Source organism: Hemiscyllium ocellatum, chromosome 1, assembly GCF_020745735.1.
Source record: "Hemiscyllium ocellatum isolate sHemOce1 chromosome 1, sHemOce1.pat.X.cur, whole genome shotgun sequence".
NCBI lineage: Eukaryota > Metazoa > Chordata > Chondrichthyes > Orectolobiformes > Hemiscylliidae > Hemiscyllium > Hemiscyllium ocellatum.
This window is the reverse complement of record NC_083401.1, coordinates 114,974,819-115,257,338: the sequence shown is the minus strand read 5'-3', so window position 1 is coordinate 115,257,338 and position 282,520 is coordinate 114,974,819. Positions and strand designations below refer to the sequence as shown.

Below are 282,520 nucleotides of genomic sequence, written 5' to 3'. Positions count from 1 at the left end.
TGTTTCTTATATGAATTTTTAAAATATATTTACACGTGAAAAGCAAAACACAAATACCCCTTTAGATACCAAATTCAAACATTTTTCATTATGTTCATATACCTCTTCATGGCAGATTTTAAAATATACAGGATTTTCTGTTGGACAATACAGAGATATGGGTGGACAAAGCTATGGAGGAATTTGAAAGCGAGAAGGAGAATTTTAAACGGGATGTTGCTTCACTGGGATACAACGGAATGAGTTGGGAGTGATGGGGAACACCAAAAAGGTAAAGTCGCTACTTTGGATGACCTGGAGATTGGGACAGTAGTGTGAGAGAGGTGCTGGGAATATGCTTGAATAACTGACTACACATATATCAAAGGCAAAGATTTGTGTTACTGTTAATATCCACTTTTAATCTGTACTTCCATGTGTTAGGCAATGGTAACTAACTTTGATCAAATGAAATCTGATATACTGACTGTCAAAGCACATGTATCTCAGATCTTTTGCAAGTTTTATTTCTTATTGCTGTTTTGTTCTACTTAATTTTGTTCTCTGTAAGTTCTAAATAGATGTTTTTTTTCATTCCATTGGTTGATTAACCCAAGATTCGAACACCAAGAACACTTAATATTCTCAACGTGAAACTTTACAAATTTAATAGAAACATGATGCGAAATTTTTACTTGGTAAAGTTTCTACTTCAAGAATTTGGATGCTCCCAGAAGGTGAAATTTTGAACTGAAAACTCTGAAGTTAAAAAAAAGACTAATCAGTTGAAATTTCATATATAATTCTACAAATCTAGCCAGCAGCAAATTAATTTTTCACTAAATTCCTCATCAACAAATCCAATTCATCTGACATTTGAGAACTGATCACTTAATCCTTTAACAAGCAAAACTGCTAATACCATTAATTACCCTGAGCTGAGGAAAGTATAGATATCTCCCAAACAAAATCCCAAAAAGAGATAGTGAGAAAAAAGAGAAGTCTGAGGCTGGTACATTAGAGAAGAGGAGCAAGTTAAATTGTCAAGGTAGGCAAGAGCAAGGCAGAGAATGAAGAAAGACTAATAAACTCATTTACTTCAATGCAAGAGCCCTGACAGGTAAGGCAAATGAACTCAGGATAAGGTTGGGAACATGGGAGTGGGAGATCACGGTTTTTGCAGAATTGTGGCTCAGGGAGGTGCAGGGCTGGCAGCTTAATGTTTCCAGAGTATAGATGTTATAGGAAAGATAGAAAGAGGGTAGGAAGAGAAGAGGAGAAGTGGCATTTTTGGTTTAAGAAAACATTACAGCTGAGCTTAGGACATTCCTGGATATATGGGTAGATCTGAGAAATAAGAACCCCCACTCCACCTCCCCCAAAGTCAGCAGGAAATTGAGAACCACAATATGTATGGAGCTCTGATATCTGTAAGAATAATATGGTTGTAATGACAGGAGGTTTTAACTTTCCAAACCTGAACTGGGACTGCAATTGAATTAAAGGCTTGGATGGAGAGTAATTTGTTAAATGTGTGCAAGAAAAATTTCTTATTCAATATGTGAATGTACTTAGAATAATAGGGATGTACAGCATAGAAACAGACTCCTCAGTCCAACTCGTTCTTTTGCCAGCACTTGGCCCATATCTCTCTAAACCCTTCCTAATCTTATATCCATCCAGATGCCTTTTAAATGTTATAATTGTACCAGCCTCCACCATTTCCTCTGGCAACTCATTATATACAGGGTGAAAGTGAGGACTGCAGGTGCTGGAGATTAGGGTCAAGAGTGTGGTGCTGGAAAAATACAGCAGGTCAGGCAGCAGCTGAGCAGGAAAATTAACATTTTGGGCAAAAGCCCTTCATCAAGACTACTCCAAAACATCGATTTTCCTGTTACTCGGATGCTGCCTGACCTGCTGTGCTTTTCTAGCACCGCACTCTCAATCACGTTGTATACACATGCACCACCCTGTGCGTGAAAAAGTTGCTCCTTAGTTCCCTTTTAAATCTTGCCTCTCTCACCCTAAAGCTATTCCCTCCAGTTCTGGACTCCCCAACCCAGGGAAAAGACCTTGTCGATTTACCCTATCCATGCCCCTCGTGATTTTATAAACCTCTATAAGGTCACCCCTCAGCCTTCGATACGCCAAGGCAAAAATCCCCAGCCTATTCAGCCTCTCCCTGTAGCTCAAATCCTCCAACCCTGGCAATATCCTTGTAAATCTTTTCTGAACCCTTACAAGTTGCCCTTCCTGTATATCTGAAAAGTGGCCGAACTAATGTCCTGTTACTAGAGAAGGAGCAAAACGTGACCTCCTGTTCGGAAATAAGGCAGGGCAGGTGACTGTGGGGATCACTTTCAGACCAGTGATCATAAGTCTATTAGTTTTAAAATAGTGTGGAAAAGTTAAAGTTGATCAAAAAGTTAAAGTTCTAAATTGGAGTAAGGCTGGCTTTGGTGGTATTGGGCAGAAACTTTCAAACGTTGATTGACAGAGGCTATTCACAGGTAAAGGGAATGGTTGGAAAGTGGAAGGCCTTCAAAAATGAGATAATGAGAGTTCAGAGACTGTGTGAATCTGATAGTGTGAAGGGCAAGGCTGGATGACTACAGAAATTTAGGCTCTGGCCAAGAAAAAAGCAAATATAGTCAGCTGGAATTGAGTAAATCCCTAGAGAAGGGTAATAAGAGTATACTGGAGACAGAACTCAGGAGGGCAAAAAGGGATCATGAGTTTGCTTAATCCTATTTGCCAAGGAGAATCCAAAGAGATTTTACAAATACATTAAGGGTAAAAGAGTAACTAGAGAGAGAATAGAGCTCCTTAAAGAGATATGGGCCAAATGCTGGAAAATGGGACCAAATCAGTTCAGGATATCTGGTCAACATGGAAGTATTGGACCGAAGGGTCTGTTTCCGTGCTGTATGACTCTATGACACCGACTTTCACTCTATTTATAGAATTCCCTATCACAATCACATTTTTATTCTGCCCTCTCCACACTATTCTCACTCCCATTATCAACACCATAATCACAGATGACCTTCTGAGCTGCAGTACCTTGGTCTGTATTATGATTGATCTCTCCACAGTTTTTCTCAACATTAGCTTGTATCTTTTGAATCTGACTAATGTTTGAAGGGCCTCCTTCTACACCAATAAGTGTGATGCTTAATCTATTTAATTAGTCCTGCAAATTTATGAAAGATTCAGGTGTGTCTGATGACCAAACATTGCCTGACTTGTATTTTCTCAATTTACTGTTCCCTTCCCACTCTAAGCTTTCTTGAGTAAAGCAAATTGAAGCTATGATGACTGGATTTTTGAGTCTCTCAGCAATGTTTTTGCAGCAAATGCACCTGGTTGAATGTTGAGTATTCTCTAAGATAACTGATTTGAACTTTGGAGATAATGCAAAGACAACTGGGATTTGGGAAGTGAGCCAAAGTCATCAGCCAATCTCTGCCTTGCCCGAGCATCCAGGTTACTGGTGGCTGACATACATAAGCTTCTAGTTCATGGAGATCATCAAGAATGTTGATAACACTGGACTGAAATGATGGCACTGTTCGACTGTTGGGGATGTTAGCACTTCTTATTCAAAACAGTTGTGATCTGGTACTCATGACATGACTGTTAGTTGTTAACTTGTTAGTTTAAGATTTGGATTACTGGATATCATTGATCCACCCATTAATGAATAACATTTGTTCTGGACAAATGGACATCCTTCATTTTGCATTGAAGTCTAATTTCACCAATAGTTATTCTTAATTATTGTAGGATTTATATAATACCTCTTCCAACTGACTTGACACTAAACATTCTGAAATCACTGAATTCCTAAATTCTTTAGTCATAGAGTCATAGAGATATACAGCATGGAAACAAACCCTTCAGTCCAACCTGTCCATGCCGGCCAGCTATCCCAACCCAATCTAGTCCCACCTGCCAGCACCCGGCCCATATCCCTCCAAACCCTTTCTATTCATATACCCATCCAAATGCCTCTTAAATGTTACAATTGTACCAGCCTCCACCACATCTTCTGGCAGCTCATTCCATACATGTACCACCTTCTGTGTGAAACATTTGCGCCTTAGGTCTCTTTTATATCTTTCCCCTCTCACCCTAAACCTATGCCCTCCAGTTCTGGACTCCCCGACCCCAGGGAAAAGACTTTGCCTATTTACCCTATCCATGCCCCTCATAATTTTGTCAACCTCTATAAGGTCACCCCTCAGCCTCCGACACTCCAGGGAAAACAGCCCCAGCCTGTTTAACCTCTCCCTATAGCTTAATTCCTCCAACACTGGCAACATCCTTGGAAATCTTTTCTGAACCCTTTCAGATTTCACAACATCTTTCTGTTAGGAAGGAGACCAGAACTGCACGCAATATTCCCACAGTGGCCTAACTAATGTCCTGTACAGTCGCAACATAACCTCCCAACTCCTGTACTCAATACTCTGATGGATAAAGAAAAGCATACCAAGCACCTTCTTCACTATCCTATCTACCTGCAACTCCACTTTCAAGGAGCTATGAACCACCACTCCAAGGTCTCTTTGTTCAGCAACAATCCCTAGGACCTTAACATTAAGTGTATAAGTCCTGCTAAGATTTGCTTTCTCAAAATGCAGCACCTCACATTTATCTGAATTAAACTCCATCTGCCACTTCTCAGCCCGTTGGCCCATCTGGTCAAGATCCTGTTGGAATCTGAAGTAATCCTCTTCGCTGTCCACTATACCTCCAATTTTGGTGTCATCTGCAAACTGACTAACTGTAACTCTTATGCTCATATCCAAATCGTTTATGTAAATGACAAAAAGTAGAAGACCCATGACTGATCTTTGTGGCACTCCACTGGTTACAGGCCTCCAGTCTAAAAAAAACAACCCTCCACCACCGCCCTCTGTCTTCTCCCTTTGAGCCAAATGGCTAGTTCTCCCTACATCTAATCTTGCTAATCAAGTCTCCCATGTCTTCCAATTTAGATGCAATCCGTCCTTCTTGTACAGGTCACTTCTACCTCAAAAGAGATTCCAATGATCCAAAAATGTGAATCCTTCTCCCATAAACCAGCTCCTCAGCCATGCATTCATCTGCTCTATCCTCCTATTCCTGCCCTCATCAGCTCGTAGCTCCGGGAGCAATCCAGATATTACTACTCTCGAGGACCTCCTTTTTAAATGCCTGCCTAACTCTGTAATCTCCCTTCAGAATCTGAACCTTTTCCCTTCCTATGTCGTTGGTTTCAATGTGGACAATGACCTCTTACTGGCCCCTCTCTCCTGTGAGAACATTCTGCACCCTCTTTGAGACATCCTTGATCCTGGCATCAGGGAAGCAACACACCATTCTGATTTTTCGCTGCTGGCCACAGAAACGTCTGTCTGTACCTCGGACTAGAGAATCGGCTAGCACAATTGATCTCTTGGAAACCGATGTACCCCTCATTGCATTAGAGCCAGTTTCCATACCAGAAACTTGGCTGTATGTGCTACGTTCCCCTGAGAATTCATCACCCCATACATTTTGCAAAACAGCATATCCACAAAAGACTCCTGCACGAGCTGCCTACCTTGCTTACCTTTCTTGGAGTTAACCCTGTATCTGAGACTTTCCCCCTTCATATAACTGCTATCATCACATACTGTTGCTGTTGCAAGTTCCTCATTGCTTCTAACTGCCTCTCCAACCGATCCATTTGATCTAATAAGATTTGCAGCCAACAGCATTTATGGCAGATATAATTCACAGTAACCCTTAAGCTCTCTTTAAACTCGCACATCTGATAAGAAGTACATATCACTCTATTAAAGGCCATTTTTGCTCCTTCACAATCTACAGACTAGAAAATAACACCATCCTATTCCTCTACAAACAGTGCTCCAGGTTAAATTAATAGTTATGGCTTATATTTTAAGTTTAATGAAGAGACATATCTCCAAAAACATATAATCAAGAAAGAACCCACTCTACTCACTACTGCCGATTCTCTGTAGGCCACACTTAAAAAAACAATTAACATCTGATTCTGTGCTGTGAACTATGCCCAACAGTTCCTCCAAGATGAGTTGTGAATTTGTGTTTTGCCAGATGCACTCTGATGTCCAGCGATACATGGATTCAAAACAGCAAAGGCAGTAACTGTGCAGGTTCGTTCTCTGTCTCTTCTGCAATGACCTCACCATGTGCTTCCTTTGTCTGCTTTCCTCCCTTGTAATATTGCTGTTGTTTTGACTTTTTTTTTCCAAAGTTCCAAAACAATGCAACAGCATATAAAACAGTCATTGCTGCTCCTCGAATTTGAGGAAATCACCTCCAGCACCTAAAATACCTCAAAAAAGAAGCAGCTGTTACAGCCAGAAATTTTTCCCATCCTCCACCTTGGATTACCCATAATCCAATTATTTGTAGGTCATTCAGAAAGGGAGATTCAAACTAATTCTTATTCCTAGTCCTTTAAAGGACATATTATCACAGTACCTAGGAAGATATTTTACTGAATTATGTGTAAAATTTCCCTTTAATGTTCCCATATTAATTACAATTGCTCCTGGATTCGTTATATATTTTGAGGTACTTGCACCAGGTCATTTAATAAACTTTCTGTCGTGCATATAACATAATTTGTAAACATACGGATTAGACATTTCAACTTGTAAGAGGTCATTGGAAAGAATGAAAGGCGAAGCAAATGTAAAGTTATGCTTTCGTGTGTCTGCAATGTTGTATAGGAGTTTTTGTCAGAGTATTGTTTGGCTAGATTCATTGGAGCTGATTGGGATTGGTTCTTGCTAGACAATTGAGAAAGGAGCTAACTGTTTGGTCAATTGCTGGAAAATGGTCAAAGTCTTATTCTTAATTTTCAACATGGTGTTCAAACTTGTGGTAGAGATAATAAAATATCCAAAATATAAGTAAAGATGGTATCATTAAATAATTAAAAACTCCTCAATATGACTGTTAGCTGAAGTGTTGAAGCTGCAGTACTCGGGAACATTACAATCCAGGGTAAACACGTGCAATTAATGTTTGAAGTTCAAACAGCTTTGATTGTCAGTTTATGAGCTAGAGACTGAATTACAGATACTGTGACACATCGGGCGGGATAGATAGTTATCTTGATTTGTTACACCTGGAGGCAGTCACGGCACGTATGATTTGGTCATTGTTCAGGGACAGGAATGTACGATTGTGAGTCGGCAGGTAAGAAGATTCAGAAGGCAGGATTCGGAACAAGGTCTGAGGAGTGTTTGCTCTAGCTGAAACATGAACTCTGATTTCTCTCCACAGATACTGTCAGACCTGTTGGGCTTTTCCAACAATTTCTATTTTTGTCTAAGAAATAGAGATGACCTTGGTTCAGGAAATCAGTGTGAAAATTAAGGCTCGTAGAGGAAAGAAGTTCTTGTGGGACTGGTCTACCCCCTCCCAAACAGTAACCACAATTTTGGACAAAAGTTTACAAGGAATATTGCTGCATGTAATGGAGGGACTGCAGTAATGCAGGGACCAGAATAAAGATGGGTACTTTAATCTGTGTGCCAACTAGGAATATCAGTTTTCTATTGCTGCCTGGATGAGACAGATGGAATGCCTTAGAACAGTTTCTTAGAGCAGTGTGTTTTGAAACTGACCAATGAGCAGATTATTGTAATGTAACAAGATTAATTACTGACAACAGAATTAAGGCATCCCCAGGTAGCAGTGACCACATGTATTTGAATGTTACATCAAAAAGGGATAACATTGGATGGAAGGTTAGTATTTTAAGCATAAATAAGGGCAACTGAGCAAGCTGAAATAGCGACACTGTAGTAACCTTTCACATAATATTTCAGAATACAGAGACTGCAGTTTTTTAAAATTTTACTTTATTTTTGATCAAAAAGAACAGCAAAGGACTGAGTTATGACTTACTGTGTTTTGAAAAAAACAAGTTATTGAAATTCATTGTGAGATTACACTGTTGCTTTGATCATTGGGAGTCAGTAGGTGAAGGTGTAAGAAGAGATGGCAGGCACCAGGGAGTATGTACAAAGTGAGATTCCACCGACAACAAGTGACTGATTAGTTTATGGAGTTGTGGATCCAAAGATCGTCATCCTGGCGACACCTCCCTGGCTTTTGAGCAGCTGAATTGTCTGTCCATACATTTGTGCATGGGTGTTTCAGAAAGGATTTAAAGTTTTAACTAATAGAGTTATATGTCGACAGTTAGTCAGTGAAGGAGGTTATCTAAGAGCACAACAGGATCTTGATCAGCTGGGCCTATGGACAGAGGAGTGGCAGATGGTGTCTAATTTAGATAAATGTGAGGTGTTGCATTTTGGTAAGATAAACTAGGGTAGGACTTTCACAGTTAATGGTAGGACCCTGGGGAGTGTTGCTGAACAGATACTAGGGGTTCAGGTACATGATTCCTTGAAAGCGGCATCACAGGGAGCCAGGATGGTGAAGAAGATGTTTGGCATGCTTGCCTTCATTGGTCAGAGCTTTGAGTACAGAAGTTGGCATGTCATGTTGTGACTGTACAGTGCATTGGTGAGATAATGTTTGGAGTACTGTGTATAATTCCAGTAGCCCTGCTACAGGAAGGGTATTATTAAATTGGAAAGGATGCTGAAAAGGTTGACAAGGATGTTACAGGGACTGGAGGATTTGGCTTACAGGGAGAGGCTGCATGGGATGGGACCTTTTTACACTGGAGCATAGGTGGTTGAGGGTGATCTTATAGAGATGTATAAAATCGTGAGGGGTGTAGATAAGGTGAATAGCAAAGGACGTTTCCCTCGGCTAGGGAATTCAAGGTTTAAGTGAGAGGGGAAAGATTTAAAAGGGACCCAAGAGGCAATTTTTTTCACACAGGGTGGTTCATGTGTGGAATGAACTGCCAGAGGAATTGGTAGATGCAAATACAGTAATAACATTTAAAAGACATTTGGACAGGAATACAAATAGGAAAGCTTTAGAGGAATATGGGCCAAACATGGGCAAATGGGACTAGTTTAGTTTGGGAAACTTGGTCAACATGGATGAGTTGGGTCGAAGAGTTTGTTTCCATGCTGTATGACTCTGACTGCTCATAATTGTTTCCTGTGATAAGAATCAACCTATTTAAAATAAATAGAGTTTTTGTTCAGTACAAAAACCTGGTTTGTGTTATGAGTGTATCAGACAGGGAGGTTGAGGATTTCTGGTAGATGTAGTATACTTAGATTTCCAAAAGACATTTGATAACATATCACATAAAATGTTACTCCACAACTAAGAGCTCATGCTGTTGGCTGCAATACATTACTGTGGATAGTTATTGGTTAACAGTTAGAAAATACAATCAGGAAAAATGGGTCACTTTCAATTTGACAAACCAGAGAGCCATAGTGACCAGTCCTTGAGGCTCAAATATTTTTAATTGAACTTAATGACTTTGATGAAGAGCCAGACGATTATAGTAACTAAATCTTTTAATGTCACAAAATATGTCATATGAAGAGTACAAAGAATTTGCAAATATATATGAATAGGTGAAGTAGTGTGCAAAGATAAATGGATAATAGAGTATAATATGAGAAAATGTGAGGTTGATGACTTCATTAAGAAGAATAGCAAAGTAAAATATTTTATTGGTCTGAGACTGCAAAATGCTGTGCTACAAAGGTTTCTTGGTGTCCTAGTGTTCTCAAGAGGTTAACATGCTGGTAACAAGTGTGGTGAGGCAGCTTTCCAAATATATAAATATTTCTTTAGTTAAGCTACACTAAATAGTTAGTTAACAAAACTAAATTGTCACACATGATTGTCTATCCCAATTATCTCATTCAGTGTAGCAGCCCCTTTATTTAAAATCTCAAACTGACAGGGTATAGTCCAGTGAAAATTATAAGTTTGATTATTTGGTCAGTCATAAGAATTGAAGAAATCTGATACTGAAGCAAATTCATGTGGAAATCATAAACTTCTGTTTTTTTGGAGCATTCCAATGTCATGTCATCACTACAAGCCATGAACAGTTCATTTACAATGGATGTTTCTCTGAATTTGCTATCAAAGATGGTTGTATGTCAGATGGATTCTGCTCATCACAGCTTTTACATCATTGTTTATAAGAAACAGTTTCAAAATGGGGTTATTATCCTGACTTCACAGCCTTTCAATCTTCACAGGCAAATGGAAATTACTATCATTGTATTGAAGGTGAAACATAAGTGATTTAATGGGGAATTGGACATCCAACTTGTAATTCTGTGTTTGATCCATTAGCTCCTTTAACCCAGTCCTCATATTACTAATGATTCAACCTAAGCATATACAGCTAAGTTCAACTAAGGCTGATACTGGGCATGTTAAAACTCCCAAGCTGGAAGACTAAGGCTGTCCCACTCCTAGTGGTTTTAGGCCAATCAAGGAGCAAACTCTTATTTAAAAAAAAGGTTGAATTTATTTTAAAAATACATTCAAGTCATGTGGCATTGCAGGCAAGACTGTCAAGACTCACCATCTACTGTTGCACTTCAGTTAAGTGATGGCGAGCTGAACATACTCCCTCAGTGCTGTTGGGTAGGGATTTTGACCCAGGAACCATTTGCACCAATTTTCACATATTTAAGGATCTTGCTTTCCTTGAGAATAGAGAATTCCTGTACATGTCAATGTTTAGATTTTCAAAATCCTTGCAGGTCCATTTCTGTGGCTTCTGCAGGTATACTTGTTGCCCTACTTTTAAAGGTTTGTGTTCGGAGATCTGACTCAGAAAGTCCATTATGTTCAGATCACCAGATTCTCCCCTAAGCAGCCAGTATATTGTGACTAAGGATTTATGTTTCCCATCCAGTATCTAGACTTATGATAGTAGGTACAAAAGGCCATAATCTACCAGACCATAGGGCATTAAAGAGAGACAATTGGTGTTTATCTGCATGCTGCCCCTCAGTGATATTGGCTGCAAATGCAGCATACACTTCCATATGTACACCGACAATAAACACATCTTTCTAACTGTGCCTGTCTTGACTCCTCAGCCTTCTCCAATACCTAGGAGAACATCAGCAGGTCTGGCAGCATCTGTGGAGAGAGGATGTTCAGAGAAAATGTTTGTGGAATGTTCTGAAGAAGTGATATACCAATTTTAAACATTAACTCTCGTTCTGTCCTCGCAGATGCTACTACACCTGTTGAGTTTCTCTAGTGTTTTCTGTGATTGGTCCAGATTTCTAACATTTATATTATTTTGTTTTTATTCAATATTCATCACTGGATGAGTAGCTTCTCTCATTGATTTTAAACACATATCTTTGGTTTTTTGTTACCATGAAAGATAATTGAACCTCTAATATCTGCTCTTTCCCAATGTTGGCCAATGGAGCTGCCAATTAACCTTAACATAGAATTTTACAGTGCAGTACAAGCTCTTCAGCCCTCGATGTTGCACCACCCTGTGAAACCAATCTGAAGCCCGTCTAACCGACACTATTCTATTCTCATCCATATTGGCCATTCAATGGCCATTTAAATGCCTGCAAAGTTGGCAAGTCTACAATTGTTGCAGGCAGTGTGTTCCATGCCCCGACTATTCTTTGAGTAAAGAAACTACCTCTGACATCTGCCTATATATATCACCCTTCAATTTGAAACTATGCCATCACAATCTAACCCTCTGGTTATCTTATATGTCTCAATTAAGTCACCCCTCAACCTTCTTTCTAACAAAAACAGCCTCAAGTCCCACAACCTTTCCTTGTAACATCCTCGTCAATTTTCTCTGAACTTTTTCCAAAGCTTCCATATCCTTCCTATAATGTGGTGACCAGAACTGTATGCAACACTCCAAGTGTGGCCGCATCAGAGTTTTGTACAGCTGCAGCATGAACTCATGGTTCCGAAACTCAATTCCTCTACTAAAAAAAGTTCACAAAGTGTATGCCTTCTTAACAGCTCTGTCAACCTGGGTGGCAACTTTGATGGATCTATGTACATGAACACCAAGATCTCTCTGTTCATCTACACTACCAAGAAATTTACCATTTGCCCAGTACTCTGCATTCCTGTTACTCCTTCCAAAGTGAATCACCTCACACTTTTCTGCATTAAACTCCATTTGCCACCTCTCAACCCAGCTCTGCATCTTAATATGTCCCTCTGTAACCTACAACATGTGGGTGGCACTGTGGCACAGTGGTTAGTACTGCTGCCTCACAGCGCCAGAGACCCTGGGTTCAATTCCCGCCTCAGGCGACTGACTGTGTGGAGTTTGCACATTCTCCCTGTGTCTGCTTGGGTTTCCTCTGGGTGCTCCGGTTTCCTCCCATTGTCCAAAAATGTGCAGGTTAGGTGAATTGGCCATGCCAAATTGCCCGTAGCCTTAGGCGAAGGGGTAAATGTAGGGGAATGGGTCTGGGTGGGTTGCGGGTCAGTGTGGACTTGTAGGGCTGAAGGGCCTGTTTCCACACTGTAAGTAATCTAAGCATCCTTCAGCACTATTTACTAACCCATCCTTCTCTGCCCTCATCCAGGTTGTTTATAAAAATAACAAACAGTAATGGATCCAAAACAGATCCTTGTGGTACACCACTAGAAACTGAACTCCAGCATGAACGTTTCCTATCAACCATCATCCTCTCTCCAAACCGCTAAATCATCCTCAATACCATGCCTCTGTATTTTGTGCAGTAGTCTACCATGGGGAACCTTATCAAGCACCTTACTGAAATCCATTTACACCACATCAATTGCTGTACCCTCATCCACCTATTTGGCCACCTTCTCAAATAATTAAATAAGATTTATGAGGCACAACCTATCCTTCACAAAAACCGTGTTGACTATCCCTAATCAATATATTCCTATCGAGATGATTATAAATCCTATCTCTTATAACCTTTTCCAACACTTTACCCACAACCGAAGTAAGACTCACAGGTCAAAACCATCTTAATCTCCTTATCCTGCCGTGAATAGATATGGTGACTTCTTTGCAACGTGGAGATAAGAGATTCCAACTCCTGGACACATTTTAATAAATATTACACCGTTCACTTTTGGAATAAAATGTCTGAATAAATCCAAAATTGTTGACATTTGGGTGTCATTGAGCTACAGCAATCTAAAATGAAATCTGTGTCATTACAATAACATTTTAATAAAGTCCCCTTTCTCAATTCTAATCTTTATAAATCTTTATTTGGAATCCACCTCAACCTTTCTACACTGTCACATCATCACTTTTAATTTTTGGCTGAACATAACTTTTTTTTAGAGTTTTGTGTGTTTTGTTCAATGTTATTTGCAGTTCTGTAAAATCCTTTTTTGGAAATTTCTGTTCTTTGGAACACACGTCAGCTGATATTTACATGAGGGATTTGTATTAAATTCTAGTAATTCTTCTTGCAGCCTTCAGTCATTGCCAGTTTTAGTTTTTAAGACTGGCTTTGCACGTCATGAATCCATTCCAATATCTTCTACAATAATTAAACTTTTAAACTTACGCCAATCTCAGCAAATGATTTTAAAAGACAGAGGGTGGTGGTGGAGTTTTTCAGACTGGAGGCCTGTGACCAGTGGAGTGCTACAAGGCTCGGTGCTGGATCCACTACTTTTCATTATTTAGGAGGTATGGTTAGTAAGTTTTCAGATGACACCAAAATTGGAGGTTTTGAGGACAGAAGAAGGTTACCTCTGATTACAACAGGATCATGTTCAGATGGGTCAGTGGACTGAGGAGTGGCAGATGGAGTTTAATTTAGATAAATATGAGGTGCTACATTTTGGGAAAGCAAATCTTAGCAGGATTTATACACTTAATGGTAAGGTCCCCAGGAGTGTTCCTGAACAAAGAGACCTTGGAGTGCAGGTTCATAGCTCCTTGAAAGTGGAGTTGCAGATAGATATGATAGTGAAGAAGGCATTTAGTATGCTTGCTTTTATTGGTCAGTGCATTGAGTAAAGGAGTTGGGAAGTCATGTTACGGTTGTACGGGGTATTGGTTAGGCCATTTCTGGAATATTGCGTGCATATCTGGTCTCCTTCCTATCAGAAGGATGTTGTGAGACTTGAAAGGGTTCAGAAAAGATTTGAGTGACAGGGAGAGGCTGTTTTCCCTGGAGCTGAGGGGTGACCTCATAGATATTTATAAAATCATGAAGGGCATGGATAGGGTAAATAGACAAGGTCTTTTCCCTGAATTGGAGTGCATAGGTTTAGGGTGAGAGGGAAAAGATATAAAAGAGTCCTAAGGGGCAACTATTTCATGCAGAGAATGAGCTGCCAGAGGAAGTGGTGGAGGCTGGTACAATTGCAACATTTAAAAAGTATCTGAATGGGTATATGAATAGGAAGGGTTTGGAGGGATATGGGCAGGGTGCTGGCAGGTGGGACTAGATTGGGTTGGAATATCTGGTCAGCATGGGTGAGTTGGACCAAAGGGTCTATTTCTGTGCTGTACATCTCTATTTCTTGTCTTCTGAAATACTATTTAGACAACAAAACACAGAAGTGCTCTAGAAGAAATTCCGCCTTCATCAGAAAAGGTCTCAAGTTGGAGTTATCACTGTTAGCTCAAGTAGCTTGGGAAGCTGCTGATGCCTAAACCTGCAGCTAAGTTTGCACCAAATGGAGAAGAGTATCATTTGAACGTAGATAGGACAACCATTCATAAAAGAACAATATAGGAAGCAGCAAAGTTAGATAAATACAAGAGTTTCAGTTGGTTTGCTGCCTAAAAAGAGGGAGGAAGGTTTGATTGGAAATAAAATGATTTGATTGAAATCTCGATCAAGTTCATTGTTTACATCTTTGATGAAAAAGATTAACTTAATGGGTAGATGAGTATTTTAATTATTCAGACAGTTGGAGTGTTGAACTGATGGCCTGGATGAAGAAGCTTTCTGTTCCCACAATTTTACAAATACGACTGTCATTTATGATTTTGATGTGATGTGTAGTGAGACACAGTATACAACAGATAGAATAGTTGTCTCATTGGATGCATTAATTTAAAAAAATGACGAAATCTATGTCCATCTTGAAGACTTATTCAAACTTTGTAAATGCAATTTTCAGATAATGTTTACCATCACATAGACCATAGCATAGCTAGAATAAAGCATAGACATTCCTTTACTCAGTAGCTACAAGAATGGTACTAAAAGGCCTAAGAAAGTGTGAGTTCTTACCCACTTACTGTACTCTTCTTGAATATGATTGCCTTTCAGTACTTATTAAACCCAAGATTCCTGAAATTTGCAAAAAAAACGCTGAACAGAGAGAACCATAAATTTGATGAGTTTCAGGCTACGTTGGGGAACAATCATAATAAAGTGATTTCTACGGTAGGAACGTATACAGTTTAATTGTATATCGCATTTTTTTTATTTACTTGGAGGACATGGGTGTCGCTGGCTGGCCAACATTTATTACCCATCCCTAGCTGCCCTTGAGCAGGTAAATGCTGGTGAGCTGCCTTCTTGAACTGCTGCAGTCCCTGTGCTTTGGTTGACCCACAATGCCCTTAGGAAAGGAATTCCAGGAATTTGATCTAGTGGCAGTAAAGGAATGATGATATATTTTCAATTCAGGATGGTGAGTGTCTTGGAGGGGACCTTGCAGGTGATGGTGTTTCCATGCATCTGCTGCCTCTGTCCTTCTAGATGGAAGTGGTTTTGGTTTGTAAGGTCCCCTCTAAGGATCTCTGGTGAATTTCTGCAGTGCATCTTGTAGATGGTACACACTGCTGCTGCTGAGCATTGGTGATGGAGGGAATGGGATACTTGCGGATGTGGCACCAATCAAGCAGGCAGCTTTGTTGTCCCATTCTTCAAGCTTCTTGAGTGTTATTGGGACTGTACCCAACCAGACTGTGGTGCTGGAAAAGCACAGTAGCTCAGGCAGCATCCGAGGAGAAGGAGAATTGACGTTTTGGGCATGAGCTCTTCATCAGTAATGCCCGAAACATTGATTCTCCTGCTCATCGGATGCTGCCTGACCTGCTGTGCTTTTCCAGCACCACATTCTTAACTCTGATCTCCAGCATCTGCAGTCCTCACTTTCTCCCACTGTAACTATCCATGCAAGTGGGCAGCATTCTATCACACTCCTGATTTGTGCCTTGTAAATAGTCGACAGGTTTTGAGTAGCAGGAGGTGGGTTACTTGCCACAATATTCCTAGCCTCTGAACTGCTCTTGTAGCCACTGTGTTTATGTGGCAAGTCCAGTTTAAATTCTGGTCAATAGTAGCACACACCCTCTCCTCCCCCTCAGAATGTTGATGGTGGGGGATTCAGTGACAGTCTGAAATTCATAGGGCAATGGGTAGATCGTCTCTTCTTGGTGATGGTCATTGCCTGGCACTTTTGAGGTGTGAATGCTGCTACATTTGTGTTTTTTTGGTGTTTTTTATTGTATTAACACATTAAGTTAGCTGACTCTCAATGAAGCAAAAATTCAAATATTTTACTCAGAGCTCAGTGAAGTGAGAAACCTACTAATGTTTATTTGAATAACATTTGTAAACAGTGAGAAAATGTCAAGTACTCGCACGTCATGTGATTAAACATCACGAGCTGTGTCATGTGATCCAATGCTGTTTGATCAAATCTCATTTAATTAAATGTATTGAACCAGAATTAACAAATCTTATCATGACTAATCTGTATTTGAACTCCAATTTACTTATCCATTGAACCTTTTCCATGTATCATAACCAATCTGTCTAGTTATGGACTGTACCATATTTAGAATTTATGAGGAATTGTCTACAAAGTTTCTATTTGATCTCCAAACATAATTGACCAAAACTACAGAATATTCCTGTTCAACCCTAGGTAATTTCATAATTTTCATTTGAATTGTATAATCTTCAATTTTAGTTCAAATAATTATTATTTCTGAGCTGATTAATATATTTCCACTGTGCTTTTAAAAATCAATATTTGCTTTTGTTGGTTACCATAGTTAAAAATAAATAATTCTATTTACCCATGGAACAAGAAAATATAAATGTTATGAAAAAATACCAGTGGCTAAAAATTCTATAGACTTGAAAATCATTATGGCACTCCCAGATCAACAACAGTATTTTTGAATGTACAGTGTTTACCACACCATGCATAACAGAGAAGGAAGAAATGCATTGTGGACAGTGTGTTAAAAGGCGCAATAACTTTTAGACAGCTCATTCTTACATTCTGCCTGATTTTTATTCAGAAGCGTCCCCCACATCCCACCCTAGTGTGAAGTTCCATTGTATATGTTTGACCTGCTAGGTTTGACTTTAATTGAAATGCAAATAGGATGGACTGAATTCAAATTTAAAGTATTAGGTTCAATTTATGTTGAGACAAGTTACACACCTAAATCCAGGCAAGGCTTCTCACTGTGTTTGGTTTGTTTCTGACAGCTGTGACACGCAAGAGAAAGCTTTCATCAGGTGTTTTCCAGTGATCAGTAACAATAATAATAGACTAAAAATAATTGATGCTAATCATTATCTTTAACTCTTTGAGAGCTCTGTATCATCTTACAATTTTCTGTAGAACTGAATAATTTCTCATTGTACTTATTGATCAGTGTGAACTATAAACTTAATATTTTTTCAGTGGCTAAATAATTAAATCTGCAACTCTGACAATTTTTTTTGTCTCTTTTTCAGTTTATATCCTCCAGTTGCTTTCCTCCTGCCAATAAATGGTTTACAGTCCGTATGTAATTTTTTTTGGAGGAGAGCACTGATATGGATAAACACGTTCTACAGCTATATGGCAGCTGCATGCAACTATTGTAGACCTGTGTTCTACCATTCATTTGAATAGCTCACCAGAGGATCAGCATGTAATATTCTTAATTGTAGGTAATAGCCTCAACAAAAGCAATACTGAAAGAAAATATTTAGAAACTGTATTTTTTTTTAGTAGTAGTTCATTTTGTTTCTGCATTGCTGCAGCAACGAAACTATTGAACAAAGTTAATCAAACTGAGGAGGTACTTCATGCATAGTATGCATGTGATTAAAGCATTGCATTGCCTAACTCCTTGAAGTTTGTAATCATGGGCTTAAAGCCAATCAGTTTGGCTGCTTGCAACTTGCCATATACACATATCAAAATATTTACTAAGTGGCAACAGGTTCAACATTAGCAGACATAGGCTATTTCTTCCAAACTGCTCCTGCTTAACTGCTGTAATTTCAGTGGTAGTACACTAAAAAACTCAGACATCTGTTTGACCTATCTGTGCATTGCCACTTGGCTGCTAGAATGACCCTACAACAAACGGATTTGAAGGTTAAAGTCATATAGATGGCTACTGGCAGTTTTGTAGCTACAGTGACTTTGGGCAGAGCTGGTTCCAAGCACATGGTACATTGTTGTCATAACCTTTCTTTCAGAATGGAACATTTAGACCCATTAGGAATGAAGTGGGCACCAGTAGGCATTGATATACCATCTATTGGACTTTATTTCAAGTGAGTCTTAGCATTTTTAGAGTTTTCTCTCTTGAATCTCCTGGAAAATTTTAAAAAGTGTATCACTTGGTTTCGGTGACAGATTCCATCCAACTTCATGTTAGTCTTGAACTAGTCAGCATTTTACTGCTCCTGCTTCCCATAGGACCATGTGCAACCAGATAGGATGAGTTTAGAATGATGTCATGCTCAGCACAGAATGGTGGGTGGAAGGGCTCATTCCTGTGCTGTACTGTTCTATGTTCCAGATGTGGAGAGAGAATGGTATTGGAACTGGGATGTATTCCGTTTCAGTTTTGCACTCTGTGTGGAAATGCCAGGGAGAACGCATACAATCAAGTCAAAGAATGATTGTTTTTATTTGGGTAGGCTAGATTGCCAATTTTGGTAAAAAAAAACATCGCTCTTGTTTTGAATGTTAAAACTTAAAAGCATTACATCCTAATCCTTTGTACACCAGGATGTGGTTTGAATCTCCTGTGTGTGTTTAGAATCCTATTCAGAGTCATGTTTGCTGATAGTTAGATCTGGGTGGAACTAACATTTCAAACCAGGATGCCTCATGATAACTTTAAAAATTCTCAATCAATTAAAAATTATAAATAACTATATATTTTTTAAAAAAGGTACCTTGTAGCATGAGGATTATTATGGTACAGTGGTAGTGTCCCTACCTCTGGTAAGGAGACTGGTGTTCAAGTCCCATTTGCTCCTGACGTGTATAAAGTCATTTCTGAACAGGTTGATAAGGAAAAATATCTACCTGTGGCATGGTTTATTCTGAAACAAAATGTTGGCTACAGAAAAATAATGGTAGCAGAAAAGCTCAAGTAGCTCTGTTCTCGTTTATTTTTCTCAGGCACGATATCCAGTGTAGGAGGTCCATGCCTTCTGCTCCATGCTTCCTCTTTCCCTGAAATCCTGTTGTTGCAGGTGGCATTGAGTTGTTTATTGAACCAGTCTTTCACCTTCTAGTGAAACGTAATATTGGAGCATGGATATTCAAAAGGGCCCCCAGCACTCATTAACAGCCTAATAGTCAGTAGATAATTAATTAAGCAACATTTGAAAGGCAGATAGAGAAATCACATTGCAAAATATTTGTGGGACAGTGCTGTACTGAGAGTACCAACTTTGTTACGGTGAAGCCTACCACTTTGGTCACATGGGCGCCACGGTGGCACAGCAGTTAGCACTGCTGCCTCACAGCACCAGAGACCTGGGTTCAATTCTTGCCTCAGACGACTGGCTGTGTGGAGTTTGCACATTCTCCCCGTGTCTGTGTGGGTTTCCTCTGGGTGCTCCGGTTTCCTCCCACAGTCCAAAAATGTGCAGGTTAGGTGAATTGGCAATGCTAAATTGCCCGTAGTGTTGGGTGTAGGGGAATGGGTCTGGGTGGGTTGCGCTTCGGCAGGTCGGTGTGGACTTGTTGGGCCGAAGGGGCTGTTTCCACACTGTAAGTAATCTAAATGTTTCCTCTGAATTTTTCTCCCACCGGATGAATGCATCATGATTTTCTTTCAATGAGCCTTGTAGGGAAACAAAATCAATGCTTTAACCTGTCAAATTCCACATCAAACCTAGTTCTCATTATTAATTATCTGAAAGTCAGCTGGTAATCCCACGCATATGGTCCTGATGTTTCAGCTTGTCAGAGGCTGGCCAATTTGAATTGGGTGGTGGCTGACCAATGGGCTAGGACAGATCCTGCCACAGACAGAGGCAGTCCTGGCACCTTTTCCTCTTGCCAATTGTTGGGCTTATTTCTGGTAACTGCTTTCACCAGGGCTGCCACATATCAGGACCTGAATGTGACCTCCTTCTTGGGTCCAAAGGAATGCAAAGCACTTTGTTTGATGCTGGCTTAGTTGCTAGAGCTTCTTAAAATCATTATTTCATGGAATCTCTGGCAAGGTCACTATTTACTGATCTTCCTCAATTATCCTTGAGAAGGTGGTACTGAGCTACCTTCTTGATCCATTGCTGTCCTTGGGGTAAGTAGGTACAGCTATCAGAGAAGGAGTTCCAGAACTAGTTCAAATAACAATGAAGGTGCAGTAATATAGTCAGGATGGTGTGTAGCTGTGAGGGAACTGGCATGTCTTTCCCTGGTTCTACTATCCTCTCCCTTCTAGATAATGGCAATTGTAGATTTTGAAGGTGCTGTTGAAGGAACTTGAGTTAATCCTGTATAAAATACACAGTTCTGCCACGTATCAGTGATAGAGAGAGTGATTGCCTAAATTGGCAATTAAGCAGGCTGCTATCTCCTACATGGCATTGAGCTCCTTCAGTGTTGTTGAATTCATGGAGTGATGTCCTGGAACTGAGATGATAGGCCTTAGCAACCATCTTTCTACGTTTCATATGTGACTCCAATCAGTGGAGAATTTTCCTTTTGATTCTCCTTGAGCTCAGTCCCCTTTATGCGGGATTTGGTTAAATCCTGTCTTGATGCCAAAGGCAGTTAATCTCATTTCACCTCTGGATTCAGCTCTTCTTTTTTCAGGATTGAACCAAGGCTGCAACGAGTTCAGGAGCTGAGTACCCAGTGGCACTCAAACTGAACATTAGTGGGAAGGTTGTTGCTGCTATATATGTTGGGAAGAATGATATATTTAGACATCCGTTTGTGGCTCCAGGTTTTGAAATTGAGTTTATCTACTTAATATTCAACTCACCTGAGATATCAGTTATATAAGGCAGTTAGTGTCTGAAAGGATTAGCTGACATCATTAGATAAATGTTCCTGGAAGACATTAATCAGTGTCTTTACCAGTCTTCATGTGTGGACAGAATGTTTCAATCATGGTAATCATGAACCTGATGCCTACCAAGAGACTAGATGCATTGTAAGTATGTAATAAAACATTACTGTTTATCAAGATGAAGTTTATCTTCTGATAGACTTTGAACTGAATCTTACTAGAAATTGGCTGATTTTTGGTGGATTTAATTTTTTTTTGGGGGGGAAGGGGCGGGTGAGGGTCGGGTTTCTTTATGCTAAGCCTGGTGTTCTTGTACTATCATACCAAACTTGCCACATTCACTATGTAGCACCTCCCTAGGATGCCCCGCTCATCTGATACCAGCCCGATGGCCTCCTGGAGGTGGAAGTACTCACCACTGTCAGGATATCCCAGCATCCCTGACACCAGGACCATATTTAAAACCTCATCATGGTCCTGCACAGTTCATGGCATTTGCCCCAAACATGGAAGACAAGGGGTGATTAGTGCTTACTTTGCAGACAAGGAAGGGGACAGGGCGGGGCACAGGGAGGCTGTCATCTTACCCCAGACCAGGCAGAAGAGACCATGAAAGCTTATTTGAGGTTGCCATTTGGGTCAATGTGGTCTTTCCAGGCCAGTGGAATGGCCAGCAATGCCATAAGAAGGTCAATGACCATCACTGCTCTGCCAAGTCACACCCCCTTCCTAGTCTCACGACTGCGTTCAACATTCTACCTCACTCACTTTCTGCCATCCAACGAAACCTCTGTACTGCCTGATCATTCAATTGGGATACCTCACTATCTCCTCTCTCCCCCCACCATGTTCCCCCCACCCCCAAGCCCCACCACCACCACCTGCACCAGCTCTAACAGCATCTCACTTTCATCTCACAACCCATACCTTTCTCTCATTCCAGGAGAAAATGAGGGCTGAAGGAGCCGGGACAGGAGGTGGGGTGTCTATGAGGAGGCGGTAGGTTAATAAAAGTTCCAGGCTCTCAGGGCAGAGTTCCTCCACCCACTTTTGCAGAATCCGAGAGGTGATGGGAGGGCACAGTGATGGCATGGCTGACACTTCATTGGAAATATGTTCTCATAGTTGTAACTACTTATGTTCACTTTTGACTTTCATCTGTTTGTGCTAGTATCTGTCAGCAAAACTCTGTTAGGCTCTTAGACTCAATACAGTGTTGACGGAGAGAAAATGAGGTAGGCTTAATTTGTAATCTGAAAATTTGCATTCATGGCCAAGAGCAAATTCAAATGCTGTTAATTAAGTCCGTGTACACAAATAAATAATCATAATTCAGCACCAAAACTTTGGGTGTGTTCTGGGAAACTACAAATATGTTCATATGATTTCTCAAACCAAATGGAAAACTGTGTGTACTTGTGTTATCTAATTTCCTTTGCTTTTTTTTTTTTCTTTTTTTTTTTCTTTTGTGTGTGTGCAGCTGTGAGACACAGTGAGAGACATAAAGTGCACAAATCTTTATTTAATTTCCACCACCAGGAAAAGTAGGAAAACACCCGAGTGGCCTGTGACGAGCAGTGCCCTTCACATCAAAGGGCAATGCTGTGTGATCAAAACAGTGAAGGGGAGGGCAGGGACTAAATCAAAATAGAGTTGGAGGGGGAAATGATGCACTCCACTCCCTGCGGCGCCCACCTCTCCCTGAACAACTCCAGGGTGTTGGTGGACACCGCGTGCTCCTTCTCCAAGGACACCCGGGCCCTAACGTAACCGCGGAAGAGGGGCAGGCAGTCGGCCCTAACGACCCCCTCCACGGCCCGCTGCCTGGACCTGTTTATGGCCAGTTTGGCCAGGCCCAGGAGCAGACCCACGAGGAGGTCTTCAGACCTGCCCTCCCTCCTCCGCACCGGGTGCCCGAAGATCAGGAGCGTGGGACTGAAGTGCAACCAAAAGCAGAGGAGAAGGTTTCTAATTTCCTTTGCTTAATGAATCTTACCTAATTACTATTGGCTTTAAATAAGTGTATTAATAAAATACACTCCCTGGTGCCTGTGCACCTTTCAAATAACATTGCACACTTGGACAAATGCTGGCAATCTAAGCTGCCCTACAGGCTGCACAAACTCCCAGATGGCAGGAGCCATGAATTTCTGACAGGGATCCAGTGAGTGGGTGGTGTGGAGGAGGGATATCCTTTACTCCCAGGACTGTCAGAGCAGACCACAGCACCAGACTCTACCAACCACTGCACAGGTCAGTGTGATCTCAGCTATTCAGAGAACAGCCAGCAGGGAGGAAGTCAGTGACTTTCTCGGTTCCACCAGGGTAAGCATCAGAATCTTTTCTCTGTGAGCTCACATTCATCTTACTGCATTCACCATCAACCCTCCCCCCGCCCCCCCCCAGACCCCACTCCACCATCATGGCTCATGCTGCAACCTGCTCATATTTGCACACACCACATTCCCTCAGTTACTGTCACCTACTCTAACCTACTAGGATTGGCTAGCTCAGTTGGCTTAGTGGTTGGTTTCTAATCCTGAGAGAAGCTGATAGCCTGGGTTCAATTCCTGTAATGGCTGATGCTGCTATGAAGGGCTCCACCCTCATGTGAGGCATGGTGACACTCTGGTTAAACCACTAGCAGTCATCTCTCTATTGAGAGCATCCCTACAGTCTGGTATGACTATGGTAACTTTACCGTTTTTCCTAACCCTGCAAGCCCTCTGCATTGTCTATTCACTCATTTGTATTACCTGACCAACTTCCTCCCAAATGCATCAGTACTACCAAATGTACCAAACCCTTTCAGCTCACTCAGACCCAGCTATTCTCTCATTCTAGGACACAACAGCTCACACTAGGGCTGAAGGCACCAGGACAGGTGGTGACATTTGTCTTCTCCACCTCCTGAAGAAGACTGTGGGAATGCTGAAACATTCATGTCTAACCAACTGACTAAGAAGCCACATTCCTAGCTGCATAACTCTCACATTAACCCAATTATCTGTGTAGTTCCTTCTATATTTTATAACCCTTAGCAGGGGGCTGTTGTAGTACAGTGGTCATACTCAATTGTTGAAGAGGTATGTAATAACATCTCTGAACAGTTCAACTAAAACTATCTACAAATCCTGGCCACGAAGCCTTCTGTTTTGTAAGCCTTGGTGATGCCAATGGCATGTCCATAGCCTATGACTGTGGGTAAGAGGGTGCACCACTGCACATCCCACCCAGCACTTCTGAGGGAGAACCCACAGGCTCCTCAGCATCATCAAGGCTGCCTTCTGTTCCCTCAGTGGTTATTTTAGCCAAAGTACAGTCAGGAGCACCCTGTTTTTTTCATCACATCACTGTCATGTCTCCACAGCTGGTCAAGGAAGGAATGGCCCAGGACCAGAGGACTGTCAGAGACCAGGCAGGGGAGGAGCATGTGGTGTCAGGCATTTGTGACATTTGTAGGGGCAATGGCCTCTATAGTGAAATGGCTGCAGGAATGGGGACCCTACTGCCTCAGGCATGTGTTCATTGGGCTGTTGCCATGGACAGTCAGGTTCAGCAGTCTCAGAGTCTGCTGGATATCTGAATGGATCTGCTCTCAGCTCTCACCAATGGGAAGTCAACATAAAGACCTTGACCTCACTCTAGATATCCGTTCCTCACAGGGCAGTAGGCTGCAAGCTGAGTAGGAACCATGTACACACCTCTTGGAGGTCTCCTCTCTGATCAGCTCCACCCTCAACCCTATGGGAATTCAAACTGAGGAGGATGCAATTGGCTCTGGGAAGGCCATGCTCAGTATCTCTGAGCCCCCGGATTGACTGACTAACTCTGTGAGGCCCACAGGCTTCATCACTGCTGTGGACCCAGAGGTTGCACTGAAACATAGAGGGAGGGAGAGAGAGGGAAGAAAACCTTCCAAGGACACATTGGTGGCCTGGGTAACACTTCATTGTAAACAAGTGCTCACATTTGTAAATATATCTGTTCACTTCTGACTTTCATCTGTTTGTGTGAGTTTCTGTGTAACGGGAAGTTACATCTTGAAGTTACTGATCGTTGTCCCTTGACAATATTCCATGGAGTAAGGTGTGGAATGAGCAGCTGCTGCACAGTAAGCAGGCAGTCTGGGACTTGCTGGTGCCTGAGACCATGGCAATGAGGCTTTATCTTTGCAGACTCCCAGATATTGCTGCTCTCTCACAGCTTTCAGTAGGGTCCCGCCGTGAGCCTGCATGAAATGGTCAGGAAAGCTTTGGTCTAGCAGTTGTACTGTACACAGTTGGCTAATGTCCAAGGGTCACGTGTTTCACTTTCAGTGTCTTGCAATTCATTTTTATATCCACAGCTACCTCCCTCTCACAGTCTGACCTCTCCCTTCTGGTAAATCATTTGTCATTCTTTATGTTCTAACCCATCATCTGACTTATCATTCATCATTGCAAGTTATTTTAACTTTATTTTGATATTTGCTGTAACATATTTTATTAACCATGGACGGTTACTTTATTTTTAAAAGTATGAATGAATATTCTGGAATATCCCCGAAATGTCTGCCACTGTGTCTCTATTGATCTATGCCTAGCCTACTGTGCCAGTTCACTTCAGCTAGCTTAGTGTTCATGCCCATATATTGCCCTTTACTTGGGTTTAAAATACCAATCTTCGATCTAATCCTGTCACTTTCAAACTGAGAGTAAAATTCAATCATAACGTGATCACTGCTACTTAGGGGTGACCTAACTCTGAAGTCACCAATTAATCCACACAAAGTATAAGTTTAATATAACCTGCTTTCTGATCAGATCCAAAACAGGCTGCTCTAAGAGATTATCTTGAAAAAGTCCTCAGCCAAGGTTTTGCTGGCAAGCTAGTTTTTTCCTGTTTATATATAGATGAAGGTTATTCATCACAAAAATCCAAGATTTCTTCTTTTCTGTGTTGTCTCATATTGTGTTTATTGTTAGGACTTGTAGCCCACTCTCACTAGTGAGTTCTTTCCCCTATAATTCCTCATCTCGACCCAAACTGATTCTATGCCCTGATTTCCTGAACCAAACCTATTTCTAAATATTGAAACAATTCCATCCTTGATGAACAGGCCCTTCACTTTTACCTAGCCTTCTCATATACCTCTCAATACTCAGGACTCCTTAGAAGCTGATAATAACAGACAGTTTGGATGAAATACCACAGTTCCTGCCAACATTGTCAACTATGCTGAACTAGTCAGTGCTCTGCTTTCAGACGTGTTTCAGTGTCTTTTGACAAAAATCAGTGTAATTCTTCTCACTTCATGGGCCACTCTGTCAAGACCCCTGCTACTAGCAGAAGGGAACACAACTGGTGCACAAAGTAGGCAGGGATTCACGTAGAACAGAAAATCCCTTTAACATTATGGCACAACCTGGATTGCCTAAGTTAGCACCAGGAATCATTTGGAAGCTGTGCTGATGGAAAAGAGAAGGGGGAGTCAATGTTGAAAAAGGAAGTAATCGAGAAAAAGAAAATGTATTGGTAAATGGATGTTTATGAAAGGAAATGAAGAAATTGATGATGGTGACACAGAGAAAGGAGAAATTATGACAATGAGGAAAGGCAAGGTGCAAACTAATAGCAGTGAAGATCAAAGGAAAAGGTATTGAAAGAAGAACACTGGCAGGAATGGGAAGAGAGAGCCAGAAAAAGATCGGCTTTAACTGGGCTGGTAAGAAGAGTGCCAAATTGATTTGAATTCACTTTGGCAAGAAGAATAATAAAACATTGCTTTATTAAATGGATAAAGACAGCAGAAGTCCTAAGTGCAGAGGGATTTAGATGTTCTGCTGCATGAGTCACAGAATGTTAATATGCAGTCACACCAAATAAGCAAGAATGCTATTGCTAAGCCATCCTTTGTTATGAAGAAATTGTACATAAAAATAACAATGTTATGCTCAGTTGTACAAGGTATTGATAAGACCATAACTCATACTGTGTGTAATTTCGTTCTCCTTATCTAAGGAAGGATATAAATACGTTGTTGGTATTTCAGAAAAGATTTATGAAGTTGATACTCAGAAATGACTGGGTTGTCTTATGAAGAAAAGTTAGATAGGCATGACTTGTTTGCAGCAGAGTTTCGAAGATGAGACATGACTTGACTGAAGTTATAAGATCCTGAATGGTCTTGACAAGATGGATGTAAAAAGAATGTTTCCTCTTGTGGGTCAGTCCAGAACTTGGGGGCACTGTTCCAAAACTACAGGTCACCCTTTTAGGACAAAGATGAGGATTTTTTTTTCTCAGAGAGTTGTGCAACTTTGGTACACTCTGCTTCAGAAGGTAGTGGGGTCTTTAAGTACATTTAAGACAGAAGTAGCTGGCTTCTTATTAGAGAGGGATATCAAAGATTATTGATAAATAATATTGACAAATGAATAAGCCAAGATCATATTGTGTGCTAGAGTAAGATTAAGGGGCCAAATGAGCTACTCTTGTTCCAATTTCACATGTTGGTAAGAGAGTGGGAGGAATGGGGAAAGGCCGGTGTTGGAGGGAGGGTATCAGATACTGTAGTGTGTCAGCTTAACAGCCTATACTGTTTGGAGAGGACGGAGAGTATCATAGTGAATTGAGGTGGGATGGGGACGTGCAGGAGGAAGTTGCCATAGAATCTGGATTAGGGCAGGTGAATGGGAAAGAGCATTGGCAAAACTGCTTTTGCACCTTTCGTGTTCCCAACTTGCATAAGGTCCTGTTGTTCTTCTGAACTAAGTTCAGAAGATTATATCCATAAACTATCATTTTAGAAATGTGCCTTCAATCGAATCAACAAAATTACAAAGGATCTATATTTCAAAAGTTGGTGGTCAACTTATTGCGGGGGGTGGTGGAGGTTGGGAGCAGGGTGGTGGAACTAAATGCATTTTGAAAAAGCACAGATAATTGTAAAATGCTTGAATGAAAAACATGAGATGGTTAAATTGCAGAAATAATAATTAGCACAGGGTGATAAACTTTCTTTTAAGTTATCAGTTTTATGCTTCATGCCTTAACATGAGCAGTTTTAGAAATGTGAATGACTAGATGCAATCTTTAATGTGATTATTGCGTTTTTACTGATCAGCTGATACTTTTGTGTTACAGAAACTAATCTTACAAAGTCAGGAAATCAAAGTTCAATGTGGATTAGATCCACAATCTGGATACCATTGTAGGAATGAAAAGAAGCTGTTTTAAACTGTACAGATGATTTATATATGCAGGCAGAACCATTTCAGAAATGTTTACACAGTGCTACATTGCACCTCAGAGTAAATCCTTCTGATTTAGAAATATCAGATATATTAAGTCAGTGATTCAATAAAACTTTCAAAGTGACTTTGATTCTTCCTGTGTTCAGGTACTCCTGAATGCCCAGTATCACAAAGTTCAGAATATTCAAAGAATTGAACTGTTGTTTAATCTATAGAAATGAATTCATTTTTAAATGTGATTGGAGTCAAAGATTCTTGGAGTCAGTCCACCACTCTAGTTGCAGTGAAGCAGAAATCCCACTCGGCTGATAACCCTACTGGAGTATTTGGGTGCAGGCCAGTGCAATCTATTTTAAAAACCTCTGGTGAGCACAATTTGGGTGACAGCTGGATGGGGGAAGCAGAGATGATATGACACCAGACAGCCAGATGGAGATAACATTGGAAGAGGCACACCAAAAGTTACTGCTGTCCAGGTCAGAGAAATGATCGAAAAAACAAATTGGAATTTTGGGATCTTCCCATGTCTTAATCCTGGCCTCACCTGGAGATTCTGCTGGGCTTCACTTGCACCTTCTAAATACATGTTTCCTGACAGCTGGGTTCAAAGGAGAGGAGAGCTGTGGGAGGTCTGTCAATAAAAGGCATCCTTCTTGTCCCATCTGCTAATGATATCAGGGGCCTAGACTGGGATGGTTGGATATTGCACTTGTACAATTCCTTAAAGATCCTCTGAGTAATTTTCTTTTCCTCTGCTTTACTTGTGACTATTTTCTGTTCAGAATGCACGATAGGCCTCAGTGGAATTCAGCACTATTGTTCCCTGATGAAAATAAATGTGTTCAAGTCAGTTACACCACACTCCCTTTTCTTGACAGCTTTATTACCCATGGCATTCAAAGTGCATTAAGCATATTAAACAATGTATTCTGTGGTTAGAGTAGAGTACATTCCATAATGCAGCCATATAAAAATGTTATCCTCAAATATTTATGGTGCAAATGTTTAGTTTAAAAAAAGTTACAGCAGCCATTCAATCCATTTAGATAGGATTCAGTGACAATAAATGAATTAATGTGTCAATCAAGCATGACAAAAGTACAGTTCTCACAATCTACACCTTAATTTATCATTGGTATAAATTTAAACCCTTTGATCTGATGCTAAATGAATATTCACATACAAATGCTTTAGGAAGCGGCTTTCACACTGGAATGTTAAAAGTTCAAATTCAATCATAAAATAGATGCAGCAGAGTAGACCATTCTGCCCATAATGCTTCGCAACAACAACTCACCTTCTTCCTCTTATTTTCTCTCTTTTCCTGTGGTCTTGCAGTTTTGTTTTCTCATAAGGTGCTCATCTAATTTTGTTTTGAAAGCCACAATCGAACCTGCCTCCACCACACTCTCAGGCACTGCATTTCACATCCTGACCACACGCTTTATCATGTCACTATCTACTGCTAGTCACCTTTAACTGATCCTTTTTGTCTCACCCTTCCAGCAATAGGAACATTTCACTCTCAATGGGACTACACAACCACCTCATGATTTTGAACATCACTATTAAATTTCCCCTCAAGCTTTTGTAAGCTTCTCTAGTCTACCCACTTACTTCCTGTAACTACATTGGCAAATCTATTCTGCACCCACTTTAAAGCCTTCACATCCTTCCTGGAGTAAATTATTCAGAATTAGTAACAATATTTCAGTTGAAGCCAAGTTCTGTTTGGCATCTATTTTTGGGCTATACTTTTACATGCACTCAAACTTGTTGACATGAGATTACATACTCACTTTCAAGGCTTGGAAACGCTGGTGTCAGACTGGGGTGTACAAAGTTAAAAATCACACAACACCAGGTTATAGTCCAACAGGTTTAATTGGAAGCACACTAGCTTTCGGAGCGACGCTCCTTCATCAGGTGATAGTGGAAGGCTCGATCGTAACACAGAATTTATAGCAGAGAATTTTGTTATGAATTCTGTGTTACGATCGAGCCCTCCACTATCACCTGATGAAGGAGCATCGCTCCGAAAGCTAGTGTGCTTCCAATTAAACCTGTTGGACTATAACCTGGTGTTGTGCGATTTTTAACTTTGTACACTTTCAAGGCATATGACACCCTCTTTAATTTATAATAGTTGAAGGCTCATGCAGAGATCACAGATTGATTACTGGATAAACTCTTGTTTATGCATGTATGTGTTACTGTGCACTGTCCAGAGCACATTCACTGCTTGTTGACCACTTTTGACCAAGCCTCAGAACACTACGACCTTACATGAAACCTGAAAAGTACAGAAATTTTGTGCCAAGCTATCCTTGCCTGCTGACTTCAAGATCCTTTCTTCAAAGTCAGCAGCACACTTGTCAAGTCAGTTCAGAAGCCCCACTGTCTTGGAAGTATCCTCTCCAGCTAGAGCAAGTTGAAGATGACATGGAAAGGTTTCATGTACGGGTTGCTGTTGTGTGCCCTCCACAGTTAACTGGGCTCACTGTGACATTATGTCCTACCATAGGGAAGGTGGGGCCCCTTGTAAAAAGCACTGTGTCAGTGCCCTCCTCTTTTACATTTGGAATTTGGTTTAAAGGATGTTGTATACAGCAGAGTTGCACAATCATGGATCAACTAGGTAAAAACAAGGACCGCAAATGCTGGAAACCTACAGTCTAGATTAGAGTGGTGCTGGAAAAGCACAGCAGGTTAGGCAGCATCCGAGGAGCAGGAAAATCGACGTTTCGGGCAAAAGTCCTTCATCAGGAATAGAGGCAGGGTGCCTGCAGAGTGGAGAGATAAATGAAGGGGGTGAGATTGGGGAGAAAGTAGCATAGACTCACTGAGATTCTTGTAGACAGAGGATGAAAATGTCTTCAAGGCAGGCATCCTTGCAAGAGGATTCGCAGTAGGGTTAAAATCAATGAGGTAAAAACAAGAATGCCTGCCTTGAAGACGTTTTCCTCCTCTCTCTACAAGAATCTCAGTGAGTCTCTACTTATCACCTCCATCCCCACCACCATTCACCTATTGTACTCTATGCTACTTTCTCCCCACCCCCACCCCCCTCTCTGCAGTCTTGGCAGTACGTAGACACGAACACACAAAAAGATATATTAACCTTTAATGCAATTATAAGTCAGAGCCTGGTCTATCAATTCCAGCATTGGGTGACTATCTGTGTGGAGTTTGCACATTCTCCCTGTGTCTGCATGGGTTTCCTCTGGGTACCCCGGCTTCCTCCCACAGTCCAAAGATGTGCAGGTCAGGTGAATTGGCCATGATAAATTGCCCATAGTGTCAGGTGCATTAGTCAGAGGGAAATGGGACTGGGTGGGCTACACTTCGGAGGTCGGTGTTGGGCTGGAGGGTCTGTTTCCACACTGTAGGGAATCTAATCTAATCTATGATGACTATATTTGGCAATATTTAGTACTCATGTATAATAAAGTGTTACTTTGATGTCTGGGCCTGAAGACAGTTCTTGATTTTGCCTTCTGCCTGATCAGTCTGTAAAGAATCTAATTTCATAATGTAGCATCAAACCATATGACTAAAGATGTGCCAGTGCTGAGCTCCATCGCAAACTGGGTAAGGGAGGTGGGGATTGCAAACAGAACAGAGGACTTCCCCGTTAACCTTCTCCTGGACTTGGATTACGTCATAAGCCCTGGAAGTAGCATGTTAATTTTATTTGATAAGTTTTCATTAAAGTTTTTATTTTCATGATAGTGCCTGTTCAAGGGCTATTGATTCATTAACTTGGTGAATAGTCATTTCATTTCTGTTCAAAAACATATACAGCAACACTTATGGCACTGCTGATGAGTTGTAGAGTTGGGAACTATAGATTTGTAATGTCTCAATCTCTGAACATATCTAAAACTGAGAAAAGATAAACTTCTTTACACCAATCATGGAAGTCCACCAATCATGGAAGACATCAAACATACTGGTGGCTGCTGTGTGCTCCCTCTCCCTCTCCAAAGACACTCAGGCCAAGATTTAACCATGAATAATTATGAATAATTATTAATTATTTGTAATAATTAATGAAGCAGCACTCCTCCAGTTATATACACTTCAGCTTAGTTTATACAATTAACAGTAGTTCAGAGTTTGCTTTTGGGTTAGGTTCCCAGTGTTGGGGTCATGATGTCACTCTGTGGTATATAATCATACACAGTGACTTTCTCTGTATCAGTCAATTAATAGCCAGATGTAAGACTTCCTTCCTGGGGACTGCGAGCAAACTCCTGAATCCAAAGAACCAATAGGAGACCTTCCACATGGAGGGAGCAGCTGCTTATGGTTCAGGTATGAGAGAGTGAGAAGTTGCCTCTGTCTCAAGATGTCCTTGCTACACATTATAAATATTTTAAATACAAAAATTGGCTTGAGTAATTAAAGTCTGCATGGAACACTGGAAACTTACATCTGGGATTGAGTGGCTACCTCCAGGCAGTTAGCTTAATTCCCAATACCTCTAGGATCCATCAGACTGACAAAATATTCCTGTTGACTATCAGCCTTAATTGACCAGTAACTTCCGTTTATTAGTCACGCACTGGTTGTGGAAGACAGAGCCTTTTAGCCCTTGATCCAAACTCTGGGCAAATAACCCACAGCAGTATGGTACCTGAAAACTGGCATAATGGCTAACGGCAAAAATCTTCTACCTGCCTGCCTCTGCACTCCCTCCTTGTGGATTCATTATAGCACAGCATATGGACATTCTGATTTATCAATCTTTACATCACTCAGTATCTCAACTACTTCCTCTTTCGTTATGATTGGTACTGTGGCAACATTGTCTTTCTTGCTAAATATAATTGTTACTTACGACCTCAGCCACACCCTTTGAATTCATACATTGACCCTGTTTCAAATTTTACCCTTCCTCTCACAACACTTTAGCAGTTCATATTCTTTTAAAAGACCCTTGGAGTCCCTTTTACATTAGCTCCCAGTCTCTTCTCATTTCTAAGTCTCCCTGGCTTTCTTGTCTACTTCCCACTGAACTTTCTACATTCACCCTGGCTTTCACTCATAATATCAATTTCATGATATGATGGGGTTGTGGTGATGTCACTGGACTGGTAATCCAGAGGCCCAGCATTAATGGGTTCATCACCACTACAACAGCAAACTGGAATTGAAATTCAATCAATAAATAAGGAATTGAAAGTGAGCGGACCTGAAACTATCAGAGACAGTTTACCCTTGGGACAATCTGGTTCATTACTGTCCTTTAGTGAATGAAAGCTGTTATCCTTCTTTGGTCTCCCTGTGACCTAAGACGCACAGCAATGTAGTTGACGCCTGGAATCATAGAGATGTACAGCACGGAAACAGACCCTTTTGTCCAACTCGTCCATGCCGACCAGATATCCTACCCTAATCTAGTCCCATTTGCCAGCACTTGGCCCCTTTCCTATTCATATATCTATCCCTCAGGGCAATTCGGGATGAGCAATAAATGCCGTCCTAGCCAAAAATGCCCATATCCCATGAATGAAGAAAAATATTGCAAAAATTCTATATTTTAAAGGGACCAACAACTTATACTACTTGGGAAAAGGATAATAATTGGTTAGTAAATTGATTCTGATTGGTTGAGGAATTACCATGGAGAATGCACCAGGGAACAACCATGCCATGGGCTAATGTCTAATTCAAAAACAAGTGCAATGCCTGTGGATGTTGCTTATGCCTGACTATGAATGCATGTTGTTTCTAGCAAGTGTTAATGAGTTAGTTGTAAAAACAACTGATCATTTTAAATATGGTTGTTAGTATATTTTACAAAACACTCTGGCTTGCTCAGCAAGTGTTTTTCAAACATAGTATCAGATTTAATGTCAAATAAGCTATTCACCCCACCAAATCTGACCTTTACACTCTCCATGCCAACTCACCCAGAATCTGCCAGATGGAAATCAGAACATATCGTAATTAAATAAAATTAAGTTGATGAATTAATCATTTTTTTAAAAATTTGACAAAGGAACCCATTTAGATTAACTCTAGTTAATCATTTATAATAATGGCTATTTGTATTAATAACCCCACTTCAATGACAGCTGCCTCAAATTGAACTGACAGCAATCCTATTGTGATAATGATTGATTGTGAAATCAATCACGCATTATAAATCCCATAATGATAGCCTCCAGGCTTACATCAACAGACAGTGAAATTGTAATCACTGTTTGATAGCTTGGCAGTTCCAATGATCTTGATGCTATCCTTGAATGCTTGATAGTTTCTTTGATATTTGCAAGTGTAACAGAAATTTAGACAAAATCCTAGAAATACGGCTATTTAAACAACATCTGAAATCAAGGGAAAAGTAGTATTTCAAACACAATTATTTGTTGAAAACTGACAATGATTATTGGTAAAATATTAACTATTTTCTCTCCTCCACAAAAGCTACCTATTTCGCAGTTTCTGGACTTTTTTGTTTTTATTTCTGTAAAGCATTGCCTGAATTGCACAACACACTTTACGCAATTATCCACAGCTGCAATTCACCTTACTTGGCTATCTGCCTTCCAGCCCGGCAGACAATGTGATTGTCAATGACACTTTGTTTATCGTAGGGTTTTAATGGCTCAGGAAAACAGCTGTTACCTTCTTGCCTTTCTAACTATTATGAAGATCAAAACCATTTCTTAATGAATGTTTATCACTATCTGCAGCCTCATGGAAGTCAATAGACATCGAATTCCTATGCTACCTAGTATTGGATAGTCAGCTATCCGAGGTTTCTTAATAGAGCGTATTCAACGATACTGCATATAATCAGAAAGTTCAGTAGTGAAAGCAACGCAATAACATCAATGAAATTAATTTTGGTAGGCATGTAAAATATGTGAAAACAGAGTGGCTATTTGTTTTACCATTCATCTAATTTCCCTATTTATTGTCTTTGAGCTGACATATGGAGCACTTTGATACAGGCTATAACTAACATGACGAGTTACTTTCATTTCCAGCTGAATGCTTTTGTCTTGTCTGAGATAATGCCTGCATCACTGTTGATAGGCCATCTGATTTTCTGTTATATTCTGAGGGGCACTTTTAGCATGTTTTACATTACTCACTAGTTGGCATCACTAATTAAATAGAAGAGTACTTCCATATCAATTCTAGATCCATAAATTACGAATATTGTTTGACAAAGTCTTAAGCCATCAAATCAGAGTAATTGTTTTAATTTTGTTCTATTTGCTCTTGGAATTTGCTTTAGTTCTTTACGATGGTAGAATTTGCAAGGAACAGCAGTTGAAATAACTTAGAGAAACAGAACTGGGATTTCAGCTCAGCAAACAGAGGTGTACAGGTTTTAAGCAAGTGAAAGCAGTGAGAGTAGGAAAGGGAATGACTGTGATAGAGGAATAAAATGAGAATAAAGTTTCATGGTAGCAGATCCAAGGGAGTGGGAATCGGATAAGTAAAGGTGAGAATAGCGGAATCATGAAAGCAGAAAACATGGAAAAAGAGGAACAAGAGGAAAGACAAAACAAAACCAGGAAAGAGAAATAAAATGGGAGCTGAGGTTATGGTCTCGAACCTTTGAACTCAAGTGTTGTAGCTGGAAGGTTGTAAAATGTCCAGTTGAAAAGTGAGCTTTTGTTAAGCTTCACTGGAACGCTGCAAAAAGCTGAAAAGAGAAAGATCAGAGTGGAAGCAAAGTGAAGAATTAAAGTGACAGGAGTCTGAATAAAGTGTTCTGTAAGGCAGCTATCCAAACTGCATCTGGCCTCCCCATTCTGGAAACCACATAGTGAGTAGTGAATTGAACATGTTAGATAGGGGGACACAGTTGTTTAATGATAATATCACTGGACTACTAATTAATAATACGGGAATAGCTTACCAGTCATCTCCATCAACTGTTCCTGAAAGTCAGGACAAAGAAGAAATCTCTGCTGCCATTGTCATCATCTTCAAGAAAGAAGATAAAGTGGGCTGTGAGAACTACCGAGGAATCTTTCTACTCTCCATCACCCTCACTAAGCACCTTCTCCAGTCTCTGAGGAAATTCATCCTGAAAGCCAGTGTGGCTTCCAACTGAACTGTGAAACTATAGACATGATTTTTACTGCTTGGCAACCCCAAGAGAAATACCAGGACCAGTACCAACTACTCTACATGGCCATCATCAACCTGACCAAGGCTTCTGACCCAGTCAGTCAAGAAGTCCACGGAATTCATCAATATTCTCAGTCTCTTCCACAACAAAATGTCGGCAATGGTCCTCACTGATGGTAATACGACAGAATCCAGTGAGGTCAAGACAGGGGTCAAACAGGGATATGTTATCGCCCCCACTCTTTTCTCCATTGGTACTATCACTGTTTCCATCTTGTCAAGAATGCGTTTCCCAGTAGTTTTTTTTTTAGATTAGATTAGACTTACAGTGTGGAAACAGGCCCTTCGGCCCAACAAGTCCACACCGACCCGCCGAAGCGCAACCCACCCATACCCCTACATTTACCCCTTACCTAACACTACGGGCAATTTAGCTTGGCCAATTCACCTGACCCGCACATCTTTGGACTGTGGGAGGAAACCGGAGCACCCGGAGGAAACCCACGCAGACACGGGGAGAACGTGCAAACTCCACACAGTCAGTCGCCTGAGGCGGGAATTGAACCCGGGTCTACAGGCGCTGTGAGGCAGCAGTGCTAACCACTGTGCCACCGTGCCGCCCAAAGTGTGGATATTGTCTGTAGAATGGACAGAAAACATTTCAACATCAAGAAGAAAATGATACTGACTTCACTTGGGGAACGTCAGTAAACAGATGGCAATGTCATTGCCACTCTCTCGGAAGAGAATCTTCAGGCCTCGCTTAATGCCTTTGAGGAAGCAGACCAAAAAATTAGTCTCAGTCTTCACCTCAGTTAGATTCAAACTCTTTACCAACTCATCCCTGGTCAAGTTCTGGCTTGGCCCTCCTTTAAGGGGAAGACACTTCTCATCTAAGGCTGACAATGGTGCAGAAATTAAATATCAAATCCAAATTTGCAGACGACACAAAAATATGTGGGATGGTAAATTGCAACGGGGATTGCTGTCTTCAATACTTATGAATGAGTGTTTGATGAGCATGACCTTCATGCTGATACCAAGATCCTTGTGTATAAGGCACTCATTCTTCTGACTCTTCTGTATGGCTCTGAAATGTGTAGATGCCACCTCAAGACTCTTAAGAAATACTATCAAAACTGTTTGAGATGCACTGGCTGCATTAGCTGCGATGACAGGCATACTAACATTAGTGTCCTTGAAGCAGCCAATTGCAGTAGCATCAAGACCATCATCATTGAAAACCAACTCTGCTGGAGCGGCCACATATTTAGGATGCCTGAGTTCTGACTATCAAAGCAATCATCACCCAGCTCAAGGAAAGCGCTCGAATGAGAGGAGGTCAGAGGAAGCATTTCAAAGACGCCTTGAAGGCTTCCTTAAGAAATGGAACATGGATGTCAATGCGTGGGAAATCCTTATTCAGAAGAAACTGACTTGGAGGAAGTTCCTGTATGAAGAAATAGAAGAAGTATAGAAAAGGAACCAGAGAAAGAATGTACCCAACGGAAAGGACCATTTCTACCCCCTGGAAACACTGGTCACATGTGTGGTCAGAGATGTGGCTCTAGGTCAGGGCTTATCAGAAGGACCCAAAAAAACCCATGACCAGTGACATGGAATGACACTAGGTGTACAATCATACTCATTAGTGAGTAATTACCAACAATGAATTCGGGAATTGAGAACAAGTTGACCATTAAAGACCATCTGATACACCATTATCCTTTAGGAAGTCTGCTATTCTTACTTAGTTGGCTGTACATGTGAGCCTAGATCTACTATAGTATCATTCACCTCTGAAATACCTTCTGAAATGGCATAACAAGCCACACAATTTAAAGGCAGTTCGGGTTGGGGAAGAAAAGCTGGTCTTGTCAGCAATATCCAGATTGCATGAAAGAATAATTTCAAAACTATTGAAAGGGATTGTTTGGTGCCAGTATTATTCACTCCATTATGCTTATAACACTTTTGTACAGTGCACAAAATAGAATTCTGTACATTTTATGCAAGTAATACTTAAATTTTTACAGATTTTATTTGATGGTGATACAAAATAATGTGGAGAAAAATATGCTATAATACGCTGGAAGGCATTGGTCAAGGTTCCACACAAAAGGTTAATTCACAAGGTTGGATCATATGGGTTCAGGATAATTTATTAGCTTGGATAGATGACTGGCTGATGGACAGAAGACAGATAGTTTGATAAATGGGCGTTTTTCTGGATGACAAGAAATAACTAGTGGGGTGCCACAAGGTTCGGTCCTTGGTCCCCAGCTATTTACAATCTACATTAACAAATTGGATATAGGGATAGAAGGCTCTATAGGCAAATTTGCAGACAACACAAAAATATGTGGGATGGTAAATTGCAACGGGGAAATAAGAACCTTATAAATGGATACAGATATGTTAGGAGAGTGGGCTAAAATGTAGCGGATGGAGTTGAATGTGGATGAGCGTGAGGTCATGCAATATAGTCAGAGAAATGGGAAGGAGCCCTACTATCTAAATGGGGAGAGACTTCAGTGTGCTCTGATGCAGAGGGATCTGGGTGTCCTCATTCATGAATCACAGCAAACTACCATGCAGGTACAGCAGATAATAAAGAAAGTGAATGGAATATTGGCTTTTATAGCTAAAAGAATAGAATATAAAGGTAAGGAAGTATTGTTGCAACTATACAAGGCATTGGTGGCACTGCACCCGGAGTACTGTGTGCAGTTTTGGGCCCCTTATTTGAGGAAAGATGTTAGCATTGAACTGCATTGGAGGCAGTTCAAAGGAAGTTCACTATTGATTCCAGAGATTAAGGAGTTGTTGTATGAAGAGAGATTAAACAGTTAGGGAATACACTCTCTGGAATTTCGAAGAGTGAGAGGAAATCAAATTGAGGTATTTAAGATGCTAAAATAGATGTGGAGCAGTTTCTTCCCATTGTGGGGCATTCTAGGGCCAGAGGTCATAGTCTTAAGATAAGGGGTAGCAAATTTAAAACAGAGTTGAGGAGAAACTACTTCTCCCAAAGGGTTGTGAATCTGTGAAATTTGCCATCCCAAAGTGCAGTGGATGCTGGGACAGTGAATAAATTTAAGGAGGAGTTAGACAGATTTTTAAATTGGTAATGGGTTGAAGATTTATGCGGAAAAGGCAGGAAAATGGGGGTGAGGAGCATATCAGCCTTGATGGAATGGTGGAACGGACTCGATGGGCCAAAAAGCCTAATTCTGCTAATATCTTATGAACGTATGAACACAGAATTAGAACTTGGTGTATTCTACAAATTGTATCACCAACACTTTTTTGTTCACTGACAAGATGTGAGCATTCCTGTCAATGCCAATATTTATTGGTCTTTGGGAAAGTGGTGGTGATCAATCTTCTTCAGACTTTGCAGTTTGTGTGATTAAGCTACCATGGAGCGCTGCAATGCATGGATTTCCTGGATTTTCATTTACTGATGAAGAAGCAGCACCAATCTATTTCCAAGTCAGGATGGTCATAACTTGAAAAGAAACTTACAGTTGATGGTGTTTCCAATCTTCTACAGTTCATCTTCGTAGCAGACAGTAGCAGTTACTGGTGTAGGAAGTGCTGTCAAAGAAGCCTTGCTAAGATGTATCTGGGTATTTAGTCATCATCATCGAGTCATAGAGATGTGCAGCACAGAAACAGACCCTTCTGTCCAACTCATCCATGCCGACGGAGAACTGGTTGTCAGCCAGGAAACAAAGAGTATGAATTAGCAGGCCATTTTCTGAGTGTTAGGCAGTGACTTGTGGATGTACCAAAAGGATCAGTGCTTGGACTGCAGCCATTCACTGTATATATTAATGATTCAAGTAAGGGAATTAAATGTAACATCTCTAAGTTTGCAGCTGACACAAAGCTGGAAAGGTGAGCTGTGAGAAGGATGCAGAGATGCTTCAGTATAATTTGGAGTAATTGGGCAAATGTATGCCAGATGAAATATTACGTAGATAAATGTGAGGTGATCTACTTTGATAGAAAAACAGGAAGGTAGATTATTATTTGACTGGTGATAGATTGGGAGAGGGGGAGGTACAATGAGACCTGGATGTCCGTGTATACCAGTCACTGAAAGTAAGCATGCAGGTGCAGTAGGCAGTGAAGAAGGTGAATGGTAAGTTAGCCTTCATAGTGAGAAAATGAGCACAGGAACAGGAATACCTTGCTGCAATTGTATAGCACTTGGTGAGCCTACACCTGGAGTATTGTGTCCAGTTTTGGTCTCCTATTCAGAGAATGATATTCTGGCTATGTATGGAGTGCACAAAAAAAGTTACCAGACTAATTCCTGGCTGGCAGGACTGAGGTCTGAAGAGTGACTGGATCGGTTACAACTCCATTTGCTGGACTTGAGAAAATTGAGGGAAATTTGAGGGAAATCCCAAACAAAACCTATAAATTTCTAACAAGAGGAGGCAAGGTAAACACAGGATGTTTCCAAAGGCTGGGCAGTCCATAACCACGGGAGATAGTTTATGGAAATAAGGTAGAACACTGACTAAGATAAAGTCATACAGCATGGAAACAGACCTTTCAGTCCAACTCATCCACGCCAACCAGACATCCCAATCTGACCTCGTCCAATTAACCAGCATTTGGCCTTTAATCCTCTAAACCATTCCTATTCATATATCTGTCAAAATGCATTTTAAATGTTGTAATTGTACCAGCTTCCATCACTTCTTATGGCAACTCATTCCAGGCACACACCATCTTCTGCATGAAAATACTACCCCTCAGGTCCTTTTTAAATCTTTTCCCTCTCACCTTAAACCTATATCCTCTGGTTTTGTACTCCCTCACCACAGGAAAGATACCTTGGCTATTCACCCTATCCACGGCCCTCATGATTTGATCAAAGTCTATAAGGTCACCTTAGCCTCAGACCCTCCAGAGAAAAAAAGCCCCAGTCTATTCAGCCTCTCCTTATTGTTCAAAGCCTCCAGTCTGGGCAAATCCTTGCAAATTTTTCTCTGCATCCTCTCAAGTTTAACAACATCTTTCTTGTAGAAAGGTGACCAGAACTGTACGCAGCTTTCCAAAAGTTGCCTCCACCAATGTCCAGCCGCAACATAACATCCCAGCTCCTATACTCAATGTCATAATCACTGAAAATGATTCTCTGCCACAGAAAATGGTTGTCCCAAAAATATTGAATGTTTTCAAAGTGTTAGATATAGTTCTTAAGGCTAAAAGAATCAAAAGATATTGGGAGAGAGTGGGAACAGTTTCTTAGTTGATTTGGTCTGTCATGATCATATTGAATGGCGGGCATGATTCAAGGGATGATTGACTTACCCGTGTTCCTATCATCTATGTTTCTATGAATTGTTTCCTGCAGGCCATCATCTTTCCTAGATGGAAGGATGCCAACAAGTGTATAAAATACACCAAAACTTGAATGTTGGCTGTGTTCCTTCAATATTTGTGGATATCCTTTTGTGGATATTGAAAATTATATATTGATCTAAAGTCAAATTAATTCAACAGACAGTGTTCTGAAGGTAAAGAATATTCTTCAAAACATAAAGCTGTATTACCAGACCCTACGGTGAAATGTGCTAACACATGCTGCAATGTCATAACATTGCTCAGGTTGATTGTTATTTCCAAACTGTACAGCGCATACGAGACGCATGCATGCACACCAACACAACAAAGAATTCCTTCGAGATTCTGCTTTTCCGTATTTCCTGCAGCTGAGGAAACAACCATTCCAGGAGCTATGAGTCATCGGGAAACGACTGCAAGTCAGATCCCAGAGCGGCACATGAAGAAACTGCGTGAAGATCTTTCGCACCAGGATCTGCTCCCGGCTTCTAGTGATCCCCGGCTACACCAATAGGCTGCTGCCATGTTGTGACAAAGCAACCAATGGCGAGAGGTGAGGAGGGGCGAGAATCCGATGTTTTGCGGCGAGTTCTGAACGCTGCCTGGCACTCACCAGCCCCCACCCGCGCTGAAGCAGTACCTTCACCAGCCTTCCTTCCCAGACAATCCCCAGGGGGTTGCAACCGCAGAAGCGGTGCTCCCTCACACACTGCCTCTCACTTTCACCAGAACGCTAGGATTCCGTGCAGACAGAGCCGCAGCGCTACGCAGCTGCACTGCGTATAGCCTCTGCTGATGTCACATATTTGCACACTGACTTCCTCCAACCACCCACCCTCCCTCCAACACTTCCACTCCAAGAAATCGGATAGGGAAAGTAATGATGCTGCCGCAGAGCTAGGGGGGAGGAACCTACTTGTCAGATAAAGTTTCTGCTGAGAGCGAAGGCGGCGAGACGCTATCTGAGATGCTGCGTGTGTCGGGGGGTAGGTGGGTGGGGGAGAAGCGGATTCTGTAGTTCACAGTTGGAGGGTGTGAGGAGGAGTTTCCTGCGGCTCTCAGACTGACTGCGACTTCGGGATCCCGGCTGCTCACCGGGAGATCTTCGCTCCCCGGATCGATGCAGCTTCAAATTCTTACTGACCATTAACTCCCCGCAGATGACGACCCTGGTTGAAGTTCTGGTGTGAGGATCCGCGCACAGAATAAATACGGAGCTGGAACCCATCGCAAAAGTGCGGCTCAGTTTGTTTCTTTCTTTGAAGGTGAGGAGCACGAGTATTTGTTTTTAAAGCGAAGGTCTCTGCAATCGTTTCGGAAGGGGGGGGGGGGGGAAAGTTAGAGGTTTTGAGTCGGTGCTTCAACCAGCCGGTCGACGGCAGCACGTTGGTGGTGGTAGTGGGGGAGATTTGAACGGTTTTCTGCTGAATGCAGCAGAAGGGTTGTCCTCATGTTGATGCTGGTGCGGAAGCGGCGCCTCGCCGTCGGCTCTGCTCTGGAACCCGGGATGATCCGGACAACATTCGACCGGATTGTGACTCAATAAAGCAACGTTCCATTCACTGGTTACTTGCTGCAATGTAACAATTGCTGCATTTTTAGGCATTCGCCTCTTCCTAAGCTCACTCCAGCTGGCATGTGCTGAACGACTGCTTCTTGCTGGGAGTTTGTACCTTTTCATATTCGTGGCCTTTTATTTGCGCGCTACTTCTTGCAGGGTTCTCGGCCGGCTGACGCTGAGGATGGATTGGAACCGATGCGTGTTCTTCTCTCTCTGTATTCTTCCTTGCATTCCCACCTCCTGTCTCGGTCAGGCAATCGGATCTCCAACCGTCGAGGGTTTCTCGGAACCAGCAACCGGAGATCAGGACAGTCTTGCAGGTAAATTCCAACCTAATGTACTTACAGTAACTGGCATCTCAACGTGATAAACATTACATCTCCCCGACAAATACTCGATATGGTTTGTTTCGGCCGATTAAATTGAGGAAGGTGTAAAGCAGTGATACAAGGCAAAAGAAGGCAGGCCCCCTCTTCCCCCACCACCCAAGGTTTTGATGACGACTCTTGCCAGTGAAAAAAGCTGAACTCTTTCTTTTTATTCCAGGTGATTCTGGATGTTTTATATGTGGGTGATTGAATTCTGTAATTTTGTTTGTTTATTGTCAGTGTCGCTGTTCTGCAGTAATTGAATAAAAACAATGTATGACTATGTGGGACAAAATGAGTTGGCATATATTCGACAGATGTGGGGAGGTATGAGCTCATTAACTCTGGATCTGAAAAAGTTCAGAGTATTTCTTTAATGGTGTGGAATGCAAAGGAATTTGGTGGCATGTGCATCATCGAAAAAATGGTTCATGGTCGCATAACGTAATCGAGAAGCAGTGAATGAAATATTATTCTTTATCACAAGTAAGGCCACATTCATGGGTGGCACAGGTACAAGGGGTGAATGACCTTTTCTTGATCCTATAGACTAAATCTGATCAGAAATCAGCTCATTTTGGTGAGTTTTGTGGAGGGTTTCTCTGTGAGCCGTAGTGGTTTTTCTCTCACTATCTTCTGAACTTGCTTCATGAGCTATGCACCATGCCTCTGTTCTACACCTATGTCCATTGTATTTTTTCACTGCCAGATCTTTCCAGGCATCGGTGCCATCTTTAAAGGCCAGCCATGTACCCTGTAAAGCACAAATAGTCCACAGCTTTCCTGCAAAGTTCCTGTCAGTTGACACAGACACGTTGGACAGAGGAAAATTGTTCCCCTGCTTTTGTAGTCTGATGGAGAAGTGGTTTGAGTGGTCACAGCCCTGTAGTTTGCCTGACATAATGGTGATTGAGGATGAACTGGAGGGGCAAATAGTTACCAATCTGACTGTCATGCCAGGTCTTGTTACTGTCTAGTTTCTATCTAGTTTCTATCCTGCAGGTGAGAGAAAGGGAAGCTGCATATCAACGAGGTGAGCTGCTGTAATAATTAGGGTGCTAATGCATATAATACATGTAATTAGGCCTCTTGCTCCTCACCAACGACAATCTCTGCTCATAGTTTGCATGATATCAAGAATTTTAAAATTTGAACTTGCACTGTCGTCTGCACCTGACCATGAAAACCACAAATGGATGTTTTCATGTTCTTTATGATTGCCACTACCTTCCTCCTGGCAGGTGGGAATGAGTAATAAATGCTGGCCTAGCTAGTCTGGGCCACATCCTATGTCAGAAAAAAAAGTTTATTGACTGAACCAATTCTTTTGTCATTTTTTGTACGTATCTTTAAAATCACCAGTGGGATATGAGATAGCAAGGCAGCTACAATATTTGCAGTCTTAAGCACAACAGATGCCATTTCGATAGAGTACCAAAGAAAGGATTTGAAGAAAGAAGGGTTCAAATTAAATAGAGGTTATGTTTTGTCCATAGTTTAGCAATGTTTTTCTGCCTGATTTTCGTTCGGGTGTCAATAAAGTAAAATACATAACAAATATTGGCATACAAATAGAGGTTTTGCAGTAATAAATATTCATTTTTTTGACAGTATTGAAAGAACAACCAACGTTTGTTTGCATGTATGAGATATTATCCTGCAAGTCATGTCACAGAAAGGTTACAACAACTTGTGGAAAATTAAGCATATTAGTCAGAATTGTGGCCTGTGTTTCATAGAATCCTTAAGTCTTATAAAGGACATTGTCTTCCTCCAAATGTAATGATCTAGAGGAATTATCACTCAACTATTAACCTCTTACCCTAGCAACATGCTGTAGACCTGGGTTCAAAACCTGCCATGACACTGGGTGGAATTTGATTTCATTAAAAATTTGGAACTAAGGGTCTAATGATGATCATGGAACTATTGTTGATTGTTTTGGAAAAAACCCATCTGGTTCATCAATGTATTTTAGGAAATGAAGCTGTCATTGTTCCCTGGTTTGGCCTACATGTGGCTCCAGGCCCACAGTAGTGTACTTATTTGGGTCTTAATTGCCCTAAGTGACTAGGACGGTGACTGAAAAAGGGACCGGGAAAAAAACGTGGAAGATCATTAAGCTTTCAGACAAAAGAATGAGGCTTGGCTGAAGTAAATGATAAGAAAATATCGTAGGGAAAATAATTAAGCGGCTTTGAGATGCTGAGAGACCAAGTAGGGATTGGATTCATATTGTGTCTTCCGTGAGCATAAGATATCCTAAAATCCTACGATATTCATGACATACTTTTGAAATGGAGTTGTAGTCACTATTAAAATGTGGAAAAACTGGTAAGCATTTAATAGACATAAAGGTCCCATTAATTCAGACAGCGAGGTATGAATTAGTCAATAAGGAGAAAGTGAGGACTGCAGGTACTGGAGATCAAAGTTGAGAGTGTGGTGCTGGAAAAGCACAACTGGTCAGGCAGTATCCGAGGAGCAGGAGGATCGACTTTTCGGACATAAGCCCTTCGTTAGGAAGGAAAAATAATACTTAAAAAGATGATAGATTGCTCAGTAATGATGGGGAAGCATAATTGAGAAGGTTGAAATTATGGTGGTGATGTTGTGTGATGGATGGTGGAAACAAGAATGTAGGCGTTCCCAAACACAATCTGAACAGTTGGTAGTGCTGTTGTGAAAAAAAAATGGCTTTTGAAAATTCAGTATGCCTCAAATTATTAAGCAGCTTGTGCTGCTGAAAGAAATCTAAAGTAGACAAGCAGGAGGCTGGAAGAATGCAGCAAGCCAGACAGCGTCAGGAGCAAATTTCAGGGGCTGTGGCCACAGTATTTCAGTCCTGAATTAATTGAGTAGTGTGTCACATTAGCTTTTCTCCAGTCCTATGGCAATTTATGTATTCAAGAGGAGTGCTATAAGCTAGTTAGTCTAATATTATTTCTGAATGACATCCTGTTGTCCTTAATTCACTATAAAATTTATAATTAAGAAATCTTCGGTTAATCAACGGTAGCCAGCATGGAAATTTTTTTTGAAAATAAAACAAGGAATTGCAGATGCTGAAAATCTGAAACAGACAGAAATTGCTTGAGAAACTCAGCAGATGTGGCAGTCGATCAGACCTTCAGAAGAAGGGTCACTGGACTGGGAACTTTAACCCCATAGATGCTGCCAGACCTGCTAAACTTCTCTAATAATTTCTGTTCTTGTTACGGATTTTTAAATGCAATCTGTGCTTGACAAAATTTATTAGCATTTTGAAGATGTAACGAGAAGGCTAGATAAAGGGAATAAAGTAACTGACCTGCAAATGCGTTTTTAGAATATTTTTGATGAATGTCTTATAAGAAGGTTGTTAATAAAGACTAATCAGAGTACCAGATGATATGTAATGATATGGATAGAAAACTGGTTAATGAACATGACAGAGTTAGGACAAGTGGATGCTGTGTTCATTAAATGAGTGCTGGAAATGGCATTCCCTGGGGATAAGTACTAGGTCCAGTTTGTTCATCATCCTATATATGTATCATTTGGATTATTCATTAGGCAGCTCATGCTGGTCTAAACCACTGCATGATGGGTAGGACAAGACCTGCCTGGTTCTGACTCCAAACTTTAGTTGGTTCATGTATTAAACTCTGCTTTGAGCTCAGATCCAATCCTCAGGAACCGTGCATGTTGTAATCTGGAGCTATGAGTAGCAGTGTTAGAGGCTCCAACTTTCCTTCGATTATGTAACTGGCTAGGAATTTCTCCCACTTTTTAACACCTGCTGTGTATGTTGGAAGGATGTGCAGGTTGATCCTTGATCTGTTTGGTCATGTTATGAATGCACCTTCCCTAGCTCTGAACGTCTGAAGTGGAACTTGAAGCTTGAGCTTCTGGCTCAGAAATGGGATGTTCTTCATCGAGCTGCAGGACCCTCCACTGTGATTTTGATTATAAATAACTCATGCAATCTTGAATTACTAAACCATGAAAGTGGTGAGTTTGACAAAGAGTGAACAAGCAAAGGTCTAAACTGTTTTGAAGTGTAGACAACAATTTACTCTTTTAAAAATGTCTAGTGCTCCAAGAAGTGAGACAGTCATTAAGAACAAATGTCATGATATTGAAACTTCTTCAAAATATTTAGAATTTTGGAACTCTTAAAACATTTTATTCCTGTAAAGATAATTGAAGATTTGTGTACTGCTGCCTTTCTGATTCATTTGTATTATTGTTTATAAATATCTATCAGCAAGTGCAGAATTTCATCGTGAGAATATTCAGTTAACTTTTAAACAAGCTTTGCTGTTAGCCAAAAGTGTTTTGCACGTTGAATTTTTTTAGGACACTGCAGTCATCATTCTTGATGGTGGCTCACCCTCTATTTACAAGTGGCATTAATCTGAGGTTGAGATTTCTGCCTTGAGTATTCACGTGAATGAACATGTCGATTCTCAAACCGTAGATCTTTAGGGTTCATGGGACAGCATGTCCCAAAAGGATTGGGGTCAAAAGTGCAAGATTTATTTTGGTTTTTATCCTCTTGTACCACTGCAATGCATCATCTTTAGGCTGTTGTAACTTAAAACATGATGCATGTTCTCACCATTTTGACTGGTTAGTAGGAAGCTCCTCTCAATCATTAGCGTCAATGGTATTCCATTTGAAGGAGAAAATATGAATGTCATTGTAACATGTCTTTTATTCTCCCTTGGAATGTTGGCCATTTGAAAATTAAATAAACAGGACCCTAACTGGGATGTGATGTCAAGGTTGTCAAAAAGCAATGTTGATTTTGCTGGACTTGTACTTGAATGCTTCATTTTGCTGGTTCCAGAAGGATTTGTTTGTTAGTCATCCTGTTGAATTTGGAGGATAAGACACAACCATTGCTGATTGAATTCTCCAGGCACTCTTACGTGCCATGAATATGCAGCGTATCCATGACCTCACCTCCACATAGCGCTAGGTCTTTTAAGTCTTTGTCATCAAAAACTCACTGTCAAGGCTTGTAGAAAGCTAATTTGGTGTTTGATCATATCATTTAGTGTTTCATTTTGAATGAGTGAATTGCCAAGTTATGATAAGTAATTAGTATATTTCATAGTCTTTTCAGAATTTTGTCTGACTAATTTTGAGTTGATATGTGTTTTGCATTGGCAATACTCAAGGGCTTGCAAAGTTTCTTGTAAAAAGAATTAGAAATATCTTCCAAATCTGGTGCACTGCAATCATTTGTATACTTTAGATTATTAACAGTGTGGAAACAGGCCCTTCAGCCCAACACGTCCAAACCGACCCTCCGAAGAGTAAACCACCGATTCCCCTACATTTACCCCTTCACCTAACACAACAGGCAATTTAGCATGGCCAATTTGCCTAACCTGCACATCTTTGGATTGTGGGAGGAAATCGGAGTACTCGGGGGAATGTCCAAACTCCACACAGACAGTCGCCTGAGGCGGGAGTTGAATCCGGGTCTCTGAAGCTGAGAGGTAGCAGTGCTAACCACTGTGCCACTGTGCTGTAGTTTGTGTACATCTGTATTAGTCAGACTAGTTTTGAGAAGGAGCTGTCTGAAGTTTTCTTCAAAGCAGTATTTAGTATAACTGCCTGGAGGGCATTTGATGCTTGAGGCAAACTGCAATTTGATGGTTAGATTGTAAATGGCTTGGGGGCTATCCAGCCTTGCTTGACACTCGTGTTTGGATTTTGAAGGAGTTTATTTCAGATCTCCCACCTTAAGAGTTGCAGTTCTATCTTCATAGAGCAGTTGCAGGATTATATTGATGATGTTTCTTTGATGTGCAAATGTCTGGAGCACAATCCACAGAGCCTCATAATTTATTGAGTCAAATGCTTTGGTCAGATCAATGAATAGAATGAGGTGTTCCTTGTGGTCATGTTAATATCCTGCTTTGATTTGTCTGAATTGTCTAGAAGATCTAAAACAACACCAGCTCCGTGCATTCCCTCTACCACAGGAAGTACATAATTCACGGGTGTGTGTCAGGATTTTCCCTGCTACAGGTATGAAGGAAGTACATTATTAGTTCCCACAACATGATATATCCTCTTGAAGATAATTATAACTGTTGCATTCCTGAAATGGGAGGTGGGGGTGGAGTTTATTATCCACCCATTTGTAAAGATAAGTAAAATCTTGATGTCAGCAAAAGATACCGGCTTTTAAATCTTTGCAGGCCTTCAGTGTAACGCTGTCGGGGCCACGGGCTTTTAATTTTCTCTCAGCTTGATTGTCCAGTCGATGGTAGTTCACCATGAACTAGGGCTAGAGGTCATAACCTGTAGAGTATCAGCTCCCAGTACGGACTCAAAGTTGACAAGTTGTTGAGAATGTAGATTCTTTGGGATGTGGGCCAAAGGACGGAATGTGGAGTTAGGCTACAGATCAGCCCTGACCCCATTGAATGATGGAACAGGCTCGAGGGGCTGAATGGCGGCCTCATGTTACTATATTCCTCTAAAGCTCCATCTTTATAGTCCTGTCAACCCCTCCCAGGGACATGTACATCCTCAAGTTGTTGAGGATGTAGATCACACGGGTGACTTCAAAAAGACCTTCATGATGGTATCCACATTGTCAGATCCATTGGGCTTGCTTTTTCCTTGGCTTGTCCTTTTTCTTCCTAAATGAATGTCAAACTTGACTTGTTGGAATGTTGCCGCCTTGACTTGCAATCTTGAGTTGTCAATACGGGCAATGAAATTGGTTGTTTTTTATTTGGAGCTCATATATTTCTGAATCAGTATCATTGAACCAGTCGCTACAATATTTTCCCCAGGGCAGAATTGACTGGCATGAGGGTCATAATTTTAAAATATTAGGAGAAAGGTTAGAGGAAACGTCAGAGGAAGGTTGTGAATGCATGGAATGCGTTGCCAGCGGTGGTGGTGGAAGCAGTCATTAGGAACAGTTAAGCGACTGCTGTACATGCACATGGATAGCAGTGAGTTGAGGGGTAGTTAGGTTGTTGTTTTATTTTACGTTAGGATTAATCCTCGGCACAACATCATGAGCCAAAGGGCCTGTTCTGTGCTGTACTTCTCTATTTTGTATGTTCTAATATTCAAACCTGATTTTCTGGAGACAAGTGTCTCTTTTGCTGGCTTTAGTTGATCTGACCTGATGTTTAACAGTATACCATGTACCATGGTGGTATATGAAAGTGTATATCACATGTATATATGTATGGTTGGAAGTCGAAAGATTTTCTAGATTGGTTCTGAGTTGTGTTTGGAATTCCTCTTTTACAGTCTGGCTGAGCTGTTGATTTTTTTCCTGTTGGATTTTTGGGTCTTGTAATGTCTTGGTGCTAAGTGGATGTTCATCACCACGTGAACAATTTGATGAACTGTCCAGCAGACATCAAGTTATTAGACGTCATTTAGATCTTTGATTTGAACAATGCCATTATGCAGCAAGTGCCTGTGCTTTGGTCGAGGTGGTTTTCAATTAGTGTCTTTCTGGTAGAAGAGACCATAATTCCAGAGGAATAAGGAGCAGAATTAGGCCATTCAGCCCATTAAGTTGACTCCCATTCAATCTTGGTTGATACGTTGCTCAACCCCATTCTTCTTGCGACCTTTGATCACCTTTCTAATCAAGAACCTATCTATCTCTGTCTTATATATAGTCAATGACTTGGCCTTCTTTGCCTTCTGTTGCATTGAATTCCACAGTTTCACCATGTTCTGGATGAAGAAATTCCTCCTCCCCTCTGTTATAAACAGTCATCCCTTTACTCCAAGGCTGTGCCCTCGGGTCCTACTCTCTCCTTCTACAGGTTCTCCTGCTATAATGCAGTACATGCATTCCACTGCAACCTCGTGCTATAGATATTCACGCTGTGAAAACCGATAACAGAAAACCGCTGTACCCGTTCAGTGGAAAGTTCACATTGTTCAAACATTATTCACAGTTCGTCAGTCATATTTTAGCCAATTTGTGTTGACAAAACGATCTGTAGTGGAAACTTCCACATCCAGTCTGTCTAGGCCTCTTGGTACTTTGAAAGTTTCAATGAGAACCTCCCTCATTCCTCTAAACCTCATTGGGTGCAGACCCAGAGTCCTTCTATGAAAAGCCCTTCATCCCCAGGATCATTCTTATAAAAATCTGCTGATTCCCCTTCAAGGCCAGCACATCCTCCTTTTGATACTGGACCCTAACTGCTCACAATATTCCAACTGAGGTCTGACCAGAGTGTTATACAGCCTCAGCACTACATCTCTGCTCTTGTACTCTCGCCCTTTTGAAATGAATGCTAACACTGCATTTTCCTTTTGAAACGTCAATTGAATTTGCATGTTAACCTTAAGCAAATCCTGAACTAGGACTCCCAAGTCTCTGTGTGGTTCAGATTTCCAAAGCCTTTCCCAGTTTAGAAGATAATGCATGTCTTTTGCATTATAGCGATAGTTGTGTTTGATAGCATTTTTATTCTGGAACTCTTTAAGGGATCCAAGTTGATACTCGCAAGAAGAGCTTTACTGAATGTAAGAATGAAGAATCTGTTTAGTTCACCATTATAGTGTGCATTGAATCAACAAAGGGAGAGCTCTTAAAAAAAAATTCATTAAGATTTATAACTCGACATTATAGATGCAACAATTTGTGATGTTACCCTGTGTCTGTTAGTATGACACCCTCGCCTTTTAGCAAAAAGAGCAAGAGTGAAGTTTGTTACACTACATGCTGGCAAATCTCTAGATCTTTGGACATCTAGACACCAACAGGACTTGGAGTTATACTTGTTGACAATTTAGCTTTTTGAAGAAGAGATTTTAAATAAGTAGCTCATCTTAAGCTAGCATACTATTTTTGATTTCAGTGCTTTTCCTCAAGTTACAGGTTTATTTTATGTATTGACAGTATTTTTATATCTGGATATTCTAAATTATGTCTTTGGCTTAAAATGCAAATGATCTAAAGCACTAGATTCTGCTCCTTTTGGCTGCCATTCACAGCAGAAGACTGCGTTTCAGAAACTCCTGCAGGAATTACAGTACAACACCAATATCAAAGTTTAAAGAGATTGCAAATAAACACTTCAGTGCAGTTTATGTGCATTAGTTTTGTCTTATTTCTGTCTGAGAAACACGAGGGCTTGTATACTCAGACATTTTGCACATTGAGATAAATTGGACTAATTATTTCCTGATCTTTTTATATTTGATGGAACTAGCTAACAAGACAGTTGACAGAATAATGATGTGTACAATTCAGTGGCACTTTTATTTTGAGTCCTGCATTCTTGAGCAATATGTTGTTTGACAGCCGTTCAAAGGAATTGCAGAACTCTGAATGAGTTGGGAAGACAGAATGCAAGTGCAATTTCTTGAATGTTGGCTTTCAGGTTACAAATGCATCTCCTGGGGTTTTTTTTCCCCCAAGAGATTACAATGAGAATTTCTCTAGTTCTTTTTTCTTTTTACCTTTTACCTTTTCTTTGTTTATCAACACCTCACCCAGATGAATGTATTCTATTGTGAAATTTGAGGTGCTGCTTATTGGTTTGGCTGTGTTGGTAGCTCTTTTGTGTTTTCAGATAACAGGTTGTGACACTTCTAAAGTAACACTTCATTTTTTGAAACACTGACTATTTCCTCAAGGTTACATAATGCAATAAAAATGCAACTTGTTCAGTTGTTTGCTGTCTTTCCTTTAGGCACAACAATATCTTGTCTACATAGAATCTTTCATGTAAGATGATAAGACCCTAGGAGCAGAGGTAGACTATTCAGCCATCCAGTCTGTTCTGTCACTCAATGAGATCATTGCTGATCTGATAATCCTCAACTCCACCTGCTTGACAGCAACTGTTTTTGAGCTACACTATTTGTTCTTACTTTCCCCACATTACAAGGAAGTATGTTTTAGCTGTGCTGTGTCATGTTGTGCGTGTCTCATGACTCTAGTATTGCATATCTGTGAACAGCTTCATTGTTAGCTCAGTGAATTGTGAGGAGTAGTTTCAGAAAAGCTTTTCTTTTTGAAAAAAAAAGAGTCTCTTGTTTGACCACTTGCAAACCATTTTCAAAACATAATTTGTATCTTTGTTCTGGCATTTAGTAAAATTACAGTATTTGGAGTCTTGCAGAATTAGAGTGTGGTTCTTAAACAGTGGATGTCTTGCAGTTATTTGGCATTCAGGAGTGAATTAGTTGTCTGTTTTTTTGATAATTAAGCATGGCAAACTGGAGCTCATGATGTGCCTGAATTGTTCAGCAGCCTGTAGTTTTGAGTGGCCATAGAGCTTTTACTATTTTTGTGTAGTCATTTATTAATTATAGTCATTATTTCCCAAATAGGCATTTTCAGTGCAGTTAATGTGAAAGATTTTAACTTTCAAGCATCAAAGAAGAAACTAGTTTAAATCTATTTTAATGCTTTCAACTTTCCTTCCCTTGTATCGATATGCTTGGGAGATTTTTCAGTTGGTGGAGGATTCATGACCTGAAACCAGTCATTTTTCTACTTTTTTGCACCTGCTCATCTCCCATTTCGATTGCAGAGTCCGAATGCAGGATTCAGTTAATAGGGGAGATGTAGTCAGAGTGAGATTCTATATTATTTACACATGTCAAAATAGGGGTGGAGCACCAATACACTGCCAGTCACTATTTTAATGTACAGTCCAGGTAGTGGGAATTACATTTTGAATTTTCACTTGCATTTTGTCAGCAAGATGTGTGATGTTAATATTGGGAAAAAGTAATACCGTTTCTCCTGGGAAGTAAAGTTCAACTCTGGCTTTAGTGGACCGTTTATGGATTTTCTTTGCAAAGAAAAATGAGTATGTGTCTTAATGAGTGCAACCACTCATGTTCTCTCCGCCTCCTCCCCACCCCCGCTCTAATAAACAGTTAAACAGTATTCTAGTTGTCAGCAGCAGTAACAGTCCTGGCACAATGAATCGTAAAAATTCTCTTGTACATAACTGTACATTTGTGCTTAATCTCCAAAGGAGCATCTCAAATCTAGTGTGTGCCATTTTGAATTTACTTACTTCCTGTGCAGTGGTACTCCTCATTGAGTTTGCTGTTTTGTGCCAGCTTTGTTTGTGCCAGGATTAGTGCCTACTATGAACTGGTTTATGGTGCCTGAAATAATATCTTATAGGAGACTTATAGCTGGTGAACAGAGGAGACTCATTCCATCTACCGTTACAGAGGGATAAATGCGCACTACTAGCACATTGTTTTACTTTGTCCCAGTTAATTGAGTAGCCGTTGTTATAAATTACATTTACTGAATAATGATTTGATGATTATTTTGTTATCCTTTAGCTCAATTTCCCGTAATATTTTCCTAATCGAACCTGATCTACGCTATGTTGCTTTGGCAGATCATTAAACTGTTTATAGTCCAAAAATGTTGACACAATTAAGAAGTAATACAATTGCAAATTCTTACAAGTGAATTTCTGAATACCTGGTTACTGTGGCTAAGTCAAAAGTTAAAACTTTGCAAAATTGTTTTATTTACAGGAAGTGGTGGCAGTTTATTTTTCCCTATACACCTCAGATAATTTTATATATTTTTATGTACTGTTCAGTGTGTACTGAAAGAAATAATAATCATTACTTTCTGATATCATGTAATTAATATCTCTTGATAATTGAATTTACTGGTTTTCCTTTTAAAGTCATAGACATCTGTCCAGTTGATTAAATGATGATAAAGCTGTTCATTTTGAGCTGTATGGGGCAGAGATATAAACTAGTTTTAGTCCACAGGTTTAGTTGGAAGTACTAGCTTTCAGAGCATTATTTCTTCATTGAGTAACTAGTAGGACAGGACCATAAGATGCAGCTTTTACAGAGATCACAGTGTCATGCAATTAAACGACATACTGAACAAACCCAGAATCCTGTTAAATCTTCCTTCTTTTAGAATGGGTTGCGGGTTTTGGTTCATTAATTAGGAACTGAAAGTTTCCAGAAAATGTAATAAGACGGAGACTATGGAAAGGGTCAAGAATCTAACAGCAGGTAAGAGAACAGTGATGAGAAGGGGGGGGGGGGCAAGTCAATGCAGGACAGGGTGTTTGTACTTAACATACACACAGTATATGAAACAATGTCAATGAGATTGTAGCGCAGATTGAAATAGGCAGGAACGGTGTTGTGGGTATCACAGGGACATAGCTGCAAGGAGATCAGGGTCTGGGAAATAAATATCCAAGGATCCATGTGATCTCTCAAAAGGACAGGCACATGGGCACGGCAGTAGGGTTGCCTTGTTTGTAACGAATTAAATGGAATCAAAAACAATAGATTCTACAACCTCTTACTCTGTGAGTTTAAAAAAAACTGCAAATGGAAAAGGATCATGATGGGAGTCATCTACAGGCCTCCTAGCAGTAGTCAGGATGTAGGGAAGAAAATAAATCAGGAGATTTTTTTAAAAAAAAGAAAGGCATTATTAAAATAATCATGCGGTCTTCAATATGCAGGTGGACTCAGAAAATCAGATTGGTAGTGGAGCTCAAGAAAAGGAATTCCTGAGAATGTCTCTGAGGTGGTGTTTTTTGTTTTTTGTTGTGGTAGAGCCTATTAGGGAACAGTCCATTTTGGATTTGGTGATGTGTAATGAGTTCGATTTGATAAGGGAACAGAATTTGAAGGAGCCCCTAGGGGACAGTAACCATAATATGATAGAACTAACCTTTGCATTTCGAGAGGGGAAAGCTGGGATCAGATGTAACAGTATTACAGTTGAGTAAAGGTAACTACAAAGTCATGAGGGGGGAGCTGACCAACGTTGGTTGGAAGGGAAGCCTAGCGGGGAAGACAGTGGAGCAGCAATGGGGAGGGGATTCTGGGGCTAATTCAGGAGACACAGCAGAAATTCATCCCAAGAAAAGTATGGGGAGGAAGAGGCAACCATGGCTGACAAGGGAAATTAGGAACAGCATAAAAAACAGAAAAGAAACAGGAACAGCAAAAAAAAGGTAGTGGATGGGAAACAGTGATTTGTGATGAATGGATGTTTTGGATCCGAGGGTAGAAGGCAGTGCTTTATGCCAGTAGTTCGATCAGTTCCTTTTTGGTACACATTAAGACCATTATGTATGTACAGGACTTTTTAAAGTTTGCAGATGACGTGAAACTCTGAAATACTGTGAATTACGAAGGGGATAGTAACGGCTATTGTTTGGTAGCAGATTAAATTAATGAGCAGTAAATGATACATGCATGTTTGTTAGTAAGATTAGTAGATGAAATACAAACTAAATTGCATAATTTTAAAGGAACAGAAGAACAGAAGGACTTTGTGTCTGGGTTTGAATGTGTGTATACACATGTACATAAATCTTTTAAATAAGGCAGGGCATGTTGAGAAGACTGTTTCTTAAAAGACACGGGATTTTTGACTTTAATAGTCAGGACACAGTTTACGTAAGCAAGCAAGTTATGCTAAATCTTTAAGACAATGAATTGTATTCAATTCTGGCACCACACTCTAAGAAGGATATCAAGGATTTGGAAAAGAAAGTGCGGAAGAAATTGGCTAGGACATTAAGGTTCATGAAGGATTCTGGATAATCCAAGATGGAGGGCCGGAAAAAATTGTGACTATCAGAACTGCTTTTTTTTTTGAGGTATTTTCAATGTTGGAGCAGATTTCCTTGAATTCTTGGAGAAGTAATTACTGTTTTGTAAGCTGTTGCATTGTCTTTGGAACTTTGGAGAAAAACAATCAAAACAAAAGCTCTTTAAAAAGGAGGAAGAGAGAGTAAGCAGGGACCATGTGGGAGATGAAAAAAATGGAGCAGTAAAACTGCACAGCTATCAGACCAGACAGGGACTCTGCACAGCTGACTGTCTCTGCTTCTTGCTGTTTAGTTTCAAGCATCTCTGATCATTGTTTATTTTTCTTAGAATGAGCTCCAATGAAATTCACAGTTGACCTTGGAGAAACTTGCGTGGGGGAGCTAAGGTGAGGGAGGAAAGATTTTAAAGAGACCTAAGGTGAAAATGCGTTGCTAGAAAAGCGCAGCAGGTCAGGCAGCATCCAAGGAGCAGGAGAATCGGCGTTTCGGGCATGAGACTGAAGAAGGTTCCTGAAGAAGGGCTCATGCCCAAAATGCTGATTCTCCTGCTCCTTGGATGCTGCCTGACCTGCTGTGCTTTTCCAGCAACACATTTTCAGCTCTGATCTCCAGCATCTGCAGTCCTCACTTTCTCCTCAAAGAGACCTAAGGGGCAACTTTTTCACACAGAGGGTGGTGTGTGTATGGAATGAGCTGCCAGAGGAAGTGGAGGAGGCTGGTACCATTACAACATTTAGAAGGCATCTGGATGGGCATATGAATAGGAATGGGTTAGAGGGATATGGCCAAATGCTGGCAAATGGGACAGCTCATGACTCTATGTGCATCGGAAATGGTGTTCAGTAATGTGGAGGTTCTGGAGAAGCTTGGCATTACTTAATGTGCAGAGAAGATTAATGCAGGATTTGCTATAGCAACTTAATACCAAAAATGGTTCTGTAAATTATGCCTTCATTATTCTGTTTCCTGTGGCAGGAACCAGAGGATGCAGATTTAAGGTGATTGGGAAAAGAGCCAAAAGGGATGAAGACAACAATGTTTATCATTGAATTATAATCTGTGGTGCATTTCCTCAAAGTTGGGGTGGAAGCAGATTCAGCAGTAACTTTCAAAAAAGAGTTGTGTAAGTACTTGAAGGAAGGAATATAGTAGAGTTGTGTGTAAGGAGCAGCAGTGTGGGACCAGTTGGTTAGTGATGGCTTGGGCATGTGAGGTTGAATGGACTTCTCTGTGCTAACCATTCTGTGATTACAAATCTTTAAGCAAAAGGATTTGCTGAACAATGGAATCTCATTAACTGGACTCTATTATATGGGGTACTTTGTTACAGGGATACTTAAGCTACTTTCTAAAACATAATTGGAATTTGAGAATTTAATTTAGAAAGTTCTATAAAACAAAAATGTCTGGGGATGTTTTTGAATGGTGAGAGGACTATTGGCCCTGAAAAGATTAGTGACATTCTTTTCTAAACAGCTCCAACCAGTTTATTGTGAACATAATTACAATGATACTTTCATACAGTTTACACCCTTTCAGAAAACTGTTGGACTCGGTATGTCTTTATAAAGCAGAATTTCTGAATTGTGTGTAATCCCTGATTTCATAGTGTTTGCCATCGTTACTCTTCTGAAGCCTGTGGCCTAGAAATGTGTACAGATCAGTTTAACCCGAAAATCTGGAATTTGCTGTTAGTGATGTTCCTACTTCCCTGTAGGATGTAGACACTAAGTTTCTGTAGACAGTAACGGTTTCGAAACACTGGATGTACGTTTGGACTTTTATGCTTTTCCTTTTGATGTAAGCTCCTTGAAAATGCTACACCTTGTTCAATGAGGCAGATGGATTTTTTTTTAACTGGCTTACTAAGTACATAATCTGAACTATTGAAATACCTCCCTGACCTTGGAAAAGCTAATTTTATATTTGTGAAATGTCATGCATGTCCATTTTTTAAAAAAACATTTGTAGATTTTTAAAATGAATTTCTTTCATGTTTCAGCTTCTCCCTTCAACGTGTATGTTCCAATTGTTTCAATTTTTATTTAAAAATCAAAATAAAGATGATGTGTTTTACTTCAGGATTTGTTGCTCAGTGCATTGGTCATTGAGGAGCTTGTCAGCTTGCAAGCATCACTGGTTGACCCAGGAATCCTCTTGACTTGGTGCCAGATTTAAATTAATGTCTGCACGGGTGAAAATCGTGCCACAGCCTTTGAGAGAGGTTTGTGGTACCTATTTTTAGGGGTTGGAGGCTTACTGCTGACAGCAAAGTCAAGAGTAAGTTATTAGTTTTGCAGATGACAAATTGAAAGGGCTAGGTGTTGTGTTGAATTAGCATATTGATATATCAACTTTGGAGATCTTGTCCAGGTAAAAAATGAGGATGAAGGGCTTATGCTCGAAACGTCGAATTCTCTATTCCTGAGATGCTGCCTAACCTGCTGTGCTTTGACCAGCAACACATTTGCAGCTGAGATCTTGTCCAGGAAATGGCTTGCAGCTGCTGTTCCTGCTTGCAGTAATTCATTGGAGATGTGACAGAAACTGTTTATTCTCTCATAATTGGAGTTTCCTCTGTACATCTGGCAAGGCAATAGCATTGGGATATAACCAACAGAAATTTCATGGTCCTTGCTTTTTATTTCAGCTGTGACTTTGTGGAGCCTTTAAAAAGGTCTGGGTAAAACAGGTTTTGCCTGTTTTTTCCTAATTCCTACTCAGTATTTATTTAGAGTTTGCACTATCTGTAATTAATTGTGCCTGAAATTGGCAATCTCACGGATCCTCTACCATCCCGTCAAAGACATGCAGGTCCTGGGCCTCCTCCATCACCAAACCCTTAACCGCCTGATGCCTGGAGGAAGAACACCTCATCTTTCGCCTTGGGATACTGCAACCACACGGGATTAATGTGGATTTCACCAGTTTCCTCATTTCCTCTCCCCCACCTTATCCCAGTCCCAAGCTTCCATCTCGGCATCACCCTCTTGACCTGTCCATAGCCTTTCCCATCTCTCTGGTCCACCTTCCTCTCCGACCTATCATCTTCCACCTCCCCTTCATCTACCTATCGCATTCCCAGCTACCTTCCCCACCCCCCTCCCATTTATCTCTCAGCCGCCCGGCCCACAAGCCTCGTTTCTGATGAAGGGCTTATGCCCGAAATGTCGATTCTCCTGCTCCTGGGATGCTGCCTGACCTGTTGTACTTTTTCAGCACCACACTCTCCACTCTGATCTCCAACATCTGCAGTCCTGACTTTCTCTTAATCTCACTGATAACCCATTACTAAAACTGCATTCAAGAAATTCAGCTTTCTCTCTTCTGCTCAACTTTGTTGTCTGCCTAACAGTGGAATATTGCTACAATGTATAGGGAGGCTGTTCCGTCATCTCTTGTACACCAGGTGTAATGTCTGCTCACCCCTACCCTTAACTATTCGCATACTCATTTATATATTTCCTTGTCATGCTTCCTATTCTGAGGTTGGCTCTCTGGCTAAACCAGCGTTTCTTCGACATAAGTTGTGAAGGATATAATTTTGTGTTTTGTTTGTGGTTCCTTCTTTTCCTCTCCCCTAGTTTGGTTCATTTTTATATGATCTTCATCCATAGTATACTACCATAGTATCTTGCCATTTTGTTGGTAAATTCATATCCTGAAGAGTCTGATCTTCTCTCCATTTTCTGTTTGTTTTGCTTTTCTAGCAAGTTCAAAAAACTTGCTTTTTATTCACAAGGAAAAGCTGTTGTTTTAGCTGGTACGTTTCTTGACTCACATTCACTTTGTCTTCCCACTCGCCTACCAGCTGTCCTATCCTTCTGTACCACTATGTCGCTATAATAATTCTTGCACTTTATTGCCACATACTCGGTACTCCGTTACTTTACTGCTGTTGAGCCAGAGTCGAAGCCCAGATTTCTCCTGTTTTTAGTCCTGAAAATTAGAGAAGACTTACTCGAGAATGCAAAATAGAAAGTAACCAATAAATGTCTTGCAAACCCCTTGACCCTCCAAAGTTCCATGCTTTCACTCGGGTGAAGTATCAGACTTTTAGAACTGTTAAGAACTGAGAGAAGGCAAAACGGAAATAAATTTTACATCTGAAAATTTCATCGCTGCAATTAAATCATTCCTTGTTGATTTAAATTTAATTATCATAAAAACTGAAAGAACTGCCAATGTTGGAAATCAGAAACAAAAATAGGTATTGCTGGAAAAGCTCAGCAGGTATGGCAGCATCTGTGGAGAGAAATCTGAGTTAACGTTTCAGGTCCAATGACCCTTCCTCAGACTTGAAATGTTAACTCTGACTTCCCTCCACAGATGCTGCCAGACCTGCTGAGCTTTTCCAGCAATTTCTGCTTTTACTTTGGAATTTAATTGTCATGCTTAATTTGAAACTGGTATCAGGTAGTTAGCTTCTGTGATTAATGCTCGTAATTGTTTGTAGTGTGAAGTATTTGAATTTTCACGTAGCCATCTTATCCAACTATTAAAATCCCCATGAGCATTGTATTCTCACTTTGCTATTGTTTAAATTGGCTAATTCAAATTATTGAATAATACACATTCATTAGAACAAAAATTCAACTTTGAATTATCAGGAGAAAATCGTTTCAGTGGGCTAATGTGTTTCCCTTGTGCATTAGATGGAGGAGTGTTGTACACTGGCAATTTAATTAACCAGAAGCAATGGCAATGATTCCTGTGATGAGAGCGACACAGTAAGTGATACTCCCTGAATGAGCAGAACGATGAAACTTATTGGTATTATTTTCATTAATAATGAAAATAATTCACTCTGTCCACTCTGACCTTCCAGTGGGTGAGGCCTAAGCTGGCCGGTCTCTGTCTTTGTCATTTTCCCACTTGAAACCCTTCAAGTGGCCAATTAATGGCTGCTTCAGGGCTGTTTATCACCCAACCTCAATTTTCAGGTGAGTGGAAAGGATTCCCAATTGTGGGCAAAAACGTTAGGGAGTGTGCACCTCTTGTTAACATTGGGTACCGGCTGTGGGCATCCCAAAAATACAATAAAGGTTTAGCCCCTGGCCCTTTGCATCTGGTCCCTTCGCCTCCAGCCCCTCAATCGAGGAGAAAGGGGAGAGATTGGTTCATACTCTGGACTGTAGATCCACTGCATCTTCTAGGCACCAGATTGGTGTCAACACTTTAGATGTTGGAAACAGAAATCCTGCTGTCCTGAAAATCCAGCTTATGTTATCCACTGCACAAACTACGTTTCTTTAGGTGGGCTGAGAATTGGATGCGAATACTGTTCTATTACTTTGGAGACAAGTGTTTGGATCTGCGAGATTTATCCCTGTAAGAATTTGATGTAGAATTAATTTTGGCAGCTTGTCTCAAGTAGTGCTAGTTCAGCAAGCATCTAAAATCGTTTCAAGATATTTTTAAAATCATTTTTCAAAAGTCTGCAATGGTTGCTGTCTATAGGTATTGACTATTTTAAAGCATGGTTTGGTGCTTTATTTTAGTGTGCTTTGTAAATTAGGGAAATTCCCTGAATATCATTAGCTCTGTTTTCATTTTCACACTGTTACTATGCATGCTTAACTATTTAAAAAAAACTCATATTTCCCTTTTCTGCTTGCTGTGGATGAAGGTTCGGAAGACGGATGGTGAGAAAAAAAGAGGGGATGAGGGATAGGGAGTAGTGAGCTGGAAGGTTAGCAGTGAGCAGTAAGGCTGAGAGAGCAATGACATGTGGGTAGGTCAGGGGAAGGAAGTGACATACAAGAGAATCGTAGGAAGTGGCAAGTGGGAGGAGGGAAGTAGTGTGTAAGTAAGCAAAGGAACTTGTGAGCTGGTTAAGTTCAAACAGTCAGTAGTTTTTGATCTAAAAATTAGAGACTCAGGAGCAAAACTCCACCTTTATTTGCATGTCATCTTGTGGCAAAGTGGTTTTTATTAGCACCGTTCTTAATTTTGCACCAAATTGTTTTTAGGAACATATTGATTGCTAAATGAGGGATCGCTCTCTTCCAATATGCTTTGATTATGTTGTTCAGGAGTTAAGATAGAACGTTAATCAGGTTAATCTGTTTCATAAAGGCAGGATGCACAAGTAGAAAAAAACGTTTTCTCTCTCCAGCCTTGCTTTTGCAGTCCTGATGAAGGATTAAGCCTGAAGCGTCGACTCTCTTCCTCCTCCGATGCTGCCTGACCTGCTGCGTTCTTTCTAGCATCACATTTTATCAATTCTGACTTCTCCAGCATCTGCAGTCATCACTATTTGCTGGCTATTGCTCACTCTGACAATGAAAGTTCACCTCCCTAATCCTGCTCAAAACAGAAATTCTTATGCATCTAAGGAATGTACGTTCCTTAAAATAAGAAATGGCCTTAGAAGATTCAGTCACCATTTTGGAGGGGCGGTTCTCCAAGGATTGGTTCTGCTGCATTTATCACCAGGTAAATTGCAGGGGGACAGCCTGAAAGTCTGTCTGAAACACTGGCCACCTGGGTGTTACTGGGAGATCACTTCATGGGAGTGATGCTGTTCCTCAATTCGCCCCAGCATCTGGAGGATGAGTGGAAAATTTGAGGTGACCACTGACAGTTGACTCTAATCAGCTTTTTAAAAATGAGCCCAAGGTGGACTGGTTAGGAGTGTCAGTTTGGGTGGTGGCATGGAATTCTGAGCTAGCCCACCATTCTGCTTGTCCAAATTAAGACTAAACATTTCAGGCACTCGGTGATTGACTTTGAATTCCCTGGCTGGACTGCCTTTCTGCCTAAACAGGGGTTATCCAACCTGTTTCACCAGCTGAAGTAATTGGAAATGCACAGTTCTCCTTTTCCATGTTTGACCTGATGCAGTGAGACTCCATTGGGTTCTGAGTCAACGTTGAGATCTCCCATGGCTACCGCCTCCAAGTTGATACCACTGTATTGTTATCACTGCTAGGACTGTGTAGTCAGACAGTCAGAACATATCTAGAGCTAGTGGAGGAGGAGTCTGTGTGATTGGCTGAAGGTATGATTCTGAGGGTGTGATTGTGTCAGACTGTTACTTGACTCATCTGGAGTATTGTCCTAATTTTGCACGTTTTTGCACTGAGGGTTTGACTGTTTTGAAGTTTCCTTACTGAAATTGCAGTGGATGCAGAACCTTTTAAATCTGTTTAAGGCAGAGTCAGCTCATAGCTGACAGGGTCTTCGGCCAGGTCCAACCTATCTGCCGTACTTCAGCCTTCACTCCCTCTCTCCCACAACAGCGATAGGATACTCCTTGATCTCAACCACAATCCCACCAGCATTCACCTTCAGAGAATCATTAGCTGCCATTTCTGTCACATCCAGCGGGGTGCCACCACTAGACACAAGTTCCTCTCCCTTCCCTTGACAGGCTTCTGTAGGGACCACTCCCTGCTGGATACCCTGGTCCACTCATCTTTCACACCTAACATCTTTCACTCTTAGTTCACGGCACATCCCGCTGTAAGCACTTGCCTGTTTGCCTCCTCCCTCTTCCATATCCAAGAGTCAAATGCCTTCCAGGTGAAGCAGAACTTTACCCGCGGTTCACTGAATCTAGCCTACTGCATTTGCTGCTTACAATGTATTCTCCTCTACATTGGGGACCGCTTCACAGAATACCTACATTCTGTCTGCAGAAAGGACCCTGAGCTTCCAGTTGCCTGCCAGTTGAATGCACCACCCTGTTCCCTGGCCAACATCTCTGTCTCAGGCTTGCTGCAGTACTATAGCAAAGCTCAGTGCAAGCTGGAACAGCACCTCATTTTCAACTTGGGAACTCTTACAGCCTTCTAAGCTCAATATCGGGTTCAATAATTTCAGAACTTGAGGCGCCTCCTCCCATGTCCTTACCAGAACTTCCACACACCAGGCCTTGTTTTCACATGGTCAGTTATTGCAGACAACCCATTGTTAGCTGCTAATAGTCCCCATTAGCAGTTATTTGTTCTCCTAAGCTGACTGTGGTCCACTCCTTTTGTTTTCTGTCTGCCCCTCTCTCTCCTTAGGCTGTATCTTCACTCTCATTTACTCTTATCCCCTCACGTCCCACCTTATCTCCTGCATAAAAACATTTTTCCTCACTACCATCAGTTTTAAGGATGGGTCTTTGAACCTGGAACGTTAACTCTGATTTCTCTCCATAAATGCTGCCAGACCTGCTGAGCTTTTTCCAGCAATTTCGTTTTTTTCTGATTTCCATCATCCACAGTTTTCTTTTGTCGATAGATTATTGATCACCAAAGGGATGAAAGAATATCTCAGGTATCCAGAATTGGGATTAAAATCTGACCAACCATGATCTTATTGAATGGTGGATGAGACTTGTAGGGCTAAGTGGCTGACTCTCTTGTTCCAACTTTATAGACTCTCAGATATTAGTGAGGGAGAATTTGTAGGTTCTAGCTTTTGACTTGCTCGAATCTGATACTTCGGCTCCTGCTGAGTGGTTTCTCAGGTTTTATTTTTAAGCTTTGTGTTATGGTATTGAATACAGCTGAGTGGCTTGCCAGTTGTTTCAGAGGGGAGGTGAGAATCCGCCACACTGTGGTTGATCAATGTGCACGTCAACATTTTCCATTGTGACAATGTCTGTTTATTACTATCATGGTGACTACCTCTGAAACCATATTGTGCTTGTATCATACCTTCCCACACCAATTGCAGCACTGAAGAGAAAGGTGTGATCACAATATGGCAAATTTTTTAATAAGCTGGTAATTATCAACGTGAACATGAATGTTTGTTTATAATTAAAATAGCAGAATAGAACAGATTACTTTAAAATGTGAACTGAATTGTGTCTATGGGCCCTTGTCTTGATTCCTCTCATCCCATTACATCGCCTCATTTAACAGAAGTCTCAATGTAGTCTTGACTCCTTATGGAAAATGGGTTATCAGATTACAGAACAACCTTGAGTATCCAAACGAGATGGGCGGGGAGTATTTTGTTAGGATAACTGAGAGTTCAGGTAACGGATATTTTGGATAATGGGTAGCATTTTTACGAGACCTTGTGATCTTGCTCGGATAATTAGAAATTCAGATAATTGATGTTCGAACAGTCGAGGTTTTACTGTGTATATACAACCTGCAGATCATATTCTTATGTCTAATCCTTACACTTGTAGATAACTGCACTACTTTGAACCCAGCGTGCCTGAATGAAGATGATCGACACTGTCTTGAGGCTATTCGAATGATACACAAGCAGATGGATGATGACAATGATGGAGACGTTGACGTGGAGGAGAGTCATGAGGTAAACCAAAATTATAAACTTGGAATAATCCAAAACCACTGTGGGTGAGTTTCATAACTTGTATTTAAAATGGCATTTGTATACATCTGGTCCTCAAAAAGAGTTATTCCTTGATGACTTTGAAGAAATGCTTTGTCTGGTCCTGAGTTATGCAATCTTGGGTTCCAGGCACTCTGTTGAGATGGCTGCAGAGGAACCTTGATTATCTGAAGAACACGGGTGGGAAGTATTTCGTTCAGTTAATTGAATTCTGGATAATCGAATGCTGGATAACATAGTTTAGCCAAGCATCGGGACCTTGTGTTCTTGCCGGATAATCCGATATTTGGCTAATCAAATGCTGAATAATTGAGGTTCCTCTGTAATTACAGCCAAGGATATGGTAAAACATTATAATTGGCCTCAGTGTTTGCAGGCAAGGGAGAAGAAAAATGCCTGAGCTGTTCTGTTGGCACTTGTGCAAGGGTTCAACTACTAACAGGTATTTAATTGATAGATTGGTATGGACGCTGTCTCAGGAATCGAGGGACTGATTTGTTTCATTTAATTGTTCAATAATCAGAAAGTACTGTAAACCAGTCCATGCAAATTAATAAGAGATTTTTGGTCAAACTTTTTCCAATAGTTGTGTTGCTTGTGAGTAATTCTTTTATTTATGATTTAGAAATTACATTGTAGCATGATAAACACAAAGAAGTCAATTAGTTAAATGATGAGCCTGCAAGTTTTACCTTAGAAACCCTTGTATCCTTTCTCTGCAGAACCTTTCTTGAGTCCGACATTAGAGTTTTACCAATCGTGTTTAATTGGCCTGTTCTGCTGTAACTGGTTGAGCTTTGAGTATAGGTCACCCGTAGTTTGTGACCAACTGGAGACTGCCATTTTTATACCTGATTAAAAGCATAAGCTTAGAAAAAAACAAATTTTTGCCGAAATAAATAAATGTACATATATTTAATATTCATTCGCCTGGTGTGTATTTCTCTTTAATGTTTGGAAATTTCAGGAGTAAGTGTTCAGACCATATTGCAGGAAAATTGTCCAGCAGGCAATATTTAACTTTGTACCAAAGGTCTTATTTGGGTTTTGGGACGTTTTCAATAGTGACTTACAATGCTAGTTGTTTTTAACTAGACTTGGAAATGCATTGACCATCTATATTGATGAGCAATTTAAATATGTTTTTAAACTAAAAACTCTTTGAGTGAAAATTAGTTAAGATCCATACTCCCTGTATGTTAGCAGCAAAATCTAAATTTCCAATATTTTTTAGTTTTTCAGTTTAAACCTGCATTGAATTGCACTTTATATTTACGCTCACATTTTTCATGTCACTTACCATCAATAGAATTTCACAGCCTCCGTGAAACAAAGCTTGATGCAATATATTCTTTCCAACTTTCTTCCATTCCTGTTTCTTCTAAAGGTGTAGCCCAGGTAATCCAATCAAGGTACTTTGGATCAGTGCTTCTGAAACTTTTTCCCACTAGGATTTTATTTTAAGGCTTGAAAATTGTTGTCCGCCCCATGTGAGAGCTGAGAGGTTGGGAGGAAGGGAGGGGTGTAGTGTTAATGTGGGCTGCAGTTGTTAGAACTCATTCAGAACTCTGTGGTGACAATCACTGTCTTGGTTCCTTGGCCCTGCTTTAGATGAATTGTGCACTAGAGCCTCCTGAATGGACACCTGATGTTGTGAATCTGTCCAGTAATCCACAATTTCCATAGTGGAGAAGTATCTGGTAGAAACCACACTACCTTTTGCACAGTTTGTTGTGTTATGAGATTTTAATGTCTACAGTATAGGCAACTACTTTGACAACTTCTGTGAAGGGTTATGTATGTAAGGCAAGTGTAAAGTTAGGTGCCAGGTGGGTGAGGGGCTTAGGCCATCAGTTGGGTAGTTGTGGGGGTGAGGAGTCGGGATTCAGCTTGGTCCCAGCATGCAACTCCAGTATGGACTTCTCTCTGGCCATTAGAATACCTGAGACTTTGGACGACTGCTGGAGTTTGGCTCCACAGATGTCAGCAGATCTCTGATTTCAATATTATCATAAAATACTGACAACTGTTCATCTTATATTTCAGCCACAGAGGAGTTTGCAACAGATTCCAGTGTTGTTCTTAGCTGAGTGTGTAAGAGATTCAGCTTCTGTGCATTGGCAGTGAATAGGAATTGGGCTTAGTGTTATTACTTTTCTTTCTTCTCTCTCTTTTGGGGCTGAGGTATCTCAATCCAGTTATAACAATCCAACTGTGTCCATGCTGCAATGTCATGATCCTGAATGAATCGTGAATCAACTCTTGAGACCACCACCTTTGTCTGTGTGGTCCACTTCCTTCAGTCTGTGCTGTGTGATTGGTGGGTCAGAGATGTACAAGAACGGTGTAGCATAATTTCACTTGTCAGGATTTCTGATCCTACTTTGACACCTCCTTCCAAAACCCCAGAGAGTACTGGGTACTTCTGTGGGCATTAATCCAAGATTCTATCCAATCTGTGGTACCGATTGCTTTGCTAGTTTGTGTTTTTGTTTTATTTCTGCCATTGTTTCACTACAAGCTTGTGAAGTCACATTTTGAACTTGCCTAGTCCATTACGTTCACAAGATGATGTTTTAATGTTGTGCTGAGCTCTTTGAAATATTGGCGTGATTACGAGTGTGGTAGTATCCTGAAAATTGCATTCTGCCTCGCAACTAATGCATGTGTAAAACTAATGATGTGCAAAACTAGTTAGAGACATGGAAGGCTAAGAGTTGGTGAATAACGTAATTGCTACACACTGCTTTCAAGGACCTCTGATTACAACTCAAAACATTGAGAACTTTCAGAATCTCTGAACTGTTAGAGCGCAGAAGGAGGTCATTTGGCCCATCATGCCTACACTGGCACATTAAATAAGCATCATTACTTTGAGCCAGTCTCCTGTTTTTTCTCCATACCTTGTACGTTACTTTTCACCATATTTTGCACAGATAATTTCAGTGCCCTCTTGAATGCTCAGTTGAGCATGCCTCCACCTCACTTCCATGCAGTACATTCCATACCCTAGCCACGTGCTGAGTGGATAAAGTCTTTCCTCACTTTGCTCTTCTTTTTCAGATCACTTTAAATTGATGCCGTCTTGTTCTTGTCCCATCTATGAGTGGGAATAATTTGTCCCTATCTAGTCTCTCCAGCCCATTCTTGATTTTGAAAGCCTCCATCAGATGTCCCCTTAGGTGTTTTTCTTTCTGAGGAGAAAAGTTAATGTATCTTTGTAAAATAAGTTCCTTGTCCCCGGAACCATCCTTTTAACTGCTTCTGTACCCTTTCCGATGTGCTCACATCCTTTTACTGATATGGTGCCCAGAACAGTACACGATGCTCCAGCTGATGTCTACCGTGTGTTCTATAGAAGTTGAACATCACCTCCTTGCTCTTTGTGTTTGCTACACTAATTGATAAAGCCAAGGACACTGTATTCTTTACTTACTGCTTGCTCTACCTAATCTGCCACTTTCAAAGCTCTGTACACAACGAATCAACGTAGCAAATTTGATTTTTACCTCAAAATACATACATTCAGTCTTTTTGGTTAATCTTTACCTTAAGCATCCATCATATTTCCAGTGTAGGAAAAGCTTCCACTGGTAGAGCCTCGTCTATGTAGCCTTTGTAACTTTCATTGGTTTTATGTTTGCTTAAATTTCCATTGTTTGAGTAACTGCAAGGATCTTAAACGCCACAAGTGTGATGATGCCAGTTCCTGTAGCAGTAAACACCACTTAAAAATGTTTTGTGGGATTTGTGCACTGTTTGTGCTGTAGGCATTGAATATTTGACTACCATGGAAATGACATAGACACATGTAAATCTGATGTGTAATGGTAATAAAGTGTCAATAAAATCTGTTGTAAAATGAGAACACTCATAACCAAAACTCATAGCTTAAAAGGCTTTACTATGGAGGAATTATAAAGTTGAGGCATTTTGGAATGTTTTATTACATTTAAAGGTACTCTATATATACACATGCATGCAAAGTTGTTGTTTACAGTGTGTCTTTCTATGGCATTTCTGCTGTAATTAATGCAGAGAAACCCTGCAGTGTTATGTTTCCAACTGTTGTTAGCCTAGCTATAGGGACTAAGGCATCGGTATTTGGTTAATAGAATCCCTACAGTGTGGAAGCAGCCTATTCAGCCAGTTGAATCTATATCAACTCTCCGAAGAGCATCTCTCTCTCAACGCACATGCACTCTCCCTGTAACCCTACGTTTTTCATGGCTAATCCACCTAGTGTACACATCCCTGGACACTATGGACAATTTAGCATGGCCAGTCCAGCTAACCTGTGGAAACCCATGCTGACACGAGGAGAGCGTGAAAACTCCACACACAGTCACCCAAGTTTGGAATTGAGTCCATTGCCCTGGTACTGTTAGGTAGCAATGCTAACTTCAGTCAGTTCTCATGCAATCTCGAGTTATAAGAAATTGTGCAGTAGCCATGCTATTTAAACTAATGGGACTGGAATCATGTTATAGCCAATTCATTTAAGGAAAGTTTGCATTCTACAAATAGCATTCTAAATTCTTCAAAAGAGATAAAGCCAATTTGCGTTGAAGAAACATGCATTATAGAAGTGTCGACCGCACTGAGCCAATGATATTAAGTGATGCCTCAAACAACTTGGTGCTGCAAAGGCTATGGGCTCTGAGAACATTCCAGGAACATCATTGATGACTTGAGCTCCAGAACTAACTTTACCCATAGCCAAGCTGTTCCACTACAGCTACAACACAGGCACCTATCTAACAATGTGGAGAATTGCACAGGTATGTCCTGGACACAAAACGAAGGATAAATCCAACCTGGCCAATTTCCGCCTTATTGGTTTACTCTCCATGAGTAAAGTATTAGAAGAGTCATTGAACCTGCTAAAGAGGATCATTTGCAACGCAACAACCTGGTCGCTCACTGACCTAATTTTGTTTTTGCCGGGACCTCTCAGATCCTGATCTCATTTTGACCTTCACCTAAAAATGGACAAAAGAGTTAACTCTAGAGGTAAGAGGAGAGTGACTGTCCTTGACATCAAGGCAGCATTTGACCAAGTTACAGCATCAGGAAGCTAAGCAAAACTTGCATTGTTGCATATTTTATACAATAAATCAGACAAGTCTGAGCTCTCACTTGGAACACTATTTTTAATGAAAATTTGTTTTTTTTTCAAAATCTGAAACATTGATATAGAATACCATTGACTGACTAGAAATATATTTGTCTCAAACCTTTTGGAAAGAACTCTCTGCAAAGCAAAGAAGGGAAAAAAAATTGCATTTTCAAAGAGCACAAGCTTGGACCAACTATCTTTGCCCCCTCTCTGTTTTTGGAAATCCTTCTTATCAAAGTGTGACTGTGAAAACCTACTGGAAGTCATCTTTACCACATGTGAAGATTACTAGCATGACTGGGAAATAGGGTGAGTGGTAAGTGACAGAAAGTAGGGATAATGGGCAGGTACTCAAATTGGAAAGATGTGACTAGTGGTATCCCACAAGCATCTGTGTGAAGTCCACAATTATTTACATTATTTGTTAACAGCATGGATAATAACATGGAAAGCCAGATCACTAAATTTGCTGATGAGACTAAGTTAGGCAGCACTGTAGGTAGTATAGCTGGTAGCATAAAATTACAAAGGGATATTAATAGACAAAGTGAATTGACAAAACTGTGGCAGATGGAGTTCAATGTAAGCAAGTGTTTGGATATCCACTTTAGACTGAAAAAGGTTAGATCATTCCAGATGATATGAAGTTAAATGCAGTAGAGTTACAAAAAGACTTGGTTGTTTAGGTACATAGATCATTTAAATGTTACAAACAAGTGTGGAAAATACTCAAAAGCTAATAAACCTTATACCTAGAGGATTACAGTATACAGAAGCAGAAGTTATGCGGCAGTTATAGAAAATTCTGGTTCGATCTGCACTTAGATTACTGTGAGCAAATATGGGCACTACTCCTTAGGAAGGATATATTGGCCTTGGAGGGAGTACAATGTAGATTTACAAGAATATTACCTGGACTTCGGGTTAAGTTATGATAAAAGATGATACAAATTAGGCCTTCGTGTAGAATTTAGGAAGTTAAGGAGTAATCTGATCGAAGTTTACAAGATATTAATAGGAAAAGACAGGGTAGGGTGAGAGGGAGAGACAGAGACAGACACCCTATATCCACTGATTGAGGATTCTAGAACTTATGGGCATAGTCTGATGAAAAGAGATGTTAGGAAGCACTTCTACATACAAAAGGTGATTAGATGTTTGGAATGTTTTTCCTCAAATGGCAGTGGATGCAGGATCAATGTTTGCTTTTAAATTTGAGAGAAACTTTTGTTAAGCAAAGGCATTAAGGGCCAAAGTCTGGTATATGGAGTTCGGCCTCAGATCCGACATGATGTAACTGAATGGAAGAATAAGATTGAGGGGGCTGAATAGCCTATACCTGTTCCTGAAGGGAATATTCAAATCTGTACCACAATCTCTAGAAAAATCACTTTAGCAAGCTAAAACTGACAGCAAGACCCATTGTCCCAAAAGCTTGTATGCAAATTGACTATGAATAATTTAACTGTTATTTAGCCAAAATATTTTTAAGAGATACTGCAGCGTTTTTATTCTCAGATTGGTGGTTCTGTGTATATATGTGTGGGTTTTTTTGGCAAGAAACGTAGTTCCGTATATTTACGTAGTTTAAACCATTGGTTTTTATATTTTCCTATTAGTGAGTTTTGTTTGTAGTAAATTATTGATTTAGATTAATTAAGGAACCTGGCTGATTTGCGTATAGCTCAGTTTCAGAAATAATCTAGTCATCGAGATGTACAGCATGGAAACAGAACCTTTACTCCAACCCGTCCATGCCAACCAGATATCCCAACCCAGTCTAGTCCCACCTTCCAGCACCCGGCCCATATCCCTCCAAATCCTTCCTATTCATATACCCATCCACATGCTTCTCAAATGTTGCAATTGTACCAGCCTCCACCACTTCCTCTGACAGCGCATTCCATACACGTACCACCCTCTGTGTGAAAAATTGCCCCTTAGGTCTCTTTTATATCTTTCCCCTCTCACTCTAAACCTATGCCCTCTGTTTCTGGACTTCCCAACCCCAGGGAAAAGACTTTGCCTATTTATCCTATCTATGTAATATCACTTTAAAAAAAAATCCAGACTTTGTTACAAGCACAGGAGTGTGACAAGAAAGGGAATCTGTTCACCCCTCCTAAGACCACTTTAGTATATTTACAGTAGATACATGTCTTAGTGTAGAAATACAAGTCTTCCTGCTACACTATCAGGATTCTGTGAATTTAGCACCAAATAGTGAATCTTCTAGCTGCTACTGCTGTTTACTGATTGCTTGGAGTAGCTGGTGTGGCTGCTGATTTGTTTTTCAGTCATTGGTTTTTGCAGCTGCTTTACTAGTTTGCAGCATAGTACTCCAGATCTGTTGTCCTCTTGTTCTGCAGCTATCATGTCTTGTAATGTTTCATTCTCCTATATCAAAGTTACTGTATTGAGTGTTAAGGTTGGTGCAAATTGTGAAGTTGTATTTGTTATCAGAGGCAATGTACAGCGATTTGCAGTGATGGTGGATATCGCAGCGTTTCAGGGTTAAATAACCTTGCAAAATCCATTGGTATTGTAAAGACCAGCTCATAGTGTGGAATTTTTCCCAGCCTTTGAGACCCTGATGAGAAACGTGGGAACCTCCAGTGAGAATCTTTTAAAAATCTGCTACTTGACATGGAGAGAAAACATCCAATATTCCTATTATGGTTTCTATGGCAAGTTCTGAATCTCATAAGTAAGCAGCAATCGCCTTATTTCCATGCATTTGCATCTCATCAAATCCCTCCTATTTATGTGCAGTTTATGATTCTCCCATGGACTGGGATTCCAGATGGTGCTGATTCATGATGTGAAAGGCAGAGCAGTTACCTGGTGGATGGAGTTCACCAGTGGCTTTTCCAGCAATTCCATCTTGAAAAGACTTTTCACCATCATGTTATTTGTACATTCCATGGGTGATTAGATTAGATTAGATTAGATTACTTACAGTGTGGAAACAGGCTCTTCGGCCCAACAAGTCCACACCGACCCGCCGAAGTGCAGCCCACCCATACCCCTACATTTACCCCTTATCTAACACTACGGGCAATTTAGCATGGCCAATTCATCTGACCCGCACATCTTTGGACTGTGAGAGGAAACCGGAGAACCCTGAGGAAACCCACGCAGACACGGGGAGAACGCGCAAACTCCACACAGTCAGTCGCCTGAGGCGGGAATTGAATCCGGGTCTCTGGCGCTGTGAGGCAGCAGTGCTAACCACTGTGCCACTGTGCCGCCCTCAGTCTCTGACCGTGACTGACACTATCCTTCATCTACAGAATTTGGCATTGGCAAAGCATCCACCTCACCGTGTCATCATGTGCAATCTCAGAACAGCTCATTTCAGCATTTCACTGTTTTTGTGGGGCTTACCGACACCTAATATTGCACTGCTCCTGCCAGGTCACTTTGTGTCCAGGAGCGCACACCCATCCCAGAATCTGTGCAGGACACATCTCTGAACTCTGTTTTTAAGTGTTCACTTGCCCACTCTTGAATGTTCATAACCTCTCAGACTCTGTGTCAGATATTTACAGCACGGAAACAGCCTCTTCAGCCCAACTTGCTCATTCCACCCAGTTTTCACTGTTAAACGCGTCCCATTTGGTGCATATCGCTCCATACCTATCCCATCCATGTATTTGTGTACATGTTTCTTAAATGACAAAATTATACTTTGTTCCACTACTACCTCGGGCAGCCCATTCCAAGCACGCCCCTGTGGGGAAAAAAATTGCCCCCTGGACTTTTTTGTATCTCTCCCCTGTCCCCTATGCCTTCTAGTTTTAGACTCCGCTACCATGGGGAAAGGACACATGCGTCGTCTTTTAGCACATTGCTGCTTCATTGAAGACGTATAGGCTCACAGCATCTCTGAATCACAGAAGAGACCCTTCGGCCAATCAAGTCTGTACCACCAAAACTGCGCTAAATCTACATTAGTCCCACACCTCAGCACTTGAGCCACAGCCTTGTATGTTATGACATTTTAAGTGCTCATCTGAGTACTTTTTAAAGATTGTGAGGTACGCATCTCGACCATTCTCCCAAACAGTGCATTTCCTCAAATTCACCCTAAACTTCATGTTTCTCACCTTTAAAATGTGCCACCTTGTTACTGACCTGCTTTGCTAGTTACAGCTGCTTTTCAAGGTTCCCAACATTGGGCAGTCAAAGGAGGAGGAATGTTATGATAGAGCATGGTGATATGTGAAAGTCTCCCTACACAAGTGTCAGCAGGAGTCATGGCAGACACATGGTATGTGCTTCAACTAAATAGCCATGACTGAAAATCAAAGAGGAGCAGTACTCAGGGAGTGATGGTGTTAAAGTACAGATTTGAGATGGCCCAGCGAATCCCTTGTGGACTCAACCTGTAAGCTTCTCTTGGTTCATCCAGGAGGTCATCTGTTTGGTAGTCTGGAATAAAAAACCTCTTACAGACAACTTAGTTAAATTTTAGTTATCCCCCTTTTATTTATCAATAGAATCACTGTTACAACATAAGACTGATACCTATAAGTTAAACTAACTAGGTTCTAATAACCCAGGAGAGTAGGATATCAGCGCTTCAAGACCCCTAGCAGACTACTCTGCTGTACTGTCACAAACAGGCTTCCTTTATACAAGAAGTTTACAAAAAACACTGCATGTTCTTAATTAAACAGATAACAGTGAAAGACAATAATTTGTAAGGAAAAGTAGTTAATTGACAGATCTGTGTGCAGTTGACTGATCACTCCTACAGGCCTAGAGCTATCCATCAGGTGGGAAAAACAAATCTAGCTGAGTTAGGTGGCTCTGACTTGAGATATGTTCCTGTTAAGAAGTACAAGTCTAAAATAAGTGGGAGATGTCATAAGGTAGGCAAAAGTGAGGACTGTAGACGCTGGAAATCAGAGTCTAGATTAGATTAGTGCTGGAAAAGCACAGCAGGTCAGGCAGCATCTGAGGAGCAGGAAAATCGATGTTTCGGGCAAAAGCCCTTCATCAGGATTGAAGGCAGGGAGCCTCCAGGGTGGAGAGATAGATGGGAGGTGGATGGGGCTGGGGAGAAGGTAGCAAAAGTACAATAGGTGGATGGGGGTTGGGATGAAGGTGATAGGAGGGTGGAGTGGTTAGATGGGAAGCAAGATTGGCTGATAGGACAGGTCATGAGGATGGTGCTGAGCTGGAAGGTTGGAACTGGGGTAAGGTGGGCTTTGCACAGCTCGCACGTCTGATACCATTATTTTACGAAATTGCAAGGAGGGCAAACTTTTGTCTTTCCCGCTCGCGCTCTCTCTCTTTCTCTCTCTCTCTCTTTCTCTCTCTCTCTCTTTCTCTCTCTCTCTCTGTCATATCCTTTTGAACTCTCAAGTCAGAGATTAGTTTTAAAATAGTGATGGAAAAGGATAGACTAGATCTAGAAGTTGAGGTTCTAAATTGAAGAAAGGCCAATGTTGATAGTATTAGGCAAGAACTTTCAAAAGCTGGTTGGGGCAGATGTAAAGGGATGGCTGGAAAATGGGAAGCCTTCAGAAATGAGACAACAAGAGTCCAGCGAAAGTATATTTCTGTTAGAGTGAAAGGAAAGGCTGGTAGGTATAGGGAATGCTGGATGACTAAAGAAATTGAGGGTTTGGTTAAGAAAAAGAAGGAAGCATGTGTAAAGTATAGACAGGATAGATCGAGTGAATCCTTAGAGTATAAAGGCAGTAGGAGTATACCTAAGAGAGAAATCAGGTGGGCAAAAAAAGGGACATGGAATAGCTTTGGCAAATAGAGTTAAGGACAATCCAAAGGGATTTTACAAATGCATTAAGGACAAAATGGTAACTAGGGAAGGAATAGGGACCCTCAAAGAACAGCAAGGCGGCCTTTGTGTGGTGCTGCAGGATTCAATTTGATTCCGTACAGTGTGGGAACAGGCCCTTCGGCCCAACTTGTCCACACCGACCCTCTGAAGAGTAACCCACTCAGACTCATCTCCATCTGATTAATGCACTTAACACTATGGGTAATTTACCATAGCCAATTCACCTGACCTGCACATCTTTGGACTGTAGGAGGAAACCGGAGCACCCGGAGGAAACCCACGCAGACACGGGGAGAATGTGCAAACTCTACACAGTTACCAGAGGTTGGAATTGAACCTGGGGCCATGGTGCTGCGAGGCAGCAATGCTAACCAACTGAGCCACCGTGCAGCCAAGATAGGGGAGATTCTAAACGAGTATTTTGCATCAGTATTTACAGTGGAGAAGGACATGGAAGATATGGAATGTAGGGAAATAGATAGTGACATCTTGAAAAATGTCCATATTACAAAGGAGGAAGTGCTGGATTCTTGAAACACTCAAAAGTGGATAGATCCTCAGGACCTGATCAGGTATTTCCTAGAATTCTGTGGGAAGCTAGGGAAATGATTGCTGGGCCTCTTACGGAGATATTTGTATCATTGATAGTCACATGTGAGGTGCCGGAAGACTGGAGGTTGGCTCACGTAGTGCCACTGTTTAAGAAAGGTGGTAAGGACAAGCCAGGGAACTATAGACCAGTGAGTCTGATGTCGGTGGTGGGCAAGGTGTTGGAGGGAATCCTGAGAGACAGGATGTACATGTATTTGGAAAGGCAAGGACTGATTAGGGATAGTCAACATGGTTTTGCGAGTGGGAAATCATGTCTCACAAACTTGATTGAGTTTTTTTTTGAAGAAGTAACAAAGAGGATTGATGAGGGCAGAGCAGTAGATGTGATCTATATGGACTTTAGTAAGGTATTCAACAAGGTTCCCCGTGGGAGACTGGTTAGCAAGGTTAGGTCTCATGGAATACAGGGTGAACTAACCATTTGGATACAGAACTGGCTCAAAGATAGAAGACAGAAGGTGGTGGTGGAAGGTTGTTTTTCAGACTGGAGGCCTGTGACCAGTGGAGTGCCACAAGGATCGGTGCTGGGTCCACTACTTTTCATCATTTTATATGAAATTTGGATGTGAGCATAAGAGATATAGTTAGTAAGTTTGCAGATGACACCAAAATTGGAGGTGTAGTGGACAGCGAAGAGGGTTACCTCAAATTACAACGGGATCTTGATTAGATGGGCTGAGAAGTGGCAGATGGGAGTTTAATTCAGATAAATGTCACGTGCTGCATTTTGGGAAAGCAAATCTTAGAAGGACTTGTACACTTAATGGTAAGGTCCTACGGAGTGTTGCTGAACAAAGAGACCTTGGAGTGCAGGTTCATAACTCCTTGAAAGTGGAGTTGCAGATCGATAGGATAGTGAAGAAGTCAGTTGGTATGCTTTCCTTTATTGGTCAGAGCATTGAGTAGAGGAATTTGGTGGTCATGGTGCAGCTGTACAGGACATTGGTTAGGCCACTGTTGGAATATTGCATGCAATTCTGGTCTCCTTCCTATCGGAAAGATATTGTGAAACTTGAAAGGGATTTCCAAGGATGTTGCCAGGGTGGAGAATTTGAGCTATAGGACGAGGCTGAACAGGCTTGAACTGTCGGAGGCTGAGGGGTGACCTGCTGAAGGTTTATAAAATCATGAAGGGCAAGGATAGGGTAAATAGACAAAGTCTTTTCCCTGGGGTGGGGAGTCCAGAACTCAAGGGCATAGGTTTAGAGTGAGAAGGGAAAGATATAAAAGAGACCTGTGGGGCGCCTTTTTCACGCAGGGGGTGGTAAGTGTATGGAATGAGCTGCCAGAGGATGTGTGGAAGCTCGTACAATTGCAGCATTTAAAAGGCACTTGAATGGGTACATGAATAGGTAGGATTTGGAAGGATATGGCCCAGGTGCTGGCAGGTGGGACTAGATTGGGTTGGGATATCTGGCTGGCGAGGGCAAGTTGCACTGAAAGATCTATTTCTGTGCAGTACATCTCTATAACATGGAACAGGAAAGACGTTTTTCCCTGTGTGTGCCTAGCTGGCAAGGGTAATAAGAATGCTTTATAATTGACAGGACCTCACCGTGAAAGTTATCACTCTGTGTCCTGTTTACACAGATTCACTAATGTTAAGGCAAATGTTCCTAATTGCCTTAGAGCATTCTGTTATCACTTGGTGTGAACAGATGTTTTAACTTCTGCATAACATGGGTTCCCCCTTTTTTCGTGGCCTGACCCTTCCTGCTTGTCAACTTTCTAATGTGCAGCAAATGTGTTCTATAATTCAACATTATATTTTAGTCTAAATGTTTAAGGGCAAGTTTTAAGGCTACAGACTTTCTCAATGGGGTCTACACTGAGTCAGGAGTTGCTGCCATAGTCAGTTGAACATTCTCATTTCAGTTCAGGCACTTTACTGTCACGTACTTGCTGCAGTCAGAGTTCCGGGATTTGTGTCCTTGCAGCAGGGTAGCACGGCATAGCGTTGATAATGTTGTTGGACTCCTTCAACCTGCAGTCTAGTTTACTGAGTGTCTCAGACAAACCTGCCTACTGCTCCTGTGCATTTGAACAAAGCTTTTAATGGCTGTCACCAACGAATTGTCTTGGATCTGGCCCTGAGCAGCCTGGCTGCCCTCTGAGTGTCAGTGACCTGGGACACCTTTTCTTTGACCAGCTGTGGAAATGTGCCATTGATGTTCTCACCAGAATGTGCTCCTAATCCTAACCTGGAAAGAGACCTGATTTGAGCTGAATTCTGGAGGGTACAGGCAGGTACAATCTCTGACGGATTTGTGGAGGTGTACTCCAAGGTGCTGGAGGAGAAGCTGAGGGACTGACTTCTTCTGACCGGAATTTGCGTGTTTCTGTCTTTCTCCGTCCCATTCCTGGCCTGTAAAGGAAAAACAGGCTATCTGTTGTGCAATAGGGTTAGAAGCTTCAGCAGAATAAGGATATGTTAACAGAGGTGGTAATAGAAGAGGACAGCAGAATAGAGCTTAGTAGTTGTCTTGACATGGAGAGGATACTCCCTCCTTTTTTTTTTAATCAGTGCTCTGGGATCCCAGCACTATCTGTGTGTCAGCATGCCAGTGATATGTGTGGTATCTTCAAGAGGCTGTGCGGCTTGGAGAGGCAACACTGGATGGAAATCTTGAGTGGTTCCTGAACTCCCCAGCCATGTCAAGGATTTTCTCCTGATAGGGATGGGGAACCAATTGTTAATTGCATCTCTCCCATCATGGCCCTCTGTGCCTGAATATAAGAGATTGAGGAGCCACTGAGTCAAAGGGAAGAGCTGTTAGTGGGGATGTAGGAGCACCAGAGATGATGAGCTGTCCTGAATGTGTAGGAAGTGCAGAGTGGATTCTAATTCAGGAGGATGAAGTGTGTGAGAGCCATTAAGTTGAAATTCTACATGGTGTAGTGAGAGTTGTCCTACTTAAACCTTGGTGGCGATGCTGTGTGGTGTCATGAGGTTACAGAGAGAAGAACAAGCACTTGCAGACCACAGAACATTAACTTCTTCCTTCACCACTAACATTTTTTTCAGCTGTGCAAAATGACTAACCAGGCCATATTCAGGTCACACTGCTTCCCTCCCCATAGAGACTGCAAGGGAAAGAGGATAGCCTCCCCCATTATCCATCCATCCATCAGAATCTCCAGGTCCCTTTCTGCAAATGGGGGGGGGGGGGGGGTGCTAGCTTTCTCTCCGGGGATGTTGTGGGAGTGATGTACACGCCTCTCTAACAATAACCATGTGATCAGCTGGAGTGTGAAGGGGGAAATAATGGGAGATTGTCTATCAGAATCGTACTGTAGTAATCATGGGGTTTTAATGGGTGGGGCGCAGGGTAAGATGGATATTTCAATCTGTCAACAAAACCGTCTCAGTTTTTACTGATTCAATAACATTGCCTAATCAGAAATGCATTATGATAAATCATTCTGACCATCAGGCCAGTGTTTGGTGCCTGCTGTCATGAAGTATTAGGTATCAGGCATCAGCTTTCGGACAGATTCTTCCTTTAATGCTAAACTTCCTCACTGCAGAATAGTTATTTGATGATTTGGAGAATGTCATGATTTTTAACTTGAATCAAGCACCTTAACTCATTTTTTTTTAATTGAAGCATTCACATTTGCTGTGCCCAGTCCACTCATTGTGAGTGTATCCCATCTGTCTTCTTGACAGGGTGGCCTGTATCCCCTGTTTGATCCCATGCACTAGCTTTAAAAGGTCAGTATAACGTGTGTTTGTGAGGTGAAAATTTGAGGCTCACTCCTCTTTAGCTGAAAGGGCCTAAATGTGACTGCTGCCATCACAACATGGGTTGGTTTGTACACTGAGTCGACGTGTATGCTGTGAACTAAGATAAATTGCTTATCTCTAAATCCTATTAGAAATTGGTGACTAACGTTCCTGAGCCACTAAAGGTCTTCCTTATGTTCATCTGGTAATATGTGATTAATAGTTAAGATTTTTAATCAGTAAGAAGAAACGTTGATTTACCGGTAGACGGTTCTTTTATCATAGGTTTGGTTGAATCTGTCAAGTTAAGTGCTCCAGTTTAGCTTGACAAATGCTGCTACTATTTTCAGTGCTGTTTCTGTGACAGGTTTAGGAATATGATGCTATAAGAGATTTGTCCAGAAGTGAGAGATGCTGAAAACCTGCAGGACGTTTCTTATTCTACAAATAGGGGCGGCGTAGTGGCTCAGTGGTTAGCACTGCTGCCTCACAGCATCAGGGTCCCAGGTTTGATTCCGGCCTCAGGCGATTGTCTGTCTGTGTGGAGCTTGCACATTCTCCCTGTGTCTGCGGGAGTTTCCTCCAAGTGCTCCGGTTTCCTCCCACAGTCCAAAGATGTGCAGGTCAGGTGAACTGGCCACGCTAAATTGCCCATACTGCCAGGTGCTTTAGTCAGAGGAAAATGGGTCTGGATGGGTTATTCTTCAGAGGGTTGGTGTGGATCTGTTGGGCTGAAGGGCCTTTTCCACACTGTAGGGAATCTTAAAAAAAAAACTTTCAAAAAGAAACGATTTAATGAAATGAACATTGGTCCTGTAGACAGCCTGTCTGGAGAAATAATAAGGGAAAATATGGAGGGGCAAATGAATTGCACAGGTATTTTGCAGCAGATTTCACTACATACAATACAATTAACATCCCAGAAGCAGCGATTAAATCAGGAAATGGAAAGGAGGGAGGAACACTAACACATAGCAATCATCAGGGAAGTGGTACTGAGTAAATTGTCAACATTGTGGGCTGACTGATCCTGATGGATTTCATTCTTGGTCTGAAAGGAAGTGGTGAGTGAGATGGTTGATATTTTGGTTTTATTTTTCCAAAAATACCTTAATTCATGGAACGTCCCATCACGTTGGAAAATAGAAAATATATCTCCTCTATTCAAAAAGAGTGGGAGACTGAAAGTGGGAAACTCCGTTAGCTTAGCTTCGATAAGTCTCACAAACTTTTATGACATTATAGTTACAGTAGCTCGATTAGATAAGTTCAGAGTGATTTGGCAGAGCCAGCATGATTTTGTGAAAGGGAAATTATGTTGAACCAATGCAGTTCTTTGAGGAACTAACACATGCTCTGCATGAAGAGTACAATTGGATGTGCAATAGTTAGATTTCCAGAGGCATTCAATCAAGTTCCATGCTGGAAGTTATTGCCAAAAATGAAAGTAGCTTATCGACGTGGATGGAAGCAGAGAGTAACTAGTCTTTTAGATTGGCACAATTTAATGAATGGTGTGCCACAGGGTTCAGTGCTGGCACCTCAACAATTTACAATTTCTATCAATTATTTTGATAATTGGATGGAAGATAGGGTTGTCAAGTTTGCTGGTGATACAAAGATAAGTGGGAAAGTAAGTTGTGAAGAGGACATAAGATTTCAAAACAATATCATTTAAGTGAGGGGATAAGATCTGGTAAATAGAGTTTAAAAATCTCACAGCACCAGGTTATAGTCCAACAGGTTTAATTGGAAGCACACTAGCTTTCGGAGCACGTCCTTCATCAGGTGGTACGTTTGCTGCGTTTTTTGGTTGTCTCTGTTAGTTTGAAACAGCCGCTCGGTTATTTTGGCTATAAAGAGGAAATGTGTGCCTTAATGTTTTTTACCTCCAGCTTACTCTGTTGAATGAGAAAATGCTTGAAAGTGATCAATTGAATAGAACATTCATAGTTGATGCGGGCATTGGTTATGAATTGAAAATAAGTTTTCCCTTTGCATGGGAAGAAAATTATTTAATTTTTTTATTGATGTGGGGCAAAGCTACACATTAGAAGTTTTCAATCAATTTCATGTCAGCCGTGGGAAATACTACATCAGCATAATATACTTTTCCTTTTGTCAGTCCCTATAATACCATAGCTTTAGCAAAATCCCGTATACCAAATCTCATTCTTGGGTTTTATGAAGGGGAATCTGTTGTTTGTTTCTTAATGGGCTTGATGGTGTAAATGCTGAAAGAATGTTTCCCCTCAGGAAAGGAGACGACCAGAGGGCATAGTCTCACAAAGGGACACCAGTTTAAGACTGAGATGTGGAGGAGTTTCACCGGAGGGTTGAGCCACTTTGGAACTGTTTGCTGCAGGGAGCTGTGGGGGTGGAGTCCTTGTGTATATTTAAGGCTGAGATCGATAGATAGACATATTCTTGATAAGTAGTTGAATCAAGGGTTACAGGGAGAATGTGGAAAGTAGATGTGAGATATGTCTGATCAGCCATGATACTATTAAATGGTGAAAGAGGCTCACATAGAGTCATAGAGATGTACAGCAAGGAAACAGACCCTTCGGTCCAACCCAATCTAGTCCCACCTGCCAGCACTCGACTCATATCCTTCCAAACCCCTTCCTATTTATATACCCATCCAAATGCCACTTAAATGTTGTAATTGTACCAGCCTCGGCCACTTCCTCTGGCAGTACATTTCATACACGTACCACCCTCTGTGTGGAAAAAGTTGCCCCACAGGTCTCTTTGATATCTTTTTTTCCCCCCTCGCCCTAAACCTATGCCCTCTAGTTCTGGATTCCCCGACCCCAGGGAAAAGACTTTGTCTATTTTCTCTATCCATGCCTCTCATAATTTTATAAACCTCTGTAAGATCACCCCTCAGCCTCCAACGCTCCAGGGAAAACAGCCCCAGCCTGTTCAGCCTCTCCCTTTGGCTCAAATCTTCCAACCCTGGCAACATCCTTGTAAATCTTTTCTGAACCCTTTCAAGTTTCACAACATCTTTCCAGTAGGAAGGAGACCAGAATTGCATGCAATGTTCCAACAGTTGCCTAACAGTCCTGTACAGCCGCAACATGACCTCCCAACTCCTGTACTCAGTACTCTGACCAATAAAAGAAAACATACCAATTCACTATCCTATCTACCTGTGACTCCACTTTCAAGGAGCTATGAACCTGCAATTAAGATCCCTTTGTTCAGGAACACTCCCTCGGCCCTTACCATTAAGTGTATAAGTCCTGCTAAGATTTGCTTTCCCAAAATGCAGCACCTCACATTTATCTGAATTAAACTCCATCTGCCACTTTTCAGCCCATTGGTCCATCTGATCAAGATTCTGTTCCACCTGATGTATCCCTCTTCGCTGTCCACTACACCTCCAATTTTGGTGTCATCTGCAATCTTACTAACTGTACCTCTTATGCTCGCATCCAAATCATTTATGTAATTGACAAAAGGTAGAGGACCCAGCACCAATCCTTGTGGCACTCCACTGGTCACAGGCCTCCAGTCTGAAAAACAACCCTCCACCACCACCAGCATCCTCTCTCCCCTACCTTTTGAGTCAGTTCTGTATCCAAATGACTAGTTCTCCCTGTAGTCCGTGAGATCTAATCTTGCTAACCAGTCTCCCATGAGGAACCTTGTCGAATGCCTTACTGAAGTCCATATGGATCATATCTACTGCTCTGCCCTCATCAATCCTCTTTGTTACTTCCTCAAAAAACTCAATCAAGTTTGTGAGACGTGATTTCCCACGCAAAAAGCCATGTTGACTATCCCTAATCAGTCCTTACCTTTCCGAATACATGTGCATCTTGTCCCTCAGGATTCCCTCCAACAACTTGCCCACCACTGACGTCAGGCTCATTGGTCTGTAGTTCCCTGGCTTGTCCTTCCCACCCTTCTTAAACAGTGGCACCACATTAGCCAACTTCCAGTCTTCCGGCACCTCACCTGTGTCTATCGATGATACAAATATCTCAGCAAGAGGCCCAACAATCACTTTTCTAGCTTCCCACAGAGTTCTAGGGTACATCTGATCAGTTCTTGGGGATTTATCCACCTTTATGCTTTCCAAGATATCCAGCACTTCCTCCTCCGTAATATGAACATTTTGCTAGGTGCCATCATGTATTTCCACACATTCTACATCTTCCATATCCTTTTTCCACAGTAAATACTGATGCAAAATACTCATTTAGTATCTCCCCCATTTTCTGTGGCTCCACAGAAAGGCTGCCTTGCTGATCTTTGAGAGGCCCTATTTTCTCCCGAGTTACCCTTTTGTCCTTAATATATTTGTAAAAACCCTTGGCATAATCTTGTTCCCATTTCATATGGGTTTTATAGTGAGCTACGTGACGCTTAAATACTCTTCCCCAAAAATCTGTTTGTGGGATGAACAGCCTACCCTTTCCCCCCACTACAGAGACTTTAATTTTGCTGCTGGGCCCGCCTTATTGATTCACTGAGCTGATGTGTTTAGAGGAAGAGCTGTGATTGGAGCCAGGTGGACTGATGTGCCTGTGAAGTACTTTGTGCTTTCCTGCTGGCATCTAATGGGGACTAACCTATTAGGAGAGATGACATGATCAGACTTTGACGTATTTTCTATACTGAATATATACTTTGTTCAGAGAAACCAATGTCATCAGACTCGAGACTGTGCTAATTTGAAATGCCGATGCCTAAATAGCTATTGTGGTGGGATAATCATAAGAAGTGCTCCAATTGCAATTCATATTTAAAATGATATTTCATGAATGTGACAGTTGAGAGGCAGCAGTTTGTTTGGCCACACCATCATCAGTTTCTGCAAGTTCTGTCCATTTGGAAACATGCTCACAGGATTCAGATTAACAGAGAATCACATTTGAAATGTTACAGCCTGCTGTAAGGATACCATTATTCACCATACCAGAGGGTTGGCATAATTTGGGATGGTAATGGCCAGCTGCAATTTGGCTGGACCTTTTTGTTGATGTTTGTTGTGTTGATCATCTGTGGAAACAGTGGGTTGAAGGGATACAGAGGGTAATCCTCTTTGCAAACAACTCCTGCACCATTACCTCACCACCTCAGCCAGTTGTACAGGATCAGGTGGCAAACTTCTGCAGTAATTTTTCTTTTCCTTCCTTGTACATTGGCCTGCAGTCATATTATCCTGACCTCTTCACCTTTAATGTAGACTATTGATGACTTTTTAAGACCTGTGAAAGCTTTTAGATCATATTTAATTATTCAATCTTTTAACATTCTATTTGCGTACAGTTTGAGATCCCCCCCTCTACGTTTTCCCCCTGGGCCTGGCTGAATTTGCATTGGATTGCTGAATTGCTACACAGATAAACTTGGACAGGAGAGTTTGAGTGAGCTTCAGGGTGGTGTTAAGGTAGGGCGAAACCATTCCCAGCTGACTGACTTCACAACTGCATTTTGAGGAGCAAAATAACCACATCCAAATCTGCTAGTTCTTTGTTTGTGAATTTGTCTCTGAATGAGAGCAGTGGTCTTTGCTGTTTGTTTTACTTTTCTGTAATTTATGATTCAGTAAACAAGCCAGAAGCTTGTTGAATTGAAGGAGCATTCTGTTGCAGTCAGAATAAATGGAGAGTTTGACCATTGCTTCTGGACTGTAGAAACATCAAGTTGGCTGTGAGATGTGAAGAATTTTGTATTGCTGCTCACCAAGTCTTCCCATGGCTACTGAGGCTCATAATGGATTTGTTTCCTGACTTAATAAGAGTCAAAACCCTTTCTTTTTTTTGACATGTTCTGTTTTGGTATGTGTAATGGCACAGGATACTGCCATGACGTCTTTGGGTACTTACAGACCAGCTTATGCTGCTGATCTGTAAGATGCACAAAAAAACAATCTATATAAATAAGCAGAAGTCCAGTTCTAGGCTAGTTTAGGAAAATCATTCACACCTCAACTTTCCTGGTCAGCAGGGTGGCCATTCTCCGTAATACCATTAGCTGCAGCAGTAAATGGAGGTAAAGCCAGAAGGTAAATTGGTTCCATTTTAGACTGGACTGAAGAATTCTTTACAGATGTCCAGATTAGAAACTGTTAGCACGCTGATTTGGAATATTATCTTCTCAGAGCTGAGGTCAATCTGGTCCTCTGCTTTGGAATGAAATGTTTCTGGTTGTGATTGTAACCCAGTTGATTTTGTCCAACACAGAATCCAGTTCATGGTGAGAACATGTTGGGCATTACCTTAGCAGAATCAGTCAAGACCAGAGTAGATTACCTTGTGAGAAAGTAAAATTTCATACTGTCGCTTTTAAAGTGCTGTTTCGAGGGTGGAGTTGGCATGAAATGATGTAAATGGAGCTTTACTCTGACCTAACCTGTTTTTTATTTGACTGAGGTGTGGTTATGTTGACACTACATTTTTAAAAAGAAGTAATTGCTTTGCAGTCTCTGGTATTTGTCATGGACCTGTCCTTTGACCTGTATGCTTCAGGATTGGGGTGGAATGTGGGATGGGAGGATGCCCACCGTCTCTGTAGCTACAGTGCTGGCCTCCCAGTGGGTCGAGGAGGGACGGATAGTCTGTCCAGGCACATGGCTATGCAGCATGGCATTTTAAAGGCAAATATAAGGTTACCTTTACTTGTCCCTTGCTACAGCATTCTTAAACTCGCAGCTCCCATCTCACCCAGTGCTGGAGGGCTTTCCATTGGCTCAAACTGAACCTGAGACCACTCTCGCCTTTGGCTGATGCTTTTGAAATTGCTGACAGTGTGTCCAGACCACACCATTCAAGCTTGAGCTCCGGAAACGCACTTTCCTAATCTCCCCACTGCGAGTTTAAAAATTCAGGCAACAAGATCAGATTCTACACGTTCACTGACTCTCTTCCACCTCCCTCTCTGTCTCTGTGTCTCTCTCTCTCTTCTCTTTCGCGCCCCCCCCCGCCCCAATCCTCTCTCCCTCTGTCCCGGCACCCCCATATGTCTTTCCATCCATGTCCAAATGAATTTCCTTATTTAAATATTGGAAAGACTTAACCTTGTATCTTGGCCTTCATCATAGACTAGTATCCCTTACTTCAACCTCGCAGTCCTCCACAACTACAATTTCCCATTCAATTAAACCAAACTTCAGCTTCCCATTTGACTCCAAGCTAATCCAGTATCACCCATCTGCCTTTGCTCCCAACCTGCATCAGCCCCTCTGTCGTTGAAACCTTTCTCCATGTTTTTATGAACTTCAGGCACAAATATTCTAATGCTTTCTCAGCATATCTGCTATCTATCAAGCTTCACTAACTTAAACTAATCTAAAGCTAGTTCTTGTGCTCACCCAGTGCTCATGTGCTTACTGCTGAAACTGTGTTGCTGGTTAAAGCGCAGCAGGTCAGGCAGCATCCAAGGAACAGGAAATTTGACGTTTCGGGCACAAGCCCTTCATCAAACGTCGAATTTCCTGTTCCTTGGATGCTGCCTGACCTGCTGCGCTTTAACCAGCAACACATTTTCAGCTCTGATCTCCAGCATCTGCAGACCTCACTTTCTCCTCCTGTCTTCAAGTTTTCACTTGTTTCCCAAAAAGCGACTTCTGTCTGATTCATACTTTTTATGAAAGCCTGGAGTTTTTGTTTCTGCCTTCAAAGATATTTATTGCAGTGGAAATCCTTTGTCTAATAATCAACAGTTACCACCCACCTGAAAAGAAGAACAGAACAAACCATTTGATGGTTATTTAATTGGAAGATCACACTGCCTTATGAGAGTGTAATTTTTGTAAGGAGGAAGTGAAGACTGCAGATGCTGGAAATCAGAGTCAAAAAGTGTGGTGCTGGAAAAGCACAGCAGGTCAGGCAGCATCTGAGGAGTAGGAGAGTCGAGGTTTCATCAAGAATTTAGGTGGGGTGGTGCCCGGGTGGCTGAGAGATAAATAGGAGGAGGGTGTTACTTCTGGAGCTGTCATGGTCCCCACTCCCTCTGCCAAAGTTTGGGCCTCACCTCAATCCTGACAGGTAGATAATTGTGAAAGGACGATATTTTTGGACGAGTTGTCAGTTCATGATTTCTTCCCCTTACATTTCGTTTTGCTTCTGATGTGTGCTTGCCTTCAAAGGTGGACATTTCATGTTTTAGTTGGTTGCATCAGGTATTTTTTGCTCTAAGGTGTGGCTTCTATCCACTTATCTCGAGCAAGCTTGTCCCCAGTCACTGACCACTTGGATTGCTCACAGAGCACTTCAGAGAACATCTCTGGGACACCTGCACCAATCAACCCCACTGCCCCTTGGTCCAACATTTCAACTCCCCCTCCCACTCTGCCGAGGATATGTAGGTCCTGGGTTTCCTCTAGCGTCGCTCCTGCACCACCTGACACCTGGAGGAAGAACGCCTCATCTTCTACCTCGGAGCACTTCAAACCCAGGACATCAATGTGGACTTCACCAGTTTCCTCAGCTCCAACCTTCCAGCTGAGCATTGACCTAATGACCTGCCCTACCTGCCAATCTCCCTTCCCACCTATCCTTTCCACCCTCCACTCTGACCACCTCCACCCCCATCTCCATTCACCTATTATACTCTTTACTACCTTCTTCCCGGCAACTCCTCCCCCCGCCCCCCAGCCACCAATTTGTCTCTCCATTGTAAACTTTGAATAGTATTTACTGCAATTTATAGATTTCTCAAGTCAATCCTTTCTACGGAAACATTGGTGAGATCACATTTTTAAGATTCATTAAGGTAGTTTTTCAATACAATGTCTGCCAGGCATGGTCATATTGACTTTGAAATGCTTATTAAAATGTCATCAATGTGTAATCTTTTAACCCTCATAAATTTTCATAATAAAGGAAACCTGAAAATAGTGTACAGAGTATTGTATTTTAAATATAGTTTAAAATTCAAATGTATTTGAAATATGTACATTCTTTGTGAAGTTCTGCTTTAGACATATTGTGATTGCATTCAGCAAGCTTTGATGTCCAGTAGAATAAACAACTCGTTTAACATTGCTGTGATGCTAGGGGAAAAATATTCACTTTAATCAATATTTAGTTTTGATCCTGGTATGGATTTGACACAGTGCCAGGAATAATATTTATAATGTAATGTTTTATAATGAAGTAAGTCCATTCTGAAAGCTTTTTTTAGGACTATACGATATATATTTGAACCAGAACACAATATTTCTCAAATAATTCTTAATATGCATTTTTCAAGCTAATTGTGAAAGGTCATTTTCTGTTTGCCTTTGACAACTAATGAGAGAGTGAAGCAGCCTCAAGCGACTGTGTACTGTCCATTGTACAGGTGGTTCTCCTATAGCATGGTTCTACAGCATGAATTGGCTATAACACGATTGTCAATTTTAGACCAATATTTTAGATACTTTCCGTACTGGTATTGGCTATAGCACAATTCTGGCCCCAATAATTTAATTTAAATGGTGCTCGTATTGCATGATTTTCTTATAAAGCGAGATTGCATGGGAACCAAACTATGGCGTTAGAAGAAATCTACCTGTATTTAGGTCCCCTGGGGCTCCAATTTAAATGACTTATTTTCTAGTAAATTCTTTGAGGTAATGATGACCATGTTCTTTATCTGGAATTTTGGTTGGGTTTCAGTAGGCATTTAGGTGACTGATCCAATACCAGATGTTCCTACTGGAAATAGGCCACTGAGGATGACTTCTGGGCAAGTTGCCAGTTTATGATTTCCTGGCCTTACACTTGCTCTCTGCTTCTGGTATGTGCTTGCTTTTGGAAAAGGCCATTTCCTATTTATTTGGTTGCACTGGGTGGAGTGATCCTGGTTCTACCTGGTATGTGAAGTTGACATGAAGATTCCTAAGTGAAGTCTTCAGACTGTCCTTGTACGACTTCTCTTGACCATGCTCCAGACGCATGTGTCGTACAGAATTTGCTTTGAAGAGCAAGGGTCAAACATTCTACGTGACCAGCTCGATTTCAGTTGTGATTGTCCCAGTATAGTTGTGCATGTTCAGCATGCAAGCTTAAGTGAGCACCTCAATGTGTGGTCTTTGGTCTGCCATCTGATGTTCAGTAGCTTGTGCAGGCAGGTCAGGTGAAACCAGATGATCATGGCATGGTCCAAGTGTCACCTATGTTGAGCAGGATGGGCTGGGCTTATTGACCTTTTTAGGCAGATGTATCCCTCTTCATTCCCAGACTAATGTTTGGAATCTGTGAAGGCTGAACTTCAGTAATTCTTATATCTCTCTAGCGAAATAGTTGGGAAAGTGTGCTACTGAGTTAACCAAACTAACACATTGCAGACAGCTTCTAGACATGGAGTAAAACCTTGATCTTGAGATGGGAGTTTCCTGGATCAGGCTGGTACATTACTTCAGTTTTCTTTTGCTGCTTCTAATGCTGAGGTTTGTTGTATGCATTGAATGACAAATCCATGCTATGATGCACAGTCATTGGTATATGGGAAATGTACATCCCTGGAGTTCTTTATCATTGCCCAAATATGTTGAGATTGAGTGGCTTCCCATTCAAGTGATATCTGATTTCAATACCAAAAATACCAATATAGACAGCGTGACAGAGCAAAACATGCTAAAGGGGGTTAAAGATGGTTTGGGATCCATTAGTGAATGGGAACGGGTCAGAAGACTCACCATTATCCAGGATATGTGCAAGCACGTCATCATGGAACTGTTGAAGCATTGTGATAAACTACACACGGCAGCAGAATATTTTCCATTACGTTCCAGATGTGCTCATGGCTGACTGTCAAAGGTCTTGGTCAGGTCAACCAACATCATGTAAATATCTGTGTTGTGGAGCTGCCTGACTGAAGACACCGTCTTGGTGGTCCCTCCACGTTTCCTGAGACTACACTGTCAGGTTGTTGTACCAAGCTGTTCGGGAAGATTCTGCAGAAGATTTTTGGTATTCTTCCTCTATTGTATGATTTGATGAGTAGCATTTGGCTTGTATATAGGTGGACAGTGGAGTCATCTTTTTTCTTTAGTGGCATGGTTCCATGTTTCCACATCAACTGGAATCTATGAACTCCTTGATCAAGTATTGGTCACCATTGATGGGGATAGCACCCGCGCTTGGAGTGTTAGCAGGATTTAAGATTTGGTATAAAAGCTCAGTTTGATTGCTAAAGCAGATGCAACACACCTGGTTAAAATCCAACCAATGATATTTTGGTTGAGCATATTTATGGCAGGGAACTGCTTAATCTGGGATTTTGAGGTTTATTTACATCATATTTTCGTTTTTCAAGGTGCATCACAAAATGAAATACAAATCATCATTGTTAAGGATGCGATCTTGTTTACTGTCTATTTTGCTTTTACATATCAAAGAATTGTGAAATCAGTAAATGGAACAATGATTGTCTTTCATACGGTTAGAATAGGTCGGTGTATACCTCTCTATCTATGAGCCAGAAAGCAAAGTGAACCAATCTCATTCAAGGACGGTGTCGGCTGGGAAAGAAGCCAGTGATTGGTGTACTCTGGCCAAATTCCCTTAGCTTGTTTTCATTGTTGTCTGTGCTTTGCACGCATTAACCAGTTTATGTATTGAAAACACTACCTGTCTCCTCATCATCTTGGGTAAAGGAATGCAGAATTTGGTTCAACTCAATTTTGTTAACAACATATTGCTGATTAAAAATACCAGGTTTCGGGCATGAGCCCTTCATTAGGAATGAGGCTAGTGGGCCAGGGCTGAGAGATAAATGGAAGGAGGAGTGGGGTGGGTAGCTGAGAAAGTGATAGGTGGATGAAGGCTAGGGAGAAGATGATAGATCGGTTGGGGGGGGGGGGGGGGGGGGGGGGGGGGGGGGGGAGAGGAGTGATGGACAAGTCTGGAGGGCAGTGCCGAGTCAGAGACTTGGGATTGGGATAATGTTGGGGGTGGGGAAATGAGGAAGCTGTTGAAATCCACATTTGTCCTGTGGATTTCCCAAGGCGGAATATGAAGCATTCTTCCTCCAGACGTCGGGTGGTAAGGATTTGGCTACGGAGGAGGCCCAGGACCTTCATGTCTTTGATGGAGTGGGCGGGGGAGTTGAACAATGGAGGGAAGGTCTTACAAGGAAAGGCTGAGGGACTTGAGGCTGTTTTCGTTAGAGAGCAGAAGGTTATGAGGTGACTTAATAGAGACATATAAGGTAATCAGAGGGTTAGATAGGGTGGGCAGGGAGAGCCCTTTACCAAGTATGGTGATGGCGAGCATGAGAAGGCATAGCTTTAAATTGAGGGATGATAGATATTGGAGAGATGTCAGAGGTAGTTTCTTTACTCAGTAGTAAGGGTATGGAATGCTTTGCTTGCAACGGTAGTAGATTTGCCAACTTTAAATACATTAAAGTTGTCATTGGACAAGCATTTGGACGTACATGCAATGGTGTAGGTTAGATGGGCTTCAGATTGGTATGACAGGTCGATGCAACATCGAGGGCCAAAGGGCCTGTACTGTGCTGTAATGTTCTATGTTCTAAGTATTCAGCCACAGGGCGGTGTCCCAGAGATGTTCTCTCAAACGATAGGCAAGCAGGTGTCCTGTCTTCCCAATGTAGAGGAGACCACATCGGGTGAAATCGATACAGTAGGTGATATGGGGGGGGGCGGTGTTGGGTGCAGGTTATGTACTTCCTGCAGTAGCAGGAGAAGGTGCCAAGTGTGGACCTGACAAGGGAGTCATGGCTGGATGGTCTCTCTGGACGCTGATACTAGGGGTGGGGTGATGTGGGAACAGAGTGAGTGGGGGGTGGTGGTGGATGGAGGGAAATATATGTCTGGTGGTGGCGTCCGTTTGGAGGTGGCGAAAGTGGCAAAAGGTGATGCGATATATGCGGAGATTGGTGGGGTGGAAGGTGAGGACTGGGGGGTGGGGGGCTATCCTTGTTGTGTTGGGAGGGGTGGGGTTCAAGGGCAGTGATGTATGAAGTGGAGGAGATGCGCTGGAGGGCATCACCAACCACGTGGAAAGGGAAATTATGATCTTGGAAGAAGGAGGCCATCTGGGACTTTGAGGTGGAATTGGTCATCCAAGGAACAGATGAGGCAGAGGAATTGGGTATAAGGGATGGCGGCTTTACAAGAGGCAGGGTGGGAGGAGGTGCAGCCTAGGTAGCTGTGGGAGTCGGTGGGCTTGTGATAGATGTCTGTGTCTGTGGTTAGTCGGTCGACAGAAACGGTGATGGAGAGGTCCAGGTGATGGAGAGGTCCAGGGGATGGGGAGGGAACTGTCCGGGATGGTCCAGGTGAATTTGACGAAGGTCTCAAAGCCCTCTTTCTTTCTCTCATGCCGTCCCAACCAATACCCTTCCACCGACAGTCATCCATGTGGCTGAACTGGTCCTCACCCTCAACAACTTCTCCTTCCAATCCTCCCACTTCCTCAAACCAAAAGGGGTAGCCATGGGCACCCACTTGGGACACCACCACCCCACTTGTTCCTCTGCTATATCAATGACTGCATCAGCGCCACCATGTGCTTCCCCCAAGGAAGTTGAATAGTTCATCAAATTCACCAACACCTTCCACCAAAACTCCAATTCGCTTGGACCATCTTGGACACCGACCTCTCCATCACCGTCTCCACCCACGACTAACCACAGACATCCACTACAAACCCACCGACTCCCAAAGCTACCTAGACTACACCACCTTTCACCTTACTTCCTGTAAAAACACCATCCCTTTTCCCACTTCCTCTCCCGCATCTGTTCCCAGGATGACCAGTTCCACCTCAAAGTTCCAGATGATCGCAACTTCCCTTTCCATGTGGTGGCTGATGCCCTCCAACGCATCTCCTCCACTTCCTGCTTCTCTGCCTGTGAACCCCACCCCTCCCCATGCAACAAGGACTGAACCCCCACCCCCCCACCTCCCACCCTGATCCTCCATTTCCACTCTACCAGCCTCTGCATACATCGCATCATCCTCCGCCACCTCCAGACCCCACCGCCAAAGAGATATTTCCCCCTCCAACCCTATCAGCGTTCTGGAGAGAGAATTTGCTTTGCAATTCCCTCGTCAGGCCCACCCACCACCAGTCCACACCCCACTCCTGGCACCTTCCCCTGCCACCACAGGAAGTGCAAAACCTGTGTCCACACTGCTCCCCTCACCGCTGTCCACATCTGACAGGAATTTACCTGTACCTCTACCTATGTCAGCTCCTGCATCAATTGCACCTGATGTGGTCTCCTCTATGTTGGGGAGACAGGACGCCTTCTTGCAGATTATTTTAGAGAACATCTCTGGGACATCAGCACCCACCAACCTCATCGGCCTGTGGCTGAACACTTTTCAACTCCCCCTCCCACTCCTTCAAGGACATGCAGGTCCTGGGCCTCCTGCACCGCCAAACCATTACCGCCTGATGCATGGAGGAGGACTGCTTCATATTCCCCCTTGGGACCCTGCAACCACATGGGACAAATGTGGATTTCAAAAGCTTCCTTATTTCCATCCTCCTGCATTATCCCAGTCCCAAGTCTCCAAATCAGTACGCCCTCCGGATCTGTCCATCAGTTCCCCCCCACCCCGACCTATCACTTCACTGTCATCCACCTATCGTTTAATCGTTTTCTCAGCTACCCACCCCACCCTCCCTCCCATTTACCTCTCAGCCCCGGCCCACAAGCCACATTCCTGATGAAGAGCGTATGCCCAAAATGTCGATTCTCCTGCTCTTTGGATGTTGCCTGACCTGCGGTGCTTGCCCAGCAATACACTGTTGACTCTGATCTCCCACATCTGCAGTCCTCACTTTCTCCTAAAAAAAACAGATGTGCATTTCCCACGATCATCCAATATGCACTGCCTATCTAGCTCTATTTGCCTGAGAGGGGGTATGACCTGCAACATTCCAGGTGTTTGAGCTCTGCCATTGGAACCTCCTTCCTCTCTCACATACAGCTGGCTCCCTTCGGAGGTGTGTGTCTTGCAGGTCAGGGTGGATTTTCTCCCGGGTCATCTGGGTTGCTGCATATTCTTCCTCCACAAGTCTTGCTGTGAGTCTTTGCTGAAGGGATATTTGTTCTCAGCCCTGTCACCCATGAGTTTTCTGAATGTCCTGTAGCCTCTGGCCAAGGGGTCATGAACTGGGTTCGAATCATCAAATGGGGTCTTACCAATACCCTTCACTGTTGCTATGGTAGCAGTTGTAAAGAGCATATACTCAGGAAGTCAAGGTGCCAGAATGTCTGATCAATATTTCTCAAATATACAGCCCTTGGGCTAGTTGTAACTGCTTTCCCATGAACGTTTGTAACCCCTTTGACCTTGTTTTGCCTTCTCTGTAATGAATAGCTGCTGGCTGCTGTTAAACTTAGTTAGAGACAAAAAGACTGTAGACGCTGGAATCCAAGGTAGACAAGCTGGAGGCTTGTTTGGCCAGTTTTTTTGTCAGGCCCAATTTCTCCGGAAGTAGCTCAGTTCGGAATGTGTAGTTTTGGGCCTGTGGTCACATGACTACAGTGTCATCTTGAGAACATACTTTGCCACATCAACACTTGGAAAGATTACATTTGGTCCCCATAGCCAAATCAATTGAATAACTTTCCAGGTACTTTGCTCGTCACACCCTGCAAATTGTTGAAATGATCCTTATGGGTTACTAAACTGATTGTCAAGAATAATCATAGAATCCATACATTTTCTCTATGGCAGTTTTTTGTATCTTCTAGTGCCTGTCCATCCTCCCTACACTATGCCCTCTGCACACCAGCTATTGCAATTACAAAATGTCCTGTGCTGTCTCAATGGAAAGCCCAGGTATGTGAAATACACAGGTATTTTTGTTTTGTACTGGTGACCCAATTTTTTTAGGAAAAAGCACTGTAATAGGGTGTCACTCTAAAATTTGAGGTATTTTTCTTTTATGCAGTGCTCTGTCCCAGGTGTTGTCTTTGGGTTTCCACATGAGTGAGATCAGAAGTTGGTTCCCACCAGCAGCAGTGTTTCCAGTTGCCCAGTAGGAATTTGGGAGCTAAATTTTAGGGCAATTTAAAATGCAGTGGGTTGCTGCATTGAGGATGGAGTGGCGAATGGAAGGATGAACTTAGAGATTTTTCTCATCCTTGACTTAAAATCCTTCAAAATTCAATCTTTCTAAGTATAAAGAAATTGTAGAATTTTAATTCAGTAGAATAAGAAGAGAACAATGGATTTTAATTAGATCGATGTTATGAAACGTACAAACTAAATACCGAATCTATTAGTGTAAAAGATTATTTTAGATTTTTATTAAGGTTAAATTTATGGGGTGGATTGTTAATGGATGCTACTTTTGCAGGGCTGAAATTCATGCTAAAGTCCAAAATACTGTGTTGTTAGCAGAAGCCCAATTGATCTCTCAACGAATAAAAGAAAAAAGAAACAACAAATTATGGTAATTACCGGATAGAAACAAAAATGTATGATTACTTTGTAGCCTTCCTTCTGCTGATTCCTGATTACTCATTGGTGAAACTATAATATCTTACTTTCTAGTTCAGCAGGCAGCTTTTGTGCAGCCTTCATTCTCTGGTAAAGTACTAAGTTGTTACCTGACTCTGGCCTGATGCACCTGAAACTTTTGTGCCAAATTGGTGTAAATTGTACATCAAAACCCATAATAAGCGTGAAAAAAAGCATTCATTTCCTCATCGTAACATTTAGGTACAGGATAATACCTTTGACTCGCAAATGTTGTTCTATTATCTGTGAAGAACTAGGGTCGACACTTACACGCGATATATGGAAAATTCCAGATATTTTGGCCCAAAGAGGGAGGTCAACTTTTACGATGACTTTTACTCGAGTACATATGGTAATACCAATCTGGGTGTATTCCATTTAATTGAATATTTTGATGTTAAACTAATGGATCTCTTCCAGCGCTGCTGGGGATAAGTTGGAGAATATGATGTCATAGAAAAGCAGAATTGTATGACTTGGAATTTACTGTAATATAATACATCCCCTTTTTAAAAATGCAACAAGGAAGGATAGTGATGGGAAAAGATGGGTGGGGGGAGGGTGGTGGAGCAACAATTTGGATGATTCCAGGAAGAAATAAATGAGAGTAGGTTGGCTAAGAGCTTATCTTAGATCAGTAAAGGTAAGTTAATGAACAAAGAAGGTTTTCTCGAGGAAATACCTGAAGAGGTTTTTAAAAGCTGAACTTCTAAACATAATTTCACCTCCATGTTGGCACTGAGTTGAACACATCCTGTTTGAAAATTCTCATCTGTACAATTAGTTTAGCATTTTAAAAGTAATGGAACAACAATGGTCACTTTGACTTTTCCTGCCATGTTTCTGTCATGGTGTTATGACAGTGTTGCACTCTGTGCTCAAAATACCATCCCGTGCAGTACAAGAAATGAGAGTGTCTGCTGGGAACTAACTTTACCTAGGGTAGAAGTAAGTGGAATTTTTGAGCTGTTTTTGTGAAGAATGTTACGACTCTTTTCTAAAGGATCAACTTAATTTTTAGATTAACAATTTTTGCTTTTCCATTTTTAGGCTCAGTACAAAGTCGAGAAATAACTTGAAAATAAAAATGAGAAAGATGAAGTGACGTGGGTGATTGATTTGTTAGTAAGTGGCTTCTCCAGAACATGTGCAGAATTAAAATTGCATGGTGTTTTGGAAATTAGTTTTGATATTTCAGTCCAGTTTTGGCGGTCTTGTGTTCAGCATAAAACTGTCTCTTTAACACGAATTTACAATCTCGGAGGCTACCAGAAGGCTGGTGTGCAAAGTGGAGAAAAACTTCATGCTATTTATTGTGTTCTGAGTGTTGGCCTGAGGCAGTTTTGATGGCATGTTAATTGCTGACTTTTCTGTCATTCTGGAGAATTAAGTACACTTTCATTTGGAAGAAATGCTCTGCTCTTTGGATTACAACTATTTTTAAAGAAATCCTTCAATTGATCCTTCCCCGTGCTGTTTGTTTAATTTTGATCCTGCTACAACATGGTTTAGATTGTGCCCATTGAAGTTTATGCTCTAAAAATATAACCAGGTTCCAGACATTGGATTAGTATTTATTGCTGCGCCCTTGAGGAGATCTGCATACCTTGTTGCATGTATCATTGTGGCAGTTCTAACCATAAAATTATTTTCCCCATGAAGTAAAACACTTTAATCTGGAGAAAAAGTACAAGTTCTAAAGTAATGGTACTGAGAAGCGTGCTGTGATGTGTTTGCCAGATTAGAAGTGGTTTTCATGTAAAGGAAGCATTGCCTCTCAAATTAGACAGTTTTTAATTTTGGTGAAAGGTATCATTCCTTTGATTTTAAATCATGTTTTTGAGTGTTTAATACGCAACTCATCTGATTCCTGTCAGTATCTTGTTGCCATAGCTGTCTATTTGCTTTATTAACCTGACCTTTGTTAAACCCAGTTTGTATTCATCAATTTCCATTTCTGTTTTTACTGGTGGCTGTTTGTTATAATTTACAATACTGGTTTACGGTTCTTTAGCAGCAACAACAAGAGAGCCTGACGCAGAATGTTTGCTCGAAAAGTAATACTACAAAGTTTATAAGTTCTTCAATGTCATAGCAACTCAGATACAGTTGCTCTATTTGCAGATTGCATGCATCTCGTGTATTTACCGAGCTGTGCAAACTCCACTGATATTCACAATTTCCTGTTCTGTCAAATAAAATTACTTGAAGCCCACAACTTTCAACCAGCCATGCAGTTGTACAACCAAATTAGGTGAGCCTATCTGATCAGAGCAATATGAAATCTCAAGCAGTGTAACTGCACCCTATCATACTTTCCTCTGTTAGGTAAATTGTTTGTTTTCTTCAATTAGTCTTTTTATGGTGAGTATAGATCATAGAATCCCTACAGTGTGGAAACAGGCCCTTTGGCCCGACAAATCCACACCGACATTCCGAAGAGTAACCCCCATAGACCCGTTCCCCTCCTCCCCTGTATTTACCCCTAACTAATGCATTTAACCTACACATCCCTGAACACTGTGTGGCAGTTTAGCATGGCCAGTTCACCTAAACTGCACACCTTTGGACTGTGAGAGGAAACCGCAGCACCTGGAGGAAACGCACGCAGTCACATGGAGAATGTACAAACTCCACACAGACAATCGCCTGAGGCTGGAATCGAACCCGGGTCCCTGACACTGAGGCAGCAGTGCTCACCATTGTGCTGCCCAAAATTTAATGCACCGATGATGTAAAAATGCATGTACATCCTTTGTTTTAGACCTGTTACAATATATGTTATCTTTCACCATGCCAGGTGGATTACAGAGGATACAGCAAAGGCATGAGGGGGCTTGTGGAGCAGTGCTAGTGTCCCTATCTCTGGGCCAGAGATGTGTGTTGACATGTTTGAACAGGTTGATTTACAGTCGAGGGCTTTGCCAACCACACTGGAGGGGAATTCTCTGCTTTAGGAAAAAGAAGGCATCATGGAAGCATTGTTATGGAGATTGGAATGTGACAGAAGCAGTGATGCGTCTCTGACACCATGGTCCATTCTTGAATCGATCCTGACACACTCTTCTCTCTGTAGCACAGGAGATACGCCACATACCTTTTTACCTTTTTTTCCAACGCCCAAACACACTTTGCAGATGAAATGCTATTTATTTGTACTTTTTCCACCCCAATTTGGTGTCCTGAAATGGGAAGGGATCCATTCAGTTTGCAGACATGAGTCCCAGGTTGTGGTTGCTGAAAGTTTGACTTTCCGTTCAACAGTCTCTCTGACATCAGAGCTCTCGGCTTCCTGCAGTGTTTCAGTGAATCTCTCACACACAAGCTCGGTACTTCATTTTTCAAGTAGGTATTTAAAGCCGCCTTGACTCAACATTGGGTTCGGTCAGTAAATTCAGATCATGACATATTATCATTTTTTAAAAAAAGAACACTTACTGGCAATGATTCTGTTGTTGCCTTATTGATTACGATTAACTGAAAACACAGGTGCTTCAGGGGTGGTGGATAACAGATGAAAGGTAAAATGGGTGATTTACTGGTGGAAAAATAGGTTCAGTTATACATGAAAGCACTTCTGAATATAAAAGACATTGACACATTTGTCTCTTGGAGATTGAGCTATTTTTGACATTTGCCTACCTAAACTGTACGACCAAATTAGATTGGGTAGAGCTCAGTGTGGTCACCAACATTAACCCTTTCAGAACTTGTTTCTCATTGTCATTGTACCTGATTGGCATTGCCAGTCTTGTGCCATAAGTAGGGAAGTTTTGTGTGAAAGGATTGCGTAAGCTTAATTTAGCATTGTATGGAGAACTAATAGTCTTCTCTATGATTTTTTCAGCAATGCCCTTGTTGAGGCTGACCTCAGTAATTCATGGTAAAGTATCTGAGAAATAAGTAAAACAAACGTGACTGAGATTTTCCTGACACCCAAAAGTACAGCTTTCATTTACATTGTCTGCATTCACTTAATGATGGGAGCCTGTGCTTTTTTTTTTCAACGTTAAAAATCACACATCACCAGGCTATAGTCCAACAGGTTTAATCGGAAGCACACTAGCTTTCGGAGCGACGCTCCTTCATCAGGTGATTGTCGCTCTGAAAGCTAGTGTGCTGCTGATTAAACCTGTTGGACTATAACCTGGTGTTGTGTGATTTTTAACTTTGTACACCCCAGTCCATCTCCAAATCATGACTTTTTTTTTCAGTTTGATTTTTGCCTTTTTCAGTGGTGAGTATTGATAGTGGGATGTAACATGATGTGAAAATGCCAAACACAGTCATTCTAATTAAATACCTGAGTGAGAGTGGAGTCCAGCTGTATATGACATGAAACCACTTGGCCTGATTCTTTGCTTCTGACTGGAGAGAGAACTATTTATGATATCCACAGAGCTGAGTTCCTAATCTGTCTCTGAGTCAAACGCTTGCCATAGTCCATAAAGCAAAACATATTCTGTCAACGTTTCAGCATGAATGTTTTATTTTGTTCCTTTGAGGGATAGGTGGTTGTTAAAAATACTTTGTGTAAACCCATCAAACTTCCTCTGTGAAAAGGTTTGATAGCATATTATTTGCATGTTTGCATTTGGTTAATGTTCTGTAACTGGGAAATAAACAACAGGAAGTTGCTGGGAGAACATTAAGTGTCAATCCTTTGTATTTTCTGCTCATTTGAGTTATGTTGAGGTAAGAGTAACTGCCATTGACATCAGGATTACATCTGACTGAATGTGGCAGCAAGGAGCCCGAGCAAAAACTAGAGTAAATTGAAATCTGGGCAGAAGCTGTCTGCTTTGGAGGGTGATACCTGGACTTCAGGGGTCAAGGAGAGATTATACAAATCACACCTGTTTTCTATAGACTTTAGAAAGTTAGAGGGTGATCTGATCAAAGTCTTCAAGATATTAACAGGGGGGAAAAAAAACAAGGTAAACAAAGCTAAACTATTTCCAATGGCTGGGGATTCCAGAACTCGAAGGCATAGTGTGAGAATTAGGACCAAACTGTTGGGCAGCACTTCTGCACACAAAGGGTGATAACCTATTTAGAATACTTTTCTACAAGTGGCAGTTCATGCAGGATGAGTTAAATTTTAAATCTGAGATCACTTTTGGTTAAGCAAAGGTATTAAGGGAAAGGGGGAAACTGGAATGTTCTCTTAAAAAGAGACAATGTGCAACGTTCTGTGAAAAGATGAGGGGATGGCACTGAATGAATCAGTCCTTTAGAAAACCAGCACGTACAGGATGGACATCTTCCATTTTGTAATGATTCTGTGATTAGCCTTTTTTGCTGGAGGAACAATAGCAAAGAAAAATGATGATGATGTTTTGAAATGACTAACTCTTGGTGAGTAGTGCACCAAGTGCGTGCACATTCAGATGAATAATATAGTGCGTTCCTTTCCATGTCCCACATTGGAAAGCATTAGATATGGAAAGTTTTCAAAACTCAAAAGAAATTGAGATCTCTCTTTACTCCCTCTCGATCTCTCTCTCTCTCTCTCTCTCTCTCTCTCTCTACTCTTTCTCTCTCTCTCTACTCTTTTTCTCTCTCTCTCTCTCTCTACTCTTTCTCTCGCTCTCTCTCTCTCTCTACTCTTTCTCTCTCTCTCACTCGCTCACATACAGTTTACTTATACTTTTACTTTAATTCAGAGGTCTTATTCCCATCGGTTTTGTAGCCTCAGTTACTGACATTAGCGTAATCTGTGAAAACCATAAAGCTATGCATCTAAAATCCAAAAAGCTGAATCCATTAAATCCACTTTCTAACGCAGAGCTTTGGAAGCTGTGCAAAAAGATGATGGGTCTCTGTATGGTATTTCCACATTTGTGAGAGAATGATTAAACAATTTTGTCAAATAATCTGTATATATCTCCCTGCAGAATTTTGGTGACTAGCCCAGTTTCATTCTGAATTCGAATAAACTATGTGAAGGTTTGGAGTTGCCAAGATTGGGAATTATTATTTTTGAGCCCTCCAGAAAATGGTATTTTATGAGAGTAAGAATACTGTTATCTTTGTCATATACAATGCAAGTGTATTAATCATGGAAACAAAGATGGGAATTATCTTGTATTCCTCGAATGAGGTTTACTTTTTAATAACAGTTCCTGCAAAATGTTAAATAATTTGAAAATGAGCAGGTTATTTTCATTATGATATTTTTAACCTCACAGAGAAGGTGTCCTTTATCCTTATAAAAGTTGAGTTTTCTTTTACATACAGTGTAAAAATAAAATTTAAGACAATGCTATCAGACATTATCCATAATGCTGTTGTCAGACATTTTTAGAAAACAAAAACCTTCAATCAGATGCTTTTAGATCTTTCAATTTTATTTGTAGAATCTATCTGTAACAAATAAAATCTGTGACAGTCCTTGCCTTCCTCAGATCAACTCTTGCTGCATCAAACTGGTGTCTCAGACTAATGGATCACGAGTGATAGAAAGATCTCCAATAACAGTGAAGTTGTCTTTATCTCCTGAATCTTTAAACATGGCATTTGATTCAGTCAAGTATGGATGGTTGTTAACTTTTGAGTAAAATTTTGGGTGAATATAGCCAGGACACTTCAATTAAATCCAGCAATGCACAATAAATCTTTCACTTCAGAAAAGAATTCTGTTTGGAAAAGAAGACTCTCTTTCTGTTGGCATCTGTTTAGTCTATGACTAACATAGTCAGAAATGGAGATCATATTGTACAGTTTATTCCATCTTCAACATAAGTAGGTAATTTTCTCCACATGAAGCTTCTAATATATTTTAAAAAGCAGGAATGTCCTTTTGCACTATTGCTAGAACATGCACTTCTTTGTCAAAAAAAAAGTCCCATTGGAAGAATGATGAGAACATATAATGCCTTCATTTCACTACTACAGAAGGATAAGGACGCGGCTGACAGTTGCACCACGGTTGGGGGGGTGGAGGGCTGCAGGGTGAAGGGAGAGAGACCCTAGCCCTATGTCTGCTCATCTTCCTGTTCCCCTCCTGTTGTCAGTGTTGTGAAAATGTTCTGATCTGCAAACATATCCTACCATCTAACTGCATGTAATCCAGCCATACCCAACAACCTGAATGTTTTACTGTTAACTGCTGTAATTTCAGTTGGACCAAATGTGCAATGACTCAACTGATGTTTAAAGCCAGTGCAGACCAATAGGAAAATTACTTCTCTCAAACCCCATATGATTTTTCTGGTATGCTGTCCACAAGCTGTGACACTTCCACAATATTTCCTGGACAGCCTCCAGATATTGAATCATCTTTGTAGTAACATACACAGGAAATCCAAGAGGATGGCTCTCCTTCAGTTTTGAAACACCGTCTTTTTGACTCTTGCACGACCCAATCACAGAATGCACTGGAGAATTCCGATCCAGATTTTGTAAATTAATTCATTGCTGTAACCGTGCAGCATCAAAAGTGAAAATCTGATTTTCCTAATGTTTCAGTATTTGATAAATATTAATGATGCCTCTTAACACAGTAAAGCAATCTAGCAAAATACAATAATAATATCAGATCATAAAGGTTCCATTCTTCCGACACATTTGGGAGGAAGGATGCATGTACTTTACTGAACATATTGCTTTTGTTAACTATATACATACTGCATGCAGTTACGTGAATGAGGTTACCCACGTGAGGCTAATAATTTTGATTTATCACATGTTGTGGTATAATCTAATGTTCATTAAGTATTCTGTTTGTAGCTTGTGTAAGCACCATTAAGATTAGTAGTTTTAATTTTGACCCACCAAAATTAAAAGGTGAACTGCAAGTATAATGCTCTGAAGGCCAATTCACTTTTCGATTTGAATGCTTTATTTGTCTTCAAATTTTTTTTTTAACTTTGTGATGTCGAGAGGTGGGGTGAGGGGGGGAGCAGGAATGAAATGCCATACACGAGTTGATGGTGACTCCTCTCTCTTGCAGGTATTTCTGCATTACTTTTATAATGAACTGCTGGGATACCTGCAGTCTCCACTATTGCCAGGAATATAGGAACAGGAGTAGTTCATGCAGCTGTTAACTTGTTTGCCTCACTCTGGCTAAGCATCCTATGATCCGTATGTCCTTGTTTTCTATGATCTACTTGTACTGCTCACAAAACAAAATTTTTTACTGTACTTAGGTACACATGACTACAATAATCAAATCAAATCAGGTTGTTGTTCTTACCATTCTGTATGATCTTGGCTGGTTGAACACTTTACTGCCTTCTGCATCTCATGCTATTATCCTATATGTCACTGGTAGTCAGAAATTAATCAATCTATCTGTACCTTAAGCATACTCAGTGACTGAGCTTTCACAGCCCTCTGTGGTAGAGAATTCCAAAGGTTTTACTTCTGAGTAATTTCTTCATTGTCAGTTAAATCACTAATTCTGGGAGATTTCTTGTATCCTCCTCAGTAAAAATAGACAAAAAAAAAATCATTTAGCTTCTTCACCATTTTATCATTCCACATTATCAATCCTCCTTATTCCGCTTTTAATGGACCCAGATCTGTTTCGGCCAAATATTTCCTTTTCGTGTATCTCGAGAAATCTTTATGGTCCTTTTTTTTTCCTTTACGTTTGTTTTGTGTTTAGAAATTAAATTTTTGTAGATAAAACTTTACTTTTTGATACAAACAATTGACAAGCTTCTCTTTCTCTGTCAGTGCTACCAAAGAAGGGAGCTAAACCGTTTTGTAATATCGAACAGCTATTATAAGCAAAATTCTAAAGATGGGAGAAGGCCAAGCCCTTGGAAGGGGATTTGGAGTCGAGGTGGGGACATGAACAAAATGAGCCGGTTTGCTAATGATTCCTACCTTTTGTTGCTTTTCCAAGGGTCAGGTTGAGTCCAAGAACCCCACCCGGTACCAACGCGAGGTAGACATTTAGAAACGTAACTGCAATCTTCTGCTCACATTTGAGTTTTCCCAGGATTGCATAGGCCCCACTCCTGTGTCACAGTGACGCGGAAAGTGACTGCCCAGCATGAAGCCTGAGAGTTGAAAACTTCGTAGCCGTTGAAGGCAGAATATGGCAAGGCTGTTGGCTGTAGTAGAAGCGTGGTATTCTACAGACAGATATCTCCAGTACTGATGGTCTGATGAAGTGACATTTCAGCATATTTGCTGAGAGTCTTTTGGATGTAATTCTTAGCTGATCAAGGTCTCTATTTTGAGCTAAAAATAGGCACAGGGAACACCACCTTTTGCAGTGGAGCTGGATCTGGCTGTATGATATTCTGTTTAGCATAACCATGGTGTGTTCACGATGGTATAATTTCACCAAATATTAATAAGGGCGAGCAACAAACTTAAACATGTGACCATGCATAACATTCAGGTCACCAATTTATGCAGGGCACCATTCAACTTTAACCCAAAATGCAAAAGGCTTTTGTGGCACATTGGTGGTGTACCTACCTCTGGGCAGGGAGGTCCAGGTTCAAGTCTCATTTGCCCCAGAGGGGTATAATAACATGTCTGAACTGGCTGCTTAGATAATATCAAAATGCAAAACTCTGGCGAGTTCTGACAGTATAGCAGATTGAGTATCCAGATACAATATTCAGTGTAAAGTTTGCCAAAATTTGCTAAGGGACTCGGTGATGTCGGGTTTTCTGCGTGAGCATTTTGCTTTTAGTACATTCTTTTGGGATTATCTCATTGCTAGGGCATTGTGGGTGGTTAGGAACAGTAACTTGGTGCTATTTGTAAAACCTTCGAGTAAAAAGCGAGGTCTGCAGATGCTGGAGATCAGAGCTGAAAATGTGTTGCTGGTTAAAGCACAGCAGGTCAGGCAGCATCCAAGGAACAGGAAATTCGACGTTTCGGGCCAGAGCCCTTCATCAGGAATGAGGAGAGGGTGCCAGGCAGGCTAAGATAAAAGGTAGGGAGGAGAGACTTGGGGGAGGGGCGATGGAAATGTGATAGGTGGAAGGAGGTCAAGGTGAGGGTGATAGGCCGGAGTGGGGTGGGGGCGGAGAGGTCAGGAAGAGGATTGCAGGTTAGGAGGGCGGTGCTGAGTTCAAGGGAATCGACTGAGACAAGGTGGGGGGAGGGGAAATGAGGAAACTGGAGAAATCTGAGTTCATCCCTTGTGGTTGGAGGGTTCCCAGGCGGAAGATGAGGCGCTCTTCCTCCAACCGTCGTGTTATGATGTTCTGGCGATGGAGGAGTCCAAGGACCTGCATGTCTTCGGTGGAGTGGGAGGGAGAGTTAAAGTGTTGAGCCACGGGGTGGTTGGGTTGGTTGGTCCGGGCGTCCCAGAGGTGTTCCCTAAAGCGTTCCACAAGTAGGCGGCCCGTCTCCCCAATATAGAGGAGGCCACATCAGGTGCAGTGGATGCAATAGATGATGTGTGTGGAGGTGCAGGTGAATTTGTGGCGGATATGGAAGGATCCCTTGGGGCTTTGGAGGGAAGGAAGGGAGGAGGTGTGGGGGTGGTGCCAGTGTAGTTGCGGAAGATGGACTGTTCCACATATCCTACAAAGAGACAGGCATAGCTGGGGCCCATGCGGGTGCCCATGGCAACTCCTTTAGTTTGGAGGAAGTGGGAGGATTGGAAAGAGAAGTTGTTCAGGGTGAGGACCAGTTCAGTCAGTCGAAGGAGGGTGTCAGTGGAAGGGTACTGGATGGTGCGGCGGGAAAGGAAGAAGCGGAGGGCTTTGAGTCCTTCGTGATGGACTCAAAGCCCTCCATGTCCTTCCATCACGAAGGACTCAAAGCCCTCCGCTTCTTCCTTTCCCGCCGCACCATCCAGTACCCTTCCACTGACACCCTCCTTCGACTGACTGAACTGGTCCTCGCCCTGAACAACTTCTCTTTCCAATCCTCCCACTTCCTCCAAACTAAAGGAGTTGCCATGGGCACCTGCATGGGCCTCAGCTATGCCTGTCTCTTTGTAGGATATGTGGAACAGTCCATCTTCCGCAACTACACTGGCACCACCCCCACACCTCCTCCCTTCCTTCCCTCCAAGGCCCCAAGGGATCCTTCCATATCCGCCACAAATTCACCTGCACCTCCACACACATCATCTATTGCATCCACTGCACCTGATGTGGCCTCCACTATATTGGGGAGATGGGCCGCCTACTTGTGGAACGCTTCAGGGAACACCTCTGGGACGCCCGGACCAACCAACCCAACCACCCTGTGGCTCAACACTTTAACACTCCCTCCCACTCCACCGAAGACATGCAGGTCCTTGGACTCCTCCATCGCCAGAACATCATAACACGACGGTTGGAGGAAGAGCGCCTCATCTTCCGCCTGGGAACCCTCCAACCACAAGGGATGAACTCAGATTTCTCCAGTTTCCTCATTTCCCCTCCCCCCACCTTGTCTCAGTCGATTCCCTTGAACTCAGCACCGCCCTCCTAACCTGCAATCCTCTTCCTGACCTCTCCGCCCCCACCCCACTCCGGCCTATCACCCTCACCTTGACCTCCTTCCACCTATCACATCTCCATCGCCCCTCCCCCAAGTCCCTCCTGCCTACCTTTTATCTTAGCCTGCCTGGCACCCTCTCCTCATTCCTGATGAAGGGCTCTGGCCCGAAACGTCGAATTTCCTGTTCCATGGATGCTGCCTGACTTGCTGTGCTTAAACCAGCAACACATTTTCAGCTATTTGTCAAACAACAAACTAAAACAAAACATCACTGTCTCAGTCTACTACGGCTGGTGTTAGATTGTATTTGTACCCCAGTTTTAGCTCTGCTGCAAAACAAAGCCACTGCTGCATCACCTCCAAGTTGCAGTGCATGCACCACTTCAGATACTCTTATTTCTCTTCAACTTTCACGCACAACCTGCAACCACCAATCCTACCCACTCCCTTCCTCTACAGCTCCCAGATTCTCACCCACATCTCGGGTCACAGAACAATCCTGAATCAGAAGTGTTTGATAGGGACAGTGTTGGGAGAGCTTGACTCCAGACTGTACTAAAGCTGTGAATAGAAATTAATATCATTTGGATTCTTCAAATTGAGGCAGATGGATTTTGATTTCTGTTCTATGTCGGTAATTTTCTTTTCAAAGAATCCAGAAAATTGTTTGGAAAAGTAACCAAAATGCATTATTTCCAAGAATGTGTGTGGCCAAGTCACAGATTAGCCAGATAAAGTGCTTACAGTGCTGGGTTAATGATATTCAGAAAAGAAAACGAATAATCAAGGGGCACTGGTGCTTAATTTGAATTCCGTTCAGACAAATGAACTTCCAGTTATAATCTGAACAAAAGAATCTGCTTTTCAGTTCAGGTGAGCAGTTTCAGTTTGGGAGATGGACAGGTTAGTTTGCAAAGTCTCCAGGCATTGAGGAGTTCAGGTAGAAGTTGTCAAACTGCCAGGGCTACTTATGAAGCTGGAGAGCATTTTGGGGAGGCGATGGGCTGAGTGGTATTCTCGCTGGACTGTTAATCCAGATCCCAGTTAATGTTCTGGAGACCTGGGTTCAAATCCTGCCATAAGCAAACAGTAGAATTTGAATTCAATAAAAAAATCTGGGATAAGAATCTAGTGATGACCATGAATCCATGTGTTGTTTGCTGGAAAATCCCATCTGGATCACTAATGTCCTTCAGGGAAGGAAGCTGGTCTGGCCACAGCAACATGGTTGACTCTTAATTGTCTTTTGGGTGATTAGGGATGGGCAATAAATACTGCCTAGCCAGCGACACCCTCATCCCGTGAAATGAATAAAGGAAGTGATTTACTAGGATATTGCTGAGAATTGAGGGTTTGTTGTAAGGAGAGGCTAGATGGGCTGGGACATGTTTCACTGGAGCGTAGGAGGTTGACAGATGAACTTAGAGATTTATAAAATTATGTGTTGTTTAGGTAAGGTGAATGGCAAATGTCTTTTCCCCTTGATTGGGGGATTTCAAGACAAAAGGGCATTTTCTTTTTAGATTAGATTCCCTACAGAGTGGAAACTGGCCCTTCGGCCCAACTAGTCCACACCGACCCTCCGAAGAGTAACCCACCCAGACCCATTTCTCTCTGACTAATTGACCTAACACTATAGGGCAATTTAGCATGACCAATTCACCTGACCATCTTTGGACTGTGGGAGGAAAGCAGAGCACCCGGAGGAAACCCACGCAGACACTGGGAGAATGTGCAGACTCCACACAGACAGTCACCCGAGGCTGGAATCGAACTTGAGACCCTGGTGCTACGAGGCAGCAGTGCTAACCACTGAGCAACCGTGCCGCCCGTTTGATTTAAGATGGCACCAGAGTGGTAATGCACTTTCCGATGTTAATTACAAGTAACATTTTTTTGTTTGATGTCAGAATACACAGAAAACGGTATACCATCTCAAATACCTGCTCTGAAAGAGACGCTGTGGCTTTTAGAAAGTATGTTGTAAATATATAAGATTTCTCTTCCAGTCCATTCCTTCCTATACACTATCAACTCTCCTAACCTCCTACCTGATATGCCATAATTTTAGTGAATGATAGAGCACGCTAGACAGGCCGAATGACCTGCTTCCGATCCTTGTTTGCACATGTTGGAATAGAGTCAAGCTTCAAAATACTGAAGTTGGTGGAAAATTGAATTGCTGCTTTTACAGGATTCATGCATATTATTTGGGTTTAAAATGGGTATGAAATTGTGTTGCTGGAAAAGTGCAGCAGGTCAGGCAGCATCCAAGGAGCAGGAGAATTGACATTTCGGGCATGAGCCCTTCTTCAGGAATGAGGAAAGTGTGCCAAGCAGGCTAAGATAAAAGTTAGGGAGGAGGGACTTGGGGGAGGGGCATTGGAAATGCGATCGGTGGAAGGAGGTTAAGGTGAGGTTAAGGTCGGAGTGGGGGTGGGCGTGGAGAGGTTAGGAAGGTGATGCTGAGTTCGAGGGTTGGGACTGAGGCAAGGTGGAGGGGAAGGGAAATGAGGAAACTGGAGGGTTCCTAGGCAGAAGATGAGGTGCTCTTCCTCCAGCCATCGTGTTGCTATGGTCAGGCGATGGAGGAGTCCAAGAACCTGCATGTCCTTGGTGAAGTGGGAGGGGGAGTTGAAGTAGGCAGCCTGTCTCCCCAATATAGAGGAGGCCACATCGGGTGCAGCGGATGCAGTAAATGATGTGTGTGGAGGTGTATGATTATCCTTCACTGTAATTGGGAATTGTATATCATGAAGTCTGATGCACTTCCACCTACTTGTTTTCGGAGATCCGTGTTAGCAACAAAATCCCAAATATCAACATCTCTTTTTTTCCACAGACCTGTTTCTCTTAAATTGACTGAAGACACAGTTAAAACATTGTATATTGAAGTCTGGGTGATATGAAGGGGTTCAGATTTCAGCACCACTGAATAGAAATACAGAAGTGAATTTGATTTGCTTAAATATTACAACTTTATGCGAGTTATCAGTCTTCCTTCAAGACCTCCTTTTGTTGTGGCAGTAAGAACAATATACACTTTCCAGATACGGCCAAACCAGGACATTGCATGTTGGTTCTTTCTGGAGTCATGTAGTTTCCATGTAGAAGTTCAGTTTGTCCTGATGAAAGCATTGTTGTAAAGTGTGGTGTTGGAAAAGCACAGCAGGTCAGGTCGCATCCGAAAAGCAGGAGAGTCGACGTTTTGAGCACAAGCTCCTTCATTAGGAATGACTGATTCCTGATGAAGAGCTTATGCTCGAAATATCGATTCTCCTGCTCCTCAGATGCGACCTGACCTGCTGTGCTTTTCCAACACTACACTTTTCAACTCCTGATCTCTAGCATCTGCAGTCCTCACTTTCTCCTGATGAAAACGTTAAGTTATCTTTGTAAGATCCTGACTGATTACTTGGAGTTTATTTTCTATCCATACTATCATCACTCCTGCAAATTTTAACAACTTGCCTCTAAGGTGACGAATCAAATCATATGGGAATCTAAAAATGAAGCTTGTATGTCAGTAACATCCCTCTCGGCATTGCTCTTTATTGAACAAGTTTCTAATTACACCCACTTTCCGTTTAGCCAAGCGCTCATCTTGGTGTCGTTCATGGTTTGATGTTTAACTACTTCACTTTGATGTTCAGAAGAAAATTTACAAAACAGTTTATCCTACTTTAACCCATGTTACTCGCACTAACATCTCTTGATGGTGTAATTCTGTTTTCCTGCAGTTCATTAAGGAAGATATGAAAGACAAAGATCCTACCAGTAAAGGAAATAAGTTCCATAAAGAAGACAAGCACATCACAGTGAGAGATCTGTGGAACCATTGGAAAAACTCAAAAGGTAGGACACTACAGTGGCTAAATGAGAGTAACTATCAATAAAATATTACTAAAAATAGGAGGTATCTCTGTAGTGTTGTGCAGGATGACTTTGATATGATCATCTAAACTGCACTGAAAGTGTGGCCACAGCAAAATTTAAAAACAAAATTCAAGGATAGGAACTAATTAAATGATATTGTATAATTTTTCCCCCATCTTGACATGACTTAACATTAAAATTTATGCAGTCTTCTGATATTAGCAAGTGGAAGTCTGTTTGTGCGCTTGCATAAGCATAACCAGATTGACTTGCTGACTGCCTAACCCTTGTTTATTGCTTTCACAGGAGTCTAGATGCTTATTATCCAATTGATTCCTGTAAATATTTTGTATGCAATGCCTCATTTAGAGCCAGCTGATCATGTGACTGCATCTAAATAACTATTTATATTCTAATCAATCTATTGAGACATTATTATATACCTCTGGAGCAGGTGGGACTTACTTTAACTAGATCAGATGAATGTGATTTTACATGGTTTTCAGTGAATATGCCATGAGTGCTAATTATCATTCTCCACGTTAATTTCTGAATAAAAATGAAAGGGAGCTATAATTACAGTTGTGTTTCCAGCTATTTGTTCTGCTTACTTTGGAAAATGCATGAATACAATTGTTGTTTGTATGTGGACTTGCACTGTAACTCTAGTAATATATTTACGTTAACTGGTTTTGAGTCCCACTGCTTACTGTAATAGAGCTCCTACCCGGAAGTCCCAAAGAGAAAAAAAGTATCACAAAGCTTTCATTATAACAGAAGTTTGGAATAGCCAATTTCTACAGTGACCTCTGCTGTGTTCAATGAAATCTACTTGATTGACAGAACAAATTGAATGAATAGATTTTAAGATTAAAATCTCATGACAAATGTGGCATTGTTTTGGAGACAATTTTATTAAAATATAAAGGAACAGTATAAGTAAAGAGTGAAATATTTTGTTCAGAGTAGTGACTAATGGTTTCCTCGATATTTAGGATAAACTATTCGCTCTTCTCTGGTATTAAACTGTCAAAGAATCATGATCAAGTATAGTCTTAAAATGAAGAGATGTGCACATTACTTCAACTACGGCTTGCGAAATGCAATTCAGTCTCCATTTTAAAATCATACGTCCTGTCTTTATTCAGTGTTTGTGATGATTTCCTTTGTGCACGTTTCTAGCATGAGCTGCCCTCATTAACTTCTCAACTGTGATTTTATCCTACTGACTGTAATAGATCTAACATGCTCACTTGGGACAGCAAATAATTCATTCTAAGTGTGAAGAAAGGAATTTACAATTGCAAAACAGCACAGGTGTGAGAATTGAAATGTATTAACAATTGCATAATATATTTAATTTGGCTATTTTTGTGCATTTCCATTAGGATTGCAGTCCTTTGAGTCCTATGACTGGAGTTAATATTTGTAATATCATATTAGTGAGTGATGTGACTAAAGATCAACATCAGTTTATCCTATTTACAGGGTCATGCACCAGATATAGCTGTCCACTCATGTAACTAGACACATTGGAGTCTGACTTCAAATGAGAAAGGTGCTCCACCCGCATGGCGTAAAATTACACCAACCTAGAAGGGTCTTCTGTTAAATTCTAGATTTGCTCTGTTTTAGTTCATCTCAGTTAGCATAGCAGCGTGAATATCCAAACTAGTTTTAACCTTTTTTTTCTGGCCATTTCTTAGTGACCCATAAACTGAAAATGTGTGTGACATTTATGAACTGCAGGAGAACAGATTTGAGCTGGCTATCTGACATACATGCCAAGTTATCAGTAATGGATTCACATGCAGAATGGTGATAGTTAGAAGGAGTTGTGACCTGTATGGAACCTTATCTCAATGTGAGTCAGCATCTTTAAGTCGAGATTTGGAAAATGAGCAGCGAGTCCAGTTGATATCCATCTTATACTTCCTGGTAGCTGAACTCAAGGATGTTGTAGTGCAAGAATACTGATAACCAAAAATTATGCAGTAGAGATAGTTCTGGGTTTTGTTTTTGTATCTATTATTAAATGTATTAATACATTTCACCTTTTGTATCATTACAAGTTAAATACTGGTTGAAAATGTAACTCGTTGCCTTCTGGCCAGAATCATTTTGTGGTTTTGAAGGTAGATCAGATACCACAGGGTTAATATTGGTTGACATTGTGGGGCAGAATGAGCTGATAAGAAATTGTCAGATTGTTTTGCATTACTGGAACTCCCTTTTCCATTGAAGCCGTTACATTACTAAAAATAATAAGACAAACAACTTTCAAATCTTCAAATGCTTGGGAAAAGAATGAATCAACCTCGGAAAACGTAGGATGGTAAATTCTGACTGAAGTTAAATGTTACTTTATGCTCAGTTAATTTTAAAACGGAGATTAATTTTTGTTCATCAAAGGTATTGAGGGATATGGGCTTCAGGCAGGTATATGGAGTTAGACCACAGATCAGCCATGATCTTTGGCTCGAGGGGCTGAATGGCCTATTCCTGCTCCTATGTTGCTATGTTTCTATTATAAAAAAGAAAAAATAGTTATCTTCCTTTAAGCAAATATAACTTAAGTGGCATTCAGTGTTTCATACATTTTTATTTCTGATTGCTATCTACCATAGTCCATTTTGTTGTGGAAGTAATTGAAAGTAGTTCAAGCCATGCAGCTGATTACAGTTGTGGATTCTTCTCCTTACAAACTCCCAACACCTATCCCAGAGTTCAGTGAAATCAGGTGACTGGCAGGGACACCCTTTTAGATTGACTGACTGAGAGTGAGAGGATAGAAGAGGGGCGAAGGAGTACTGGTGGTGAGAAAAGAAAAAGAAATATAACTAATCATTAGCCATGTATCTGTGGAGATGAACTAAATCAATCCAATGCTGACAAAAATCAGAAACAAACAAGAACTAGAAAAAATGTGCTTTCAGCAGGTGTTTAGCTGGAGATTTGATTATCTCCAGTGCTAGAAAAAGATGGCAGTTTTAATTCTAGAGTATTGTTGCATTCTAGTGTATGATTCTGTCAGTAGCATCATCAATGATTGTTAAAATAATTGCACTTAAAAGGGGATGATGGCTGCGGGCAGCTGCGTTCATCACTGAAGCTTGCAAGCTCTGTGAATAGTGCAGTATTAAAGTACCTTGTCCTGTGTCAGGCTGTGCTGTGTCTAGTTACATGAGTGAAGAGTTATATTTGGTGCATGACCCTGTGGATGGGATAAGTTGATATCGATGATCAATCACATTGCTGTCTGATATGATGGTTTGGATAAACTCATATCAGGTACAGTCTCTTAGATGGACATTCCCAGACGGGATCACAATTCCAATGCCTTCTCTATTCTGGGGCAACCGTGGAATGCCAGCTAGATTCTTCCCAGAGTTGGCCAATTAAGAAAGTACCATCTGGAGCACCAGGAGGCAGAAGTCAGTGGATTTTGTATCTAAAATACTAAAGAGTTAAGTTTTCCTGCCATGTGGAAACCAGTTTGGAGGAGGTAAGACAGAGAAGTGGGAGAGGCCATATTAGGATGACTCCCCAACTCGTTCGCATTTCTGTGAAATTTTCCAGGTGGGTTTGGCTACCAGCTCCACACCAGTCAATTAGAACAACTGAGGCCCCATTTAGGAGCCATTTTGTGACTCTGCCATTATTGGAGTAGCCCCCATCATGTGCTAGGACAACCAGCTCAATTGAGGCAGCGCAATGGGAGCAGTCCATGAGAGGGGTGGGTACTGCTGAGGTGAGGAGGTGAATATGAGGGTGTCTTACCACAGAGGGGCCGTCACATAGTTGTTGGGAAGTCAGGAAAGAAAGAAGCCTGAAGCTGTAGAGCAGTCAGAGTGGAGAGAAAACCTCTGTGTGATTGAAATGGCGGATGTGGTTGCAGTTTTCAGTCTCTGTAACCCTGTCATTGTGTGGCAGGAGTCTCCGGTCACATGGACTGCTCCCATTGGTCTGCCGTAATTGAGCTGGGCTGCTCCAACAATGGCACAGTCACAAAATGCCCCCCACCTCTATGTAGTTGGCAACCAGTCCTGATAGATTGCAGCGAGCCCATCAGGAAAGTCTCACGGAAGCGGGAATGAGTTGGGGAGTCAGCCCAATGTGGCCTTTCCTATTTCCCTGTCTTACCTCCTCCAAGCTGGTTTCTACGTGGCAGGAAAATTGCAATTCTTATAGCATTTGAGACACAAAATCCATTGACTACTGTCACATGGAGTTGCAGAGCTAAAAGTGATTTTATTTATGTGCAAAATGTTCTGGCTAATTGGTGTGAATGTAAGTGATTTAAAAATAAAAATTGAATCTATTTGGTTGTACACAACAGGATTATTTGAAATAGTATCAGTTCACTGCAAAGAATATGAGTTTCAGGCTGCCTGGATGGTGTAAATAAATTAAGGACATGTCGTGAATCGCAAGTTTATTTTGTTCTCACCCACGTCCCTTCTCAAGATACAACAATCTTTATCAATAGTCAGCTTTCTTCAGCAAATTGGGTTTAAAAGAGATGAAGAATCCATCTCTCAGATTTCAGACTCGGCTATTGTTCTGCACTTGAAATACAGAAAAGCACTTCAGTGGTGAGAAGGAGGTCAGCTTGGTGGAGGAGTTGTCTCTCATTAATACTAGGCCTTCTGGATAGTTAAAGAGTAGGCTGGCAACAAATGGAGGCTGCAATTTTCCTTCCACAGGTTTCAATGGAATGTACTGTTAAATGTGTCTGAAAGTTGAGGTGGATTGAGTGACACAACGATTTAACATCTGGTTGGATTATATTCTGCGTTCCTACTGTTCTGTGTTGCAGTGCACTCTGCCTGGTGTGAGAGAGTCATTTGTGTAGGCCAGATGGATTAGCAACTGGAAGTAGTTAAGGAAAGTTCCCATCCACTGCAGGCCTGTGTCATTTCAGACTGCAGGACCTTCCAGCTGCTGTCCAAAAATGCTGCCAGTAAGTCTGCAACTAAAGCTCCCCTTCCTGTGTCTGCTATTTTACCAACTGCAAGGCTGTAAGAAGTGATGAGGCCCTGCTGCAGAGTGTTCTGCCTGAGGCTAGGTGCAAGCAGGGGCCGTGGATCAGGCTAGATTTTCTGAGGGGGTCACAACCTTGCCATTGCGGCCTATCCTTTCTATGAGCTCTGCATTTCTGAGAAGAGATTCCACTTGCGGTTTCTCTAATGCAGTTCTTTCATAGCGCAGACCTGTTAGTGAAAGGTGAACACCATACCCATTTCACAGCAGAAATGTAAAGGTCAAGGTAGCTACTTTGCCAGCTGTTGTCAAGGTGAATATGTAAGGTGAGTGTAATGTTAGGATGCTTTAGTAGAATGTTAGATAGGTGTGCTAGGGGCCAGGGTGGAGGGAGTGTGAGTGTTGGTCAAGTATGTAGGGTGCCTGCTGAGTAGGGAGTATGATGCCAGATTTAGGATGATAAATGAGTAGGAGGCAGGGTGCCCTTGAGTTAGGGGGTAGTATGCCTAATGAGTAGTGTCAAGGATGCACACTGGGTAGCTGCCAGGTGGTAGGGTATGCTGGGAAGGGATGCATTGAGGGCAAATCAGGGTGGGTGGGTGAAATCTGGCCTGGCAGTGCACTGGAAAGATAAATGTTGGGCCAGGAAGGGCTTGGGTTCATTAGCGTGATGATGGGGTGGTCAGTTTAGCTTAGGTGTCTGCTCTGGTCTGGCTCGATTTGGGGTTGGTGGGGGTGGGGTTGGGTGTGGAGTGGGGTAAGTGAGGGGTATGTGAGACGGAGGAATCAGGGTCATGGACAGAGTGGGGGAAGTGTGTGAGCCAGGGTCATCTGGGGGTGGGGGGTGGGGTAACTATGGGGTCAGTTTTATTGTTGTTCTGCACTACATTTTAAAATCACCTAACTTTTCTGAGTAACTATTGAATTAATGTCATCCAATTTAAATGGAAACTTTCAGAGAGCTCACAGTGTAGAGATGTTGCCCAGAGGAAAGATTAATTTTCTAGGAAAATCCTCCAGAGTTTGCTACTCTGGGGATTCTGCAGGGTCCCCATGGAATTGTCTATTCTGGTGTAATGGATGTCTGAGCATTGGAAAATCTGACTTTTGTTTGAGGATCATTTGGAGGGAACTAAAAGAACTGTCTTGAATAACTTTGTTGATAGCTACTTTTTTGTTTAGATTTTCAGGAGGTGCTTTTCGATTTTCATGGGTCCGTTTCTCATTGGGGAACAAACGGGAAGTGGAACAATGATCATCATTTCAGATAAAGACTATTAGCAATATCCATGTGGGTTTAATCAAATATTAGTAATCAAATGTAGGAAGTTTCATGTAAAGGATTGCCATCCCTTAACTTATCTCCATAGTCAGAACTGTTACAGGGCTTGGCAAATACCTCAAAGTGTCTGGAAGTTGAGTCAAGAAGAACTGTGCACTGGAGAGAGACTGTTAGAATATAAATAAATCTTAAATTTGAAGAGTGAGTGTATTTTAACAGTGCAAAAGTATTCTAGATTAAATTATGAGGGTACAGTGGAGAAATCGGACATGTTTTCTCTTGAATTTGAAAGATTAAGGGGAGATCTGATTGAAATCTTCAAGGTATTAACACGAGAAGACAAGGCAGATCAACTATTTGGGAGAAAGTGAGCACTGCAGACACTGGAGGTCAGGGTCGAGAGTGCGGTGCTGGAAAAGCACAGCCGGTCAGGCAACATCCGAAAAGCAGGAAAATCGAGATTTTGGGCATAAGCCCTTCGTTAGAAGATAAATTATTTCCACTGGTTGGGCATTTTAGACCAGGGGGACACAGTTGAGAACTCGGGGCCAACCCTTTTAAGGAGAGATGTTAGGAAGCACTTTTACACACAGTGAGTGATAGATGTTTGGAATTCTCTTCCACAAGTGGCACTGGATGCTGAATCAGTTGTTAATTTTGAACCGGAGATAAATACCTTTTCATTAAGGAAGGGTACTCGGGATATGGGCCAAGAGCAGGTATGTGGAGTTAGGTCACAGATCAACTGTGATCTCATTGAATGGTGGAATGGGCTCAAGTGGCTGAATGGCCTGTTCCTCTTCCTATGTTCACAACAGGGCATGAAAGGTGGAGATGAGGGGGTCTCTCTGAATTGGAAGCTTCTCCACCTTTTTGCTTCTGAGAATTCCCTCAAATATTAAAGATTCCACAGGTCCCTGTAACATAGTTGCTCAGTATAAAATCAAGTTATGATTAAACTTGCATTAAATTTTATTTTCATAATTTGGAATTTGTTGTGTCAATCTGGATCAGTTACATTGAGGCTATCAAACTGCCAATCAGGTGAGTGTATAAACAGACTGCATGCCAAATACAGTGTTCTATCATATATGAGAGCATTCTAAGCAATCCCGCAACCAAAGGGTGCGATCTACTTTCAGCCATCCTGCTACATCCAATAAGATTACAGAATGAAACAGGACCAGGAGAAGACTCCGCAAATATCCTCATCCTCGATGGAGAGGTTCTGCACATCCGTGGGAAAAACAATGAACCATTTGCAAGTATCATCAGCCAGAGGTGATGGGTGGACAATTCATCTCAACCACTTCTTGAGATTGCGATCTACAACCAATTTGATTGACTCCGTACCAGGAAATGGTTAAAGGATTGGTAGAGCTGTGTTTGCCATTGGCATTTCCTGTGCCCAAGTTGATGCCAGATGATCTGTTTGGTTTCATTCCTTATCAGTGGTTTGATAGGACTGAGTGACTTGCCAGGCCATTTCAGAGGGCAAAGTCATCCATATTGCTATAGATCTGGAGTCACATGTAGGCCAGCTCAGGTAAATACAGCAGATTTCCTTTCCTGAAAGATTATTAGTAAATCAGACGGGTTGTTACAATAATCAAACAATGGCTTCATGATCATTATTAGACTTTTAATTCTGGATTTAAGTTAAACTCCACTACCAGCTTGGGTCCCCAGAACATTACTTGATCTCTGGATTACTAGATCAGAAACAATGCTACTGCGTCATCGTCTCCCTGCTATTCACAATGTTCTGTTTTATTTGTTACCCCTCTGATAATGAAGCAACCCACATCTACAATCAACAGGACTTGCATACCATCCAGTCTTGGGAGAATAAATAGCAATTTTGATGTGATCAACAGAAGTGTCAGGTAATAATTAGCTCCAACAAGAGAGATCTAAGCATATCCCCTTTGCAATATCACCACTGAATCCCCACTATTAACACAAAACCCAAAGGACTGTGGATGCTGGAAATCTGAAGCAAAATTAGAAATTGCTGGAAAAGCTCAGCAGGTCTGGCAGCATTGTGGAGAGAAAACAGAATTAACATTTTGTGTCCCATGCCCCTCTTTAAAACTCATAGTTTTGTACCCTTCAATTAATTCTCTCCTTGGTTTCGATGTAAACAGGACCAACCGTTCCATTTCTACAGATCAAATTCACTAGTGCTGGCAATGTCTTCTGTAAACCGCATCTGATCTCTCTAGACAATAGACAATAGGTGCAGGAGTAGGCCATTCTGCCCTTTGAGCCTGCACCACCATTCAATATGATCATGGCTGATCATCCTTAATCAGTATCCTGTTCCTGCCTTATCTCCATAACCCTTGATTCCACTATCTTTGAGAGCTCTATCCAACTCTTTCTTAAATGAATCCAGAGACTGGACCTCCACTGCCCTCTGGGGAAGAGCATTCCACTTAGCCACACTCTCTGGGTGAAGAAGTTTCTCCTCATCTCTGTCCTAAATGGTCTACCCCGTATTTTTAAGCTGTGTCCTCTGGTTCGGCACTCACCCATCAGCGGAAACATGTTTCCTGCTGCCAGAGTGTCCAATCCTTTAATAATCTTATATGTCTCAATCAGATCCCCTCTCAGTCTTCTAAACTCAAGGGTATACAAGCCCAGTCGCTCCAGTCTTTCAGTGTAAGGTAGTCCCGCCATTCCAGGAATTGACCTCGTGAACCTACGCTGCACTCCCTCAATAGCCAGAATGTCTTTCCTCAAATTTGGAGACCAGAACTGCACACAGTACTCCAGGTGTGGTCTCACCAGGGTCCTGTACAGCTGCAGAATCTCTTTGCTTCTATATTCAATCCCTGTTGTTATGAAGGCCAGCATGCTATTAGCCTTCTTCACTACCTGCTGTACCTGCATGCTTACCTTCATTGACTGGTGTACAAGAACACCCAGATCTCTCTGTACTGCCCCTTTACCTAAATTGATTCCATTTAGGTTGTAATCTGTCTTTGTTCTTGCCACCAAAGTGGAGAACCATACATTTATCCACATTAAACTGTATCTGTCATGCATCTGTCCACTCACCTAACCTGTCCAGGTTACCCTGTAATCTCCTAACATCTTCATCACATTTCACCCTGCCACCCAGCTTAGTATCATCAGCAAATTTGCTAATGTTATTGCTAATACCATCTTCTATATCATTAACATATATTGTAAAAAGCTGCGATCCTAGTACTGATGCCTTTTTTGAAGAAGGGTCACTGGACCTGGCTTTGCTTTCTGTCCACAGATACTGCCTGACCTGCTGAGTTTTTCAGCAATTTCAGATTTTGCTTCCCAATCATCAATGTCTTGAGGATTACTGAATACCAGGAACTGAAGTTAATATGCTATTATAAATGCTGTGGCAACAAAAGCACGTCAGAGGCTGCAAAGTCTTTGGCAAGCAACTCTACTCCTGTCTCCCCATAGTCTATCTATTGGAACAAGTCAGGAATGGGTTGTAACAAGCTCTACTTCCCTGGATCAGTTCAACCTGATTTAGAAAATAGCTAGGAGAAAGTGAGGACTTTACTGAAGAAGGGCTTATGTCCGAAACGTCGATACTCCTGCTCCTTGGATGCTGCCTGACCTGCTGCGCTTTTCCAGCAACACATTTTTCAGCTTTAGAACATAGCTGCCTGTTTGTTTGGCACACTGGTCACCACCTTAAGCATTCACTACCTTTTATTACATGCACAGTGGCAGCAGTATCTATTAGTCTACAGCAACTCACCAAGTATTGATTGTCAGCATGTTCTAAACCCAGGCAGCACAGTGGTTAGCACTACTACTTCACAGTGCTGGGGACCTGGGTTCAATTCCAGCCTCAGACAACTGTGCAAACTCTACACTGATATTCTCCCCGTGTCTGCATGGCGTTCCTCCGGGTGCTCTAGTTTCCTCCCCAGAGTCTGAAGATGTGCAGGTTAGCCGTGGGAAATGTGGGCTTGCAAGAATAGGGTGGGAAGTGAGTCAGGGTGGGATGCTCTTCAGAGGATTGTTGTGCACTTGAGGTGCTGAATAACCTGCTTCCACACTGCAGGAACTCTATGATCTCCACCACACTGCTACCTGCAGGTTCTCCAAGGCACAGACCATCCTGACTCGGAATTATATGTCATTCCTTCACTGATGCTGGGTCAAAACCCAAACACTAACTGACAGCACAGTGGGTGCACCAGCATCAGATGGATTGCAGTGATTCAGATAGGTGGCTCTCTGTTACCATCTCAAGAGTTTTATTAATGGAAATCAAATGCTGGTCTTGCTAGCAATGCCAACACCTCATGAAAGTATTGTTAAAAGATCACTGAACTGACAGTGAGGCTAAAACAGGTATCCTGCATTTACTAAGCTCTCACTAATGTAAAATGGCCACTGGCGTGGAGAATGTTGACGGCTCTCTCTTTTCTTGGCTTTCTGAATAGGTTGAGTGGGGTGTGTCTGCTGATATTGGACAACATCATCTTGGCAACATTTCAGGTTAATGACCCTGAACCTCCAGGACCAAGAGACAGATCCCAGTTCCTTCCCTCCTGTGTTAGGCCCAGACCTACTGTAAAGTAATATTGTACTGATGTCAGTTGGTGTCTCGGGGCAAGAACGTAAAACTTGGTATTCTGGATCCTGTATCCTTTGGGGATTGGCAATATGTAGTCCGTGCAGTGGAGTCACTGACTGATTCAGTGGAGTCAAAGTGGAGTCACTGATTGATTGATTGATGCAGTGGAGTCACTGATTGATGTGTCTTTGAAACATTCCCTCCGATTTGGGTTCAAAATATCTGAAAGTTGAGAGGAGTTGTAACTTGGGTTCACAAGCTGCCCAATGTGAGGAAAAGCAGTTAAGACCTGGATTCCTTTATAAAAGCAGTTTATGGAGCACTGTAATAACAACATTTCCAAATGAGGAAGAATTGGTCTGGATTTTTCACAAATAAATAGGTCTGGAATAAGATCAAAATCCAAGATGCTTTTAAATTTGTGTACACTAATTTTTATTCGCATCAAAGAATTAAAACCTGAGTTTCAAGTGAAGGAACTGAATATTGGTACATATCCTATTTGGAGGAGTAAAGCTCAGGGCATGTTTTACGATTGCCAGAATCTTGTTTACCAAACTGCAACAGCAAGTCGAAAATATCAGTGAGGCAGAAGCTGTTCAGGCAAGGATGGAGATTTTACAAAAAAGCAATGAATTATAAGGAATGTGATGGGTAAGGAACTTTCACTGTGGAAACTAATTCATTATGTTGAACAGATTCATCATGCTGAAGATTACCGCTTAGCGGATGTGACAATAGACTAACTAGTCTGTGTTTTATGACAAGAGTTTGTGTTTAATGTTAGCACTGCCATAACAACAGCTATACAGCTTTACACCATGTGATTGGATAAAAGAACATAACATGACTGGAATTCTAGTTCAGGGTTTTGGTGTCAGAAAGAGGATTTAATGGAGTAACAGTCCTCTGCTTTTCAGGGCCAACATATACTTGAATTTTTTTTCAGTTTGGAACAAATGACATTTTGATTGTTATACAACTACCATGTTAAAGACTTTAACATAATTTTGACAACAACAAGAACACGGCATTTCTAAAAGTTGATTTAGCATGTCTCCAGCTCTCTCTAATACTCAATTAATCATTAGCAATTTGTGGCAGCTAATAGGATGTTTTTGTTAAAGATTAACATAACTCAAGTATTTAATTCTCCAGAAGAGTTAATGAATAAAATATTAAGAGCTAGCATAATACATAGGTTATTGTATCCATGATTTATGAATTTAGATAAATTACTATTGACACTATGTTATGTGTTGAGCTGAGTGGTGTCTTGCTTTTCTATATTAAGCATTATATGGAAATGTTAAACCCCAAGCAGCTCGCTCACATGGCTTGTCAAGGAATTGGTCTCCCTCTGCTGAATATTTTATGCACTACAGTTTTGAACCACTAATTTATCCATCACTAATCCATGCCTGACTTCAGAAAAGTGGCAGTTCTTTAGAGGCAAAGAAAGTTAGGCTATATTTATAAAATGAAACGCAAAGTACTGAATATATCATGCCGTTTAGTTCCCCCATTCATCTAATTTGCACTGAAATGCAATAATAACAACACAACTCACCCTAAACCTACTGTATTATTAAATGTAGAGTCAATGGGAACAGTTGAGGAGAAACCCTCATTGGTTGGAGTCACACCACCCTCAAAGGAAGGTGAATATAGTTATTGGAGGTCACTTACCTCAGCTCTAGGACATGACTGCAGGAGTTCCTCAGGGTTGTGTGCCATGCCCAGTCATCTTTATGGCTTCATCAGTGACTTTGCCTACATGAAAAGCTCAGAAGTTGGATGATTGCACAATGTTCAGCACCATTTGCGACGACTAAGATACTGAAGCAGTCTGCTTCTATGTGAAGCAAGACCTGGACCGTATTCCGGCTTGGGCTGACATGTGGGAAAGCAGCATTGTCAGGCACTTGTGTCACCAATGACCATCTGCAACAAGAGAGAATTTAACCATGACCCCTTGGTGGCATTATCAGTGCTGAATCCTCACTAACAACATCCTGGGTGTTACCATTGACCAGAAACTGTACTGAATTAGTCATAAATACTATGGCTACAAGAGCAGATCAGAGGCCAGAAATTCCTGAGGAATTCACCTCCTGACTCTCCGAAGCCTGGCCACCATTGACAAGGCACAAGTCTGGAATATGATGTACTTGCCTGGATGAGTGCAGCTCCAACAGCACTCAAGAAACTTGACACCTTTCTTTGGCAATCCATCTATCACTGATGTAAAGTAGCAGCAGTATACACCATCTATGAAATTTGAAGTGACTTATCAAATGTTCTCCAATGGCATTTTGCAAACGGCAGACGAATGGGAACATCACCATCTGCAAGTTCCCCTCTGGGTCAAGCACCACCCTGACTCGAATGTCACTGTTCCTTTTGGGTCAAAATTATGGAACTCCCTAAGAGCATTGTGGGTGTTCCTACACCCCATGGATAGCAGAAGTTCAGTAAGGTAGCTCACCATCAACTTTGTCTAAGGCAGTTAGGGTTAGTAACAAATGGTGGCCTGGGTGCTGCCCACATCTCTTTAACCAGTAAAGAAAAATAAGCATCCTATAAATTTACTGTTGACCTGAAACTTAACTGGAGTAGCCATAGAAATGAAAGTAGGGGATTGCAGCTTTGGAATTCTGCCGTGTTAAGATTTCACTGTTTGGGACCATGATTACCTAATGCAGGCAATTGACCATTGATAAGGAATTTTCAGACAGTTTAATAAGTTTGTTGAGAAGCAGCAGTTTAGATATGATGGGTATTTAGACAAAAGCATATGGTGTGACAATTGAGGATGGTTCACTAATGACAGGACAAATAAGACAGTTGGCTCAGATGTGTTAATCTCATTAAAGTTGTGAGGGCAACACTATGCTCTCTAGCTGAAATATTTGGGAACCTACCCCTACATCTGCCACTTCGTCTCCTGGTCCATACTCCATCCAAATGAGGTAGCAGCCTGGTGGGCGGTGCCTCTCGACCCTGAGCATTTGTAGAGGCTAGTAATTCATTGTCAGTCTCTAGGCAGTGGCATGGGACAATTACTCAGCATCAGAATAACCATTGCGTCCTTACCAACTCATATATTGAGGTCTTTTTTAAAAATTCATTCACATGATGTGGTCTAAGCTAGCTTTTATTGTCCACCTCTAATTGCCCAGAGGGCAGTTAAGAGTCAATCACTTTGCTGTGGTCCTGGAATCTCATGGAGGCCAGACCAGGTAAGGATGGCAGTTTTAGAAGAATGGTTTTTCAGTGCTCCTGTTTAAAAAGTTAACCTTATGTAATTTCAGAGAGGTGTTGAATATTCTCTGTCTTGAAGAAAAAAAATTAGTACAATTCAGTCAGGAATGAAGATAAAAGACGCTATAGTTTTATCAGAACATAGGGTTGCTCTCTCATTCAAGAGGGTGATAACTGATAGTGATTTAACCTGAGGGTCACCATGCGTAGGGCGAGGGAAAGTGGTTGAGAAGGACAGACCTTTACGGTAATCTCAGCTGAATTGAACCTACACTGTTGGCACCTCTCTGTATTGCGAACCAGTCTTCTAGTCAACTGAACTAACCAGAACAATCTCTCTCAATATTGATACATGGTTAAAATGCTACATGGTTGGAAGCTGGAAATCAGTGTCTGCATGTATGATGCCAAATATGGAAAATTAGAAAAGTGTAGTTCCTCTTTGTTTTGGAACGTGTCATCACAGGTGATTTTACAACCGTAAGTCCTGAATGCATATTGTTTCCTCTATTTTACTGAATAACATGTTCATTAAGTCTTGAAAGGATATTCCAGAAAAATGTTTTCTAACAGGTTTCATAATTTGAAAAACAAAATTGTTTCAGCAATTTATAAAATCTGTAGTGAGGATTATCAGGTGGCTGTTTGGACAGATTGGTCTAAATCTGTGCCCTTTATCCTATTGTCCGGTGCAGTTAAACTTGCTTTATGATTAATTATGTCTCTTTACTTTCTTGCAGTATACAATTGGACAGTGGATGAAACGACGGACTGGTTAGTTAATTTTGTGGAATTGCCACAATATGCCAAGGTTTTCCAGGAAAACAACATTCGAGGAGTTGGCCTACCCAGGTTAGTTTTGAAAGAAACCGTTCACAGTTCGGGTTTTCAGTTTCTGTGAGTGTGCTGAGAATACCCTTGAAACTAATGTGGAGATACTGGTGTTGGACTGGGGTGGATGAGGTCAGAAGTCACATGACACCAGCTTATACTCCAATAGGTTTATTTAAAATCACAAGCTTTCAGAGTGCTGCTCCTTCATCAACTGAAATAAACCTGTTGGATTATAACCTGCTGCTGTTTGACTTCTGATCTTGAAACTAAAGGTGACGTGAAGTTATCTTGCACTCAAGTTAGTTCCTCATTTATTGCTTGTGAGGCTTGACTCAAGAACTTTAAGAAAATAAACGGTGGCTCAGTGGTTAGCATTACTGCTTACAGCACCAGGGACCCGGGTTCGATTCCAGCCTCAGGTGACTGTGTGGAGTTTGCCCATTCTCGCCGTGCCTGCGTGGGTTTCCTCCGGGTGCTCAGGTTTCCTCCCACAATTCAAAGATGTGCAGGTCAGGTAAATTGGCCGTACTTAATTGCCCATAGTGTTAGGTGCATTAGGGATAAATATAGGGTCGGGGAATGAGTCTGAGTGGGTTACTCTTTGGGGGGGGATCAGTGTGGACTTGTTGGGCCGAAGGGTATGTTTCCATACTGTAGGGAATCTAATCTAATCTAATTGTCTTCATTAAAATGTATTAAATTACAAACCTTACTTCAAACAAGGATGAAAGAGCTCCGTTCCAGAGGTGAGGTCAGAGTGACAGCCCTTGGAATCAAGTTCACATTTGAGTGGGTGTGGCATTGAGGAGCCCAGCAAAACAGGAGTCAGTGGGTATTGGGGGCGCATTCTTCACCAGCTGGAGTCCGATTTGGCGCATAAGATGATAGTGGTTGGAGGTCAGTCATCTCAGCTGCAGGACTTCTCTGCAGAAGTTCCTTAGGCTCAACCATCTTCAGCTGCTTCATCAATGAACATCCCTTCAGCATATGGACAGAAGTGGGGATGATCGCAGATAACTGCACAATGTTCAGCTCCATTTGTGATTCCTCAGATGCTGCATTTTCAAATGCAGCAAGATCTGGACAATATCTAGGCTTGGGCTAATGAGTGGCAATTAACATACATGTCACACAAATGTCTTGCAATTACCATCTCCAGTTAAGAGACAGTCTAACTATTGCCCCTTGATATTCAGTGTTGGCACCATCACTGAATACTCTACTGTCAATATCGTTGGGGTAATCATTGACCAGAAACTTAACTGGACTCTCCACATAAACACAGTGGCTACAAGAGCAGGTCAGAGGCTAGGAATACTATGGCGAGTAACCCACCTCCTGTCTCCCCAAAGCCTGTCCAGCATCTACAAGTCAGGAGTGTGATGGAATACTCCCTGCTTTCCTCATGGATGCAGCTACAACAACATTCAAAGAAACTTGACAGTATCCAGGACAAAGCAGTCCTTTTGATTGGCACCACATTCGCAAACATTTATTCCTCCTGATACTGGCACTCAATAGCAGCAGTGTGTATGACCTGCAAGGTGCACTGTAGAAATTAACCAATGATTCTTAGACAGCACTTTCCAAACCCACGACCACTTTCATCTAGAAAGGCAAGAGTAGCAGATACTTGGGAACACCAAATGCTTCAAGCTCCCCTCAAAGCCACTCATCGTCCTGACTTGGAAATCTATCACTGTTGCTGGGTCAGAATCGTGGAATCCCTTCCCTAAGTCATTGTGGGTTATTACACAGCAGGTGCACTGCAGCAGTTTAAAAGGCAGATCACCCACCACCTTCTCAAGGGCAACGAGGGATGGGTAATAAATACTGGCCCACATCTCGTGAATGATTGTAAGGAAAACCAAAATGGGCTGTTCAGGCCATCCAATCTGTGTTTGTGTTTAGCATTTTACAGGAACAATGTTCCCAATCCCCCACACGTGTTCTGTCTGATAGAAACGATCCCTTTTTGAGTATTGATTACCTTTAGTTAACTTTTTAGTCATGTTCTGCTGGTGTTTAAAGGCTTTCCAATCCTCTGGCTTCCCACTAACCTTCACCACATTGTATGTTTTTTCTTTTGCTTTTATATTGTCCCTCACTTCCCCTGTCAGCCATGGTTACCTTGTTGACATTTGGTATGTTGTTTCTTCTTTGGGATGAATTTCTGCTGCACCTCCTGAATTACCCAGAAACCCCTGTCATTGCTGCTGTACTGGCTCCCCTTCCAGTCAACCCTGGCCAGCTCCTCTCTCATGTCTTTGTAGTTAGCTTTACTCAGTTGTAAAACCATTATATCTGATTCTAGCTTCTCCCTCTCAAACTGCAGGGTGAATTCCATCATATTATGGTCACTACCCCAAGAGATTCCCTCATCTTCAGTTCCTTCATCAAGTCTACCTCATTACACATCACCAAATCGCCTGTTCTCCAGTGGGCTTTACCACAGCTGCTCTAAAAGACCATCTTGTAGACATTCCACAAATTCCTTTTCTTGAGATTTGCTACCAACCTGACGTTCCCAGTCCACCTGCATATTTATTTTAATAGTGCCTTTCTTACATGCGTTTTCTATCTTCATGATTTATTTTCTTCCTTACATCCTGACTACTGCTGGGAGGCCTGTACTTAACTCCCATCAGGCTCTTCTTTCTTTTGTGGTTCCTCAACTCTACCCACACAGGTTCTATACCTTCTGACTCCATATCATTTCTTGCTATTGATGATACAATTTCATTTCTTACTCACAAGACAATCCTGTCCCCTCTGAGCATCTGTCTGTCCTTTTATTAGGATTCATATCTTTGGATATTTAGTTCCCAGATATGCAGCTAAGTCTTTGGGGTGCCAGCAAGTCATTCCTGTTAATTTACTTTGTTTTGTATACTGCATGCATTTAAATACAACACCCTCAGTCCTCTGACTTTTACACCTGCTCATAATTGTCCCATATCTGTTGTGCCTGAGGTTCGATTCCTGTCATTCTATACTGCCTGTCCTACTACATGATGTTGAATCTTCAATAACCTCTGCTAAACCCCCCCACCCCAAATGTTTCTATACTTTTCCATGTGACCGAATCCACCCCTCCACTGTTTAATTTAAAGTCCAATCCAGCCCTAGTTATCTGATTCACCAGAACTCTGGTGCCAGCGTGATTCAGGTGAAGCCTGTCCCATTGGAATAGTTCCCTCCTTCCCCAGTACAGGTGTCAATGTCCCGTGAATTCAAACTCCTTTCTCCCACACCAATCTCTGAGCCATTCATTTACCTCTTTAATCTTGTTGACCCAGTGTCAAGTTGCTCTTGGTTCAGATGGTAATCCAGAGATGATTACCTTTCTGATTCTGCTCTTTAATTTAATTTAAATTTTTTGTAATGGCATCTTTCAGAGTCCCATAAGCCAGAAGGCGTCTGGATGAATTCATGGTCTACTGTGAATCAGCCCCCTTTGTGCTGCCTGAAGCCAGTAACTGTTCGTTATTTACAGCCAACAGCATAAATTCTGAGCGCAATTAGAGCCAGCCTCCATAACTGAAAGGGGTGGTGTGCTGGTGTTCAAGCAGCTGCAGCCTGTCATGCAGGAATGGAATTGCTCTGTCAAACAGTGAAAAGTAACAGATATTATGTCAGATGGGCCTTTCAGATGCTGCAAGGGACCAGGAGACCCTCCAGGCAGGTATTCAAAAGCCAGTGTTATTGTATAGCTGTGAAGGTAACTACCAAGATTCAGATCAATTAATATATCTTCAAAGGTCCTATCATTCCAACCTCCACTGGTTTCAGACCCTGATTTATCACACCTCTGTCTCTTACTTTCCAATAATGTCTAAGCATTGGCAGTTTCACTGAAAAAAGGTTAAAATCTCAAATACCGGTGAGTGTGTACAACAAGTTGTTTGTAGCTTTGAGAAGCCATGCTAGGGAGCTTGGAGGGGTCCAGCGCCAACCAGGTGCAACCTGACCTTCTAGACCCTGAACTATTTTAGATCACCTTCCAACACCATGTGTAACTCCTCTTCTGAAGTCCAGCAGCCTTCCATCAGCTATGCTACATCTATTGGATTACCAGGGCAAGCTACGTGGAAAACAGGTGCTAAAGGATCACACGGGTGATAAGTTGACCTTTGTAAGCAGTATGGGATGATTTCAAGGATACAATTGGTTGAAATGCCTCTTGTGTTGGCAAGTATTTTTGCATCGTGGCCAAGTGGAGCAGTGTGATGATCAGTGACTGAAACGCTGAGGTATGCAAACTCTGCCATGGGATGAGCTTGCTGTTACCACAGCAGATGAATTCTTAATGGGGAGCTGTCTAGGTGGTCATGAAAGTCGCTCTTCCTCCTTGTTCTCCTGTTGATCAAGTTCCTCGTCATCGTCATCGAGCTGGCAAGATAGCCACATACCTGTTATACAGATGGCTAAAACTATTCTGTCATGAAGGTGAAATGGTACAGCATGCATGCCATTTGCCAATTCGTGTGGCAGCATCGGTGGATAGCACTTGTGGCCCAGGGACCATGTTTTGGTTTACTGTACTAGTTCAAATACCACTCTCTCAATCAGTGCTGCAAAATGATGGAGTCAAAACTTCTGCTAAAGTATCAGGTATTAACCTGGTGGAAGTGCTGGTTACATATGCAGGATGGTGATTGTGGAACCCTTGAATTCTTTTTTATTCCTGTCCTTGACAGATTTGATATAGATGTTGCAAAGTAATGTGCATGAAGATAGTGGCACACTGCAGTACAGAGAAGCTTGCAACTGTAGTGCCATCATGTGCTGGAGCTGTGTATTTGGTTGTAGTAAGAGAAACCAAAACGCAACTGTATTGATACTGCAGTGAATAAACATCTGTGACATGTTATAAATGCGTCAAGCTGCAGCCTAAAAACCAGACTCAAATGTGACTAAAACCATAACCTTCAGAGCCTTAGGCAATACGGGCCATGTCCCACTTGGCAGTTGCAGTTGGTGGCAGAGTTCAGTGAAGAGGATTTGTGCACCTTTCCTCAGATTCAAGTTGGGGAATTGCTCCTTGAACACCATGAGTGGCAATGATGTGCTGAGATCACTGTTCCCTCATCCTCCCTCTTCCATGTTTACCCTGTTCTGTGTGGCCTCCATTCATTGTCTAAATCATGTTGTATTCCAAGTCCGAATGGGTTTATTCAATTGTGCAATATCGAGAGAGAACTTTAGCTGGAGCAAAATCTCATCACTAGTTCCAATCAGTGTTTCAAATTGATTTGATGTCATGATCTGCTTGCTCGATATAGTCCTGATGGAGGATCACTGCATGGTTACTAATGTCTCCACCAATATGGTATGTAGTGCAGTATGCCACAGTCATCAGTTTGAAGCTTTGAAAGTTGGCACACTCCCCAAAAATGGTTATTAACGCGCTCTATGTCTCACCTAGTATCTCCTAATGGACAGTCTGTTTTAGTTTGTGTTTTGTGAAAGCTTGGTGACTGTTTGGCGGGCTGGTCATGTCAGTAGAATCGGACTCCAGCAAAACTTGACTCATTAAGAACAGAAAATAGTTTGTGAAATAGCAAGATAACGATGTTATTTCAGTCTTGATATTTCTAAACTCAGTGTTTGGTTTACAGGTTGGCTGTGAATGAGATTCCTTTTATGGTCTCAAATTTGAAAATCACTGACCGGAGTCACAGACAAAAGCTACAACTCAAGGCATTGGATGCTGTGTTATTTGGAGCTCCGATACGTGGGTGTCTATTTGGATTACTTGTTTAGTTTAAATGTGTTATGTAGCTTTTTACATGTACATAATAGAGATTCCTGCATCCTCCATCACATCTCTAAAATTAGTTTTGCAACTAATTAGCAACCTGTCATTTAAAGCTGCAAGCTGATGTAAACGTGAATTGACGTGTAGTGACTAGAAGGGGGAACTTTGTGTTTCCATCTCCTTTATAACTCAACTGAGCTGAGGTGAATTGTCATTTCTTGCTGCTCCCATTGGCTGATGTCAACTAGCTCAGTGTACTAAACCAGTTCCTCAGCTGTTCATTGGGTGGGTTTGCTGCACTCATCATGATAGCCTTATGTTTTGAGAATTTATGGAATAGATTCTGACTATTGCTAAATTTTACCTCACACTTGATTGCCCAGTAATAGTCTTAATTATGTAACATGGTTGGCATGGTGGCTCACTGGTTAGCACTGCTTCCTCACAGCACCAGGGTCCCAGGTTGGATTCCAGCCTCAGGTGACTGTCTGTGTGCACATTCTCTCCATGTCTGCGTGGGTTTCCTCTGAGTGCTCCGGTTTCCTCCCATAGTCCACAAAGATATGCAGGCCAGATGAATTGGCCATGCTAAATTGCCCATAGTGTTAGGTGAATTAGTCAGAGGGAAATGGGTCTGGGTGGGTTACTCTTCGGGGGCTCGGTGTGGACTTGCTGGACCGAAGGGCCTGTTTCCACACTGTAGGGAATCTAATCTAATCCCCTCCCACAGTTCAAAAATATGCAGGTTAGGTGAACTGGCCATTCTAAATTGCCCATTGTGTTAGGTGAAGGGGTAAATGTAGGGGAATGGGTCTGTGTGGGTTGTTCTTCGGAGGGTCGGTATGGACTTGTTGGGCCGAAGGGCCTGTTTCCACACTCAGTAATCTAATCTAATCTAATCTAAACAAAAACATTAGGGCATCCTGAGGCTGAAAACAACCATCAAATGGTTATGTTAGAATAATTGTTTCTCCATTAGGTGGCACTGTTGCTACACATCTTTTGTGGAGCACGAATTATCTTAGTAGAACGGGGAATCTATCCTACAGATCTTCTGGACCTCTTCTGGAAGATCTTTGAAAATGAGCCATGAAAGCAGCAGTGTTGAATCCCTAATGAAATACAAATTGAATAGTTTTGACTAGCTTACTCGCCTGCAGTGGCAAGCATCACACAACAGTTAAGAGTACTGTGCCTTGATACTAAAATCTGACTTGATCAGAACTGTTATAATTTTCCTTTAAAGTAATTAGAGCACACAGTTTTTTATAAAGTGACAACATTTGTAAAGGGATGCTGTTAATGTGCAAAATTGAACATTGATCTACAATGAAGCTGAACAAGAAACAGTTCTAAACTTCATAACTCTACACAGCTTTGAACCATTTTCACTAATAAGGGAAAACAACTATAAATAGCAATGTTGTCTCCTGTTGGCAAAAACTGAACCGTGTAAGCAGAACATATCAATACCAAAAAACCAAATAACTGCAGATGGTGGAACTCCAAAATAAAACCAAAATTGTTGGAAAAGCTCAGCATTTGTAGAGAAAAAGCAGAGTTAAGGGTCCAGTGACCCTTCTTCTGAACTTCAATTTGGTTTAAATATTTGTTCTGGAAATGAGCCTACCACAATATTTTCTTAGTGACAAAATCGCTAATATTTCTATTTAATTAACTTCTTATAATCGTGCTTATTGTTGAATAATTTTTAAACATATATAGAGAATAATTTTGTCCCTGAGCAAGTCTTGCTGTAGCATTTTGAAACTGAGTTCATTTAGTAATTGTAGCCCAAACCTTAAAATGTTGCCCTGATTGTGCAGTTATACAGTGCTTTTCTTGCACAGGAGCAGAAATCATCTGGACAGACCATTGTGAGGTCAAACGCCAGAAAGCTTGCAAGTTTTTGACAAAAAGATATATATGTGTTGATATATTCTTTTAAAAAAATATATTTCTGCAGTAAGCAGAGTTTGAAATATTTCTCTGTTAGCAATGTTATTGGACATCTTGTAATTGATATCAAGTGCTGTGTGCAATAATGACGTACCAAACAAATTTATTACCCTATTCTGATATTTTAGTTCCAGGTATTCTGTCATGAATAGTGATCTCTCAGATGTAAATTTGAGAGTGCGAGTATGAGAGAATGGAAACTGCTTAAAGCCTTCAATTTAAATCCGGAAGACACCATTCAAAAAACATGAGATACAAGCGAGAGCTGCATAAAATCAGAAATATCTGCAATGGTTTTAATATGACCATCTGATGTTGGGATTCTGAACTTGCATTCTTTCTTTCAAAAATTGTTGAGACTTGGAGGTGGATATGTTTAAAACTGTAAAACCAAGAAAGATTACTGTTCACTTCAATTCTGGCTGTGTTGTGTGATAGATTGATTTTGCCTGTTCGATCCTGGCTACTGCAGACTGCTGAGATAAAATAGATCCTTTTAGCCCAATCAGGGCAACATAAATCTTCAGCTATAAATTGCAATACTGCTAATTCTATCGCGACAATATTTTTTCAAGTCTTATTTACTGAATCACTTGCCTAACCATCCCTGTTATCTTTAGCTAAGGAGTACTGAATTTTAAGCTCAGATATTGAACTAGACAGAAGAAAATCTTGGAACATGACTTATTGCTGTTAAAGTTATGCCGTTTTCCAAGAAGACTTTCTTTGGTTGTATTTTTTTTGTTTTGTTTACCATTGTTAGCAGGAGAATTGGTAATAGTAATCCTTATGGCATTGTTAGTTTGTTCTTCCACCTATTTGCAGTGACCACAGTCACGAAATCTAATTCACTCGCCTCTCAAATGGTCTTGGAAGATGAACTCTTTCTGGACGTTTGAGGTTCCCCCCCCCCCCCCCCCCCCCCCCACCGCAAACTTGGCCTTAACTGCAAGCATCAATGTATGGCTCACTTTGGAAAAATCGATTTCCATGACACATTCTCTGGTGCAACGAACAAACCAAAAGGCATTTACCCATGGTATGGTATTAAATCTGGGTGACCAGGAGCGAGAAGAAAGTAATTGCCTAAAAAGCTTTAACCAACTCGCCCAGAGTTAATCAGCATTCTTGTGAACCAAGCAGGGAGCTCCATTTTTTTTGGCAGAAGCTCCTTCAATCCTAGCTGTTGTACCTCATTGTTCAGATTCATTGTTCCTCGTGCAGAGCCATGCACAGCTAGGAATCATTTCAAACAATCCAGTATGCACTACGCATGATTTTAACCAAGGAGAGTTGCTAAATAGTTTTCATAGCTCCCACCTCTACTGAAAACAAAAGATGCTGGTTATTACCAGCTTTCACGCCACTACCGCTCTGACAGAAAAGAAGTACTCCTGCATTGGCAGCAGTGTGATGTAGAAGTTCAAAATAAACAGAATTTACAATGAGAATTAGGTTTATTGTCACGTGTTCAAGTTACATTCAAACAGGAGTGCAGTGGAAAGTGTACAAAGTGCATCGGTACAAACCTTACATACGATAAAAAGAGAAAATGCAGAAAAGAGTTACACTACATAACAGATATATGTGGGAAAATAAGAAATAAAACAAAAAAATAGACAATACAGCCTTTCTAAAAGGACTTCCACGTGCTTTGGTTCTCGGGGGCGCAGAGCCATTCTTCGCTCTAGGCTCCCGAGTCACCGTACCCCATCCCGCTCTGGATCCCCGAGTCACCGTACCCCATCCCGCTCTGGATCCCCGAGTCACCGTACCCCATCCCGCTCTGGATCCCCATGTCACCGTACCCCATTCCGCTCTGGATCCCCGAGTCACCGTACCCCTATCCTGCTCTGGGCACCGCCCTGAGTCACCGTACCCCATACCGCTCTGGTCCTCCCCCTCACCCCTTCTCCCCCCCCCCCAGTCGCTGTACCCATCCCGTTCTGGATCCCTAAGTCACTGTACCCCATCCCGCTCTGGGCCCTCCCCCGAGTCACTGTACCCATCCCGCTCTAGGCACCGCCCTGAGTCACCGTACCCCCATACCGCTCTGGACCCCTCCTCCCCCCGAGTCACCGTACCCCATCCCGCTCTGGACCCTCCCCTGAGTCACCATACCCCATCCCGCTCCGGATCCCCGAGTCACCGTATCCATCCCATACTGGGCCTCCAGTCACCATACCGATCCCACTCCGGCCCCCGCCACCCCCAGAGTCACCGTACCCAGCCCACTCCGGCCTTCTTCCCCCCCCCCCCCCAGTGACCATACCCATCCCGCTCCGGGGCCCCTGAGACACCGTACCCCATTCTGCTCTGGATCCCCAAGTCACTGTACCCCATCCCGCTCTGGGCACCCCCCGAGTCACTGTACCCATCCAACTCCAGGGCCCCCCACCCCACCCGAGTCACTGTACCCATCCTGCTCCGGGCCACCCCCCGAGCCACCGTACCCATCCCGCTGTAGGCCCCCGAGTCACCGTACCCCACCCCGCTCTGGATCCCTGAGTAACCATCACCACACCACTCCAGGCCCTCTGGCCGATGTCCCTAATCCACTCTGGACCCCTACTGACTGTGTCTCCACTCCGCTCCAGGCCCCCGCCCCGCTCTAGATCCCTGAGTCACCGTACCTCATCCCCCTCCCGGCCCCCCCGAGTCACTATACCCATCCCGCTCTAGATCCCTGAGTCACCGTACCCATCCCGCTCTAGATCCCTGAGTCACCGTACCCATCCCGCTCCCGGCCCCCCGAGTCACTGTACCCATCCCACTCGGGGCCCCCCGAGTCACTGTACCCATCCCGCTCCGGACCCCCGAGTCACCATCACCGCACCACTCCAGGCACTCTGGCCGATGTCCCTAATCCACTCTGGGCCCCCTACTGCCTGTCCCCACTCCGCCCCAGGCCCCTGCCCCGCTCTGGGGCCCCCCGAGTCACCGTGCCCATCCCGCTCTGGACCCCCAAGTCACCGTACCCGTCCCACCTTAGGCCTGCTGGCAGAAGAGGAAAGAGACAGAAGAGAAAGAAAAAAGAATTGCAAGAGATTAAAAGGAAAAGGACTGGATGGAGTGGACAAGATTTCTGTTCTGCTGCCATCTGGGGTATAGGATCAAACAAGATCTCAGGCTAGATACAGACTCAGTACGTACAAGGGATTTTGAATTTCTGTCCTTTTAAACAACTTAGGGGAAGTAAACGGTTTCACTGCGAAGACATTGACCTGGTGAGAGTAGTGTTGTTTGATTTGTGCCATGTTTCTGCTGTCCACAGCAGCTAGCTTTGCAACTTTAGGATCCCACCCTGTTTGTTAAATTGCAGAGAAATCTCTCAGTGGCACTTTTGATTGCATTGTTACTGCAGAGTATTTGAATTAAAAAGTGAAAAAAAAATAACCACTCAGTGGTGTGATCAGTGTACTAGGGAGCTAAATTCAGAATGGACTTTGCCAAACTCATTGCCATAGATAGATCTGGCCCACTATTTTAATTGAGCAGAAAATGGTGCACAGTGAGTCTGAATTTCCATTATCAAGAGTAATGTACTACCCTGTTCCCTGGCCAACATCTCTGTCTCCGGGTTGCTGCAGTGAAGCTCAGTACAAGCTGGGAGAACAGCACCTCATTTTCCGCCTTCTGACCAATATCGAGTTCAACAATTTCAGGGCTTGAGACACCTCCCATGCCCTTACCCCAACCCCTATACATGGGCCTTGTTTTCAGAGTCTGCTATTACACAAACTTATTGATAGCCACTAATTATACACTAATAGTTATTCATTCTCCTAGATTGATCATAATTCACACCTTTGTTTGTCCAACTGTTCTCCTTTCTCTTTGGGCTGTATCTCCACCTGTCATTTACATCTTCCCCCCCCCCCGCCCCGCCCACCCTATCTTCAGCATAAGAGCCGCCTTTTCCCTAGCTGCTATCACTTCTGAATAAGAGTCATTGGACCCGAAACGTTAACTCGGATTTCTCTTCAGAAATGCTGCCAGCCCTGCTGAGCTTTTCCAGCTGTTTCTGTTTTTGTTTCTGTAATGTTGTTGCTGTGGTACTGAACCTACTGCGAATCCTCTTGCAAGGATGCCTTCCTTGAAGAAGCTCTCTTCCTCCCTCTACAAGGATTTCAGTGAGTCTCTCTCTCACTGCACCCCCCCAGGTCAATCTTCTTCCTAACCTCTCCGCCCCCACCCCACTCCGGCCTATCACCCTCACCTTGACCTCCTTCCACCTTTCACATCTCCATCGCCCCTCCCCCAAGTCCCTCCTCCCTACCTTTTATCTTAGCCTGCCTGGCACCCTCTCCTCATTCCTGATGAAGGGCTTATGCCCGAAACGTCGAATTTCCTATTCCCTGGATGCTGCCTGACCTGCTGTGCTTTAATCAGCAACACATTTTCAGCTGTGGTACTGAAGCCTAGATGATAAATCCATGAATGAGTTCGAGCTTCACCATAGCAGTTTGGTCACTTAAAGTTTGTTATTTTGTTAAACTGCATTTTAAAATGAAAGCTGCTGTCAAGTAGTTGCCATGAAGTTGCCACAAACCCTTCTGATCTGTTATGACCTTCAAGGGAGATGCTGAAATGTCCTCTGAAAAGAATATTAAACTGCCCCGGTGCACCAAAATTCTATGTAGAGTGGTCCGAAAAGACCACCTGCAGTCAGCTTTTCAGAGTCATTTGGTAATTGAGCAATAATTTCTGGCCTGATGCCCACTTTGCAAACCAAATTAGCAAAAATACACTGTTAGTGGCAGCTGTTTCTCACTTCAATCACAGAATTGGAAAATTGCCTTTTCTTACTTTTGACCTGAATGTTTATTTACAAGCAAATTAACATTTACAAACTATATAGTTATTTATAGTTTATTGATAGCTATATTCAAGGCTGACATTATAATTATACTCCAAATAGTTCACGACAATGGAAAACTATGCAATTAGAACAGGAGGGTGGTATTGCAGTAAATCTCTATTGTATGTGGTTTCCTCTTGTAATATTAGATTTTTGTATTTATCTATATTTGTATGTTCTTGATAAGTATGGAGAACATTTCATAACTAAAGCTAATAAGCATAACATATAAATGGAGAGAATGAAGCAGCCATTTTATTACATCATTACGGCTGGCATTCTAAATGCTTAATAGCTCATTGATTTTGGCCATAATGTTGCTTTATTCTTTCCAGGTCCTCGCCACAACTGGTTGAAGGATTTTATTCTTGCAGTTTCCATGGTTGTTGGTATTGGTGGCTGTTGGTTTGCATACACACAAAACAGAAACTCCAAAGAACATATTGCAAATATGATGAAGGAACTAGACAGTCTGCATAAAGCTGAGGAAAGCCTGATGGAATTTCAAGCAAGGTGAGATCAGAAAAAAGTCCAGGCTAAATATTCAAAATTGATTCCTCAAAGACAAGTCCAAATGAATGGACTGTTTCTTCAGAGAAAGCAATGATCTTCCCTGTTGCATTTTAAACCTTTTAAGATACAAATCTTAAATCACGTGAAGAGATACACTCCTTTAATTCTCTGATTTAATTCATGGCAAAGGTTCTTAAAATACATTTTAATAACCAGGTGTTCCTATTTCCATGTCATTTTTTGCTGCATCACTTTGAAAGTCTGTTATGTTTTAAGAATGATTTAAAATTCTATTGCACTATGGTTATCTTAATAGCTGGTGCCATCTTTGAGTATTAGTTTAACCAGAGGTGTTCAACATCATGTAATGGCCAAGCTAAGAAAGCGTTAAATGCTAACTTGCAATGGCTAAGACCAGAATTAGGTCAGCATGAATTCTACTGCAGTGTTTCAACTGTGGACTTAAAAAGCAGTGTTTGATTTCCAGTTAAAGCTACTATTTCCAATTAGGTTCTTCCTAATGAAACTTTGCTTTAATTTGGAGAATATATTGCTTTCAGAGTAATGTTCAGGCAACTTGCAGATACTATCTACGTCCCGCTGTTGCGTTATTTTCCCATGGTGGAATTTATGGCAACATTGTGTTGGTCATTCAGCATTAAATTAAACTTTTATAATGATTCAGTGAACTGACTCTGCTAAAATCAGCCCCGTTCATGATCTCGAATTTTCACTGTACCTCACCATGAAAAATAGAATCCTTCATGGAAAATGTCATTTGTGAGGAGCAGCTGTTAATATACATGTTTGAGACATTTTGTTTTTCACTTTTCTTACCCTAACGAAGACTTCAAAAAGCTCAAGAAGAAAATCGAACAGTTGAAGTGGAAAAGCAAAATTTAGAACAAAAAATGAAAACAGAGATAAATGATGCCAAGCGGGAGGCACAACGTCTGAGGGAACTACGCGAGGGCTCTGAGACCGAGCTCAGCCGGCTCAAATATGCTGAAGAGGAGCTTGTACAGGTGCAAGATTTTTAAAAAAAGTTTCAGACCTTGAGTATGTACAAATGATCAAGTTTGCTTTCAGCCTCAGTTTTTAAATGAAAAACATTGAGCTTGCTTTTCAGTGCTCAGCAGAGAAAAAAATGTGGAATTGGAATCGGGTAAATGAAACCCGGCTATACTTAATAGATGTAGTCTACAAATGCATGGTGTAAGTTATTGTTGGAACAACAAATTGTGTTGATATTATCACGTTAGAATCTTCTGTCAACATAGCTCAGTGATCAGACCCATGTCTCGGAGTCAGATGGTTGTTTGTTCAAGTTCCCACTCCAGAGAGTTGAGCACAAAGCCGAGGCAGTCATTTGTTTTTGGTACTAAGTGAGGAAAATTGCTTTGGGATGTCTTGAGGTTATGAAAATACATCTCGTTGTTTCTTCCACTTTTTTGTTGCTGAACCCTTAAAAGAAAGCTCACCTTTTTTTCAAAAAACTGAGGCTGAAAGTGACCTTGACAATTTTCTTGGAAATTATCAAATACGCGCAACCCAATTTGTTATGAAATGCTATATTCTTCATTTTTCACTGTACACCTCCATTGCGTCCAACAGAATTATTAGCTGTCAGGTGAGGGAGGTTAACATCCCTGGAATCGGAGAGTAATTTTCAAACACAGCAAACGTTGTTGCTCTATGAGAAGTAATTCGCCTACAAGTATAATTTCCGTGCATAGGATCAAGAATATGCTACATCAGCACTGAAGTCTCTGCTGCCATTCATTGTGATCATCCCTGATCTACAGTCTAACTCTGAGTACCTGCCTTTGTCCCATATCCCTTACTGAATTTCAGTTAAAAATATCAATGCATCTTAGTTTTAAAATGAGCAATTGATCTAGCATCAGTTGCTTTTAAATGAACGTTCCAGATTTTGCTGCCTTTTATGTGAAGAAACATCTCCTAATTTCACACGTGAATATTCTGACTGTAATCACTTAACCTGAGGGTTCTTAACTAGCAAATAGAATTTTTCCCAATTTTAAACCCATCGGTACCATGTTGCAAACTAGTATTTTTTTACAGAGGTGACCAGTCTGCTCCATCAGGAAACTGCTCAGGCTGTGAAGATAGAAGTGACCCCGTGTGTAGGACTTTCCCTTGCTACATGACTGACAGCATTTTGTTTTCTTTCTGTTTGTGGGCTGGATGAGTTCTCAAGCCAACTTTCCAGTGATAGTCCCAAGTGGGAAATATTATGTAAAATACTCAATTGGAATAGTATTTTGAAACTAGTATTCTGGATAATAGAAATTTCCTGAGATCATATTATTGGAGAAACAAGCTGCAATCAGTTCTCCAGGCAAGCAATGATGAGTTAAACCTATTGTCATTATGAGTGTAAAGGTAGTAGTTTTTTACTGTTAACTTCTTCATAATGCTGTATATGGCATGAAGCACTGGGAACGTTTTCTGTTTTTTTTTGTTTGTTAATTTTATTGAACTCCACGAGTGATTCACTCTTTGTCTCAACTGTGAAGCATTGGTTATACATGAAAAGAACAACTAATTACAGATTACTACAGAATAAGTGAATTGAATAGCATCATTTCCAGCTCCAGGAAACTAATTTATAATATCGTGGTCAAAGATTTATAACGTTGATGGAGAGCTTTTTGGCATTGCATAGGGCTCAGAGAACACCCTGGGAATTCAGCCAGGAATACAATCAAATTACATAATATTTTAGGGATGTTAAGATTTACTTTTGTGCAAAAGTTATAGCACCAACTCTGATCAATTGTTTCAACTGGTTTAAACCAGTATTCATGTTCCACACTGGCCCCTTCCCTCTTGAATTCCACCTTTGTGCTTTTTGTTCTCTTTTCCCGTGGATGTCATTGTTGTCTGCTTCATGTTTCACATTTCCCCCTCCCCCCCTCATTTTATTTTCTTCATGAGATGTGGATGTCATTGGTTGGACCAGCATTAATACCCATCCCTAATTGCTCTTTAGAAGATGGTGAGTTAGTTGCTGCCTTGAACCACTGCAGTCCTTGTGATGTAGGGATACCCACAGCGCTGGTAGGAAGAGAGTCCGGAATGTTGACCGAGCAGTCGAGTACCAAGTCCGCATTGGTATGCCGCTTGAAGGGGAATCGGCAGGTGGTGGTTTTTCTGTACAACTGCTGCCTTTGTCCTTCTATTTGGTGGAGGTTGTGGGTGAAAGGAGCATGGGGGAATTGCTGCAGCCAATATTGCAGTTGGTACATACTTCTGTCAGTGTGCAAGGTGGTGAATGGAGTGAACATTCTTGACGATCGAGGGGATGCCATTAAGCAGGCTGCTTTGTTCTGGAGAGTGCTGGGCATTTTAAGTGTTTTGGAGCTATATCCATCCAGCCAATTGGAATGTATTCCATCACAATTTTGACTTTTATCTTGTAGATGGGGGACCTCTGCTTGTAGTGACAATATTTTTATATGGCTATAATGTTGCACTCAACAGCCATACCACCAACCTTGAGTCCAGCCTCTTGATCATGCACAGATTATTACAGGTCTAATGATTCCCCCTGCTCAGCTGAGAGCCTCCCTGTGCTGGTTATCCAGTCAGGTTCTGGTCCTGCCTGAAACTGAGATAAGTAATGGGTTCTAGACATCCTTAATCAACCTGTCAGAGATGTTATGATACACTTCTGGAGCTGGTGGGACTTGAACCCAGGCCTTCTGAGTCAGAGGTAGGGACACAATCACTGTGCCACAGGACCCCTAATAAGACTGAGCAGGATCACGTACCACACTGTGGGCATCCTCTGGCTTTGACCAGCTGAGAATTGAAACTTGCTAATCAATCTGTTCAAAGATGTTATGACACTCCACTGGAGCAGGTGGGACTTGAACATGGGTCTCCTGGGCTGGAGGAAGGGATATTGCCACTGCACCATAAGTGCCCTTGCAGTGGGTTCCTAATCTTGTTCATTTCCCACTTCCACCCTGGAGTGTTGTATCTGAAGCTGCCTTGAAGTTCATAATACTGTGAATATGGCTGAAATGCTAAAATGTACATTGAGGTAAATTCTTCTGGAGAGTTGTGTCAAGGTGACCTAAATAGGTGGTGTTTAGTAAATCTGTGATGCATGTTGTTTGGCATTACTCATATATTCAGAAGTAGTAGCACAGAAAAACGTTACAATCCTTGTAGGTCTGTTGTAATTTTGATGCAGAAAAAAAGTAGTGTTTTCCAGCGGTCAAAATGTGCATAGTGCCAATTAATTAAAATGTGTAGTAATTTTACTTAAGTATTTGTCTAGGATATAGTTTGGATGTTATGTAGAAAATTTACAAAAAAAGTTTATTTATTTCATGTGAATGACGTTTAAATGCATCTTCAGAATACAAACACAGGTAAATATAAATACTGTATCTGATTTTCATTCAGTATATCAATGAATTCTGCCGGTCAGGATCATTTAACTAAAACTGATGCCTAATAATGTTGTGTTCCATTTACTCAGTTGGTTTAGCTGAACTAGGTTTGTAAAGGTTGCATTGTCCTGTGTATAATGTTTTTTGGGGTTTTCTGTACTACTTGCAGTTCTACAAGCTTCTTCCCCACGGAGTTCTAGGTTTTTTGACTCCAGCTTCTGTGTGCCAGCCCTTTGTTTTCCTTGCTAATGGCAAGTCTACTTTCAGATGCCAAGTCCATTCCATGGAACTCTCTTTAAATCCCTCTGTTTTTCCATCCCCCCCTGTTTTTAAAATCTCCTAAAACCCACAACAGTGCTAATGTGGTTACGTAGCATTGTTAATGTAAGCTGTTGATAGGACCAGTATGACCCAAGAACAGAGGAATTGGGAATTCTACTATGTCCTTCTGAAGCCTGTCCTGCCTTTCGATAGGATGATGGTCGACGTGATTGTGATGTCAACTGCACTTTCCTATTCATCTCCCATGCCAATTGGAAATCATTCAGCCTCAAATATATTCAAAGACACAGCCTCCGCAATTCTCTGTGAAAGAGAATTCTACAGATCACTGATTCTGAGAGAGAGAGAGAGAGAGAGAAAGTGCTTCATATCTTCGTTGTAAGCTGTGCTCCCTAGTTGTAAATTACTGCAGAAGTGGAAACACCCTGTTGGCAATCACCCTGTCAAATACGCTCAGAACTTTGTGTTATTAAATAAGATGATCTCTTATTCTAAATATTGATGGGTTCTGGTCAAAATTGCTCAACTTTTTCTGATTGGATAACACTTTCATACCAGGAATCAGTTGAGTGAACATTCTCTGAACTTCTGTTGCAGTTAATCCTTCCTTAAGTAAAGAGACCAAAACCAGACACAGTACATCGTAGGTGATCTAATTAAGTTCTGTCATAAGGTGCAGCAAAATTTCTTGGCTTTTGTACTCCTCCATTTCTCTTGCAATAAGTGAGGACTGCAGATGCTGGAGATCAGAGCTGAAAGTGTGTTGCTGGAAAAGCTCAGCAGGTCAGGCTCCATCCAAGGAGCAGGAGAATCAACGTTTCGGGCATGAGTCCTGAAGAAGGGCTCATGCCCGAAACGTCGATTCTCCTGCTCCTTGGATGGTGCCTGACCTGCTGCGCTTTTCCAGCAACACATTTTCAGCTCTTGCATTAAGCACCATTACTCAATTTGCCTTCCTCATCTCTTTCTGCTGCACCTGCGCACTAACTTGGCAATTGATGTAGTTAGACACTCCGATTCACCTGTACCTCGGAATTCTGCAGTCTCTCTCCATTCATGTAAATTGCTACTTCCTGTCAATAAAATGGACAAGTTCACATTTTTCCCACATATTCCATTTGTTTTCTATTCTCTTCTTTTAAGGCTATTTGTCCTCTTTGCAACTGACTGTCCAATTCTCCTCTCATCACCAAATTTAGAAAGCAGGCTTTTGGTCCCTTCTTTCAAGTGATTGGTATTGATTTTATACAGTTAAGGCCTCAGCACTGATCCCCACGACACTCTGCTAGTAACAGCTTTTCATCATGAAAATGAATCTTTTTCTCATCTTGTGCAAGACAACAGTAACAAAATACCTGTTCAAGGCCTCTGCTATTTCTGGGATTTACATATTAAAGAACCTAAACCATCATATCCCATTCTAAAAGAAGACTTCATCTAAATTTGTTTAAGAACTGTAACCTGGTGTTGCGATTTTTAACTCAAGTTGTTTAATATATCATTACAACTCTGTGACACTGTCACCCTTTTGCTACAAATTCTGTGTCCTATGATCATTTTCCGCACCGCCTGATGAAGAGGCAGTGCCTCGAAAGCTAGAGCTTCTAAATAAACCTGTTGAACTATAACCTGGTGTTGTGTGATTTTTAACTGTGTCCACCCAGTCCAGCACCAGCACCTCCAAATCCTTTCATCCCAGCTGTAGGGATATGCTGTTTGATACAATTTACAAGTCTTTGAGATTTAGACACTACGTAGCTCAGCATCACAGCACCATTGAAATTCATATACCATGTTAGTCATTTGTGTAATGGACACATGTCTTTTTGGCTTGACAACAGCATCCTGTTAATGACAAAACTATCTGTGATGTTACAGTACAGAGTTGTCTTTTAAATTCCTTAATCAGCCATGGATGCTGCTTCCTTTTTATTGTCTGTCTTGCTTTCAATATGGACTGTATCTTTACTAACAGTTATGGACAACTTCTTAAATAGCCTGCCACTGTTTTTCAATTACCTTTGGCAAATCCGTTGTCATACCCTTCAGATTGCCTGTATTTAAGTTTACATAATGCCTCTTTCTCACGTTTATCTGAGAGCAAAATTTTACCATATTATGATCACTTCTTGAAAATATGTTTTTACTGTACAAATATTAATTAATTCTGCATCATTGCACATTATCTGGTCTAAAATAGCCTGATCCCTGGTTGGCACGAGAATGAACACTTTTAAAATCTGTCCCAAATACTCTCTCTTGACTTATCTTCAACACTACTTCTGAGAGTTTGACTGGTTCAGTTCAATTCAATTCAAATGAAAATTAAAATCACCGATGATTACTGAGCCATTTGAGATGTTAAGTCAGATGGTGAAAGGTTTGGTCAATAAGGTAGATTCTAAGGAGCCTGTGAAAAATGGAATGCAAGGTAAAGGTGTAGGTGGGTAAAGATTAGGGAATTTGAGTTGTTTTAGTTTGGCATGGGGGTCACTGGGCATTTATTATCCATCACTAACCACTCAGGGCAGTTAAGAGTGAACTGCTGTGGTCTGGTGTCACATGTGGCAGACCGAGTAAGAATGTCAGATTTTGTTCCCAAAAGGAAATTAACAAATCATCTGAATTGGAATGCGACCAACATCCTTAATGGGGTGGTTTGTTTATGCAATTGATGTGGTTTTAAACTAATTTGGCTTGGGGTTGGATGTGGAGGTACAATAAAGGGTGATGCACAGAGATGTATAGAAGAAAAAAAAAGTTAGTCGAGAAAGTAGATTAGATTATATTCCCGACAGAGTGGAAACAGGCCCTTCGGTCCAACCAGTCCACACCGACACTCCGAAGAGTAACCCACCCAGATCCATTTCCCTCTGACTAACACACCTAGCACTACGGGCAATTTAGCATGGCCAGTTCACCTGACCTGCACATTTTTGGTAATAAAAGCTAGCAACATAGAAACGATTTATTCTGTGCAGTAATCTGTAAACGTTCAAGTGGCCAAGAACTATGTAAAGTAAAAATTAACAACTTCATTTTTAAAGTACAGCAGAGAATAATTAACTAACCACTATTTACAATTTCTTTCTCTAACCTATCTTTTACCTTCCCTTCTGTAATACTCATCCAATAAAACTCCCAAATAAGATTTACACAACAACACTTCTTATCTCAAAACCAAGCAGCTGGAGGTTCTTGTCTACGGATCATCTCGTGTCTTCCTTTCTCCTTGTTAGGAATTTCTGTGTTGCAGGTTACTGATCGAAAAGGTATTTTAAAGAGAGATGTTTTTCAAGCAGTCTGTTACATGCTAGTACTTTGCAGTTCTCCTCTCAACTGTTCAATTCCACCCCGCTTCTCCCCCCCCCCCCTCCCCCAGCCAAAGCCTCCACATCCTTCCTATAGTGTCATGGCCAGACCTGCACACAGTACTCCAAATGTGGCCTAACTAAAGTTTTACATAGCTGCAACATGACTTTCCAATGTTGACCCAACTGTTGAAGGCAAGCTTGCCGTACACCTTTACCACCTTATCCACTTGTGGTATGACTTTCAGGAAGCTATTGACTTGCACTCCACATTCCCTCTGTATATCCGTGCTCCTCGGGGTCTTGCTATTTATTGTGTATTTTCCTCTTGCATTTGACCTCCCAAAATGCATTAGCTCTCACGTGTCTGGATTAAACTCCAGCTGCTATTTTTCCGCTCAACTTTCCAACTGATCTATATCCTGTTCCATCCTTTGACAATCATCCTTAAGCTCCACAACACCAAATGTGTCATCTGCATACTTCATAATCAGACCACTTACATTTTCATCCAAATCATTTACAAACATATGAGATCCCAGTACTGATCTTTGCAGAATATCCCTGGTTACACCCCTCTCACTGCTAACTTCTCTCTTTTATGACCAAACCAATTTTTTATCCAACTTACCAATTCACAACACCTCCATGCGACTTAATCTTCTGGACCAACCTACCATGAGGGACCTTGTGAAATAATGTCAATGTAGACAACATCCCCTGCCATACCCTCATTAATCATCTTTGTCACTTGGTCAAAAAAACTCAGTAAAATTTGAGACAAGAGCTCCCTCTACAAAAAGGTATGCTGACTATCCTTAATAAGTCCTTTGTATTCTAAATTCAAATAAATCCTGTTCCTCGGAATCTTCCCCAATGATTTCCTGGATTATCCCTGTTGCCCCTGAACAAAGGAACTGGTTAATCTCAATTATCTGAGACCTCACCTTGGCAAAAACCCCAGTATTCTCCTCCCTTTCCTCCTTCAGTATCCAGGGATAGGTTCCATCAGGTCCTGAGGACTTCTCTATCATAATATTTTTGAATCCCACCTCCTTAATATCAACATGCCCTAAGCTATGGAAGTACCCCTCCCTAATCTGCCAACGTCCATGCCCTTCTCCCTGGTGAATGCTGATGTGGAGTACTCCTTAAGGACTTCACCCACTTCCTTTGGTTTGACGCATAAGTTCCCTACCTTAGATGACAGAATGAAATAATGTGCTGGTTAGTTGGGCTGAACAGAGGCAAATGGAGTCTAATCCTGAAAGTTATGAGGTGGTGTGTTTTGGAAGCCTAACAAGACAAGGGAATGCACATTGCATGGTTGGACCCTTGGGAGTACAGACTATCAGAGGCAGCTTGGTGTCCGTGAAGACAGCAGGATGGATAGATAAGGGGTTGAGAAGGCATGTGGGATATTTGCATATAGAATACAAGGAACTGAACACAAGAGTAAGCAGAGTACGATAGAGCTATATATAACATTAGCTGGATCACAGCTAGAGTATTTTCTGTGTAGTTCTTGTCACCAAACTAAAGTAAGGACGTCATTGAACTGGAGAGGTGGGGGGGGTGGTTTGGCAGAAGAGATTCGCCAGGATGTTGCCTGGGCTGGACTGATTCAGCTGTGAAGAAAGTTGCGATAGGCTGGGATTGCGCTCCTTGGAGCAGAGAAGGCATTGCGTTGGGGGGAGATGGAATCTCTCTCTAATCTTGGGTTCTGGAATCTTGGGTTCTGAGAGGAACTGACAGGAAGGGTGGGGAGAAACATTTCCCATTATTAGCGGGAGTATTGTGGGTACCTGGAACTCATTGCCTAAAAGGGTTGTAGAAATAGGAACCCTTAAGATACTTAAGAACTGTTTGATTGAATCCTTGACATGTAAGGCCAAGTGATGGAAAGTGATTGAAATAGATGGATATTTGATGACTGATGAGGACACGATAGGCTGAAAGGCCTCTTTCTATGCTATACCAACTCTATTACTCTGTGACAGATGCGATTTTACAAAATTGACAGTTATTATATGGTTGCTATCAGATCAGCTTGTTATCTCCGATTCTTATTGAATTCAGATTTCATCATTTGCCAAGGCTGGATTTAAACCCCTGAACCCAGAACATTTGTCTGGGATTCTGAATCACGAGTCTTATAACATTATGGCCACTATGTCTCTGCCTTTCTTGCAAGGCTGCAATTCAGTGTCATACCTAGTTTTCCTGAAGATAAATTAATAGTGGGCTTTCTTCTTGAGTGTCTATTGTCTGTGTAATGAAGGTGCAGCTACAATGCTCTTGAGTAGGATTTTGCAGGATTCTCACCTTATGGCAATAATCAGTAAACGGAGCCAGAGGGTCATACACCATGGAAACTATATCGATGAATAGTTTCCATCAGTATTTACTGTAGAGAAAGACATGGCAAGTCAGGATCTCAGAGGAAATAAGTAGAGGTGTCTTGTAAAGAGTCTACATTACAGAAGAGGTGCTGAAGGCCTTAAAATGCATAAAGATAGATAAATCTGATCAAGTGTATCGAAAAAAATTGAGGGAAGCTAGGTAAGAAATTGCAGGGCCCCGAGGAGTGACATTTGTATCATCTGCCATAGGTGATCTGGCGGAAGACTGGAGGGTGGCTAATGTTGTGCCATTATGTAAGTTAGGCTGCAAGGAAAAGCCAGGGAACTGCAGACCGGTGAGCATAATGTCAGTGGTAGGTGAGTTTGTTAGATGGACTTCTGAGATCTACGTACATTTGTAAAGGAACGGACTGATTAGGGATAGTCAGCCAGGCTTTGTGCGTGGGAAATCATGTCTTACAAACTTGATTGAGTTCTTTGAAGAGGTGACTAAGATGATAGATGAAGGCAGACCACTAGACATTGTCTACATGGACTTTAGCAAGACCTTCGACAAAGTTAATAAGGTAGATCACATGGGATCCAGAGAGATCTTGCCAATTGGATATAATATTGGCTTGGCAGTAGAATATAGAAGGTTGGGTTGTTTTTCGGACTGGAGACCTGTGACCAGCAGTGTGTCTTAAGTATTGGTGCCTGGTCCACTGTTGCTCATTGTTTGCATAAATGATTTGGATGAGAATTTACTAAGCATGGTTAGTGAGTTTGTGGATGACACTAAAATTGATGATATAGTGGGAAATGAAGGTTATCTAAGAATACAACGGCATCTTGGTCAACTGGGCCAGTGGGCTGAGGAACGGTAAATGGAGTTTAGTTCAGATAAATGCAAGGTGTTGCGTTTTGGTAAGACAAACCAGGGCAGGACTTAGATTGGTAGGGCCCTGGGGAGTGGTCTCCTTGGCGAGTGGTGTCAAATAGAGAGATCTTGGGGTGCAGGAACATAGTTCCTTGAAAGTGGCATCAGAGGTAGATAGGGTGGTGAAGATGTTTGGCATGCTTGCCGCCTTCAGTTAGAGCATTGAGTAGATGAGTTGGCACAGTACTCTCATTTGGAGTACTGTGTACAATTCTAGTTGGCCTGCTGCAGAAAGGATATTATTAAACTTGGAAGGGTGCAAAAAGGATGTACAATGATGTTACTAAGACTGGAGGGTTTGAGTCAGAAGGAAAGGCTGGGACATTTTTCCCTGGAGTGTAGGAGGTTAAGGGGTGATCTTAGAAGTTTATAAAATCATCATAGGTAAAGTTAATAGTCAAGGTCTTTTCCTGGGGTAGTTGAGTTTAAAACTAGAGGGTACACCTTTAAGGTAAGAGGGATAACTTTTTTACATCGAGGGTGGTGCGTGTATGGAACGAGCTGCCAGAGGGAACTGTGGAGGTGAGCACTGTCACAGTCTTGAAAAGACGTGGACAAGTACATGAATAGGAAAGGTTTAAAGGGATTTGAGCTGAACGCAGACAGATGGGTCTAGTTCAGTTTAGGAAACCTGGTTGATGTGGATGAGTTGGGCTGAAGGGTCTGATGCCATCTTTATCCTTTTGTGTAAATTTATTAAAAGACTACATAAATAGAGTATTTCAGTAAAACAAATACAGATTGGAATGTCCAGATTGCTTAGAGCCAGAGCTGATGGAGTGCTCTCTTTTCCATTATATTGGGAAAGTTGGAAGAGGGAGTTCTCACCCTGACTTGTTTGAAATGAGTTGAGAGCATCCTGATAGCAGGCAAAACCTGGGAGACATTGCACGGGTCAGTGATTTCAACATGATTAATTTCACAATAACTTTGGGTTTCAGTTCAGTCCAAGAACATTATCTTGTAGAGGCAAACAACAAATGAGGGGAACAGACAAAGCATTTTCTAAATTGAATAGTACCTCTCACCCTTAACTGGCCAGTCACTGAAAAATATTCTTTTTCATTCTATTTTACAAAACTTATATAATTTTAAAAAAGCTTCTTAAATAGAGTCTTAACTTTTGTGTCTCAATATTTCCAATTTCTTTTCAGTTATTATATTTTCTCATCCTTGGCATTGTGCTGCAGGGAAATGCATTTTTTTCTTCCTTTGTCTCTAACATACTGCACAATTTCTTTTTAACTTGCTGGTAGTTCAAAAGCAAGAAAATCAAGACATCTCCTTTCACAGTCATCAAATTTGATGTATGGTGAGCACAAGTGAATGAAAATAACACAATGGGATATTCAGTTTTACTTTAACAGGATTGAGAATCTTAATTATTTTGTAACTAGTTTTTAATGTTTGGTTGCTAGGTTCGTGTGGCACTGAAGAATGCAGAAAAGGAGTTGGAGGTCCGCAGTGCCTGGGCACTGCCAGAAACTCTGCAGAAATGGTTGCAGCTTACTCATGAAGTAGAGGTCCAGTATTACAACATCAAGAAACATAGTGCTGAATTACAACTCCATGCTGTAAAAGAGGAGGTAAGTGTAACATTAGGCATTATATCTTACTGATTTCTTCAAGCAGATATTGTGTGCAGTTTTGGTTGCCATACTATAGGAAGGATGTGGAAGCTTTAGAACGAGTGCAGAGGAGGTTTACCAGGATGTTGCCTGGAATGGTAGGAAGATCGTATGAGGAAAGGCTGAGGCACTTGGGGCTGTTCTCATTGGAGAAGAGAAGTTTAGGGGAGATCTGATAGAAGTGTATAAGATGATTAGGGGTTTAGATAGGGTAGATACTAAGAACCTTTTACCGCTAATGGAGTCAGGTGTTACTAGGGGACATAGCTTTAAATTAAGGGGTGGTAGGTATAGGACGGATGTTAGGGGTAGATTCTTCACACAGCGGGTTGTGAGTTCATGGAATGCCCTGCCCGTATCAGTGGTGAACTCTCCTTCTTTATGTTCATTTAAGCGGGCATTGGATAGGCATTTGGAAGTTATTGGGCTAGTATAGGTTAGGTAGGACTCGGTCGGCGCAACATCGAGGGCCGAAGGGCCTGTACTGCGCTGTATCCTTCTATGTTCTATGTTCTATGTTCTATATGTGAAATGAAATCAAAGTGTTCTTCAGTTCAGTGACAATTTGTAATAATTTAAAGTAGACCATTCATAAGCACCTGAAATATTTATTTGTTTTGATGATTTTATAGCAAAAAAATGGACAACTCATTTGTGAGCAATGAATTGTGTTTGACTCAACTCAGCACAGGTAGACAATCCTTTATCCGAAATCCTCGGGGCGGTGGTTTTTCAGAATTCGGAATTTTTCGGATTTTGGAATAAATGACATTTTCACAGTGAAATATATTAAAAATGACCTAACAGCAGATGCACATGTGAATAGTACAGGCTCTGAGACACAATTGACGCTTGCCAGGGCTGGGCCACGCTGTCAGGTCATATCTGAGTGACGTGGTTCGAGTGGGTGTGGAGTTGGGTCATGTGTTCGCACGCTGAAATGACGCTCCACATTCCATGGAAAGGATTTCAGAGCTTTTCGGATTTTGGAATTTTGGATAAAGGGTTGTGTACCTGCATTCCATAATTTACTTGTACAGCAGAGAATTAAATTACTTTCATATGGCTTATTGGAGACTCTAATATAATTTTACTGCTGTTTTTAGGCAGAGAAGATTAAGAAGAAGCGTAATACTGTATTTGGAACATTCCATGTGGCGCACAGTTCCTCTCTGGATGAGGTTGATCACAAAATCCTGGAAGCAAAGTGAGATTCTTATTGCCTTAATAAGTATTTGTTTACTTTATTATTCCAAGCTATATACTGGTGATTCAATTGACTGTGCTATAACCCTTCTCTGTATTGGACCTAGTATATGTGTTAAATGTGTGGGAGGATAGCACATTTTTCTGTAATAGCTGGAATGATCATTAAATGCTTCTACACCTTCTAGGAGTAAACCTTGATGGTTATACTGATAAAGGCGAAACAGTAAAATGATCAGAAACAAGACCAGGAGATCAGCAAAGATCAATATTGACATCAGCAGTGACCTATATAGGCTTGCAACCTGCGAACAAGGTCCCAGCAGCAAACCCACCAATTACATATGGTTTAGACTAAGGAGTTCCAGAGATCTCATCCCCATGTTGCGTGGACTGCATTGTACAGAGTGCAAGTTCAGAGCAATAGTTCTAGTATACATCTGGCAGTCACTAAGTGGTTCGCAGCGCCTGCCTCTCCATGAAAGCCATCAGCCTCATCATGAAGGACAGCAAATACTGTCACACCTGAGACATGGCAGCCTAATGGTAATCCAGAAACGAATGCATGTAGCTGCTGGCATATCTGCCAAATGATCCCTCACCTATCACTGCGCCTCCATTAGGATTCAGTTCGATAGGACCTTTAAAACCAACATCAGTCTGGGGCTCAGCATGGACAGAACTTCTAAATGTCCTCGAACTGTCAGCTGCCTTGACTGTCACAGCTCTCATTAGCTGCTCCTGTTGTTCTGTAAAGTGCTCACCAGGTTGTGATCACAAGTCTACTGGCCATCTGAAAAACCCACTGAGGTGAATTTAGTGCTAGGGGAAAATACAGGGGAAATATATGATGGCGTAAACTGAAACTTCCGCAGTCCGTGGGTGTAGACACCCAGTCTGTTTAGCTATGTTCATGAAGATGCTGCCAGCTCAGCCAGTAATGGTGCTACTAAATAATTGTTCATGTTGGATGTTAAAGTCCCACACCCAGAACACAGCATGCACCCTCCGTGCTCCTTCAAATTAATATCTAATACTCTTGACAATGTAATAAGCCCTTCTTCAATCTAATTCTAACTTTAATTCTCTTTCCAGCTACAGTTGGATACATTTCCCAAGGGTTTTTATTTCCAAAGGGAATGCATTTTTGCTTTAAATTATGAATTTTTAAAATGTTTGCAATTTTTCATCTAGCGTCGTATCTTTTAATCTTGGCAACTTGCCCCTCATACCTATGTAATTTGCTTTGTTCAGATACAAGTTGCTAGTTTTGGATTTAACCAAATTAATCTCCAAGTTGATATAAAGTTTTACCATATTCCATTCCTTGGAATCCAATATCCGAATATTGGACTCCAGTCCGCCAGCTCCATGTTTAAGTTTTTTGAAGAAATAATGTATTGTACATGTAATTATGCAGGACTGTGATGCTCTCTGGACATTCACACGTTGCAAAATCCCAACTTTCATTGCCATCCTCTAATCAACTTTTGTTTTATTTATTTCATTAAATTAAAATTAAGTTAAAATTCAGGGCTCCTTTCTGAGCTGTTATGGTTCCTGGTCGTTTAACATGTTTATTAGTTCCTTTATTATTTAATTCCTATTTACATATTTTAGAGTTGAATTTAATATGAATTCCTATTTCTTTAATGTTGGTATTCTCTGCTCAGTTCATTTTAATTTGATCCCCTTTAATGTAATTGAGTAATTAAATACTGAACTCAATTATATGATCAGTTCGCTCTTTACGTTGTTATAAATTATTAGCTGTTAGCTCCTGAGTTCGAGCACTGGTCTGACAACTTTTTCAGATTTAGACTTCTTTGCATTGACTTCATATACTGAATTTTATGGTAGATTTAAAAAAAAAATTGTGGTCCTCAATTGCCTATTTTCATAAATTCTATTGATCCCAGCAACTGCAGCTGGAAAATGTGTTTTTTGGGAATATATTAATCAATTTGCAAACGTTATTAATTGCTTGAATCTTGAACCATGTTCTTTTTGACAGCAGAACCATATCATTGAAATTTCACTAATAACTGGCTTGATACAGACATCTGTAATCTTTTTGCAGTTTCTTCCCCAGGAAAGCAATTTGGAAGGGAAAAAAATTGTTTCAGTATTTTTGATCTTCTATCATTATGAACAAATTAAAGTGCATTCAAGTTACTGGTTTTAGGCAATTCTGGTCTTTTGAAGCAGTATTTGTAATTTATGCTTTTTGGTTGCAGACAGTAATGTTCTTCCAGATAATTCAAGGTACATTGAATCCATAACATTTCTTTGAAAAATAAAAAAAGCAAACCTGATCAATGTGAATAACATTCTGATTTATCAGCTAAAACTTGTGTTGGAGGTTAATTTAGTACTTAGTGAGGAATGAATTCTTGATTGCACTCCTTTTAAAACTAACTTAGTGAGTTATAGAGATGGACAGCACAGAAACAAACCCTTTGATCACAACTTGTCCATGCCGACCATTCCATACACGCACTACCCTCTGTGAAAAAGTTGCTCCTTGGGTATCTTTTATATCTTTCCCCTCTCACCCTAAACCTGGGCCCTCTAGTTCAGGACTCCCCCACCTCAGGGAAAAGACTTTGTTTGTTTACCCTATCAATGCCCCTCATGATCTTATAAATCTCTATAAGCTCACCACCCAGCCTCCGACTCTCCAAGGAAAACAGCCCCAGCCGATTCAGCCTCTCCCAATAGCTCAAATCCTTCAACCTTGGCAACACCCTCGTAAATCTTTTCCAAACCCTTTCAAGTTTGACAACATCTTTCCGATAGGAATTAATAAGGTTACGTGACCTATGACAAAGTGGTGCTTTCTTAAAAAAATGAAGTTAAAAAGAATAAAGTTGAATCCGAGTAAAGCTGCAAAGGATCAAAAGGTATCCATTTTAGCAAGAAAAGGAAACATTCAGTGACGTCAGTATTACTTGGAAGCTGGGGAGGGGGGTTCTGGATGAGATGCTGTTCAGAGGATCTCTGCCGACTCAATGGCTTCTTTCGGCTATAGGGATTCTACTAATGCACAGATACTGTATGAGCCTGATTTCCTCACATATGCATTTTTCACTATTTAACAACCAACAATAGAAAACCAGTTTAGTTTTATTTTTATATCCTTTTCTGCTCCACCGGTGTTGAGGTGCGCGCATGTGTCTACTGAGAAACTTGCACTTAAAACGCAAGCTACGTTTTAACTGGAAATTGGAGGTTGGTTTTATCAGACGGTTGAATAAGTATCATTTCTGTTATGTACGTTTTCAGGCAAGCGTTATCAGAGGTGACGGCAGCCTTGCGGGAGCGGTTACATCGCTGGCAGCAGATTGAGAAGATTTGTGGTTTTCCAATTGTGCACAATTCGGGAATGCCAAGTCTGACCTCCGTTCTGTACTCTGAGCACAGTTGGGTCGTCATGCCTCGGGTCTCTGTGCCACCGTATCCAATAGCTGGTGGAGTAGATGACTTGGATGAAGATACACCACCAATCATTCCACAGTTCCACTGTAAGTTACAAATTCCATCTCCTGACGAGCGTAAACATAAGTGACTAAGATCTTGACACTTCAGTTCTGAACATTGGAGCTTTGCATTCAGCTGAGGAATAGGGTAGAGTATAGATGGAAGGTATTATTTTTCATTCTTTTACTCCCAGAAAATTCTTATCTAGTTGAACAACTATTCCCTTTGCCCTCCTGATTTCTCTCTTAAGTATACTCCTACTACCTTTATGCTCTTCTAAGGATTCACTTGATCTATCCTGTCTATACCTGGCATATGCTTCCTTCTTTTTCTTAACCAAACCCTCAATTTCTTTCGTCATCCAGCATTCCCTATACCTACCAGCCTTTCCTTTCACCCAACAGGAATATACTTTCTCTGGATTCTCGTTACCTCATTTCTGAAGCCTTCCCATTTTCCAGCCGACCCTTTACCTGTGAACATTTGCCCCCAATCAGCCTTTGAAAGTTCTTGCCAAATACTGTTGAAATTGACCTTTTTTCGATTTAGAACTTCAACTTTTAAATCTGGTCTATCCTTTTCCATTATTATTTTAAATCTAATATAATTATGGTCACTGGCCCCAAAGTGTTCCCCCACTGACACCTCGGTCACCTGTCCTGTCTTATTTCCCAAGAGTAGGCCAAGTTTTGCACCTTGTAGGTTGTAGATACATCCACTTTCTTGTACACGCTTAACAAATTTCTCTCCATCTAAACCCTTAACACTATGGCAGTCCCAGTCTATGTTTGGGAAGTTAAAATCCCTCACGATAACCACCCTATTATTCTTACAGAAAGCTGAGATCATCTTACAAGTTTGTTTCTCAATTTCCTTCTGACTATTAGGGGTTTTATTAGACAATCCCAGTAAGGTGACCATTCCTTTCTTATTTCTCAATTCCACCCAAATAGCTTCCCTGGATGTATTTCCGGGAATATCCTCCCTCAGCACAACTGTAATGCTATCCCTTATCAAAAACGCCACTCTCCCCTCCTCTCTTGCCTCCCTTTCTATCATTCCAGTAGCATTTGTATCCTGGAACACTAAGCTGCCGGTCCTGTCCATCCCTGAGCCATGTTTCTGTAATTGCTATGACATCCCAGTCCCATGTTCCTAACCATGCCCTGAGTTCATCTGCCATCCCTGTTCGGCCCCTTGCATCGAAATAAATGCAGTTTATTAGTCCTACCTTGTCCCTGATTGCCCTGACTATTTGACACTCTTCTGTTCTCAACTGTACCAGTCTCAGATTGATCTCTTTCCTCACTATCTCCCTGGGTCCCACCCCCCCACCTTACTAGTTTAAATCCTCCCAAGCAGTTCTAGCAAATCTCCCTGCCAGTATATTAGTCCTCCTCCAATTTAGGTGCAATCTGTCCTTCTTGTACAGGTCACTTCTATCCCAAAAGAAATTCCAATGATCCAAAAATATGAATCCTTCTACCACACACCAGCTCCTCAGCCATGCATTCATCTGCTCTATCCTCCTATTCCTGCCCTCACTAGCTCTTAGCACCGGGATTAATCCAGATATTACCACTCTTGAAGATCTCCTTTTTAAATTCCTGCCTAACTCCCTGTAATCTCCCTTCAGAATCTCAACCTTTTCCTGGTTCCAATGTGGACAATGACCTCTTGCTGGCCCCTCTTCCCCCATGAGAACATTCTACACCCTCTCTGAGACATCCTTGATCCTGGCACCAGGGAAGCAACACACCATTCTGATTTTTCACTGCTAGCCACACAAATGTCTGTCTGTACCTGGAACTAGGGAATCCCTGAACACAAATGATCTCTCGTAATGAGGGGTATGTCGGGTTCCATTAGAGCTAGTCTCAATACCAGAAACTTGGCTGTTCGTGCTACGTTCCCCTGCAAATTCATCACCCCCTACATTTTCCAAAACTGCGTTCCTGTTTGAAATGGGGATAGCTACAGAAAACTCCTGCACGAACTGCCTACCTCTCTTACCCTTCCTGGATTTTACCCATCTATGTGACTGTATCTGCGACTTTTCCCCCTTCCTATAATTGCCATCCATCAAATACTGTTACATGAGATAGCTTTAGCAAATAGAATTAAGGAGAATCCAAAGGGTTTTTTTACAAATACATTAAGGACAAAAGAGTAACTAGGGAGAGAATAGGGCCCCTCAACGATCAGCAAGGTGGCCTTTGTGTGGAGCCGCAGAAAATGGAGGAGATACTAAATGAGTATTTTGCATCAGTATTTACAGTGGAAAAGGACATATAAGATATAGAATGTAAGGAAATAAATGGTGACATCTTGAAAAATGTCCATATTACAGAGGAGGAAGTGCTGGCTGTCTTGAAACGCATAAATGTGGATAAATCCTCAGGACCTGATCAGGTGTACTCTAGAACTCTGTGGGAAGCTAGGGAAGTGATTGCTGGGCCTCTTGCTGAGATATTTGTATAATCGATAGTCACAGGTGAGGTGCTGGAAGACTGGAGGTTGGCTAACGTGGTGCCACTGTTTAAGAGGGATGGTAAGGACAAGCCAGGAACTATAGACCAGTGAGCCTGACGTCGGTGGTGGGCAAGTTGTTGGAGGGAATCTTGAGAGACAGGATGTATATGTATTTGGAAAAAACTAGGTAAAAACAATGACTGCAGATGCTGGAAACCAGATTCTGGATAATTGGTGCTGGAAGAGCACAGCAGTTCAGGCAGCATCTGAGGAGCAGTAAAATCGACGTTTCGGGCAAAAACCCTTCATCAGGAATGGTAAGGACTGATTAGGGATAGTCAACATGGCTTTGTACTCGGGAAATCATGTCTCACAAACTTGATTGAGTTTTTTGAAGAAGTAACAAAGAGAATTGATGAGGGCAGAGCGGTAGTTGTGATCTATATAGACTTCAGTAAGGCGTTCGACAAAGTTCCCCATGGGAGACTGGTGAGCAAGGTTAGATCTCACGGAATACAGGGAGAACTAGCCATTTGGATATGGAACTGGTTAAAAGATAGAAGACAGAGTGTGGTGGTGGAAGGTTGTTTTTCAGACTGGAGGCCTGTGACCAGTGGAGTGTCACGAGGATCGGTGCTGGGTCCACTACTTTTCATCATTTATATAAATCATTTGGATGTGAGCATAAAAGGTATAGTTAATAAGTTTGCTGATGATTCCAAAATTGGAGGTGTAGTGGACAGCGAAGAAGGTTACCTCAGATTACAACGGGATCCTGATCAGATGGGTCAATGGGCTGAGAAGTGGCAGATGGAGTTTAATTCAGATAAATGCAAAGTGCTGCATTTTGGGAAAGCAAATCTTAGCAGGACTTGTACGCTTAATGGTAAGGTCCTAGGGAGTGTTGCTGAACAAAGAGACCTTGGAGTGCAGGTTCATAGCTCCTTGAAAGTGGAGTTGCAGGTAGATAGGATAGTGAAGAAGGCACTTGGTATGCTTTCCTTTGTTGGTCAGAGTATTGAGTATAGGAGTTGGGAGGTCATGTTGCGTCTGTACAGGACATTAGTTAGGCCACTGTTGGAATGTTACGTTCAATTCTGGTCTCCTTCCTATTGGAAACATGTTGGGAAACTTGAAAGCGTTCAGAAAAGATTTACAAGGATGTTGCCAGAGTTGGAGGATTTGAGCTATAGGGAGAGGCTGAACAGGCTGGGGCTGTTTTCCCTGGAGTGTCGGAGGCTGAGCGGTGATCTTATAGAGGTTTTCAAAATCATGAGGGGCATGGATAGGATAAATAGACAAAGTCTTTTCTCTGGGGTGGGGGAGACCAGAACTGGAGGGAATAGGGTGAGAGGGGAACGATATAAAAGAGACCTAAGGAGCAACATTTTCATGCAGAGGGTGGTACATGTATGGAATGAGCTGCCAGAGGAAGTGGTGGAGGCTGGTACAATTGCAACATCCAAAAGGCATCTGGATGGGTATATGAATAGAAAGGATTTGGAGGGATATGGGCCAGGTGCTGGCAGGTGGAACGGAATTGGGTTGGGATATCTGGTTGGCTTGGACAAATTGGACCGAAGGGTCTGTTTCTGTGCTGTACATCTCTATGACTCTATAACTGTCATTTGTTACACCGAACATGATGCCGAATGACCCTAATCCCTTTTCTTGTCCTTGGTCCATACTCCTCCATTCCTTCCATATTCATGTGCTTATCTAAACGTTCCTTAAATGCCTTTAATCGTATCTGCCTCCACCACCATCCCTGGCAGCGCTTTCGAGACTCCTATCACTCTCCGAGTTAAAAAAAATACTTACCCCTCACATCTCCTTTAAACTTTGCCCCCTCACCTTAAATGTATGCCCCCTGGTATTAGACATTTCAACTATGGTTTGGTGCTGAGAATTATTTTCCCAATCTATGCATCTCATAATTTTATAGACTTCTCCCCTCAGTCTTCTCCGCTTAATAGAAAACAACCTGGGTGTTTCTAGCTTTTCCATATAGCTCATACCCTCTAATCCAGGCAGTATCCCGATCAACCTCTTCTGCACCCCCTGCAAAGCCTCCAGATCCTTTAACAGAATTGAGCGCAATACTCTTTAATGTGGTCAAATCAAAGTCTTCTCAAGCTGCAACATGACACCCTGACTGTTGTACTCAGTTCCCCAACTGATGAAAGGCAAGCATGCCAAATACCTTCTTTACCATTCTATCTACTTGCATGGCCACTTTCAGGGAGCTAAGGGCTCGAACCTCAAGATCCCTCTACATTACTGCTGTTCAGAGTCTGCCATTAACTGTTTACTTTTCCTTAACTTTTGATCTCCTAAAATGCACAACCTCACGTTTACCCAGATTAAACTCCATCTGCCATTTCACCGGCCATGTCTGCAACTGATCTGTATCCCACTGTATCCTTTGACAACCTTCTACACTATCCACAATTCCACCAAACTATGTATTTTCTGCAAACTTACTAATCCACCCATCTATGTTTTCATCCAAGCCATTTAAATATGGCACAAACAGCAGAGGTCCCAGGATGGGTCCCTGTGGGGCACCACTTGTCACAGACCTCAAGCCTGAAAAACCCCCTTCCACCACTACCCCTGCCTTCTATGGGCAAGGCAATTCTGAATCCACACCAAGTCACCATGGATCCAGTACATTTTAATCATCTGGATGATTAGTGGGCGGCACGGTGGCACAGTGGTTAGCACTGCTGCCTCACAGCGCTAGAGACCCGGGTCAGTTCCCGCCTCAGACGACTGACTGTGTGGAGTTTGCACGTTCTCCCCGTGTCTGCGTGGGTTTCCTCCGGGTGCTCTGGTTTCCTCCCACAGTCCAAAGATGTGCGGGTCAGGTGAATTGGCCATGCTAAATTGCCCATAGTGTTAGGTAAGGGGTAAATGTAGGGGAATGGGTGGGTTGCACTTCAGCGGGTCGGTGTGGACTTATTGGGCCGAAGGGCCTGTTTCCACACTGTAAGTAATCTAATCTAATCTAATGAGTCTAACATGAAGGACCTTGTCAAAGCCTTACTAAAGTCCATGTAGACAACATTCATTGATGACCTTTGTCGTCACCTTGAAAAATTCGATCAAGTTAGTAAGCCGTGACCTGGCCTGCTGACTGTCCCTAATTAGGTTGTGCTTTTCCAAATGTACATAAATCCTATCCGTAAGAATTCTCTCCAATGGATCCCAACCACTGATGTGAGACTCACCGGTCTGTACTTTCCTGGATTATCCCTATTTCCCTAATTGAACAGAGGAACAGCATTAACTACTTGCCAGTCCTCCAAGACCTCTCCAGTAGCTAGTGAGGATCCAAAGATCTTGGTCAATGCCCCAGCAATCTTCTCTCTCGCCTTGCTCAGTAACCTTGGGTAGATACCATTAGGCCGTGGGGACTCATTCATATGAATGCTCTTCAAGAGATGCAACACCATTTCTTTTTTGATCTCAAAATTCCCTAGCATATTAGCATGATCCATACAAATCTCACTATCCTCCATATCCTTCACCTGGGTGAACACCGATGCAAAGTACTCATTTAGGATCGCAACCATGTTCACTGCCTGTAAGCACGAGTTTCCTCATTTGCCCTTGACTGGTCCTGCCTTCTCCCTAGCTAACCTCTTGGTTTTAATGTATCTGTTGAATGCCTTGGGATTCTCTTTAATCCTAGATTATTTCATGGCCTCTTCTTGCTCTCCTAATTCCCTGCTTGAGTACTCTCCTGCCTTTGTTATATTCTTTATCGGCCCTGTCCGATTTTAGCTTCCTAAACCTTGCATATGACTCTTGTTTCCTTTTGACTAAATTCTCAACCTCCCTCATTATCCAAGTGTCCCCTACTTTGCCATCCTTGTTCTTCCACCTCACTGGAACAGACTGGTCTTGAACACTGCCCAGCAGGTATTTAACCAATTTCCATGTCAAATGTGGATTTGCCTGATAAGAGCTCCTCCCAGTTGTCACCCTGTAGCTTCTGCCTAATACTGATGTAATTTACTTTCCTCCAATTTAGTACCTTCCCGCAAGGTCCTGACTTAACAGGGATTTAAAAAAATTGGCAACATAATCCAAAGGAATACAGAGGCAAGGTTTTGCAGCTAGTTGTTGTAATCTTGAATAGACTGTCTGAAATTGTGGTGGAAGTGGATTCAGAAGTGACTTTCAATAGAGAATTAAGTATGTACTTGCAAAGGAGGGGGTTGGGGGAGAGAAGGGTATGCAGAAAGAACAGAGGAGTAGGTCTATTTAGATAGATCTTTCAGAAAGTTTGCCACCGGCATGATGGGGTGAATTGCTGCATCCTGTACACTGCAACATGAGCTATCCATTATCTACCACTGAATTGACAATGTTCTTTGGGACAGGGCACATAAACTTTGTTGAATTGCGGCTAAACACTGCAAAATGACACCTAGAAATAGTGCTTTCTGTTGGGATTTTAATTTTTAAAAATCTGGAGCATTAGATTAAAATGATTTAAATTTTATTTGACTTATATAAAGAGAATTACAAATTATAAATGCATCACAAACTATTACTTGTCGGAACTGTTAGAATAATGATTACCTGAACTTTAAATAATGTCAAAACAACACACTATTAATATTATCAGAAATGCCAATTATGTGTTAAATTAAACTAATAGCTATTTTGGTTATATGATTGTAAGCAAGTGATTCACTGAGCCATCACTGTTTCATTGCCACAGACAAATATAATGAACTAAGACTTTTTAAAAAAGGTATGTATGTTAGTCCATTTAGCCCCTTCTTTGCTTCTCTGTTGGATCATGGCTGATCTATAACACTTCTATTTATGTGCCATCACTCCAAATTTATTATTACCCTTGCTCAACCGAAATCAATTAATTGCAACCTTGAAATTTGTAATAGACCCAGCATCTGTCACCTTTTTTGAGAATTAATTCAAGATTACTAATATCCTTTCATATATAAAAAAAATTTCTGATATCCCTCCTAAATGGTCAAGTTCTGCCTCTTGATTTTGACCACCATCAGTGTATACTCTGTCAAACCTGTTTAGCATCTGACACAACATTGGTTTATCACTCAATTATCTGCAGTTGAGGGAATACAGGACACGTTTTTCTAATCTGCGTTCGTAATCTAACCTTTTTTAGCCCCAGTCTGGCAAATTGTATTTGCGTATTAAAATCACTGGAGTGTAAATCCCTGTTTCTAAATGTTTGTATGTGTTTTTTGTCCCCCCAGCACTAGTTCATAGTAAACTCAATTACAATTTACCAAAAAGCAGCAGTCAAGGACGCACCCGGAGAGCCAATGTTATTCCCTCTGGACTTCCACCTTCCTTGCAATCCTCCACTCCAGATATCTTTGTAACAAACAGCTATTCAACCCTTCGTACTGAGGAGGATGAAGATGCTATATTCTTCACAGCTGACAAGAACTGGTAACTAGTCTTTTGTGTGTTCTGGAATGAGTTGAAACAAATTAAATACTACTTTATGCTTTGTTCAGCCATGAGAGAGCATTGTGGAAATTAAGTGGGTCTCAGTTACTTTGTTTGTGTGGTTTATGTTTGGGATAGCAATGTGCAGATGGCTAAAATTCGGGACAATTCAGATGAATTGGAGTAAAATGTGGATTTTCAAATTCACATTAGCATGGATTACACGTTAGACCCTGGAAAGTTTGCATGTTTACATGTCCTAATGTGGATTTAAATCCTGGAATTTGTTGGTTTTATAAAGGAAGAGACTGGATCTATTCCCAGTAAGTGAATTTAATTTCAAATTTTAGCCTACTTACCACAGAACTGTAAGCTGCAACAGATAGGAATTATAAATTCTAATATAGTAATAGCAGAGAGCTTCATGAGAATAACTTCTACAGGGCTTAAGTTACCACCTTGAATCAATTATTTAAATTGAACAAACATTTGGGGATAGTCTGGAGTCTTTTACATAAGCATTTCAATTCATATCTGTCTATTACTCTCGGTAGTTACCAGTTGCCTTGCTAGAGTTCCTGGAGTTCTCCTGTTCTATGTATTGATCAATAGCCCATTTGCATTTTCAAAATAACCAGTCTGAGACTAGTTGTGTTACTTGAAAAAAATGAGTAATTTAAAATGGTGTACTTTATAAATTGGCGCAACTGTACACCACGCCAATCTGTGTGGTTCCTCGATTTACTAAGTTCTCTAAATGAGAGGGAAATGTAGAGAGTGAGCATCAAATGGATGAGCTCAAACTTATCGAAGTTAAATTCCATCTGACAAATTTTGGACCAGTCCTTGATGCAGTCTTGAACAAATTCCCCAGAAAGTGCTGGCTGGACAGTATTGGTAAAGGCATGGCCAAGTATTGATGTATCCTGTGCAAGTTTCTAAAGAGATATCCTCGAAGGGGTAACTGACAATGCTAATCAATTTTCAGGAGTCTCCAGAGTGTTTATGGTTCATTAATCTGTTAATTTGTCACTAAGAACGCTATTCAAATGCTCCCTGTTAACATCTAACACAGATGAGCAAATTAAGGAGAACATGCAAATTTCAACATCCGTTTTTAGCCTTGTGTGGTACATTGTACATTTAAGCTTCATTATCCTTTTTTTTCCTTTATGGAAGAGGTTGTTCTGCACCTGTAATAGCGTGCAGTTATTAGACGGGTAGTTAGGAGGAATCAGGAAGAAAGGCTTTGCATTGTGGTCTGTAATTGGAAAAATTCACTGGGGAGAAAGGCACTGAGCAAACTACTGAGATTAAAGGCAGATGAGACTCCAGGGTCTAATGGCCTTCATTCTAGGAAGGAAGTGATTTGTCAATGTGTTGGTTGTGATATGCCAGAATTTCCTAGATTCTGGAAAGGTATTGATAGAATGGAAAACAAAATACTAAAGTAATGCCCTTATTCAAAAAGGGATGGCAGCAGAAAGTAGCAAACTATCGACCAGCTTAATTAACATCATTGGGAAATTGTTGGAATCAGTTATGAAGAAAGTAGTAATGGGGTATTTGGAAAGTCAAAACACAGTCTGTAAGAATCACCATGGTTTTATGAAGGGTAAATCATGTTTGGTTAATTTGCTAGAGTTCTCCGTATATGTACAAGCAAATGGGGCCCCTGTAGAAGTAGTATATCTGGATTTCCAGGAGGCATTTAAGAAGGTACCACACAAAAGGTTGATGCACAAATTACAGTCTCACGGAGTTAGGGGCAATTTATTAGCTTGTTTGGAGGTTTGGTTACCCAACAGACAGCAAATGATTAAGATAAATGTATCCTTTTCTGGTTGGCAAACTAGAGTAGAGTAGAGAGTCAGTATAAAATTAGTGCAGTGTTACAGGGTTCATTCCTCAGGTTCCAATTCTTGGTAATCTGTATTAATAGTTTGAATGCAGAGATAGAAAGTGCAGTTGCCAGGTTTACGGATAACATTAAGTTGCCATGAAAAAAGAAGAAATTTACAAATAGACCTAGATAAGTGAATGGTCCAAAATTTGTCAGATGGAATTTAACTTCGATAAGTTTGAGCTCATCCATTTTGGTCAGAAGAATAAAAAGGCAACTTAGTATATAAATGGAGAAAAGTTCTAAAATGCTTTGGTGTTCAAGGATCTGGGTCACTGTGCATGAATTGCAGAAAGCTAGATTACAGGTACAGCAGGAAATACGGAAGGCAAATGGAATTTTTACATTTTATTGCGAAAGGAATAGAGTACAAGAGTAAGGATGCGTTTTTGCAGCTGTAGAAGACATTGATGCAACTGCATCAGGAGAACTGTATTCAATTCTGGTCCCCTCCTTGACAAAGGATGTAATTGTATTGGAGGAGGTTCAATGAAGGTTCACTAGCTTACTTCCTGAGATGAAGGGCTTGTTTTATGTGAAGAGATTGGGCAGGTTAGGTCAATATTCGCCAGAGTTTGGAAGTGTAAAAGGTCTAATTTGAGGTGAATAAGATGGTAAAGGGGATTGACAAAGTAGACTGAGCGGGGATGTTTCCCCTGGATTTAGAAAGAGAAGCCATAATATTAGGCTGAGGGGTGGCAAATTTAAAACAGAGACGAGAAGGAATTACTTCTCTTATTATGACTCCTGAGTGCAGTGGATGCTGAGACACTGAATAAATGTAAGGAGGAGGTAGTCAGACTTTTAATTAGTAATAGGTTAAAGGGTTCTGGGGAGCAGGCAGGAACATGGAGTTGAGGCTGAGCTGAGACCAACCATTAAATGGCGAAGCAGGCTGGAGGGGCTGCATTGTCTACGCCTGCTCTAGTTCTTGTGTTCTTATACTGTTGTATACTCAAGAAATACTCATTTCTTTGGGGTGTTTCACGATGTAAGTATATAAATACAAGTTATTGACCTTTCCCTGCCATTAACCTGAAATCAGTATCAATGTTCTGCAAATGAGAAATGTTTAACTTGCTGTTTGTCTGTTTTGTAACGTAGGGATACACAGGAAACCACTTCAGACTGTGACTCCTCTTTTGGGTCTTCAAATGGAAAGAAGCTGTTTCTCTTATCAAACTCTGAGGCTCTAAGTGATGCTTCACGTAAAATGTCCAAGAACTCCCTGGATGACTTATCTGTTGCTGATTCATCCATGCCATATGAGCGGGTAGCTACAGCTCCGGATTCTCTGGGCCCAGCAGATACCAAGAGTATGATTGTGAGCTCGCTGATGGCCACCAAGCCTGTTCGGAATGGTCTTGAGAAATCCTACAGCATGGGACAGCTATCAGCAGCTCAGGACAGGCGCGTCTTAGAACTTTCCACATCAAGTGCTCAGAAAAGCATAACTAAGAGACAAACAGCATCTCAAGAACTGTCTTCCTGTACAGACAGAGTTAAAAAAACCTCTAAGTTAAAAAAGATCTTCAAGAAAATGTCAAAATAATAAACGCCAAAGTGTGACAATGGCGAAGCCTAATTCATTGTAACATCTGTTTACGAAAGCTGCATTTAGATGTTACGCAGAGGGCTTTGGTTTCTGCCCGAGTTACAGTTGTAGAAATTAATGTTGCACTATTACTTTCCTGATGGGGGAAGGTACCTCTGATTATATAGACAATGTATAAAGATTTGTAGAGAAACTAAGCAGATTCTATGTTTTTACTGTTACATGTAGAGCTTTGGTAGGATTTTTAAGAATTCAGATTTCTAATGACTTAAAAGAGCAGTGGAATTTCTAACAGCAAGAAAGCAAATTTTTCTTGTGAAACAAATTTCTTAAAAGTTTTACAAGCTTGCTGTACAAATGATTAAAATGCCTGGCAGCCTCTGAGCTTTTCTCTCATGCCTTGTCTTTGAACTCTGAAGATTGGCACTGAAGGCTGTTAAAGATTACTACCAGCCTGCAAGCAAGCACTACCAGTTTCCTCATATTATTGTAGCAGCAGTGGGACCTGGCAAAATACTGAGCTGTTGATTCAGGATTTCTTCTTGCAGATTAGAAGTGAAAAGTACTTCATCTGAACTTAATAGACTTAAGGGTAGTTGGGGTGTTTGGAACTTCTTGAATGTATTAAAAGAATAAAATGAAGCATTATGAAACCATTGCAGCGAATACAGTCTTAATTATTTCATTGGGTTATTCTTCCAATTTTTATTAAATGAATTTTTATATCATTTGCATTAGACATCATAGTACTGGCATCAAAGTCTATAATTAATTGAATGGCTATGAGACTTTGCTTTTACTGTACTATCTCCTGCTTTTCTGAATTGTGGATTTCAGGGATGGATGGCTCAAGGGAATCCTGATCCTCATCATTCATATTTCTCTTAATTCCTTTCATGGCAATTTTTATTCATATTTTTAGTCTGTCTGGTCTTGATACCTCCGCTTCAAAGAATGGACTGGGAGCCTGCTACCAAGCTGCTTACAATGACTGCTGGTAACATTTCGGGTCTTTCCATCTCTACTCAACACACCTCATTGGAATACGAATTGATGCCACTGTGCAGCGCTCACCTAATGAATTGCCTCTTTTGCTATTTCCCTTCAATATAAAGGACTTGGTGGGCCACTCACACATTGGAGTTCTCTCGTTTCATTGTCGATACTTACTTTAGGGTTTGTTCATGTGCAAACAGACACTAAGGTGATTCCAAAACTAAAACCAAAACAGTGGAGTAATACAGCAGGCTTGCTAACATTTGGGGAGGAGAAAAATCAGTTAATGGCCGAGTCTGAGATGACTTCTTCAGATTGAAGGAAATGTGGCACTTTAAGTTGTATTCCTTTTATTCATAGGATCAGAAGTAGGCCATTTAGCCATTCAAGCCTCTTCCATTCAGTGAGATCATGACTGATGTGGCCAAAATCTATATATCTGCCTTTGGCTCCATATCTATTAATATTTGCTTCCTAAATTTTAAATTAACAACTGATCCAGCATTCACTGCTGTTTTGCAAAGAGTTTCAAATATCTTCCACTCTGACATCTCTACTGAATGGTCTGGCCCTAATTATCAGACTATGCTTGCTAGTTCTAGAATGCCCAACCAGTGAAAATAGTTTATAGTCATTTGCCTGTCTTTTCCTGTTGGTAGCTAAAAGACTGCAATCAGATAATCCCTTAACCTTCTAAATTTAAGAGAAAGCATGCCTAAATTTGTATGATCTCTCCTCAGAATTTAACCCCTGAACTCCAAATATCATTTTTATAAACCTACATTGTACTCCCTCCAAGGCCAATACATCCTTCCTCAGATGTGGTGCTCAGATCTGCTCAGTCCTCCCAGTGGGGTCCAACTGTATAACTGCAGTATAACATCTATGTCCTTACACTCCTTTCCTTTAGATGTAAAGGCCAACATTTCATTGTTTTTCTTGATTATTCTCTGCACCTTTTAGTGACATTGTAAAAATCTATGCACATGAACCCCCAAATCCCTTTGGATATCTATTGTATTTAACTTCACACAATCTAGAATATTCCCCGATCTTTTCTGTTTCAGTCCAAAATGGATAACCTCACATTTGCTTACATTGAACTGCCTCTGTCACAGTTTTGCCTGTTCACTTCGTCTATCAATATCCAATTCTAATCTTCCTTCACTATCCCAAGCTGCATCCTATCATATTCAGGGGACTCAGCAGTTTTAGCCCCTAGCACTTCCTCAGTGTTCATCACCTATAATGCTGCCTTCTCATGAATGGTGGGTCAGTGGTTAGCACTGCTGCCTCAGTGCCAGGGACCTGGGTTCAATTCCAGCCTACTACTTGTGTGGTTTTTCTCCAGATGCTCCGATTTCTTCCCATCGTCCAAAGGTGTGCAGGTAAGATAGATTAGCTATAGGAAATGCAGGGTATGAGGGAGAGAGTAGGGAGTTTGGGTTTGGGTGGAATGCTGTTCAGAAGGTCAGTGTGGATTTGATGGGCCGAGTGGCCTACTTCCACACTTACACTCTAGGGATTCTATGATGCTATTTTGTAACTGCTGAACGTGGATGCCTTCACTATGACACAGTGAAAGTTTGAATAGTCTTGTAGCTGCTTTCTGAAGTTGTCAGGTAATAATATAAATGTTATAGTCACCCACACGTAGAGCAAGCAGCCTACTGAAGAGGAAGGTGGTTTGATATGTGGTCAGGTTGGTGTACACCTGCCTTTCCTAATTTTGCCTTGCAAGATTTTAGGGGTTAGCGTGTTGATGAATATCAATGCCATGTTGATCGAGGGTTAGGAAAAGTAAAGAAGCTAAAAGATTTTTGAGAACTTGATATCACAAAAAAATGAGTTGGACTTCTGTCTCCTCGAGTACTAGAGACATATAGCACAGAAACAGACTCTTCGGTCCAACTTGTCCATGTCGACCTGTTAGCCTAAATTAATCTAATCCCATTTGCCTGCATTTTGCCTATATCTCTCTAAGACTTTCCTATTCATATATCCATCCAGATGCCTTTTAAATGTTGTAATTGTACAAGCCTCCACCACTCCCTCTGGCAGCTCGTTCCATACAAGCACCACTCTCTGAATAAAAAAGTTGCCCCTTTGGTCCCTGACATGTATTTCTCCTCTCACCTTAAACTTATGCTGTCTATTTTTAGACTCACCCACTCCAGGCAAAGGACCTTGTCAACCTACCCTATCTATGCCTCTCATGAATTTATAAACCTCTATAAAGTCATTCCTCAGCCTCCAATGCTTCAGGGAAAACAGCCCCAGCCTATGCAGCCTCTCCGTATAGCTCAAATCCTCCCAACCCTGGCAACATCCTTGTAAATCTTTTCTGAACCCTTTCAAGTTTCACAACACTATAGAGAATCTAATCTAATCTAATCCTTCCTATAGCAGTGAGATCAGAATTGCATGCAATATTCCAAAAGTGGCCTAACCAATACCCTGTACAGCCACAACATGACCTCCCAACTCCTGTACTCCATGCACTGACCAATAAAAGCAAGCATACTAAACACCTGCATTATCCTATCTACCTGCAACTCCACTTTCAAGGAATTATGAGCCTGCACCCCAAGGTGTCTTTGTTCAGAAACACTCCCCAGGACCTTACCATTAAGTGTATAAGTCCTGCCATGATTTACCTTGCCAAAATGCAGCACCTCCCATTTGTCTATGTTAAACTTCATCTGCCCATCTAATCAAGGTTCTGTTGTACTCTGAGGTATCCTTCCTGGCTGTTCACTACACCTCCAATTTTGGTGTCATCTGCAAACTTACTAACCATACTTCCTATGTTGACCATCAAATCATTTATATCAATGACGAAAAGCAGGGACCCAGCACTGATCCTTGTGGCACTCCACTGGTCACAGGCCTTCTGTCTGAAAAGGAGCCCAATTAGTTTCCTCATCTGTCCTTCTAAACTTCCTTGCCTGAAAATTCTGATCATATAAGGAAAGAAAGATTGAATTATCAAGAGTGACACAAAAATGAGTTTTTAAAAAAAGTTATGCATTTTAAAAATACCAAACTCCCAAAACCCGAAAGCAATGAGACTGTGATACTTACTGAGCCAGATGGTTTCATTGGAACCCAATAGCTTATTATTACAAAGGGTGCTCTGATGTATATCCAGGAATAATTAAATATGCATCTAGATATTCCAGGCTTAATGAAGTATGCAGCTATATTAATTGGCTTTTTAAAAGGCTTCTTGTGTCACTGCAGAGTGCCAATGTATTGTAGTGGGTTTAATTCATAACTACTATGCAATTACAGCAACTTGAAGCTCAATATTGCATTTCAATAAGGAGTGACACAGCAAGTTAATATCTTCATGATGCTAATAACAGAACACATCTTGGACATCAAAGTCTGTACTTCTGCATTTATCCAAATTGTTTGGAGTTAATTTCTCATGAAATATGTTTAAAAAATTCTGCAGACACAACAGAAAAGGATAAGTTCATGCAGGATTATTATCAAGTTACACAATATCTTAATACGTTGTTAAATTCCCAGCAGATGTTAGTACTGGTCAAATTAGATCCCAGAGTGAAATCTAGTTTGGCAGATCATTTGTTTTTAATTTTAAATGACACACTTTTATTGAGGCAAAAGTGTGGACTGCAGATGCTGGAGATTAGAGTCGAGAATGTGGTGCTGGAAAAGCGCGGCAGGTCAGGCAGCGTCCAAGGAGCAGGAGGGTTGACGTTTCAAGCAAAAGCCCTTCATCAGACTTTCATTGAGTCATAAACCCAAGGCTGCAGATTTTGATTTTAGCAATACAACAGAATTTATAATTGAAAAGAAAAAAATAAAAACAAACCAAGCCTTCTAAATGTAACAAATATTTTGAAAGATTTCAAAATACACAGCAAAAATCCTATCCCCCAACATTATCCCTTTTGTATTCAAATAATGACTGGAATCGGTGAAAGATGAAAATGGTCTATTGTATTCAGCAATCTCAGCACAAGTTCAAGGCGACAGTGGAATCTTGAAATACAGTCCCTTACAAGAGCTGCTTTATATACATTCTGGACTAATGGTGCTGGAAGAGCACAGCAGTTCAGGCAGCATCCAAGGAGCAGCGAAATCGATGTTTCGGGCAAAAGCCCTTCATCAGGAATAAAGGCAGAGAGCCTGAAGCGTGGAAGATAAGCTAGAGGAGGGTGGGGGTGGGGAGAAAGTAGCATAGAGTACAATAGGTGAGTGGGGGAGGGGATGAAGGTGATAGGTCAAGGAGGAGAGGGTGGAGTGGATAGGTGAAAAAGGAGATGGGCAGGTAGGACAAGTCCAGACAAGTCATGAGGACTGTGCTGAGCTGGAAGTTTGGGACTGGGGTTAGATGGGGGAAGAGGAAATGAGGTAACTGTTGAAGTCCACGTTGATGCCCTGGGTTGAAGTGTTCTGTGACGGAAGATGAGGTGTTCTTCCTCCAGGCGTCTGGTGGTGAGGGAGCGGCGGTGAAGGAGGCCAAGGACCTTCATGTCCTCGGCAGAGTGGGAGGGGAAGTTGAAATGTTGGGCCACGGGGTGCCCAGTCTCCCCGATGTAGAGGAGACCGCACTGGGAGCAACGGATACAATAAATGATATCCACTAATCCACTAACCTGACCTCTCCGCCCTCACCCCCACTCCGGCCTATCACCCTCACCTTAACCTGCTTCCACCTATCGCATTCCCAACACCCCTCCCCCAAGTCCCTCCTCCCTACCTTTTATCTTAGCCTGCTTGGCACACCTTCCTCATTCCTGAAGAAGGGCTCATGCCCAAAACGTCGATTCTCCTGCTCCTTGGATGCTGCCTGATCTGCTGTGCTTTACCAGCAACACATTTTCAGCCATTGTAAATAACAGGTTAGTAAAGGGTTATGAATAAATGTACGGGAACCCGGTATTAATGAAAATAGTGAACTGGTGAGTGAGTTAATAAAAATAGCCTATAACACAATATCTCACACTTTTCAGTTAATTAAAATCCGCAAAAATGTTCCTTTCCTGTCAAATCTGAAGGTTTGATTTAACCACTTTGTTATAATCCTGTCAGATATGAAAACTTTCATTTAAGTATTCACACAACTGAGATTTTTTTAAACAGATTGTAACTTTCTAAACAAATGTTTAGGAAGTTTCATAAATGATTTTTTAAAAATTGATGTATTTCCTCAATTGCTTTAAACAATCTCCTTTTCTAGAGGGACTAATATTTGGCTTCAGTCAGGTCTTCTTTGAACTCTACCAAAAAGCTTTTGAATTAATTTTAATTTTTTAAAAAAACTTGTTCTTCCCAGTTAAAAATCACACAACACCAGGTTATAGTCCAACAGATTTAATTGGAAGCACACTAGCTTTCGGAGTGACACTCCTTCATCAGGTGGTTGTGGAGTACACAATTGTAAAGCACAGAATTTATAGCAAAAGTTGAGTGTGATGTAACTGAAATTATATATTGAAAAATACATTGTTGAGTCTTTCATCTGTTTGAATACCATGATAGTTTCATTCTTTCATGTGTAAATCACAAAACCTTTTTTTAAAAGTTGCATTCTCAGGTTAGCTGTAACAATTGATGTTAGCCAGACAATATGTTGAATGTGTTGTTCTTCCTAGACACTGTTAAGTTAATGGCTTAAAGCTTTCTCTCTCCAAGTCCAAGCCCTGACAATGTAAATGCACTTCTATCAACACTCCAGGAGGCACATGCTAGTTTAAAACTGGTCCAGAAAAACTGACCTAAGCAATTTGTAAACCCCTTAAAAAAAGGTTAACATCCGTGTGCCACTACTTTAAGAGCCAAACTTTTATTGTATTAGTATAGATTACTCACATACCTTTCATCAGAATGTAAGCTGGAAAGATATTGTAAACTTTCACCACAAAGAGGATGGTGTCAGAGGATTGGCAGATAGTTAATCTGATTCTTATATTTTAAAAAGAAATGGAATTAATCTAAGGAACTGGAGATAAATTAGATGGAAATTGATTCTAGGAAAGACAATGGAATCCTTACTCAAATTTAGAATCACAACTGAAATAATAGCATGGATTTCGAAGGGAATGTTATGCTTCACAAACATTCTTACATTTTTTTTCAAAAGGTCACAAAGGAGATATATGCGGTATATAATGATAATGCAGTAGATGCAATGTATTTAGATTTGTAAATAACCCCGAAAAGTGATATAGTAGATTCATGCTTAAATTCAGAACATGTGGAGTCAGGGAACAGATCCCCGAATGGATAGTAAACTGACTATGAAAGAGAATGCTGGAGTTACAGGTTGTGATTTGGATTGGCAAAAGTTTGGGAAGTGGTATTCTGTACGGATTAGTACTGAGACTACTGTTGTTCCTATTGCCTTTATCGAACTTGATTGAGTGTTTTTGGCAAGGTAATAGAGTGTTAATGAGGGCAAGGTGACTGATGTAATGTGCATGAACTTACAAAAGGAATTTGATAAAGGTGGTACATAGTGGGCTTGGCAGCAAAGTTGAAGCCCATAGTATACAACAGATGGTGGAAGCATGGCTGCTAAGTTGGCTGAGTGACAGCAAACAATTTTTTTTCAGACTGGTAGAAGGTACAGAGTGGGGTTCCTCAGGGTGTGATTTTAGGATCACTGATTAATCTTCTTTTAACGGTGGTACAGCTTCAGAAGTGTGTCCAATGCTGAGCACTTTCGGAAGGATGTGGAGGTTTCAGTAAGGGTGCAGGGAAGATGTGTGTGCATGGTTTCAAGGCTGAGGGGCTTCAGTTACATGGATGGGTTAGGGAATCTGGGATAGTTCTTCTTGGAGAAGAGTTGAAAGCAGATTTGAAAGAGGTGTTCAAAATTATCCAAGGTCTAGTCAGGGTACATGAAGAAAAATAGTTCCCACTGGTGGAAGGGCCATGAGTAAAGGACATCTAGTTATTGTGATTGGCAAAAGAACTAGTGGCAACATGAGGGAAAAAGTTTAATGCAGTGAGTGTTAAGCATCTGGAACATGCAGCATAAGAGTGTGATTGTAACAAATTCAGTTGTGGCTTTCAAAGAGAATTTATAACAATCTGAAGCAGCTTACAGGCTTAACATTTTCTTGACTGTTATCAATCCAAAAGCCTACCTCACATCCCCTAAACCTAACTAAATTCTGCTCCACTTTCTCCCGAGTTACCTGTTACATCAAAGAAAATAATCTTGATTATGAATTTACCTTGCTGTAGTTCAAAATAAGATTTTAAAAATCTGTTGAGAGACAACTATGGATCAAATGTGGTGTGATGTTTTACATGCAGCATATTTAAATATTGTAAAAGGTCTCTAGAGTTAAATCAATCAATAAATGAAAACGAATGAGTAAGTTCACTTATGTTGGGAAACTTGAGAAGATGTAACTGTTTTCTAACAGCAGAGGGAGTGGGTTTAATAGAGGTTTAAAATTGTGAGACGTTTGAATAGAATAAATAAAGTGAAACTGTTTCCGTTAGCAGAGACTTGGTAACCAGATGACATAGACTTAAGATAATTGACAAAATAATAAGAGGAATATTGAGAATTTTTTAAATGCCACATGTAGTTATGATGTAAAATAATACAGAAAGGATGGTGGAAGCAAATTTTACAGTATTTCTCAAAAGGGAATCCTCTGTCCTGTATATTTCTGAGACAACTTGAGACTAGTCTTAAGCATAAACATAAAATTTGAAGTTACATTTCCAGGCAGTGCACTTCATATTGTAACCACTCACTGAGTGAAAATGTTTTTCATCACATCACCCTTGCTCATTTGCATACCACTTTAAATCTATGTCTTCGTTCTTTTACTTTTATGAGTGGGAACATCTTCTCCTTTGTCTATGCTGTTCACTTTGCTCATGATCTCATGGATAATAGTTTAGTAAGTATTTTAATCTAAGAAACTAATTCTAGCATCTCCCATAATGTCTTGGGTTAAAAGACAGCAGTTCGGTATTTACGTTCCTAGATGCTTTACTTGGTGACTGATTCATGATACCAGCAGTAACTGCAAACCAGATCTCCATTTGCAACACCATACATGCTGGGTTGCTTAAAGGTTACATTTTAACTTTGTTTTTGGCTATGAATCTTTTCCAAATGTTGTCTGACACCAGCATGTTGCAGTGAAGCAAATTGCCAATAACAAATTATACCCAGTCAAGGTACTCCACTGTATTACTTGTCCATACACTAACAGAAACTGGTTTCAAAATCAATTTTTGCAGTAAACACATATGTGGCTGAGAGAAAATGCTTTCATAACAGTAACATTCTGTTACACAGCAGACATCCTGCTGAGCAGTAACAGTGGAGAGAGAAATCACATTGCATTTTCATTGGAGCATAATTTTTAGCTATGGAATTTTCTTTTGTAAATGTGTATTTAATGTCTATGCGTTGCACCAATTGATTTAATTGACAAGCTTATTTCAACTCATGCATATTTTTTGAATAATTTATGGAATAGAATATTTAAGCAAGTGGCCACTCTATTCTTGATGAAAATTATATATGTCAGCATTTTTGAAATCATGACTTTTAAGTTTATATCTATGTTACCATTTATATTTACTCATTACTTCTGGGGAAAGGCAGTTTGCATTTTCCATTGTGCATGTATAAAAACAATTATGCAGCAATTAAATTGAACAGTCCCTGGTCACATAACCCCCATATCTTGCATCACTTAAATAGAACCAATGTGATACTTTCATATTGTCTCCCATGACCCCTTGTAACAAGGCTGCACAATTAATTCTGAATTTGAAGGCAGGGATATGCCATGGATTATTTATATAGTCTGAGCTACACTGAGACTACCTTCAAATCAGAGCCTCAGAAGAAAGGCCTGCTACTTACTTAGACCAAATTGTAATTCAGGAACTAGATGTAAACATATGCAGCAGAATCTTCCAGGCCCTAAATGACATGGGCAGTGGTGAAAAGGTTGGGGAAATAGGTGGCAGGACAGGTGCAGAGGGAAATAAATCAAGAATACAATGTTTTAGGCTTTATTAAGAGGAGCATGAAGTACAAGAGCAAGAGGGTGATGTTGAACTTGTATAAATCACATGTTAGATATCACCTAATGTTGTGTGCAGCATTATATTGTAGGAAAGGTGTGAATGCTTTGGAGAGGGGCAACAAGGGTTTACTGGAATGACTCCAACAATGGAAAACTTCAGTTAGGAGGATAGATTGAAGAGTTTGGGACTGTTCTCCTTGGACAGAAGGCTCTTAGGACATTTGCTAAAGATCATGAGCAAAGTGAACAGCATAGATAAAGGAGAAGATGTTCCCACTCATAAAAGTAAAAGAACAAAGACATAGATTTAAAGTGGTATGCAAATGAAGCAAGGGTGATGTGATGAAAAACATTTTCACTCAGTGAGTGGTTACAATATGAAGTGCACTGCCTGGAAATGTAACTTCAAATGATGCATTCAAGAGGAAATTGGACCATCAATTGGATAGAAATGGTGTGCAGGGAATTAGGGAAAAGAACATTGGCACAAAGGGGTAGAACTGGTGCTGACATGAAGGCAGAATGACCTCCTCTGCACTGTGGCAGCTCTGAGATTCCATAAGTAAATGGTATAAAATGGTTGAGATGGGGAGTGGGTAGGGGAGGTGGATTGATGATGGTCGACAGAGTTCTGAGCTGTGTCTAACCCATTTCCCACACTTTTGCCCTCATCCTTTTTTGCTGTCCCAGAAAAAGCATACAGTTCCTCTGGACCTCACTTTCCATTTCAATAATCTCCACATTCAAAGGATCACCCCGTTCCAATTCTATCACCTCTCTCAGGATACCATCATCAGACACATTTTCCCACCCCCGTCCATTGTCAGTATTCCACAGGGACTGTTTCCTCCCATACAGCCTGGTCCACTTCTCCATTCACAACACTTCCTTCCACTCTCACAGCGGCTTCCCATTCAATCACAGAAGTTGTGACACTTGCTGTTTCACCTCCCTGCTCTTCCCTTGTCAAGGTCTAAATGTACTTTCCAGGTGAAGCAGGAGTTTACTTGTACTTCTTTCAATCTACTCGATTGTATTCACTGCTCACAATGCGGTTGTCTTTACAGTGGCAAAATGAAATGCAGACTGGATGACCACTTCACAGAGTTCCTTCAATCCATTTGTAAGAATGACCTTAACTTCCTAGTTGCTTGCTATTTTATTAAAACTCCTTGACATTGTGCATGCTCAAGGGACGACCCATCATGTTCCACTTAGGCTTCGAGCTCTCACTGTTGAGATCCACAACTTCTGAAACTGACTGTGCATGTCAGTTCTCCATTTTCCCACCATTTACCCCACCAGGTGGGTCTGCCCTATTACCTTGCTCTCAGCAGAGAGAGCCAGTTTCTCTCTTTTGCACTTTCTCATTTACACCCAAATTCAACCCTCTTTCTCTTTCACCATTTTTAGCATTGCCTTTGTCTTTTTGCACTCGACACACTACCTGTACCTCTCATTCCTTCTTCATCTCTGTCAAAATACTAACAATATTGTTTTCCAGCCTCTTTCATCTCTGAAGCAATCATACCAAACTCAAACTATCAACTCTGTTTTTCTCCCTACAGATACTACCAACCCTGTTGAATTTCTCAAATATTCTGTGTTTGTTTCAGATTTCCAGCATCCCCCTCAATTTTTTTTCAGTCAGATAGGAACTTCAAAACAGGCCTAGGCGTGCATCCCATTGAACCATCCCCACCATTCAATACAATTATGGCTGATCAAATCCTTCAATGCCTTTTATACATCCACCATCATAACTTGTATACCATTGGTCATTAGAAATCTATCATTCTTTACTTTAGACATAATCGAAGACTGAGCTTTCACAGCCCTCTGTGGTAAAAAATTCACAGAGTGCAAACACGCCTGTGCGTAGATGAGAAAATTTCCTTACAGACACCAGAAACATGGGGGGGTTCATTTGTTTTCTTATAGAGTCATTGAGACATACAGCATGCAAACAGATCCTTCAGTCTAACCAGTCCATGCCAACGATGTTGTCAAATTAAACTAGTCCTACCTGCCTGTGTTTGGCCCATATCCCTCCAAACCTTGTCCAGTCATGTACTTATCTAAATAAACGTTGTAACTGTACCTGCATCCAATACTACCTCTGGCAGTTCATTCCACACACTAACCACTCTCTGTGTAAAAAAGGTGCTTGTCATGTCCTTTTTAAATCTTTCTCCTCTCATCTTAAAAATATGCCTCCTACTTTTTAACTTCCCCACCCTAGGGAAATGACTTCTGCCATTCACCTCATCTATGCCCCTCATGATTTCATAAATCTCTGAATGGTCACCTCTCAACTCCTACGCTCCAGTGAAAAGGTCCTAGTCTACCCAGCTTCATCTTATAAATCAAACCCTCCACACGTCATGATAAATCTTTTCTGAGCCCTCTCCAGGTTCACCCTGCTGACGCACGACTGTGCAGTGATTCACAGCTTGAATCATATTATTAAGTTCACTGATGACACGATGGTGAGTCTCATTAGCAGGAACGACGAGTCAGCATACAGAGAGGAGTTGCACCGGCTAACAGATTGGTGTGGAGCCAATAACCTGTCTCTGAACGTGGACAAAACAAACGAGATGGTTGTTGACTTCAGGAGAGTGTGGAGTGATCACTCTCTGCTGGACATTGATGGCGCCCCCTTGGATATCGTGAAGAGCAGAAAATTTCTTGATGTCCGCCTGGCGAATAATCTCAGCTGGTCTCTCAACACCAACTCCATTGCTAAGAAAGCCGAGGTGTGTCTCTACTTTCTGTGAAAGTTGAGGAAAGCCCGTCTCCCAATCCCCATCCTCACCAGATTCTTCCGAAGATTCATTGAGAGTACCCTGAGCAGCTGCATCACTGCCTGGTTCGGGAATTGCACCATCACGGATCATATGACCCTACAACGGGTATTGAGGACAGCTGAGAAGATCATCGGGGTGTCCCTTTCCTCTATTACAGACATTTACACCACACGCTGCATCCACAAGGCTAACAGCCCTTTGGATGACCCCACACATGATTCATTCAAACTCTTCTACCTCCTGCCATCCGGCAGTTGATACCTGAGCACTCGGTCTCTCACAGCCAAACTGTGCAACGGCTTCTTTCCACAAGTCATCAGGCTCCTTAACTCTGTACGATCACAATCTATTCCATTTGCAATTTTTGGATGAGTTTTTGAATTGCTGCTAAAACAATGTTTTATTAATGATCATTCATTGTTACATTGTAATTTGTCCACCACTGTACCTATTGTCTTGTCTTGTCAGGAATTACTGTGCTGTCTTGCGTGTTTTGCACTTTTCTATGCACTTTATGCTGCCCTGTGTATGGCTGTACTCTTGAGCAGTCTGTGTGTTCATATAGCACCTTGGTCCTGGACGAATGCTATCTCATTTTTATTGTATCAGCTGTATATAGTAGAAATGACAAATAAAGTTACTTTACTCCAGTTTAATAGTGTTAAAAATCACATAACATCAGGTTGTAGTCCAACAGGTTTATTTGAAAGTACTATAAACTTAGAAACTCTTGGACTACTTGTAGGTTGCAAAATTGCACTCTCTCTTATTTTTATCAAGCAGGCTGAGAGATCAATAGACAAAAAGACTAGGTTATCAATTAGATATGACCCAAAATATGCTAATAAATTATCTCTGAAACGTAGTAAAATACAGTATCATTTTATACTAAAGCATGCTCTGGTATCTTATTTTTCTCTTCTTCACACCATATAATGTTTCTTTGTTAATTAGATTCCCATTAGATAATTAATAAATTTAGTTTTGTTAAACAAAGCAACTGACGTTTCTGTTATTTGCTTAAATATATGGGAATGAGATAAGAAACAAAGCTGTTAATTCTATTAGGGTTCTTTCACACATATTAAACAAACCAACTATTCAGAAGGTGTGCATAAGCAGGCCAGGGAACAACCTTTCGCTGGTCATTGCATCATGGTTCCATCGCGACTGCTATGGTAACTATCTGATAAGTAGGACAGCTGTTAATGTGTGCCAGGATTGTTTTTATTCTCCTGGTCACCTAACTTAGCCTTTTTAAAAAGTCAATTTATTAGTACAAAATGGAATCCTGTAAATGTGGAATTTCATTTTTAGCGACTACTACTTTCATACTTTATCATTCCCTCCTTTTGATCATTACCCGATCTTTTGTGTCAGTTTTACAAGTTATGGCAGATGCAGCTAGGTATGAGGGACCACAAGTATTTGAATAGGAGAAGGCAGATAAGAACAGTGAGTATAATGAAACAAAATGGAAAAGGATATTCCCAATATTCCCAAAAATACCACTAAATGGCCAACATCATGCAATACCACCCATCTCACCATAGCCCCCATAGCATTCAGCTGTTGAACTTGATGCACAATTTGCCTTGAAAGATCGGTGATATTGAAAGATTGGTCAGAAATAAAAGTGCAACATTTCTTTCCTACAATGGCACATGTCCCACCCTCCTTAGCAAGTGGAAAATCCAATGCCAAACGATCTGAAGAGCTAATGCCCTGATTGCAACCATTTCTACATTAATATGAGTCAGAGCATTTGCTGCATCATTTGCAACAGTCTCCAGAATTGTTCTTAATCTACCTAATTGTAATATGATCCCCACCAGTCTGAGGGGAGCCATGGATAGGCCTTGAGGCCACAAACAAAATAGGCAGATAGATTAGAATATTCATCTTTCCATGCCCTGGAACTAGGGCCTTTCCAAATTGACCCGGATATTCTAATAATGAGGACCAATCAAAAAGAAAATAACCACTTTTAGTCAAATTTTGGTTTGGTTCAATCCATGGGATAGTGAAATAGCATTGACTAGTCCCCATACATAAGCCACTAGAGAAGTTCCCATCTTTATAAATAGGGTCATCTCATATCCTGCTGACAGCCACTGCTTTAATTCTTTAAGTCTATCTGAATCATCAGAAGAGTCCTGGCGTATCAACCATTCAGCTAGTTTGGGCTAGCTAGAGGAGACTGGCCAAAGAGGGATACCCCCTTGTGAATAAGATGGCATATGAGCACGTATCTAACAATCAGTTACTTTTCCCATCATTTGGGCACTTTGATCAGTCAAATACAAAAAAGGCATTCTGATGTATAGATCGTCTAGGTGACTTCCCGGGGACAAAGCAGTGTCAGCAGGAAAGCCATCTGACCCACCTCCCCCCCAAAGTAAATCCCCCCAAAGTCATCAAAGTCACCCGTATCCAATGCATGTTTCTTAGTCCTTGTCTGTTCTTTCACTGACTCATTTACCGCCTGTTCTATGGATGAAGTGGAGTTGTCCTTGCGCCTTTACGGCAGTGGGGGTGGTCAGCAACACCGGAAACAGTCTTTTCCACCTGAGCTTCAACTTTCCCTGGTCCCAGTTCTTAATCAGGATAAAATCTCTCTGTTCTACAGTAGGGTCATCGCCAGAAAATGATTGACAGGTACACCGAGCCTATGTGAACTTTAAAAGGTTTTAATTAATTTATACAGATATTTTCCCACTTTCTCAGCAATGTTGTCATAGCATTATCAGTTGTTGGGATGGCTTCAATCCATCTACTAAATCCATCTGCTATTACAAGACAATATTTATAACAATGTACCTGTACTCAAGGTAATTCTATGAAATCAAGCTTTAGACAAGCGGGACATACAGTACTACATCTTAGGGACTGGGAACAACACACCAAAATCCCCCCTGGGACAAATAACAGGCCCTTGTTTTAACTGTGGGAGATGTGGCCACTGCAGAGCAAAGTTTCCTAATTGTTACCTTGAAAATACTTCAGGGGTCAATATGCTTTATAATTAATAAATTAACAGATATATATACTGACTCTCATTATACTGGCTGTATGGCCCATGATTGCGGAACCTTGTGGATTTTTAACTTCCATGGGACTGCCTTTCAGTAATGCTGTTTTTTTATAACTTCATGCAGGCTTTGCAATTGGCATCCGGTCTAGTGGTTTGACTCTGGTGCAACAGTTACAGTCTTTTCAGGCAATGAGCAGGTAGGCACTGATGCCAAGCAGGCAGCCTTACACCCAAACTTCTGGTCCCATTGGGTTCCCAGCAAAACCTGCTTAGATGCAGTTTAAGGACAGATATGTCAGACCTGGGCACGATACAGAAGGTACATGGGGAAGCTCCTGCTGAGGAGCACGAACTGTGAACTCAAATGGAGTGCTAACGCGATACTCAAACCAAGGTGTGGGTTACCTGTACAGAACAAGTTTGTGTTCCTTCATTGTTCCTACCTATCTTAATACCAGCAAAGGATCATTCCACTTAGTATCGGTGTTATCCTTCCATTCTTTAATTAATAATCAATACTATTTTTCACAATTTTTCTTACAAAATAGGTTTACTGCTGTTAACAAGAGGCCACATCCCAGGTCTCTAATTTCTTGACCTATACAGAATCAAAACTGAAATGTCATAAAATAGTATAATGAAGTGTTTAAATAAAAAATTACAGTCATTACTAACATATCTAAAAGGACCATATTAAATGTTTTACAATCAAAAATACGCCAATCAACTACTGTTATGTTCTAAAGTTTAAAATGTACCCACAGCATCATCAGATATCTTGGCGGCTGACCTGTTTGTTAATGTCCAATGATGCAATTTCCCAAGGACTGACCTTATTGTAGCAACTTCTGAGGTAAAATTTTTTAAAAATCCTTTTTGAACTGTCGTTAATACATTCAATTTGAACATCTAAGAGAGGTAATGCCTCCACAATACTCAGAAATAGCAGTGTCAATAATCCCAACTATTAGACTTGTCCTACTCTTAGGCAAACTTATCAAATGAAAGTAAAAATGGCTATAGCACAGAAGGTTACTCTACCTGTAGTTTCAGTGCCAGTGCTTTGCATGAGGAACACAGGAAGTCTCACTTTTCCCTTAACATTTGTTCTCTTGCTACACTATCTACATTTTCCCTCGTATTGCCATAACTTCTGCTGCCAACTGGATGTACAAAGCTCAATTTGTATAAAAGCCAATCAACTTGCCAATTAATTCTGATTTTGCAATTCAAGAATAATACAAATGGTAAAAAAGAACTAAAATAACCAAATTCTATAATTGAGAGATTTGTGCCAGAACCCTTTTTATTCTCCTGGTCACCTAACTTAGCCTTTTTGAAAGTCAATTTATTAGTACAAAATGGAATCCTGTAAATATGGAGTTTCTTTTTTAGCTATTACTACTTTCATATTTTATCTGCACTAGCTTTTGTAACACTGCTCCTTCATCAGCTAACTAATGGGGCAGCATCATAGGACACAGAATTTATAGTGAAAGGTCAAAGTGTCATGCAACTGATGCAATGTATTGAACACACCTAGATTGCTGTTAAGTCTTTAATCACTTAGAATGGAGCTGCAGGTTTTGGTTGATTTAATATGTAAATCCCAGAACTGCTTTTGAGTCACAGTCACCTCCAACCGCCACTCCCTCCACCGCATCTCCTCCACTTCCCGCTCCTCTGCCCTTGAGCCCCGCCCCTCCAACCGCCACCAGGACAGAACCCCACTGGTTCTCACCTACCACCCCACCAACCTCCGTATACAGCGTATCATCCGCCGTCATTTCCGCCACCTCCAAACGGACCCCACCACCAGGGATATATTTCCCTCCCCTTCCCTATCAGCGTTCCGAAAAGACCACTCCCTCCGTGACTCCCTCGTCAGGTCCACACCCCCCACCAACCCAACCTCCACTCCCGGCACCTTCCCCTGCAACCGCAAGAAATGTAAAACTTGCACCCACACCTCCTCCCTTACTTCTCTCCAAGGCCCCAAGGGATCCTTCCATATCCGCCACAAATTCACCTGCACCTCCACACACAGCATCTATTGCATCCGCTGCACCCGATGTGGCCTCCTCTATATTGGGGAGACAGGCCGCCTACTTGCGGAACGCTTTAGGGAACACCTCTGGGACGCCTGGACCAACCAACCCAACCACCCCGTGGCTCAACACTTTAACTCCTCCTCCCACTCCACCGAGGACATGCAGGTCCTTGGACTCCTCCATCGCCAGAACATAACAACACGACGGTTGGAGGAAGAGCGCCTCATCTTTCGCCTGGGAACCTTCCAACCACAAGGGATGAACTCAGATTTCTCCAGTTTCCTCATTTCCCCTCCCCCCACCTTGTCTCAGTCGATTCCCTCGAACTCAGCACCGCCCTCCTAACCTGCAATCCTCTTCCTGACCTCTCCGCCCCCACCCCACTCCGGCCTATCACCCTCACCTTGACCTCCTTCCACCTATCACATCTGCATCGCCCCTCCCCCAAGTCCCTCCTCCCTACCTTTAATCTTAGCCTGCTGGACACATTTTCCTCATTCCTGATGAAGGGCTCTGGCCCGAAACGTCGAATTTCCTGTTTCTTGGATGCTGCCTGACCTGCTGCGCTTTTCCAGCAACATATTTTCAGTCACAGTCTGGAGACAATTTAAGGTTTTGTCAGAAACAAAAAGTTTAATAATGTCCTTCCTTTAACAGGGCGACCAGACCTGCACACAGTATTCCATAAGAGACCTCATCAATGTCCTATACAACCTTAACATGACACCCCAAATCCTATCCTCAGAGGTCTGAGAAACAAAGACAAGCATGCTATAACACCTTCTTAACCACTCTGTCTACCTGTGACACAAAGTTTTAAGAATTATGTACCTGAATCCCTCGGACTCTCTGTTTACAACATTATCCAGTACCCTGCCATTAACTGTATAAGTGCTGCTCTTGTTTGTTTTACCAAAATGCAATATCTTGCATTTATCTAAATTAAACTCCTTCTGTCATTCCTTGGCCCATATACTCAGTTGATCAAAATCTCATTGTAATTGCAGGTTACCTTCTTTACTGTTCATTACATCACCAATTCTTGTGTTGTTACTTCTTAAGAGATTAAGATAAAATATGTCCAATTGATTATAGGTCCTAAAATGTTAAAACAAGATTGAATCCCCTCTCCACCCCATATCTTCCAATCCTTAGCCGAAGAGTAAACCTGCAGTAATAATTGCATTGTCTTAAAATAGCAGTGTGCACAGTTTGAAGGACACTCTAGTCTAGCTGTCACCAAACGGATGCAGGAGTTCCCTCAGTGTCAGGATATTCATTTAATTTCCATGTAATTTCCTGCAGGGAAAGCTAGGTAGGAGTCAGGAATGGAAACTTTCAGGGATTTTACTCTCACTCTGCCAGCGACATTGAGGCTAATTGTCCTGATCGAAAAGACAGTTCAGCTCAATTGGCCCCTCGTCAGGCCTGAAACGTTGATTTTCCTGCTCCTCGGATGCTGCCTGACCTGCTGTGCTTTTCCAGCACCACACGCTCAACTCTAATCTCCAGCTATCTGCAGTCCTCACTTTTGCCCAGTTCACCTCAATTGTTGAGCTTTCAGCACAGGCTCAGTACAGAATGGAACTTGGCTGTGATGCCCTTCATGGGTCCTATTTCTAAAGGGGAGTGACCATTGAGGCAGTCTGACAGACAATAGAAAGGATGGTCAGTTCAGTGAACTGCTGTTGTTGATTTTAACATCAGCAATGAGTTAATGGCATCTGTAAATGGACTTCCGTCATGATGTCATGCTGCAAGAGAGCAGAACTAACCATTTAGATTCAGAACTGGCTCAAAGGTAGAAGAGGGTGGTGGCGGAGGTTGCTTTTCAGACTGGAGGCCTGTAACCAGTGGTGTGCCACAAGGATCAGTGCTGGGTCCACTGCTTTTCATCATTTATATAAATAATTTGGATGTGAACATAAGAGGTATGGTTAGTAAATTCACAGGTGACACCAAAATTGAAGGTGAAGTGGACAGCGAAGAAGGTTATCTCAGAGTACAACAAGATCTTGATCAGATAGGCCAATGGGCAGTGGAAGATGGAGTTTAATTTAGATAAATGTCAGGTGCTGCATTTTGGAAAGGCAAATCAGGGCAGGACTTAAACACTTAATGGTAAGGTCCTGGGGAGTGTTGCTGAACAAAGAGACCTTGGAGTGCAGGTTCATAGTTCCTTGAACATGGCTTCCCAAGTAGACAAGATAGTAAAGAAGGCGTTTGGTATGCTTATCTTTACTGGTCAGTGCATTGTGTATAGGAGTTGGGATGTTATTGCAGCTGTACAGAACATTGCTTTGCCAAGTTTTGGAGTAATGTGGGCAATTCTAGTCTCCTTGCTATTGGAAGGATGTTGTGAACTTGAAAGGGTTCAGAAAAGATTTACAAGGTTGCTGCCAGAGTTGGAGAATTTGAGCTAAAGGCAGAGGATGAATAGCCTGGGGCTTTTCCCTCTAGAGCATCAGAGGTTGGGATGGGGAGGACGTTATAAAGATTTATAAAGTCATAAGGGACATGGGTAAGGTAAAAGACAAGGTCTTTTCCCTGGGGTGGGTGAGTCCAAAACTGGAAGGCATAGGTTTAAAAGGGACCTAAGGGCAACATTTTCATGCAGAGAGTGGTGCGTGTATGGAATAAATTGCCAGAGGAAGTGGTGAAGGCTTGTTCAATTACAACATTTAAAAGGCATCTGGATGGGTATATGAATAAGAAGGGTTTAGAGCGATATGGGCCAAATGCTGTCTAATGGGACTAGATCAGTTTAGGATATGTGGTCAGCATGGATGACTCTCTGACTCTATAATTCTATAAAGTGAATACAGTGAGTTTTGTACACTACAACAGCTTTCTAACCTGCTGATGGTGCATCTATTTCATACTCCTCATCTTTGAAGTGGACAAAGTTGAGGCTATTCCATTTTCACCACTGTGACCATGGTTTGAATCACATAAATGAGTTCCATCTGTGCTGGTAATCCTGCCATTGCTGGACCATTGGAATCTATCAGATAGAAAATTTTAGGAATCCAAACAGAGCTTGAACATAGGCTTTGCAGTGATAGTGATTGTGCCACTGCAAGGAGCTAACGATCTACTATGTGCTGTGAGGTAATCTTTTATAATTGAATCATGGAGTGCTTATTACAGAATGCATATCTTTTAGAATACATAGTGATAATATGTTGGCAGTACTTCCTCCACCAATTTTGGCTTCCAGGTTGTGTTGAGCTGCCTTTTAGGGCATACGATGTTGATGGTTAGAGAAACATTGTTTGCCTTATACTGTCGACATGGTATGCGAGTTGGTGATATGAAATGCTTGATCATTGCCCAATGTTTGAGTTTGTTGGCTGTTCACTCTGTGTTATGTTTGTTTCTGTTTGATCAACACTCCATGCTACCAGTGTTGTGATGTTTTACCCTTTGTTGGCCACCAGGCTCTTGTTCCAAGGTCTGGCTGATCAATGTTCTTTGATGCCTCTTTCTTTGAAGATTTGAGAAAATGTCAGACAAGTTCTGAATGGGTGTCACTAGCTGCACCTGAGAGATGTTGCTGGTTTGAGGTACTTTGCTGATAATGTTGTCTATACCCAAAACATGAGGTTAATGTTGGCCGGGCACCAGGACTTCATGCTGGTGTCCAGCTTCCAGCAAGCCATCACAGGCATGGCCCTTTCTCTTTTCAGGAGGTTTTGATTTAGATAAAGGTGATTTCCAATTCAGTTAGCCTCTCTGAGAACTTTTCTTTCGAGAAATTACATTACTGGTCTTTGTTGCAGCACCTAATGACATAGTGCCAATACACTCTTTAGGTTTGTGTCTGTATGCTATTTGTTGAAGTCTGATAATCAGAAATTGATCCATACTTTCAGCTGTTCCACCAGAAAAGTGGGTGGCACGGTGGCACATTGGTTAACACTGTTGCCTCACAGTGGTTAGCACTGCTGCCTCACAGCGCCAGAGACCGGGTTCAATTCCCGCCTCCGGTGACTCTCTGTGTGGAGTTTGCACATTCTCCCCGTGTCTGTGTGGATTTCCTCCAGGTGCTCCAGTTTCCTCCCACAATCCAAAAATGTGCAGGTTAGGTGAATTGGCCATGTTAAATTGCCTGTAGTGTTAGGAGTAGGGGATTGGGTCTGGGTGGGTTGTGCTTTGGCAGGTCGGTGTGGACTTGTTGGGCTGAAGGACCTGTTTCCACACTGTAAGTAATCAAAACAACTCCCCTGATTTTCTCTGGATCTTTTGTTATTATTCTCAGAAAAACTAAGCGAAACATAAAACTATATTTGATAGTGCAATCTGTAAAGTAAGATTCCAATTATTGCTTAAATTATAGCAGTTTGTTAAGAAGTTCCTCGCTGCCCAGTCCAAAGTCAGATGTTTGCCTTGTATTTGTTATTAAAGGTCTGTGATGTTTTTGATTTATTGAAACAGAGTACAGGACTTGTTTGTTCCTTTTCTTTACATGGTTCACGATGATGTCCTTTTGTTGTTCTTTCGTTTGCTTCTATATTACTTTATCTTTCATGGTTATGGCCTCTTTAAGATGTCTTGCTGAGTGTAGACCTGTGACATTGAGATGAAGGCCTGTAGTAACAGGTTCAAGTCACTAGAGGCAGTTTGCGCCAAACATTGGGTGGCAACAACCAACGAATTCACAATAAGCTGCACTAGGTTAGAAGAACACTCATCAGTGCTTAAAACAGTTTTATTTCTCATGTAGGAGAGTTGTGTAGTATAAACTTACAGCATCCTTTGTTGATTTAAGTTAAAATCTGTAAGAAGCCCTGCTGTAGCTTAACTTTTATATTGGACTGCAGGCTGAAACTTCAGCTTATTTGCTTATTTTTGTAAAGGTATAGAGGGCTCTTGGTTTCAAAGGTCTTAAAACCTAAGGAGAAAGAAATTAAGACTCTCTACGGGCTACTTAAGTTGGAAATCTATAATCATGTAAACTGATTGTGGTGGCTCATTCAGATCCAGCTTATCTCATCCTCAGTCAGTCAGCAACTCCCACCCCTCAGCCTCCATTGCCTTGAAGGACAAACAGCAGGCTCATCAAGCTAGTCACCATCCTGACTTGGAAATGTATCACAATTCCTTCAGTGTCATTGAAGTCAAAGTCCTGGAACTGCCTCCCTACCAGCACCACCGGTGTACCTACAACACAAGGACAACAGCCCACCACCATCGTCTACGGAAATCATTTTGTCAAATTTGCTGGATTCTTTGAGATAGAACAAGAAGAGTTGATAAAAGGGAACTGGTAGATGTAATGTAATTGGATTTCTAGAAGGCATTTGAGAAGATGCCACAAAAATGGTTATCGTATAAGATAGGAGCTCACAGTACTGGGACTAACATATTAGCATAGATCGAGCATTGGTTAACACATGGAAACCTGAGCCAGGATGAATGTGCCTTTTTCAGGTCTTAGGAAAGCCAAAGTGCCACAAAGTTCAGTCTGGGGGCCTCAAGTACTGACATCTATGTGACTGACATGGGGAATGGGCAGAGTGTGATGTAATTTGCTGATGGTAAGAAAAAATAGGTATGAGGTCATGTTGTGAGGAGGGCATAAGGAATTTGCAACAGGATCTGGAGAGGTTGAGTGAGTGGCAAAAAAATTGTGTTTAAGCAGGAAAATGTGAGGTCATGCACTTTTGTAGGAAGCATCAAAAGGGGGAACTTATGGGAAGATACTCTAAAAGTGTGCAGCATAGAGGGATCTGGGCGTTCTTGTGCATGAAACACACATGTTAGCCTGGTGGTGCAGCAAGTAATTAAGAAAGCAAGTTAAAATGTTTATCTTTATTTCTAGGGGTTGGAGTTTAAAAACAAGGAAGACTTTTTCCATCCATATAGGGTGTTGGTGAGACCACACCTGGAGCACTGCATTGAGTCCTGGTCCCTGTATCTAAAACATATTGTTGCATTGGAGGCTGGTCAAAAGAGATTCATGATGCTGATGCCTGGGATGAAGGTGTTGACTTATTAAGAATGGCTGAACAGGTTAGGCCTTTGTCCATTAGCATTTAGAAGATTGAGGGCTGAAAGATAGAAAGGGATTTTGAAATATCCTGAAGTTTAAGGTGATGTTGATGTGATATGAAAGTGGAGTTGAGGCCTTGGTTAGATCAGCCATGTCTTGTTGGCTGGAAGGACAGTTATGAGGGGCTGAATAGCCTACTCTATTTCCTCTGTTTTCATGTTCTTGGGGAAATTAGGGATGGGCAATTAACCTTGGTCTAGCCGGCAATGCCCATACCACATGATTGAATGCTAAGAATGTGTTTATTCTGAGCACATGAAGCCCACTGCATTTTAAGATGTATGAGAACTGATTTTTAAACACCTGTGAAGCAATATTGCAAAAACAAAAGAGTAGAGCTATAAACGGGTGAACACCTCAGTGTGTGAAATGGGAGCATTCAGTCCCTCCAGCCTATGCTGTCAATCAATTAAATTCTGGTGGATCTGGTTGTGTGTCTTACAGCTGTCTTAAAGTATCAAAATAAACATAAACATTGCAGCAAACTTGAAGTAAAAACTCCAGAAAGACCCAAAATATCAGGCAGCATCAATGGAGAAAGAAACAGAATTAAAGACTCGGATTTTGTCAGCCCATCAATTCTAGAATTGGCAGGGAACACTGATCAGTTTAATCCAGAAGGCCCAATTTCTCTGTCAGCCTGTAAATGCCTTCCCCATGGCTGAAGTCCCAGGGGCCACCAATCCTGTCTGCTGAGGCAGCTCGTCATTGGTGCCAGCACAGTCAAGAGAGGTGACGGCTGGCAGCAATGCATCTATCATTGTGGGACTCCAGGTCAAAGATAAGTAAGGGTGGGATGGAGGTTGCAATCAGGGGAGTTGGAAGCGAGAACAGGGGACTGGCCTTCAGTGACCACCAACTAAAGCTGAGTCCCATAATGAGGCACCCTGACAGGATTTGCTGGATGAGAATGTGGGAAAGCCGCACAAACCACATTTAATCCTTGAGCCATCATCAAATTACAATAGGCTCAGGGGCAATGGGTACTAATTAACTAATTAATTAACTTAATTAACACTCCTCCACTACCAGCTGGGAATGTTGCTTCAGTCCTTTCAGCATTTTCATGTAATTCATGTAATTAGGAGGGAATTTATAGCTCCCACAAGACTGACAAGAGGCCTTTCCCATGTGCATGTGAGGTAGGGTGTATTAATTCCAAACCGTATCACAGATCAATTACCTGTCGGTAGAACTCACCAAAGTGTACATAATGCTACTTGAAACTCTTCTGTTTTATAATAAAAAAAAACCAGTCAGGTTATGGCTTTTTGCTTAACCAATTATTGAACAATATCTTTAGCTACTGTTGTACAGTTCAGAACGTTCATGTGATATGGCTCCATCCAATCTATTGATGCCATAGTCCGTGGGCGGAGACAATGAGTTCTACTCGAGCTGTTGGAGGGAACAAATGTATCTATACCAGCTTCTCAAGCTGCTAGTAATTATACCTGACCAAATATAATCTTATCTTTTTTTCTTTATTCATTCAAGAGAAGAAGGCAGCACTGGCTAGCATTTATTGCCCATCCCTAATTGCCCAAGAGTCAATCACATTGCAGTGGGTCTGGAGTTACATGTAGGCCAGACCAGGCAAAGATAACAGTTTCCTTCCCTAAAGGACATTAGTGAACCATTATTTCAAGTGAATTACTGCTATTGTGCAATGAACCTTCATGGTATTGAAGAATAGTGCTTCTTCTGTTGATACTCTTATCGTGATGTATCCTCTATCAGTAATCAATCTCAGACAAAGAGTTTATTGCCTTCAATCATTATCTCAGAAAGTCCTTCCCAATGTCACACACTGACAAAAGGTGGCAAGTTTTTCAATGTACCAAGAATCATGTTCTCGGAAAATGACAGGGATCTGGCCCCTACCATAAGGGGAAGAAGACACAGAACATACGAAAAGATTCAACCAAGTGAGTTTCCTACTTTAATAGCATGAAGGATGCATTGGATCAGCAGCTAGCAAATCCTGAAATGTCACATCCTCTCACTTCTCAATGCACCCTGTCATCACTGCTTTAGTTTTCCAATCAAGTTCCTCACCTTGAGAGGAGAGATCGGTAGTCATTGTTGACAGTGTGGGAGTGATTGATCTGTGGGGTTTCGCTGAAGACACACAGTTGACACTGGCATTTTCTCTTCTTGTATAATTAAAGAAACAGAAGTGTGTACTTCTTAATGCTCGCAGTAGTGCACCACTCAAAACGGTTGTAAATCAAAACATTGCTGAAGTATCGGCCATTCAGCTGTTGTATCTGTTCTGGCTTTCCAACTTCACTCAGTGAAATTCCCCATTCTCTCCAAAACACTGCACATCCTGACATTGCAAAGTCACTCAATGTTCTCCACACAAAATGAGTAAAATAGGTCTCCATGGAATTGAATCAATGGGTGCATAAATAAAGATATAAAGGAGTGAGAAGCAAAGGATATTAGCCATATATTTTGGGGAGACTTCACCTTTGCCCTTTGTTGTCATTATCTGCTGACCGTTATCACACATTGCCCTTCTTCCTCTCTACAAGAAAGATAATCTGGGGATGAGTAACATCAAAGTCTCCAATGCAACAGCTTGCACTTAATGTACAAATATGTAACTGTAAAGAATGCTGCCCCTGGTAACTGATCCATTGAATGCAGCACAATTATCTTCCAATTTGGCTGAGGTGAATTGGGACAAATGAGCATGCTCTACTTTTACAGACATCTATAGGTGTCAAACATTTGCATTTTCCTTCTGTGATGCTGCACAAAGTTTATCATCTTATACAATTAATGGTAGGGCCTTGGTTAGTGTTGTAGAACAGAGGGACCTTGGGCTGCAGGTACGTAATTCTTTAAAGTTTGTGTCACATATAGACAGAGTGGTTAAAAAGGCAGTTGGCACACCTACCTTCATTGCTCAGTCCTTTGAGTACAGGAGTTGGGATATTATATTGAGGTTGTACAGGACATTGGTGAGGCCTCTTCTGGAATACTGTATCCTGTTCTGGTTGTCTTGTTATGGGAAGGATATTATCAAGCTGGGTTCAGAAGAGATTTACCAGGCTGGGTATAGAAGGTTTGAGTTATAAAGAAAGGCTGGATAGGCTGGGATGTTTTTCAATGAAGCGTAGGAGGTTTATGGGTGACCTGATAGAAGTTTATAAAATAATGAAAGGTATAGACAGAGTTAATGGTAGGTGTCTTTTCCCTGAGATGGGGATTTTCGAGACAAGGGGCACATGTTTAAGATGAGAGGAAAGAGATTTAAAAAAGACATAAGGGGCAAGTCTTTTACACTGAGGGCGGTTTGAGTGTGGAATGAATTTTCTGAGGAAGTGGTGAATGCGGGTACCATTACAACATTTAAAAGACATTTGGATGGATACATGAATAGGAAAGGTTTGGAGGGATATGGGCCAGAAACAGGCGGTAGGATTAGTTTAATTTGCGATTATGTTTGGCATGGACTGTTTGGAACAAAGGGTCTGTTTCATTGCTGTATGGTTCAATGACTCTGTGATTCTATGAGAAGCAAAAAGCAAGCTAATCCATCAAGATCCCATTAGTGCTCAATTACATTGGCAACCTTGCAGAAGAGAAAGTATTTCTTCCCTATCTGCTTCCAACTTAGTTTGGCAGTGAGACTAATGTGCTGAAACATCTCCATAAGAGCCTTTTCTGTTGTAGCTTTTATTATGCCTCTCTGGAAATTGACATCCCTTGAGGCAGTACTTCCAAAACTTGGTCACTGAGTTGCTCTAATCTGTTCCATTCACAAGAACTGTATAGTTGACACTGAGGAAGAAAGCCATAGACTGCTTGGGGTTATCCATGGACTGGTTAAATAGAGAGAAAAGTGACAAATGGAATTCAATGTAGTCAAGATAGAAATATAAAAGGTAGGAACAGGGTAGGCCACTTGGCCCTGAAAGCATGTTGTACCATTTAACACGGTGGCTCAATGGTTAGCACTGCTGCCTCACAGCACCAGGGTCCCAGGTTTGATTCCAACCTCGGGTGCATGTTTGTGTGGAGTTTGCACATTCTCCTCGTGTTTGCGTGGGTTTCTTCTGGGTGTTCTGGTTTCCTCCCACAGTCCAAAGATGTACAGGTCAGGTGAATTGGCCATGCTAAATTGCCCATAGTGTTAGGTGCATTAGTCAGATGGAAATGGATCTGGGTGGGTTACTCTTCGGAGGGTTGGTGTGGACTGGTTGGGCTAAGGGAATCTAATCTAGATTGTGCTGATCTTTTACTTGAATGTCATTTTCCTATACTTGTCACCATTATCCCTTGATGTCTCTAGCATCTAGGAGAAAGCGAGGACTGCAGATGCTGGAGATTAGAGCTGAAAATGTGTTGCTGGAAAAGCGCAGCAGATCTGGCAGCATCAAAGGAGCAGGAGAATCGACGTTTTGGGCATGAGCCCTTCCTGAAGAAGGGGTCATGACCGAAACGTTGATTCTGCTGCTCCTTGGATGCTGCCTGACCTGCTGCGCTTTGCCAGCAACACATTTTCAGCTTGTCTCTAGCATCCACAAATCTGTCACTTTCTGTCTTAAACTTAATGTGTGAGACTCCATAAACCATTAGAGAATTCCAAAAAAACCCTGTGTGAAGGGAGTCCTCCTGGTCTTAATCCTAAATGGCCTACCCTTATTCTAAGACAGTGAACTCTGATTCCAACATGACAGCCAGGAGAAAACACCTTTCTTGCACTTATCTGTAGGATATCCGCATATTCAAAAACACCACATCTTCTTCTGAGCTCTAGCAAATGCAGGCTCAATCTTTCCTCAAAGCACAGTCTTACTGTAGCAGGATCATCTGGTGAATTTTTGTTATGTTTCCTCTCTCGCAGGTAAAACCTTCCTTAGTAAGGGGACCAAAACAATATACAATTCTTCAGGCGTGATTTCATCAAGGCACTGCACAATTGCAGCAAAACATACATGTTCCTGAACACAAATCCTTCAGCAATATAATGAAAAAACTCCCATACCTCCCTCTCTGGTTCTTTTACCAATCAGTTTGCATTTGTGACCTCATTGGTACCACTGATGAGACTGAATTTACGTTCTAAATTTTAATGTCATTAGCTACTATGGCGAGATCTGAACCCACATCTCCCGAGCTTTAACCTGGGCCTCAACATTACCACAACCTGCAGGTTCCCTTCCAAGCCTCCCATTAGCCTGACAGGAACTGTACTGTTGTTCCTTCCCCATTGTTGGGTCATAATACAGGCACTCCCCCATTAACATGACTGTAGCTGTACTGACATCCCAATGCCTACAGAGATTCAAGAGGCAGCTCACTACAACTTTCACAATTAAGGGCAATTAGAGTTAAGCAATAACTGCTGGTTTATCCAGCGACATCCACACCCCATGAAAGAATAAATGAACTATATCAGCAACAATACCACTGTGTTACTATCACCCCCTTTATAGGGTTTGGTTAGCTCTATTGCTGAATGACTAGTTAGTGGCGCTAACAGCATGCATTCAATTCCTGCACCAGCTGAAGTTATCATGCAGGACTCACCTTCTTCATCTTTCCCTTTGCCTGAGGCATGGTGACCCTCAGGTTAAACCAACACCAGTTGTCTCTCTCTAATGAGACAGTGTGACTATGGTGACTCTACATTGTTCAGAGAAGTATGGGATAATCTGTGGAATGTACATTAAGTGGTTTGGATGTTGAGAATTACAGAGGAGCAGAAGGGTAGGAGATTCCTGATGGTGATAGGATAAGTGGATCACATGATTAAGAAAGCAAATGAGATCTTTGCCTTTATTGGCTGAGGCAGAGTATGCAAAATCAGTGGGTACAGTGGGGATTCTACCTTTACTCTGTGTGTAGTTATTGAGCAAGAGTAGAGCTTGCTTAAATATAAGCGATAGTATTTCTTTGAGTGACACAGATATGATGGACCAAATGGTCACTCTATGCAATCCATTGTCTGTCTTTGTAAGTGGTTCCATTGAACAGCATTAACTATTTAACAATCAATAACATTACTTAACATCAGACAGAATTTTCCAGCTTCAAATCTGGTGCTGCATATTTAACAAAAAGCTTTTCTTGTTTGAAAAAGATACTTATATATATTAATTAAGGATACAAGTTCCTTAAATGGTTATTGAAGCATGTACTCAGTTCCAGTGAAAAGTAAGCTAACTTTTAAAAAAAGCTTATTTGCTATTCAGTGATTACTTTAACTACTTTAAATAGACTTGGATTATTTTGACATTCTCATTTGCCTGTGTGGGGAAGGGGTCTCTGAGGCTGTTATAAATAGAGTCAGGCGTTGCACATATGTGTGTTGTGTCCTTGACACTCCTTCCCATGGGGTTGTTTCTCCTTTCTGCTGTGAAGTGAGTGCAGCAGATCCTCTGTACCAAGATAGAGAACATTCAGGTACAAATACAAGGACAGAATAAATAGTAATTGACTCACAAATAAGACATGAAAACAAGTATTAAAAATGCAGGAACCAACATTTCTCAAGTTTTTACATTCCTATGAGGATGAAAATGGAGGTCCTTAAAGTGATGTACAAACAAGATCAATATAGTGGCTATGAAAGCATGATGGGTTTATAATTCACACAGCTTGGATTTAAAATAGAAGCAGAAAATTATAAATAGATGAATAATAGGTCAAAAACTGAGCGTTCAAATGAAGAATTGTTTTGGCACATTACTTAAATGTTTTAATCTCAACTCAGTCCATCATTTATGAGGTAAACTTGTGAGATTTGAATGTATTTTATTTTGAAACAATATTTGCAATAAAGGCTGCTGGTAGTATTAAATATTAAATTGGAAAATGTGCTTAATTATGGAGATAACATGTACTACCCTATAATTATCTTCCATAGATGCATTATACCTTAGCTAATTAGGAATACTTTGTTAACTTAAATGGACAATTCCAAACAAGAGCACTTAATGATTCACAAAGAACTGTACATTTATTAGATAAAATCTGGCAGAAATGTGGTAAATAATGTTGCTGAGCTGGAACTGCAGTAAAAATTCCAGAGATCTTCAAACAGGCAAGTAGCCAAAGTGGTCCAAGAATAAGAACACACATAGTCAATTTTTCTGTAGAAAATTACTAGAATCCAAGACAAAAGAAGCAATTTAAAAGCAAATAATGAGTGTAGAGACAATGATGTTAATATGAAGTTATGAAAAGCAGGTCAAGTGCAACAGATCCAAAGTTATTTAAGGGCCAAACCAAGTGACACAGCATAATATTTTGAAACGATTTGCTCACTTTCGGCACTGGCATATGTACCTTCCTTGGGAGAACTGACGCAGGGCACTTTGAAGCGAGAGATTAAAAGAGACAAGAGAATGCTCAGTTTTGTAGGGTAAAACAACATAGTGCAAAACAAATTAGGGGATTTCTGCTGAATTTGGCATTATCAATCATTCCAACAAGTTGGACATCAATGCTTGAAAAGTTTCCATTTACCTGCCCAATATCTGAGTGCTAGTGGGATCTTACGGTCAAACAGTGTCCTTTCAATTGTATGGCAACCTACCGGCATTTTAATAAAATGGTACATAAACTGCATTTTGCTTAACGTTATATGATAGCAACAACATGTTGAGTCTGTAAATGTCCTGAGATGTGAGATTCTGGTCAAATTTATTATGAAATATGAAGTGTATTATAACTAATTAATTAAAGGAAATAGAGAGTTCATGTAAAAAAAAAGTGAAAGATAGCCACAATATACTTTATGTTTTAGTAACAGCAGCATGTGAAACTAAATGGAAACAATTAAATGTGAAAAAGTCAAATATGGAATTTGAGCTCTGTAAATTAACAGTTAGAACATTTAATTTTTAACAGCAGGACCTGAGGAATTAGTCCTAGCTTTCAGGGAATTTCATTTGGATTTCCTAAAGAAAAGTTCATTTGTAAATCCTTGGAGAGGGGAAAGTAGTTTCACAAAGAATTTTTTAATGTCCTGTTTAGAAATCTCTTGATCATTCAGTCAGTATTTCTGTACGTGGATAACTAAAATGGACAAGTCTATCTATTGACTTGAGAAGAAAAGCATAAAAATGGATGAAAGCTTTAAGAAAGAAATGAATGCATTTATGTAGCATCTTTCAAAATTTCATAACTTCACAAAGAACTTTACAACCCATTATGCATTTTTGAAAACATAGTCACCTATTATACTAGAGGAAATGAGACAGACAATTTTCAGAAAGCAAACTCCCACAAATTACATCGTGATGATAATCAAGCAATTTCTTACTAGCTGTCGAATGATGGGTATGCTAGCCAGAACTTTAAGCATAACTCTCGTACTCTTTTTTGACATCGTGTCATCTGGGATCTTTAATATCTGTATGGATGAGGCTCTCAATTTCATGTCTCATCTTAAAAATAGTACCATTGACAGTGTGGTGCATCTTTAATTTTTCCTGAAGTGCTAACTAATTATGGCTTGATGGTAGGAGACAGAAGGTGGTGATGCTGGAGGGTAGATTTCTTTTGCAGACTGGGGGCCTGTGACCAGCAGTGTTCCACAGGGGTCGGTGCTGCGCCCACTGTTGTTTGTCATTTATGTAAATGTTTTGGATGAGGATATAAGAAACATGTAGATTAGTAAGTTGCAGAAGACATCAAAATTAGCGGTACGGTAGACAGTGAGAAAAATTGTCTAAGATTACAATAGGATCTTGATCAATTGGGCAAATGGGCAGAGGAGTGGCAGATGGAGTTTAATTTCGATAAATGCGAGGTGTTGCATTTTGGTAAGATGAACAAGGGCAGGACTTACACTGTTAATGATGGAGCTCTGGGGAGTGTTGTAGGACAGGTGGAGGATTTGAATTATAGGGAGAGGCTGGATAAGCTGGGACCTTTTTCCATTGAAGCTTAGGAGGTTGACGGGGTGACCTTGTAGAGGTTTACAAAATCATGAGGGGCATAGATGAGGTAAACAGCAAAGGTTTTTCCCTAGGATAGGGGAGTTCAAACCCAGAGGGCATAATTTTAAGGTAAGAGGAGAAAGATTTAAAAGGGAGCTGACCGGCAACCTTTCCACACAGAGGCTGGTTTGTACATGAAATGAACTGTCAAAGGAAGTGGTAGATGCAGGTACAGTTACAACATTCAAAAGACATTTAGACAGGTACATGAATAGGAAAGGTTTAGAAGAATATGGGCCAAATGCAGGCAAGTGGGACTAGTTTATTTTGAGAAACTTGGTTGGCATGGACGGGTCAGACCGAAAGCTCTGTTTTCATGTGACTCTATTGTGGCCAAGGTGCTGGAGTGTGTAAGTGCATAAGGCAATTGTTCTGAAGGAGTTAACATTGACATTGCATTAGTTCTAATCTGATAATCTCACACCGTTTTGGGATAAATAATCAGTTAGTCTTGTAGGAGACAAGTCAGGACATGCCTGGTGACTGATAGTTATAATTTTGCCTAATTAATGTAATTCTACTTATTATTATCCTGCAATAAACTACACCTTGTTATATATGACAAGAGCCTCTTGTTATTAAGACTTGTGAGTGCTCTATCCTTTATCACTGACATTCAGACAGGCCATTAGACTGCTCAGAAAGGAAAAGCCCTCACTGAATTTGTACCACAAAATGGAAAGGCCTCTGATTTAAAATCAGAAGGTTGCAGGTTCAAATTTGCCAAGCTCACAGACATTTACTCCAGCTCAAGAACCAGCATTTATTTCTCAGAGTTGTGTTGGATGGCACCAGCACAATTGGCTGTTTGGGTGTTAGTCAGCATCCCAATATATGGCCTGAATCACCCTGGGTTTCTTACTGTGGTACTCACTGTGGAAACATTACAGGGAATCAAGATGGCTCAGGTGTGCAGTGAGTTTCTGATGAACTGATTGCCCATCCACTAGAAACTTGATATTTGCCCTGGAGCTGACCATGAAGATCTCATACCCCAAAATTTGAGCCATATTAGGAAAATTCCCTCTGCGTCCTTCAAAATGAATCAGTGGCGTTTCCTGTATGGCTGTTTCTGATGCACATTCTCCCCTTCCTCGTCTTTGTCGCTTGGATTTGTTTTTAGTGTAACATCCTACCTTGCAGCAACAGAGATCACCAGTAGAAGGCCCTCCTTCCTTCCTTCCTTCCTTCCTTCCTTCCTTCCTTCCTTCCTTCCTTCCTTCCTTCCAATTAGGGTGGAGATTGTCACCGCAGTCTTACCAGACTGCAAGGTTATTCCCCGACTCGAGAGAGATGACTGGTGGTGCTTTAATCTGAGGTTCACCACACTTCAGGTGAGGAGAGACGTTAAAAAGGAGAGACCTTTATGGCAACCCTAGCTGGAGCAGGAATTGAACCCACATTGTTGGCATTACCCTGCATCACTAAGCAGCTGCTCAGTTAACTGAGACTGTAGCACATGGCAGTCCAGTGCAATAACAGGTTAATTAGGTTCATTGGTTGCTATGCCATGTGTAATTTTTGTGACTTGGAAGAAAGAGTTTTCCATTTTCATTTGCAGTTCCTATTTTGCTTTCTAAAGGTTCTACTTACACATAGGTGGTTGCATTTCAGGCCCACACACCTACCCTCTCTGGGGGATGCAGATTGATGGGACCTCCTTGTGAACCCATTTCTGGGTCTGGTCAAAGTCGTCATTAACAGGTTTAGACAGTGGGCCGTGAATGGGGATACAGTGCTGTCATACAGTCTGCCCCTTTCTCCACATTATCTTACGTGGATGTCCATGGAGAAGAAGCAAGAGGCTTTTGGAGGCTGGTGGGCACTGCAGGGGTTGGGGTGCATTATTATCCCCAACAACAATATTTTGAGTTAATTTTGATTAGTTTCCATTGCAGTTTATAAGTTTCCATTTTTTTATGTTACAATGCCTGGCCAGGGTTGTCTAGTTAAAGTTTTATTTTAAAACAGTCGAAGGGAAGTTTGGTGACAGTGAATTAACCCAAGCTAGTAAGGGGCTGGTACCCAGAGCCCAGTATAAATGAGTGAGACATGAGTGCATACTGATTTAGAGGCAAGCAGCTACCAATAAGCCAGGCTGAGCTGTGTATAGTAGGGAAAAATAAGAAAAAAAAACTTTTTATAAAGTGTTTAAAACCAGTAACACTGACAAATTCACTGCCACCACTGAAGTAACATTACCATCACTGCTATGGTACAAAAAATGTATAAATCAATCCCTTCTGCTGTTAATACAAACAATATATATCTCTGTGTGTATAGAAGAGATGTGTTTGGAATATTACCTCCTTCTCAGTAAATATCAAATGAATTAGAATGGTACCAGACCTGGACAACATCAGTTATGTGCAGAGGAGGTGGACTAGATAATGGGGAGATGCTGGTGTAGTGGTAATGACTTCAGCATTGCATTTAGGAAACGTAGGCTAATGCTGTGGAACTACTGGCTCAAATCCCACCAAGGCATTGCGTAGAAATTAAATATCATTAATAAATGTGTAACTGATAACTAGCCTTGACAAGGGCAACCAGGAAGGCCCAACTCTAAACTATTTGGGGAAAAGGCCCAGATAGTGTGGGAGGTATGCGCCTGCTGGTTAGTTATTAATTGTTTAATTACTAACACGTGTGATTTGACGGTGGGTTATTAGAACTAGGATGCTTGCTGTTGGAGTGTAATGGGCACAGCAGAGGTTAAAGTGCATTAGTTCTCCATCCAACTCCATGTGAATTTCATCTCCGTTTTCATTTAATCTCTTTCTACACTGCCCCCACTAGTTTTGTTGCTGTTGCACTGCCGCTGGTAAACCGTGCTTGTTAATTGTTTTTTTAATTGGCAAAACGGGTGATTTGGTGGTAGTTTTATTAAAAAAAAACTGGGGTTTTTGAATCGAGGATGTTGGCTTCTGGGAACAGTTCCAGAAAGGAAAAATAAAGACTAGTTTTTGCTAAACTATGGTTTCAAAACAGAACCCTTGTAAATCTCTGAAAGACTGTTGCTACCTAATTTAACATTTGTGTGTTGCTCTATTAAACACCCACCAGCTGCATGTTCCTCTCCAAACCATACATCAAGCTGCCTCAGAACTGCATCATCGTTCCTTCACTGTCGCTGGTCAAAATCCTGGAATTCGCTTCCTAACCTCACTGTGGGTGTCTCTAATACCAGCCCCCTCGCCCAGGACTGCACTGGGTCAAGGAAGCAACTCATCACTTGGAACAAAGTTAGAAAAAATTCATTTAATGCTCCAAAGTGTAATAATTATGTGGTGGACATTTGCCTCTCAAGTCCCATCTCATATAGCCCAGAAAGATTAAAGCACGGGCAAAGATCCTTCGACCCATTGTGTCCGTGATAATCATAAAACACCAATCTAGTGTAATCTCAATTTCCAGCATTTTGCTTATGTAGTATGGCATTTCAAGTAACATTTAAGTACTTCTTAAATATTATGAGGGTCCCTATCTCCACCACTCTTTCAGGTAATAAGTTCCAGATACCACAAACATGTGGGTGAAAATAATTTTCCTCTAATGCCCTGTCCCTTACCATAAATCTGGTTTGTGAACCCCCTAGTACAGGTGAAACCTCTCTCCCTAACTATTCTGTATTTGAACCTTTGAACTGTGTATACTTCTATCAGATTCTCCCTCAGCCTTCTCTGTTCTAAGGAAAATAGCTCCAGCCTGTCTACGTCTCTTCATAGTTGAATTGCTCCAGCACAAGCAATATCCCGTTCAATATCTTCTGTCTCTCTTATGCAATTTTACCCTTCCTATAGTGTAGCAACCAGGACTGTGTGCAGTACTTAAGAGTCCATGGACATGGACAAAATCCCTCTGATTCTCTGTACTTCCTATGTTCCTATCTAATCTCACTCCCTTGCCTTATTAGTCCTCCCAGACTGCCAGGATTTTGGCCAATCTGATTGGCTCTGATTCAGTGCCAGATCAAGGATGGAGACAGATGCTGGGAGTACAGGAGGATTGAGTTGTGGTGGGCCCAGGAGGGAAACCCTGAGCGAAGAGAAGATGGATTTTGGGGTCCAATTGAAGATATTGAGGAGGTTGTCCCAATTAGGAAAGTGATGCAGGATCTTTCCCTTTCCCATCTGAAATCAGAACTGGGTCACTTACCTGACTTCCTCCCTGACTTTCACTGGACAGGTGACCTTCATGTGTTCTCAACTGCAGTGAGGGCAGGAGGCCCTGGATTGGCTAGTGCTGAGTACGAGGGCTATGGCAATTACACAGTAGGATTTTCCAATTTGTAATTTCTACCCAATGATGTATAGTGAAAATGGACTATCGATATTTGACTTTCATAATTTTACTCTTTTACCTGAGCCTTTAATAGAGTAAATTGATTTTTAAGGAAGTCAACACTGACTACTGTGATCAGCGGACAAGCCCAAGCAACCCTAATGGAATATGGAAAGTGGCTGCAATGGAATTACTGTCTTCATCAAGACACAAGGAAACTCAAGAAATTCCCATCTCACATTTTACTCAAACTTGCACGGTAACTTTATGTATTGAGAGATAAAATGTTGCCTACAACAACTGAGCTTGGAATGAAACAATAACACAGACACTAGGATCCACAAAAGAATGGTATCTCACCAGGAGTCTCTGAACAACAAGGGCAGAGAAATTAAAATGGACATGACAGTGAGAATACTGAAGGCTCCTCACTCCCTCTCTTTCAATCTCAAAAACCACTTTGGAAAAAGTTCTTCACCAATAAATCTAGATAACTGCAAGCTTCAATACTGCTTTTACTCTCATAAATTAAGGACTTTACAAAGCTTTAAATTGCATTTATTTGACCCACCTTTTTGAGCTTGATACCCTGCATTTGTGTACATGTTTGACCTCAGAATTGCATTTTATTTCAGAGTAGTAGCCAATAAAATTCCTCTTCCCATCACTCCAGAAATTCTTGGAATTGGCTACCTCATTTTGATCTAGTTAACAAAATTTTAATTGAAATGTGACAATCTTTGAAAGGGAATTTTTAAAAAATTGTTGTGACTGAATGAGGGTGAAAAAGAACCCTTTTTAAAATATAGTCTTTTTACCTAACCAAAAGAGATTCCATAATCAGAGTCCCGGCTGCTTGTTCAGGTGGACTTGAATGATGCATTCTTTCACAATCTCAATTTCCTTGGCCATATCTCTAGAGAGCACCCCAGTGGTGATTTCACAAGGTCCTCATACACAACTCCTGCCTACACAGGAATAGTAAAAGCCCGGGCCAGGGTGTTCCCTTGTACCTGCTGCGCCAGTCCTCTGAGGATCCTTGATGAGTCATCTTGTAGATAGTAGTACACACTGCTGCTGCCACTAGGGGTCAGCAGTGACGTGGGTTGCCAATCAAGTGAGCTGCTCTGTCCCGAATGATGTTAATTGTTGTCAAAGCTGCACTCATCCAGACAAGTGGGAATAATCCATCCAACTCCTGATATGCCTTGTCTGGCACTTGGGAGACAGGAGGTGAATTAGTCATGACAGAATTCCCAGCCTTTGATTTGCTCTTGTAGTGGCTATATAGCTAATCAATTCAAATTCTGGTTAATGCTGACTCACAGGATGTTGATAGTGGTTTCAGCAATCGTGATGCCATTGAATGTTAAGGGGCAATGGTCAGATTCTCTCTAGCTGGAAATAGTTATTGCTTGGCCTTTTTGTGGAATGTATGTTAATTTCCCTCCGCCTAACCTATCAGCATGCCAGAGAGACCATTCCCTCCACGCCTCCCTCGTCAGATCCACGTCCCACACTCCAATCCTGGCAACTTCCCCAGCCACCACAGTGCAAAACCTGCTCTCACACCTCCTCCCTCACGTCCGCCCAAGGCCCCAAAGGATCCTTTCACATCCAACAGAAATTTACTTAATGCCATCTACTGTGTCCGTTGCTCTTGATGTGGTCTCCTCTACGTTGGGGAGACAGGACGCCAACTTGTGGATTGTTTCAGAGAACATCTCATGGACACCCACACCAACCAACCCCACTGCCCTGTGGCTGAACACTTCAACTCTCCTTCCCACTCCTCAAAAGACATGCAGGTCCTGGGGCTCCACCATCGCCAAACTATAACCACCCAACATCTGGAAGAAGAATGCCTCATATTCCACCTTAGGACCCTGCAACCACATGGGATTAATGTGGATTTCACCAGTTTCCTCGTTTCCCCTCCCCCCACATTATTCCAGTTCCAAGCCTCCAACTCGTCACTCCCCTCTTCACCTATCCATCATCCTTCACATCTATCTACTCTACCCTCCTCTCCAACCTATCACCCTCTCCCCCACCTTCATTCACCTATTGCATTCTCAGCTACCTTCCCTCCAACCCCACCCCCTCCCATTTATCTGTCAGCCCCCAGCCCACAAGCCTCATTCTTGATGAAGAGCTTATGCCCGAAACAACGATTCACCTGCTCAGATGCTGCTTGACCTGCTGTGCTTTTTCAGTACCACACTCTCAACTCTGATCTCCAGCATCTGCAGTCCTCACTTTCTCCTGAATGTTAACTACCACTTAACACCGAAAGCCTGTGTGTTGCACACACCTTGTTGCACATGAGCAAAAATTGCTTTAGGACCCTGGGAGTCAAGGATGATACTGAATATTATGCTTGTTAAATTGCCAATTTTTCATTGCCCACTCAATTTTAAAGACAACATCTGGGAAAAGATTTGGAGTTGCTTTATTCCAGAGAAGGAAACAAGGCCTATACCAATTGGACCATAGTTGCACGTAGCAACAGAGTCTGCTGCTGAATGGGGCGTTGTTCCATTTTTGTTGAACTGGTTTGATCATAGTGTTTAGCCTGACATAAGAAATAAAGGGAAATCAAGACGATAGACAGCCTTTTAAATGGTAGCTGTGATCAACTTCCCGTTCATGACATAATCCCTCTGATGTCATAGCACCACCCTATTTGACATAACCTCCCATTGTGGATGCCTGATTGGGTGTACAATTGTCACCGCCTTCCCACTAGCCGGTCGCTAATAAGCATCTGATGCTTGCTTTTCTGGGCAGCAACAGTGGGGACAGGAGTGAAGTGGGAGGGAACCACTTGTATTCCATTTGACCTTACTCATCCTGTCAAAAATTATACAATCAACAGGTACTGAGCATGCTTTCAGACATTGTTGGTTGCATAAAGTATGAAGGGGATATTACTGTTTTTTTAAAAAACTGGACTTTCCTGTTCATCAATGCTGTTATTTTTAAAAAATCACATTCTACCTCTAGATGGCAGAAATGCACAAGAGTTGGGGAAAAAGAAACAGATATGTTCTCATGTACACATCTGTACTCCAGTATAGAGATCGACATCTTAGCTCTAAATGGCGTAGTGCATTTTGCCAGCTATAAATGTATTTGTAACTGTAAAGCAACATTCATGAAATCACTCATAGGCACTGTGCTACTATTAGCAGGTGAAGTGACATCTCTATCTCAGCTGGAAAGAGGGAGGCAGCATGCAGCTGTTGGGGAGACAGTGCAGGAGTGCACCAGGCTGTGTGAAGTACTGTAGCTGATGAGCCAGCACCTGGGCTATCTTATTAAGATGCATGCTGGTGAAATTCCTACATATTTGTTTTTCCCTCCCAAAGGACCTTGTAAGACATAATTAAATCAATTTGATTTATAGAACAATCTGGAGTTTATTCCAAAAAAACCCCAAAACATCCACTGGGGCTAAGAGATTTTGTTTGCAGCAAATCTTCCCTTACATAAAGCAGGGCAGATGCAGTAGCTTGATGCTGAAACAATACCAATATCTGTGTTCAGCATTCTCCAAAAATAACTATACTAGATATTATATGCATGTACGTTTCCCCCTGTTAATTACTGCAGCAAAATGTGCTTGAAGAATTTGGCTTGTGAGATTATTAGAAATGAAATTTCTGAGAAGAAAAACTGTAAAATGCTGAAAATGCAAAAAGGTCCTGCAAATATAAACCGAGATAGCAGCAGCTCATGATATGCTCTCTTTCACAGGTGCAACAAGACCTGTTGTATATTTCCAACACTTTATAAAAATATGTGAATTATTTTCTCCTTTTGTTCTGCATAACACTTAAATAATTGCTTAGAGAATATTAATAAAAATAGGATGGAAGAATTTGCTTCAGAAGTGGCAAGATTGCAGTCTTACTATAAACCTTGCATTGCCTTCAGGCACCCAAGAGAAGTGCTGTATGTTTAAACAGCAACCTGCAGACTGGTCAGGGAGCAGTACAATTTGTAGAGCTATCAAACTCAATAGCGAACCAAACACACAATAAAATGCACGCACCAAAATGTATTACAGCACATACTTATTTCAATTGAACCTATTTGGTTTTCTACATTGTAATCAATGATATATATTTCAAGTAATGTAATAACCCGAGGTATTGTGTCATTCTGTATGCTAACTATTGCAGCTGCACTGAAACCATTTATCATTACGTAACATTGAATTCTATAGGACTATTTCTGCTCAGCACAACTAAATATGATAAGAGCTGCATTTCTTTCCCCTGGTTTATTTGTGGATATCACCAATGAAATGATATCAGTGCCTTTTGTTCTGTTGAACAGCTCATCCTTTTGTATGCTATGATGCCAGAATTCAATGTGTCTGCTCAGATTTTTATCTCCTATTCTGTTCCTGCAGGCTAGGAACAAATGCTTTTACAGGCCTGCTGCTGAATTATGTCCTCTAATTTATGCAGAACTAAATTGGAGGCGTGATACATTGTGTTTGCCAAGAAGCTTGCTGAAGAACACAAAATCAATCCACAGCCATACCTGTCTTTGTGGGTGAAAGATACCACTGAATAAATTGGTGGTACTATAATTTGTTCTGCTTTATCAGTAGCTAAGTAGTAAGTAGAGAGTGCATGCTAGCAGAAATGATAAAATATCTCAAGTTCAATTGAAGGGGTTTTTCAAATAATAATCTATTAAAACCACTCTTTTTCTCTCTGTGGGGTTTCTCTAAATTCTGTATATTTTATCCTCTTTATGGATGAGAAGGCATGCAATTTCAAAATGGTCCATACATAAAGCTCTGACCTCTACTGCACAGAAGTCTGACTTGCTCCCAGCAGACCTGACAAGTTTACCAATCAGTGCTGAGAGTATAACATCAGATAGTGCACTGTGTTGTATTCATTATTTGCAAACTAAATTCCATGACTTGATTAGTTGGGAGTCACATGTGCAGGACAAGAATATGCTTGTGCTTTTGCTGGGTTGTGTATGGGGGACATGAGTTTACAACAGAGTCAGCCCAAATTACAACTCTTTGCTTTCACACCAGCTCAAACTGTATCGTACAACTCATAAGTATAGTCATCTGAATAATGCTTTTCCAGGAAGCAGTCTCATACCATCTTTCTTTTCAAAAAGCTGTAGTATGAATGTTGTATGGGTGTTGTGCCACATTTAAAAGATTGATCATCCAGAAACATTTTAACCTTCACCTTTTACTTTGTTAATCTGACCAGAGGACGTGCTTATTATGCTGCAGAAGTTTACTCACTGTCAACACTAAAATTAACCTGCATTTGAATATCAGTTAGTATAGAGTTGTTGTTGCTCTGTGCCCTACTTCTGCATAATTTCTGAGAGTGATTTCTAATTTTACAGGTTGTAGAATTAGATTTTAATAGGGTGATTATGCCTGTGAGCCTTCCTTGTTCCATTGTACTGACACAAAGTGTCAATTCCTGCTGTCTTTGTGTTGGCTTTTCATGTGCATCTTTAAGTTTTTATGTCTTGCAAACCAAAATCATTCTGTTGCTCTGCTGGGGTTCTTCCTCTTTCCCGATGTGTCTGTGATACTTCCTGCTGCCAGCACAATATGAATAATTTTTTCCAAACTCAAACTTTCTCCAGATTGTGATAAACCTGACAAAGACCCGTCAGTAAACCCAATAATAATTCTGTCTCTTATGAACTCTGGTTTCAAACCTTCATGGTCACAGTTTTTCACTAAACCCTGGAGATCATTAATGAAATTATCCATGGCATCCCCTGGATACTGAATATTTCTATTTAATCTTTCTCTTTGAAGAATTTTAATTTGTTCCCAGATTTAAAGTAATTGCCAAAAGTTTAGAACTTCATCAGGAGTATCTGTGCTTTTTTTATGTTTTGATGAGCGATCATCAGCTGTTGGTCACATCCTATTGGAAACTAGAACGCATTTATCTTTTCAGCTTTTAATTTAGTGTCCAACTTGTCTACTGCTCTATATCTTAAGAGTTGTTTCCTCAAAGATGTCCAATCTTGCGTTCTATTTGGTGCATCTCTGAAATTAACTATGCTGGGCAGTTTTATTTCTCCTGCCGTTTCCTTTTGTCTTTACCTATTCTTCAAATTTAAATCTGTTTAGTCTTGTAGTATCTCAAAGATGCTTTATTTCCCTTGCTCTAAAGGCTTTTAAACTGAATGGCAAAGCATATCTGTATTGCTTGCTGGGAATTTTACTTCATTTATGGAATGACCTCCTGCAATCAAAATGGAGGTTTTCCACTTTCTGCAGTCGAAATGATGATCTCATGCTTTATTGCTGGCAAAATAGCCTATTTATTGCTTGTTGTGCCCTAATCAGAATTGCCAGTCCTTTCTCACAACATTCCCAAATTAATCTTGGTGCCTGCATCCTTAATAAATTCTTCCCGCCTGCTCTTTAGTCTAAAATATGGGTCTTCTGCTTTTATTGCAGCTTTGATATTCTTCTTCTGTTACATGTTGTCTGTCTGAGTTTTTCAATACCTATTTGGTTGCCTTAATTCTGGCTTTGTGATATTACTGGTGCTGTGAACTCAATTTAATTTAGTCCAACAGTCCTTGATTTCCTTATGGCTGCCATGCGTCATACCTGCTTGTTCTGCCGGCAACGTTATGAGCTACAAGTATGCCCTTTCAACCTCTCAGCTCATAATTTAAAGATTTCCCCTTGCCCATCATGGATATTTAACATTACTCACAGAGCTCTGATGCCTATTCACTCCTACAGAAATTTACTCCCCGATGGAATCTGCAACTGGAACATGTGATTAGATTTTAGCTTACACTTGCTTCGGTTCTTCTTACTGGATCTGAAGTGAAAGATTTTTCTGCTGTTTTTCCCTTGCTGTTTCTCCATGAGCTTTTCTGCAGGCTGTTTTACTGGCTGCCAGCTGACTGTAAGAGTAGCTCTTAAAGGTGTAACGTCTTTAAAACTGTAAATATAAGTGGTTCTCTTGAATTCTCCACTCTTGGATTGACTGAAGTACTTACCATTTTTACTTTGTTGAATGGTACTGTTAAATCAAATTCCAAGCTCACTGCTAATCACCATGTTGTAAGTTTTGGAATATCACCTCCTGCTAGTTTTTAATTTGGATTGCTTGCTATCACCAAGTGAGTTTTCACAAGAAGAAGTTCTTATCTTAAACATTATGTAATTTATTACATGGCAGTAAACAGGTATACATTATATTAGAGATATTAGTCTTCGTGCCACGATACCCTAAGTTTGGCTTCTGGTTTATCCCCACCCAAGTCAGTCTGACATCATCAGATTGGGTGATACCTAATGCTGGCTCCAACACTAGCCTTCTCAGAATCACTTTTATACACAAGAAATTCAGCAACAATGTGGGACAAAAAGTTCTTCTCATTGAAATTTTTTGTGCCATAATTCTAAATGAAACAGTTCAAATACAAGAACAAAATACTGGAGAAACTCAGCACATCTGACAGCGTCTGTGGAGAGCGAGACTGAGTCACATGTTTCAAAGCTGGTATGGTTCTGAAGTGGACTGGATTTAAAAGATTAACTCTGTTTCTCTCTCCACAGACACTGCCAGACCTGCTGAGTTTCTCCAGCTTTCTCTGTGTTTGTTTCAGATTTCCAGCATTGCAGTGTTTTGCTTTTATTCAAGTAGTTTGAATCCAAGAATAGTTTTAGTCTAGTAACTGAAAAGTTACTTTGATCAAAAGTGTGGAATGTGGAAATGATTCAATATTATTCAATTTAGGGATAAGAAAGGGTGAAATGTAGTATTGTGCGGGGCCTGAATCATTGTTAACCTTGTAATGCTTGGTGATGGCTCTTGGTGCTAAAAGTGACAACCATTTACTGCCCTGCCATCCATCACGTTGCAAAAACAAAGTATCTGTCTATCAAACAGATTCCATCTGACTCATCATTCGGAAGTCAGGCAAAAATTCAACAGAAAAATATCCTCCCACAGCACCACAGATTCACACATTTGTTATTTGATGATTTCCAAAGGGTACTAAATATGTTTAAATGCTGAAAGGTGCCTTGTTATTTCTTAAGAGTTCAAGGTAAGAAGCAGACCTTTTGGCCTGATTTTCCACATTTGATCAATCTTTCCCCTGAAGGTAAAGACCCAGTAGGAAGCTTGTTTTATCTTCACCACAGTAGCTAGGTTTAGCTCTTGAGGCATAATCACAGTCTTTAAGTCTTATCCTTAGCACACAGCAAGCTACAACTTCAAAGATGCATGAATGTCCATCTGAAAAAAAGAATTATTATTTTTGTTAAAACTTTCACAATGTAATCCCAGCTAAGTTAATTGATTGGTGCGGCTAATAAGGGAGAAGTAAATTTTCTGGATAATTCTGCATTCAAACTGAATGGATCTTCAGAAAATGCATTTTGAGAGAACTGGTCAGAAGAAAGCTGGATCAGGATAGACAAACACAATAAGAACAATGATCACGTGTTTCTAAAAGATTTAGGGGCTTCAGGCATGATGTAAAAATTAATGTAGGAATTGGTATTCATTCATCATCTTTCACAGTAACTGTGTACTGCAAGGCATTTCACAGCCAATTAACTCAGTCTCAAGTGTAGTTATTTTTTTCGGTCAAACACATCAGCCAATTGGTATACAGCAATAAAGAGCAATGGCATTAATGACCAAACTGAATTGAAAGTTCAGGGTAGAAATGCTGGTCAGAAAACAAGAAAAATTCCTCTGCCCTTCTTTGAAAGATGCTGTGGGATTTTTGATATCCATCTGAACAAGCATTTGGTTTAAAACATCTTGTGATGAGTAAGTCTTGCATTCTCTGAAACACTCCCTTCAATGCTAGTGCTGAATCCTGGGAAAATCTACACAAGAGCATTACAACAAAATAAGGGACACAGGAGCAAGAAAGGGAGAGCTCTGATCTATATTGCTCTGGAGGGAGAGTTAGCTCGACAATAGAGGTATCAAAACACTTCCCATATAATTCTGGATTACATTGTTAATGTCAAAAGTGCCTGATGCCAATGCTGAAATTATTGATCTTTGAATGGTGTGTTCACATTTTTAACATGGGCCTGGATAGAGATTATTACTTGGAAACTCAGTAACAGAATTGATTAGTTAGTGGTCGTAAACTATAGGGAACCAACTGATGTGCAGGATTTCCACAATGTTTTCTTAGCTCTGATTAATTTTGCTAATCTTACCAAAATCACACACTGACACTATAGCAAAAGCTTGCTCACTGTCATCAATTTTATTGGTCAGTAAGGGTTGGGGGGGGTGGAATGGGGGGTGTGTGGGTGCAGGGTGCAGGGAGGAGTGTGGATGGTGGAACCTTACCTCATAAAGGGGTCAACGCCACAACTGGAACTAATTGCCTGTTACATGAAAAATGCTATTGGTCAAGTAGAGAGTGCCCCTGATGTCTGGCTAGTGGAAGTGGACACTGTTGCCCTGATTTACTCGGATTTTACAGTGCCAGGTGCCCTTGTTTTTTGAGGTGGAAGAGATCATGGATTTGAAATATCCTGTTAAGGAGCTTTGGTCAGTTGCTGCAATGCACATTTTAAATGGTACACCCTGCTGCTGCTGTGTGATGGTGGTGGATGGACTGGACATTGAAGCTTGGCTACCTAAATGAAAATGTTTGGAAGGTTAGTATTCTTTCTTTGATCTGCCTTCAGAAGCCCTTCACTTGTCAGATTGCTTAAGACCCAGAAAGAACATCAGAAGCTCCAAAAGTATAAACTTATCAAGATCCAAAATAAACCTTCAAAACTGACTTCAATTTGAAGTGGAGCCTTAAAATCATTTGGTCACTACTAACCGGAACTTAAAATTGGCAGTTTGTAATTCATCAGTGGTGAGAATTGCTGTGTAGATTGAACTTGGTCTACGTCACTTCGAAGATGACAAATGCTGTTTAGGCCTGTAAATAGGAGTGTCAAAGTAAAACTTGAGCCACGTGACCCTTTTGTTCTCTGCACTTATCATCCTGACTTAGCAAAAAAGTTTGCTTCATTTCCAATATTTACCTCCTGAAGCCAATTGGTGCCCTAGCCATGAAATGTCCATTACTAGACCTTGCCATTCAGCTCTTTCATAGATGGAAAGCACATTTAACAGCTGAGTTGGCAAAAGTTCCATCAATTACATCAGTTAAATGCTTCATTAGCTGTTTGAAGAGTGTTAAAAGATCATTAATACAGGCATGTCAGGATTGGCTCATTTTTTGCTATTCACACTCACAAAATTGTATTGCATATAATTGCACACTTAAAAAGCATCTGCACCACACTTCTGTTAACTGATTGTAATAAAAAATATACACGTAAAAAAGCTTAGTTTCCTTTATTAGTTAAAAAAAGCCAACAGTATTTAGACATCAGTTTATGTTCTAAAATAAACCACGTACTTTCAAATCCTCAGATTGATTCTACTCTTTCCATTTTACTTAATGATGCTAAAAGGTCAAAGTTGCTTCCTGTTTCTTCCCTGGAAATTTCCAACAAGTTTTGTTCTGCTTCCCACAGCATCTGAAGCCATCCTTCCTTTATCGTTTCTTTTAAAATTATCGATGAGATTCTCGATAGGTATTCTCTAAACAGCTTTTCGAGTGATGTTATTATATACTTCTAAACTGAACACAAGCCTTCTGGCTCAAAGGTAGGGACAGTACTACTATACCACATGGGCACTTCTCTCCCTGATTCTCAGTAAATACTAATTTCAACTTAAAATTGTGACACACAAATTGACACATAAAACAAATGAATAACTTGCATAGGATGGCAAAATAAAAAGCAAAGTACATGGTGAGGTGAACAATCCTGGTCATACACTTAGTATTATGAAAATATGGGTGTACTGTACCTTTAAGAGAGTTAAAAATTAGCAGAAATACCTGGCAGCACCAAGTGTTCTGAACAAGATACAATGTAACATGTGGTCCATCAGGTAGGGTAGCTGGTTGCCTGGAGACAAAAACAAATTTGAATTAGGCCAATCAGTTTACATTATACCCTGAAAAATTCCAAATTTCAATTAAGGTTGAACTGAGTATATTGGCAATCTTAAAAGCCAATGACACAATCTGATTCTTTGGAGTATAAGAGCGAGGAAAATTGAAAAGTTGGGAGGAGAGCTGCCAAGCCACCAGCATCTGTAGATTGCCTGGAAAGTAGCTCTCTTTAAGGTACCTTTAGCGATCAGTAACCTGTGAAACAGACATCCCTAAGAAGAAGAAAAGAAGACCGAGGAAAATATAAGAGAAGATTCAACATCTGGATGGTTTTGAAAATTTGAATTTTTGGTATATCTTAATCAGGGGTTTGATTGGACTACTATTATAGAATGGAAAGTAAAAGATGGGTTAGAAGAAGGAGTTGTAGATAGTTGTTAGTTAATTAGTATCTGTTATATATTAGGAAATAAAGTTGTTAATTTTTACTTTAAATAGTTCATGGCCTCTCGGATTTTCACAGATTACTGCACCAGATAAATCTGTTCTGTGTGGCTGGTATAAATTAAGTAGGTGTGTTTACCCATGTCATAATGCTTAGCAACTGCTGAAAATGTGTTGCTGGAAAAGCGCAGCAGGTCAGGCAGCATCCAAGGAACAGGATTCCAGCAACACATTTTTAGCTCTGATCTCCAGCATCTGCAGACCTCACTTTCTCCTCCATAATGCTTAGCAATCCTAGTTTATATCTCTGTTCTAATATTCCACCTTTCTCAATTGAGTTCGGAACTTTCAAAGAAACAAGGGCACAAACAATCTTTGAAAATTCAAATATTTGAATGTTTACAGTTGCTTGGAAGGCAATAGCAAGTTTATTGTGGCACAACTGATGATCTGATTCCTGTTCTAAGCTCCTTTGTTTTTGCCATAGGAACAGCTTGAATCTTAAAGCTGCTAAAAGGCCACACTGTAGTGATTGTAATGAGGTCACCAGATGGACCTCCATAGAATATAAGTTCCCTGATTGGACAAGGTTAACAGCCCCAATTAGGGAGCCTTGGCTGACTGATGTAAACAGGAATGTCAGAGTTCTGTTCACTGAGAGCTGGTTCTGAGGATGCTCAACCAGTGTCAATCACTTTGCATATATAAATAAAGGACGACTTGGTGATGGGATACTGGCCTCTGTGGAGGTATTTCACACACAATCTATCATTTTCACTGCTTACACTGTCACTTTTTGTTATCTCTCACTGTGCATCAGACCAGCAAATAAAAGCAAGATGCCCTGGGATTAGCAATGAACCGTGTGTTAAGATTTTACTCCTTGCAAATAACATTTGCAAGTAACATGGTGAATCTTCTCTTAAACTGATTGGTGATATCCAAAATACTTCTCTGACTCAACAAATACATGTGAATTTTTTTTCTTTTCTATAAAAATGAAAAATCCATGTGACAATTTCTATTCAAAATTGAGGTGGATAAGGGGGATACAAAATGTGGTTGTGTAGATAGCAGCTGGTATTCTCTATCCTGAGGGAACAAACATAGTCATAGCATCATCAAGCATGGAAAAACGTCCTTCAGCCCAACATGTCTATGCTGACCAGGTTTCCTAAATGAACTCATCTCATTTGCCTGTGTTTGGCTCATATCCCTATAAACCTTGCCTCTCCATGAATGCATCCAAATGTCTTTCAAGAAGGCAAAATATTAAGATTTATATTCTTAAACTCCCTCACTTAGGTCAACTCGCAACGTTTTCACTGAAAGTAGTAGGGAGAAAAATCACAAAGTAGTCTAATGAGAAGAGGCTCTTATCTCAAACAGGATGCCACTTATTGCATGTTAGCTGTCATATACAAGTTTCATTAATAAATTGATGTTAATAAGATTCGTGGAAGGGCTCTTGTCATACAGTGGTAGTGTCCCTATCTTTAAGGTAGAAGACATTGGATCATGTCCTGTAGGCCTAGTGGTGTGTCATAATATCCCTAAATAGGATGATTTAAAAAAAGAGACCGCTTGGAGATCAAGCATTATAGATCTGTCCTCTTCAAGATCTTCAATATTTCTAACTCCCATCTCACAAACCCTCATTATCCAATTGGACTGTGCTTAATACAGACTTCAACATTAACCCTTTCAGAACCATTACCTTATACAAAAGTAGTTCCTCTTTCCAAATTATCCATGCTAAATACAAAGCATTTCCCCGTGTCTATTTCTCTGATTATTTTTGCATAAGTTGTAACTGCTGATCTAACGGCCCCTTATTAATCTGCATGTCATTATGGCTCTGGCTATTAGCACACACTGACTGCAGTAGATGGGTAGGTGTGCATGTTTGTGTGTTTGTGTATGTGAGTGTGAAGCAAGAGGGAAAATGCTATCAGTAACCAAAGTAAGCCCAGCAGATATGATGCACACTTCCACTGCATCTCTTGATCTGGACTACAGGCCAGTGCTGTGCCGTGTCTTGATTATTTACAATGCCTGGGGTTGAATACTGCAGGTAACTTTGAAAACCAGAAGATGTACAAGGAACGTCAAAAAGTATCTTTTTACCATTTGAATTTTCTTGCATCTGTCAACTGTTCCTAGATACACTCAAAATGTATGAATGTAATGCCTGTGCTGTTCAAGAGTAGATCAACCAGAAATATAAAAACAGATTGTCAGAAATTTTGTAAGTTTGTATAAGGAGAATGGGTGAAATAGTGATTTGTCCCTTGAAAATGAGGAAATGCCAGAGATGATAACCAAATCATTGTAGAAGAAACTAATTACATTCCAGTATTAGAAGGTAACCGCGAGGTGAATAAGAGTGAGGAAATTAGAACAATTATTATCAGCAGAGAAAGCAACATCTAAGCCATAGTCTAACCTCAATTTTTAAAAAAGTTATTAGCAGAAATGATAAATGCACTCAATGATTTGCCAAAAATCACTGTATTCTAAAATTATCCAAAAGATTGCAAGTTAGCAAATATAACATTGAGAGAAGGGCTACAAGCCAGTTATTCTGACTTCGGTCATGTTGGAAACTATTATTAAAGAACAATGTACTTATAGTCTCATCAGATAGTGTCAAAATGATTTCACTACAGGGGAATTATGCCTGACAAACGTATTAGACATTTTTGAGGAAATAGCATCTAGCTGGATAAAGGAGAATGTAGATGCAATGTACTTAGATTTCCAGAAGGCATTTGATAAGGTAGCATGGAGTTGGGCTTCATACATTCGCAAAAATTGATTAATGGATTGGATAGAAGAGTATAGGGGTGAATGAGGCATTTTCAAGCTGGCAAACTATATCTATTACCTGAGGACCAATGCTGGTGTCTCAGTTATTTACAAACTATATTGAAAAGACAACATCTTCTTATCTCCTTTATTTCTGGATTGTGATCTAAACAAAAATGAAGACAGTGCTTTAAACTAAGGACACTGTACAAGAAATATCTGCAGGTTTAAAAATCATAATTTTTGGAGCACACTGACAGTTTTACATACTGTTGTTTTTCCCAAAACAGTGAGAGCAAAAGCAGGCACTTTGGAATCAATGGGTTTTGAAATAAAGGAAAACTGCTTGACAACAATTTTCCAATTGGCTTTTAACTGGGCGATCATGAATTGTTTGAGGCCAGTGCAGGTGCACGATAGAACTATCTAACCTGAAAAAAGAAAGTATCAAATAACTTTGTGTCTCTTTTTCTTCTCTGAAGGTTCGAGAGAATCTACAGTAATACTTGGGCTATTTTCCACTCACCTTTCTCTGCAAATCCCCTGTTGAAGGAGAATAAAAGTATCTTTTAAAGACAGTGAAAAGGTGAATTGTCAACCTGTAAATGAAAGAGAGTATCAGTGTAGAAACAACCTTGCGACAACAGCAAAGGAATAAAAGGAACTGAAGAGACAGAGATTGACTCATTGAATCCTGCGGCTCAGACTGGTGCTGTCAAACTGTGTTTCCTAATGTTTCTTATCTTTTTCCACCCTTAATATACATGCCTTTGTCTATTTGTGAAAGGAAAAGTTTAAGAATGGAGAGAGTTTAAGTTGGAATGGTACAGAAATTCACAATTCCTAATTGCCACCGGTTAAAGAGAATTTGCTTGTAATAAGAAGTTATTTTCTTGTTAAGTATAGAAACCTGATAAGTGTTTTCTTTTGACATGAGTTCATCAGTCAAGTAAACTGGGATCTTTGGTTGGTTTGATTAATTTTTGTTTCTCATTTCTGATAACTTTGGGAATAATGGGAATTTGATTTCCAGTGTACTACCTAATAAGTCATGACAATATTGATAACTTCCATGGAGAAAATGTGATACACATTACCCAGGTTTGATGATGATACAGGTAGGTGGGAAGTTTGAGGAGTACAAAGAGGTTTCAATAAAATATAGATGAAGCTTGACAAAGTAAATGGCGAGGTGTTGTTTCCCTGGCTGGGAATCCCTGGCATGGTCTCAGGAAAGGCAGTCAACCATTTAGGACTAAATCTTTGGTAATCTCTCTCTAGAGAGTTGTGCATGCCAAATGTTGAATAAAATTGAGGCTAGGATAGACAGATTTTTAATCTGTCAGGGAATCAAGGAGCATGAGGATTGGGTGTGAAATTGGAATTGAGGCACTCAAACAATCAAGATTATATTGACTGGTGAAGGAGGTAAGGGGAGACTTACAGCATACTCCTATCCTTATTTCTTACATTGTTATTGTACATTCTTAGGCTTATTCCATTTCTCTGGCCTTGCTTTGATATAAATTCTTAATTTTTCAGCAGTTATTCCAGGGAACCAAGTGATGTTCCCAAGGTCTTATTTGGATAATATGTACATAATAGATCCGTGTACAACAAGCATGTAAGGTAGACCACAAATTCTTAATACCAATTGATTCTTGCTCCATAAACAATTCATGAATGTCAGAAATCACTGGACTGTGGAGGGCTGTAATGAGGAAGACATTCTGTGCTATGATGGAGATAGCTGCATTCCCCATATGCCTTTGGGCATGGCAAAGATTGCATACATTTGCAGTTGAACTGATTGCAGGGTGTCTCTATTCTAAGTGAAACAACTCGTTCAGAATTGATTTCTTCTTCTTGTAAGCATGGGTGAATTGTTTGTCCTATTCTTACTGAAAACACACACTGGGTAATCTTCCATTACTCCTCCTACATTATTGTGGCAGGCTAGGCTTGGCTGTGGTGGTTTGGTGGGGCGGGGGAATGGGGGCAAGTTAGCAGGTGACCATTTCCTGCATCTAATCTTCTGTCCTTGTGTCTGGCTAGGAGGAAATAAAGCTGATCTTGTTAGACTTTGTTAATATATGGAAATTAGTACAGATCCTATTGCACGACCTCAGATGATGCTGTACAACACCAATAGCTTTATCCTCATTGCCTAAAGAGTGATTGTGGTTTTGAATTTAAAGTTTTGATTTAATGATTGTATCTGTTTTTAATTTCAACGGTATTGAAAATTGATAATATTGTAACTTGTACCTGCTTATCTTTCTTTTATTCCTTACGTTCCCCGTTTGCACGGTGTTTTTTGTTGTGTGCCTCTGTTGTGGAGTATGTGGTTAACCGTACCATATAACCATGGAAAAGTTACAGCACTGAAAGAGGACATTCAGCCCATCACGTCTACCCTGGCTGAATAAAGTAATCCCACTTTACAGCACCCAGACTGCAGCCCTGCAGATTTCATTTTAAATGAGTTGAGAGTTTCCATCTCAACCACTTAACTAGTCAGCCAATTCCAGACATCCACCAACCTCTGGGTGAGAAAGCTTTTCCTTGTGTCCCCTCTGACCCTTCTACCAAGTACCTTAAAAATGTGGCCTCTGATAAATGAGTTCTCCACAAGAGGAAATAAATATTTCTTGTTCACTGCATCCAAGCCCCTATTATTTTCTGCACCCTGATATAGTCACTACTCAGTCTCCTCTATTCTAAAGATAACACCACTAGCCTATCCCATCTTTCCTCAGTCACAATTTTCAAGCCCTGATCACAATCTTGCAAGTTTCCTCTATACTTTTTCTGGAGCAATTATCCCTTTTCTGTAATGTAGTGGCCAGAACTGGACACATAACCCCAACTATGGCAGAGCCATTGTCTAATACACTTCCAGCATTACACCCTTGCACTTTTATTCAATAACTTGCCCAGTGAAGGAAGGTAACAAACATATTTGATTTATTAACTTATGTATTTGTCCAGCCACCTTCAAGATCTGTGGATGTTCACTCCATGAACTCTCACTTTCTTTATCCTCTTTTTTTGTATTCAATTGCTTTTTTGGCCTCACAAAAGCAATGAGGGGGATAAATGAGTGTTTTCTGGTTTGCAATCTGGTGTGCCTCAGGGATCAGTGCTGGGACCACAATTCTTTACAATTTACATTGATGCTTTAGCGTTTGGAACCAAGTGTAGTGTGGCAAACTGCGCAGATGACACTAAAATGAGTGGTAGAACAAAGTGTGTAGAGGACATTGAAATAGTGGGATATAGGTAGGTTGAGTGAGTGGACAAGGGTCTGGCAGATGGAGTACAATGTTGGTAAATGTGAGGTCATCCGTATTGTTGGGAATAACAGAAAAATGAACTATTATTTAAATAGTGGAAAATTGCAGCATGCTGCTGTACAGAGGGACCTGGGTGTCCTTGTCCATGAATCACAAGAAGTGAGTTTGTGGGTGCATTAGATAATTAGGAATGCAAATAGAGTCCTTCATTGCAAGAGGTATGGAGTTTAAAAAAACAGGGAGGTTATGTTGCACTTCTATCGGGTGCTGGTAAGGTCACACCCGGAGTGCTGTGTGTACAGGTTTGGTCTCCTTACTTGAGAAAGGATGTACTGGCCCTGAAGGAAGTTCACAAGATTGACTCCAAAGTTGGGAAAGTTGGCACTTGAGGAGAGATTGAGTAGACTGGAACTGTACTCACTGGAATTTAGAAAAACTATGGAAACATAAAATTATGAAGGGAATAGATAGGATAAAAACAGGGAGGTTGTTTCCACAGGTGGGTGAAACCATAATTAGGGGGCATAGCCTCAAAATAAGGGGGAGCAGATTTAGGACAGAGTTGAGGAGGAACTTCTTCACCCAAAGGGTTGTGAATCTGTGGAATTTCCTGTCCAGTGAAGCAGTTGAGGCTGCCTTGTTAAATGTTTTTAAAGCAAAGATAGATAGATTATTGAACAGTAAAGGAATTAAGGGTTACGGTGAGGTGGGGGTTGGTGGTAGGGGGGAGGGGGGTGTTGTAAGTGGAGCTGAGTCCATGAAAAGATCAGCCATGATCTTATTGAGGGGTAGAGCAGGCTTGATGAGCCAGATGGCCTACTCCTGCTCCTGTTTCTTATGTTCTTATGACCTCACAGTGCTTTGGAATGAATTTTTTTGCCACTTTCCCACGCACTAAACCAAACCATTGATATTACCCAGCACCCAGCCATCCTCTTCACCATCAACTGCACAGCCAGTTTTTGTGTCGTCTGTGGGTTTCCCAAACATGCCGTCCACATTTACATCTAAAGAATTAATATTTACCGTAAATAACAATTGACCTCAACTGAACCGTGTGGAACATCACTGGAAACCACTCTGCATTCAAACTGACCATTATTGTTCATTTCCTGTCACTTATCCAACTTTGGATCCAACTCACCACATTCCCCTGTATCCCATGAGCTTTCATTTTCCTTAAGACTGCCATGTGGAACCATTTCAAAAGCCTTACTGAACTCCATGTATATTAAATCCACCATGCAACCCTCGTCAATCCTCCTCAAAAACTCAGTTATTAGACCGCCAATCGACAAAACCATGCTGACTAGTCTTAATATCACACAATCCCTTATAGTGTGGAAGCTGGCCATTCAGCCCATTGACTCCACACCTACCCAGATCCAGTCCCCTTCCCTATAGGGGTAACTGTATTTCTCATGGCTTACATGTCCCTGGACACTATGGGCAATTTAGCATGGCCAATCCACCCAACCTCCACATCTTTGGACTGTGGGAAGAAACTGGAACACCCAGAGAAAACCCACGCTGACACAGGAGAATGTGCAAACACCACACAGACAGTCGCCTGAGGCTGGAATTGAACCTGGGACCCTAGTGCTGTGAGGGAGTAATGCTTGCCACTGAGCCACTGTGCTACCCTCTAAATATATTCATGGATCTGCAAGTAATAGTTAATCTTATACCTCAATACTGTTTCCAGTGTTTTGCTGACTACTGATGTCAGGTTAATCCATAAGACCATAAAAAATAGGAACAGAATTCGGCCATTTGGCTTATCAAGTCTGCTCCACTATTCAATCATGATTAATATGTTTCTCAATCCTGTTCTCCTGCCTCCTCCCCAGAATCCTTGATCCCCTTACTAATCAAGATTCTGTCTTGAGTACATTCAATGACTTAGCCACCATAGCCTTCTGCGGCAATGAGTTCCACGGATTCACAACCCTCTGGATTGAAGATATTTCTCTTCATTTCAGCCCTGAAGGGTCATCCCTTCAGTCTGAGGCTATGCCTTTGTGGAAACATCTTCTTGACATTCACTCTATCCAGCCGTCACAATATTCTGTAATTTTCAAATCAGGTCACCCTCATCCTTCTAAATTCCATTGAGTACACACCCAGAGTTCTCAATTGCTCCTCATACGACAAGCCCTTCATCCCCAGGATCATTCTTGTAAACTTCCTCAGACTCTTTCTAATGCCCAAACATCCTTCCTTAGATACGGGACCCAAAACTGCTCGCAATATTCCAAATGCGATCTGACCAGAGCTTTATACAGCCTCGGCAGTACATCTCTGCCCTTATATTCTTATTCTCATGAAATGAATGCTAACATTGCTTTTGCCTTCCTAGTTGCCAACTGAAGCTGTATGTTACTGTTAAGAGAATCCTTACCTAGGACTCCTAATTCTCTTTGAGCTTCAGATTTCCAAAGCCTTTCTCTATTTAGAAAATAGTTGAAACCTCTATTCTTCCTACCAAAGTGCATAACCCCACAATTTCCTACATTGTATTCCACTTGCCACGTTTTGCCCACTCTCCTAGCCTGTTCAAGACCTGCTGCATCCTCCCCATTTCTTTAACTACCTGTCCTTCCACCTATCTGTTTGTCATCTGCAAAACCTAGCAACAATGCCTTCAGTTCCTTTGTTCAGATTGTTAATATATAATGTGAATGTTGTGGTCCCAACACTGACCACTAAGGAATTCCATGAGTTACCAGTTGCCATTCTGTAAAATACTCCTTTATCCTCACAGTCTGTCTTCTGCCAGTCAGACAATCCTCTAACCCATGCCCTTACAGCATCCTGTGTACACCATTTCAATGGTTGAATGACTTATAACTATTTGTCCTATCTCTTTTTGAATCATGACGCCACATTTGTAGACCTTCAATCTTCTGGTACATTGTCTGTACCTAGTGTGATTTGAAAATGATTCTCAAAGCCTCCACTATTTTCCCCAGCCAGCTTCCCTTAACAGGTTAGGATACAATTCACCAGGCCTCGGTGAATTATCCAATTTCAAGCAGGTACGTTGCTCCAGTCCATTCCTCTCATTATGTTTATTTTATGGAATATTTCACTCTCCTTTTGACCTAAGATATCATCAGCATACCTGTCCTTTGTCTTTACAAAGCACTGTCTTGACATTGACAAAGCAATCATTCAATAACGAAACCAGAAATTGCTGGAGAAACTCAGCAGTTTTAGCAGCATTTGCTGTGACAAAACAGAGCTAACATTTTTAGACCAGTGGATTCCTCTTCTTTCACTGGACTCAAAGCATTAACTTTGCTTTCTCTCCGTAGATGCTGCCAGACGTTCTGAGTTTCGCCAACAATTTCAGTTTTTGTTCCAGATTTTCAGGATTTACAGTTCTTCATTTTATATTACTTATTCAGAACATTGCCCGTATTGTCCACACCTACACATAAGTTGTAATATATTAGATTACTAACAGTGTGGAAACAGGCCTTTCGGCCCCTTAAGTTCATACTGAACCGCCGAAGCACAACCCACCCAGACCCATTCCCCTACACCTAACCTGCACATTTTTGGACTGTGGGAGGAAACCAGAGCACCTGGAGGAAACCCATGCAGACACAGGGAGAATGTGCAAACTCCACACAGGTGGGAATTGAACCCAGGTCTCTGGTGTTGTGAGGCAGCAGTGCTAACCACTGTGCCACCATGCCACCCATAAATATATATCTCTGCTCAGCTCAACTTCTTCTTTTGTCATCCTCTTGTTCATATTGTATTGGCAAAAATGTCTTCAGATTTGTCTTAATGTTACAGGCTAAAATATTTTCATATCCTTTGCTTTCCTAGTTGCCTTCTTCATTCAACCTCTGCACTTTCTATTTTCCTTTAAGCTTCCAAAGATATTAATTGTTTTGAGAAGGTCTTAAGTTTTAGTTTTCTGCTTTATCTGACACTGTATGCTTCTGGATAAGGAGGCATTCTAGATTTGGCAGCACCAGGACTTGGGATATGTCAATGCTGTGCTAGTAGAAGCACATTTTGAATGACTTCCACTGATTTGTCATGGACTCTTCTTCAGTAATTGGAACAGTCCACTTTTGTCAGATCATAGAGTCATACTGAACATAAGAGTTGAAAAATGTGTTGCTGGAAAAGTGCAGCAGGTCAGGCAGCATCCAAGGAGCAGGAGAATCAATGTTTTGGGCATAAGCCCTTTTTCAGGATTCTTATGGGCTTATGCCCAAAACATTGATTCTCCTGCTCCTTGGACGCTGCCTGACCTGCTGCACTTTTCCAGCAACACATTTTTCAACTCTGATCTCCAGCATCTGCAGTCCTCACTTTCTCCATACTGAACATAATCCAAACTAAACTAATCCAACCTACCTGCTCCTGACCCATATCCCTCCAAACATTCCCTGTTCATATACCTTTCCAAATGATTTTTAAACATTGTCATTGAACCCACGTCCATCACTTCTTCAGGAAGTTCATTCTACACACCAGCCTCTGTATAAAATTTGTTCCTCGTGTCTTTTTTCAATCCCTCTCCTCTCACTTTAAAAGTGTGCTCCCTAGTCTTGAAATCCCCTTTCCTAATGAAAAGACAATTACCATCAACTCAGTTTATACTTCTCATTATTTTATAAACTTCTTTCAGATCGCCTCTCAATCTCCTAAGCTCCAATGAAATAAGTCCCAGCATATCCAGCCTTTCTTCATAACTTAAACTTTCCATACCTGGCAACGTCCTGGTAAATCTCTTCTGAAGCCTCACCAGCTTTAATAATATCTTTCCTGACACTGGGGAAGCAGATGAGGCCTCACTAATGTCCTCAACATGACTTTTCAAATCCTATACTCAAAGGACTGAGCAATGAAGGCAAGCATGCCAAATCACTTTTTAACTGCCCTATCTATATGTGATTCAAACTTCAAACAAATATGTACCCAAGCCCCTAGGTCCCTCTGTTCTACAACACTACCCAAGAATAGAGTGAGGCCTATAGATGCTGGAGATCAGAGTCAAAAAGTGTGGCGCTGGAAAAGCACACCTGGTCAGCCATCATCCAAGGAGCAGGAGAGTTGACGTTTTGAGCAAAAGCTCTTCATGAACTTTCCTGGTGAAGAGCTTATACTCGAAATATTGACTCTCCTGCTCCTCGATGCTGCCTGACTGGCTGTGCTTTTCCAGTGCCATGCTTTTCAACAGTACCCAAGGTCCTATCATTAATTGTATAAGCCCTGCCCTTGCGTGTTGTACCAAAATGCAATATCTCACATTTATCTGGATTGAACTCCATCTGTCATTTTTCAGCCCATTGATTGATTTGATCAAGGTCCCTTTATAATCTTGGAAAGCCTTCTTCACTGTCTGCTATGCTACCATGGTGTCTTCCGCAAACTTATTAGCCATGACTCCTATATTCTTATCCAAATCATTTACATAACAGACAAACAAAAGAGGACCCAAGGCCTCAGGGCTCCAGTCCGAACAGGCAACCTCCATCATTACTCTCTGTCTCCTGCTGTTAAGCCAATTATGTATCCAATTGGCAAGCTCACTATGAATCCCATGTGACCTACCTTTACTAATTAGTCTACCATGTGGAACCTTGCCGAAGGCTTTACCAAAACCAAACAAACCCTTTTGCTAACTTTCTGAAAAAACTCCATCAAGTTTGTGAGACACGATTTTCCTCACACAAAACTGTGTTGATTTTCCTTAATTACTTTTTGCCTCTCTAAATGTCCATATATCCTATCTTTTATAATTACCTCCACCAATTTACCTACAACCAAAGTTAGGCTGACGGACCAATAGTTCCCCGATTTCTCCTTACAACATTTCTTCAACAAAGGTACACCATTAGCCACCTTTCAACAGTTCCAAAAACTGAGGATCTATTTGATAGAGGAATAGCCACTGGAGACTTTTGACCTATCATCTTACCTTTCCTGAAGGTCACCCATCTATCTGACTGAGTCTGCTGTGTAATCCCTTTCTAACATCTACTAGCCACCTTACTCAGTACCTCATATGTGGCCTTAATGACATTAAGGCGAAAAAATGAACTTTCAAAAACACATCCAATAACTTTCAATAAATAAAATTAATTATCTTTCATTACCTACAGAATATAATGTCAAAATGGAAAAGAAATTAGAATTATGTATATATATGTGTATATATACACATATAAACATATAAAATATATAACATATCAAACATATAAAATCAGCCACTTATTTGATTAACTGAATAAATAATGAGCTGAAAATGTGTTGCTGGAAAAGCGCAGCAGGTCAGGCAGCATCCAAGGAGCAGGAGATTCGACGTTTCGGGTATATGCCCTTCAGGAATTCTTCCTGAAGAAGGGCTCATGCCCGAAACGTCGAATTTCCTGTTCCTTGGATGCTGCCTGACCTACTGCGCTTTTCCAGCAACACATTTTCAGCTCTGATCTCCAGCATCTGCAGACCTCACTTTCTCCTTGAATAAATAATGACTTCTTTTCAGGAAATTCCTTGTAGAAAAGCAAATCTTCTCCAGAGACGACCATGTGTACCGTTCTCCGAAACAAAAACACAACTTGTTATTTAAAAAAAACTGTTCAGCTTTTCAAAAAAAACTTTTGCAATATAAAAAGGCCTTCAAAGCACGTATAGCCTTTTAAAATTTTTGAATATAGAATATAAAAAAGCCCCAACAGTTCACTATAGCCCCTGAAAAGCTCGTTTGAAACATAATTGCAACTTTTTTTTGTTTTGGGGTTTTTTTTAATGTTAATGAAACAGAATGAATAAATATCTTATATCATTGAAAGATAATCATAGAATCCCTACAGCGTGGAAACAGGCCTTTCAGCTCTACAAGTCCACACAGATCCTCTGAAGAGTATCCCAACCAAACCTATTCACCTACATTTGCCCGGACTAATGCACTAAAGCTACACTTTCCTGAACACCATGGGCAATTTAGTATGGCAAACCTCACCTAACCTGCACATCTTTGGATTATGGGAAGAAACCAGAGTAAGCGAGGAAACCCACGCAGACACAGGGAGAATGAGCAAACTCCACACAGTCGCCCGAGGGTGGAATCAAACCCTGGTCCCTGGCGCTGTGTGGCAGCAGTGCTAACCACTAAGCCAGTGTACCACTTCATTATAACTGTAATAACTATAATAAATATAATAACTATAAAATCTGTAAAAAAAACCATAATAAATCTTAAACTAAGCCTGCAATCCCTGGAGCAGGTTCAAGGTCCACACTGCCTATATAACTTTGTAAAGTTTGCCTTCTTCCAATTTAGATTTATTCTTGTTCTTCTTTGTCCCTTTCCATATCGATGCTAAATCTCTCCGTATTATAATCACGGTCTCTAAAATTGTCACTCGCTGCTACTTTATCCACCTACCCAGCTTCATTTCATAAGACCAGATCTCGAATTGCGTCATTGCCATTGATTTGTTATGTTCTGGCTAAAAAAGATTCTGTTGAAAGCAGTTTAAGAATGTTGTGCCCTCTGTGCCTTTCATACTTTTTGTATCCCAATGAGTTGATGTTTCCAACTAATATTGCCCTGTTGTTTCTGCACTTAGAACTTTGCTTACATATTGTTTATCTATCTCTGTCTCACTATATGGCATTCTATAGTACACACCTAACAATGTAGCTACCTCTTTTTGTTTCTAAGCTCAACCATAAGGCTTCATTTGATGATTCATTTCATTTAACATTCTTCTCACAACTGTGATTGATTCTTCAATACTGCACTTTGACCTTCTTGATCCCCTTCTGCATTCTGCTTGAAAACTATACATCCAGCGATTATATCATGCTGCTATGACTATCTATGCCCCCAGTTCATTGGCTTTATTCACTGTACTCCTTGTGTTTACATATACATCTTTCAATCCTGTCGATTTTCTGCGGCTGTGCATTTTTAAATCTCTGTTTCCTCTGCTTTTTAGAATCAGTTTTCAAGTCTCTGTCTCCCATTCCCTGATCTGAGTTTGCCCTCAGATTTCCATTCTCTCTGCCAATCCACCTTAAACTCTCCCCAGCATCACGAAAAAATCATCCAATAAGGATATTTATCCCAAACCTGTTTGAATGCAGACCATTTGGCTTTTACCAGTTCCACCTTCCTCACAATAAGTCCCAATGCCCCAGAAATCTGATGGCCTCCCTCCTACTCCAGCTTTCCAGCCACATGTTCAGTCACTTGATTTTCCTATTTCGATGCTCAGTGTATCATGGGCTGAGAGTAATCTAGAGACTACTGCTTTACAGATCATTCCTGCCTTTCAATCTCTCTGAAATCAATCTCTCCAGTTCCCTGAAACCTGCTTTCATACCTCAGTCCCATGTCTATCAAAGTCAATGGTACCAACATGGACTACAACCTCCAGCTGATCACCATTTCCCAGAAGAATGTCCTAGAGCTTCTCCATAACACTTTTTCCCCTGGCATCAGGGCGGCAACATATTGTCCTGAAGTTACATTGATGGCGGCTGAAATGTCTCCGTGATTCCTTGACATTGGAATCTCTTATAACTATTGCTCTTCTGGTTTCTTTCTTCCTTCCTCATGTACAGCTGAACGACGTGTGGTAGCATGAGATTGGCTATGGCTGTAAACCCCTGAGGAACCATCACTCTCACCAGTATTCAAACTGGAATACCGATTAGAAAATGTGATTAAACTTCAACATCTACCTACTTCCTCAAACACCCCAGCATCTATTCTCTCAGAGCCTACATGTCGCTAACCTGGGATGTGAACACCTCCCTATGCATACTATCTACATAGTCACTGCCTCATGGTGCAAGCAGTAACTCCAATCACCATTCATGTTCCAAAACCCAGAGCTCAGACTTATACAGCTGGATCCTCACCTCACCCACTCCTCTGGGTGATACTGACTGTCACACAGCCCACACCTCACCCACTCCTCCGGGTGATACCGACTGTCACACGGCCCTCACCTCACCCACTCCTCTGTCTGATACTGACTGTCACAAGGCCCTCACCTCACCCACTGCTCTGTCTGATACTGACCATCTGTAACAGGGCCCACACCTCACCCACTCCTCTGTCTGATACTGACCGCCTGTCACACGGCCCTCACCTCACCCACTCCTCTGGGTGATACTGACTGTCAGAAGGCCCTCACCTCACCCACTCCTCTGGGTGATACTGACCGCCTGTCACACGGCCCTCACCTCACCCACTCCTCTGGGTGATACCGACTGTCTGTAACAGGGCCCTCACCTCACCCACTCCTCTGGGTGATACTGACCGTCTGTAACCGGGCCCACACCTCACCCACTCCTTTGGGTGATACTGACCGTCTGTAACTGGGCCCACACCTCACCCATTGAACATTGTTACGGAGCTATGTCATGATGATGTCAGATCATATGGGCTTGAGACCTAATGGCGGAAGCCATTCCCAATGTCTGGCCCTGTCATGCACACAGTGTATAGGCCAAGGATGTCAATAGTTTGCACTCGTGTTCAGCCCTTGGAAATCTCAAATATCTGGCAGCTCTTAATGACATTCTTACAACTGTTACATTTACTCTGCCATTGTCTTGTCACATTACAAATAGCATCTAACAAGAGATGGGTATTGCTGGGTAAACACCCAACCTATTACATGGTGTAAATGAGAAAGAATACTTCAGAAAGGATTGCCATCTATAAAACTGAATACTTCTTCAATGTTACATGCAATTCTGCTGTTACCCTATGACCCATATTTACAGACAGCACTGCTGCTATTTGGGCATGGCAGAGGAGGTATACATTTACCACAGCTGGGAGGAAGTGAGGCCTGCAGATGCTGGAGATCAGAGTCGAGAGTGTGGTGCTGGAAAAGCACAGCAGGTCAGGCAGCGTCCGAAGAGCAGGAGAATCGATGTTTTGGGCATACGCCCTTCATCAGAAATGAAGCTTGTGGACTAGGGGGCTGAGAGATAAATGGGAGAGAGGTGGAGCTGGGGGAGGGATGAAGTCCCATCCATACCTGTGTTCCAGAGAGTCCATTCCCTCCACAACTCCTTCATCAGATCCACGCCACCCCCCACCAGCCCACTCCCTGCCCCCCGGCACCTACCCTTGCCATCACAAAAAGTGCAAAACTTGCACCCACCCTTCCTCCCTCACCTTCGTCCAATGCCCCAAAGTATCTTTCCACAGTCAATAGAAATTTACCTATGCTTCCATGCACGTTATCTACTGTATTTGATGCACTTGGTGTGGTCTCCTCTACACTGGGGAGACAGGACGCCTACCTGCAGACCTCTCTTGGGCACCCGCACCAACCAACTGCACTGACCCATGGCTGAACATTTTAATTGCCCTCCCACTCCACCAAGTACATGCAGATCATGGACCTCCTCCATCATCAAACCCTACCACCCGACGCCTGGAGGATGAAAGTCTCATCTTCCACTTGGGCACCCTGCAACCACACAGGATCAATGTGGATTTCACCAGTTTCCTCATCTCCCCTCCCCCCACCTTATCCCAGTCCCAAGCCTCCATTTGGCACCACCCCTTTAACTGTACCTACCTGTCCATCTTCCTTCCTTCACACCCATCCGTTCATCCTATTACTTCCAGCCACACCTTCATCCACCTATCACATTCTCAGCTATCTTCACCCCAGCCCCAGTCCTCTCCCATTTGTCTCTCAGACCCCGGTCCACAAGCCTCATTCCTGATGAAGGGCTTATGCCCGAAATGCCGATTCTCCTGCTCCTCGGAAGCTGCCTGACCTGTTGTGCTTTTCCAGCACTACACTCCTGACATTTACCACTGCTGCTTTAGTGTAACTTCAGGTGCCAAGATCAATCTTTTTTTTTTGCAGCTTGTCCTGTTGCTTTCAGTGTCACTTTGTCATTAAGGGGCACAGTTTAGAGGGTGGGGAGAGGGCCATTTGCTGTGCTTGCCCAATAATATTTAATCAAGATGACTGTGCACATAACACGCTCCATATTTTGTGAGGCATAAAAGATAATACACTCTTATCAGGATGCATTTAAAGGTTGCCTCAGTAGAATACCATATAGGCTTGTATCCTGGCCAAAATGTTTTTCCCTCCCACATGTGTCTTTTCATGTAAGAATTGTGACTATCCCTCAATCTCAAATTGAGATAGAGAAGAAATGTGGGCATAGAATAGTTGACAAATATGACTTGACATTTTACGTAGATTAGATTACTTACAGCATGGAAACAGGCCCTTCGGCCTAACAAGTCCACACCAACCTGCAACCCACCTGTACCCCTACATTTACCCCTTACCTAACACTACGGGCAATTTAGCATGGCCAATTCACCTGACCCGCACATCTTTGGACTGTGGGAGGAAACCGGAACACCCGGAGAAAACCCACACAGACAAGGGGAGAACGTGCAAACTCCACACAGTCAGTTGCCTGAGGCGGGAATTGAACCCAGCTCTCTGACGCTGAAGCAGAAGTGCTAACCACTGTGCCACCATGCTGCCCACATAATTCTAAATGATTCAATACGTAATTCTATATGATTCAATATTATACAACTGCAGTTGGATTAGTGTTAGAATGAGAACAAAAAAAATTACTTGTTAGAACCAGAAGAAATATCTCTGCTTTAAGGGTGAAATTCTTCATTTACATGTGAGCTGATGAGATTTTGCTATTTGCAACTTACAGACCTGTGTCCATCTAAAGAGATTATTTGCAAATTAAATTTGGTGATTGTAAAACAGGGTTACTGAGTCAAACAGTACAGGCTGCTGAGTGAACAAATGTGTACAATGGCTAGTCGGAGATGAATGCACAGAACTTTAGTGCTTGCAGTCAATTTTTCTCATGATGCCATCAGTTGCATTCAAACATTTGGAGAACATTAAAAATGCCACATCAACCATATTGTTGATGGTGTGCCTATACAAAATAGGGTCAATGGTTGTTACTCATGCTAACGCTATGATTTATACATTGGCTAATCCAAGATGGCAGAGTAGAAAATGATGGCGCTGGAAAAGTACAGCAGATCAGACAGCATCCGAGAGCAGAGATATATCCTGAAAGATCCTGCACACCTATCTACCCCAACTACAGAGGAACCTCGGTTAGCTGAATGAGTTTGGCTGGCAGCATTTCATTCGGGTAATTGATTATTCGGTTAATTGAATCAATGCCTTTCCTCTGGGGCTCGGAGTTTTCTGAAGTTCCCTTTTTCATCGCTCTGCCTGTCTTACTCTCTCTCTGTGTCTCAGGGTTTGTTTCTTGTTTGTAAGGGACCTGCAGCTTTGCTGAAGCCTCCTGCCTCCCTCCCCACTCCTCACTCCCCCCTCCCACTATCAGTTCAATGGGATTGACGCAGCGAGCACTTGCTATGTTAGCTCCTCATTCAGGTGACAAGGCAGCAGTACGCTGTGTGCAGGCCCCTGCCACCACCCCAGTCCTCACCCCCGACCCTACCTCCCTGTCTGTGCCCCCACCCACCGTCTGTGCCCCCGCCCCTGCTCCCCCCTCCAAGTGTGTTCTGCCTCCTCCCCTGGGGCAGCTAGACTGGAGACCAATAGCAAGATTGCTGCTGTCTTTGAGGGTCTAGATTAGAGTGGTGTTGGAAAAGTGCAGCAAGTCAGGCAGCATCTGAGGAGCTGGAAAATCATGTTTCGTGCAAAAGCCCTTCATCAGGAATAGGGCAGGGAGCCTCTGGGGTGGAGACATAAATGGGAGGGGGTGGGGGTGGGGAGAAGATAGCTAAGAGAATAATGGGTGGATGGAGGTGGGGATGAAGGTGATAGGTTGGAGGGGAGGGTGGAGTGGATAGGTGGGAAGGAAGATTGGCAGGTATGATGTTGAGCTGGCAGGTTGGACCTAGGGTAAGGTGGGGGGAGGGGAAATGAGGAAACTGGTGAAGTCCACATTGATGCCTTGGGTTTGAAGTGTTCCGAGGTGGAAGATGAGGCGTTCTTCCTCCAGGTTTCGGTTGGTGAGGGAATGGCGATGGAGGAGGCTCAGGACCTGCATGTCCCCGGCAGAGTGGAAGGGGGAGTTGAAATGATGTGCCACGGGGCGGTGTGGCTGATTGGTGCGGGTGTCCCAGAGATGTTCCCTATAACACTCTGCAAGAAGGCGTTCAGTCTCCCCAATGTAAAGGAGGCCGCACATCGGGAGCAACGGATATAATCAATGACATTGGTGGATGTGCAGGTGAAACTTTGATGGATGTGGAAGGCTCCTTTGGGGCCTTTGATGGAGGTGAGAGGGGAGGTGTGGGTGCAGGGTTTGCAATTCCTGCGTGGCAGGGGAAGGTGCCAGGATGGGAGGGTGGGTTGATCGGGGACATGGACCTGACCAGGTAGTCATGGAGGGAACTGTCTTTGCGGAGAGTGGAAAAAGGTGGGAAGGGAAATATATCCCTGGTGGTGGGGTCTGTTTGGAGGTGACAGAAATGTCGGTGGATGATGCGATTTATGTGGGGTTTGGTGGGTTGGAAAGTGAGGACCAGGGGGCGTTCTGTCCTTGTTGTGGTTGAAGGGGTGGAGTTTGGGGGCGGAGGTGCAGGACATGGATGAGATGTGTTGGAGGACATCTTCAGCCCCATGGGAAAGGAAATTATGGTCTTTAAACAAGGAGGCCATCTGGTGTGTTCTGTGATGGAACTGGTCCTCCTGGGAGCGGATACAGTGGAAGCGGAGGAATTGGGAATACGAGCTAGCAGTTTTGCAGGAGGTAGGGTGGGAAGTGGTGTAATCCAGGTAGCTGTGGGAGTTGGTGGGTTAGTACAAATGTCAGTGTTAAGTCAGTCATCATTGATGGAGAGGTCCAGGAAGGGGAGGGAGGTGTCAGAGATAGTCAAACCCACCGACTCCCACAGCTTCCTGGATTACACCTCCTTCCACCCTACGTCCTGCAAAAATCCTATCCCGTATTCCCAATTCCTCCACCTCCGCTGTATCTGCTCCCGGGAGGACCAGTTCCTCCACAGAACACACAAGATGGCCTCCTTCTTTACAGACTGTAATTTCCTTCCCATGTGGTTGAAGATGCCCTCTAACGCATCTCATCCACATCCCGCACCTCCGCCCTCAAACCCCACTTCTCCAAGCATAACAAGGACAGAACCCCCGTGGTCCTCACCTTTCACCCTATCAACCTCCACATAAACCGCATCATCCTCTGACATTTCCTCCATCTCTAAATGGACCCCATCACCATGGATATATTTCCCTCCCCATCCCTTTCCACTTTCTGCAAAGATCATTCCCTCTGTGACTACCTGGTCGGGTCCACGCCCCCCCAACAACCCAACCTCCCCTCCTGGCACCTTCCCCAGTCACCACAGGAATTGCAAAACCTGCACCCACACTTCCCCCCTCACCTCAATCCAAGGCCCCAAAGAAGCGTCCACATCCACCAATGTCATTAACTGTACCCAAAGTCTGGTTGAAGATTTGTAGCTCGGGTGTCCGTTGTTGTGGTTCTGTTCGCCGAGCTGGAAGTTTTTGCTGCAAACGTTTCGTTCCCTGGCTAGGGAACATCATCAGTGCTATTGGAGCCTCCTGTGAAGCGCTGCTTTGATGTTTCTTCCGGTATTTATAGTGGTTTGTTCTTGCCGCTTCCGGGTGTCAGTTTCAGCTGTAGTAGTTTGTATGTGGGGTCCAGGTCGATGTGTCTGTTGATGGATGTTCTTGCCGTTTCCGGGTGTCAGTTTCAGCTGTAGTGGTTTGTATATTGGGTCCAGGTCCATGTGTCTGTTAATGGAGTTTGTGGATGAATGCCATGCCTCTAGGAATTCCCTGGCTGTTCTCTGTCTCATAACAGCACACAAGCCAACTTCCACACTCAGACAACAACTCACTAGAACAAAGGACCCAATAGCCAGCACGAGCCAAATTAATGTAGTTTATAAAATACCATGCAAGGACTGCACAAAACACTATATAGGACAAACAGGAAGACAGCTAACAATCCGCATCCATGAACATCAGCTAGCCACAAAACGACACGACCAGCTATCCCTAGTAGCCATACACTCAGACAACCAGGAACATGAATTTGACTGGGAAAACACTACCATCATAGGACAAGCCAGACAGAGAACAGCCAGGGAATTCCTAGAGGCATGGCATTCATCCACAAACTCCATTAACAGACACATGGACCTGGACCCAATATACAAACCACTACAGCTGAAACTGACACCCGGAAACGGCAAGAACATCCATCAACAGACACATCGACCTGGACCCCACATACAAACTACTACAGCTGAAACTGACACCCGGAAGTGGCAAGAACAAACCACTATAAATACCGGAAGAAACATCAAAGCAGCGCTTCACAGAGGCTCCAATAGCACTGATGTTCCCTAGCCAGGAAACGAAACGTTTGCAGCAAAAACTTCCAGCTCGGCGAACAGAACCACAACAATTAACTGTATCCGTTGTTCCCGGTTGGTTCTCCTCTACATTGGTGAGACAGGGCACCCATTCACTGAGCATTTCAGGGAACATCTCTGGGATACCTGCATCAATCAACCCCACTTCCCTGTGCCCAACATTTTATCTCCCACTCCCACTCTGCTGAGGACATGCAGGTCCTGGGCCTCCTCCACTGCTGCTCCCTCTCCACCCAACGCCTGGAGGAAGAACACCTTATCTTCTGCCTTGGAACACTTCAACCCCAGGGCAACAATGTGAACTTCACCAGTTTCATCATTTCTCCTCCCCCCACCTTACCCCCGTTCCAACCTGCCAGCTCAGCACCATCCTCATGCCCTGTCCTACCTGCCAATCTCCCTACCCACCTATCCGCTCCACCCTCCTCTCTGACCTATCACCTTCACCCCCACCTCCATCCACCTATTGTACTCTTAGCTATCTTCTCCCCAGCCCCAACCCTCCCATTTATGTCTCCAGCCCAGAGGCTTCCTGCCCTATTCCTGATGAAGAGCTTTTGCCCGAAATGTCGATTTTCCTGCTCCTCGGATGCTGCCTGACTTGCTTTTCCAGCACCACTCTAATCTAATCTCTAATCTCCAACATCTGCAGTCCTCACTTTCACCTAGATGTCTTTGAGGGGGTGAGTCTCAAAATAGCACAGATGTGCACACACACATACACACTCAATGTTTTACTGTAACCTTTTGACAAGTTCCACCTTTGGCCTGTACAGGACAATATTGGTGAGATTATCTGGGGAACGGGGTTCATGGTACACCCTTGTGTAGAACCCCAGGAAAAGTGTGGACGAGAGAGAGAGAGAGAGAGAGAGAGAGAGAGAGTGAGAGAGATGGGCGGGTGGTCAGTCATTTGGAGACAGTGCCTGTGCTCCCATTGACGTCCAGGACTGTTCTTAGCTGAATTTCATTAATCCGAGTTCACTTTTAACCATTAGAAACAAAAAATGCAATCAGTGTTGGAAACACCTCTTTGATGTAAGGTTTCTATCGAGACCTTGAGATCTTCTTCAGATAATCCGAAATTTCAATAACTGGTGTTCGGATAATCGTGGTTCCTCTGTGCTGTATCTGTTACTGTCAATGTGGTCTCCTCTACATTGGGTAGACAGGATGCCAACTCACGGAGCATTTCAGGGAATGTATTTGGGACACATGCACCCAACAATCCCACCTCCCTGTGGCTGACAACTTCAACTCCCACTCCCACTCCACCAAGGGCATGCAAGTCCTGGGCCTCCTCCACCGCCAAAACCTAGCCACTCGTTGACTGGAGGAAGAACACCTTGTCTCCCACCTTGTGACCCTCCAATCACACATCAACCTCGACTTCACCTAGTTTCCAAATTTTCCCTCCCCACCCTCATCCCAGGTCCAACCTTCCAACTCAGCACTGCCCTCTTCAACTATCCTACCTGTCCATCTTCTTTCCAACTGTTTGCTGCACCCTCTGCTCTGACCTGTCACCATAAACCCCCACCTGCATCTACCTATTGCCTTCCCAGCTACCTTCCCCCCAGCCCCATCCCCACCCTGTGTATCTCTCAGCGCAACCCCCTGCCCCCAATGGTCCTGATGAAGGGCTTATGCCCAAAACGTCTATTCTCCTGCTCCTAGGATGCTGTCTGACCTGCTGTGCTTTTCCAGCACTACCCTTTTCAACTCTGACTGTCCAGTATCTGCAGTCCTCACTTTCTCCTAATCCAAGATGGCAGCAGAGTAGAGCTCCTGTGTCCGCTCCATTGGCTTCTCTTTCTTTTTCCATTTTCTTTTCTCATTAATTTTCTTTCTTTTTACCGGCCTCTTGTGCAGAGTTTGGTCATGGAGACTGCATCAGCGGCAGCAGCGGGGTGAGCCCAGCGCAGGCTTGTGATGGAAGCGAGTTTGGGTTCTTGGCAGCTTCTACATTGACACGGTGAGTCCAGCCCCGACTCGTGGCTGCTGCAGCACAGGTGAGTTCGGTTCCCCACAGCATCTCCATCCAGTGCAGATTCATGGAGGCAGTGGCAAAGGCAAGTTTGGGCCCAATATGAGACCCAGTGGCATTGGTGGTGGCTGCATCGGAGACGTGGGCACAGCGAGGACTCTTGGCAGCAATGGAGTTGAGTTTGGGCTAGTATGGGAATTGGCAGCATCATTGGTTATTGTCCAGTGAGGACTCATGGTGATGGCAAGATAGCGACTGTTGTTCTGATGGGGGGCCCATGGTTGATTGATCCAGCCCAATGACTCAGCACTTAACAAGAAGGGTTGAGCCATATTTCCTTACATCTTTATTTTTCTGCCTTTTATTCTATGTTTTGGTTTATTTTTCTGTGTTTTAAGATGGTGCTGGAGACTAGTGACACTTTACAACACTTTTCATTATATTTTGTAACAAAATTTACATGACAATAAATAAATCAAACTTAACCTTAATATCACATTGCAGCCCATTAAGTTAAACATTCATCTCTTCCTATTAATAACAGAGTAATTTTTTATTAGTTTGAGACTGTTGTTATAGTAAGGCGATCAGAATAATTGAATGCATTAAACATTGAACAAAACTAAACAGTTTACATTAACCTACAATTGTGGCACTCTGCATTTCTCAGACATGATGTAGGAATATTGCAATCAACAATAATATCTTAAGTCTGTGCTTGTGCAATGATGTTGGAGAATGCATTGGGAAGCCTTGTTCAAAATTGTTAATTGATTGCTTTAAATTCCAAAGTGCCTCCCCAGTTTTAGAAATAATAATTTGATTTTATTGGAGCTGACTTGAATAGAAAAATTTACTTACATTGATTTAAATTGAAACAAAAATTAAGAGAAATCTCATGATTGCTTTTTTTTTGTAACTTAAAATGATCCTCATTATATGCTCCAGCATTGATCAATGGAGGCACTACATCTCTCCACCCGACATCACTCCTACCTTCACATCATTTCCGATCTATTTTTGGATGTTACACATCTGCTGAAGTTGCCGTTGTATTTCTGGAATTAAGTCTTTCCATCAGAACCCTGTCAAAATTTTTGTGCATCTCGTTCTACAATTTTCATGAAATTTGGAATGGTGCCATCCTATATGCTCAGGGAGCAGTAAGTTCTGCTTTTGACTTTATAACAATAACTTAGAAAACAGCAGGTAATATAAAGTAATTCCTAAGTTTATAGCTGATAATTGAGACCATTATTTTTATGGATGTAAGGCTAATAATCGTAAAGCTGTCTAGATCTGTTTTGTAACCTTTCAGATGAAAATGCACACCACTTTTGTTGATTTTTTTTGTGTGTGCTGACACCGTAAATTTCAACCTTTATTGTTCTCAATGCCTGGTTCCTTCATCAGGCACTGAGTGCCTTTGAATGAGATCTCTTCACCCTGGGAGTCAGCAAGAAAGCATGCCAGGGTTGGCACGCTCTCTGCCAGCTGTTGGCATTGTTGACAGGATGAGGCCCTTTGAGTACCAATAATTGGCCACTTAAGGGCCTCAGTTAAGAGTGCACAGGCCTTCCCATGACCAGCTTCATTTTAATGGAGTCAGGAAGACAGCAGGGTCTGTACTTAACACAATTCCACAGTGAAATTCCCTAACAACATCAAACATGCCATTGAGGGAGGTCACAAATTCTGATTACAGTTTTTGCATTCTGGTATTTCTGGTGGCAATATAAACTGTACTACTAACTAAATTTAGATATATTTTCTTTGAATTCAAGTTTCAGGCAGATGCCCTTCATCAGGAGGGCATTCTTCATGAAAGGCTCTGCCTGAAACTTTGATTCTTCCGCTCCTCAGATGCTGTGCTTTTCCAGCACCACACTCTCCACTCTGATCTCCAGCATCTGCAGTCCTCACTTTCTCCTTATACACTTAATGGTCAGGTCCTGGGGAGTGTTGCCAAACAAAGAGACCTTGGAGTGCAGGTTCATAGTTCCTTGAGAATGGATTTGAAGATAGACAGGATAGTGACAAAGGTGTTTGGTATGCTTGCCTTTATTGGTCAGTGCATTGAGTGTAGGAGTTGGGAGGTCTTGTTGCATCTGTCCATGACTTTACTTCGGCCACTTTTGGAATACTGCGTGCAATTCTGGTCTCCCTGCTATAGGAAGGATGTTGTAAAACTTGAAAGGGTTCAGAAAAGATTTACAAGGATGTCAGAGTTGGAGGGTTTGAGCTATAGAGAGAGGCTGATTGGCTGGTGCTTCTTTCCCTGGAGCATTGAAGGCTGAGGAATGACCTTACAGAGGTTGATAAATTCATGAAGGACATGGGTAGGTCTTTTCCACAGGATAGGGAGTTCAAAACTGGAAAGCATAGGTTAAAGGTGACAAGCAAAAGATTTAAAAGGGAACTAAGGGACAATTTTTTCCATGCAGAGGGTGGTGCATGTATGGAATGATTTGCCAAAAGAAGCTGGTACAATGACAACATTTAAAAAGCATCTGTATGGGTATATGAATGGAAAGGGTTTAAAGGGATATGTGCCAAATGCTGGCAAATGGGGTTAAGTTAATTTAGGATATCTTGTCGGCATGTACGAGCTGGATCGAAGGGTCTGTTTCTGTGCTGTTCATATCTATGACTCTATCTTACATAAATTACAGTGTAAAAGACTCCACCAATTTCCCAAAACTCAAAGATCATGATTACATGTACTCAATGTGTAAGTCAATGGTCATTTTCAATCATACATGTTATACTTGTCCTCACAACCTTATTTTTCAATCCCTCAGAAAAATGGTTTATTTCTCAGTAATGTATAACTGCATACAAAGTAATAAGCAGGCAAAAGCAGATGCTTTGTGAAGATGCAAGGTATATCAAGGTTCACCTACTTTTTGTTTCTCGCGCTGATGACTTTTCGAGACAGACCTCCATCCACGCTTGCAGATCATTTTTGTATGAAGTGTCTAAGGCAAGAGGCATTTTTGGAAAGATTTTTCAAGACTTTAGATGTCAACTTATGCTCCAACATCTGTAACACTTTTTTCCCCAAACCTTAGGCTAACGCAGGCATTGTTTATAGTGTAAAAGTATCGAATAACTTTCGAGCGAAATAATTAGACAGTTCCTTTTGACTTCTTTGCCAGTTGCATGGCTGAGAGACATGGAGCACCAAGCTCTGTAACTGGTGTGTGTTCAGCAAACTGGTTTCAGCCAAATAGTGGTGAAAGTGATTTAGTTCTTTGTAAACACTCCATATTCAGCTATGGTGAAAATTCCAGTAAGTTTTCTTGTTCCTGATTGCTGCTGGCAACTGGATACAAAGAGAAATTCCTGTTGAGAGGATTGCTTTCAGTTGCATTGTCTATTATTGTAAACAGACTCTTGGAACACACTCTGTGGACTTAAATAAAAAGGATAATTACAGAAATGTCATCATGGAGAGGTGCTCACAACCCAGGACTGACACCCAGATCAGTTAGCATCAGTATAGGAGGTAAGAATATTAACATAATAAATAAATGCTTCAACAATTTTTGGCCTTTGAGAATCTCTTCAATGACATTCTACTTAATTTTCTGAAATAATCTTAGACCACATGTTGTGATTTTCCCTGCGCTAAGTAGTGCCATGTAATTATTGAACCAGCATCTCCTTCACTGTGGCTTTACTGATAAAGAAAAAAAACCAGCAGGACAATCTCCGGCACTTAAAATATAAAAAAGCACTCTTTGTGAAATCAGCAAAATAAACTGAAGAAAAGGAGACAGATTATACACATGCAGCAGTGTGTGTTGGGTGTCAGAAATCCACAGAATTTCTTTTGATTCACAAAATAATATTTGTGCATTTAAATCATTGTATCAAGTGACCATTTCTTAATATCTATTATTCTTTGATGCATTTTGTCATGCCAGTAATTATTTTTAATTCTGACAGGATTCTTTTCTTGCCAAAATACAAAAAACGATTTATCTGTGAAGCAGTAATAACATTTTCGGTTGGTGAATAGGCAGAGATATTGATGTAACTAAGTTCTGCTGAGACACAAACAGAATCAGAAACGAGCAAGAAATCTGCAGTCTATAACTGAAGGTTGTGCACAGCATCTGGCTCAGTCAGCACTGCAGTGAAGTTTGGACATTTCCATTACTCAGAGTATTGACCTTCACCAGGCTCAGTATCTTTTGATGAAACATAATTTACACTCTTTTTGAACATTAGATTCAGCTGATCACATGCTAGTTTTGTTGCTGGATTTTTAGATTTAACCTTTCCGTTCTGACTTCTCCTACTGTACTGAGCAGGATCTTTCCACCTATATCTGAACTGTGATCTGTTTGATAATACAGGAGCAATGATCCAGAAGCCTATATTGATGATTTAGAGAATTCGGAGATCAAATCCTAGCATCACAATTTAAATTCAAATTCAAAAATTCTTCCCATTGCAGGACATGAGCAAATGATCCACTGCAGTATTGGAAGTACAATCTATTCAGAATGTAAATCTGGGACCCTGACTGTTCGGGGTAAAAGGTCCACCATACTATTGAAGAAAAGAACAGAGTTCTTCTCCCACTTTTATGGCCAACTTTCCATCCTTCAACTGTGATCAGGAAGTCAGATTAGCTATTCTTTTACCTCACTTTATAGAGACTTGTTGGACAGAAATTTATTATCAGTCAACACTCCAATTTTTTGTCGGATTCACACATGCCAGGTTGCTTGTCTCTGTGCCCCGTAATTGCAGCCAGGAAACCTTTTCAACAATTACTGGTATCATTCCCCAAATGTACAAATGATTTGTGATCACCAGCATATCATGGAGGTCTGTCGACTATCATCACAACAGTTCCTTTGCGCCCTTCCCTTCATTCCAATGATGTTTTTTTTAGATTAGATTAGATTAGATTAGACTTACAGTGTGGAAACAGGCCCTTCGGCCCAACAAGTCCACACCGACCCGCCGAAGCGCAACCCACCCATACCCCTACATTTACCCCTTACCTAACACTACGGGCAATTTAGCTTAGCCAATTCACCTGACCCGCACATCTTTGGACTGTGGGAGGAAACCGGAGCACCCGGAGGAAACCCACGCAGACAAGGGGAGAACGTGCAAACTCCACACAGTCAGTCGCCTGAGTCGGGAATTGAACCCGGGTCTACAGGCGCTGTGAGGCAGCAGTGCTAACCACTGTGCCTCAAGTTCTAGGCTGGCAGTCAGGCTGGTCCCCTCTGGACATGGCTCATGACTCTCGTAGGAAACCTGCTTATAGCTGCAGAACATACCTGCCACAGGGCCATGCTGTCACAAGCTTCATTGTTGTGTTCTGTTTCAGTAACACTTACACTACATGCACCCATTCTGAAGGTACATCCTTGAGCAGCTACTTATATCTGCAACAGATCAACAAATTTGTCATTGTGAAGGACCAACTAACCCTCAGGGGCAGCAATAAGTGTAGGAGATTGGAGGAAGGACAGGGGGAAAGAATGGAGGAGAGCCAGAATTTGCTTGAATCTCTACCTTGCTAGGGCTCTTAGGACAAAGGCCATCAAGGAGTGACTCAACCAACCAGTTCTTTCTTTACCATTATTCGTGCAATCCTTACCCTTCGAAACACCACACATTATTCATTACAAATGTCCAGGCTATGCCCTCACCTCACAAGAAAAGACAAATATCAACACAAAATCCAGAACATTTCAGTACTGAAAGTAAGTCAAATCACCATGATGCAAGTTTTATTGCCTGGTTCCCCAAAAGGACAGGATATTGCTAATTACTTATGTTGGTAACCTAGTGCAAGAGCTTCCACTACATCAATATAGAACTGGTGTGCAACCACAAAAAAAGATGCTAAATAAAGGTTTAGGCATGATCCCTGAATAGCTGACATGATCTTTCATCTTGTGGTAGGCAAAGCTTCCTGATCTCTTCATACCTGGGAGCAGACTTAAGGGATAGCTGTTAGATGAAAATGGATATACAGTCCATCATACCTACTAGGAGTCTAACAGTTGTTGTCATGGTGGAGGCTTGTTTATGGACTGGAGACTTGTGAGCAGTAGTGTTCCACTTTTGCTTGTCATTTATATAAATGATTAGGTGAGAATATAGAAAACATGGTTAGTAAGTTTGGAGATGACACCAAGATCAATGGTATATTGGACTGTGAAGAAAAATTACAAACAGATCTTGATCAATTGGGTCAATGGGTTGAAAAAAATAGCAGATGGAGTTCAATATGGATAATGCAAGGTATTGTATTCTGGTACAACAAACAAAGGGTGGGACTTATACAATTAATGGTAAGGTGTTGGGTAGTGTTGCAGAACAGAGGGAATTCAGGTGCATAATTCTTTTAAGCTTGCATCACATATAGGCAGGATGGTTAAGAAGGCATTTAGCATGCTTGCCTTCATTGTTCAAATCTTTGAGTTTCGGAATTGGGGCATTATGTTGAGGTTGTTCAAGAAATTGATTGGGCCTCTTCTGGAATAATGTGTCCCCTTCTGGTCGCCCAGTTATAGGAAGGATGTTATTAAAGCTAGAGAGGCTTCAGAAACGATTTACCAGGATGTTGCCGTGAATGGAGAGTTTGATTGTAAGGAGAGAGTGGGACTTTTTTCACTGGTTGAGAGGGCACCTTATAGAGGTTTATTAAATAATGAGGGGTGTACATAAGGTGAATGGCAGGTGTCTCTTTGGTAGGTTGGAGAATTTCCAGGCTGGTGGGCATATTTTCAAGTAGAAAGATTTAAAAAAGACATGAAGGCAACTTTTTTTTTACATAGCGATTGGTTCATGTGTGGAATAAACTTCCAGAGGAAGTAATGAATGAAATGTTACATGTTTCCACCATTTAAAAGACATTTATATAAATGCATGAATAAAAATTGTTTGGAGGGATATGGGCCAAATGCAGTCAGGTGGACTAGTTTAGTTTGGGATTATGTTCAACATGGACGTTTTGGACTAAAGGGTCTGTTTCCTTGCTGTATGACTTTATCTGAAGCTTAACTGAACAACAACAGATGCCTGATGAAGGGCTTATGCCCGAAATGTCAAATTTCCTGTTCCTTGGATGCTGCCTGACCTGCTGCGCTTTTCCAGCAACCCATTTTCAGCTACAACAGATGCCACCTGGTATGCGATTCACCAAGTCATTGACACGCTGAAGGTGTTTAAAGTGCTTGGACACACCTGAAGCTCTTTACAGCATGCACCAAGTAAGGTCCTTAGAATGGCTGTGCTTTGGTGTGCTATGCTCAACATTACATAACAGTGAGGCCTGGACCTGTAAGAAGGATGAGGCAATGGGCTCGGACATACCCGAAAGGCTGGGAGGTAGGTTAAGAACAACAAAAGGGAGAAGGTGGAAGGTGAAGAGGGAAATGTATCAACAACTACTCATTGCATCCCTGAAGACGTGGATGGTCTTAATACAAAATTCATGTTGGCTTTATCATAGAACATAGAACATAGAAAAGTACAGCACAGAACAGGCCCTTTGGCCCATGATGTTGTGCCAAGTTTTAATCCTAATGTAAAATATAGTGACTTAACCTACGCACCCCTTAACTCACTGCTATCCATGTGCATGTCCAGCAGTCGCTTAAGTGCCTCCAATGACTTCGCTTCCACCACTACAGCTGCCAACACATTCCATGCATTCACAACTCTCTGTGTAAAGAACTTACCTCTGACATCTCCTTTATACCTTCCTCCTAATATCTTCAAACTATGACTTCTAGTAGCAGTCAATCCTGCCCTGGGCAAAAGTCTCTGGCTATTGACTCTATCTATTCCTCTCATTATTTTGGACAACTCGATCAGGTCTCCTCTCTTCCTCCTTCTCTCCAGAGAGAAAAGTCCGACCCTATTCAATCTTTCTTCATAAGGCAAGCCCTCCAGTCCAGGCAGCATCCTGGTAAACCTTCTTTGCACCCTCTCCAAAGCTCTCTATATTTCCCATAGTAGGGCAACCAGAACTGGACATCTTATTCCAAGTGTGTACTTGTAGAACTGCAGTACAACCTCACGGCTCTTAAACTTGATCCCCCGTTAATGAAAGCAAAAACACCATATGCTTTCTTAACAACCCTATCCACTGGGGTGGCAACTTTGAGGGATCTATGTACTTGCACATCCAAATCCCTCTGTTCCTCCACACTGGCAAGAATCCTGTCTTTAATCCTATATTCAGCATTTGAGTTCAATCTTCCAAAATGCATCACTTCGCATTTATTCAGGTTGAACTCCATCTGCCATTTCTCAGCCCAGCTCTGCATCCTGTCTATGTCACGCTGTAGCCTGCACTAACCCTCTGAACTATCCAACCTTTGTGTCCTGCAAATTTACTAACCCATCCCTCAACCTCCTCATCCTAGTCATTTATAAAACTAAAAAGAGCAGAGGCCCAAGAACAGAGCCCTGCGGGACCCCAGTCAACACTGTCCTCCGAGCAGAATACTTTCCATCTACGATCACTCTCTGCCTTCTGTCAGCCAGCCAATTCTGAATCCAGGTAGCCATATCTCCCTGTATCCCGTACTTCCTGACTTTATGAATGAGCCTACCATGGGGAACCCTATCAAATGCCTTGCTAAAGTCCATATACACCACATCCACTGCTCGATTGTTGTTGACCTGTCTTGACACCTCCTCAAAGAACTCAATAAGATTTGTGAGGCATGACCTGCCCCTCACAAAGCCATGCTGACTGCCTTTAATCACACTATGCTTTGTCAAATAGTCATAAATCCTATCCCTCAGAATTCTTTCCAAATCTTTGCTGACCACACTCGTAAGAGTGACTGGTCTGTAATTGCCAGGGATTTCCCTATTACCCTTTTTGAAAAGAGGAACAACATTTGCCTCCTTCCAATCCTCCGGTATGACTCCTGTGGAGAGTGTTGAGGCAAATATCCTCGCCAGCGGCTTAGCAACCCAGGATAAATCTGGTCTGGCTCTGGGGATATATCAATATTAGTGTTTTCCAATATTTCCTGCACATCACCTTCATCAATCTTGATCTGGTCAAATCTGTATCCCAGCTCCTCAAAGTTCTCATTCACAACAAGGTCCCTTTCCTTAGAGAAAACTCAAGCAAAATACTCATTTAGGGATACCCCTATCTGCTCAGATTCCACGCAAAAGTTCCCTACGCTATCCCTGATCGGCCCTACCTTATCCCTGATCATTCTCTTATTCCTCAAGTATGTGTAAAATGCCTTTGGGTTTCCCTAATCCTTCTTGCCAAGTCTTTTTCGTGCCCCCTCCTGGCTCTCCTCAGTCCATTTCTGAGCTCCTTTCTAGCAAGGCTGTAATCCTCTAAAGCTGTGCTAGATCCTTGCTTCCTCCACCCTACGTAAGCTGCCTTCTTCCTTTTGACAAGAAATTCCTCTGTTCTCGTCATCCAAGGTTCCTTAATCTTACCCCTTCTTACCTGTCTCAGAGGAACAAATTTGTGCATCACATGCAACAATTGCTCCTTAAACAGTCTCCACATGTCTGCTATGCCCTTTCTGTGCAACAATTGCTCCCAGTCTGTACCTCCCAACTCCTGTCTGTCAGCGTCATAATTTCCTTTTTCCCAATTAAATATCTTCCCTTAGTAACTGCTCCTTTCACTCTCCAAGGCTATGCTACATGTGAGGCAGTTGTGATCTCTTTCACCAAAGTGCTCTCCCACCGCGAGATCTGACACCTGTCCTGGCTCATTGCCGAGCACCAAATCCAAAATGGCCTTCCCTCTTGTCGGTCTGTCTATATATTGAATCAGGAAACCCTCCTGACCACACCTGACAAAAACAGCTGCATCCAAACCGTCTGCACTTAGGATGTTCCAGTCAATATTGGGAAAGTTGAAATCAGCCATAACAACAACCCTGCTACTTCTGCAGTTTTCCAAAATCTGCCCACCTATGAGTTCTTCAATCTCTCTACTGCTATTAAAGGGTCTGTAGAAACCCCCAATGCAGTGGCTGTTCCCTTGCTTTTCCTAACTTCCACCCATACTGACTCAGTAGACAAACCTTCCTCAACAACCTTCATTTCTGTAGCTATGATGCACTCTCTGATGAGCAATGCTACACCCCCTCCTCTTTTTTCCATCCTCCGTATTCTTTTTAAATGTTCTAAACCCTGGAACATCAAGCAACCATTCCTGCCCCTGTGAAACCCACGTCTCCATTATGACCACAACATCGTAGCCTCAAGTACTGATCCATGCTCTAAGTTCGTCACTCTTATTTTGGACACTCCTTGCATTAAAGCAGATATACTTTAACCGATCCCTTTGTTTCATCACGTGAGAAACCTTCCTGTCACTGTCCTGTCTGCAACTGACCCCCTCTCAGACATATGGTTCTGATTCCCAGCCCCCTGCCAAACTAGCTTAAACCCTCCCGAATCACATGAGCAAATCTCACGCCCTTAAAACCTTCCCAGAAGTCCTTCGCTCCTCCCTCATACCTCTCCTTAATGAGTCTGGCCAAAAAGACATGCCACCATCAACACTGACTTTCTTCCCCAGAAGCCCTCTTTGAGCAGACTAGTGCTGCTGGAATCTCTTTTAACCACTCACTAATAAATCTTCTGCCCTTGATTCCACCCAGTACATGTTTGAAGCAAGAAGCCAATATTGATTGAGAGTGGCTGTTATAGCTGTGCCTCCACCTACAGGACCCATTAGATTCTAATTACCCAGCATTTCAAAAAGAGAGGCAGAATGGAAAAAGAGAACCATTATCTCTAATAATAAAGGACAACATATGTCCATTTGAAGAAAGCGTCTTGGCTCAGGAGATCATGAAGCAGAGTCAGAATCAGCGGAGATTAGCAATAGCAAGAGTAATACCAGCTACCTAGCAACAGTTATTCTGCTGTACTGAGCATGAAACAAGAAATTATTGGCTTTGTACCAAAGACAGTGTAACGATCATGGGGACTTTAATTTCCCTATAAACTGCACAAATCTAATTGACAAAAGGAAGACTTGACAACGAATTTGTGAAATGTTTGCGCAATATCTTTATAGAACAATACAGTATGGAACTAATCAGCATTATGAGCTATTTTAAGATCTAATATAGTGTGATAAGACAGCCTTAATTAATAACCTCATCATAAAAGATTCTTTGGATAAAAAGAATCATAATACAACTGAATTCAAATTTAAGTTTGAGAGTGACATACTCTCCAAACAAAAATCTCAACTTTAACCAAGCTAATTACATAGGTTTGAGGAGAGAGAACTGGATACGGTTGGTTGAGTAAATAGACTAAATGGTAAATTGATAAATGGACAATTTAAAGAAATAATTCAAAATATTCAATCAAAATATATAAAGAAACAAAAATGTGAAAAATTCCATTTCTGGCTTAGTGAAGGAGTGAAGGATAATTTTAGGTTCAGGACAGACATGTTGCTCAGAATAACAGTAAGCCTGAGATTTAAGAGATTTTTAGAAACAAGCAGAGAGTGAGAAAAATGATGAAAAAGGCAAGAGATAAAATATGAGTAAAGTAGCTGAAAATGTGTTGCTGGTTAAAGCGCAGCAGGTTAGGCAGCATCAAAGGAACAGGAAATTCGACGTTTCGGGCCAGAGCCCTTCATCAGGAATGAGGAAAATGTGTCCAGCAGGCTAAGATAAAAGGTAGGGAGGAGGGACTTGGGGGAGGGGCGATGGAGATGTGATAGGTGGAAGGAGGTCAAGGTGAGGGTGATAAGCCGGAGTGGGGTGGGGGCGGAGAGGTCAGGAAGAAAATTGCAGGTTAGGAGGGCGGTGCTGAGTTCGAGGGAATCGATTGAGACAAGGTGGGGGGAGGGGAAATGAGGAAACTGGAGAAATCTGAGTTCATTCCTTGTGGTTGGAGGGTTCCCAGGCGGAAGATGAGGCGCTCTTCCTCCAACCGTCGTGTTGTTATGTTCTGCCGATGGAGGAGTCCAAGGACCTGCATGTCCTCGGTGGAGTGGGAGGGAGAGTTAAAGTGTTGAGCCACGGGGTGGTTGGGTTGGTTGGTCCGGGCGTCCCAGAGGTGTTCCCTGAAGCGTTCCGCAAGTAGGCGGCCCATCTCCCCAAGATAGAGGAGGCCACATCGGGTGCAGTGGATGCAATAGATGATGTGTGTGGAGGTGCAGGTGAATTTGTGGCAGATATGGAAGGATCCCTTGGGGCCTTGGAGAGAAGTAAGGGAGGAGGTGTGGGCGCAAGTTTTACATTTCCTGCGGTTGCAGGGGAAGGTGCCGGAGTGGAGGTTGGGTTGGTGGGGGGTGTGGACCTGACGAGGGAGTCACGAAGGGAGTGGCCTTTGCGGAACGCTGATAGGGGAGGGGAGGGAAATATATCCCTGGTGGTGGGGTCCGTTTGGAGGTGGCGGAAATGACGGCGGATGATACGCTGTATACGGAGGTTGGTGGGGTGGTAGGTGAGAACCAGTGGGGTTCTGTCTTGGTGGCGGTTGGAGGAGCGGGGCTCAAGGGCGGAGGAGCGGGAAGTGGAGGAGATGCGGTGGAGGGCATCGTCGATCACGTCTGGGGGGAATCTGCGGTCCTTGAAGAAGGAGGCCATCTGGGCTGTACGGTGTTGGAATTGGTCCTCCTGGGAGCAGATGCGGCGGAGACGAAGGAATTTGGAATATGGGATGGCGTTTTTACAGGGGGCAGGGTGGGAGGAGGTGTAGTCCAGGTAGCTGTGGGAGTCAGTCGGTTTATAGTAGATGTCTGTGTTGAGTCGGTTGCCCGAGATAGAAATGGAAAGGTCTAGGAAGGGGAAGGAGGAGTCTGAGACAGTCCAGGTGAATTTGAGGTCGGGATGGAAGGTGTTAGTAAAGTTGAGCCAGACACAGATTGGAAGAGCTATCACAAGTAAAACAGAGTAACTAAATAAATGTTGCTCTCTTAAAGGCAAGAGAGAAGGTAAATTATAATGAGTTAAAGAAATATTTCGCACTTGTCTTCAAAGTAAAAGTTACAAGTTGTTTATCAGAAATTGATGGTAATCAAGAAGTCTTTTCCCTGGGGTGGGAGAGTCCAGGACTAGAGGACATAGGTTTAGGACAAGAGGGGAAAGATATGAAAAGGACGTAAGGGGCAACTTTTTCACAGAGGGTGGAACATGTATGGAATGAGCTGCCAGAGGAAGTGGTAGAGGCTAGTACAATTATAATATTTAAAAGGCATCTGGATGGGTATATGATTAGGAAGGGTTTAAAGGGATATGGGCCGATTACTGGCAAATGGGATTAGATTAGGTTGGGATATCTGGTCAGCATGGACGGAAGGGTCTATTTCCGTGTTGTACATCTCTCTGACTTTAAGCTATGGGCAGGAAATTAAGTTAATGAAAATATAAAAGAGACCATAAACTGTTTAAAAATCTATACTCTCTTGTTAAGTTAAAAATGGCATTTTTTAGAATAAAACGAATGCTACAGATCACATGATTTTCAAGCTGCCTACAAGCTTCCCGTAATCACAAGGACAAAACTAACTAGATCATCTTGATGGAATTTCTCACCTATTAACTGCATGGACACTGCAAGTCCAGTCACACACTGAGGGCATAAATTATCCACCTCGAAACCGAATCTGATAATAATCGAAGACCTGATGAAAACTCATTATGGCGCCATAATTTCTAACAGGCCTATCTAAATCAAACGTGAACAATGGCTTGAGATCTGAAGCATAGAAACCAACCTTGTTACTCTAATGGACTCATCTATGGATAATGTTCCATGATCATAACTCCTCATGCTTTCAACAAGATTTCATTGTATATTTCTGAGCCCTTGATATAATCTGCTTTTAATGTTGGAACAGAGAACAGCAAACAGGGTGATGGAAGAAGAGCCCAATATTGTGCTCTGTCTCCAGCGCATCTGTCATAATAATGCCACCATGTCCTTCTCCTCAACTAAAAATTCCACCTCAACATTTCTGACTCATTTCTTGAACTTCTGTTTTCACTCTTTCTCCTCCCTTCCAGAACAATAGGGTTCCCCGTTCACACTTTTCACCTCACCAATCTCTAAATTCAGAGGATCATCTTCCATCATGAATGCCACCTCCAGCAGGATATCACTATCAAACACATCTTTCCCCTTACCTCCATTGTCATTATTCCATAGGGGCTGTTCCCTCCACAGCATCCTGTGCATGAGAATATAAGAACATAAGAACCACAAGCAAAAGAGACCATCTGGCCCCTCAAACCTGCTCTGCCATTCAGTAAGATCATGGCTGATTTTTTTTCCTTGGACTCAGCTCCACTTACCTGCCCACTCACCATAAGCCTTAATTCCTTTACTGTTCAAAAATCTATCTTTGCCTTAAAAACGTTCAATGAAGTAGTCTCAACTGCTTCACTGGACAGGAATTCCACAGATTCACAACCCTGTGGGTGAAGAAGTTCCTCCTCAACTCAGTTCTAAATCTGCTCCCCCTTATTTGAGGCTATGCCCCCTAGTTCTAGATTCACCTGCCAGTAGAAATAACATTCCTGTTTCTATCTTATCTATTCCCTTCATAATTTAATATGTTTCTAAAAGATCCCCCCTCATTCTTCTAAATTCCAGTACAGTTCCAGTCTACTACATCTCTCCTCATAAGCTCTCAACTCTGGAATCAACCTTGTGAACCTCCTCTGCACCTCCCCCAGTGCAAGTACATCCTTTCTCAAGTAAGGAGACCAAAACCGGACACAATACTGTTGGTGTAGCCTCACCAGAACCCTGCATAGCCGCAGCATAATCTCCCTGGTTTTAAACTCCATCCCTCTCGCAATGAAGGACAATATTCCATTTGTCTTCTTAATTACCTGCTGCACCTACAAACCAACTTTTTGCAATTCATGGACAAGGTCACCCAGGTCCCTCTGCACAGTAGCATGCGGCAATTTTTCACCATTTAAATAATAATCCACTTTGCTGTTATTCCTACCAAAATGGATGACCTCCCATTTGCCAACATTGTACTTTGCCCACTCACTTAACCTACCTATATGCCACTACAGACTTTTCGTGTTCTCTGTACACTTTGCTAAACCACCCATTTTAGTATCAGCTGCGAACTTTGAAACTTGGCAATTTCACTGCTCCATCACTATTAACATTTCCTCACATCCCTATGACACCTTCCCATGTAAAAACAGATGCTTTCACATTTGCCCAATCACCTCCTCACCTATCAAGTCCCCAAACACAACTTCCAGATGTAGCAGCATTTCACTTGTATCTCTTTCAGTCTCGGCTACTGTATTCACTACTCGTAATGCAATTTCCTTTACACTGGTGAGACCAAACACAGACAGAGTGGCCATGTTGTCAAAGACCTCCATTCTATCTGTAGGACTAATCTTGACCTCTCAGTTACTTGCCACTTTAAGAAGCCCACTTTGGTCTCATGCTAATGCTTCTCCCCTGGGCCTTTTTAAAAATATTAATTCTCAGGACGAGGGCGTCACTAGCTAGGCCAGCATTTATTGTCCATCTCTAATTGCTCAGAGGACAGTTGAGAGCCACCCACATTACTATGGGTCTGGAGTCACATGTAGGCCAGACCAGGTAAGGATGACACATTTCTTTCCCTAAAGAGCATTAGTAAACCAGGTGGTTTTTTATGACAATTGTTTCATTGTCATCGTTAAACTCTTATTATTGAATCTTATCAAATTCCACCATCTGCTGTGACAGGATTTGAACCCAGGTGTTCCCGAACATTAGCTGGGTTGCTCGATTAACAGTCCAGCAACAGTCCAGCTGGGCTATCACCTCCCCATGGTCTACTACAATAGAAAGTCAAAGACCTACACCTCATTTTCTGCTTCGAAACTTTACTTTCTCTCGGACCCAATAATGAGTTCAATCGCTTCAGATAGTGACCACAGATATCCACTGCTGTGTATTGTTTGTGTTTTGTTGGCTTTGTTCTCAGCAAAGTAGATTCATTTTATCGTTTTCACACCCACTACTTCCGCCTGTTTTGTGTTTCTATGTCTCCTTTACCCTCATTAGTATTCACTTTGTCTTTATCTCGGAACACCTTTACAGTTTGCTCCACTTGCACTTCATCCCCCTCTAGTAACAGCATTAAAAATACTATTTCCCAGCCCCTGTCTGTTCTAAAGAAGAGTCATATTGGACTCAAAATGTTAACTCTGACTCTCTCTCCACCGCTGCTGCCAGATTTGCAGAGTTTCTCCAGCATTTTCTGCTTTTGCTCCAGGCCGGTAGCATGACATAATTTGTCAGGAAATAATTGGACACTCTCATTAAGAAAGCTTTGCCAGTGTGATAGTCTGAATCTATATGAAGATTTAAGTCCCCACAGTTATTATCTTGCTTTGTCAAAGCTCCAATAATTTATTACTTAATATTCTGTTCAAAATTATTATCTTGTGGTACAGTGGCTCAGTGGTTGGCACTGTTGCCTCACAGCACCAGGGACCCAGATTCGATTCCAGTCTCAGGTGACTGGCTGTGTGAAGTTTGCACATTCTCCCCGTGTCTGTATGGGTTCCCTCCCACAGTCCAAAGATATGCAAGTTAGGTGAATTGGCCATTCTGAATTGCCATAATATTAGGTGCTTTAGTCAGAGGGAAATGGGTCTCGATAGGTTTCTCTTCGAAGGGTCAGTGTGGACTTGTTCTGCTAAAGGGCATATTTTCCACGTTGTAGGGAATCTAATCTAATTATGCTTTCGATGGGGGCAGGAAGGGATTGAGAACTTGTCTATGAACTACTCCCACTCATGTTTACTTACTCTTGCTATTCCCAATTTCCAGCCATACTAATTTTACTGCCTGAAGTTTTGAACCGAAATCCTTTCTCCTCGTATCATCGACTTGTTCTTCATTATCAGCCATCCCCCTCTTTTGTCATTCTGTCTGTCTTTCTAAATATTGTGCATCTTGGAAGATTGATTCCCATCTATGGTCACCTTGCAACATTGTCTCTGTAATGATGATTAAATCTAGATCATTTACTTTTATTTGTGCCACATCTACATTATCATGCACGTTTTGCAGATTCAGATAAAGAACCTTTAATCTCGTTGTTTTACTAATACTGCTTCCATCAACATTGCTCAATAATGTGTACTCACTGTTAAGCTCTGTCCTCTCCTGTCCTTTTCCTTTACCAACATTGCTCCATTATTTTATTGCCTGGACTTTATCTTTCCATTTTGAAATTGCCTTTCACCCTCCTCTCCCCTAACAAAGCCTATTAGATTAAAGGAGAAAGTGAGGATTGCAGAAGCTAGAGATCAGAGTTGAGAGTGTGGTGTTGGAAAAGCACAGCAGGTCAGGCAGCATCAGAGGAGCAGGAGAATCGATGAAGGGCTTATGCCTGAAACATTGATTCTCCTGCTCCTCGGATGCTGCCTGATCTGGTGTACTTTTCCAGCACCACACTTTGACTCTTTTTGATTACAGCTGAAATGTGTTGCTGGAAAAGCGCAGCAGGTCAGGCAGTATCCAAGGAACAGGAAATTCGACGTTTCGGGCATAAGCCCTTCATCAGGAAATATAAAACATACCGATTTTACACCAGAGCAATATCAAGCCTATAAAGCCTGAAACCCCAAAAGGGAAAAGAACAAAGAGAAAGACAATACAAAAAAAAGGTTATATTATGCCATTGTCCATACATTCTTCCTTCCTACTCAGTCAAGGTCTATCATTTCAGCAAATTCTTTTACTTTTCTCGGCCGAGTCAAAGTTGTAGACAGTTCCCCCATAACTGAAATGTAGCACTGCCAAGTACCTCAGTGAGTACTGAACTTTTAAATCTTTCAGTTCTTTCTTTATACCATCAAAAGCCTTCCTTTTCTTAATTATAGCCCCAGAAGAGTTGTGAAAAAAATTATTTTCGAGCCTTTATAACCCAAAGATTGGGGATCCTTTCCCAGTCTTAGTTGTTTCTATTATTAAATGCTTTTCCTTATAATGTTGGAGTCACTCTAGGACCGGGTGGGGGCATTGGACCAGCCTGGACCTGTGCATTGCAATCCAGTAGGCCCACTCCACACTCACCCGGCCAGACTCAAACTCCAGGCCCGGCAACTCTGGAAGCCATCCCTCGAGGACGTCAGCGAGGTTTTCGCCTTCTTCACGCTCAGGTAAGCCCAAGACCTGTAGAGGTGTTCTCCAACCTCAAGCTTTGAGATCATCTATTTGTTCCTACAGGGCACGAATCTGGCCTTCCAAGGTTCGGACCCACCCCTTGGAGCTCTCCCAATGCCACGGTCCTCTGTTCCACAGCTTCCACACGCTGATCCAAAGTCCAGATCTCCTGCTCATGCTTTGCTAGCATGGCAGTAATTGTTTCCAGCACTCCCTTGATCTTTTCACGGAGGTTTGTAAACTCCGTTAGTAACTGCTGCTGTCCATTGAACTCAAGGGTGCCATCAGAGGAGTCGAGTTAATGGCTGGAGGGGTGCCCTGCCTGCTGCACTCCCCTAACTCCTTTCTCCCTTCGATGTCTTCACGTCAGCTCCAGATATGAAAAATCCTGATTTAAAGGGGCTCTAGGTATTCGACTTATTTTAAACTACAGACTTTCCTCAGAGCTGACTAATGAGGGGCAGCCGCAGGGGCACCTTGCCTGGGGAATGTCACAGAGCCTAACACTGTTCAAACTGCCGCCATCTTGAATCTCCTCATCCAAATTGTTTATAAAAGTGACAAACAAAAGAGGACCCAGAATTGATCCTTGTGGCACACCGCTGGTCACAGACCTTGCGTCTGAACAGCAATCTTCCACCATCACAATCTGTCTTCTGCTGTTAAGTCAATTATGCATCTAATTGACAAGCTCACCCTGAATCCCATGTGGCCATCAATCTTTTTGGTAACTTCATCAAGGAGCTCAATCAAGTTTTTGAGGCATGGTTTTCCTCACACAAAACCATGCTCACTATCCCTAATCAATTTTTGCCTCTCTAAATGTCTATAAATCCTATCTTTTATAATCATCTCCCTCATTATACTCACAAACAAAGTCAGACTCACAGATGTATAGTTCCCCAGTTTCTCCTTACAACCTTTCCTAGACAAAGGTACAACATTAGCCACCCTCCAGTCATCAAGCACCTCACCCGTAGTTATAGATGATGCAAATATTTCTGCAAGAGATCCATTAATTTCCTCTCTTATTTCCCTCAATGTTCTGGGGTGCATTAAATCAGGTCCCAGAGATTTATCTGCCTTTATATTCTCTAAAAACTCCCGAAACTCCTCTTCTGTAATGTGAACTGTTTTTAAAACATCAAAGTTTATGTCTCTGTATTCTGTAGACTTCATTTCTTTTTTCACAGTGAAAACTAACACAAAATGTTCATTCAATATCTCTCCCACCTCCTGAGGTTCAACACAAAGTTGACCTCCTTGATCATTAAGAAGCCCTACTCTCTCTCTAGTTACCCACTTGCATCTTAATGTATTTGTAGAATCTCATTGGATTATACTTAACCTTATCTGTCAATGCTATCCCATATCCACTCTTTGCCTTCCTGATTTCTTTCTTAAGAATATCCCTCCACTCTATATATTGATTAAGAGATTCAATTGAACCAAGTTGTCTATATCTAAAATATGTTTTTTTTTATTTTTGCCTAGAACCTCAATATCTTCATTCATCCATTGTTCCTTTACCTCACCATCCTTACCCTTCACTTTAACAGGAACACAATGCCTCTGAACTCTCGTCATCACACTCTTGAATGCCTTCCATTTGCCAGATGTCCTTTTACCTGTCAGAAAGTCTGATTGATACTTTTCCAATACACAATCCTCAGGCTCATTGAAACTGGTTCCCTTGAACCTTTGTAACCTTTTTAACCATGGTTTCCACTGTTCTCTGCAACTGATCGCTAACTGTTTAATTTAATTTGGCCAATTTTCTGTCAGACCTGATTTCTCTAGTTTAGGTTTAGAATGGATGAGTTTAGAATGTCCATTTTTGGGCCTTTGGTCACTTGACCACATTTGCCTAGCCTTTTTGCAGCTTATCCTGTCAGCTGGAGCTTATAGGCTGCTGGTGCATCTGTTTTGCCCTGCCTTTCAGCACAGACACTAGGCCAAGCAGCTTGTGATGGTTCTCAGCAATGATCACTCAGGGAGATGGTTGCGTTACCATACAGCAACATGCTAACTTAATCTCTCACATGCTCCTTGTGTCAGGAACCAAAAGGTAAATACATTGTATGTGCGTCAGCCAAATGACTTTGGTTCAAAGCCTATAAGGAGTAGCAATGGAGTGTCCCTTTGGTCAACAAGGCCATTTATTATCTGGCACAGCATCCAGCTGGCAGTCTACCCTTTACCTTTACAGCATCCTGCCACCTGGCATGCAATTCCCTGCCCGAATTGCACCCTACTTACATGGCACACTATCTCCTATCCATCTTGCAACCTATCCTGACATCACATTAACCTTATGTACTTATAACCCAACAAGTCTGTCAGGACTTTTACATTTCAGGTCAGGGTAGCCCTCTGCTGTGAGAAGGGAGCATGATTTGCCTTCCTCTCTCATTTCTACGTAAGTCTTAAGAGTGGTACCTCCTTGCAGAAATACTTTTGTAAAGGTGGAAGTTGAGGTTACCAGTCCTTGGAAAATCTGGCCCATGACCTCTGTTTGTCTCTCTCCACAGATGCTCCCAGGCCTACTGAGTACTTGCAGCATTCTGTGTTTATTTCATATTTACAGCATCTGCAACACTTTGCTTTGACTTAAGCAGAGGAAAGAACTAGCTTTTGAATGGAGCAGGAACATCTGCTTACCATTTCATTCTATATAACTTATGAGGGAGAAAGGGGCAGTGTCCCTATGTCTAAGCCAGAAGGCCCAGGTTCATGCCCCACCTGCTCCAGAGTTGTGTCATAATGTCTCTGAACAGATTGATGAGAAGTTTCTCAAAAAAAGCATATGAGAAGAACTTTCTTTGCCTCTGTCAGTAAATCGTTCTCGACAATATTAGGTCTTTCAGAGATGGCTTAGCCAGTTTCCCTGCCATCAGCACTCAGGGAAGAGAGAGCTATTTCATAGGGTCAGGCTCCACAACCTTGATTGGAACATCTTCCTGGGCAATCATATAACGAGAGGTGTGGATGGGGCTGTAATCAAAAAAAGGAGAATGTGAGGTCTGCAGATGCTGGAGTATCAGAGCTGAAAATATGTTGCTGGAAAAGCGCAGCAGGTCAGGCAGCATCCAAGGAACAGGAAATTCAACGTTTCGGGCATAAGCCCTTCATCAGGAATTTATGTTTTATATTATGTCTGTTTTGAGGTTACTAGTTATTCTGTTGTTCTGTTTTGCTGGGTGAGGGGTGGTTACACCTTTGATTAAAGATGTGTGGGGTTGGGATGAAGAGGGGGAAGGGTGGGCGTCCATTGTTAACTGGTAGGAATGTAAGTAATAATATGTATTTTTTCTTGTTTGGGTTTGGGGTGCGCCCTTTACTGGAAGGTGTTAGGATGGTTATGAGATTGGAAGTGAATGCCCCCTATTGTGTACGGTGGGTGAGATCTCTAGAAATGTGTACTTTTTGTGTTTAATCGTTTGAGTTGGGGTAAAAGTTAGTTTTTTTAGCTTTGGTAGTTCTGTTAGTGTTTGTAGGAATACTCTTCAGATTTGATAAAGGCTGTTTTATCTCCACTCGTTGCACATTGTTTGGGCTTCTCCTTCCCCGGGAACTGTGGGCTGTAGAGTGTGTCGTAGCTAACTATCTGTTCAGGTGGTGGACCTGGAATATAAAGGGGAGCCACTCCCCTATTAAAAGAAAAAAGGTGCTCTCAAATCTTAAGAAGGAAAAGGTTGACATTGTGCTATTGCAAGAGACACATTTGACTGATAGGGAACATCTGAAGTTATAGCAGGGGGTATACAATAGAGTATTTGTTTCCTCCTTTAATTCCAAAAACAGAGGACTGGCCATACTGAATCTTCCATTTTGGGTGACAGGTCAAATCAAGGATGAGTGTGGATGGGGTGTCATTCTCAAGGCGCTGATACATGGAGGAGATTTTGGCATCCTGAACGTTTACTGACCCCCCGGTGCACCCTCTCAAAGTTTTAGTTGATTCAGTTTCTAAGTTAATCTCCCTTGGGGTGCGCCATACAATTATAGGAGGAGGCTTTTAAAAAGTCTCATGGACCTGGGGTAGACAGGAGCTAAGAGGACTGTTGGGTACACACCGGTGGTCTAGACAGTTAGTGGCCTTGTGTGAGGAGCTGGGGCTAGTGGATGTGTGGACATACCTCCACCCGAATGGGAGGGACTTTATCTTCTACTCCAACCTGCACAAGTGACAGACAAGTATTTATATATTCTTTCTTCTGTTGGTTTGTTTGGACTTGGTGTTAGCATGCAGAATTGGGACCATAACTATTTCGGATCATGCGGCAGTATATTTAAATGTTGAGTCCAAAAGTAGCGGAGTAGGCACGTGGCAATGGCACATGGATCTGTTTCTATTGAAGAATGACAACTTTGTACAGTATATCACAAGGGAGTTCAGGGCGTTTTGGGACATCAATCGAGGTACGGCCAGTAAACCGTCAGTGCTCTGGGAGACCTTCAAAGCATTTTTAAGGGGTATGATTATTTCATATTCAGCAATGAGAAGAAGGCAAGCAGCAGCAGATGCTTGAGGCCCGGTTGAAGGCAGCTGAATTGGCATATTATATCAGACCATCCGTGGTCAAATTGCAATGGGTCACGGCTCTCCGGGCTGCTCTGGACTCTGTGCTCACACAAGTGGCAAAGAGAGGGGTCTCCTTTGCAAAGCAAAGGCTGTTTGAATATGGGGATAAGCCAGGTAGACAATCTGGCTAGGAAGAAAAGTGTTCTACTGTCCATTGTATCTGTCAGGGAGAGAGCTGGCAATGTCACTTGTGAACTGAGGAAGATCAATGCTAGATTCTGGGAGTTCTATGCAGAGGTATACTGTTTGGAGGGATGTGGGGAAGGAAAACTTGGACCTCCCCAGTATAAATGCATATCAGGCCTCCCTTTTATATGCCCCTCTAACAGTGCAGGAGGTGCAGAAGGCGGGAAGGCAGCTCCAATGTGGTAAGGCATAGGGTCCAGAAGGATTCCCAGTGAATTTTACAAGGAACCCATACATGTGTTAGCTGAACCACTGCTGGAGATGTATAATCATTCATATAGCCAGGATTGCCTTCCACTTTCTCTTAGGTAGGCTAATATCTCCCTTATCTTAAAGAAAGAGAAAGACCCCAAGGATTGCGCGTTGTACAGACCCATCTCATTGTTGAATGTAGATTTTGAAATTTTATCAAAAGTGTTGACTCTGAGACTGGAGAAGGTGCTGCCTGTTATTATAAAAGAGGACCAGATGGGTTTTATCAAGGACCACAGCAATTTGAATAATATTAGGTGGGTATTGAATGTAGTGCAAATATGTCAACAGAGAGCGATTCCGGGTCTGGTGGTCTCCCTGGATACAGAAAAGGCTTTTGATTGGGTGGAATGGTCATACCTCTTTGCTGTTCTGGATCACTTTGATCTGGGAGGGGCCTTCGCCAGGTTAGTGGCAGTATTATATAAATATGCCAAGGCAGCGGTTATTACAAATGGGGTTAAATTGACTAATTTTGATGTAGAGGGAGCAGCCGACAGGGATGTCTCGTGTCACCGCTAATGTTCACCTTGGTACTTGAACTACTCACGGAGGCTATCTGAAAAGACCCTGAAGTAATGGCACTGGAATTGGGAGTTGGGGAACACAAAATCACTCTCTATGTGGAGAATGTCCCTTTGTTTTTAGCCTACCTCGAAAAATCTATACCCTGGTTAATACAAAAAAAAATTAAATTATTTGGTAGCTTTTCAGATACAAGATAAATTTCCCAAAATTGGAAGTAATGCCCTTGCAGGGGGCATTGGTGGATGTACTGAAAGGTGGAATGGAATTTCCCTTTAGGTGGTCACAGAAAGGTTTTCTCTATCTGGGAATTTTTATTACCCCTCGCTTCTGGCAGCTGTACAGAGCTAATTTTGTGCAGCCGTTTGAGAGGATAAAGCACGACTTGCAGTGATGTGAGGGACTACTCATATCATGGTTTGGTCTCATAGCCTTGAGTAAAATGCATGTTCTCCCTCAGTTGCTATATCCTATGAGGATGCTCCCATTATTACTACCCAAACAGGTGCTGCAGAGTTTTGCGGGATGGCTTGGATCACTTATTTGGTGCCCCATAAGTAAATTTACCAAGTTGCAACTTCCGCAGGATATGGGTGGGGTGGATCTCCTGGACTTGAAGAAATATCAAATAGGCACTCTGCTGCCATATGTGGGCAATGGGTGTACAATGACCAGAAATACATATGGCTTGATGTGGAGGCCTCACAGGTAAGTGTCCCCTCATAAACTTACTGTTCATGGATAAGATGAGGTCGATGGTTGAGCACTGTGAAAGTCCGATTATCATAAATACAGTAAAATGCATTGAGGATAATACGGCAGGGTGAGGGAAATTTGCTTAAGACGTTGTTGTTTACCTCGTTAGTGGGAGCCCAAGGATTTTCGCCAGGGTCAATGTACTCCAGCTTCAGAGCTTGGGAGGGTAAAGGAATCTCCTGTCTGGGAGATTTATTTGAGGGAGAGGTCTTGGCGTCTTTTAGTCAATTAGGTCAGAAATACAGAATCCGTAATAGGGACCTTTTTGATATTTCCAAGTTTGGGATTATATACAGAAGAAAACCACACTCTTGACTCACCCTGCAAATTGGATATAGAACATAAAGTGCTCTGGTGTGGGGGTGCTGTCTCAGTACCATATACTATCTGCAGAGAGGAAATGCCTTGGGGGATGTTGAGAGTCTTCATGATATTTGGAATCAGGAGTTAGGGGAGGAAATCTCATTTGAAACATGGGAGCTTATATGGGGAATGTAAAGAAGATTTCAATATTCAATAGGGCACAAGTGATGCAATTGAAGATTCTTCACAGGGCCCATATGGCACCAGAGAGATTGGCAAAGTTTAAGAAAGGATCGCCCCGGAAATGTCCCAAATGTAAAAATAGTATTGGCACCCTTATACATTGTTTCTGGTCCTGTTACAATATCCGTGGATACTGGGGGGCCATAGTGAATGAGCTGGAGGGCATCCTGGGAGTGGAAGTTGGGGAGGATCCAGTGTCTCTCCTCTGAGGACTACTGAATCTTTCCTCTCTGAATGAGCACTGGAAGAGTTTGTTTAATATCCTCACGCACTGTGTAAGGAAGAACATCCAAATGAACTGGATATCAGAAAAGCCTCCAGATCTTGCAGGGTGGCATAGACTTGCGATGGAGCATGTCCCTCAGGATTACCTGACAAGAATGGTGCACCACAGAATGGAGCGATTTTATAAGAGATGGCAGCCCTGGTGGATCTGTTGGCAGTATTGATTAGGGCCTTTATATAACCACGAGGGCCATATATGGCAGTCCAGGGACCCCGGGTGGGGGAAGCCTAGTAAATATGGGTATGATTACAGTTGCTCCCGTGGATGGGAGCCTTGGTGGAGGTACGATGAGTGGGGTAATATAATATAGTCCAATGTAGTGTAATTTATTTGTAGTGGATTGTAATTTAATTTAGTGTTATTTCATTTAATTTGAGTTTGTGCTAATTTGGTTTAAGTTAAGTAAATACGAGTCGACTGTATCTTGGAGAATAGTGGATAGTTTATTGTTAACGCTAGTGTAATATAACATCATAGTACGATACATTTTTACTTTTCTGTACTTTTACACTTTTATCATTTTTCTTTTGGTTTGTGTTTTTGTAAAAAGAAAGGGAAACTTTTTTCAAAAAATATATACACAATGAAAGATTTGGATGAGAATATAGAAGACATGGTTAGTAAGTTTGCGGGTGACACCAAAATTGGTGGTATTGTAGACAGTGAAGAAAGTTTTCTAAGATTACAAAGGGATCTTGATCCAGTGGGTCAATGGGCTGAAAAATGGCAGATGGAGTTCACTTTGGATAAATGCAAGCTGTTGCATTTTGTTACAACAAACAAGGGCAGAGCTTATGCAATTAATGGTAGGGCCCTGAGTCGTGTTGTAGAACAGAGGGATATAGGGGTGCAGGTACATAATTCTTTGAAATTTATGCCACATATAGACTGGGTAGTTAAAAAAGCATTTGGCTCATTGCCTTTCTCAGTCCTTTGAGTATAGGAATTGCAAAGTCATGTTGAGGTTGTACTGGATGTTTGTGAGGTCTTATCCAGAATACTGTGTCTAGTTCTGGTCGCCCATTTATGCGAAGGATATTATCAAGCTGGAGAGGGTTGAGAAGAGATTTACCAGGATGTTGCTGGGTATGGAAGGTTTAAGTTATAAAGAAAGGCTGGATAGGCTGGGATTTTTTTCACTGGAGCGTAGGAGATTGAGAGGTTGATAGAAGTTGATAAAATAATAAGAGGTATAGATACAGTTAATGTCTTTTCCCTGAGATGGGGAATTTCAAGACTAGGAGGCAAAATGTTAAGGTGAGAGGAGAGAAATTTAAAAAAAAACCATAAGAGGCAAATTACTTACACAGAGGGTGGTTTGAGTGTGAAGTGAATTTCCTGAGAAAGTGATGGATGCAGGTACCATTAAGAGACATTTTGATATATACTTGAGTAGGAAAGGTTTGGAGGAATACGGGTCAGGAGCAGGCAAGTGAGACTAGTTTAGTTTGGGATTATGTTTAGCATGGACTGATTGGACTGAAGGGTCTGTTTCTATGTTGTATGACTGTGACTGACAGCCCAGCTCAAAGATGGTGATCTCTTTGTGTAATACCCTCTGTCACAGACAGATAGAGCTAGATAGAGTAAATATTGTAGGAAATTGGGAAATGCTCAATGCTTTTCAGAAAGCATATTTTGTTAGCAAAATGGAGTTGAACTGCAAAATGAGTTTTATGTCCCTTTGTCTGCCTCACTGACAAGGGCACTTGGATAAAATCCTTTTAATACAAAAACTGGCCGAAATGTCCAAAAATTGGACAACTTGAGGCAAGCTGAAGATGTACTCATCAAATGTAGGCCAATGAGTGAACACTAACAGACCAAGCTGATAGTTTTGAGATGCTCCATAGTTTTATCCATGAGTTAGGTGACTGTTTCTGTGCATAGAGTGCTCTGACAGCAGCATTACCATCATAAGTGCTGGTGTACTCCAAAGTGCAGCAATGCAGTACAAAACTGTGCTCTAAACAAGTCAGAGATGTGCACAAGGCTGCAGTGAGGTGGGCACATGCCAGACACTGTCTACTTCTTTCTCAGCACCTGAAAGAGTAGAAATCTGAACATCAATTAGACGAGAGTGGACAATTATGGCACTCTATTGCAAGCAAATAGAGGTAAACAAGCCTCTTGCCACTCAAGTGAGAGATTGTCACCTCTCTATCAAACCTGAGTTGCAGAATGATACTATTCTTCCTGAAGTCCAGAATCTTACTGTTTTGATCTCACCATATTTTCCCAACTTTGGTGATGTTGTTCATGAGCTGGGAAGATTCCATTCAATATCTCACCTTTTCTGGAGTGAGACTTGTCTTCTATATCCCTACTTATAAAGTGTTGTGTTCTCTTTTACATTAAAGGTGTTATATAAATGACAGCCGTTGTTAATTTCAAATATATAGAAGATGGAATAGGTCTTGATAATATTCCTGGATACAAACCACAGGTATCAATAAACTTAATACATTGTTTGACATTGACAATAGAAATGCTGTTGTAAACATCAAAAGATGAATGAGAACTGAGGAACAACAATACGATGAAAATTGTCTGTTCTTTGAGATGGAATCCCTTCATAAGTTTCTGTGCAATCAGCTTTGGTGCAGATTAAATTAGATGCTATGCAGGGCTTGGAACACGTAGGCTAGCTTCATATTCATCAAACTGTTTAAATTGGAAACTGAGCATTAGTGGTGCCTCATTAGTAGCAATGTCCATGTTGCTCCTTCCATAACTTGATAGATAACATAACTCAGCTTCTGCTGAGCAACTAATGAATGGAGTTTACAAATGAAAAATTACAATAAGTTCCTGCTCATCACAAAACAGGTACATGTGATTTATGTAAGGAACAATGTAGTTGATGTGTTTTGCATGGCTCACAGAGCTCATGCTGAATTTTCATACCAGAAGAGGAAATGTAAACAAATTCACTAAAATAAACTGGTCAATATACTGAAGCAAGAAGGTTATGGTGTATCTATATAAAAGTTGGATTCAAAATCTAACATGGCCACTGTATTTCCAATACCCCATCTAATGAACAAATAATAAATCAAAATTTAGATGAGCATAAATGTTGTTTAGAGATAGGTCAACTAATGTCTGTTGATTTACAGATAATACACGAAGTTCTGATGATATTATCAGAGTGACTAGCTTACTTGGGTTGAAGTGAACAGGGCTGGGGAACTGAATTGACATTGTTAGAGATAATCTATAACCCAAGGGCCCTTAAAACCAACTGCACATGTTAATTCAGCTCCTTCACACTGTCAGATTCAGTTACTTTTCCAATTTATTACTCTTGGTAATGCCATCAGCACATGGTATTCACAAAATAAAGGAAAACAAAAGAAAAGAAATGATTGAGTTGATCTCATTCCTTTGTAGCAGTGTGATATGTGTTTAGAAACACTATCTTTACTATCATTATCATTTGATGTCCCTAGAATTATATAACACTTGCATTACAGAAGGAAGCCATATAATCATAAGGTAATTGTGGCCCTTTGAATCCATTGCAGACTCTCTGCAGATCAATCCAGCAAATCCCCCTCACTGCTTCCATCCCTAAAAGTTTATTTCCCATCCAATTTCTTTTTGAAATCATTAATCATTTCCACTTCCACCCCTTGTAAGTAATAATTTCAAGGTCATTAACATGTGCTGCCTAAAATCTTATTTCTTCCATCCACTATACATCTCTTGCCCAAAACATTATCTAATTATCTAATGCACCATTGGATAATGGGAACAGTGTTTTCTACCTACCATACCTCGACCTATTAGAATCTTATATTCCTTAATCAAATCTCTCCTGAATCTCCGTTGCTCCAAGAAGAACAATCTTCAGCTTCTCCAACCTAATCTTGTAACTAAAATCTTTTATCCTTAGAACTATGCCGATTAATCTCTCCACCATCACAAATACGTTCACAACTTTTCTAAAGAGTGGTGACCAGAGCAGGACACCATATCCTAATTGTGACCCAGAGGAGCTGGAGATTTTAGAGTCAGCATAAATAACCTGAATCAAACATTGTCATCAGTACCATTGAGGTAGCACTAGTCCATAAAAAAAAATCAATTTCCCAATTCTTTCTCTATAGCTTTTAACAATTTGCTTTTGTAATATTTATCCCATTCATGAGTGTTATGGATTATGTTTCCAGTTTGCAATTCTACAGCTTTCAGTGTTAAAAATAAATTCTCATAACTCCTCACTTTTTTTTGATGATGTTAAATTTCTATTTGACAATAACTGAAACATCAGCCAGTGGAATATGTTTTTTTCCCTCTCATTTAGCTTATGAATTTATAACACTTTCAGATCACATCTTAACTTTCTCTTTTCTGATGAAAAGAGTCCTAGTCTCTTAAAAGTCCCCTCACATTTAATATTTAACTACCCTATTCACAAAACTAGAACTTTATATGCTTCTTTACCATTTTATTACCCCTACACTTTTAAAGATTTGTGTATCTGAATCTGTAAGCTTCGTTTACACCTTTTAAATTTGCACAGCTCCATATATACTTCTTCCCTTATTCTTCCTTCCAAAATGCATCATTCCACATTTATCTGTATTCAGTTACAACTGATTTGTATTGGCTCAAACAGCTAAACTACCACTGAACGCACCCCCCCACCCCCCAAAACTGCTTGTCGTCTTGTTCACAACAAACTATATTCTTGCTAGATGTGTCAGTTTCAGATTCAGTTGCTATGCTCCCTGTATCCAAATGCAGATTGAGAAGACTGTCCTCACCAATGACCTGACTGTTTCCACCCATTTACACCGAGCATCACCCAACAATGAGTCTTTTTTTGTCTTTCAACCAATACTCTGCCCATCCTGCCGTATTCCCTTCATTGTTTTGGGTATTAATTTTATCACCATGTGCAGCATCTCAAAAGTTTATTAAAATCAATGCACATAACATGGCTTCATTTCATTTATTAATGCACTACTCTCTATTCAAAGGGCTTTATTAAATTTATCAGACATGACTTACCTTTTAAAATTAGTGGTGGCTCTTCTTGCTTCATTCATTGCTTTTCTAACTTAATGAAAATAGTCTGAATTACGTATAAAGATTTTTTTTTCACAGATGATGCTCAGCTGCATCTTGTCGAACGCAAGTAAATCTACATTGCCAGGACCCTCTTGTGGCACAGTGGTAGTGACCTTACTCCTGGACCAGGAGGCCTGAGTTCAAGACCAATCTATTCCAGTAGCATATGAAAACAACTCTGAACAGTTTGATTAGAAAAATAGGTTAATAAAATAAATATTAAAAAAGAAAACCTAAACACAATGAGTTCCCATAACTAGCTGTCTGGCCTTAGACATAAGAGAAATCTTAAGCCTGGGCATTTAAAAAATAAAGTCCACATTATCAATTTAGAACAGTGATAGAGTCTCTGTCTCTGAACGAAGGCCAGGATTCAAGTCCCACCTGCTTCCAAAATTCTGAACAGGCTGATTTTGCAAAAACGATGTCTATAAAGGAAGTAAGACTTTCCACATTGGCATTACTAGGCTCTTGTATTGCTATGACAGTTCCCCTATCTCCGAACCAAGAGGCCAGGTTCAAGTCCCACTCGGAGTAATACAGCATGGAAGCAGGCTCTTCAGTCCAATTAGTCTGCGCTGGTCATGTTCCCAAACCAAATTAGTCCCACCTGGCTACATTTGGCCCATATCCTTCCACACCTCCCCTATTAATGTACTTATCCAAATTTCTTTTAAATATAATAACTATATCTGCTTCCACAAATTTCTCTGGTAATTCATTCCAGAAAAGAACCATCCTCTGTGTAAAATAAATAGCCTTCATATCCTTTTTATATCTTTCTCCTCTCACCTTAAAAATATGTTCCTTAGTTTTGAATTCCCCCATCGTAGGGAAAAGACCATTACTATACACCTTATCTATGCCCCTCATAATTTTATTAATCTCATTAAAGGTCACCACCCAACCTCTTATATTTCAGTGAGAAAGGTTCCAGCCTATCCAGCCTAAATCAAACCCTCCATCCACAGCAACATCTTGGTAAATCTTTTCTGAACCTTCTCCAATTTAATAACATTGTTTCTATAACAGGGTAATTGGATTTGCACACAATACTCCAGAAGAGGCCTCTCCAATGTCCTGACTACCCTTCACATGACATCCCAATTCCTATATTCTAAAAGTCTAAGCAATGAAGGCAACCATGCTAAATGCCTTCTTAATCATGCTGTCTACATGTGACATAAACTTCAAAGAATTATGTTTCTGAACTTCTGGTCTCTCAAATCTACAGCACTACCCCGTGCCCTTCCACTAATTGTATAAATCCTGCTCTTATATGTCATAACATTTCTGGATAGGTTGATTAAAAATACTCGCCACATGGTCAATAACAGACATTTATGGAACACAAAACCCTTCTATTCAACACCGGATTTTCCACATGTGATGATTGTGATCTGTCTATATTCTTCAATAATTCTGACAATTGGCTAGCTTTTCTCACAGCTCAACTTGCTTTTTGTGTTTTTGTGTTTACTGGCTCCTTTTATAAATCTTTTAATTGCTAATACATCGTTGAGTTGTTCATAGGCACAGTGGGGACGATTTATCTTATTGACCTATTGCTACTGGAATATGGGTTAAGGAGAAGGGGTTGTGTGTCTTCAGACATGGGAATTCTGGAATTTGGGTTTTCCCTACAGGCAAAACTTCACGGTCACCCTCAGGGCTGTCCCCCACTGTCAACCTGCCTGACAGGTTACACCTTCAAACCAACATACATGTGTGGTTGATGGAGTGAGGGGAAAGAGGGGGATGTGGGGAGAAAATTTTAATCTTGGGGAGGTGGGGGTGGTGACCCATGAGAGGTAGGGTTAGTGATCTTCAGTATAGGCAGAGGTATATTAGTCCAATTGGTCTCTGAAAGTTGGTTGGGAGATATGCGGGGTGGATGGGAGGGATTAGAGGCAGGGGGAGCATGGTGGTTTCAAGGGATATCAGTAGGAGCATGGGAGTGTCCGATTGTTGGGATGGTTTGGGGTTTGGCACTTAATATTTTGGTCTCAGTGGTCCTTGTCCCCCAATAGTGACTGTGTTTTTGCTTAAATCTAAAATGGGACAGAAAATTGAACTACGGTCTGATTACAAAATATATAACTATAATACTAATAAAACTAATACAGCAGTGGGATGGGAACTAAAATTGTAGGACAGATACAGAAGTGGATGAGAGTAGGGAGTTCCAAAATCAAGTATCTGACACTGGCAAGCGAGAACCTGGTTTAAAGTGTGTGTACTTCAACGCGAGGACCATCCGAAATAAAGTGGGTGAACTGGTAGAGTGGGTTGGTACCTGGGACTTTGATGTTGTGGCCATTACGGAGACATGGATAGAGCAGGGACAGGAATGGCTATTGCAGGTTCCGGGATTCAGATGTTTCAGTAAGAACAGAGAAGATGGTAAAAGAGGGGGAGGTGTGGCAATGTTGATCAGGGACAATATTACAGTTGCAGAAAGGATGTTTGGGGACTCGCTAACGGAGGTAGAATGGGCTGAGGTTAGAAACAGGAAAGGAGAAGTCACCATGCTGGGAGTTTTCTATAGGCCTCTGAATAGTCCCAGAGATGTAGAGGAAAGGATAGCAAAGATGATTCTCGATAGGAGTGAGAGAGACAGGGTAGTTGTCATGGGGGACTTCAACTATCCAAATATTGACTGGGATCACTAAAGTACGAGTACTATAGATAGGTCAGTTTTTGTCCAGTGTGTGCAGGAGGGCTTCCTGACACAGTATGTAGACAGGCCAACAAGGGGCGAAGCCACTTTAGATTTAGTACTGGGTAACGAGCCTGGCCAGGTATTAGATTTGGAAGTACGTGAGTGCTTTGGAGACAGCGATCACAATTCTGTCAGGTTTACTTTAGTGATGGAAAGGGATAGGTGTACTCCACTGAGCAAGAGTTACAGCTGGGGGAAAGGGAAATTATGATGCAATTAGGAAAGATTTAGGAAGCGTAGAATGGGGAAGGAAACTACAGGGGATGAACACATTAAAAATGTGGAGCTTATTCAAGGAAAAGTTCCTGTGTGTCCTAGATAAGTATGTACCTGTCAGGCAGGGAGGAATACATAGAATGCGTGAGCCGTGGTTTACTAAGGAAGTGGAATCCCTGATCAAGAAGAAGAAGGCAGCTTATGTTAGGACAAAACGTGAAAACTCAGTTAGGGTGCTTGAGGGTTACAAGGAAGTCAGGAAAGACCTAAAAAGAGAGCTCCGAAGAGCCAGGAGGAGACATGAGAAGTTGTTGGAGGATAGAATCAGAGTTAACCCTAAGGCTTTCCATAGATATGTCAGGAATAAAAGAATGACGAGAGTTCAATTAAGGCCAATCAAGGATAATAGTGGGAAGTTGTGTGTGGAGTCAAAGGAGATAGGGGAAGCACTAAATAAATATTTTTCGACAGTGTTCACTACAGAAAATGAAAATGTTGGCAAGGAAGATACAGAGATACTTGCATTTAGACTTGAAGAGATTGAGGTTCACAAGGAAGAGGTATTAGAAATACTGCAGAGTGTGAAAATAGACAAGTCCCCTGGGCCAGATGGGATCTATCCTAGGATCCTCTGGGAAGCAAGGGAAGAGATTGCCGAGCCTTTGGCATTGATCTTCAAATCATCATTGTCCACAGGAATAGTGCCTGAGGACTGGAGGATAGCAAATGTGGTTCCCTTGTTCAAAACGGGTAGTAGAGACAATCCTGGTAATTACAGACCAGTGAGTCTCACTTCAGTTGTTGGTAAAGTGTTGGAAAAGGTTATAAGAAATAGGATTTATAACCATCTAGAAAAGAATAATCTGATCAGGGACAGTCAGCATGGTTTTGTGAAGGGTAGGTTGTGTCTAATGAATCTTTTTGACTTTTTTGACAAAGTGACCAAACAGATAGATGAGAGTAAATCGATTGATGTGGAGTATATGGATTTCAGCAAGGCGTTCGATAAGGTTCCCCACAGTAGGCTATTATACAAAATGTGGAGGAATGGGATTGTGGGAGACATAGCAGTTTGGATCAGTAATTGGCTTGTTGAAAGAAAACAGAGGGTTGTAGTTGATGGAACATGTTCACCTTGGTGTCCAGTTACTAGCGGCATACCGCAAGGGTCGGTGTTGGGTCCACTGCTGTTTTTCATTTTTATAAATGACCTGGATGAGGGCTTAGAAGGGTGGGTTAGTAAATTTGCGACGACACTAAGGTCGGTGGAGTTGTGGATAGTGACGAAGGATGTAGTAGGTTGCAGAGAGACATAGATAGGATGCAGAGCTGGGCTGAGAGGTGGCAAATGGAATTTAATGTGGACAAGTGTGAGGTAATACACTTTGGACGGAGTAATCAGAATGCAAAGTACTGGGCTAATGGTAAGATTCTTGGGAGTGCAGACGAGCAGAGAGATCTCGGTGTCCAGGTACACAGATCCCTGCAAGTTGCCACCCAGATTGACAGGGTTGTTAAGAAGTTGAAGTGTTTTGGCCTTTATTAATACAGGGATTGAGTTCCGGAATGAGGAGGTTATGCTGCAGCTGTACAAAGCTCTGGTACGGCCACACTTGGAGTATTGTGTACAGTTCTGGTCACCGCATTATAAGGAGGATGTGGAAGCTTTGGAAAGGGTGCAGAGAAGATTTACAAGGATGTTGCCTGGTATAGAAGGAATGTCTTATGAGGAAAGGCTGAGGGCCTTGAGGCTGTTCTCGTTAGAGAGAAGAAGGTTGAGAGGTGACTTAATAGAGACATACAAGATAATCAGAGAGTTAGATAGGGTGGACAGGGAGAGCCTTTTTCCAATTATGGGAACGGCAAACATGAGGGGACACAACTTTAAAGTGAGAGGAAATAGGTATAAGATAGATGTCAGAGGTAGTTTCTTTACTCAGAGAGTAGTAAGGGTATGAAGTGCTTCACCAAGTTTAAGTGCATTTAAGTTGTCATTGGGCAGGCATATGGATGTACATGGAATAGTGTAGGTGGGATGGGCTTCAGATTAGTATGACAGGGTGGCGCAACATTGAGGGCCGAAGGGCCTGTATTATGCTGTAATGTTCTATGTTCTGATATGTTTTACCCCCTTGCTCCTATCTTTACGTCTCCGATTTAATTGGTTTGATCTTGTCCAGGTCAACATTTAGGAAGTGAATGAACTGTGACAAAAGGAATTTTTCTTTTACTTCTTACAGGTATTCAAATCACAGCTAGCTGGTTAAGTATTTGGAAGCTCCGTCTTGCAGTATGAATGACCACAATATAAGGAATAAAATTGTAAATAAAGTCCAATGATAATGTTTCTCAACATTTTACAGAAAAATAAAAATCCTTCATTTTGATTAAAATGTCTAAAATAGCCTAGAATGATGCTTATTTAGATGAATAAACCAAAGTGTAAAGAAATTCCTTGACTGAACTAAAGTTTTGTTGCATCCTGTCAGCCGTCTTTTTGATGTTCAGATATTTCTGCTTTCTTTATTTCCCTTCAAAATGTCAGTTTCCACAATCTTCGACAATAATATATACAGGACAACCGATAATGACAGAATATACTATCTCAGTGGTCTTAGAAATTGCCTGGTGTTATATTTATGACAATTTTCAGAGCATTCTGTCACTATGCTTTCAATTGCTGTCTAGTTTTTACATTTGTGATAGCTTGAAATTGTATTTTGAAGAAGTATCCTATGAGAAGATTGGATGCATCACTATTGTTGAAGGAATTAGAAGTTGACAATATATTGCAGCAAATGGAAGTGTCTTTTTTTTTACATGACTAGATCAGGCTTGAATTCATAGAACTGGATGAAAACATCACCAATGCACTTTTTGCTTTCACATGAATAGACACCAGACAATAACAAAATCCTTGTCAAAAACAAAGGCCATACATATTTTTTTTCCTTTAGCAGTGGGTATGTATTGCTTGAATTACATCAATTATGAATATTGACCTGGATTGTAAGAATGGATGGGTGGGTGGGTGGCTAGCTGTCCCTGGATGACAAATGTCCACAGCATTAGTGTTCAGTATTGACTGCTGCTCTATTGTACTGTGTGCTGCTATTGGCTTGGTTTTCACATGTGTAGGTTGAAACATTCTTGAAGATAGCAATACCACTTGTTCCCAAAAGTGAGTGAAGCCTGGCAATTCTCCAGTTACAGTTACTGCATTGTCTTTATAGCTATTCCACTGATATATCATTAATATGTTAACTGTGGGAGTAGGTGCCATGTGATGATTATTTATATTTTTATTGGCTCAAGAAGTTGTCCTATTGGAGGATAGTGAGAGGTAAGAGCCAAAATCATTTTCAGGCTACGTACAAACTATTTTTGTGAGAACAAGTGGGTAAAAGTCAGCATAAACATTGACAGCAGAATAAAAGTGTGCATCAGGTAGAATAATCTTCTGACATTTTGATCTTAATCATCTGTTTGGCCTTGAGGAACAACACAAATGTTCCTCTAGTGAAATATTACTCATGGTGGGTGGAGAGAAGAGCAGATAGACAAGTAGCCAGAATCAGAGGGTGGAGAGTTCTGAGGGGAGGACGCTTTTGTCAAAGTGGAGGATATGGAACGTCAGCTCATGAAGAGAATTCTAAAGAGGCATTGAAAACCTCTGAGCTAATGTAAATCAGTTAGCACAGAACTAATAGAAGCTTGCTTTACAGAGAAAGTAAGATGTAGGTAACAGAGTTTTGGATAAACCACATAACTATTTCAGTGCATTCGACCTATTCTGTCTCTATCAACTTTGAATGACACTAAATTAGATGCTGCTTTCTCCCTGTAGCCCTGCACGTTTTCCTTTTTAAGGAACAGTCTAATTCCTTGCAAACTCTCGACTGAAATTGTCTCCATCACACTATCAGGTAACGCGCTCAAGACGCAAACCACTGGTTGGCTGAAGCTCCACCGTATCAAAGATGTATGCCATGTTGTAGAGAGAAAGTTTAGTCCTTTAATGCTTAATTTATTGCTGAGTCTTTTCTTTAAAACACTCCTTCCCTCCCCTGATTAATGTCTGGTCAATCTGCTGTATCACCTAAATGTTTCAATTGTAAGATTTTAAGCTGCATGTTTGAACTGTGGCTCAACATAGAGGCACAATATTGGAGCCCGAATCTATATTCACTCAGTATCACACATCTACAGGAATGACCAGAAACATAGTCAGAGTTTCTCTCCAGATTCATGGAGAGTGAATCCAATTATGTGACCCATATAGTATTCCGGTGAAGATCAACGAACCCAGACCAAGTCAGAGATCCATTTCTTGTCTGTATGGTTCAGCAATTCACTAGGCAAACCTATTGAGCCCTCCAGACGGTCTTATTAGTTTTTCTCTTATAATTAATTTTTAGCCTTTTTCCAGTTGTAATTTTGAAGAACCCTTGAGCAATTGTGTTGAGGTCTCTGCTCTTAACAGTTTCTTTTTTGCTAGTGCATCAAGCTCTGCTTATTCACGATTTATTTTATAAAAGCATTGTGAGTGACATTGATATGTTTTAAATAATTATTTACAGTGTTTTATAATGATATTTATTCCCAACTGAGCTGACATATTTTGATAGAAGTTCAATGGTTGGAGTGAAACGATGGTCGAAGTTGCATTGACAATGACCTGTTGTTTAAATTGGTGTTGGAGGCTGGATTAGTTTGTCAAGAGAATCAGATCAAGGTTAGTCAAGAGAAAGATTTAAATGGAAATATCTACTTCATTACCAAGATACTTGGTTCACATGCAATTTGTGCTCAATTCAAAAGTTTTTTCTAACATTATTTCAGGTTTGACTTTTTAGGAGTTTGATGAGTTGGGCAAGTGATTTAGTGTAAATAATAAGCGATTTCCTTTGGCATATTTTCTGACTTTGGATGGCTTTCTAATTATGAGAACGAGAGCAATATGAGAATGAGTGTAGTAATTTTGATAAAAGTCTTTACATATTTACAATCAGTAAGCTGTGCATAATCAGGAAGATAGGACCACATCCAGAGTGAGACACAGCCCGAGATAAGTTAAAGTCCTTGGTTAGGGGGCCCAGCATAAAACAGAGTTATGCCACAGGAAAACCATAAGTTCATTGGTTAGTGATAGCTGCTCATTTGACTATTATAAAGTTGCTCTCAATTTATAAGTACTGTAAATAGGAGAAATATATAAAGATTAAAAACTAAAAGTCCAATCAGAATGTTTTTTAAAAAATTTAAGAAATGACTAAATAAAACAGAGATGCAGGGCCAGGTGATGTGTTGTACCTGCCTGGCATGGGAGCTGGTGGACCCCATTGTGATTCATTGTGACTACCTCTGTAGCAAGTGTTGGTTGCTTAAGAAACTCAGAGCTGAAGTCTAAGCTTCGAACACCGCAACACATCAAGGAAGGGGAGAAAACTCTGGATTCTATTACAGAGAGCAGTCACAACATTCAATTGAATTTGAGGTAGTTAGACAGTGGTCAGGAACAGGAATTGTGGCTATGAATGAGACAGTTAGAGGGATCCAGGAGGTAGTGCTAAAGAAACGTCAGACCTTGAGATTGTCTAACAGGTTCGACGTTCTTGCTCCCTGTCTGGATGAGAGTGGGGACTGTAGGGAAGAAGGCAAAACTGATGATAGAACCATGGTACAGGGAGCCATTTAAGAGGAGGGAAGAAAATACAATTATAATTGGGGATTGTATATTTATGGGAACAGATACTGTTTTCTGTGACCAGGATTGAGAGTCGCGAATGCTGTGTTGCCTGCCTGGTGCCTGGGCTCAGGATATCACATCTGCCCTGCACAAGAATTTGTACTGGATGGGGAAAGATCCAGTTTTTGTTGCCCATGTAGGTACCAACAATATAGGTCGAAAGAGGAAAGAGGTTCTGCTAAGGGGATATGAGTAGCAATAAATTAAGAAACAGAACCCAAAAAAGGTAATAATCTCTGGAATACTATCTGAGCCATGAGCTAATTGGCACAGGGTCAGCAAGGTAAATGCGAGGCTCAAAGATTGATGTGGAAGAAGTGCATTTGAATTAATGGGACATTGACATTAGTACTGGGGAAGGAGGGAGCTTTTTTGCTGGGATTGGCTCTACCTGAATCACTGCTGTGCTTTTCCAGCACCACTCTAATCCACCTGATTCATGCTGGGACCAGAGACCCGGAAAATCGCATAACTAGGGCCGTGGATAGGACTTTAAAGTAGATAGTTGGGGGATGGTTCAGTTGCTTGAAAAATGATGAAGTCAAAG

At 41.5% G+C, this 282,520-nt stretch overlaps 1 protein-coding gene across 1 annotated transcript; it reads left to right on the top strand.

Moving 5' to 3' along the window:
- The first annotated feature begins 42,442 nt into the window (after positions 1 to 42,442).
- stim2b (stromal interaction molecule 2b) lies at positions 42,443 to 171,398 on the top strand. The gene is made up of 13 exons (XM_060825090.1): positions 42,443 to 43,133; positions 43,586 to 43,749; positions 66,514 to 66,644; positions 113,562 to 113,676; positions 128,552 to 128,663; positions 134,267 to 134,382; positions 141,562 to 141,739; positions 142,587 to 142,764; positions 154,460 to 154,627; positions 155,776 to 155,876; positions 159,161 to 159,399; positions 167,086 to 167,284; positions 170,292 to 171,398. The coding sequence occupies exons 2-13, from the start codon at positions 43,611 to 43,613 to the stop codon at positions 170,737 to 170,739; spliced, it is 2,124 nt and encodes a 707-aa protein (XP_060681073.1). The 5' UTR covers positions 42,443 to 43,133; positions 43,586 to 43,610; the 3' UTR covers positions 170,740 to 171,398.
- The last annotated feature ends 111,122 nt before the right edge of the window (positions 171,399 to 282,520 follow it).

What these genes read in the sequence shown, in the direction of transcription:
- stim2b (XM_060825090.1), top strand. Translation starts at nt 43,611, where the DNA reads ATGGATTGGAACCGATGCGTGTTCTTCTCTCTCTGTATTCTTCCTTGC. An exon ending in AGATCAGGACAGTCTTGCAG is followed by an intron (nt 43,750 to 66,513) that starts GTAAATTCCAAC and finishes TTACACTTGTAG; the next exon opens with ATAACTGCACTACTTTGAAC. An exon ending in TTCACAGCTGACAAGAACTG is followed by an intron (nt 167,285 to 170,291) that starts GTAACTAGTCTT and finishes TTTGTAACGTAG; the next exon opens with GGATACACAGGAAACCACTT.